Raw genomic sequence first — 288,358 nt, 5'->3', positions numbered from 1 at the left:
GGATTGTTTTATTTATTATATATTTTATGTTGCGTAGGAGTCTCTAAACACAAAGAAATTCGATAACACAAAATAGTTATAAATCTTCCCGGATGCTGTGAGAAGTTACCCTGTTAAGGAGGACCCGATCGGTTCAGCGGTTAGCGAGATCCTTCGGTACAGACAAACAGACAGACATCCTGTTAATTTATTATAAGGATTTTATAGCATCACTGACAGACAAACGGACAGTGTGAATTACATACTGGGTGCTCATTGGTATAGGAGTGGTGTGCACGGGGTTGTGTGTCTCAGAGAAGAATTAGCGGAGAATTGAATAGTAGGGCATTACTCTTTTCTCTTAATACCACAATCAAAATTTTATGGAAATTCAAATCTCCTTTTGGAGTTAATAATGTATGAAAAGATTCTACATTGATAATTGTTATTTTATAGACTGATTACAACGGATATTGAAATAAAATACTTTGGGGTCTAGTGTAATAAATAGCCTGGCCAATATCCCCTCCCTTCCTGGATATTACCACTGTATTCCCTTGGCCCACACTATAAGTAGCTTAACGATACCTTAATTGTCACAGTAAAATATAAACCTATGCCAGCTTACTCCTGTACAGTTACAATACTATGTACTATTTCTTAGGAATAGCCTCAAGCTTTCATGTATTATATATTACTACTGTATGGTTGAAAAATGCATAGTAGAAATGTGCAAAAAACGAAAGGAAAAAATTACATAAAATTTTTGAAAATAATAGCACGGCCTTTAAATTTAAGCAACTTTTAGGATTAAAAAAAGTTTCTTCATTGATAGCTATTACAGTATGCTGAAGTACAACAAAATGCACAAAAAGTTCAATTATGAATTTTTATTATGGAGGTTATAAAATATATTTGAGAAATGGATCATCTAATAATTAAAAAAGGATAATTTCTGCAGAGGCTTGAGACCATCTCTGGACAGTAGAAGAGCTTCCTTAGAAAGCATAGCCATATTTCTAAGTATAAGTTGTATCTTTTAAAAAAGTAACAGGATGTTTTTGAGTCTGTCTACCTGTTTGTCCCTAAGGATCTGGCTAACCGCTGAACCAATTCTCCTTTACAATAAAGCTTTTCAATACTTTTTAATACTAAAATTGAAAATGTGGGGTTGGACTTCTACAACACCCCCCCCCCCCCAAAAAAAAAAATCAACAAGCACCCCTAGAGGCATCTAGGGATGTAGCAACTATTCAAAGACAACAAAGAAATAGTTGCTTTGTAGGAGCACTCTCTATGAGTGAGTATGTATTTGTGAGTGTGTGTGTGTGTTTCTGTGTGTGTATGTGTGTGTGTGTGTGTGTGTGTGTGTGTGTGTGTGTATGTATGTATGTGTGTGTGTGTGTGTGTGTGTGTGTGTGTGGTATAGGACCAAAAGTTTTGTATTTTAGTTGTGCAAATCTATTTCTGTGCTATGTGACTATACTTCACTCTGTTCATAGTTATACAACAATTATTAAGTATTTTTTATTTTTTTTTAATGTTCTTTTATGTTAAATGAGAGTTTTCCTCTAACTGAATTTTTGATGTGATAAAATATTTGTAAAAGTTTTTACCTTACCTTTTACCTTTAATTACCTCGTACTGGCGGGATTGCAGTCAAGGACCTTTTCTACTTGATGTACTGTCTAGGTCCTGGTCCAGCAATCCAGGAGAACTGAGGATGACTGTTACGCACCCTTCTATGTCCAAACACCCAAGGATATTAGGTTAAGTAACATCCAACAGACAACATACCCTATGATGCACGACCTTTGTCTGAGAAGTCCCAAATGTGCAGTGTAACGAGTTGCGCCTGTTTTGGGCCGAGGCATTTCCCCCCTACTTTAAATATTTATGTCGATCACCTGATATAGCAGGTGATCGACATAAAAAAGGCGGTGGTACATTACCCAAAATAGTAATAAACCTTTCCAGGACCTATTAGAAGCCACCCTTAAAAGGAGAACCACAGTCACACAGACATCCTGTTACCTTTATAAGAGCGAATAAAATAATTAAAAGCAAATAAAAACTTTTTTTTAGTTTATTTAATTTCCCAAGTGAACAAAGTTTTATTTGCATGTATTGTAACATTAAAACAGTTTTATTATTCTAAACCAGGGATCTAAAGGGATAAGACAAAAGTTGATAAATTAATGTACATCCCCAATGATGATACATAATTTTTTCCCCTTCTGTTTATTACAACATGTGGTTTAAACGTTTGGACACCCAACCTTATGAAACAACCAATCAAAATTCAATGCAAGTCCCCAAAGTTGTTAAGCTAATGAATAAGAAAACCAAGGACATAGCTTTTCTTGTCTTATGCATGCTAGAATTATCCTATTGATTCCTATACAAATAAGGTTTAGACAATGAGATATATAAGATGGAAAGAATTTTAATGTTAGAGGTAAATTTTATGCAGATTTCAAATCTACCTACACCTCTAAAATTAAAATTCTTTCCATCTTATATATCTTAAGACAAGAAAGTACAGTAACACTTTAGATTATAATAAGGTAACATTTTGATTTTGTTTGTGGTATATTATTTTGTTTGGAACAAACTTGCATGTTGAGCTTCGCTCTTATAGATGGTATTATCCTTGTTTTTTGAAAACACATTCCTGTGACTAGCTTTGAGCTCAGCGAGGGAGGGGACATCGGGCTGTTTATGACACTAGTCCCTAAAGTTTTATAATAGACGGACCTTGGGGACTTGCATTGAATTTTCAGTGGTTGGTTCAGTTGGTTGGTTGTCCAAAAGTTCCAACCACTAATTGTAATCTACAGAAGTGGTAATTTTGTGTATAACCATTAAGGATGAACATCAATCAATCGCACATTGTCTTATCCCTTTAGATCCCTGCTTTGAGCTGGGGTTTTATAATTTTATCATGTTTTTACATACTTATGTGCATGGAATATACATTACATCAAATTAACAATTTGTTTCACAGTGAAGCTGCTCAATTACAGGGTTCTTAAAGGGATAAGACCGATAAATTGATGTATATCCTCATTGATGGTAAACAAAGTTACCCCTCCTGTAGATTAAAATTAGTTGAACAGACAACTTAATGAACCAACCAATCAGAATTCATCAAATTTTCCCAAAGTTGTTAAGCGAACGAATAAGAAATCGTTATTATAAAACTTTGGGGACTAGTAATGAAAATCCCATTGTCCCCCTCCTTCATGACTCAATTACCGTTTTATAGCTAGCGACTACGCCCCTAGAGGCCTCAAGGGAGCATTTGAGGTGGGGGGTGAAAGTCGACTGCTTTCTTTTTTTAAATTTTAGTTTTAAAAAGGAAAATTTTAAAAAAATGTTTTGGGGGGGATTTCAGTGCAGATTCCTATGACACATGCGTATATAGTTTATGCTTTGTTGTGTCCTTGTGTCTGTCAGTCATCATTTGTTCTGCTTCGCTACTTATGGATGTTGTCATCCTTGTTATTAATCTATTTATCTTGATGGATCCTCGATAAAATAATTAGAAAATAAATATTTTATAATATCTTAATCCATTATATATAAATGTATGTGTGTGTGTGTGTGTGTGTGTGTGTGTGTGTGTGTGTGTGTGTATGTGCGCGTGTGTGTATGTTTGTGTATATGTGTGTGTATATTTGGAAATATGTAAATTCTGTGTGGAAAATAAATTCTATGTTGGTGTAGGGAATCTTTTTCTATAGTTAGGGTCAGACCATCCCTAAGTAACGAATAGCAGATTAGGCCTTGGATCAACATTTCACCCTCTTAGTCATTTTACAACATACAGAAAATTGTAGAGTAGCCTTGCAAGGGAGAAAAGTAGATCCTAATTTAACTTCTATATTATTTTTCAAAGAAACATCAAATAAATAGATAATCCAGATAAATCTAGTTATGTTTAAAATGATTAATAATTATGTGCCTATAACTTTTCCACCAATAGAATATGCTTATTAACTTGCCTTCTTATTTATGATGAAATTATTTTAGAACAAAATATAACTCTTTTTAAAATAAAGTACATATCTATAAAAACATCTGGTAAAGTACGAATTCAATAAGCTGAAAGGCACCATAAGAGTTTTCCACGAGTTAACACATGAAAAAATAAGCCTTCCCCCATGTCATAATTTTACCCACATATGTGCAAATTAACACTTCCCTTTAAAGATCTCTCCCTTATGCATTTACTCGTTGAATCAAAACTTAATCCTTTTTATGGTAATTCATACAAAACCACGAAAATAGTTAAATCAATAGTCAAATATTTTCTAGTATAACAATAACAATGGTGTGGATTTTCTGGTTTCAGAGAGTTTTTGCTTGTGATATTATATAAATTTAATAGTTCTTTAAGACCATGAGAACAGTTATTGGCTTAAATCTCTCAAGCATAGGACTCGTTGAAATCACTGATTCCATATTTTCATGTTTAACATGTGCAAAAATACAATGTGATCACTTTGCAATCTTTAATTTGTTATCTTATCACTTTGTATAAACACTCAATGATTTTTCAAATGTCTCAAAGAGAAGTTAAAAGAGAAGCATTTTGGTGATACTCTCTAGGCTCTGCCAAAGAGAAGTTAAAAGAGAAGCATTTTGGTGATACTCTCTAGGCTCTGCCCAGTTAGCTGGGAAGTAAGGCCTATAAAAGGTGGCCCATTCGGGCTATACAATCAGTAGTGGTGATACTACACACTATATCACCAGTCGAAAGTCTTAAGGGTTAAGACGGGTTATAATCTTTGACAAGAATTTAGCTTGAGTAAAACTTCTCTCTGAGATTTTTGGCAAAAACATACCTAAAATAAAATAGATTTTGTTAATTAAAATTATTCCGTTTCCTTAAAAATAAAAATCTGAGACATTAAAAAACTTTGTTTATGTATTAGGTATAGGGGGGAAATAATAGGGTTTAAGCCCTTATGGGCAAGTATTGATAAATAGTCATTGAAAGTTTTATAGGTTACCAATAACTTAATAGTTTGATTTCCAATAAACGTATGATCATTGATATACAATCCTGAAACCACCGATAGCACACTATTTTCGGAATAGGGTTTTTAGGTAAATTATATATCTACTGTTTAGTAATCTATTATCTAGTGATTTGGTTTGAATATAATTAGTCATTTCATTGGATAGTATTTTTCTAATCAGACAGATATTAGTGTTTCACTGAATCAAGCTTGGACCATGACAGGAGGTGAGAGCGCGGCGTCTTGGCCATAGTAGTGTGACTGAAGGACGCGACTGTTCCGGGAACCGGGTAGTGAAGCATAATAATTGGTTCCGTTACCTACGGATTAACCCAGGTAAAATTTAACTTTTTTTTCTTTTAGGTGGGATATTGGCTCAAAGCCACTAAATAAGTCTTACCAGTAAAGCATCCATAAAAGCACAGCTCTTTATTGACAAACAATCATTCCATATGTCACCATCATCATTGCCATTTATCTCTTCTTTCCAGATCATAGGCCACGTACAATGGTTCTCCATTTATCTTTGATTTAGGCCTCATTCCATGTGTAGTACAGCAATAACCTAAAATGGATGATATTATTATTGATCAATTAGAAGATGAAATATTAAATCCTCCACCTTATAATCCAGAATATGAACCTGGATTAAATAATGCAGTAAATCATTATCTAAGACTGGAGGAAATACCTAGTGTTCATGTTAGGCCTGAGATTCACTCAGCAACAGCAATGCTTGTCTTAGGAAATAGGCGACAAAATCGCATATTAAATAGGCCTCAAATACATTTACAAGACATTCCTCCCATACATGAACATGAGCCAAATATTCAAGTAATAAAACAAGAAAATAATGGCAATAAACCCCAAAATAAAAAAGTAGTTAAACCAACTTCAGATTTTTCGGGTTATGAGTCAGAATCTAGCTATTATAGTGAGGATTTTGACAGACAAAAAAGTAAAAAACATTCTAAAAAAAGGCCTGACAGAATGTATGATCCACTTAACCCACATGGCAATGAGGACCAAAGACGCCATGAACAACATCATGATAGACATGAAAATCGTTATAAACACGATAAAGACAAAACTAAGTCAAGTAAAGAAAGACAAAATAAAAGAGACAATAGTGACAAAGAAGACAGGCATAAAGACAGACAGAACTTCTCTATGCCAAGGAGAATGAATAAACGTAGTAACAGTAGTGGCCCTAGCTCTAGTTCTAGCTCTTCAGATACAGAGTTAGATAGAAGGACTCCATCTACCAATAGAGATAACAGAAATAGAGAGACAAGACAAGAAAATAACTTACTTGGAAATATCTTATCTGAATCTCAAATGTGGCAACTCAAACTTCTTCTTCATAAAAACACATCTACCACTGACCTAAATACAGCAAAAATAATTAATCTCATACCAAATAATTTAGTGTGGGGCAGTTGTCAACACGAACGTATTCACAGACAAGTCAAAATATTGGGTAAAATCCCACCCCAATATGGAGAAAAAACTAACCCTTACACTTTTTTTAGCACTTTTAAATATTTGGAGGAATATGAGATCCCCTTTACTCATAGTTCCTACAACAATATTCTCATTCACTATTTTAATGTAGAATCAAGAAATAAACTAGATATGCTAGAAATAGATCCTAATGCCCTTAGTGCTCAGGACTTCGTAAAATCAATCTTAACTACCATTGGTGCAGAATTACTCAACCCACAAGACTATGAGAAACAATTCTACAATTACAGATTCACTTCAGAAGACCAAGACAGACCAAATAGAATAATAATATATTTGGCAGCCATGTTGCAAAAAACAGGCAACAGTCAAGAAAATCAAATGGCCAAACTTAGGGAAAAAATATGTACCTATTTGGTACCACCATTATTACAGTCTGCATTTTTGACATCCACAAATGTTCCTAACTGCAATAAAGAGACAATCTTAAGCTGGTTTAGTAATAATAGAAGCTTTTATACCTCAGCAATTGAGAGAAAAAGAAAATTAGACAGACAAAAAAATGCAAATGTAAACCAGGTAGAAAAGGAAAAAAACCCTACCCAAGAGATTTCACATCAACCTAAACCCAATTGTGAACATTGCCAAAAGCCTCACTATTCTAGATACTGTTTAAAACATCCAGATGAAGCAGTTAAAAAAGCAAATATGGAATGGTGGTATAAAAAGAATAAAGAAAAAGCTAACAGTATAGTTTGTTTATTGTGTAATTCTGACACCCATGGAAGTGGGGAGTGTTTCACCTTCCCTAATGTCACTCTCTCCAAAGAACAATGCCCACGCTGCTTAAATTATGGTGTATCAAGACTATACCATCCATTGTCGGCGTGCAAACTCCCGCCAACAATGGGAAAAAACTAGTAGGGCAGCCGAGTATTTCTCAAGAAAGCAAAAACATACAATTACAGGTAAAAATACCACAAGTTACGGATTCTTGGGACATACCCGGCACCCCTATTCTAGGGAAAAAATCACCTCAGAATCAAACTGGTCCCAAAATCAACATTTCTTTGTCCATTCAGATAAACCTGAAAAATTCAGATATTGATTATCAAAATGAAAATATAAAAATTAAGAATGTTGAAGTACTAGAATGTTCGACTACCCAAAATAGTGTCAATAATAATACCCAAAATAGTGTAAATAGTAATAATACTAATAAGCTAATAGAAAATATATTAATGGAAAGTCAAACATCTAATACTTCAACATTAAACTGTTCGTCTATAAACAATGATTTAAAAATAATAGAAAACTCTATTGTTAATAATCCAATAGATAAAATTAATCCGCCAATAATTACCAATGTAAAAGAAAATGTGTCTAAATTGGATAATATTAGTAAATCCCCTAATTACGCGACGGATCAAAAAATAAGTCAAAAAATTGAAAAATTATCTAGCAATAAAATTTCTGTTAATTTGTCTCAACAATTGCTATGCCCAGAGGTACAAATAGGCAAAGTCGATTTAGAAAATAATTTGAGGCAAAAAGAGGAAATAGACGAACAGACAAACATCAGTAAAATAGAAAGCAAAGAAAATTACCTTGAGGATTTAGATGAGCAGAAAATTGACTACTGCAAAACTGTACAGTCCTCTTACAACACTGACATATCTGAAAACAATAGAATTAAAGAAAAATCAGATTTTAAAAGTGCATTGTGCATAAAAAATGGGACCAGAATCGCAAAGGCTTTATCATGGCTCCAATATTTCAATATTCCATAATTGGTTGAGCTCTCCCTTGTGGGGGTGGCAAATTAACTATGTCCTTATTCCAAGTATTGGGTTATTTTCAGTTTCAAGAGATCAATAGATAAATTTCAAAATAATTTTTAACAAATGAACAGTATTTAAACAATACAAAAACGAAATTAACTAGGCAAAATGCAGAAATCATTATAACTGAAAACATAGATGTCCAGGTAAAGGGGTAATGGTGTATTTATCCCTTAAACCCCTCAAGTTTTTAAATATCTTACATTACTAACATATAGAAATCCTCATGTTACCCCCATGCTAAGTAAAAAGTTTGGGCGTCCTTGTGTTAACATTAGTTTGCAATTTGCTCTTGGTTCTTTTGCCAGCACCCGGCTGTATTTACATTTTTGAATGATTCAGCTTATTTCAAAGACCCAACCAAAAGTCGTGTAAAAGGTCTTTGAGAAGGGGTGGTTGTTACATATACTATTTATTGCTCTATATACATTACTTTAATGTTTTATTTATGAAAGGCAAGAAAAAATAATAAAAAGTTTGAACAAGAATAAACATCATTATAATTATAAAGTAGGGCAATTATGTGTGCTTAATAAAATAAATAAATTCAATAGAATATTAAAAAGTTCAACAGACGACAATTCTAGTTCTAGAGCAGATACGCTATCTATTCTGTAACAAATACAGACATATCTAGTTTTGTAGCAAAAAAGAACATACAATCAAAATTATAAAATAACTCCCCACAAAACTGCATAAAACATACAATTTAGTTATAGAATAATTTTGCTTATAAACCTTCCTATACCTCCATTAGTATCCACAAGCCCTTCACTCTTCCGCAGACAAATCTGGTACATCTGCGTATTACAGGAGACCCCAAAGGGATACTAAAACTGGTAGGAATTCCGCAATTATCAGCTGTCACCAATGTCATCTTCTTTTCAGTTCTACAAGCATTCCTCAACAAATTTTGTTTCACCAAATACAATTACAGACACAATACCTAAAAATAAAATACAAGAATTAATAACAATTAAATAGATAAAGTTATTAAGATTTTTTTTTTGCAGTAATAAGAAAACACCACACAATAATAAATTAATAGTTGACAAAATTTATGAACAGACATGTGTTATCCAAAAATACAAGACCTTGAAAATAAACATGAACTTGATCCCAAAAGAAATAAAAACTTCTGTTAAACATCGGGTTTTAATAAATAGACAAAGTTAATTAAATCCAATTTTTATTAATTATATGCTTATGTGACGTAAATTTCCAACAGATTATCATCCATTGTCCTATCCCCTTAGATCCCTGTATGTATGTCTAACTAAATCAAATTTTTATGTGTCTAGGTGTCTTAAATTTGATTTTCCAACAGATTATCATCCATTGTCTTATCCCTTAAGATATCTGTATGTAAGTCTAATTTTATCTAATCTTTTTATGAAAACTATTTATTAATTGTGTTTTTATGTGGCGTAAACTCGATTTCCAATATATTATCATCCATTGTCTTATCCCTTTAGATCCCTGTAAGTAAGTCTAAATAGATCTGATTTTCATTAATTATGTGCCTATGTGTCGTAAATTTGATTTTCCAACATATTACCATCCTTTGTCTTATCCCTTAAGATCCCTGTATGTATGTGAAACGTTGTCTAATTTTTTTATGAAAATAAACTTATTAATTCTGTGTTTATGAGGAGAAAACTTGATTTTAAACATATGTTTTGATAATCGCTCAAAAATATGCATTAAATACATTACTCATCTTTTTAAATACACATAAATAAATTTGATTTTCTTGTACTTATACTTAAAATTACAGATTATACAACTTTATAAAGTTTAGGACTGAACTGATTAAGTTCTCTATTTTATAGAAGCTTGAATTAAGTTCCACATTGGTTTAAAGATTTTATTTTTAGATTAAGGCTACAAAGCAAATAATTTCAAGTATTCTCAAACTTCATATAGTAAAATATGTAGAAAATCGCATTATAGACAGTTTTCCATTAACACTAAAATGAAAAATTACTAAACTAAGTCTTATGAATTTTTAGTTGAAACCTATGTATAATTCAATGCTATACATGAGTTTTAATATAGCTGAGAACCGGTTCTAATCCATCGGATAATAATTGGTCTCAAAGCAATTATTACATATCCTGTTATCCCTGGACCTCCAGGAAGTTATTTTTTTTGTAGCATATAATTGAAAATGTTTAAATAAAGGCCTTTTTGTTATGTGTGGCAAAATAAAGGACTTTTATAGCCTTAAAACAAAGGATTTCTCATCGGATTATCAAACTTTAAAATCATCTCAACTATAATATCAAATATAGGGAAAAAAGATTTCTTGTTTCACTAAAAAACGAAATTTTCTGTTTTAATTTTAATAACCCCAAAATATGATAACTTTTTCTAGATGTAAAGAATTTGCAACAAAATGTCTTTTTATACAAATGTAAGTAATTTAGAAATTTATAAAATAAACAATATTATTATTCAATTTCCAGTACAATAACAAAATCAAACAGGGTTTCAACAAAATATCCAAGTAACTTCAATTGGCCCATTTTTCTCCCATATATAGTTAAAATTGTTAAATAATAAAGGCGAAATATTTCTTTTAAAACAGTCCAAAAAAGAGTCAAATTTAAATATGCAAAGAGGGTTTCTATTGTCAGACAAAAAGTAAACTGTTTAACATTTATTTTTTCCTACAATGTAAACCGATTTTTAACATCACCCTTGTTTTGATAAATAGGATCTTAGCATGCTAAACTATCTCTGATATTCATCCTTTGTATGATAGAGGGGTAGTTTTGTCAATAATACGAATTTAAAAATAGAACTTTTTCCTACTTAATTTCCACCTTAATTGAAATATAAATTCACAATTTAAAAGTCATAAAATGAATCCTTAAAAGTAAGTAAATTATTTCAAGTATATACAACAAGTTCAGTATCCTAAAATAAAAAGAAATGTTCAAATTTCCCCTCATTTATCAAACAGGAAAAAAGGCATAAAATTACCAATTTTTAGTTAATAAAACAATCTCGGTTGATTAGAATTAGGAAAGGTTATTTAAAAAGTTTTTGATGATCAGATGAGAAGTAATTATGTATCTATTCCCTTTTAAACAATCAAATATCATAATATTTAAATATCATATTTTATTCATTTTACCTATCCCTCCCTTTATGATTTTATAAGCTAAATCAACATGTGTGTTAAAACATCTTAAATATTAGACTATCAATATATCTATTTTTCTCCACTAAACACTATTATAATTTTTACATAAAATGAGAAGATACAAAAAAGTTCCTCTTTCAAAAATTAGATTTTTATAATTTTTACCTTTAAACAATCCCAGTTTTTCCTAAAATAAGTAATAATTGCCGCCGAATAATTTTTGTCAGTTTTTGGCAAAATAATTTTTGATAAGTAGACAAATATAGGATAAACTCGTTTTTCGTGCGCATAAAAACAATCAAAAAATTTTTGTGTAATAGAATATAAACCATAGAAGCACTTTGCTCTTTGTTAAAATATTTTTTCTTCATGTTTGGAATAATTCTACTCCATCCATGTTTATTTTCTCCAATAAATAAATTAATAAATACACTTCAAATCTACTTGTACATATTACCATCAATGACTTTTTTTATGTTTTGCTACTTATGGATGTTGTCATCCTTGTTTTATTACACTTAAAATAATTACTTCACTTAAAAATCTCTTTTTTCTCGTAAATTTATACATAAAAAAGTTAACTTTGTCAAAATTATTTTCTTTCAAACAAATTTATCGTTTTTTCAAAATAAACTAGCCACTGTGGCCCTAGCATCTAGGGGCTCTATAATCAAAAGAATCTGGCAAGGCCAAAAATAGCCTAAAACCATCCCAATACCTATAGGTAGCTTTACTGTAAAGAAAAACCATATCGGTGCAGTGGCTAGTGAGATTTTTCGCTACAGACAAAAAAGTTTATCACTTTATATTAGGATAAATAATAATTTCTAGGCCATAAAAATTAAACTTTTAAAATGAAAACAAAAAAGATATAACAATAATAAAGTAATTAAAAACAAAAATACTCACATATGTTTCAAAGCAGCAAGTTATCCAAATACTATTCAGCTGTATCCAAGCCACTTAGGCGGGAGGCACACTCAGGCCATATAGCCCTAAAATACATTATATAACAGCAGACAATATACATCATGGACTAAACAGCAACACGCACACACCTGCCAACTTAGCTTGAAGAAAAGTAAAAGAAAGCAGAATAACAGCCCTACACTCGCTCGCCTAGCCATATAGGCAGAGAGAAAGCTGAAATACACACCACTTCTAAAAAACATTAAAATAAAGAATATAAAACACCGGATCACACATGCGCAGTTCATAAAACATAAAAACAAAATCAACATTAATAAACTAAAACTTTAATCATATTTTTGTTTTCGCACACCTAAATTTTTCGCCTTACACGACACTCCTTAATAAAAACAAAACACCAAACCTATCAGTATAGAACAAAAAGCAATATTAATTCTTTCTCTCTTTCTCTCGACTTTTCTCTTTATCACTTTCTCTCACTCTTATCTTAAATCTATAAGTCAAATGATCAATGTCTCTTATCTCAATTACTCTATAGATAGACAGAAAATAGTGTTTTATCATGTTCTATACAAAATAATATTAACAAAATAAATTAAGTTTTTAACATATAACCCACCCCCCCCCCCAACTCCCTAACAAGATGAACTGAAAAGTAAAACAGCTACTAAAAATCGACATCTAAACATTAACCCTAAATTTTTTTTCACCCCTTCAAATGAGCAAATTTTTTTTTGCAGAGGGGGAGAAGTAATTTGCTATGAAGCAAATAACTATTTAACTATAAATATATCAGTCACATATTCTATTTACAAAAAACAAAGCCTAATCTTTTTGCTTCACCTAAAATAAGAATAAGCATGCATGTATCTTATTCCCCGAAAAAATAATACAAAAGGAGTATTAAGGGGTTTTCTTTAAAAATATTAGCTTTACAATCCTATAAAAAGGGATGGAAGCACCATAGGCCCAAAAAGGACCAAAATAGAAGCAAAAAGAACACTTACCAAGTAAACCAGAAGTGTACAGGCGACTCATCCTGCGGTCAAAAATAGGCGGGACGAGGCCATAAAAAATATGGCGGTCCTCCACCGCCGTCAAGATGGGCCCGGTTACATCGATCGGCAATGTTGGAACCACATTTGTCGAAATAAACTGGGAGCCGAAAAGTTATGACTGAAAAAACAGAAAAAAAATAAATATTAAATCAAGCTAAAAATGTTCTAGAAAAAATAAGCCTTAAATAGGTTTCTACGAAAAAGAAAAGCACACAGAAAAAAAAAGCCAAATGATAATTATACTTAAAAACTTAGGTCTAAAATTTTGGGACCTAATAAAATCTTGAGGATAACTTAAATTAACAGACTCGAGATTTTCTGCACTGTCCTAAACATAATCTTGTTCAAAATATTTTTTCTCATCATAAAATTCATTATAATTATAAACCATTTTTTTTATCACTCTATGAAAATTTATATACTATCATAACTTACAAGTAAATAAAATATCTTAATATTCTCAAACCATTTTACAATGTATAGTCATTTAAGCTACCTTTTAGAAGCTACCTCCGATGAAATAGAGGACTAAAAGGGAACTTAATCAATTATTAAATTAATATCTAAACTGAATCTAAATGATAATATCATTACCTAATAACTGCTATCTCAGATTTAGTTTCACCAACAACAAAGCCCACTAATTAAGAAAATAGCAGAATAAAACAGCTACATGATAATCTAAAACAAAGAAAAAATAGTTAGAAATTATTATGAGTAAAATAGTTATCAAAAACCAAAAAACTTTGTGATTATAAAATCATTATTTTGAAATTCACAACAAGATAAAATTTTTAGGAGTTTTGAAGAAATACCGTTTCATATTCAATATTAAAGATGAGTCTGATACTTAAAAAATTCATCAAAGAATAAAATAAATATTATAACTTACCACATAATAGAACAATAACCAGAGGAGGAATGACCTCCTACCTTGTCCTCCAGCGGACTAGCGGCAAACCCCATGCTTCCTAAAACCTCCAGGGGCAAAGCAGGACTAGGGGGACCTCGCTCCAGGTCAAGATCCTGGTCGGGGACACTCTGCTCCATGTGGGTTGTCTGGGCGGATAAATAGCAGCCCAAACAAATCTTGAACGTCTCATTTCATCTCTCAAAACAACTGAAAAATAAGAACAATTAAAAAATATTAAAATAGTCATACAACTTTTAGAATAATCAATCTTTTAAGTATCGGTCTAATACAGAAATATACCTATTATTCGTATCATTAAAAAAACAATTATTATTTTTTTGTAATACCAGAAACTAAAATTGGAGAAATAGGGATGGATAAAGTAACACAACATCACAAAGTCATCATTAGTTTGTTAATAAAGTCTGGAAAGAAAAACTTTTCTTTGCTCAATAATTTAAAATTGGAAGAAAAAACAACTTTTTAGACCACAACACTACCACACCACCCCCCTAAATTAAATCAAGATATCCAGGATTTCCGAAAATAAAAAACAAAAACTATACAGACAGACATCCTACTGCTCTTGCTAGGGCAATAATAATAAACAATAATTTTATTCTAGATTTCTGATAATTTTTAAGAATAAAAACTTTTTTTCTTATTAGGGTAACATTAGAAAAAGTATGATAAAGGTTGCTATGTATCTAAGCACTAAAATGGGAGAACCAAATCAGCTATCATATTCATCCTTTCTTTTTCCTAAAAAACTCATTTTCAACCAGAAGATTCCAAAACCGACTCAAGACTTTATAGATTAAAATTCCAATAACTAAAATACCAAAAAGATTTTGTATAATATAAAATGACAATTAAATGACCAATATCTTTAAAGTCAAGTGGCCAATATTAATTCAAGAAAAATCCTTTCTTTCTATTTATCGAATTTTTTCAAAAAGGCACAATTTTAGACATTCAAAATTTTCAACTAAAATTCTACATTAAAGCATATTTAATTTAAATATAACAGCACTCAACCCTATCTCTACTGTTTAGATAAAATACACCTGTACTAGGATCAAACCCAACAACTGTGATACTGTTTAGAGGTATATATACCTTTAAGAATATTGGTAATGATAGCCTTCTAATTCAAGATTTAAACCCAGTACAAACTTTAAACAAATAAAACCTACAAAAGTTTTTTGTTGCAAAGATATTTAAGACCAATTTGAATACAAGTTTTTTTTATAAAATTTTTCAAATGATTTCTTTTCACAAAACCAAAAGTCGTAGCCTTGTCATTACCTAAGCTGATAAATATGCCCAAGTGTAAGCTCCAGATTCATCATCTACTAGCTCCTGACAAAGTACCTGATCCTGATAAAAACAATCAGACAATTCCAGCTCTTCAGCCTGAAAATCAGCCGTCCAACAGTCAAATACATCAAGAAACCAGCTTTGCAACATCAGACGTTCATCAGATGTGTCTACACAATATCCTAGCAAGATTCCACCTGACTTGGACTGGAATATTCACCAACAGCCACAATACCAGAAATACTTTCTAAAAGGCTATGAATCTCAGATAACCTATTACAGCATTAACCTGAAGAGACTCACTGGTCTAATACAGTAAAAACTAACTATACAACACCAACACCAACAATACGCATCATGCTAATGTAAACCATTACATTTTTAAGCTGAGGATTTTGACAAAGGGGGTCACGCGCACCCGGTAGAAAATATATCACTTGCAAAAGTTTCAAACTCCTTGTTTACATTGTACTCAGATTTGTCAAAAATGTCTTTAATTTTATACTTTTCCTAACTTTTGATACATTGATATCAGTAATCTTATAGCAAATTTTGTTCAAAACTTTTTAACCCCATTCACAACAGTTGGTGTAATGTTAGGGATCCAAGTTACAGCTGTAATTGATGTTATGAGAAGAGATAGCATTGTAGTAGGCTCAAATGACTAACGTTTTAAGAAACTAAATATGAGTTTATTTTATTTCAATAGAGTTAAAAGATTTGGTTGAAAATAAGCAAACAAATACACTCCTATCTATGGCCTACCCATCACACCTGCAGATATGATCACTCTGTACCCCTGCCAATGTTTAACAGGGAAAATCATTTTTGCAATTTTTATGAAAAAATTAAGACACTATGACAATCTCTCAATATTTAATATTTATTTTGGGAACTTTTTGATGACTCATGACTTCCGAGAGGTTGAAACTAATATTTGAGAGTAAAACTAGGTCTATGGTGAGTCAAGAAGTCCTTATCATATCTCTACACTTAAAATTACAAATAGTAACTATTATTTTACTCTAAATGTAAATTACTTTATTTGCCAATAAAATCTTAAAAAACTATAATCAAATATTCATAAAAATTATGAGGAAAATTTTGAAAAATTTTAGGCAAGTTTAGCAGTAGGATAAACCAAAACGCAGTGTTCTGGAGCCGGAGCCGCATTAACAAATATGGCTCCGCAGAGCCGGAGCCGCATCAAAATATACGGCTCCGACACCCTGCAAAAACGATATCTCCTAAAAAACAATATTAAGATTTTTTTTTACAGTATCTTTATCCATGCCTGAATGTAATAAGGGTTAATATTCTCAAACAAATAAATTTCCATTTTTTCCACTCCTTAAAATAATAACCGTTAATAATCTCTACACCTAAATAAATTTGACTTAACCCTTAACCAATTCTAAATAGGATAAAAAACCAATAAAATATGTAGCTTTTACTAACGCGTAAAAAGAACTATAACAGTTTTAGAAAACTGCTCTATAACTAGATATGTAAACCAAAATAAAATAACAATAGTAATTGTTGGAAAGATATTTGGCCCATAACAAATAAACTGAAACTACCTAGTTGTTCTTTTATTAAATAAGTGCCCAGGAAAGTTGATATAGACCTTATATTTTTCCAACACACATAACGTTATATAATGTACAACTAGTGGAGAGGAGATGAATATGACAAGGTTATCATATTTATCCACTTGCCATTAGTTCAATAATGTAAAACTAGTGTTTTAAAGGTCATAAATAAAAAGATTATAAATTTGGTACCTACCAAATTTAAGCACCAGAGCTGCGACCATGAGGCAAACCAAGAACAAAATGGCAGCCAAAAGCGTTGCCTACTGCGGGGTCGGCCAAGGAGTCCCAAGACAAACCAGATGCTCCTAACTTCAGCAAAAGCGCCTGAAAAAATAAAAAGTCATATTAGGTTTTTTTCCAAATTCTAATTCTAATTTTAAAATAACTCATAAAATTCAATCATTGAAATAATTGTGTTCAAGTCATAATTCAGGAATGATTGCAATTCTATGAAAAAGTAAAACTTAAAAAAGATACTTTTATAAATACGTATAAAATTTAGTCTAATGGAACATTTATTTAATGATTTACAAAAGGAAGACTAAATATTATGCAAATTAACATCTGTATTAATTTAAAAACAAAAACAAAAAATATGAACTTTGGAAAAATAGTGACAAAATGACCAAATATTTATAAAGATAATTGTTTAATGTAATGTCTTTCTATTTTTTAACTCTTCCCGATAGAAATGGATTAATAAATAAGTGATAAAAAATACAAAGACAAATAATGTAATAATAGTTTAAATTGCTAAATAGTCATAATAAAGAAATTAAAATTTTAGCCTTAAGAAACAAAACAAAATTTAGTTTACCAGTAATGGTGTACTTATTTCTTCATTAATCAACGCCTTTTGTTTCAACATTTTTACCAACCAAAGCCGAGTACACCCAATTTTATCAGCTTGGTTCAACATGATAATCTAAAAAAAATATGTTACAATTGAATTTTAACTTATATAATGCATATTATAACATGTACATATATGAATATAATCACGAAGGCTTTTATAAAACTTTTACCGAAATTTTTAGGGAAAACTAATATTTATCACCAAAAAGAAATCAGCCGTTTAAAAAATTATATATTTTTATCATATTTTTCACTGAATAGAGCCTAAAAAGGCATTTTTTAGCTTAATTCTTCCCTTTTTTAAATGAAAAATTTCCAGCGTCTAGCTACCATAACAAAATTAGACGCCATTAAATGCGGTATATAAATAGAGTGTTCAAAATTAAACGCGGCATTCATTACATTCGTGCGCTTACCAATGTAGGTAAGACGACCTTAATGTTTTGGTATAAGTTCTATGGGCCCTTGTTAAAATAATGTATTCTATAAGAAAACAAAGTAAACTATAAGAAAAACCAATATATATATTTATCGTAAAATAATATTACGTTCGTCTGTGAAAAAATAACAAAAAAAAAAATTTTAAAAATCATATATAAGAAATATCTCAAATTTATATACCCTCAAAAAATTAAGTCAAATGCGACCATCTTTCATCTTAACCTCATGAAAATGGCAAAGCAGGACTTCTCTTTTTGGGGGGGGAGCATGGATCAACATTTCACCCTCTTAGTCATTTTACAACATACAGAAAATTGTAGAGTAGCCTTGCAAGGGAGAAAAGTAGATCCTAATTTAACTTCTATATTATTTTTCAAAGAAACATCAAATAAATAGATAATCCAGATAAATCTAGTTATGTTTAAAATGATTAATAATTATGTGCCTATAACTTTTCCACCAATAGAATATGCTTATTAACTTGCCTTCTTATTTATGATGAAATTATTTTAGAACAAAATATAACTCTTTTTAAAATAAAGTACATATCTATAAAAACATCTGGTAAAGTACGAATTCAATAAGCTGAAAGGCACCATAAGAGTTTTCCACGAGTTAACACATGAAAAAATAAGCCTTCCCCCATGTCATAATTTTACCCACATATGTGCAAATTAACACTTCCCTTTAAAGATCTCTCCCTTATGCATTTACTCGTTGAATCAAAACTTAATCCTTTTTATGGTAATTCATACAAAACCACGAAAATAGTTAAATCAATAGTCAAATATTTTCTAGTATAACAATAACAATGGTGTGGATTTTCTGGTTTCAGAGAGTTTTTGCTTGTGATATTATATAAATTTAATAGTTCTTTAAGACCATGAGAACAGTTATTGGCTTAAATCTCTCAAGCATAGGACTCGTTGAAATCACTGATTCCATATTTTCATGTTTAACATGTGCAAAAATACAATGTGATCACTTTGCAATCTTTAATTTGTTATCTTATCACTTTGTATAAACACTCAATGATTTTTCAAATGTCTCAAAGAGAAGTTAAAAGAGAAGCATTTTGGTGATACTCTCTAGGCTCTGCCAAAGAGAAGTTAAAAGAGAAGCATTTTGGTGATACTCTCTAGGCTCTGCCCAGTTAGCTGGGAAGTAAGGCCTATAAAAGGTGGCCCATTCGGGCTATACAATCAGTAGTGGTGATACTACACACTATATCACCAGTCGAAAGTCTTAAGGGTTAAGACGGGTTATAATCTTTGACAAGAATTTAGCTTGAGTAAAACTTCTCTCTGAGATTTTTGGCAAAAACATACCTAAAATAAAATAGATTTTGTTAATTAAAATTATTCCGTTTCCTTAAAAATAAAAATCTGAGACATTAAAAAACTTTGTTTATGTATTAGGTATAGGGGGGAAATAATAGGGTTTAAGCCCTTATGGGCAAGTATTGATAAATAGTCATTGAAAGTTTTATAGGTTACCAATAACTTAATAGTTTGATTTCCAATAAACGTATGATCATTGATATACAATCCTGAAACCACCGATAGCACACTATTTTCGGAATAGGGTTTTTAGGTAAATTATATATCTACTGTTTAGTAATCTATTATCTAGTGATTTGGTTTGAATATAATTAGTCATTTCATTGGATAGTATTTTTCTAATCAGACAGATATTAGTGTTTCACTGAATCAAGCTTGGACCGTGACAGGAGGTGAGAGCGCGGCGTCTTGGCCATAGTAGTGTGACTGAAGGACGCGACTGTTCCGGGAACCGGGTAGTGAAGCAGCCTGTTAGAATTGTCTTATCGATTTAAAACTTGACATGGTGATTCCTGCAACTACAACAGATGTCTAGATTAATGATGTCTAGGACGATAGGGCATTATGTTAAGAGCGAAGCATGTCTAAAACAAATTATTAAATGTTCGTTTGTATGTCTGATTGGTTGAGCTTCGCTTGTATGGATGTTGTCATGCATGTTTGTATGTATTTTTTTAGAAGCGAAGCTTTTCTATAATTAGGGTCGGTCCGTCCGTCCGTCCGTCCGTCCGTCCGTCCGTCCGTCCGTCCGTCCGTAACGGATAGCTTTTTTCTTTAATTTAGGCATGTTAGAATTGTCCTATTGATTTCAAACTTTGCATGGTGATTCTTGTAGTAGTTAGGTACGATTTAGAAAGCGTAGCAACTCTATAATTATTACCAGAATGTCCGTACGTAAATTTTAAACATGTTGATTTTTTTTACTTTTTTAATCTAATAATGATCTAATAATCCGATTGATCTGTTTTTTGGTATACTGATTCCTGGGACAACAAAGTACAATTTTATAAGAGAAGCAACTCTATAATCAAATCCTAAAGTTGTAAGTATGTCCATAAACATTATTCTGTATCAAGCAGTTTTCCAACAATTTTTCTTACAATTTTGCTTCGATTCTTATACATTTATATTCTGATTATTCAGTTCTGACATTATACAAGTGTTAATGTCCGTTTGTCCTACCGTTTCAGTGCTTCGCTTTTATGGATGTTGTCATCCTTGTTTGTTTATGTATGATAATCTATGGGTAATCTTATTGTAAATTAGATGGTGTTAATTACTAATTTCTGTAATGGATATATTATTACTTGGATCTTACACCAGATTTTCAAGTTCTCTAATAATGTGAAATACACAGCGGGCTCCCCTTATTCACTTCCTTCACCCAATCCCCCCCCCTCCCCCAAACTACTAGGTGAACAAACTGACCATTAAGCGAGTTTCATGTTAGCAACCTAAACTGACGACAATTTTCTGCTGTCATAATATCCACGTATATTCTAAATCCATTGAGTTTCTATGTGTGTGTGTGTGTGTGTGTGTGTAAAAGTTTATGGCGAAGCTACTCTATAATTTACTTTGACTGCACAGTCCGTGACGCTTTGGGAGAGCTTTGATTTTCTTGGCTGCTATGTAAGATAAGCAGTCACAGCATTGGTCTTTGTTCCCTGTACCAATGAGCATCCAGTATACAATTTACTTTGTCCGTCGGTCATGTTCATTAGAAGCGAAGCTACTCTATAATTCACTTTTTCCGTCAGTCCGTCCGTCAGTCCGTTTGATTTATTTTACATTTAAAATATTTTCACTAAGCTTTATTAAGATTTGTTTATGAATTGGGGGGGGGGGGGGGCTAGATCGATTCCTAGATTTTTAAGTTTTCGTGATTTGCGTGATTTTAAAGGCTTCGTGATTTCCCTATTTTATCAAGTTTAATGATTATTGTATGACACTGCTCTACATTGATATCCAATATCCATTCATAATTTGTGAGCTTCGCTACTGTTGTCATCCTTATCCTTATACTAAAGTATGTTTGTCTGTTTGTCTGTGTGTCTGTTTGTTTGTCTGTTTGTGTGTACCGAAGGATCTCACTAACCGCTGAACTGATCGGGCTCTCCTTAACAGGGTAGCTTTTTATAGGTCCCGGGAAGGTTTATAACTATTTTGGGGGAGGGTACCACCACCCTCCCAAAAGAAATCGCCCCTAGAAAAAAATACCCCCCCAAAAAAAATTTTTTTTGCTTTTTCTTTTAAAATCTGAAATAAGAAATTGTGTTTTCAAATTCGACTCCTCAAGTGCCCCTAGAGGCCTCTAGGGGGCGTAGCCGCTAGTTTTAAAATAAACCACTAGCTTTACTTACATTGTGAATAAACATCCATGTTTGTGTTTGTGTATGTTATGTACATGCAGGTACAAAGAGATAGGCCAATGCCTGCGAATATCTTTAACCAAATGAAAACATTGAAAGATATCTATCGTTTGGCTTCTTTTTAAACCCCTTCAACAATTTTTGATGCTTTTTGATGTCTTTCTCTTATGTTAATAGTTTTTTACCCTCTACTTCATATTTTATATTCAAGAACTAAAAAGAACAAGGATGACAACATTATAAAAGCGAAGCTTAAAAATAGTAGGACTAACGAACTGAAAAAATGAACAAAAGTAGAAACTAAATTGTTAGTAAATTTGGTCAAAAACTGCTGAAATACAGATAATCTTTAAGGACATACTAACAATTTTAGGACTTGATTATAGAGATGCTTCGTCTATAACATTGTATATTGTTGTCCCAGGAATCATTATTCCAAAAATCAGAAAAATTGGATGATTTTATCACATAAAAATTTGTTCTTAAAAAAGTTGAAAATCAACATTTTAAAATGGACCTGCGGACATTCTGGTTACGAATATAGAGTTGCTCCGCTTTCTAAATCGTACCTTACTACTACAGAAATCATCATTCAAAGTTTGAAATCGATAAGACAATTCTAACATGTCTAACTTAACGAAAATAGCTATCCTTAACGGACGGACGGACGTGCGGACCGACCTTAATTATAGAAAAGCTTCGCTTTTAAAAAGTAAAGAAATTTTTTTTTGACGTTCGGATTTTAAGGGGTGATTTTCTTTGATAGAGTGGATGTATTCTCTCCAAAATAGTTATTAACTTTCACTGGAGCTAAAAGAAGCTTTTCTTTGAAGGAGAACCATATTTGTAAGGGTTTGCCAGATTCCTTTAGTACAAATACATCCAACTATATACAAAACTTGCCAAAAAATAGTTTGTTGTGATTGCACTATATATTGAACTATGTAAATGTCATTACATAAATATATCTGAAGGAAAAGTGTGCTGTTTGCCAAACAGAGAAATAATAACAACATGTTTATTTTTATAACGGATATAATATTATTACTTTTTTCCAATAAAGGGAAACTTGCAGCGGGGTAAATCAACGGTCCCCCCATCTTACACCCCCTTTACTTCACTTATTTTCCTCCTACTGGATGAACAAACTGACCAATAAATGATGCATCCATAATTTTCATTTACCTCTCCCTGTCCTCCCTGTTTATAGATGTGTAAATTTGAATTGTGAATTTTGACTGTTTCTTGTGGCAATAAACACTCTACCATCACATTTAGTTGCAGGCCATTCAATGTTTTAATTTTACTGTGATTTACTGGTTTATATTTCTATAGGAATCCTCGTTCTGTGTTGTTTATTGTTTAAAGTTCTGTCTGCATTGAATTTATAATTATGGTTCGTGCCTATAGGCAGCACCCAGGGAGGGAGGGGACATTAGGCTGTTTGTTAATCTAGTCCCCATAGTTTTATAGTAACGATTTCTTATTTGTTGGCTTAATAACTTTGGGGACTTTCATTAAATTTAGATTGGTTGATTTATTAAGTTGCGTGTCGAAACGTTTCAACCACTAGTTGTAATCACCAAAATGTGTATCATCATAGGCATTGTACATTAATTTATCAGACATTGTCTTATCCCTTTAGGTCCCTGGGCAGGCAGCACCACCTATATGTTCATACAAGTCAGAATATCATTTCCAGTATGGCTACTAAACCGATTGATATCCACTGGATTAGAACCGGTTCTCAGCCTTGCTGAAATCCAGCTTCGGGGCTAAAAAACTGTTACTTGATGAATCGAATGAAGAGTCGAAGAAAAATTGTAAGTAAATTTGTTGAAACATTGCTTGATGCAGGATAATGTTGAAGGACATTTTTAGCACTTGATTATCGAGTTGCTTAGATAAAAAATTTGTTGTTAAAAAGTGAAAAAATCAACCTGTTGAAAATGGGCGTATGGACATTCTGGTAGCGAATACAGAGTTGCTACAGTTTCTAAATTGTACCTAACTACTACAGGGATCATTATGCAAAATTTGAAATCGATAGAACAATTCCAACGTGCCTAAATTAACGAAAAAAGCTCTCCGTCACGGACGGACGGAAAGGCCCTAATTATAAAAAAGCTTCGCTTTAAAAATATTATTGTTTTTGATGAAAGTATTAATAATATATCTTGTGTAATTGGGATATCTGGTAAGTATAACAATACAATGGTGAATGGATATTGGATATACGTGGAGATTACGGAAAAATTGCAGTGCATTTACAATTTATATTGCTAACATGGACATCATTTATTGCTCAGTTCGTTTATCCAGTAATCAAGCAAGTAAACCTTTTTAAGTAATGAAAACAATATTATTGGTTCTTAAACCAATTTTTTTTACTGGCCTTATTAAAAGCAAATATTTTTTTATAATACGTGTACGACGTATGTACGTCGTGGTGGTTAGCTCTTTTGATCATACTAGCGGCTGCGCCACTAATATAAGGGGCTCTGTAAACAAACTTATTTGAATGGAACTTATTTGAACCTTCTCTAAAGTGGAAACCCCAATCTAAGTTGTACCTAACTGCAATAGGAATCACCATGCAAAGTTTGAAATTGATCAGGATAATTCAAATACGCCTAAATAAACGGTAAGAGGTATCAGACCCTTCAATAGAAAAGCTTTGCCGGGAATAGTCCCTTTCGTAACATCGCCCCATAAGGGGCGATTCGTCGTATTTTTAAAATGGCTTTTTATAGGTTAATTTAGGTTAGGTTATATTGGGTTAGGTGATTGCCCCACAGGGTTAGAGCCCCCCGTAGGGGGCTAGAAATAGGAGAAAAGCTACTGTGAAAAATACGAAGAATCGCCCCATAAGGTGAGATGTTACGAAAGGGACTATACCCGCTTTGCCTTTTAAAAGTCACTCTGTATTTTTATATGATATTTTGCTTTTTCGTTATTTTGAAACTCTTTCGACATTGAGCGACAGTGATGGCACACTCCAAGCACAGACATCGATCCAAGTAATGATAATGCATATAATATTACATGGATGTTACACTTGATTTTCTTGTACTCAAATAAAGTGAAACTCGCAGCGAGCTAAAATATCGTTATATATACCCCATCCACCCTCTTTACCCCCTCACCTCCGCTCCTACCGGATGAACGAATTGACCAATAAATAAGTTCCATGTTAGCCTAAATTACAAAAAAATTCCCCTGTCATATTATCCACGTATATCATATATCCATTGAAATGATAGACTATAGACATTTTCAAAATATAGTTCTAGAATAATCAAAGTCCCACCACTCAAGAAAATAGCAATTAAAAGCACCGCAGGACCAGTAGCTATATTCCTGAAGATACGAGATCTTAAGCCTCAGACAGATGGACTGACAGACATCGTTCTACTTTGTATTATAGGTGCACATCACACAAGGCATAGTATTATATTATACATCTTGAGATTGTAACTCTATTACACAAATACCACAGCAAATTACCCTTTGTTGTAATATGCAGAGATAAATAGAAAAGTTTAAAGGCTAATTTTTTTTTTACAAATCTAGAATATCTAGTTTTTATTTAAATGTATTTTATTTATATATATTACATAAGAAACAAAGGATTCTCTAGGGAGGTTAAAGATACCCTCCCACTATATAGCTAAAAACCTTCCCATATTGATACAAAGCTTCACTGTAAAGGAGAACCATATTGGTCGAACGGTTAGCAAAATCTTGATACATACCCATAGACATCCTGTTATTTTTTATAAAGATTAAATTTTTTAGATAAATTATTATAAAATGAAAAATTCTTGGAAGGCATTCTTCCGGTAATTTTGACTATCCCTTCCCCCCTGATTGTCTGTGAAAATTGTGCCCTTGGGCAGGGAAATCTATATAACACTCTCATCCAGCGCAAATTCGGTAGTCTAAAATTTCCATTTACGAGAAATTTAAATATGTTTGACATCCTAATACACCTTCATTTTTAATTTACCAATTTTATTTTATTAAAACTAAATTTATAATTAAAAAAAAGAAATTTTAATTATCATCTATTAATATATTTGTAAAATATTAGTATAAGTAAGATATTTTAACACTGCCAAACAAAAATTATTTTATTGAAAATAACAAACATTGTCAAAAGTACTAAATTTTGATAAGAATTCAAGTATTTCAGGAAATAAAACCTTATCTATAACTGGTCCTTAATCTTATCCCACCCAAGTCTGCAACGACGACATTTATGCTGCGCTGAATGCCGCACTACAAAGGCTTATTGTAAATTAGCACTAAATAAATAATGTTTTATTTATTTTACTTTTAAAAACCGGTTATTTTACCAATTTTGCTAGGAGTCTGTAATGTATTTAATTTTATCATCAATGGAAGAGAAGAACAAACAAAAGTTGTTTGACAACTTATTTCAAGTGTTTGTCAAGCGTTTGTTATGTAAATAAAGTGGTATAATTGTGTGATGATAACGTCTGATTTAAACAAATATTATGCTCGTTATAAGGACCGTGTTTTTTCAAGTTGTCTACCAACTTTTGACATATGTTATATAACTTATGTTTTTTTGTAGAGCAATTAATTTTATAATTATTATATTAGTGATTTTAAGAACTCTTCTTATTTCATCTTTAAGTTAACTTTCCAAAGGGAAAAATGTCATTTATATTTAGTTTTGCATATTTATTTATCTTCAAAACCCGTTACAATTGTAGTATATAATACATTCAATTATAATTCATTTTTTCCTAATTTCTTTTTTGTTGTTTTGGAAAGTTTGTATATTAATATATGAATCATGATTGGGTAAATTGAAACGATAAGAAAGTTTAATTGCATTTCATAGGCAGCAAAACAATCATATATATATATTCGTTGCCAATGAGTTATTCAAATGACAAATAAAATTTCCTCGTATTTTTGAAGCGGCTTTAACGAGATGTAAGTAGTCATGGGTGATTGATTTTTAAGGCTAATTGATAGTTTAGCTTGGCCAATGAAACCTTTAATTTTATTCAAAACTACAGTAATTATTTCTGAATATTAGCCATGCAGCTTGTAATAATCAACGTTGTATATAGTGAAAAAATAGTAAATCAAATTTTTGATTACCTTGTCAAATATGTAGGTGTAAATATTTTTTAACGTAAAGAGTGAGATATCGCAGGTCCTTGATATATATGTATAAAGTGACAAGGAAGAAGTGGCCATTGGGCTATTTATTACCCTTGTCTCTAAATTCTTATAATAACGTTTTCCTCATTAATTGGCTTAACAATTTCGGGGACTTTTATCGAATTTTGATTGGTTGGTGGTTTATTTAGATCAACAAACACTTATTTGTAATCTAAAAGATTGGGTATGTCGGCTATTGTCTGATCCCTTCAGATTCCTGATAGAGTGAACTTTAAAAATCAACTATTTTCAGAAGTACAAAAGAGAAATGCTACGTACCTAAATGTAAAACTTACAAACAACAACAATACATCACATGAATATCAAACAAAAAAAAATAACCCACACAAACAAAAACAAAAAATGCAAAGCCTTGTGCTTACCCTACTCTGTTTGTACGGAGTAGGGGTTTCATTAGTCCGAGCAGATTTTCTGTCGGCCTGTCCTCCGTCCTGTACCTGCAAGTGGTCGTCGGGACAGCGGCAGGCTGATTGTTCAAATTCTGATTTTACAACAATTCCTAATTTTCACACTGCTGGCAGTGATCAGACTGTTCAGGTATGAGTATGACCTTTCCAGTACGGCTTGGAAATCGATTATTATCCGGTGGATTAGAACCGTTTCTCTGCCTCGCTGAAAAATCATGTATTGCATCGTATTACTGACAATTTTTACAAATATTAAAATAAAAATCATAATATTAATACCGGTTTGGTGGCCCGTGCTCGGTCCATCAAAGCTTAACAAAAATTGGTTTTAATTTTATATTTTCATTTTAATATTCGCGGAAAGCTATCTATAATATGATTCGATAAATAACTATTTTAAAATTGTCTATACATAAACATTAGTTATCTTGGATATGTATAAGTCCTAAAATCACTAGGTTATTTCAAATAGACCCCGGCCCCTGGAAGTATTCTATTAAACTATTTATAAATATTTGGCTTTCTTGAATGTTGCTTCCTTTAGGTACCTAATACCTTGAGTATAAGGTTTTTACAATAATCATCCCCGTTTACTTGGTTAGATTTTGTAGCGTATAAGTAACATTTATTTTTCTATTTTATTCTATTCTTATTACTAATACTTATTATCGTATTTATTATTAATGGCTTTTGTGTTATTGTAGGTGTTGATAATGGATGGTAACTATATAAAAGAACTGCCAAGAAATATTTTCTACTCTGCTGGCCTCAATGATGTACAGAAAATATCTCTCAGTAATTGTCAAATAGAAAAGATTCACAGTGAAGCCTTTTCAAAGCTGAATATTCTGACTGATTTGAATTTAGGAATGGTTATAAATCTTTTAACATATCTGACATAATAACAACTACCTGCTAATGATTCCTTTAGTAGTTCAAGTTAAGTAAGATTAGAAAGCGAAGCAAATCTATAATTGTTATCAGAATGTCAGTTCACCCATTTAAAAACATGATGGTTTTAAACTTTTTTGACTACAATTTTTTTATGTGATAGGTTTTCTATTATCCCCATCATCTAATTTTTTGAATAATGATTTCTGGGACAACAAAGTACAATGTTATGGCAAAGTATATATATATAAAAGTCTTTAAAATATACACTGTCCTTTATTTAAGCAGTTATGCAACAAAACAATTTTGTTAAGACTTATTTTCTACTTATTTTGTTCTTACACTCTACAAGTGTTAATGTTCGTTTGTTCTACCAATTCAGAACTTTGCCTTATGGATATTGTCACCCTTATTCTTTTAAATTGCAACAATTTTTGCGGTAAATTAATCTATAACCACGTTTAATACACAGAGGGAAATCAGATAACACACCTGGAACCTAAAACTTTTGATGGAAACAACAGGCTGGAAAAACTTGTGCTTTCAAAAAATAATATTCCTTTGTTGGAGGTAAGATTTGCTTATTTTAAGAATTATTTACAAAATGGATAATATTAAATAACCAAGTCTGCGATTCTTGAAAATATTTGTTCAATTTGTCAATCATTTGGTCATTTTTTTTTGGCTCTTCTAATCCATCCATCCGTTTATATATTATTTTAATTGTGTTTAATGTGGTGATATAACTATTAATTATTTGTTTTTTATTTTCGTTTTATTGTTATTTTACCTTTCTTGCTAATGAACTTTTATTTGTTTAAGGACTACCAATTTCCACAGTTGAAAAACTTGAAGAAATTGGATGTATCTGAGAACGGCCTCGAGGAGGTCAAAACTACGGCTTTCACCTATCTTCCAAATATTGAAGATATTGATCTCAGGTTTCTTTATATTATCGCTTGGGAGGGATCAATGAACTATAAATTAAACTGTTACCCAAAGTTTTAATGTTCTCTAATTGGTTTGCCTAAAAACTTTGAGCTCTCTTAATTAAAACTAGAAGTTACCAAATTTTTCAACCAATAATTTTAATCTACAGAATGGGTAATTTTGTTTACATCATAGGGGATGTACAATGTACATTATTTTAACATCTATTGTCCTATCTCGTGAGATCATCCAAAAATGAAACACCTATTGATTTTTTTCGCAATAAAATGAACACTTATGGATACATGGATTTTTCCTCTCCCTTTATTCAAAAGAATAATTAAGAAGTTTTAGGTTATTGAAGAATTTTTTTTTACTTTAGTGGAAATAGATTACGAATGTTGGATCATAAAGCATTTTTATCTCTAAAGAAACTAAAGGTATGTTATTTTTTATCAATAGATTTAAAAAAATGCATTTATTGATTTTTGTCGGGAATATACTATATGTTGATTTGTAAGACTTTTGAAGATCTTTATGATTTAATTTTTACCATTTAAGAGTTAATTCAAACCAAATTATTTATCTATCTTGACTTTGAATAATAATTCAAGATCTGATTAATTTCAGACTCTTACACTGAACGATAACTTATGGCTCTGTGATTGTCAACTGAAAAGTTTCAGAGAATTTACAGTTCAAAAGTAAGTAAAATAATACCTAATAAAAATAACTGTATCGTTCTTAAAACTTCCATAAGAAGCGAAGCACAAAAAATAATGGATTGTCAAACGGACAAAGTGAATAGCAAAGCAAATGTTCATTGGTCACAGAAAAGAGAGAAAGAACTTTAAGAGAAATGACAAAACTTTCTTTAGAAATTAAATCTTTTGTTGCATGACCGACGGACAGACAAAGTAAGATGTATATTGGATGATCTTTAGTAAGGGGTATAAAAATCAGTAATCTATCTTAAAAAGCATAGGTTTTTGGACAGATTGACAGAAATAGAGAAAAATAAAGTAGCATCGCTACTAAAAGAAGTTACTAATACCTATGTTTTTCCTTTAAGAAGCCTGAACACTGGAGTCCCAAAATGTTCCGAACCAGAAAGATTGGCTGGCAAGCCCTGGGATAAGACAAGCTCTCTAGAGTTTGCCTGCAAACCAGACATCAAGGTAAACTCAACATTGCTTGGTGTTACTCATTAAATATATTTATATATACCAGTATGGCTTTGAAACTGATTAATATCCACTGGCTTAGAACAGTTTCTCAGCCATACTGAAAAATTATGTATAGCATCGTTTCGTATTACATACACAATACTAAAACAAAAATCATAGAATTAATACTGGTTTTGTCCTTCGGTCCCTTGGGCTGACAAAACTGGGTTTGATCTTATAATTTTTCAATTTAATATCCGCGGAAAGCTGTCTATAATACGATGAGCAAAATAACTATTATTACAGGTTCAATCTGAGATGGTTTATGCAGAATCCGGATGGAATATTACACTGAGTTGTCATATCACTGGTAACCCTGTACCAAGCATGAGGTAACATTGCAAGTTTTGACAATAGTTCTTTTTTTAGCAGCTAATATAATAAGATTGAAACTTCAGAAAAAAAGAAATAGAACATAGAATTTAGTTTCTTAGAGTTTGGACCTAGGTAGACATGAAGTAGACTGAGAAACTTTGTATAGCCACCAGGGCCAGCTCAAGCTCCATGTCCAAGCACATTATAACTTACTTGACCCTATCTATTGAGAGCTACGCATTATTACCTTTCCCTTGCCGAATAAGACAGGTGTCTCAAATTTAGTACACACATCCCCCTCTCTCCTAACGACAAAAAAGTTCGAAAATTATTCACCAATGGTTTTGTTCTAAAGGAAATAACCAGATTAGTTTACATTTTCTGTGTAAATCCCTTTAGAATGCACTTTTTACCTAGGTACTAAATATCTAAATATTATACACCCTCTTTTGTTTAGATGGGTACTAAATGGCCGAGTGATACACGGCAACACGACAAGATTGAACCATCCTGGACACCAATATCACGTCACTGACATTGCTCTGGGGCCAGGTACAACATTTAACCACCTTTCTGTGTGTGTGTGTTTGTGTGTAGCCATACCACACCTTCTTTTCTGTTAAAAAATCCGGAGTATTATAATAAGGAACACCCACAAACACACAACTCGTTGATTGCACGACCTTTGCTTGGAAGTCCTAACTTTGCATGGAAATGAGTTGCGCCAGTTTTGGGCCTAGGCATTCCCCCTTATGTGTCAATAAATGTCGCGCATCTGACATAGCAGCCATTTTTAACGCGGCATTGAGCCGAGATTCGAATTCATCAAGCATTTTACATGCTGTTATTAAACAAATACAAAAAATTTATATATTTGAAATGCGGAAGATTTTATGATAAGGCTTCATAAATATTTTAAATTAAATAGGATTTTAATTAGTTTGTTTGCTTATTTAATTACAATTCAATTGCTTAACATTTTAAGATTATCAAATATTTGTTAATGTTATATTACTATTTGATGTAATAGCATCTATGGGCTAGAACAATGGCTTAAATAATCCCAAAACTTAAATCCTTATAGCCTGAAACCATTACAAAATCTACGTACCTAAAGCTTACCTAACATAAAGAACCCAATCAGTTCAGCAGTTCATGAGATCGTATGCTTCAGACAAAAAATTCGGATCAACTGCAGTTCACGGTAAAATATTCCTGGTAACTAATATTTCCAAAAATCTATGAATTTTATAGGCTGCTAGCTGCCAAACGGCTGAACGTACAGATCATGCCCGCATAATGTTTAAGCGGCATTAGAAGGCCTACAAATAATCTGGAATAGCCATAAAGCAATAATGCATAATTATCTCGCAGTGCAGAGAAATTCACGAAAAATACCTATTTTAAGCGTTTTTTCTTCAGTGAAGCTTTCCCTGTGCATCATTAGATCTTGGCTATTACAGATTATTTGTAGGCCTTCTTATGCCGCTTAAAATGATGGGCGGGTATGATCTGTACGTTCAGCCCTATGGCAGCTATCAGCCTTTAAAATTCATAGATTTTTGGAAATATTCGTTATCAGGAATATTTTACCGTGAACTGCAGTTGATCCAAAAATTCTTACTACTTTGAGGATGTCCCATATGATAAATTGGATTGGGTTAGCGTCATAGTATTATATATACAAACTCCCCTTAAAAAGAAACAAGTGTTCATATATTTTTGTTCACTAATATGTATAAGCATTTAAATTTCTGGAGTATGTTATGATATTTTAAATGACAGAAAGTATTTAATTATCAACTTATCATATTCATCCGTTTTGAAACTTGTGTACTCTCATTAAGATAAGATTTGGAGTAGCTTTGCTTCTGTAAAAATTGCTGAAAAAAAGTAATTTGTATGGCTTGACTTTGCGAATCAAATTACACTTGAGAAAATAAAATAAAATCATGATGACATCATATTCAAATCTGATGAAATCAGGGACCAGAGGATTCTGAGATTCCAAATAAAAATTTCTCCATTTCCATCTTTCTACTTCTTACCCACTTAAGTTACACCATACAACAATTTTTACACTACGTAAACATTCAAATTTTCAGCAATTTTAAATGAAAGTTAATTTGCTAAAATATGGCCCTTTGGATATAATGTATTATCCATTGAAATGAAATCAGAATTTTTTAAGACTAAAATGTAAAGAATAGGGAGCATACGACACTCCCCCTTCCCTTAAGTTCTTCTAGGGGATTTTTTTTTTAAATTCGCGATTGTGGCTCAACACGTAGCGCATCCGCTCGTCGCCAGGGAGGTGATAGGTTCGAATCTCGGGCCGACACGGCGTCATAACTTAAGACGTTTAAATGAATCCTACTGCTGCTATGTCAGGTGCGCGTCTTAAATAGAAAGAGTAGGGAGAATGCCTGGGCCCATAAACAGGCGCAACTCACTACCATGCACAGTTAGGAGATCTCAGACAAACGTCGTGCAATCAAAGGGTTGGTTGTCTGATGGATGTTACTTAATCTAATATTCTTGGGTGTATCGCATCCCATTACTCATGGATTATGCTCTGGATTCTCTAGATGTTCACTTAAATCGAAGGAGAATCCCGCCCTTACGAGGTAATGGAAATATTAGATTTTTAAAATTTGTTATAACTAATCCCTCTACATGTATTAATATATGAATTTATGCAATGATCCTATTTGCAAATCTAACTTGATATGGATATTTCCTTCTTTATGCATTTTTACTTTTATACCTGCTCCATTATTTGTTTCAAAGTTACTAAAGTTTTTATCCAATGAGAAGAAATTAATAGAATTGCAATTCTTGCTCTAGTACACAAAATATATTATAAAAGGTTTTTTTTTGACTAAAGAGCTTGGGAAATGCTCGTCCGAAACAGTCGGCTCTTTGTAGAGGACAGCTTAAAAAGTTTTTAAAGTGGTTTTATTCAAGTTTCGAACCTCCCCCCCCCCCTTTCTATAGGCTAGGGGCGGATCAACTAGAAAAGAAAAAAGAGAGATACCAACAAAGAAATAAAGTTATATTTTTATTAGGGTTGGCAATCAGTCTAATTTTTGTTTCGGATTCGGATTCTTACAAGAATCCATCCAAAAATAAAACGGATTCTCTATGTATATTCTATATCCATTCCCATGTCGTGAAACCCTGTTTTCATCCTTTATATTAGTTTATAAAAAATGTTTTTGAATCAACTCTACACAAAATCTTATTTTTATGTTTCTTTTCAGGTGGAATCGAGCGGAACTTTTCTCTGGGCATCGAGAACGTACAGTGGGATGACCAGGGGGATTATAATTGTGTCGCCATCAACCAGGGGGGCATGGCGGAGAAAAATATCACCCTCACCTTTTCACATCCTACCACGTGGGCAGGTTTGTTGCTATTATCAGTTATCGGTTCAAATATATGAAGCATATTACTTATCTTCTTCTTTCGTTTTGATTGTTTTAAGCTATTTTCATGGGGAAACTGATACCTACATTTTTCCAATTAACCAACAAGCAATTGTCAAATCTAATATCTACCTAGTATCTCTTTAAAGCATCTATGGCTTAAAAGCTGAATTCCAATGACCAATTTTAAAAGAAAAAGTTAAAAAAAATGTGCGATTTCTAGGTTGCGTTCAAGTCTGTACGAAATTTTTTTTTTTTTCTCGATTTTCTGTGATTTCTCTTGGGAGGGTGGTGGTACCCTCCCCCAAAATAATTATAAACCTTCCCGGGACCTATGAGAAGCTAACCTGTTAAGGAAAACCCGATCGCTTTAGCGGTTAGCGGGATTCTTTGGTACAAACAGACAAAAAACACACATCTTCTGTTACTTTATTATAAGGGTATCTGCGTACTAAATCCATATAATCCACATTTTTATTATCTGTGGTATTTTTGTTTAGATATAAGTGATCCCAGTAGTCTGCAGTTTATTCTTGCTCTGGCGGGTGGCTTTCTGCTCTTTATAATCATTATCATTATTTTCTGGTGTTTCTGCAGGTCAGTTGTAAAAGCGAAGCTTTTCTATAATTAGAGTCTGTCGAATCTTTCCATCCGTAACGGATAGCTCTTATAGTTAATTTTTGAATGTTAGAGTTATCCTATCGATTTAAAACTTGGTGTATTCCTATATTATTTAGGTATGATTTAGTAACCATAGCAAATATATAATCGTTATCAGAATGTAAAACAAAATAATGAAGTAATAAAATGTAACTAGGTATGTCCTTAAAGAGTATCTTGCGTTTAAGTAGTTTTGTAACAATTTTAGTTACAATTTTGTTTAGACCTTAATATTCTGCCTTTTTTTGTATTATAAAAACAAACACTCACAGTGCATTAATACTTACCTAAGTATTAAAAAGTTATTGAAATATGTTAGGAAATAACAACAATTTGTTCAGAAAAAATGAAAAAAAATAATGGTTTTCCTTCTTTCTAAACCTATAATTATATTAAAAAAATCAAATATTTAGATCCACTAATCAGCGATGTGGAGCCGTTTGATTTTGGTTCGGCTCCAGCTCCGGATTTGGCTCCGGCTCCAAAGTAAAATCAAGAAAATCTCAACATATTTTTTTTGCCAAGTCTATTTTTGACAAATGAATATCTTAAAAGTTCATTTTTTGATAAAAAAGGACTTGAAAAAACTTAATAGGGGTATTTGCACACGACACAACAGAGATACCAAATAATAATTAATAAAAATCTTCTTTTTTAGCTAACCCGGAGCCGGAGCCGTTTTTTAACGAAAATAACGGCTCCGGCAAAATATGGCGGCTTCCGGCAATGGCTCCACAACGCTGCCACAAACCCACTTTTTATCTAGGCGTGGAAGGAATGGGAAGAAGAAAGATATGACACAGAATGAGAATTTAATGTCGTCTTATTCCGACCCAGCCGGAGAAAAATTACTACCAAATCAAACTACAAGGTACGTTTATATACTTTTATCTTATTAATAGCAGCTGATCCCCGAGCATCTAGGGGCTCTATATTCGAAGTGACATGACATAGAAAGACAGAAAATAGCCTATAACCATGTCCAGACTTATTTATGAAAATAAAATAGCCTGAAACCATTTTAGGACTTCACTGTAAAGTGGTAAGCGAGATCCTTCGCTACAGACAAAAAAACTTACTTTATATAATAGGACACTTTAAACTGTTTGATCTCCTGAAAAAATTTAGCTCTATAAAAGTTATTAACTTGTTTTTTAATATAAATATCGGCTTCGCTTACAGAGGCAGTTGAGGGAAGAGATAATCGATTCTTCACTTTCTGTTTTTGTTTTGAAATAAAAAAGTAGGCAAAACAAATATTTAGGTTGGTCATTTTTCCAGGGGCATTTTATGATTTTATCTTTGGAGTTTTTGGGTATCTTCCCCCAAAATGGTTACTAATCTCTCCTGTAACTATAAGAAGCTTCACTGTAAAGAAGAACTAAATTGTTTCAGTGCTACACAAAGATGACAAAGATTATACATTCAAAAAAACGTTAGTGGGAATCTAGTGAGGGCACCTATGGTTGTGTAATGAATACAATCCAGGGATCCTAAGGGATAAGACAATTATGTTTCAGGTTTGAAGATGGAGAGGGAATGAGTTTGACAAATTCTGCGGATTCTTACAATATTTCTGGAGCTTACCCGGCCCCAGATCTAATTCAAACTAGGTTAGTTTCAATCTATCTATATCCTTATCTATCTACCTATCCTTATATTTTTATTTACTTGGATATGATAACAATTTCTTCACTTCATTGAAGTTCCATATGATTTGGTATATATTTATCTATATCTTCTATTAGATTACCTATATTTTAAAAAGAATTTTTGAATAACTATGTACCTAAGTAAGGATGTTTTATTTATTTATATTATGACTACGCCCTTAAAGGCCCCCTATGTGAACTTGAGAGAAGAAAGGGGGGGGGGGAGTCGATATCCACTTTCTCTTAAAAAGCTTCACCGTAAAATAGAACCATTCCAGTCCAGCGGTTAGCTAGATCTTTGCTACAAACAGAAAGATTTTGATATTATTTTCTTTAAGACTTAAAATTTTAAAATTATGATTTTTTCTTTTTTTTAGAATGACCGCCTTGAGCCCTGGAACAGAGAGTCTGTACTCCACAGGGGGTGGTCATCACTTACCCCTGCTACCTCCTGGGGGTGGTGTCCAACATCTCCCACCCCTCCCTGGCCATCATTCACATCATATGCACCACTCTCAAGAGTTTCTTAATCCTGTCCATTTGATGCCAGTTCAAAGGTTTTATTTTTATTCTATTTCTAGCGGCTTTGAACCTTTTCATCCAGGGGGCCTTTGTATTCGAAGTGGTAGATATGGAAGAGCAAAAAAATAGATTAAAACCATCCACATCGAAAAATAAAATAGACTAAAACCAACCCGGTACATATATGATGCTTCCCAATAACAAAGAATTCAATCGGGTGATCAGTACTACTTTATATATATTTAAAATGTAAAAAAGTAAGATTATTTAGCCTGTATCTTTAGATTTCAATAACTAGTACTGAACTGATTAGGTTATAATTTTCTGGGAAGATCATCAAAGGTCTCAGGATGGTTTTAGGCTTTTTTAGTTTAGATTTAAGCCTTGGAATGTTGGAAGGCTATATAATTTCTCACTCCTATTTTTTTTTGCAGAGCCCCTAGATGTTGGGACCGCAGACGCTAGATTTATTAAATATACGTACCTAATAAGATTAATACATTACATATTAAAGAATAGCTACTCTACGTGTACAAGAGTTGCTCTAAATCCATATTTTATTGTTTAGAATGCATCACATGCACCACGACCCTACTCCATCCCCATTCCATCGTACAGCCACCCTTCCACATAATTATACAATCAGTGCAGGTAATGATAGATAGATCCACATTTAGGATAGATAGATAGGTAGGATGGTAGGATAGAGATAGATAGATAGATAGGACAGAGATAGATAGATATATAGGTACACTCACTATTCCATCGTATACAGCCACACTTTCACATAATTATACAATCAGTGCAGGTAATGATAGATAGATCCACATTTAGGATAGATAGATAGGTAGGATGGTAGGATAGAGATAGATAGGACAGAGATAGATAGATATATAGGTACACTCACTATTCCATCGTATACAGCCACACTTTCACATAATTATACAATCGTACAATTAGTCCTCTGGGCTACCAAAACTGGAATTAATATTTGAATGTTTTATTTAATATCCGCGGAAAACTTCGGGAATTAATTTACTCAGGTACCCTACCCCACCCGCATCATCACGGACAGCACGGCGGGGCTAACCAGGCACGCTCTGTGTCCTATGATCACTCAAACGGCCCAGCAGCTGCACGTCCCGGCTATGTGACCCTACCCAGACGGCCGAGAGCTAGTGTTGCCGGCTATGGCGTTGTTAGCAGGAAAGTTGTTAATACTAAAATGTATAAAAGTCTTAACATTTATTTACTTAGGTAGTAATGAATATTTTAAGTAAAAAAAATAACCACGTTTTCTTATTCATTGGCCAAAAAACTTTGGTTAGCCGGTACTTGATTTGTTTGTTCAAAAATAGTAATATCCAAATTTAATCCTAATGAAAGGGCAATTTTGTTAAGTTTCATTTGGGATAAATATCAAATTACCGTCCATTGTCTTATCCCTTAAGATTCCTGATGCTATGTATGAGCAACATAAACTTATCAGGGATGGAGCCCCTAGTCCAGCTTTTAGTTACGGAGGTACCGCAGAGTTCAGAGATCCTATCTACGACGGGGTGGGTCCCAGGACCTCTGCGGATGGAAGCAGCAAACTCAGTCTTAATCAATCCGGAGGAGGTAGGCATGCAATAATAGATACAGGGGTGTATATTCTGCATAATTGACCCTGCTAAAGGGGGAGTGAAATAATATGTGGGGGAAAAATGTAATATTAAGAGAACTGAAAACATTTTTTCCAGTTTCCTCCCCGCCTTGATGAAAAAAAACTAAAAGAATATGTGGGAGGGGGGATAATATGAATAAAATAATGAGTTATGCAAATATTTTTCCATTTTTCCCTTTCTTTCTTGAAAAAACTAGGAAGAGAAAAGAAAAAAAAAAATGAATCTTGTGCATAATATACACCACTGAATAGATACCTATAGAAAGATCTAGATAGTCAATCTGGTATCATAATCCGTCAAATTTTCAAAAATGATTCCTAGCAGACAAACCCTGGAATGAAAAAAATAAATTACCCTTTCGTACCTACTACCTACTAACCTACTACCTACTTTCTAACCAATAACATTACCGGATTGTTCCTGCAATGTTTCTGTTGGCTCTTACAAAATCATCCACGTCTTTAATATCCATTGCTAATAGTATGGAATAAAAGCCTCATTCTATTTTAATTTGTGTAGACGGAACCCCGCGTGGGCACTCAACAATAAGCAGACCCCCGGGCTCCATCTCGTATGCACTGCCTCCCCCCATTGACGAGGCACCGGAAATTAGACCCAAACCAAATCAGGTAAAGTTAAGTTTATTTACCAAAGCCCTGTTTCATAATATTAATAACATTACTTTGTTGAATGTGGATTGTCGTTTTTGCGTTTTAAAAACAGAGTAAGGGAGGGTACATTGGGCTGCTATAGCGTTTATTGCACTAGTTCCGCTTAACAACTTTGAAGACTTTTATTGAATTGATTTGTTAGTTCAATAAGTTGAGTGCCTAAACGTTTCAATCTGCAGAAAGGGTAGATTTGTGTATCAACATTGGGGACGTACATTATTTATCGGCCACTGTCTTATCCATTTAGGTCCCTAAAAATAACACTATGTATATCATCATAATGTTTATTTATTTGCAATTTCCTCTTTTATTTGTTACAATTTCTTCACAACCCACTTATCCCCCCCCCCCCCCCCCCCACTTTTGACGGACATCCCTTTAGTTACAGCGAACAAAACAATTTTTACGCCACCATTACGCCACTCTAATGTCCAAAGAGGACTATCCACGAACCAGAGCAAGTGATTCTAAGCATCTTCCAGCATTGACCCATAGTATTTTTTTAGTGAATATACTAGGTTTATGTTTAATATTTGCTTTATCGACTAAAAAGTTAGGTTTCACCATGGTTTTGTATAAAAAAAATTTGAAATGTAAATCAATTTTTAAAGCAATATCATCAAATGCTTTGTTGAGTTCAAAGGACAAAATAAAATAACACTGCAGAAAAGCATCAAATGATATTAATTGCAAAAGTACATTAATTAAACTGTATACAAGTTACTAACCCTTTTCTAAATATACATTTTTAATCACAATAATATACTTTTGTGTCAAAGCTTTTAAACAACAGTTTGAACTCATCAAAACATTCGATGAGATTGCACCAAACATTGCTTAACATTTCAAAGTTTTTTTCATATAAAACCATGGTGAAACCTAACTTTTTAGTCGATAAAGCAAATATTAAACATAAACCTAGTATATTTACTAAAAAAATACTATGGGTCAATGCTGGAAGATGCTTAGAATCACTTGCTCTTGTTCGTGGATAGTCCTCTTTTCAGCAATTTAATATGGCATATTCATTAGTTATCTCTAATTTAGGATAGAAATATTCCCATGTCGACAGCGACTAGCCAACAGACCCTAATAGATGGACTAGAAGAGAATTTAGCGGCCTATGATGAGCCATGGGGCACAGCTGTGGCACCCAATCAATCAGAGGTAAGCCAAGCCATATTATTATTACTTGGATGTTGCACCAGATTTTCATGTGATGCTTGCAGCTGGCCAAAATAAGGACCTCAATCCACCCCTTTACACCATCCACTTCACTCCTATTGGATGAACGAACTGACCAATTAATAAGGTCTAATTTAGCAAGCTTAATTGATAATAAACTATAGCATTACAAAGCAAAATTGAAAAAAATTTCTAGGGTTCAATGGGAGGCTTGTGGTACCCTCCCACAAAATAGTTTTAAACCTTCCCAGGACTTACAAGAACATACACTGTAAAGGAGAACCATATCATCGGTTCAGCATTTATATTTTACATAGATCGATACCCAATGATAGGCACAGATCTTCTACTTTTTTATAAGGATAACCCCTTTTTTTTATCTCTCTTTATTTAATTTTCAAGCAAATAAAATATGAATATTTGATATCATTTTTAGGTTCTTGAATCAAGTCATAGTAGTAGTACACTAGAAGATACAGCTAAACTTCATCCAAATCATAAAGATCACGAGGTAAGTAGCAGCTGCTCTATAACTAGAGTCATAGTAGTAGTACACTAGAAGATACAGCTAAACTTCATCCAAATCATAAAGATCACGAGGTAAGTAGCAGCTGCTCTATAACTAGAGTCATAGTAGTAGTACACTAGAAGATACAGCTAAACTTCATCCAAATCATAAAGATCACGAGGTAAGTAGTAGCTACTCTATAACTAGAGTCATAGTAGTAGTATACTAGAAGATACAGCTAAACTTCATCCAAATCATAAAGATCACGAGGTAAGTAGCAGCTGCTCTATAACTAGAGTCATAGTAGTAGTATACTAGAAGATACAGCTAAACTTCATGCAAATCATAAAGATCACGAGGTAAGTAGCAGCTGCTCTATAACTAGAGTCATAGTAGTAGTATACTAGAAGATACAGCTAAACTTCATCCAAATCATAAAGATCACGAGGTAAGTAGCAGCTGCTCTATAACTAGAGTCATAGTAGTAGTATACTAGAAGATACAGCTAAACTTCATCCAAATCATAAAGATCACGAGGTAAGTAGCAGCTGCTCTATAACTAGAGTCATAGTAGTAGTATACTAGAAGATACAGCTAAACTTCATCCAAATCATAAAGATCACGAGGTAAGTAGTAGCTACTCTATAACTAGAGGCTGTGTTGTAAACTTCATGTTCCATTAGTAAGAATTACTTTCTTTGAAGTCTACTACTCACAAGAGGAAGGGGGGGAAGTATTGACACATTTGCGTAAACAGTGTATATAGGCTTTATCTTTGGACTGAGATGGTAGGTTATTAGGGATAAAATCATTCTTATATGATAAATTTTTCCAAAATTTAAAATTTTTTGAATAGGCCTCCAGGTTCGGAAGCTGCAGGCCGCCAGGTTGTCTTTGGACAAGTAGAATTAAAAATAAATTTTTTTTTGAAGAGTTAGAGTTCAACTAATAAAACAAAATATGCATCTTTTATCTTCATATGTGTAAATAACATTCGAAAAGATGCATATTTTGTTTCAAAGTTAACCTCTAACTCTTCAAAAAATATTTCTTAATTTTTTTTCCTGTTCTGATACCACCTGGAGGCCTTAAGCTCCTGAACCTGGAGGCCTGCAGCTCATAATCCTAAAGGCCTATCCAAAAAATCTTAAACTTGGTTAAATTTAATATTTAAGAATGATTTTTATACCTAATAACCTATCCTCTCAGTCCAAATTTAAAGCCTGTACACACTGTTTACGCAAATATGTCAAAGCTTCCCCCCCTCTTGACATTTCATGTCCCGGTGACGGATCTTGGAGTTATTATATATCTAGGAATTCTTAAAACCTGTTCTACCCCCTCTCTTTTTTTCCTTCCCCCATCAAGTTTCTTCTCACCTATAATTCTGGTGTTTATACAAATGCGCCAATTTTTTTTATAATTTTTTTTTTAATGACATCTGTTTGGTTTTCCTTTGCAATTTTTGGTACAGGGAAGGTTTTTATCTATTTTGGGAGGGCGTATCTCCACCCTCCCAGTTTAAAATCCCCCCCCACAATTAATTTTTAAATTTTTCTTATTAAAACTCAAATTAAAAAAGTAGAAAGGCGGTTAACTTGTCCCCCTCCCACCTTAAGAACACCTAGAGGCTTCTAGGGGGCATTGCCCCTAGTCTATCTTAAAATAAAAGCTATGTCTAGCATTTTTTTTCGATTGGGTGTTTGATCACGAATTGCATATGGTAAAAATATTTTTCTTATTTAATTGTTATCCTAATAAGATGAAAGTTATGCTTGAAAATTGTTTTAATAGCTATTATTATATGTTGCATCTTTAAAAAAAACGTTAAAATTGATATCAGAATTTGCGTAAATTTTATACTCATTTGCGTCATTGCGTATTTTCGGAATTTTCTTACCCGTCACCTCATGTTCCTCATGGTCGCAACCCCTTGCCTCCCCCTAAATAATACCTCTTAATCTGTCCGCCTGTCCGTTAAAGTTAAAATGGGATTTTAAATGATAAATTCGTAATACATATGTGAATAGAAGATATGTAAACTTCATATTGAATTTGTGATTTGGCCTCAAGTATTTTAAAGTTATTTATCTAGGCACTCATCCTGTCTTGATATATAATCTATCTATCAATCTAAAAATCCTAACAATCCTAACATAAATAGGATCCAGTGATGTGTTCAACTCCCAAGTCATTAGGGGGAGGAGGAGGGGAGGAAGATAGTATACGAGACCTGCCCCCACCCCCATCGTCAGTGATGCCGCCTAAAACCAAACCTAAAACCTGGAAGAAACCGCCCCCGGTGGCTGCCAAGCCAACCTTATCGCCAACAAGTAAGAATTTGTTTTGAAATTAGGTACCTATTCTTTATTATTAAATATTTGGTTTAAAATGAGTAATTAAACTGTGTTGATCACTCAAAATATTTTTTAAAAAGGACGACAACATCCATAAAATCGAAGCACAGAAACGGTAGGACAAACGAACTTTAACACTTGTATAGTGTCAGAACTGAATAATCAGAATATAAATGTATACCTAAGAGTTGAAGCAAAATTGTAAGTAAATTTGTTGAAAAACTGCTTGATACAGAATAATGTTTATGGACATACTTACATTTAGGACTTCATTATAGAGTTGCTTTGCTTATAAAACTGTACTTTGTTGTCCCAGGAATCAGAATACCAAAAATCAGATCAATCGGATAATTAGATCACATAAAAGTTTGTTGTTAAAAAAGTAAAAAAAAATGAATATGTTTAAAATGGACGTACGGACATTCTGGTATAGATTATAGAGTTGCTACGCTTTCTAAATCGTACCTAACTACTATAGGAATCACCATGCAAAGTTTGAAATCGATAGGACAATTCTAACATGCCTAAATCCGTTCCGCTTCGCTTTTAAAAATATGTCATGTTTCAGATGAACAACCAGTGGATTTTAGTCAGCAGCCTTTGTTAGATCCTAATCATCAGTTATCCGTCTGTACAACATACTCCCCTAATATGTCATCTGCAGGTAAGTACAAAGATGGACAGGCAGACGGATAGTGATGGATAGACACAGACAGAGACAGTATAATAATTTATTTTTGCTGAATGGTAGGCGTAGCACTGTATGCTTAGATTAAATATCTATAATATATATAACCCTAAACTCAAAGTTGATGAGGTAAAGGGGGGGGGGGGGGGAAATGTGGTGACTCGTGCCACGACATACCAGCAATTTTATTTTGGGTGCTACTCCCTTAGTTTTAGAGATAATTGGATGAAATCTTTTGGGCTGGGTCAGTAATTACCCCAACTATTGGTATCTTTCAAAAAAAAAAGGCGGCGGGACCGCCGCTCCCGCCGCCGTTTTCCGCCGCCACCAAAAAAAAATTTTTTTTTGCATTTCTCGCCGAATTAGGCAATTTGGAATCATTTGAGACCATGTTATTTTTTTCAAAAATTTTTCCCCTTACAAGCAACCCTGCAAATTCTAGTATATCTTTTTTCAAATTCTCGTATATCAAGGTATATCTTAAATACAGTACTTCTCCTGTGATTTTGAAGATATTGAAACAAAATCTTTTTAGGTTGGTAAGTAAAAAATATTTGAATTAAGAAAACGGCGGCGGGACCGCCGCTCCCGCCGTCCGCCGCCGTTTTCGCCGCCAACAAAAAATTTTTTTTTTTGCATTTCTTGCCGAATTAGGCAATTTGGAATCATTTGAGACCATGTTATTTTTTTCAAAAATTTTTCCCCTTACATGCAGCCCTGCGGGGGGACTTAGTCATTTTTTTCAAATTCTCGTATATCAAGGTATATCTTAAATACAGTAGGTACTTCTCCTGTGATTTTGAAGATATTGAAACAAAATCTTTTTTGATGGGTCAGTAATAAATATTTGAATAAAAAACGGCGGCGGTACCACCGCTCCCGCCGTTTTCCGCCGCCAATTTTTTTTTGCATTTCCCGCCGCCGTTTTCCGCAGCCGTACCTCTGCCATTAGTTACTGACCTACCTAAAAATATTTTGTTTCAATATCTTTTAAATCACAGGAGTACCTACCACTGAATTTAAGATATACCTTAATGTACAAAAATTGTACATTTTTTGTAAGGGGAAAAATTTTTGAAAAAAATAACATGGTCTCAAATGATTCCAAATTGCCTAATTCGGCGAGAAATGCAAAAAAAAAATTTTTGTTGGCGGCGGAAAACGGCGGCTGACGGCGGGAGCGGCGGTCCCGCCGGTCCCGCCGCCGTTTTCTTAATTCAAATATTTTTTACTTACCAACCTAAAAAGATTTTGTTTCAATATCTTCAAAATCACAGGAGAAGTACTGTATTTAAGATATACCTTGATATATGAGAATTTGAAAAAAGATATACTAGAATTTGCAGGGTTGCTTGTAAGGGGAAAAATTTTTGAAAAAAATAACATGGTCTCAAATGATTCCAAATTGCCTAATTCGGCAAGAAATGCAAAAAAAAAAATTTGTTGGTGGCGGCGGAAAACGGCGGCGGGAGCGGCGGTCCTGCCGCCGTTTTTTTGAAAGATACCAATAGTTGGGGTAATTACTGACCCAGCCCAAAAGATTTCATCCAATTATCTCTAAAACTAAGGGAGTAGCACCCAAAATAAAATTGCTGGTATGTCGTGGCACGAGTCACCACATTTCCCCCCCTTTTCTTTGTGGGCCTTTATCCTATTTTATCAAGTAGCAAGGGCTTTTTGTCTAAAGCTTAAGATCTCAATAGCCACTGAACTGATTAAGTTCTCTTTTTTTAGGTGAGCTTCACATAGATCATGTTTATTAAGCTATCTTAAGATGAATAAATATAAGAGAAACACTTCTTATTTATTTGTGTCTGTCGGAACTGTTAATTTATTTGTCACTTTTCTGTTGGTTGTTCCTGTTGGTTGAATTATTACTTGGATCTTACACCAGATTTTCATGTTCTTTAATAAAGTGAAACTTGCAGCGGGTTAAAAGATTGATTCCCCTCTTTTAATCCATAACCACCCCTTCTACTGGATTAACGAACTGACAAATAAATAAGTTCCACGTTAGCAACCTAAATTGACGACAATTTTCCCCTGTCAATATCCACGTAAATTATCTATACATTGTCTTTGTCTGTTTTAATTCTTTTCTAGGTAGGTATACCTATCTTTCTTTTCTTTACATTATTTATTGTGGCAGAAGTAAGTCCGCGGCATCAGCTGTTATCCCCTAACGACAGTGTGACGTCATCACTACTATCAGCTGATCAGAGTCCACGTGGTGCCAGTCTGTCCGACAATGTGCCCATCTGGACGGGGACTGTTCAGCACCAGCAGCGGAAAGTTGGGAAAGTGCGGCCGCAGCCACCACCTAAGCCAAAAATGAGCAGCAGTTCAGGTTCGTTTAGTAACATAATAAACTCAGAGAGCTAAAGAGATAAGACAATGGCCAAAAAAATTGATGTACATCTCAAATGATGATAGTCAAGATTACCCCTTCTGTAGCGTAAAATAATTGGTTGTAACGTATGAACATTCAACTTCATAAATCAACGAATCAAAATTCAACGAATAAGAAAATGTTATTATAAAACTTTGGGGACTAGCAGGGATGGCAAAATAAAAACCACGTGGTTTTAATCAAGTGGTTTAAACCAAAAAAAAAAAAGCTAAAAAAAACAAAAAAAACCAAGGTGGGATGGTTTAAATGGTTTTTTTAATACAAAGGCCTATCTTTCCAGTTATATCCTTATAATAAAGTAACAGGATGTTTGTATGTGTGTTTGTATGTTTGTACCAAAGGATCTCACTAACCGCTGAACCGATTGGGTTCTCCTTAACAGGGTAGCTTCTCATAGGTCCCGGGAAGGTTTATAACTATTTTCTTTGGGGGTGAGACACCCCCAACCCCCCCTCCGGAAAAATTTTTTTAAAAAACTTTTTAACTAAATTTTAAAATGAGGGGGGGGGCAACCCCCCCCAAAAAAAAAATGTTCGCCCCCCCCCCCCAAAAAAAATTATTTTTTTCTTTTTCTTACAAAATATAAAATAAAAAATTCAATTATTAAATTCGACTCTCTCCTTCTCAAGTGCCCCTAGAGGCCTCTAGGGGCCTAGTCGCTAGTCTTTTTATAATGTAAAAAATACAGTCAAAAACATAAATACCTAATTCAAAATTCTTTTAATAGTTTAAATCTTTATACTAAAGGGGTAGTTTCACGAAATGCAATTGAACTTAATTTAGTGAACCGCATATTTTTTCTTAGTTAATGGGGTAAACTACATTTAAATATAGCATATATTTGAAATAAATTCAATTTTCTACCACGTAGTTTTTAAAATATCAAGACCTGAAAATTGTCTTTTTGTGATATATGCAATTTAAAAAGACGATTTTCAAGTCTTGATATTTCAAAAACTATGTGGTAGAAAATTGAAATTCTTTCAAATATATGCCATATAAATGTAGTTTAACCATTTAACCAGGATAAAATATGCGGTTCACTAAATTAAGTTCAAATGCATTTCGTGAAACTACCCCTTTATAGTAAATTAGAATACTTTAATTTGGATATTATTAAAAAAAAACAAAAAAATTATTAAAAAAAAACAAAAAAACCTGGTTTTTATTAATAAAAACCAATAAAAACCGGTTTAAACCAAATAAACCACACTGGTTTGATCTTTTTTAAAAAAAACCTGGTTTTTTCCCATCTCTGGGGACTAGTCCATTGTTCCCTTTCTCTCTTCAATAAACTAGATCTATTATTAGCAATAATTTGTGACATTTTTAAAAACAAGGATGTTAATTTAATTTAATGATTTTTTCATGGTTTGTATAAAATTGTTCATAATACGATACGATTAAAGATGCTTCAGTTTGGATCATAATCAGCCTATATCTATCGGATATTGATCTGTTTTGTAGTAGCACTACAAGAATAGTTATTTATCGAATCGTATTGCAGACAGCTTTCCGCGGATATTAAAATGAGTTTTATTTCAGGTCCTAATGCACAACAGCCAAAAGATTCAGAATCCATGTCAAATAGCTTTCAAGTAAGTACCAGTGTTCGTGATTCAGTAAGTTAAAATTTGAATATTTTGGTGGCGTAAAAAGTGTCCTGGAAGGTTTATAACTATTTTGGGTAGGGTACCAACTCCATCCCAAGAGAAATCAAACCTAGAAAAGAAAGTGCCGCTACGTGGCGCCATTGTATGACTAACTGGACTTCTCTTACAAGGCTGCTTAACCTTTTCTTTTAAAAACTACAACTTAAAATAGGGGTGGAGATCGACTTCCCCCGTCCCTCCCCCCAACTTCTAGAAATTTTCAAAATGTCTTTACAGAATACAATTATTATATTAGATACCTATTTTATTGATTAATTTATTATTTTAGCGTAATGTACCACTAGACAGAAAGAGTTGAATCATACATGATGATGTGAGTCTTAGTTCTAAAAATATCCTTTATCTTCCAATTTCAATTAAAATAATTCAAAGTTTATTTGGAGAGAAAGGACATTTTTGTTGACTTTGCTTATCTCCCATTTTTTATCCCTTTGCTTAGACTTTTATCAGCTTGATTGTATTATGCTATGTACATAGACAATTGCTTTTCTAGTTTGATTTTTTAATCTTCTACATGTTTTTGAATATTAACAAAGTTACTCTATACCTAGCTTACAAAATATTAAAGGAATTAAATAAACTTAGTTGTAATTTCTAAATAGATAAGGGTAGGTACCTAGGTTATTATTTTATAATATTTACTAGCGGCTACGCCCCTAGAGGCCTCTAGGGGGGGGGGGATTTTTTTTGGGAAGGTGGTAACCCCCCCCCCCCCCATCATTTTTAATTTTAGTTAAAAATATTTTTTTTTTTGGGGGGGGTATTTTTCATTTTTTGTGGGGTTGGTGGTGTCCCACCTATGAGAAGCTACCCTATTAAGGAGAACCCGATCGGTTCAGCGGTTAGCGAGATCCTTCGGTACAGACACACACACAGACAAACAAACAGACAAACATCCTATTACTTTAGTATAAGGATTAACCGTGCTAATTTAAGAAGTTGTCATTCTTGTTTTTATTATCTAAAATCAAATGAATATTAAAAACGTAAATAAGTATAAATACAGTTTTTTTCAAATATATATTTTTGTCATCAAGTTTTATCAATGAAATGAAATAAACAAAATAAATGAATAATAGCAGAGCTAATAGTATGATCCACAATAAGCAGCATTACAAAAATCCACATTATGCAGTGAATACACATGATAATCACCACAGTTAGTCACTGTTATGGATGTGTTTTGATAATACTCCCCAAAGACTATCTGAGCTGGAGTTTCTACTCCAATCATGGTTGGATGTTTGGTGTTCAGCCATCCAGGAAGATAGGTTGAGCACTGTTTGCTGCCAGGATAAAATTCTGGAATCTGTACGCCGGCAGGAGGCACAATTCTGTAGTTGGATGTTCCTCTCCAGTCAGAATTAATTTTGTTTCTACAATCTTCAGTATCTCCATCATAGGTGTCAATGTAGAAGATACTGTCATGATCACTATCAGCATATATATTCCTTTTGGCTGAATCAAGAGTCATATAATCAGTGCACTGTTGCGGCATCTCCAGGCAGCCAATTACACCAGATTGGCATTCCTCACATGGCAATGTTTCATCACATGCATCAAACAGATAGCACTTGCTTGCTGAGGTGTCAGTTTGATGAAACCAGGTGGCAGCAACACAGTTGGCTGTTGAACTACATTCTGAAATACATTCAGGATATGTTAGTCCGGGAAAATTAGCTAGCGTGTTACCACCCATGCAAACACCATCCGCATCCTGAAAAACTGTACCAGATTTGTAAGTGCTGCAGGCCTGAAAATTGTTCAATTCTCTAAATAGATAGCAATACTTTTGGACACCCTGATTTTGATGTGTAAATGTTGTTGTCGTAATGGCTGCTCATAGTCCATTTTCATGTCCAGGGTCGTCATCAGTAGGTGGGGGAGGGGAGGCTTATGGGGGGGGCTCTGGAGGGGGGCGTTGAAGAGGAGGGAGGCTGGTGAAACTTGGGTGTGATGATAGGAAGGCAGCTACAAGGGCGGGATTATGCCAGAGGTCAATGGGATTAAGGTTAGTGGGGTTATTAGGGCAGGAAAAGAGGTGTTGGACAGTTTCAAGGGTAGGATTGTTGGGGCAGGATGGGCAGTTGGGTGAAAGAGAAGCGTTGATGGAATGCAGGTAACTTTGGAGCTTAGGACAATAATTGGATCTCAATTGGGAGAGGATGGTTCTGTAGTGCCTAGGAAGTTGGATCTCAGAGGGGTTGATGTTGGGAGGGGCGAGGTTAAGGACAGGATTAGGGGGATAGGAATTGATTGCTTGGGTAACTGCAGAGGTGTGGAGTCGGGAGATGGTGGATTTGTAATTTGCAGGGAGGAGAGTGTTCTCAGGGGTGAGAAAAGGTTGGAGGGTTGGGAGGAACATGGATTGGAGGGTGGATTTCTTGGATCTAGGACCAGGAGGGGTTGTGACATTGGGGAAGGATGGGTGGGAAGGGCGGAGGGAGGAGGCCAAGTACTGGGAGCATAAAAGGGAAAGGTGGTTCCGTACTGGTAGGATTTTAGTTTCTTGGTGGAGGTGGCTAATGGGGGATTTTTTGGTGGAACCAGTACAGATGCGGAGGGCTTGGTTTTGGAGGACTTGGAGTTTATCAATGTTGTTTTTGGAGGTGTTAGGAAACCAGACAGGACAGGCATAGGTGGTGATGGGGCGGAGGAGGGTGTTGTAGGTAGTGAGGAGGGTCTCCTTCTGGTGGCCCCATTTGGTGCCAGCCAGACATTTAAGGATTCTGAGGCGGGAGGAAATTTTAGAGGAAATGGTGGAGACATGGGAACTGAAATTGAAAAAGGTGTCAAAGGTAACTCCAAGGATTTTAGGGGTTTTCTCAAGGGGGAGTGTGGAGCCGTTAATTTGGACTTGAGGATGGAGGTTGGATTGGTGTTTACGGTCAGGAGTGAAAAGGGTGACAGTGGATTTGTTGGGGGCGATGGAGAGGCCATTGATGGAGGCCCAGTCAGCGATTAAGGAGAGGTGGGAGTTGATGGATTCAACTGACTGGGGGATGTCAGGAGATGAGTGGAAGGAGTTGAGGTCGTCGGCATAGGAGGAGGTGGTGGCGGGGGGGTTGTGGGGGGCATCTGCTATGTAGAAGTTGAAAAGGACGGGGGAAATAACAGAGCCTTGGGGGACACCAGTGTGGACAATTCTGGGGGAGGAGTTGGTGTTTTGGTAGGAGCAGAAGGCCATCCTGCCACGCAGGTAGCAGGATAGCCATCTGATGATGTTTGGATGGAGGTTTGAGGAGGAGATTTTTTGGAGAAGGAGGTGGATTGGGATGCAATCAAAGGCTTTGGAAAGGTCAATGGATGCTACGGTTGTGCGGCTGGGGGGGAGGTTTTGGTTGAGACCGTTAGCAATGGAGGTGGAAAGATTTAGGAGTGAGGATGTGGTGGAGTGGAGGGGTTTGAAGCCATGTTGAGAGGGGTGGGTGGAGAGGGATTGTTTAAGGTATGGGAGAAGGAGGCGTTCAAGGACTTTAGCTGCAGGACAGAGGAGGGAGATTGGCTGGTAGGAGGTGGAAAGGTCAGGGGGTTTACCAGGTTTGAGGAGGGCAATAATTTTGGAGAGCTTCCAAATGGCAGGGATATTAGCGGCGGAAATGGAGAGGTTGAAGAGTTTGGTAAGGTAGGAGATGCCATTTGGACCAAGGTGTTTGAGGTGGAGGATGTTGAGGTGATCAGGACCAAGTGCAGATGAGTTTGAGGAATTTTTAATGGCTACGAGGACGAGGGCAGGGGTGAAAGGTTGGAAATCTCTGTTGAGGCGGTGGCGGTGTCTAATTTTGCGGATAATTTTTCTGGAGAAAGGGTTGGAGGTGTGGCGGGAGACAGAGGTGAATTGTTTGGTAAAGGATTCAGCAATGTGGGCATGGGAGGTGTGAACTTTGTTGTTGAAGGAAATGGGTTGGTTGGAGGGAGGGGAATTATTTTTGCCAGAAAGGGATTTGAGGAGGGACCAGAATTTGGAAGGGTTGGTTCTATGGTCGGATTTGGAAAGGGTTTCTTGCCATTTTTTGTTGGAGTGTTGGTTAACTATTGAGGAAATTTGTTCATTGAGGATTTGGATTTGAGGATCATGGGGGTTAATTTCTCTTAAGGAGTCTCTTTGCTGGATAAGGGGCTTAGCAGACTGGGGGAGGGAGGGATTGGAGTTTTTGATGAAGCCAGCGGGGACTGTGTGTTTGGAGGCAGTTTGGAGGATTTGGCGGAAAGTGGCTTCACCTTGGGAGCAGGAGGAAGGATCAGGAAGATCTTCAAAGAGGGTTTCAGTTTCAAGGGTGAAGGTGTCCCAGTCTGCTTTACGGAAGTTGTGAAAGGTTTTGACAGGGCGGGGGTTTCTGTTGATTTCAGGGAGGGAGAGGAGGATGGGGAGGTGGTCAGAACAGAGGGTGGTGAGGGTGTGCCAGGAGAAGTCAAGTGCAAGGTGGGCAGAGCATAGGGAAAGGTCGGGGGAGGTAGGTTGGCCGTTGGGGGGGAGGCGAGTGGGGGAGTCCTCGTTGAGGTGGCAGAGGCTGCTCTCATTGAGAGCTTCCAGCAGAGCCTCCCCACGATTCATGGCAGATTGATGTGTAAATCCTTTGCAGTAATTGCTACCCAAACATTCTTGGAAGCATTCTTCAAAAGTGTAAACATCAGGAATCCTCCAGTCAGTGCCATCATGATAATCCCAGGTGGCTTGACCAACTGTCATCTGGCAGCTGGCATTTACAAGCGGCGCAGAAATTATAGCGATTATAAATTTTATGAGTATTTGCTTTAGCATTGTGAAAATGACTGCAGTGAATTTGAAAAATCCTTATCTTTTAGTTTGCTTTTTACTTGCCATTCATTAGAAATTTAGTACATATATTATTCATTATTTTAGAAAAATATTACCCTTAAATACTTTGCAACTAACCAATTCATCATTCCATGTTACTTAAAACAAATATGGAATATGCTTAATTAGATGTTGCAATTTTTTATAATTAAAAAGAAGTTTTAAACATACCTACTAGTTACAGGAATGTTATATTTAATGTAATATTTGCATGCTTGTTTTTACCCTTTCTAACAAATATTTAATACAAAACCAATCTTATTAATACTGAGCTGGATCTTTAAATGTGTAGCCGTTGCCATTATCGCTGCCAGAGGTACAGCCACTAACCTAATGGCGATATTTAAATTAAATTGGCGACGCGTGGCCATGACTAAATGCGATCTTTAAATCACAACCACTTTTTGAATATTCAGTAAAAATATGAAGAAAAAATAAAAATAATAATACGTAAAAACTTTAAACATTTAAAAATCCATGGTTTTTTAGCAGCATTGGCAGTGGTGACGGCTACGACTACGGCTACGGCTACACATTTAAAGATCTAGCTCTGTTTAAAAAAGTTGTTGCTCCCCAAGCATCTATTGGCTCTTTACAAAAACCGTAAAATAGCATAAAACCATTCTGGGATATAGTGAGCTCTTAAGCCCCCCTTAAAAGGTAATACCCTGAAACTTTTTGCTACCTATCAGTCTTAGACTATTCTAACTGCAAAATTTTGAATTTTTGAATTCGTCATTTTGGCAGAAAAACTAAATGTTTCAAAATGTGAAGTTGATTTTAAAATCTGGATCCTAAAAAACTTAAATTTAAAATATTTGTATTCTACTAACTACTTAAGGCTTAAAAATAGTTAGTGATATATTGCTTAGCGTTATAGATAGCTTTCCGTGGATATTAAAATGAAAAATAATATGATTAAACCAGTTATTATAGCCATTAAGGGGTCGAAGACCCGTGCTAACAAAGCTAGTATCAATTTTATGACTTTAATTTAAATATTGGTGGGAAATTGTCTGTAATTCGATGCAATAAATATGGCGGGGGGGGGGGGGGGGGGTAACTTCTGACACTTGCATAAACAGTGATTATAGGCTTTGTCTTTGGAGTGAGAGGATAAATTATTTAACCAAGAAGTTTATTTTTGGGATGTTTTTTTTTTGAAGAGTTTGAGTTCAACTTATAAAACATAATACCTATACAAGTTTTATCTTCAAATATGTAAATAACATGCAAAAGGATGCATATTTTGTTTTACAACTAATTTGACTTCTTACTCTACAAATTTTTTTTTTTCATTTTTACCTGTTCAGAGACAACCTGGAGGCCTGCAGCACCTGAACCTGGAGGCCAAATTCAAATTTAAAAAAAAAAACATAGGAAAACTACATCCAAAAATGAAACTTTTTTGTGAAATAATCTAAACTCTCACTCCAAAAACAAAGCCTATAATCACTGTTTACGCAAAAGTGTCAGAACTTACCCCCTCCCCCCCACACACACTTTTTCAGTGAGGCTGGAAACCGGTTCTATTCCAGTGGATATTAGTTAGATTCGAAGCAATATTACATATTAAAATATTATGAATTTTTTTTTTTTTTAGGATGAAACAAACGATGGCTCCGAGGTATGAAGCTGCTTCACTTCTTAGATTCTCTTTCAAATCTCTACTTTATAATCTGATGCCTAGATATGAGAAGGCGCATCTCTACTATGCATACATCAACTACTATAGTCTATACCTAGCTCCATCCATATTATCTATCTATTACTCATTTTATCGTTGTTATTATTATTAGTTTGGGTGTTAGTTTAATATGTTTTGAAATAATAATTATGTATAATAATATATTAATTTAATTTTATCATTTTAAACATTTTTTTCGCATATTTTCCGTAAAGTGGAATGTAACGGTTTAGCCAAATACTCTTATTAAATCAAACTGGTTCTTAATATTTTTTCCAAATGTATACTTAATGTTTGGTCATAATTAAGAAAAGTTTGACATAATAAGAGCATTTGACTAAACTGTTATACATAACTTTACTGAAAATACGCGAAAAAATTACCCTCTTTCATTAAAATTGTCCAAAAAATAGTTATTTCACGACATATTAAATTTCTACCCAGGCATCTCTGTTATTTATTTGTGACCTTGGAAGGAACTTTGATTCTTTCATGTACAAAATATAATTATGTCCTATTATTGTATAGTTCTTTTTTAAAGAGAATGTTTTTTTTTATATATCATGTATGAGTTTTATTAGTAGGCAAGTAATTAAATGTAGTGATTTTTCTAAAATATTATTATTGATTTTAGGTTTTTATTTTGTTATTTTAGAATTACTCAAAAACTGGTTATAAGGAGTGCCAACTGGAATAGATATATTTACAGCATCGTATTTTAGATAGCTTTCCGCAAATATTTAAATAAAAAAAATATTAGATTTGTTTTGTTAGCCAGGGCCATCAGCCTCTCTTGGTATTAATTGCAGGATTTTTATTTTATTATTCGTGGAAAATTGTCTGTAATACAATGTTATACATGATTTTTCAGTATGGCTGAGAACCGGTTCTAATTCAGCGGATATTAATCTGTTTTGAAGCTATGCTCTGGAAAAAATATGTATTCTTAATATGTTTTAAAAAGGCAGAAACTAACTACTTAACTTAATTTTGTTGCCTGTAATAGGTTCTTTTTTCACCAAAAATGGTATAAAACATAGAAAATTCTCATTTTTACTTAACAATTTATTTACATATTAACTAAATATGCAATTATCAAACCTGCTTTTGCCCCTCCTTTTTCTAATACTGTAAGAATACCTAAACTAAAACGTAAAACATATCTTTAAAACCTCAAAATTTAAATAGATTTTTATAGTACATAGCTTACATAAAAAGTTTTTCTCCATATTTATAATTACCGATGTAAAAATGAATAAGATTTTTGGTTTGGAGTAGGTAAGCAAAAAGGTGTTTTAAACTTTTTTTTGATAAAAAATGCATATGAATTCTATAATAGCTAGGTATAATTTGCATAGTATTATAACAGTTTCCCGCGGACAAAAAAATTTTAAGAATAAATTGTTGTTGATATCATGATGTTTAATTAATACTCGTGGAAAATTGTCTATAATTCGATACGATACATGGTTTTTTAGTATGACAAAGAACCAATTCTTATCCAGAATACATTGATCAGTTTCATACTGGAAATTAGGAATAAAATCTGATTATTTTTTATCACGTGGAAAACTTAACCATCAGAAAATACCTTTTTGCATGTCCACTTTTACTCGTTGCTTGTTAGATTACTAAAATATTTATTTAAAAGATGTCAATAGATATTTATCGCATCGTATTCAAGACAGCTTTCCGCCGATACAAAAATGAAAAATTATAAGATAAAAACCAGTTTTATATGAACCTGGCTAACAAAACTGGTACCAATTTTATGATTTTTATTTTAAGATTTGTGGAAAATTGTCTTATTCGATTTTATAGATGATTTTTCAGTAAGACTGAGAACCGGTTTAATCCAGCGGATATTAACCGGTTTCGAAGCCATACTGGAAATAAAATTAGGTTTTCTAAAGAATGAAGAAATAAAAAGGCTTTCCATTTTTGTCAGTAGTTGCTTAATGCTTGTAATAGTTCATACTTAATTGTAATAGTTGTTACTTAATTAGGATAGGTATCCAAAAATGTATATTTAAGTGCCAAAATTAATAATTGAATCTCCCTTTCAGTAAAAAGGCTCATTTTCAAATTTTCGAAACAAAGATAGGGTGAATTTTTACCAACATAATCATGAATTCTTTAACATAGGATTTGTTTTCGTTGAATAGTTTTTTTATTGCATCGTATTATTATAGACAGCTTTCCGCGGATTTTAAAGTAATTAAGATTAAAACTAGTTTTTTAGCCCGGGCCTTTGGCCCCTAGGGTCTGGTAAAAATTTTATGACTTTTATTTTAACATTCGTGAATAAATTGTCTGCAATACGATGCTATACATTAGTTTTTAGTATGGCCGAGAACCTGTTCTTGTCCAGCGGATATTAATCGGTTTGGAAGCCATACTTGCTGATTGTTGATCTCCGTACCATATTTGTGTTGAACTAAATGTACCGCACGTACACTTCACATCTATTTATATCTTAATTAGTAGCGCAGCTACACTATAACCAGATTAAAGTGGGTACGTCCTTATGTCCGCTGACTTCAACAATATAGTACATTAGTGTCTGTGTCATTGCTTTTATTTTTTATTTCTGCAAAACATTAGATTCCCAACATTTCTTGTTTATTCTTTTTATTGCTTTTTCTTGAAAACTTTTTGAGTTGATTATTGATGCGCTGCTTATGCTGCTGCCGTATTTCAGTATAAATGGTTGGAAAATGGTTTATTATTATCATTGCAAAGCTACTCTATATTTAGAGTTTCTTGTAGGTTTTTATTTGCCTGAAGCTTAAGATCTTTAAAATATTGCACTGATTCGGGTTTCTTTTTTCAGTAAGCTTTACATTTTGATGGCTTTAGGCTGTTATAGTTTTAAGCTATTTTTCTATCTCATCTTTTCCCTTTTGATTGAAAAGCCCATAGATGTAATTTTATTGGTTGGTTAATTAAGTTCAGTTGAGTTTCCAAGCGTTTCAACCACTAATTTTAATCTAAAGACGTTTTATTTTGTGTGTCATCCCATTATAGGGGATGTACATCAATTTATCGGCCATTGTCTTTTCCATTTAGATCCACGAAAAGCTTTGCAAATATTGGACGTTTTAATTATAGAGTCCATCCCTCTAGTCTCTTTCTAACCATTTATGCTAAAAAAATCAAATTATTTGCATATTTATTTCTACTTAATAATATCATACATATTAAACAGTGGGGTATTTGAGTGCATTAATATTTACTTGTGCTTTTAAATTCTTTATAAATCATATTTTAAAAAAAGTTTGTTGTAGATTTTAGTCCCTAAAGATTTATAATAACGTTTTCTTATTTGTTGGCTTAACAACTCTGGGGACTTTTCTTAAATATTGATAAGTTGACTGATAAAATTAAGTGTCCCGACGTTTCAACCATTAATTGTAAATTACTGAAGGGATAATTTTGTGTATCATCATTTCGGATGTACATCAATTCATCGGCCATTAAAATTAATTTACTCTAATGCCCCGCTGTTAAAAACACTTATGTTAAAAAGGCCTACTCAAAATATTTCTTAATTAAAGTATTTTTATTGCATTTCATGTAAATACTTTTCTTAAACTTTTCAAAAAAGAAATTCGTCCTTAATAATGTTAATTTTGTAAAAATTTCTACATTTATACATATAATGATAAGTTACAATTTTTGAATATTGATATTCAATATTTAATTTCGGGTATAGTCCCTTTCGTGGCGACGGCCCTTAAGGGGCGTTTCGTCGTATTTTCACAGTAGCGGTTCTCCTATATCTAGCCCCTGTGGGGGTCTCTAATCCTGCGGGGCTAATTTTTAACCCTGCGGGGCAGTCACCTAATTTAACTTAACCTAAAATAACCTATTAAAATCTGCTGTGAAAAATACGACAAAACGCCCCTTAAGAGGCGTTGCCACGAGAAATACTATATCCTTAATTTAGTTTAAAGTGCTTTGGTATGTTATTAGGCTATTAAGGCATAAAAGGATTTCATTTATTAAATATATTCAAAGTTAAAATCAATTTTGTAGAGTTTTAAAATACAGTAGGTAATAGTTATTTTATGAACAATAAAATGTACAATTATAAGATTAAATCAAGATTTGTTAGCCCCGAGATGCCAATGGTACGGGTTAACAAAACTGGTTTTATTATCACGATAGTACATTTTCATATTAGTTGAAAACTGGATATAATACGATGCATGATTTTTCAGTGGGGCTGTGAACCGGTTCTTATCCATTGGATATTAATCGGGTTCGAGGCCATACTGGAAAAAATGTATAGCAATTTTGTTATGCTTTATTTAAAAAGTCTATCGTCTAGTTGTTTAATATAGGAATCCTTTAATAGCCCCCTTTTAAAAAATAAGAAGCCTGATTTTTGAAATAATTAATTTGTATATTTTGTAAATTTTACGTAATTTATTATAATGATTAGAATTATTGCTATTATACATAAACCCTGGAGGCCTTTATAAATATATATACAATATATACCTAGCTCTCTTTATCATAATGAAAAACTGTTATTTTTAAAAGCGAAGCTTTTCTATAATTAGGGTCGGTCCGTACATCCGAAACGGATAGCTTTTTTCTTTAATTTAGGGAAGTTAAAATTGTCTTATCGATTTTAAACTTTGCATGGTGATTCTTGTAGTAGTTAGGTACGATTTAGAAAGCGTAGCAACTCTATAATCATTACCAGAATGTCCGTACGTACTTTTTTAACAAAAAATGTTTATGTGATCTAATTATCCGATTGATCTGATTTTTGTTAAATTAATTCTTGGGACAAAAAAATACAATATTATAATCTAAGCAACTCTAAAATCAAGTCCTAAAAATGTAAGCATGTCCACAAACATTATCCCAAATCAAGCAGTTTTTCAACAAATTTACTTACAATTTTTTTTGACTCTTTTACATTTATATTCTGATTATTCAGTTCTGACACTAGACACCCCCCAATTCCACAAAAAACTAAAAAAAACAACCCCCCAAAAAAATTTATTTACATTTTTTGTAAAATCTCAGTAACTGCTGAACAAATTGGGCTCTACCCTTCTGGGAATAAACCACCTAATGGTCCTCTGGTAATTTTAAGCTATTTTTTTGGGGAGTGGGACACCCCAACCCCCCCAAAAATAAAAAAAATCCCCACTTCCAAAATTTAAATTTTTTTTATTTTTGTAAACAAAAACCAGTAATTGGGGTGGGTGGACCCCACTGCACCATGAGGCGAAACCCCCATGAATCCCCCCCCCCCAAAAAAAATTTCATGAATGGAAATTTTTGTGTATACCGCAAACAACCTGGGTTTAATTTTTACAAAATGAAATTTTTGTGCATTCAGCGCACAACCTGGGTTTAATTTTACCACAGAGTAATTAAACAAAGAATAACTTTTTTGAATATTTCTATTTAGGAGGGATGACTTCCCATTACTTCATATTGCGAAGCCCCTAGAAGCTAGGGGCGACGCCGCTAGTTATTAATAATACAGTTGATTACATAGTTGAATGTTTATCATTGGAAAATAGTAAAACTATTCTACAACAACTATTTGTCAGTCTGTCATAGTCTTCATACCACATGATTTTATATTTTATTTCATTGTTTATAAACAATAGCAGACAAAATAAATTATATTTTGCTTTATATCTTGTATAAGACTTTCTTAATTGGGGAAGAAAGATGAAAATAATAATGCATTTGCTGAGGTAGCAATAGATTTTTTCTTAAAAACAATCAAAACCTGTTTTAATTTTAGCGCATTGTAAAGCGATTTAGGCCCTCACGCTTCGTTTTTTATTAAATGAATAAGTTGGGGTACAATGTTTGGCACTTTCGATATAAGTAAATGATAATAAAAAACCCATAGAATGCGATAATAACTTCAGAAAAATCGAAGAAAATAGTTTTCATACTTAATTAACGTTTTTAAGTTTTTCTTCAAAAAGTTTAGATAAGATGCCTTTAAAAGTCGTCTATGATTTTGTCAGGGATAAAAATGTAACTTTAAAATAAGAATTACACCATATTTTTTCAATTAGTACAACGTAAAATTTTGAACATTTTATTGATCAGTATATTTTTTAAAATGTGAAGTAGAAACCTGAATATTTTATCATGAAAATTGTGTTATGATTTGATTGTCTGCTAGATTACAAGAAAAAAGATACTGACAGTACTTGTTGGTTCTTTTAATAAAATTAGGTAGATTACTTTCAGAACCCCTCTTTTTGCAACGTTATTTCAATAGAACAGAGCCGTAGTCTTAGTGTTCTCAATATCTAGACAGCCAACCATTGTTTTAGAATTGTTCAATTTTTTTAACTTCTGATAAAAACAGAATTAATGGTATTTTTGTAGATATTATACCTCCAAGAAATGGCTATACTTCCCAATCATATGTTGTGTGATATTTAAGAGGAATTTTTTTGATATAATGTCATTAAAATATTCGTTGAAAAAAGTGCTATTCTAGCTTATACTTCACATTTTAATGTGTATGATAATTCAAATAAAAGATAATGAAGATTTATATTATATTTAATTGTTAAAATTATAAAGAAAAACCTGGAAACAGTAAAAAACTGACTTTATTTTATTGACTTAGGGAAAATTTTGTCAAATATTTGAATAAAAATACAATATAAAACAAAATAAATTATTTTTAATATAGTCACAAAAAGGCTTAATGAGTTTAGGAAATATTTCATTCACTAATCATGTCATTTAAACTCTATTTCACAGAATACAGTGTAAAAAGATGTTCTCGTTTTAATTTTAAGTAATTTCAAATGCATTTTAATACCTTTTAATGATTTATTTTTTGAAACATCTTTTTATAAAATGTTATTGATTTTTGAAGTTATATGTTAGAATGTTTTTAAATTTTGTTAACATTTTGTTTTAAATGTAGAAAATTGGTAATTCTAAACATTTAAAAAATGATTTTATTAAATTTTCATCACTTAAATTGCATGTTTGATGAAATTTTCAACTGTTAATTCAAGAAAAATCGTTTAAGTTTTATTATATTTTACTTTGAATTGTTAAAAAAATATATTATTGTCAAAAAAGGAGAAGTTATGTTTTCCTCAAAAAAAGACCTAAAACATTAAAATTAACACGTGTAATTAGAATTTTTTTCTTTTAGGTTTAATTTTAAGTAATTATTGATATTTTTTGTAAAAAGGATTTTATATAAAAAGTTTTAAAACTCGAGTTATGTAGTGGTTCTAAAAAAGGTTGCGAATTTATGCAATTTTCTTGCAAAAAAAATTTTCTAGGATTTTAAAAATAGCAAAGGGTGTTATTAGACGTACTTACAGATACAATTGCTAAGTCATTTTGGCCAAACACTAAAATAAAGTTTTGACATCTGAGGGTCCAACCGTGCCCTCTTTTGGGCCACTTTAATGAATAAGCATTTTAGGAGAAATTTAAACTATTATATAGTTCTCCTTTATAGGGAGTTATTGCTAAAAATTTCAGAAAATGCAACCGTATGACTTACTGGTTTTGCCTTCCTATAAGGGTCCAAAACTTTTTCTTTATAACGCTACAATTAAAAGAGAATATTTATGAAGCAAAACACTCTAAAACTGAGAATTTTCCCTAAATTAAAAAAAACTTTCTAAATCTATAGTAAAAACTAAACTTTAAAATCCCCCCCCCCCCCCAAAAAAAAAGTTATTTGGGGGCTTGTTCGTTTTTTTTGCTCTGCAGTATGATTCTACAGGTGTCAGATTATTTTTTTATGTACCTTTTAAAAATAAGTTAAAACAGTTTAAGACTAGTGACTACGCCCCCAGAAGCCAAAATGGACACTTTAGATAATAGTTGTAGAGTTTTAGTTTTGAAATGAAAAAAGGAGAATCTTTTTTTGAGGGGGTTGGGGGGTATTTTTTCTATTAGGATCTATTTCTCTAGGAAGGTTAGAGATAACCTGCCTTAAAATAGTTAAGACCTTCCCTGGACCTAAAAGGAGAAATATTTCCCTCCCCTACCCATCCAACAATCAATTGAATCCCTACTAATAGAAATTCATTTGCTTTTAAAAGAACAAAAATATCTATTTCTAAAGACTTTCTATAACTGACAAACAAACCTAAATTTATTTGATATGCATAATTAAAGTTTTTTACTTTTGTTTTTATTATTTTATTATAAAAACATTTACAACACTAATGTTAAGATAATATAAATTTATATATCATTAATATATAAAATTTCTTCTATGGTTTGAATTTCAATTATAATTAGAGTTATATCTTGACTCTGCAAAATTAAATATTTCTTCATCATTTATAAAAATATATCTATATTTTGAATGCAACATTGAGATTTTAAAATGATACAGTATACAACTTTACATAAGTAATAAGATTACAAGAAGTCACTAAAGTTTTTATAAAAAAGAAAGTCAAAAGAAAATCTAACCTAACCGCTGAAAACCCAGGGAGGAAGGGGACATTAGCTGTTTATTGCATTAGTCCCCAAAGTTTTATAACAATGTTTTCTTACTCGTTGGCTGAACATCATTGGTTAATTTTATTGGATTTCGATTTGTTGGTTCATAAAAATTAACCAACAAACATTTCAACAACTAATATTAATCCACAGAAAGGGTAATTTTGGGGCATCATGATTGGGGATGTAGATCAATTCATATGCAATTGTCTTATCCCTTTAGATTTCTGCAAAAACCTCAACTAACCAATTTACTAACTTATCTATCCACTAGATCAAAGTATGGGTGCAAAATGTGTGTTGATATTTAAAATTGTTGCAGACATTTAAAATTACAATAATACAATAATAAAAATAAAAATGCCATTTTTTGATAATCAATTTTACAAAAGATAAATCTAAATACAGTATTTAAGAATAAATAAAAATATGACAAATGTCTACTTAGAATGTCTACTTGCACCAAAATAGGATTTCAAACAAAGTAACACTATAGCCAAATACCTCTGATATTAACACAAAATCCTTTAGGGTTGGGCCAAACACTTTTTTAGCCGGACACCAGATATCCGGCTGATTTCTAATGCCGGATATCCGGTATCCAGCTGGATATTGAAAACAACCTGATATACGGCAAGTTACTGGATAACCAGATATCCGGCATTAGATATCAGAATATCCGGATCTGGATGGTTTCAAAATCCGGTATCAGGCCCAACCCTACTATCCTTATTATGTTTAATTGATGGAATCCTGTTTTAGTGCAATATATACATTACATACAGATTCACAGATATAGTTACCATATACAGTGTGTTTTTTTATGAGAACTTTTTTGAAAGCAATTTTACCCCACTTATAGTTATCAGAATTTATTGATTAATGGCTTATTTTCTTCGTTTTTTAACATTAACATTAACATTAACATTAAAAAAATATTTCAGTTTTTTAATTAAAAAGTACAGTAAAATCTAAAATTCAAACTTAGGTGACAACATCTAAAAATGGTTTTAGCGCATTTTTCTTATGTTTAAATCTTATACCCTTTGCAAGAAATTTTTTTTTGATTTTCAGTAGTTGACTTTAGAGGGCCAGTACTCCCTCCCTCTTTTTAGCTCTATATCTCAACTTTGAAGCGTTTTGCAGCCATTCTTGCAAAAGGTAGAACATAAGAAAAATGCACCAAAACCATTTTTAGATGTTGACACCTAAGTTTTTAATTTTACATTTTACTGTACTTTTTAGACTAAAACTATAATATTTGTTTGTTGTTTTATAAATTGCCTTAAAAAACTAAGAAAATAAGCCATTAATCATTAAATTCTGATAACTATAAGTGGGGTAAATTGCTTTCAAAAAAGTTCTCATAAAAAAAACACACTGTATAAATAAAGGAAAATATTTTAAAGACAATAATTTAATTGTATTGTGTTATGACAATTTTAGCTTCTACTTCTGATAATATTCTTTTTAATTTTTATTAATTACAAACATTTTTATAAATTATTTTAACAATAGATACCTATCAATAATCAAACTTTTCATTTATTTTTAATAACATATAATCATTTTATTTAAAAAAACACTTTCATGTACAGAAAATATGTTTTAAATCATGAATTAAGTTTTTTCATATTTTCTGAAATGCAAAAAATAGATTTTTAAGAAATCAAATATCCAGATGAAAAAATGAAAATTTAAACATTATCTCTAATCATATATAAGAGTTTTAAATTGTAAGGTTTTAATAATAGTAAAAGTTGATAACCATTTGATAGATATACAAAACACTTTTCAGAAATTTTGTGCATGATCAAACATTTATCTATAATACAAAGTAGCTTGATGTCTATCCGTCTGTCCGTCTGTCTGTCCGTCCGTCCCTTAAGATCTCGGTAACCACTGAACCGATCAGATTCTACTCTTCAGGGAATATACCTACTGGTCCTGTGGTGGTTTTAGGCTATTTTCTTGGGGGGTGGGACACCCCCAACCCCCCCAAAAATAAAAAAAAACACCCCCCAAAGATTTTTTTTTACATTTTTTGTAAAATCTCAGTAACTGTTGATCAAATTGGCTCAACCCTTCTGGGAATATACCTACTGGTCCTCTGGTGGTTTTAAGCTATTTTCTTGGGGGGTGGGACACCCCAACCCCCCCAAAAATAAAAATCCCCACTTCCAAAATTTTTTATTTTATAAAATTTTTGTAAACAAAAACCAATAATTGGGGTGGGGGAACCCAACTGCAACATGGGGCGAAGCCCCTACGAATCCCCCCCCCCAATTTTTTTATTTTAATTTTTGTGTATGCGAACAACCTAGGTTTAATTTTTACGAATTGAAATTTTTGTGTATATGGCAAACAACCTGGGTTTAATTTGTACAAATTAAAATTTTTGTGCATAAAACGCAAAAGCTGGGTTTAATTTTACCACAGAGTAATTAAACAAAGAATAATTTTTTTTGAATATTTCTATTTAGGAGGGTTAACTTCCCATTACTTCATAGGGCGAAGCCCCTAGAGGCTAGGGGCGAAGCCGCTAGTTTAAAAAAAAAAGTGAATGTCCATTTCTGCATTAATGAAAATACCCAACTGCAGATCTGATATTCTTGGTGATGGAGTTTTTGTTGATGAATTGAACTGCCCAGACCACCACATCATGCAGCCCAAGAACAGATAGTCCCAACCAGAGTCCTAAGCTGCTTCCAACATCAATGATATACTTGAACATATCATAGTTTGGCACCTTCTCTGTAACAATAGCTTTCTGATTGAATGTTATGTATGCTTCACTGCCAAAAGGTTTAACTTTAGAACCCTTTTCATTTACAATATAAGTTGTTTCTTTGCAAGATTGTTTGCATTCCTTTTCAGATTTTATATTACTTAATATGACCACCATGTCTATGTAATCTTTGAGGAATGTATCCGTAAAGTTGCCATAAAAGGATTCAGGATAAGTTTGATTACATTGCTTGTTGTTTGACAGCCATGGTGGGACACATTCAACATTGTTTTCTTCAAATTCCTGTTGTATTTTATCATCAACACATTTCTTGAACTCATCCTGTGTCATTGGTTTCTCATCTTTTCTGCAAAATAATTTCACCTGGATCTGAACATCAAAATAGTGAGAATGCTTTGGCTCCATAAAGATTTTGTTTCCCCTTTGAGATGTAATGTCAGGCATAAAATAGCTTCTGTAATTTCCTTCTGTTATCAACACTCTTTCCTTATGTTCATGAGGTACTGATAATACCAATTCTCCTGTAACATTGATGTGTGAAGTTTCTTTGCACTCAAGATGCTTTGGAATGAAAACTGAACTGTTTTTAAAATCTCCTCCTGATATATTATAAACTGGGGCCATGATATTGTATCTCTTCAATATGTCTGCATAAGTTTTATTTTCATTTGCTCCCCAAGATGTACAACTAGTTCTATTACATTGTGACTTTCCTAGAAGCAGGGTCTGATATATATGGTAACTAAGCCCATAGGAACTTGTCTGAAGTGTTGGACAGACTGTGATAAGAGGCATATCAGTAACAGTGATATCTCTTTCATAAGTTGAATCAACTGTTGGAGGGTCCATCAGCTGATTGGTTGCTGTGTTCAATTGGTAACAACACATGACAAATGAAACAATAAAGACAATAAATCTTATAACAGTTAAAATTTCCATTTTATCTGAAAGTTAAGTTCTAATTGAAATGATTGTTTGAAATAAGTTTCTGGTTCATTTATATTTAACAATAAGTAAATATAATAACACCCATAACTAAACAGTAAACAGACATAAAATACAAGATGGATAGACAATGTGGTTTAACAATTCACAGTTGATGGATAAGGAGAGGGAGTTGAACGACACCCATTCCGGTTTTTTCCATCTCATTTTCTAATTTGTGTGTAAGATAAGAAGGCTAACTAGTTAACTTTTTAAATATAGTGCTTTCATTCTGGTTAGCACTGAATGCAAGCAAACAGCAAAAATATTTTTGTTTACCTAAATAAAGCATTTTATAATACCAAAATACTAAGATATCATATTGCCAGGAATAAGGTATAACCAACAAGCAAATTAATTCAGAAATTGATTTTGGGGGCAAAATAACGCAACTTTATTAAATTGCCTTTTTCAGCTGTCGTTGGGGGGCAAAATTTGTATTTCACAATCGATAAAATCGCTGCATTGTGTGCATTATCAATAACCAAAATAATCTTTTAATAGCAGACAATAAATTATAAGAATCAGATGGACTGTCCACAGGAATTTTTAAAAAAAATTTAAGCATACTATATATACATATTACAGTGGCCCAAATGAAGGTCTAAATCACTGAAAGTAAAAAAAGGTTATGCATTGTTTGTAGATTTTAACCCTATAATTGATTTAAAGAAAAAATCTATCGCTACCTCGTCAACAGCATTTTTATTTTCACCTTTTCTTCCCCAATTAAGAAAGCCTTACACAAGATATAAAGCAAAACATCAAATTTTCTGTCTGCATTTGTTTACAAACATTGAAATAAAATATTAAATCACCAGGAATAAACATATGAAGAAAGAAAGTATTAAAACATATTTTTGTACAATTACAATAATTTGGGAAAGCTAATTCATACTGCAATATCATCGAAGAAAAATAATTAAAGATATGCCTTACTCTTTATTCCTGGTTTAATAATCAACAATCAAATTATTTTTTGCAATATTAATTTTTTATTAGTATCCATTTTTTGTAAAAGTTAAATATGAGAAGAAGTGTAATAATAGTTATTTCTCGTATCGTATTATAAACGGCTTTCCGCAGATATAGAATGTACAATTATAAGATTAAATCTAGTTTTTTTAGCCCCGAGGTGCCAGAGGCACCGGCTAAAAAACTGGTTTTAATCTTATGATTGTACATTTCTATATTCGTAGAAAACTGGATATAATACGATGCTAGACATAGTTTTTTCGTATGGATGAGAACCGGTTCCTATCCACCGGATTCGAATGAATATGAGAAATATTTTTTACCTTCATTTAATTTTTTATTTAAATAAATTGTCTCTTTATTGGCGACAATGTCTGTTGAGACATAAAATTTATAAAAACACTTTTTCCTATTTTATGTCTTTAAAATGTAGATTTTTTAGAGTTTTTCTTCATTTCTCTTCTAATAAGACTAATAGCTACTGTTTTAGTTCAATTTCTAACACAAATTATCAGTTTAAATAAAACAATGTTTTTAGACGTTTTTCGGAATTATTCGGCAGGAATGGCCGTTCTGTCTACTTTTTATAATTGCTTCATATTTGAACTCTTGTTACATTATTTTAGGTTGGCAGTTCTTTAATTATTTCTTTGCTAAAATCATGAAAATATGAAGTTTTTGATAAAAAGCTTAAAGGGAGTGTGAACGTAAATATTTCTCATCTGATTATCAAATCTTAACATTTTCTAAGCACATTTCACTACATTGATCAACCAAAAACGTCCTATTAACAAAAATATCCAGGAATAATGCCTTGATTTTATGGTATTTTGGGAGGGAAAAAGGAAAAAACAGGGAAAATCTGAACGTTTTTGTTTCTTATAAAGTTTGTAGGGATATTTAACTTGTCATATATAGCTGAAACAATTTACTTACTGTTAAGGATTTATTTTATGATATAAAATTGCCAATTAGATTTTTTATAACGTAGTAATTAGGTAATAAAGACCTATTTTAAATTCGTATTATTGACAAAAAAATACCTCACTGTCTACAAAGGGTTGAATCTCATAGGTTATTTAAAATAATAATATCCTTTTTTATTGTGTTGGACAATAAATAACCCACTTTCGAGAATTAGTTTACACTTTTATCAGACTGTTTGTAAAGAAATATTGCGTCTTTATTATTTACAAATTTGTAATTAAAAGTGGGCGAGAGATGGGCCATCTAAAGTTAATTGGATACTAATAAAATAACCTGTTTCTAGCTTTGTTATTGTAATTGGTTTTCAATAAAAAATATTGCTTATTTTATCAATTTCTAAGTAACTATACATTGGTTTAAAGCAAGGATTATGTTAAAAGTCAGCTTAACCGTTAGGAAAAATCAAGAACTATGTGAAAAAGTTTAATTTTAGCTATAATGGGAGAAAAAAGCAATTTAATGCACATTTTATATAATACGGAAAATTTCTTCCTTTCACTTTACCTTATAAAAATCGTCGGAAACAGCCGTTTTTTAAGCAAACAAAACCGCGTTTTGCTCTATCTGTGAGATATTATGAATGAGATAATGTTAAGATTTGATATTAAGATGAGAAAAATTTACGTTCACAGTCCCTTTAAAATCGAAATATCGAGGTCAATGTTCATTGAAGAGAGGTCTAGTTTTCACTAAAAGGTCAACTTTTGAGTAAGTAACAACTTCAAGGTATCAGCATATTGATATGGTAAAGATTTAAAAATTCATGTTTTTTTGGGCCACTCTAATATATATTAACAGAATCAAGATCTTATCCCTTTGAAAAGTCTGACCTCCAACTTTTAGGTTATCCCACCTGTTTTAGTGAGGGCTGTGTAGTTGTCTCTTCTTTTTTTGCCTCTCATGGTGCTCTATGCCACCACCAGGATAGTGTAATAGAGGTTAAATTTTTAATGGGCTTCAATTGCTATCCTGTCAATATGCAATCCTAACAGAAAGCAATTGTTATTTGAATAAAGTTTTACTTTTTTTCTATTGTACAGTCCTTATTGCGAGTACAAATACTAGTTTCAGATTTAAAATGAATAGATATATTAGATCTAGATGGTCAATTTGGCCTCTTATTTTGTCAAACTTAACAATGAATTTCTAAGCAGATGAAACCTTTTTGTTTATTTATACATTTATAGGATTTGTTCCATTAATACATACAATATTTCATTTGCTATTTAATTAGATGAAAGTTATTCTATCATTAGAAATTAAACTATGCATATCTGACTTATTATATTTGTTTTCTCATATGTTTTACTTTTAACAAAGCTAAAGAAAATCAGGGAGTAAGGGAGGGGACAATGGATCGAATATTCAATTTTTAGGAGTCTCAGACTTTGGGTACTGGCTTAAAGGGAATGTGCAAGAATTTAGCAGTTTCTGACTAAGTTTGGGTACTTGCGCATGAAATGCCGCTACTCGTTATGTATGTTTTGAATATTGCAGATGGGGAGAAGGGATAAGGGAAGTGGGGGCAAGGGAAATAAACACTCGTTGTGTTAGTTTGGAATGTAGCAGATGGGGAGAAGGGAGGTGGGGGCAAGGGGCAAGGGAAATAAACAGAATAAAAAGGGACAGTCATATTCTTGCTAGCAGCTGGCCGGGTCCAATAATCTTATAATATAAAAATCACACAAAAAAACCTCAATATATTTCATCAAAAACAAGTTGTGATTTCACTTTACATGACGCTATGGAAATCTATTATTCAATTACCAATCCCTTTATAATTTCCTACAAAGAAGGTGTATCAACTTTTTTTTTATAGCTAGCCGGTTCTTTTAGTAAGTAGTAGATGTAAAATTTTTTATAGAATTCAGATATGCAATCGGTTTTTTTGTAGACCTCTTATTTTTTAAGTAATTTAAGTTTTTTAAAAAATAATTAAGTCGGTTTTAAGGTACTAAAACGCAACAAAATAAAAGAAGAAAATGGTCAGTAAGAACAAAAATAGTAAGATCTTTAATTTGACACCTTACTTTTAAAATTCTGTTGAGTAATTATTGAAAAAATCTATTTTTTTAACCTCGGTTTAATAAAAACTTTAGACCTAAATATTTTCTCAAACAGACATAAAAAACATGGGTTCATATATACCTTTAGAATCAGAAAAATATTACGAATCCATTGTAAGCAAAATTGAACAAAAGTAAAAAAATAAAAAAATAAAAAAATAGCCAATTGTATTTTTTGTTCTGGCAACACTATCGTCTTCCCTTTTTTACCCCCTCTTTACCCCCTCTATACCCCCTTCCCATTTTCATACTCAATTGAAGAGTTAAGACGTTGCCTGTACAATATAATATGATATTTTCATATAATTCCTTTTATTGTAGTTTATATACTATATTGTAAACTTTTTTTTTCAATTTTGCTTACAATGGATTCGTAATATTTTTCTGATTCTAAAGGTATATATGAACCCATATTTTTTTACTTGTGAAATGATAAAATTGAGTTCAAAGTTTTTATTCTCGTGGGTTTTAAAAAATCGATTTTTTCAATAATTACCTGACAGAATTGAAAAAGTAAGGTGTCAAATCAAAGATCTTACTATTTTTGTTCATAATGGCCATTTTCTTTCTTTTTTTTTGTTGCATTTTAGTACCTTAAAATCGACTTAATTTTTTTTTTAAAAACTTAAATTACTTAAAAAATAAGAGGTCTACAAAAAAACCGATTGCATATCTGAATTCTATGAAAAATTTTACATCTACTACTTACTAAAAGGACCGGCTAGCTATAAAAAAAAAAGTTGATACAACTTCTTTATTGAATTAAACTGGATTAAACTCTTATATTGAATTAATTGCCCATTGTCCCCTACCTTACTCCCTGAAAGAAAATGCTTTATCCTAAACTTTATCTGTACATTTTCTAACCATTAATATTGCCTGAATATTCCTGTTGGTTAATTTATAGATTATCTATCTACATTTTTATTTAACAATAAAGGTCTATTTCTATTTATTTAACATTGAACCAATAATGAACAGTAATTGACCATATTGCAATAGATATAGCAAACGTGGATATATTGACAGGGGAAAATGTGTCGTCAATTTAGGTTTCTAATATGCAGGGATTTGAATGGATATAAGACAATGACAAATAAATAAATAAATTGATGTATATCCCCAATCATGCTACTAAAAAAACCTCTGTTTTTTACAATTAGTGGTTAAAACGTTTAAACATTCAACTTTATGAACCAATCAATCAAAATCACCAAAGTTGGTTTGCCTACGAATAAGAAAACGTTATTATAAGATAAGACTAGTATAATAAACAGTCAAATGGCCCCTTCCTCCCTTCTAATATGGTACTCATTTATTAGTCTGTTTGTTCACCCAGTAAGAGGGGAAGGGTTAAGGTCAAGGATGTGGATGGTGGGTTTCGTTATTTTATCCAGCAAGCAGAAAATTTTTCTTAAAGTACAGAAAATTCTGGTTCAACATCCATGTAATTTACCATAGTGGGACTGTTTTAATGTTAATAAAAAATGCATCTTCCACAAAAAACAGGTTGTAAGCAAGTATGGTGAAATAGGGTTAAATAATTAATTTACTTGTTGGTTATAGCTAGCTGTCATATTGCAGTATATCTTAATATAAACTATAGGTGTTTTACTAAGCCAATTGAAGATTCCAGGTATGATCCTGCAGGTCTCCATCAATCTTTGAATGAATTTTGTGACCGCAATTTTTGACTTTCAAATTTCAAATTCTAAACTGAAGGCATACTAAAATATCATGAAAATCCGCTGTTGTTTTTCCGTCTATTACCTACTGTGGGGGCTGGCTGCTGCCAAGTACAACTGCCGCCACCAAAATTGTTATTTTGATAATTCTTATAATAAAATATACATAGAAATAAACATTTTTGGAAGAAATTGTCCTGCTAGTATTTAAAAATCCACCCCTCACCAACTTCCCTGGTTGTTTTGCTTTAATTTCATTTTCTTTGCAAATTACAGACCCCAAATTCAATGACTTATACAATGACAGCAGGCAATTTAAGACCAGTGAGCTTTCCGTGGATATAATAATTAACAATTATAATATCAAAACCAGTTTTTCAGCCTCGAGATGCCGATGTCATAGGACGGTTTTTATCTTATAATTGTACATTTTTATTCTCATAGAAAACTGGATAAAATATGATGCTATACATAATTTTCCAGTATGGCTGAAAACCGGTTCTAATCTACCAGATTAATTAGTTTTGAAGCGATACAACTGCAGAATTTACAAGTTTAGCTAGAACTTTTTTTCCAAAAATGTTTATTTTGTAAATTTTTTTAACATTTTAAAAACCTCAATTGTAGATTTCCACAAAATGTTTATATTGCATGTTAACATGTAATATAATTTTAAAATTTGAAGTCTCAAAGTTAAAAATTATGGTCAATTAAGCCATTCTATATAAGTTTGCTAGAAACCTGGAGAATCAGTGAATATTCAACTACTATTGTAAAATTGTAGATATCACAGTTTCTTGCTCAATGCATTTAATTATACTAAAATAAAACTTTCCTTTTTTCAGCCTATTTATAGGAATATAATTCTAAGTGGCGCATGTCTATTTATATTGTGTATAAAGAGAGTGTTTTCTTCATGTCAAGTTTGAACTTCATAGAACATGCCTGATTTTATAATAAGAGTGATCCCTTACAGACAGACGGACTGATTTACCCTTAGTATAGAAAAGCTTCCCTTTAAATAATGGATGAAAAGCTAAAATATTTCTGTAAGAAAACACATAAGAACACTAACATTTTCTTTTCTCCTCAGAGATGACAAGGGGACAGGGGGAGATAATTTGATACACATCCCAAACATAAAAATTTAAATAGTGCAACATTGAAATAATATTGAAGTTATTGAATCGATAGTATCATCAAAAGATACAACAGTTGCTGTGGTGATATTGTTTTTCAAATCCAAGACTCCAAGCCCCAATTTGTTTTGATCTTCCTTTGAAGCCACGGCTTTGAGATATCTTGAGCTACACTGGACACAAAGTCATGTGGACAGCCCGCAAGCTCCAAATTTTGCCTAATAAGTGGAGTTTGCATTATTTACAAAAAAGCCATTGTCAAAGCTATTTTTAATTACCTCATTTGATCACTAGCGGCTACGCCCCTAGAGGCCTCTAGGGGACACTTGAGGAGGAGATAGTCAAATTTCATAACCCAATTTCTTATTGTAAATTGTAAAAAAAATTTTGGGGGGGCGAAAATTTTTTTTAGGGGGGGAGGGGAGTGCCTCCCCCCTCATTTCTATTTTAATTAAAAAAAATTTAAAATTATTTTTTTTTTGGGGGGGGGGGATTTTTCATTTTTTGGGGGGGTTTGGGGTGTCCCACCCCCCAAAAAAATAGTTATAAACCTTCCCGGGACCTATGAGAAGCTACCCTGTTAAGGAGAACCCGATCGGTTCAGCGGTTAGCGAGATCCTTCGGTACAGACACACAGATACACACACAGACAAACAAACATCCTGTTACTTTAGTATAAGGATATACATACATATTTAATTTAATAATAAATATAAAAATCTGATTATAAAATTGATTACATAGAAGTGAATAAATTTAAGATTAATGTAAGAGTTCTTTACTTTGTTAAGCAAAAGTGAAACTAATCTATAATAAAACCCCGTCTGTCCACAGTTGCAAAATGATAAAATGAATAACATTTTATTATTAAATTATTTTCTTCATAAATTTTTTATGCTGTATTGATGGAGTGATAATATTTTATAGTAATCAAAATTAAAAGAATTGTTAAACAAGCCCTTCAAGATAATAGATAAGGGTGTCCCATAGTGTAGTGGTTAGCGCACTACGCTGTGATTGAGAGAAACCGTGTTCAAGTCCCCACATAGACTTTGCACTTGGTTGACAAATGCTGTCGCAATTTGTCAGATTATGATCACACAACCTTCCTTGAGATGCTCTAATGTTTAAACGAGGGAGATTAGTAGGAAGTTAGGATTCTACCAATCAAGCAGCTTTAATCATACTTTCCCTCCTCCATGCTATTCGTATGAGAGTGCCATTAATTAGGGGGGCTTAATATGGAACACCTGCCAAAACTCTAGGCCAGGGTGATGTAATAATTGAGTATCTTCCATGAGAATTGCGGCTCAGCTTGGAATGTAATATAGAATACAATCAGCTATGCGCGAAGCTTAACAATCTAAGACTTGCCAAAGGTTTCTCACTTTCAGTCTCCGCGTGCATCTGAGTCCTAACTTCAGAGAATTAGGGCTACAACAACAACCACATGAAAAATTTGACATTTACAAGTTTAATTTTAGCTTAACCATACCTAAATGTTTTTATTAGAACCGACCAAAATTCTTTGACGCAGTTTCAGATTCTTTTTTAACTATACATTTAAACTTTCATAAACTTCTTTTTAAGTAATCATTAAAATTAAGTGAATACAACATATTCAAATTAGGAACATAATTTCTATAAATTATTCTTATTTAAATATTTTACATTGTTAATTGTAAAAGTAAAAAGTTTTTAAATTTGTAATTCATTTGCATAGTACACAGATCAGGTTTGAAATAGACAATTTACTTTGACTACTAGAAAGGCATATGCTATCAAATATTGTTATAGTAAGCATAACAATTCCTAGAAATGATAGCCAAGACTTGATAATAAACTATGGGCTTACATTGCACGTACATAAATGCATATGAAACTTTATGGTAAATCTTTTTCTCGTATTCATTTGAATCCGGTGGATAGGAACCGGTTCTCATGAATACGAAAAAAACTATGTCTAGCATCGTATTATATCCAGCTTTCTACGAATATAGAAATGTACAATCATAAGATTAAAACTAGTTTTAATCTTATAATTGTACATTCTATATCCGCGGAAAGCCGTTTATAATACGATACGAGAAATAACTATTCTAACTTTTCCTGGGAATTTTGTAGTTTAGATGAATTCTTACTTTTTCAGGATCTCTTAGGTAAGCCATATCTTTAATAGTTATTCTCCCCCCTGCCTATAAGGTGTGTATAAAACCCTTTCATTTGTATTTCCAACTTAATCCATGATTTAACATATTTCCAATTAGTGACAATATACAATCAAATTTTTCTTTACAAACCTAACAATTTTAGTTTAAAAAATATAAAATTGTTCCATGCACTCTCAGAATAAGAAAACTATTGTTTTGCTCTCAAATATCTTAAATCTTACAAAGAATAAATTTAAATTCTCAAAAAAAACCTGGTGGTAACTAGACTTCACAAAACCGGCTTACCCATTAGAATGTATATTTAGCTTTATTCAGACCTTCTTATTCTCAAATCTAATTATTTTGAAAGTTTCTGTACAATAATAGTTATTTCTCGCATCGTATTATAAACGGCTTTCCGCGGATATAGAAAGTACAATTATAAGATTAAAACTAGTTTTTTTAGCTCCGTATTATATTCGTAGAAAGCTGGATATAATACGATGCTAGACATAGTTTTTTCGTATGGATGAGAACCGGTTCCTATCCACCGGATTCGAATGAATACGAGAATAGTTATTTCTTTCATCGTATTATAAACGGCTTTCCGCGGATATAGAATGTACACTTATAAGATTAAAACTAGTTTTTTTAGCCCCGGGTTGCAGAAGGCACGGGCTAAAAAACTGGTTTTAATCTTAAGATTGTACATTTCTATATTTGTAGAAAGCTAGATATAATACGATGCTAGACATAGTTGAAATGTAGTTTTGAACTAACCTATCAAGATTGAGTAAAAGAACGTGTCCTAACTTTTGTGATTTTTAAAATAAAATTGATAGTCGGAGTTTTTAGTAAGTAGTAGATGTAAAATGATTGATAGAATTTAGATATGCAATCGGTTTTTTTGGCAGTCCTCTTATTTTTGATGTAATTTAAGTTTAAAAAAAAATAAGTTGGTTTTAAGGTACTAAAATGCAACAAAAAGAAGAGAAAATTAACAATATGAACAAAAATAGTAAGATCTTTAATTTTACACCTAACTTTCTGAATTCTGTTGAGTAATTATTGAAAAAATCTATTTTGTTGAAGCCTAGTGAATCAAAACTTTGAACTTTGTTTGCTCGTCATGAATGGGTTAAAAAAAATCACAAAAGTTAGGAGACGTTCTTTTGCAAATTTTTTGGGCCAACAAATAATTGTTAAGTTAAAGTAACCAACTTTTATTGACGTAAATTTGTTATATTTTTTGAAAGAAAAATTATTTAATTAAAAAAGTATTTATAATGATTAAGCATTGATAAAAACTCAAAGGAATATTAATAAAAGAATATGTAAGTTTGTTATATATTTTTGCAAAGAAAACTTATTTGATTAAAAAGTATTTTTAATAATTAAGCATTGATAAAAACTCAAAGGACTATTAACTAAAGAAAAGAATACTTTTTTTTACTTTAATCAACACAGAGGCAACAATGCCTATGTAATTTAGTCAAACTTTATTAAATTTTCAAAACATGAATTACATCGTTGGCGGTGGTTGTTATATGGTTGTGCCGGATATATATTTGGCCAGATACCAGTTAACTGGATATTAAAGTAGCAAAAAAAAAAATTCTTCGTAAACTGGTGTTTTAAAAAAAGACTGAAACTTAAAGATTAAGTAACTATTAAGTTGATCTTACTTCTAAACAATTAATGTAATGAACTTTTACTACCAAAATATTATCCCCTAACTGGCAGGGGGTGGGGGTTGTTGTTGGAAGCCCTCCCCCCTTCCGGATTTTTCTAACCATTTAACGTGTATGAATGGTAGAGGTCTATAACTGAGTCACTTTTTAACTGAGAGGTTTTTTTAACTCCTTCCTAGCGGGCACAGGATGCCAGCAACCCTGATCATCCAGGTAAAAAGCTAAGCTCTTTTTTTTTGACTTAAACAAAGCTTTTAAACAAAAAAAATTAAAAGGCTCCTGTGACTGAATGGTGACCCCAGCAAAGGCATCGAGGAGTAGAATCAGGAAGTTTTGACCGTTTTAAAATATCTCATTCTTAGCATTAGAAGTAGCTAAAAAAGCACCTTGTTTAGGGTTTATTGAGAATTGTCCAATTTGTAGAGGTTTTTGAGATTTTCTCAGGCTAGAAACAAGATATTTAGAAATGGACAAAAGTTCCTGATTCCACTCCCCAAGGCTTTTTCAGGGAGCACCAAGAAGCCACAGTTCTGATTTAATCAATTTTTGACTTCCATTCACTTTTTTCATATTTCCACAAAGTTTCATTAAAATCTACTTAATGGTTGGTGCTGGATTAATTCCTATATTTGATTTGTATGCTCTATAATGATGGTTATGGATTTGCAAACCAAACATTTAATGATTTTAATAACTTTACAGGCACTATTTAATGCATATCCTGGTCTAATGTTTCTGATTCAAGATGACCATTGAACTTTGTAGTTTTAGATTGTAAATATAATTCATCAAATGAATTGTCTTTTTCTATCAGCAAAGTAATACAATGTGTGACAAAAAATAACATTGAAGGTATTGGAGTAAGCCTAAATCTACGCATTGATGAATCTAAAATAGGAACTTATGGTGGAATTAGTATTATGGCAAAATTTTTCTCTTAATGCCACTTTTTGCTGAAATACTTTCAAGAATATTGTAGAATTGTAAAGGCTAAAAGCAGGCAAATTCTTATTAAGTGGTAAGTTTATAACTAGTAAACACATATTCATTTCTAGATAGATAAAAAAATAAGGGGAGGGGGTAGTAGCTATTATTTGTTACTTTAGGGTTTAATAAAGTGAAACCCTTCCCCCTTATTTCCTATCTTTAAATTTGAAATCAAAAATTTCTTTAAACAAGTGATTATTCAGAAGATGTTATACTGATAAAACATAACATTTAACCCTTACAGATTGGGGGGGGGGGGGGCTCCAAGAGCCCCCCCCCCCCTCTAGTTTTTTCAATCTCATTTTTTTTGTAGGTAAGATGGAGAGCTGTAACTCCATGACTTTTTAAGTTTAGTAATTATACGTCGGCAAGAGTTGATTTTATTAGGATATCTGGTCTGTGTCGGTCGTGGTGTCCGGTCAAAGTCGGTTGGGTAGAAAAAATTCTAAATAAATCTTAATTTCTACATTATGACTTTTGTGTATAAGGTAGAAACCTAAAATTTTTTTGGTGAATACTTAGATATCAATGACCTTCTGAGAAAAGTGGTGTTATGACCGTTTGACCGCTCCCTGACCGACATTATGACCGATTTTTGTCCGGCTTTTAAAGGGTGTGCAAAAAAAAATGTGGACATTTTTAAAATTGAAATTGCGCGGCTTGTGTTAATAGTAGAAAAATGTTACGCATATCGTTAGGACCGCTAGGAAGTCTATTTTTTGGAAATATAAGAATGATTCCTCTGCTACGTATAGTTACGGAGCTACGTGTTAAAATGTCCCAACTGAACTTGCGAGTAAATCATTAAAGATTAAATTAAAGGGTATGCAAATAAAAATACGTACATTTTTAAAATTCTGATTGCTCGGCTTGTGTTAATTGTAGAAAAATGTTTTGCATACCTATGGAATCGCTATAAACTCTATTTTTTTTAAATATAAGAACCATTCATGTGCTACGTATAATTTATGAGCTATGTGGTAGAATCTCCCAACTAACTTAAAATTAAAAAAAAAATTCCACTTTTCTCACATTTATCAATACAGCTCCTAAACTAAAGATAGCACAAAAATCATACTTATTTTTCCAAAAAATAGAGCTTATGGCGGTTCTAACGATATACATAGCATTTTTCTACTATTCACACAAGCCGAGCAGTTTGAATTTTAAAAATGTCCGCATTTTTGCAAACCCTTTTTTTATCTTTAATGATTTACTCGCAAGTCAAGTTTTCAGTCAGTTGGGACATTTTACCGCATCGCTCCTAAACTATACGTAGCACAGGAATCGTTTTTATATTTCCAAAAAATAGACTTCCTAACGGTTCTAACGATATGCGTAACATTTTTCTACTATTAACACAAGCCGCGCAATTTCAATTTTAAAAATGTCCGCATTTTTTTTGCACAACCTTTACTACAGACATATATCATGAATATCGTAGCTTCTATTACAGCTAGAGACCTATAATTTTTTTTGGTAAATCCTTGAGCAATAATAAACAGATAAAAATATAAATTTGCGCCGCCAACCGCCGTTTTACCGCCGAAAATGGCGGTTTCCGTTATTTGCCGTTTTTCGGCGATGATCAGAAAAGTAATTTTTTTGTTATGAAAAATAAAAGTTCGTCCTAAAATTTGGTCATCCTAGCTGCAAAATTGGCCGCTCTACAGCTGTTTTAAAATTTAGCAGCTGGCCGCTAAAAAGCGGCTAAGGAGCGGTCTGGCCGCTATGACTAGAAAAAGTAATTTTCTCTAAAAATACACATGAACCACCAGAAAAATTTTACGTCTTTATCTGTACCAGGAGCCGAGATAGAGGCCCCCCCCCCCCCCCCCCCCGATCTATTAAGGTGGGTATTGGGGCCCGATCTGTAAGGGTTAAACCAAATATGTGTAATTGTATTATTGGCAAATATTAGAACTTTAACTTCAGAGTAGGGAGGGGGGGGGGGGGGGAATAATGATTAGCCCAATTAACTATCTCAGATCCTATCATGGCTCGGGGTCTAACAAAGTGTGATTTATATTTTTTTCTAGAAAGACCTCCTAATGAGCAAGCAAATATGATTCATGTTAGGATTCAAATTCAGATTCAAAGAAAGCTAGATTTTTGGAAACAAATTAATCAGTTATAGAACTAGTTAGAATAACGTGCCAAAACTAGAATGGATACCATAATTTACTCAAGTATAGACTATTCCATTTATGAAAAAAAAATTTTATATTAGGCAAGGGTTTTTCCACAATCGACTTCCAGGTAAAGATGACTTGTGAAGAGCTGTACACCTAGACATTAATAAATGTGTTGATTTAAAGGTTTTCGATTGTTAAGCAAGTTTAAAGGAAGAGATTAAGGTATTAATCATGTTTTAACTCTGAAAATTGTGCGTTTTAGAACAAAATTAGTATCTCCACTTCAATATGTTAAAGTTGATGGCGTTGCTTAAGTCAAAACGAAAAAAATTTATTTATTAATGACTAAATGAATTTTTTTGACAGACTATCAATTGTTTATGTATGTTTAACAATTTAGGATGGTTTTTAGGCATTACAAAATATTTCGTGAGTTCAATAATATTCCAGTTAATTTTGTCTTATAGTATGTTTGTAAACATTTTATTCCCGCGGCTCAACTAATAATAGAAGAATATAGATGGATATTAGGACACAAGAAAAATTGTTGTAAATTTAGATTGCAATATCCCCTCACATTTATTGGTCCAATATGATGAGAGGGGATGGGGTAAAGTAAGGGTATGGGGTAGATCATTATTTTAGCCAGCTACAGAGTTTACTTTATCATAGAACATGAAAATCTGGTGTAAGATCCAAGTAATAATAAATCCAATCTACTAATACTTTTCTATCAATACGAAGACAAACGATAACAAATTTCTCTTGTCTACTGCCACAACTCAAAAAAATTGGTATATTCAAAGAATGTATTCTTTGAATATGTTAGAATTGTCCGATGAAGTTCAAACTTGGCAGGGTGATTTATTTAACAATTAGTTACAATTTAGATAGCAAAGTTCCTCTATTATCAATACCAGAAAGTCCGTAGGTCAACGTACATATATAAAGATTTTTTTACTTTTTGGCAAGAATATTTAAACAAGGATGATAACATCCATAAAAGCGAAGCTCTAAAACATATGAAAATTAGCAATTGTAGAGTGTCATAATTAGTGATGGGAATCCGGATCCGGAATCCGAATCCGGAATCCGCCCAATTTTCGGCCAATTTTGGAATCCGAATCCGGATCCGGAATCCGTTTTTTATAGCGGATTCCGGATTCTAAATTGGTAGGCTAAATTTAATTTAAATAGGTTAGAAAATAACAAGCACATTTTTAGGACATACGTAGCACTTAAATTTTTAAATTTACTAATGTGATGTAAATGTTTTAGTTATGCTGGAATTCAACACTTTAAACAAATCAAGGCTTCAACCAAGTAACATAGTGATAAATTAACGAAAAAAGCTATCCCTCTGTGACGGAAGGCCTTTTAAAATACTGCTAGAATCCGGAATCCGAATCCGGAATCCGCCAAAAATAAGAATCCGGAATCCGCAAGAATCCGTCACTTTTTTTGACGGATTCCTTCAGAATCCGGAATCCGAATCCGGCCCAAAAATTCGACGGATTCCCATCCCTAGTCATAATTGAATTTACAGCCTAGACAAAATTATAAGTAAATTTATTGCAAAACTGCTTAAATATATGATACACAGTGGGATCAAATGACAAATACTTGGACATTAAGATTAGACAAAAGTAAACTTAAATAAATAAGCTTGTATTTGTAGAAATGCATTTTAAATGTTGATCAAAATCCTAAATTTAAAATAAAAAAAATTTCAAATATATCTAAAATATCATATATCCAAAATAATTTTTCTGTACAAGGAATAACAGTCCAAATACTTTTAACGATTTAAAAAAAAATTTGTTTTTAATGCAGGTAGTAATTTTTACCACTAATGTTCAACTTTCTTAAAGAAACATTAAGATATCATTTAATGATATTTTGTTGTAAAAGAACGTGTCCTAACTTTTTTATCTGTATAAAAAAGCTAGTCGGTGTTTTTAGTAGGTAGTAAATGTAAAATGATCCATAGAATTTAGATATGCAATAGGTTTTTTTGTATACCTCTTATTTTTAAAGTAATTAAAGTTTTTGAAAAAATTATGTTGGTTTAAAGGTACTAAAAGGCAACAAAAACAAAGAAAATTGCCATTATGAACAAAGATCTTTGACACCTTACTTTTTAAATTTTGTTGAGAAATTATTGAAAATATCTATTTTGTTGAACCCCGTTGAATTAAAACTTTGAACTATATAACACATTCTTTAAAATAATTGTAAGTTAATTTGTTGCAAAATTGCTTAAATTAGAATACTTTTTGAGGACATACTTTTACTTTCATTTCTTGATTATTGGGATGCTTCGCTTATAACATAATATCTTGGTGTAAAGAAATGTATTCCAACAAGGATGACAACATCCATAAAAGCGAAGCTCTGAAACGGTAGGACAAACGGACATTAACACTTGTATAATGTCAGAAATGAATAATCAGAATGCGAATGTATAAGAGTCAAAGCAAAATTATAAGTAAATTTGTTGAAAAACTGCTTGATACAGGATAATGATTATGGACATACTTACATTTTTAGGACTTGATTATAGAGTTGCTACGCTTATAATATTGTACTTTGTTGTCCCAGGAATCAGTATACCAAAAATCAGACCAATCGGATAATTAGGTCAAATACAAATTTGTTGTTAAAAATGTGAAAAAAATCAACATGTTTAAAATGGACGTACGGATATTCTGGTAATAATTATAGAGTTGCTACGCTTTCTAACTCGTACTTAACTATTACAGGAATCACCATGCAAAATTTGAAATCGATAGGACAATTCTAACATGCCTAAATTAACGAAAAGAGCTATTTAAAACAGTAAAAAAATCAACATGTTTAAAATGGACGTACGGACATTTTCGTAATTATTATAGAGTTGCTACGCTTTCTAAATCGTACCTAACTACTAAAGGAATCACCATGCAAAATTTGAAATCGATAAGACAATTCTAACATGTCTAAATTAACGAAAAAAGCTATCCGTGACGGACGGACGGACGGACAGACGGACCGACCCTAATTATAGAAAAGCTTCGCTTTTAAAAATCAGATAAATAGGATAATTACCTAGGTATATTTCTTAAAAATACCTAGTTGTCTAAAAGATTAAAAATTAACAAACTTTGAATGGACGTATTCTGGTAACGATTTAAGAGTTGCTTCGCCTTCTAAATCGTACCTAGCTACTACAGGAATCACCATATTAAAATCAAATTCAATAGGACAACTGTATTAGCCTAAGTTGATGATAAGAGCTATCCGTTACGTACAAACCGACCCTATTTTTAGAAAAGCATCGTTGATAAAAATACTATTTGGTTACAATTAAAAATTTTATTAAAATACTTTCTTTTTATATATAAAATATTAAAATAATAATACAAAAATTTTGTTTATGTTTTTTTAAAAATTGTTTTTACATATTATTTTTAATACTGGTAGGTAATTTCAACTGTCTTGAAAAAAAATTAAGATAAGATTTTAAAGTAATTTTGTTGCAGTAAAATTTAATATACATTTATACAATTATTATCCTATTGTATAAAGTAGTAAGCGTTTTTGTCTGTCCCGAAAGATCTCGCTAACTGCTGAACCGATATTGTTCTCTTTTACAGTGAAGCTTTTTATAGGTCCTGGGAAGGTTTTAAACTATTTTTGGGGAGGGTTTCTTCACCCCCCTCCCCACAAAAAATATTTTTTTTATTCTTTTGAAACTCAAATTTAATAAAAGATGAGGTCAAATTTTCACCCTCCTAACTTAAGTGCCCCTAGAGGGGCGTACAAACAAATAAAGCAGACAAAATGTTAACTTACAATACAATAAAGTGGATATCATATTAATGATAGAACTAAACATTAATATTTTATTTAATCGAAGGTAGTTATGTTTTACGGTTATAAATGGTGTTTATTTTTAATAAGACAAAAATATTACTTAATTTAACCCACTTGCCATTGACAGAAGTTAATAAGGCATAATTTGTTGAAAATCGCTAATCATTTTTTCTTATACAAAACTCCCCAACCAAATGAAGAAATTAAGATGTAGATTATTAACTTCTGTCAATGGCGAGTAGGTTAAATTAAGTAATATTTTTGTCTTTTTAAAAAAAACACCGTGTATTTTGATCACCTGAAAAGTTTTTTTAGTACTATAGCAAAGCAGCTTAAAGTGCCTAATAAAAATAACACCATACAATACAAATGACCAATGATAGGCCAGTATACATTTTACCATTTGTCAATTAAATTCTATACTGGCCTATCGTTGGTTATTTGTATTGTATGTCGTCATTTTTATTAGGCATTTTAATGCTTTTACAGTAGCTTTTGTTTTGATTAAGTTACTTAAATTCATGGGTTTCAAAAGTTTTACATTATAACTAAGCCTTGAATCATAAATTGCATTTAATATCTAACATATCATTTTCTTCCTTTAACTCCAATTTGCAATCATTATCTTTGACATCTTCTAATTTGGCAGCCAAAGGATCTTTGCTGTCAAGATATTCATCAATAGCAGGTTCAACTTTTATTTCATTATCTATTGTAATATGTTCATGTTTAATTACATTCAAATTGTTTATCATCTTAACATGGTTGACAGATTTATTGTGCCGTGCTAGTTCAGTACTTGTGTAATATGATTTGTCACATGTATTGCAAGAAAATGGCTTGTTACTTGAATGTGTTCTTTTGTGTGCAGTCAAGTGGCTGGTTTGCACAAACTTCTTTTCACACAAATCACAAGAATACGGCAAATCACCGGAATGTACTCTTTTGTGTAGCAGTAAGTGACCACTTTCTGTAAAACTTTTACTGCATAAATCACATGTAAAAGGCCTTGCTCCAGTGTGAGATCTTTCGTGAACAGTCAGAGAACTAAGTTGAGAAAAAACTTTTTCACAATAAGAACATGAATATGGAGTTTCGCCTGTGTGGCTTCTTCTGTGCCTGTTCAAATTACTCTTGAGAGTAAATGTCTTACTGCAAAACTCACAAGAAAATGGTTTTTCACCAGAATGTATTCGTTCATGATTTCTGAGCTCACCCTTAGAAGACAGTGTTTTCAAACATATTGTACATTCAAAGGAGTTTTTACTCTTAGTTTTACAAACATCTGCATCCATTTATACGGTTAAAATATCTGAAAAATAATAGAAATTATTTAAAAACATCTAGAAACTAATAACTTTATAATATTTTAAATTTTACTTAAAAAGTACCTACTATGTATATAGATCTTACTATGTAAAAATGGACAAATTTATAAGATTGATACTAATTGATAGAGAATCGAACGATTACACACAATTACATATTTTAGCTTACTATCTATAATACAAAGTAGCTTGATGTCTCTCCTTCTGTCTGTCCTGCCCTAAAGATATCGGTAACCACTGAACCGATTGGATTCTACTCTTCTGGGAATATACCTAATGGTCCTATGGTTGTTTTAGGCTATTTTATGGGGGGTGAGACACCCACAACCCCATCCAAAAAACAAAAAATACCCAACCATTTTTTAGACCGTTAATTTAAAATTAATAGTTGCAGCACCAAAGGTACTTAATTTTTTTTAATACCTCTTGGGGAAAAGTACCTAGAGGCTAGGGGCGAAACCGCTAGTCTATAATACAAAGTAGAATGATGTCTGTCTTTCCGTCCGTATCTCCTTTATGATCTTAGTAACCACTGAACAGATTAATTTCTACTCTTCAGGGAATATACCTACTGGTCCTGTGGTGGGTTTAAGCTATTTCCTTTGGGGTGGGACACCCCCAACCCCCCCAAAAAACAAAAAAATCCCCCCAATTTTTTTTAGGGGCGAGGCCGCTAGTAAAATCCTATGATATAAAGTAATAAGAATTTTGTTTATCTTAAGTTAAATATCTCAATAACTTCTGATCTGATTGGGTGATCGCCTATAGATAAACTTCACATAGGTCTTGTTATGGTTTTAGGCTATCTTATTTTCAGATTTACGTCTTGAAATGGTTTACATATAAATCCCATCTGTCCCCCTTCGAATACACAGCCCCTAGATGCTAGTGGAAAGTTTAAAAGATGGACGGACAGCCGAAAAAAGGAATAGTAGAGTAGCTTCGATTCTAAAATAAAACATGTAACATTATGATGTAACAAAAAGAAAAACATAAATAAATTTAATTTAAATATCTGCAAAATAAAATATAAATTATATAAAATCATAAAATATAGGTAAAATGTAATAAATGGAAAATAAACTAAACACAATTTTAAAACAGATAAAAATTAATATAAATAATAAAAGGACTAAGATTCTTCTTTATTTCACCAAGTTTATCAAATTTTCATTGTGTTTCAATGATCTTGAAACAGGCAAAGTTATTTAGCGAGAATGCCGCAATATCTTATTTTACATAAATGTCGTCTTACTTATAACACTATTTCTTAAATTTTTCATCCTATATAAAGACAATTGTAAATTTGTAATTTTTAATCATTTATCAGATTTATAAGGGAGGCTTTTCTATAGGGACGGTTCGTCTGTCCGTCCGTTCGTAACGAAGAGGAAACTCTCTTTGTTAATTTAAACAGGTTTTAATCGTCCTATTGTTCCAAATTTTCCAAGGTGAATCCTGTTGTAGTTTAGAAAGCGTAGAAACTCTATAATCGTTACTAGAAAGTCCGTACGTCCAGTATATAAACATGTTAACTTTTAACTTTTTTAACAATAAATTCTTATCTGATATAAATATCCGAATGTTCTGATTTTTGGAATACTGATTCATAGGACAACAAAGTACAATGTCAAAAGCGAAGTATCTTTATAATCAAGTCCTAAAATGTATGTATGTGCATAAAAAATATCCTGTATTTAAACAGTTTTTAAACAAATTTACTTACAATTTGTTTCGACTTTTATACATTTATATTCTGATTACTCATTACTAACACTCTGCAAGTGATAATGTTTTTGTCCGTTATGATATCTCTAGCTTCATGGAGGTCTTGGCATTTTTTATTACTGGATGAAAACTCTTTATAGACTTTAGGCTATTTTATACCCTCACACTCCCCTTTGAAAACTTAGCCCTATGTGACAATTTACGTCAATTTAGCTCGCTAACATGGTCGTCATTTATTAGTTAGTTCGGTAGGAGGGGAGAGGATGAGGTAAATGTGGTAGAAAGGGGGAAATGGTTATATTAGCCTGATACGTGCTTCACTTTATTAGAGAACGTGAAAATCTTGTGTAATTTCCAAGTAGTATGATATTTTGGATATTTGTGCATGTCTGTCTGTCTCTTCTTCTGCCTATAATGGTAGAATGTGCCGATTTTTTGTAGCTCTAAAACATTCCTCTATTCTTTCTCATTATTTTACTTTCCTCTCCTTCGTGTGCACTTTCCTTCCCCTTCAATTTTGCTTCTTTAAGACGTATTAGTCATGGTTTATTGCGTTCTTATAACCGTTTAATTCATTTTTAATTTTTGGGCAAAGTGTCTTTCGTGACAACGCCTCTTAAGGGGAGTTACGTCGTATTTTCACGTTAGCTTTTGATAGGTTAGATTAGGTTAGGTTAGGCAATTGGCACCGCAAGGTTACAGCCCCCCCCCCCCCCCCCGTATTGGCTGGAAATAGGGGAAAATTTACAGTGAAAATATGAAGAAAAGCCCCTTATGAGGCGTTGTCACGAAAGGGACTATACCCTTATTTTCTAATATCTATGATGGTTTGGGATACCTAATAATGGGGGTAATTCAAGTTGGCAACATGCAAAATAATTGCTGTAAAAAATTTTTTAAGGTGGGAGGGATTTCTTTTTTCCAACAAAAAGACACATATTTTAATTTCTAGTATGTTGATTAAGAAGATGCAGGTGGACACCTAGGGCCGGGGGGAATATCAAACCTCCGAATAGCCCCCTCGCAAAACACTGTGCACACCACTGAGTTTCTCAAATCTAACAATGAAGAACAAAATTTGTATCACAAAGTTTATTATTGTTATAATTATGTATTTGTTAAATGGATGACTTTTTTCATCTATACAATGCGAGTTATGTTAAGGGATCTAAAGGGATAAGACAATGGCCAATAAATTAAAATACAATACATCCCCAAACGATAATAAACAAAATTACCCCACTGTAGATTAAATTAGTGGTTGAAACCTTTGAAGTTGGACACTCATCTTGATAAACAACCGATCATAATTCAATAAAAGTTCCCAACCTTTATCAAACTTTGGGGACTTGTGTAATAAACAGCCCAATGTCTTCTCCCTCCCTGAGTTATGATACATGGTTATGAAGTAGGGTAGGCTGAGGTTGATTCGGAGATTTATTTGCCTCGAATACTGAGCTGGATCTTTAAATAATTTTAGTGGTGAGCCAGATCGGTGTGAGCCAACTTTCCACCAATGAGAGCACAGCATTTTATAAAATGCCGCGCTGTGATTGGCTGAAATTCGGCTCACTCCGATCTGGCTCACCACTAAAATGATTTAAAGATCCAGCGTTGGTATTCAAGTGAAACTATGTTGATTTTATAAGTTTGTATTTAAAGAAGGAATCTTCAGAATAAATTATACAACCCCAATCTACCCTATTGTAGTATCTATTATAAAAAAATATAGACAAGAAGGGGAAAAAATAATTTAAAATCAAGATTAAATTTTTTCTCTTTTCCTAATTCAAATTCTTTAATAACAGATACTCTGATGTAGATGTATTCGCGCTCATGAGCAATAATTTTTACAGAAAAAAATTTATAAATTCATTTTTATTGCATTAGTTATCGTCTTATTAAAACAATACAATTTTGTTTTGAAATAATCTAAAATAATTATAATTTATAAAGTATTGTTCATGTTTTAATAATTATCATAAGCAAAGCAATTTCATCACATAAAAAGTTATAATTATCAAACTATATAATTTTGAAGAGTTTTAAAAAGTTGAATTTCAAATACAGGAATTTAACATTTAAAAAGCTTTCAATAATATCTTTTTTTAAATTATAGTTTTTACATTAAATCACTCTTTGAGCATAATAATAATAAAGAAATAAAAATATAAGAGAACTAATTATTTTTACATGGAAGAAAATTATAAAACTGAAATTGTTTTATTATCACGTTATTTTCACCAATTTTTAAAAGAACAAAAAAAAATTTAAATCAACAATTTAGATTAATCTTTAAAATTAGGTTTTTTTTACCACAAAAATTTTAAAATACTTTAAAAGATAATTCATAAAGTATAAAAAAAATTTTTTTTTGCAGTTCATAAAGTATTAAATTTACAATATTTAGGATTTTATATGCTTATTCCTAACCCTAATGTACACTTTTAATCAAATATTCACATATTGGATAACATTTCTTAAATACAGTACTTGAAATCATTACTTTTAGGTTTAAAAGGTTTAAATACTTTCAATTGATAAATTTACAAATTACTTAAAATTGAAACTACAATTAAGATAAATCAAATATTAACAACATAATATAAAAATTAACGGAAGACAAAAAAGGTAATGTTAATGGAAAATGAAGAATAGTAATGAATAATCCCATAACCAGGCATTCAAAATTTTCATCCCCCATCCCCAACTGAAAAAAAACTTAGGAACCTTACAAAAAAAAATAGCGGCTACGCCCCTAGAGTCCTCTAATGCCGCTTTAAATGTTTGGTTTAAAAAAAAATAATACGTTCAAGTCTCTACGTTATATTATATCTACGTTGCGTTCAAGAATAAATACGTAAAAAAATCGATTTTCGGTGACTTCTCTTGGGAGGGTGGTGGTACCCTCCCCCAAAATAGTTGTAAACCTTCCCGGGACCTATAAGAAGCTACCCTGTTAGGGAGATCCCGATCGGTTCAGCGGTTAGCGAGATCCTTTGTGTAACCAAACAGACAGACAAAAACAAATCCTGTTACTTTATTAAAATCCTTGCAGATTTTGATGTTTAAAAAATGCATAAGATGTAATTTTTTACCATGATTAAGTATTATCTCAGTTGTTAAGATACTAAAAATTTAAGTTTTGGAGAAAAAATATTAAGACCTTCAGCTAGCAACACCTATGCCTAGCACAGAGTAGACACTCTACCCTTTTTTTTAACTTCCCCAAGATACCCCCATCCCTCAGTCATCACACCCCTCAGCTACACACACTCGGAAGGCGTACACTCGTACCCCCTTCCCTTTGATCACCATACCCCTCAGCCACACACACTCGGAAAGGCGTACTTTTGTACGGGCCCCTCATTGGAGGAGCCACCGGCAAACTAGCCCGCTCATTGGCTGAAACAATTTCTACCGACAAGAAAGAAATCTCATTGGTCCAACGCACCAATTATCTTTAGGCTATTGGTTGATCAACAGAGATTAACTCACCCGCGCATTTCTTTAGTCCAGTTTTTACTTGACCACGCTCTAATACACATCTAATATTATATATTGTCGCTTGCTATATAAAATAAAATGCCGCCTCCAAAGGGTCTGCTTTCACAGGACGCCCTTCATCAGGTGCGGTCTTTTTTGCAAGAAGACATCAAGTCGGCAGTAAGCCAAGCTGTTAGTCAGTCAGTGCAAGCATTTGAGAAGCTACAACAGGTAAGCAGCGACAAATTTAATAAAACATTTTTGAGCGAAATGCGCGGCCTCAAAGAGAGCATAGAAGCTCTGAACATAAAACACCGTGATGAAATGAATGATATTCGATCGATTATTGAAGGTGAAACATTGTCAACTGAACAAGAAATTGCCATTCGAATAGTGTCTTTAACGAAGGATTTTCACAATTACATTGATAACGCATCGGCCCGCGAAAAATGTCAAACAATGTTAAACGATTATGTCCTGTCCCAGCTAGCTCATAGAGAGCAACGTGACCGTCTCTGGTCTATTCGGGTAAACAATGTTCAATGTCCCTGGCTGGAAAAAACCCCGACAAGTCATGAAGTGTTTAATATAATTATCAAACCTGTTTTACAGGCCCAGAATCCGGAGAAGGACATACACTATGAAAATACGATCGAATATAGTCATCCACTGAGCCAAAGGGTGAAGGGACCTAGAAATTACATTTTTCGCTTTTACTCAAGACATCTACTTTTCAGTTTCATGATAAACAAGCGGAAACATCTCCAATCCATCGATCAACGTGCCAGGGACAAGACACAGTGGTGTAGTAGCGCAGCAGTCTCATTTGACGGTAAGAAATACATCAAGTGTTCGCACGATTTAGCAGACACAAACCGTAGCCTAATGACTTACTTGCACAGTTGCGGACTTGCGTCCAAAACTAAGCTGTCAGGCACTAGCGTGGCCTTTATGCCCGCAGACGGGCCACAGAAATGGGTAAAAGTACTCAACAGCATGGCCAGATCACATATAGGCCTGATTACCCCGCTGCCGCCACTGAAGGACATTATTGAGACAGACAACCTAATCGTTAAATTCATGCGAGAAAACGGCCAGTCTAACAAAGATGTCTTTTTTAAAGGTTTCGAGTCAGAGATTAAATCTCTACTCCAGGACCTGAAAGCCAACAAGCTGCCCAGTATCCAGATAGAGAGGGACAATGAGGATCAACCTACCATGGATCCTATCGGCGTTACTAACGCTGACACCGCCGAATTTCCTGCCCTCCCAGACAGCGGTGCCGAGGTTCCAGCACCATCCAAGTCCAGGACAGCACCGGCCTCAGGTACAGCAACAGCTGCTACTGCTCCCACAGGTACGACAACATCAACAACGACCACAGTTTCGACAAGGTCTACAGCCACCAAAATCTAAACAGTCTACCAAAGACTCCAGGATTCCTAATATTAGCATTGAAAATATTGTCGTAATGCTACTGGTATACATATTATACAAATTTCACATGTAATTTTACATGTAACACAACTAACACAATTATACGCTTAGCCGTTTTTATACAATTATTCTTATTGTGTTAATTTTGTGTTAATTCTCCATATATTATTGTTAAATAATCTGTCAATGCCGTAAACTAATAAAAAAAGACTGATTAAGTAAGATTAAGTAAGTAAATTATTACGTGAGCATTCTTTTTCTCTTCTAATCTTTAGCCATTAATCATATTTAATTTTTCTTTAACTTTTTTCTCTAAATTTTCTCTCTAATTAATCTCTAAATCTTCTCTAACTAATGGGGTGGGGGGGGGGGGGGGAAAAAAGACTCGTAGAGACATATCACGATTATTATTTATGTTTTTTTTAGTGGAACACATGCCAAGAGATGCTGCCTGCATAGTTGGAACCAAAGCTGAAGCTGCTCCCCCGTGTCCTTGGCCTCCAGACGCATCCACAAGCAACGGGTTCTAGTCAGGTAGATGATATTGAGGGGCTTAATGGGAACATCAATTATGATCTCTGTAGTATTCTCTATGATGATACATTTAGAGAGTACTCTAGTGACTTTAACATAAAGTGTGACTATATTGATATAGATTCTCTTTTTAATAAATTCAAGTCTTCAAGTAATCAATTATTTAAAATATTTTCTATAAATATCCAGAGTTTAAACAGTAAAGTCCAACAGCTAAGGAACTTAATTGACAAGGCTTCGTTAGAGGGGATGGGCCCGTCGATTATATCCCTGCAGGAGGTATGGTTGTCAGAGGGGTCAAACACAGATAGTATAAAATTAAATAATTATAACTTTATCTCTGCCCCACGACCGGAAGGGAGGGGGGGGGGGGTTGGGTTATATGTAGATAGCAAATATCAAACAAAAATTTTATTCAAGAATTTTTTTATACCACACATATTTGAGACTATGTGTGTTAAGATTTCATTTGGCAACTTTAAAGCCCTAATTGTAAATGTTTATAGGCCCCCACATAGAAACCCAGAGGATCTTGAAACTTTTTTTAATGTTCTTGCTGACTTTCTGGACGTTATTGATGATTGTAATCTTCCAACATTCTTTATGGGCGACTTCAATCTTAATATGTTCACATCCTATGACGTTTTAGGTCCTGCCTCTCGTTTTCTCAATATCATGATAAGTAGCGGCTATTTATCTCTAACATTAAGAGCAACCAGAATCCAAAATTTTTCATTTTCTCTTATTGATTCGATTTTTTGTAAGGATTTTCTAGACAACTTTGTAGATTCTAATGTAGTTGTAACAGATCTGTCTGACCATCTTGTACTTAGTAGTTCATTTTCCCACATCATTCCCAAACCTGCAAAAAGACCACAATATTTTGAAAAAAGATTCCTTGAGGAAGCAAACATTGATAATTTAAATCATGAACTATCATTACAAGATTGGGAAGAAGTTCTTGGCACGGAAGATGTTGATTTAGCCTATGCGAAATTCTTTTCTGTGTTTATTTCATTGTACAACAGCTGTTGTCCAAAGGAAAAAATACGCAATAATCGTCGCACTATGCCACAGTCGCCGTGGATGAATCAACATCTTCTGCTGTGCAATCGTTTCCGCGATAAGTTGTATAGAAAAGCCTTAAATAGACCAACAGAAGAAAATTGGGATAACTATAGCCGCTACCGCAATAACTACCAGAGAGCATGTAGGGAAAAAAAACGTTTACACTATCAGTCTGAACTTGAAAAAGCGGGTAAAAATGGACGACAAATATGGCAAGTTTTGAGGGAAGTGATGGGTAAATCTAGATTTCAAAATGAGATAGAATATTTGGAAATTGATGGGAAAAAAATCCATAACAAAAAAGACATTGCAAATTCCTTTAATCAGCATTTTGCAAAATTAGGTGAGAATCTCACCCCTGAAATACCCAACACTTCCAAGGATTTTCGTGATTATTTACCCCCCCCAATAAACGATAGTGTATTCGTTCCTCCCCTGGATGAACTCCAGGTATTTAATGCAATAACGAGTTGCATACCTAAGACTGCAAAGGATGTGAATGATATATCATGCAAACTTTTGGTTCAATGCGCCGCCAACATCTGTAGGCCGCTTACCCATATATATAATCTTAGTTTTTCAAAGGGAATTTTTCCCTCAGAAATGAAAATAAGCAAAAATGTCGTTGTCTACAAATCAGGGCCAGTAAGTAGCTTAGAGGCATGGAGGGGGGTTTCAATTATTAATACGTTCAGCAAACCCTTAGAAAAGATTATGTATAGGACACTATATACCTTCCTGGATGAAAGATCTTTTTTTTCCCCACGGCAGTTTGGTTTCAGACCTAATATCTCCACGGCACATAATGTTCTTGATCTTGTCAATCGTATCACGGCCGCACTTTCTGAAAAGAAAGTGTGCGCCGGGATATTAATAGATATAAAAAAATGTTTTGACTTAGTTGATCGTACAATACTGTTGAAAAAACTTGAGCATTATGGCTGCCGTGGAGTGGTCTTGCGATGGTTTGAGAGTTACTTTGAGGGTAGGGCTCAACAGGTGGCTTTTGGGGGAGAATTTTCTGATATTCTTTATATTGTTATAGGTGTTCTCCAGGGCTCGACACTTGGCGTATTACTCTTCCTCCTTATGGTAAATGATCTAGACTCTGCCACTAGGGATGCACTTCTGAGCTTATTTGCAGATGACACCTTTGTGTTGATAACTGCAAATAATATACAGGAACTGTTTAATAAGATTGAAACTACTCTTCCCCAGATCACAGATTGGTATAATAGCAATCGTTTAATTATTAACAGCAAAAAAACCAAAGTAGTTTTATTTCAATCACCAAAGCAAAACTTTACAGAAGAGGAAAGAAATCTTATCGCTCAGTTCCCAGTATATATTAACACAAATCATGAAGGAGAAAACCTTCCAGAAAAAATCAGCAAGCTAGATCATATATCATTAAGTAGGGAGGAGCCTAGTGAACGTGCAGCAAGACACCTGGGTGTCCAAGTGGATGAAAAGTTGTCCTTTAAGATTCATTTTAATATGATGCATAAACGGTTGCTAAGGATAGTATTCTCGCTAAAACAAATGAAAAATCTATTAGATTCAAGACATCTTAAACTGCTTTATTCGTCCTATGTAAAATCAATAATAGGTTACTGCTTAATAGTATTTACGGCTGTTCCAAACATTTTACTTGAGCCTATATTAAAGCTTCAAAAAGAGTGTTGTCGCATAATATTAAAAAAACCACGTCGGACTCCGTCAAGGATTCTATTCAAACAGTTGGAAATATTACCAATTAAAAAACAAATGGACTATGATGTCCTTTTATTTATGTATAAATATAAAAACAATCTCCAACCAAAAGTATTTGACAACACATGGAACACCCGTAACTCGATACATGGTTACGAAACTAGATTTAGGTATGATTTCACAATAGATCAAACTAATAGGAATTTTATATTTAACTCCCCACTTCATTATTTTCCAAGAATATGGAATTCTTTACCAGAAAATTTAAAAACCATTCCTACATACCTAGAGTTTAAAAGGAAAGCATTCCTTCATATTTTAAATACCATCTAGTTCGACCAATAGTATGTTTATTATTAATATTAACACCTTGTATATTATTGATATTATTGATTTTACAGAAAGACACACATGACATCATACTCATATTCATAATCACCACCTAAAAGCAGTTTAACAAGTCAATTCTTTTCGTTTATTCTTATCCTTATCCTTTCTTTCATTTGTGAGGCGGGAAATGGTATTCTTAGTAATTTCAACTCTCAAATCTTAAAAAATGACAGCTTTTCATCAACCCTTGACACATAACTGACAAGGCATCAGTTTTTACCAGTTTTTATCAGTTTCTTCATCCTTGAAAGTTTTTGCCTTTTTTGTCTTAGCCCTCAAGTCTTGTCCGGAACATAAGTCTTTTTTACAGGGAGTCAGGGACATACAATGAAATTTTTTTTTTTTTTTTTTTCCTTGAAATTTTTTTCCTTGAAATTTTCCTTGAAATTTTTCTTTAAATTTTCTTGATACCTTTAACTGTAAACCTCAAATGACGAAATTTTTGATTGTATTTTTGTTATCAGTTTGGACTAAGTGCGAGATCCCCTGCGGCCATAGCCTCCTGTCGGGATTACATTGTGTCCTTAGAGTCCAATCCACGTACCTACATCCCTGGAATTAGATGTTACGTCAAAATAAGTTCCTTACAAGGGGCTGACCTCTGCCGTCAAAACCAAAAATCAAAGCAAATTTTCCATTAATTTTCAATTCCCTTTCCGACATTTATTTATTTAATCAAATTTTAAATTAATCCTAAATTAAACTCATATCTTCTTTCGATTTCTTTGTACAATTTTTCTTTCTCTTAGATATCTTAGATATTTTAATTCCATAATTCTTTTCAAATTAACTTATCAAATCTAATTTATTTAATCCGGCAGAGGAAAGCTCCTCGAAAAACTGTTGGATTTACCCCTAATGTAGAAACTAATGTTAAAATATTCACTTGAATCTTAAAACTTAAATTAAAAAAATCTTAACTTTAACCTAAAACCGATCCTTTCATTTTTTCATTTTTTCCATTTTTTCTTTTGTTCTTTTTCTTTACTTTACTCTTTTTTTTATTCTTATCTTGTAGTCACACAGTATGTCCATTGATCACAATTATAGTTGAGACGCCCACTAAAGCCCTGATTATCCTCTGCCCGACTAACCGCTAGCCGATCAACTCGTTGATCGGCCACGTATTAACATTGTTGTAAAGGTTGTTATGGAGAGTCGGGGATGCGGAGGCGTAGCAGAAGCAGCGGAGAAGGCGAGCTTGCAGCAGATTTAAAGCAGTGGAACCACGCAGCGGATAACTTATTTAATCCGCCAATTGGCGGTACCGGCAGGCTAAAGTGGTACCAACACCAATCACAGTCCAGCCAGCAGCGGCTCTGCCTCACCTGGGCCGCCAAAGAGAAATCACCTAGTTTATCCAAATTAATCAAGCAATGTTCACCCGTAATAATTAAAACTGTATAATTATTAGATAAATATGAATATACTGATTTATTAAATCACCATGTCATAATGTAATAATTAAAATGTCTATGTGATTATCTCATAACAGGGTTGAAAGAGTTATTGAATAAAAGTTCTTATTATTATTATTATTATTATTATATGGGACAATTACGTAGCAGCATATAGTGCCTATAATACAAATGACGTCATACAATACAAATGCCAAATGATAGGCTAGTATACATTTTAAGTGATCAATGTTGAAATGTATATTGGCCTTTCTTTGGTCATTTGTATTGTATAACGTCATTTTTTTATAGGCACTATAAACTGCTTCACAATTTACATGAATGAGTATGATTGACTCATCTACTGTTTGAAAACTACTTTACTATCAACCCTCTACATTAATTTTATAAATTGTCACTTAAAGCTGATTTTTAAAGCAACATTGTCAAAAAAGGCAATTCATAGCATTAAAATAGAAGGTTTACGACTATAATTATTAACTGTATATAATTTTCAGTATTCATTATAGAATCGCAAAATTTTGTGAGAGAAAAAATATATTAATCAAATAATGTAAAATTATAAAAATAAACAAAACAGTCATTTTGAACACAATGAATATTGGAAAATTAAAATAGTTTTAAAAGTAAAACATCATTCATAAAAATACATAAGTTCAAAATTAAGTGATTCTATAATTTGTGGTCATAATCTTACTATCATGTTAGATTTTCACCATTTAGATCTTTTTTATTTTTGTTTTGTGTTATATGTTTAAATATATTTGAGACTAGAGTTCAAATTTCTGCTTGTAAATTAGAATATGGTTGTACATTAAGGACTAGAATATAAATTGTAGAGATAAAAAATCTAAAGTAAATGTCATACTTTTAAGAAGAGATTCTTTTAATAATGAAATAAAATAAAATGTCTTTATCATAGACAAAAATAAGTATAGTTTCTGATCACTCTCAGAGATAAGAAAAGAGCTAGATTACAAAATGTACAACCTTATTCTGTATAATAAATGCTTTCTTCCAAAAATACCAAATATACATGACTCAAAAACTACTGATATGCCGCTCTACTGGCATTGCTGCACTAATAAATCATGTTGATACATGTCAGTAAATTGTTGAAAAAACAGTATTACTTTAAAAGGCCTAAACTTTTCTGTAGTTCTACTAAAAGCATTTTAAGATAGAAATATATATATATTTAATGCTTTAAATTTTTGTGGATATTTCTAAAAATCAATTTACTCAATTGTATCAACACTTATGATTCTAATCTAACCTATACTACATATAGAATGTTTTATATTTTCAAAAAAAATTGTTATTTATAAATTGAATACACATATAGATTATTAATCAGAATTAATTTTAAAAGTATTTTTCCAAAAGTTGTTTTTTCGTTGTTTGACTTATTTATATAAAATTCAAGTATTGAATTGATGCTCTAAATGAATATTGTATGTGTACTCATAAAATTCTATTGCAAAACGCAGATTTCAAAAAGATGTTTATATTTTATATTACTAATATTATAAATCTGTGTTTACTATTCGTATTTCGCAATTTCTAAGCAAAAAATGCCAACATTCAAGGAAATTCGCCATTCAGACTTTCTACATTCAAATCTTGCTCTACCATACAAATGCAAGGAATCAAAAACAAATGGCGGGAAAACATCTTTTCCTAAAAAATGGCGGGAAAATTTTATTTTATAAAATCAACTTCAATAAAATGGCGAGAAAAGTTTAGTTCCGTAATTGTAAGGACAATAAAATGGCGGGAAAATTTCAGCTGATGTCACTGAACAGGGGCTCCTCTGTGGTGCCGCGGAACTTTCTGATTAGGTTGTTGTGGTAGCTGTTGTGGTTGTGGTTGCCGCTGTGGTTGTGGCTGTTGTGGTGACCATGCTTGTTCTTCTTACGCTTGCTCTTAGAGACCTTAGACACAAAAATTAATTTACTTAAATTTAGCAGCAACTACAAGCTAACAACATAATACTAAAGTAGTAAGGTTTTTTTGTCCGGAGCTTAAAATTTCGATTACTACAGGACAAATTGAGTTATCCATTTTAGGTAGGGAAGCTTTGTATATGTTCCTGAATGGGTTTGTACTATCTTTTGAAACATAATTCATGGGGTGGGTTTAGGCAATTTTTTGAGGAGTTCTTATTTGCCAGGGGTAAAACCGCTAGAAAATAGTATAGTTAAACTAAGAATCGTAGGAAAAAGAAAAAGATATGTTAGCAGATGAATGAAAGGTTTTAACTTACCTTTTTAATTCGTTTTGTGATAGGGCCATTTATGTGAATTGGAGTACTTGAAACCTTCCTATTTCCTCTCTCCTTAAATAGATAAAGGGTTAGGTAGCTTATTTTGCACTTTGAAGCTTAAACAGATATTTATAACATCAACTGGTATTTGTTGTTGATTAATAAAAAATGAGACAATATTATCTGTTTTAAAGGAAGCCTGCAAGAAATACCACGCTTTAACTGCTGAACGACTGCCACAAGTAGAGCAAATGCCCCAAATTTGAAGCCTTCAGCTTCTATAACCAAAAAGTTCTAGGCATTTTAAAATGACATTTTATGTACAATGAAAATTTTGAAAGAATTGCAAATGTTGAAAACTTTGAAATTAAACTACGTGGCCTAGAAACAAAATTATAAGCCTATTTTTGTCATAAATTTAGGTTTCCAGTAACTAATTATATTTTTACAATAAAAATACCCATTTTTATAGTCAAAATCATTAAAAAAAATTAAGTTTTACTTGCGTTGTACCGAATGTACTGTAGCCAATCAGAAGGCTGAATCAGCTTAACAACCAATCACAGCTAAGCTTGTATTAGTTTACCCCTTTGTTTCCGCTATAATTTTCGTTTAAAAATGCAATTTAAATCGAATTTTTTTTATAGATTTTGACTATGAAATGTGGTGTTCTTATTGTAAAAATGTAATCGGTTACAGGCAATCTAAGTTTCTGACAAAGATAAGGTTATAATTTTGTGTCTAGGCGACGTAATTTAATATTGTTTTTTCTTTTATGAGCATTGGAAATCTTTCAAAAATTCCATTGTACATAAAATGCTATTTTGAAATGCCTAGAACTTTTTTGTTATTGAAGCTTAAGGCTTTAAATTTGGGGTATTGGGTCTTCTTGTGGCAGTCTTTCAGCAGTTAAAGCGTGTTATTTCTTGCAGGCTTCCTTTAATTATAAATCTGATGCACATTTTTAAACTTTTGTATAAAGTAGTAAGGTCATTTTTGTCTGAAGCTTAAGATTTCGATAACTTTTAAACTGATTGAGTTCTCCAGTTTACATAGGTCCCGCGATGAGTTTAGGCTGTTTTGTTTTGAGATTCTATTCTTTGGATAGTTTTAGGCTATTTTTCTGTACATTTTATATATTCTAGATGGGCGTAATTTAAAATTATTTTACTAAAATCTAATGTTATACTTCATTACGATTTTCAATAGATCTGGCTGTCCGTCAGTCTTAGACACTTGCACTATTTTACCTGGAAAATATCCAGCCACATGTTAAACCTTCTTATTTCCTCCTTGTCAAACTCTCTCATAGACTCATCTAGATCTATGTTGAGGTATCTGCTTCCTCCAGATTCCATGTTCTCCCAACTAATATGGATAGATATAATCAAACACCTTTGTGAAGTCAGAAAAAGTAGATATATAGACAGTAAGATACAAACTAGACAGACAATCTATGTTCTTCCAACTAATATAAACACTAAGAATCAAACGCCTTTGTAAAATCAGAAAAAATATAGATAGACAGAAAGACACAAATTAGACGGACAATCCATTTTCTTCCAACTAACAAAGATAGATAGAATCAAACGCCTTCATGATGTCAGAAAAAGTAGATAAGAAGATGGAAAGAAACAAACTAAACATAAAATTCATGATTTTCAAACAAAAATAGATGGAATCAAATGACTTTATGAAGTCAGAAAAGTAGATAGATAGATAGAAAGAAACCAGTTAGACAGACAATCCATGTTACCCCAACTGATAAAGATACATAGAATCGAATGCCTTTGTAAAATCAGAAAAAAATATAGATAGGTAGAAAGATACAAGTTAGACAGACAATCTATGTTCTTCCAACTAATATAATAATAAGAATCAAATCGTTAATGAAGTCATAAAAAGAAGATAGATAGATAGAAAATTTAGATCTACTGCAGTTCACGGTAAAATATTGCTGGTAAGCAATATTTCCAAAAATCTATGAATTTTAGAGACTGCTAGCTGCCAAACGACTGAACGTACAGTTAATGCTCGCACACTATTTTAAGCGGCATAAAAAGGCCTACAAATAATTTGGAATAGCCATAAATCAATAATGCATTATTATCTCGCAGTGCAGAGAAATACGCGAAAAAGACCTATTTTACGCGTTTTTTTCTTCAGTGAAGCTTTCCCTGTGCATAATTGGATCTTGGCTATTCCAGATTATTTGTAGGCCTTCTTATGCCGCTTAAAATGGTGTGCGGGTATGATCTGCACTTTCAGCCGTTTGGCAGCTAGAAGCCTTTAAAATTCATAGATTTTTGGAAATATTGTATACCAGCAATATTTTACCGTGAACTGCAGTAGATCCGAAAATTCTATTATAAAATACAGATTTTTAAAAAATGTTTTTATGTTTGAATTGCATAAAATTTATATAACTATCATTAAAAGTGTGTGCTATTTGTATTTTGCAAATTATTTGCAATTTCTAAGCCAAAAATGCCAACATCCAGGCAAGATCACCATTCTGACTTCCTCGATACCTTAGTTATAGAGAGGCTGCGCTACCAACATAATCTTATAATAGTTACCAAATTTGTCCGCTAGGGTTCTCATGTGTAGCAAATCTGACCCAATGGTGGGCCATTTTCACGCTCATATGCTTGTCCCTAAAATATAACATCATATCAGTTCAAAATTTGACCACTAGAGTTCTCTCCTGTAAGAAATGTAACATATAAAATTTATATCAAATAGTGTATAGTGTCAGAACTGAATAATCAAATATAAATGTATGAGAGTCGAAGCAAAATTGTAAGTGAATTTGTTAAAAAAAACTACATGATACAGGATAATGTTAATGGACATACTTACATTTCTATGACTTGATTACAGAGTTCCTTTGCTTATGATATTGTACTTTGTTGTCCCAGGAATCTGTATACCAAAAATCAGATAAATCGGATAATTAGATCACATAAAAATTTTAAGTAATGAGGAAAAAAACAACATTTTTAAAATGCACGTACGGACATTCCGATAATGATTAAAGAGTTGTTTTAAATCGTACCTAAGTACTGCAGGAATTACCATGCAAAGTTTGAAATCGATAGGACAATTATAATATGCCTACATCAATGAAAAAAGCTATCCGTTTCGAACGGACGGACGGACCGACCCTAATTATAGAAAAGCTTTGCTTTTAAAAAATAATTTAAACATGATTTTTGGATGAAAAAGGCGGGGAAGAGAGTGAGAATTAATGGGGGGGGGGGTCAAATCATCCGAACCCAAGAATTACAGAATGATGGACAGACAGATTATAAAACACACAGAGTATCTTCGCTTTAAATGAAGTAGAAAGCCGTATAGATTTATATTCTGATGTAAATTTATTAGAAAATAAACTCTTCATTTACGTCATTTGCAAAAATAGAACTTAAACTATTGGAGGCTTATTTCTAACATTTCTAAAATTAAACATATTTGATATTTATCTTTTTCAGCTTACAAAACAAACTTTTTCATTGGTGCAGCGACCCTATAACTAGGGTTTGCCTATCTTTATCTTTTCTCAAGTTTTCCTGTTAAATTAATATCAATCCTTTTGTTGTTCTTACTGTATGATGATGTACTTTTTTGTCTCAAATGGCTTCGCTCTTAGAGGCCTCTAGGGGTACTTATGGGGGGGAGGGGAGGGTTGAATTCGACCCAACCGAATTTTAAATTCAATTCAAAAAAGAAATAGTAAATAGTAAAAAAATATTCCCCCCCCCCCCTCGCTTAAAATAAGTTAGAAACCTTCCCAGGACCAATGAGAAGCTACATTGTTTTAAGGATTGAACTTTTTTAATTAAATGTTACTATACTGTTCTTCATTACATACTGTAGTTAATTTACATTATTCGTATTTATTTTTTTGCGCAGCCCAATAACAATAGTTTTAGTGAAGCTTTGCTCCAAATTTAAAGATAAAAAAGTTGTAGATGAACGTCATAAATTGTCATAAATATTGTCATATCTGCGCTTAGCTGTCTTAAATGTCAAATAAATTTGGAAAGCCAATAGAATTCAGAACCAAGTTCTTGTTAACATAAGATATATTTTGTTGACATCATTCATTGGTTTACGTTTATATCAGGTAGGGAGGGGACATTGGCCTGTTTATTACACTAGTCCCCAAAAACTTATAACAACATTTTCATATTTTTTTGGCCTTGGTTACTTTTATTAAATTTTGATTGGTTGTTCATTTAGTTGATAGGTGTCCAAACGTGTCAACCACTAATTGTAACCTGCAGAAGGGGTAGTTTAGGACCATCATAGGGGATGTACATCATTTTATCGGCCATTGTCTTATCCATTTAGATCCCTGGGTTTGTGTCGACTATGGGTCATTTAGGAAAAGGTTTCACCACTGACATATTATAGTTATTAAGTTGTTGTTATATGATAACTAGTCGACTGTAAACAATAGAATAATAGTGATAACCATTGACATATTATCTTTGCAACCATATGCTTATAAAAATAGACAATATTATATCTAGATTACGCTCCTAACCCGATATTTCGTCAAATCTTAAAAGAAACATTATTAGCAGACGATTATAGTATTGTTTACTTTCGACTCAAGCTGAGGTGGATTCTTTAAAAAAAAAAACTCGCTACTCGATGGTAAGGCAAAATTATTTTTGTGAAAAATCATCTAAAAGCTTATTAAAAATCTACTAAAATTAAACAAAATCATGTGTTAATAATCATTCTATAATTTTATTTAATTTGTGTAGATTTTTTATGCGATTTTTTGAGGATTTTTCACAAAAATAATTTTGCCTCACCAGCGAGTAGCGAGCCTAATCTTTTTTAAAGAATCCACCTCTGTTTGAAGCTTTCTCATTTATGACGAAATTTTTGAGCAAGTAAGTTTGATTCAGTAAGCTTTTTACTAAGAAATGATATTGTTTACATCTGACTTTTATCTATGTATGAAATGAAAAAAAAAACATGTGTTTGTAATGAAATGTGTACACAATTTTAACCAATGAGATTCAATGTAGGTTCCGATTGGATTCTCCTATTGGCTCAATCAGACATTACCTCTCTTGTTTTACTACCTTTATTCGTATAATATAATGACTACAGATCGATGTCGATATAATAACAATACAAAATTTGATAGGGTTCTTAAATTTCTTTTCATACCAAAGATAAAATATTTACGAGGGCATTGTCCTAAATATTTTCATTTCACAGTATTTGTATGTTTGTCTTTTTCTGTTTTAGTTTTTAATGCTTTATGTTGCTAACATGGAACTCATATATTGGTCAGATTGTTCATCTATTAGGAGGGGAGGGGATGGAGTTAAGTGGGTTAGAGGGGGGAATCTTTATTTTACCCAGCTACAAGTTTCACTTTATTAGACATGAAAATCTTTAGTTCTTTAATACTTACTTACCCAACTATTTTAATTTTAGTTTTAGAAAGAAATTTTTTTTTTTTTTGGGGGGGGGGAGGTATTTTTTTATTTTTTTGGGATGGTTGGAATTGTCCCACCCCCCAAGAAAATAGTTATAAATCTTCCCGGGACCTATGAGAAGCTACCCCGTAACGGAAAACCCGATCGGTTCAGCGGTTAGCGAGATCCTTTGGTACAAATAAATAAACAAACAGACAGATAGACAGACAGACATCGTTCTACTTTGTATTATAGATAAAAAGGACTTATTAAAATTTCAGGTAACGATTATAGAATACCTATCGTATCTAACTAATATAAATCATATTGCGAAGTTTGAAACCTATAGGACAATTATAACATGTCCAAATTAACAAAAAGAGATAAGCGTTCTAACTGAAGTCCTAACTTACTTTTCTTTGGTGATGGTATTCTTGGTTCCCCACAGGGTTGGGCTGAACAGGTAGTGGAGTTCGTCCGCATGCGATACAGTATCCCAGTGGGGGCCGTGCAGGTTAATTTTACCTAAAAACAAGGAAGACAAGATCCATGAAAGCGAAGCACTGAAACGGTAGGACAAACGGACATTAACACTTGTATAGTGTCAGAACTGAATAATCAGAATATAAATGTATAAGAGTCAAAGCAAAATTGTAAGTAAATTTGTTGAAAAACTTCTTTATACAGGGTAATGTTTATAGACATACTTACATTTTTAGGACTTGATTATAAAGTTGCTATGCTTATAATGTTGTTCTTTGTTGTCCTAGGAATCAACATACACAAAATCAGATCAATCGGATGATTAGATCACATAAAAGTTGTTGATGAAAAAGTAAAAAAATCAACATGTTGAAAATGGACGTACGGACATTCTTGTATATAGAGTTTCTACGCATTCTAAATTGTACTTACAATAGGGATAACCATGCAAAATTTGAAATCGATAGGACAATTCTAACGTGCCTAAATTAATGATAAAAGCTATCCGTCAAGGACGAACGGACCGACCCTAATTACAGAAAAGCTTCGCTTTTAATAAAAACAAAGATTAATGTCACACAACAATGAATATAAAATATATGTGAATATTTTGACAGGGTAAAACTTGTCGTCAATTTAGCTTGCTAACATGGAACTCGTTTATTGAACAGTTCGTTCATCCAGTAGGATGGGAGGGGATGTTATAAAGGGGGCTGCAAGTGTGGGAATTATTATATGTAGCTCGGTACTTACTTTATTAGAGAACATGAAAATCTGGTGAAAGATCCAAGTAATAATAATATATAAATTATCAAATCGCGGCCCATTTTAAACGTTTTACTTATAATGGCCCACCCAAGTAAAGAGAGAAAGAGAGGTTACAGTTGGCTGCTTATTATGCTGGTCCCCAAAGTCGTATAATAACGTTTTTTTTATTCGTTGGCTTAACAACTTTGGAGACTTTCATAAATTTTAAGTTGTTGGTACATAAAGTTGGATTTCTGAACGTTTTAACCACTCATTTCAATCTACAGAAGAGGTAATATTGTGTATCATCATTGGAGATGTACATCAATTTATCGGCCTTCTAAATTTGTAAGTATACTTTTTTAGTATGGTAGCTTCTCTATAATTCTAAATGACCGTCAATATGTCTGTGTGAAAGTTTTTTTTTTTTTTTTTTTTTTTTTTTTTTTTTTTTTGGGGGGGGGGGGCTATGTTAAACACAATGTTATTTATCTTTTAAAACTGTGTTTTTATTGGTCTAATTAACGGATTCTACACTAGGCTTTTTATATTTATTGAGGGATCTAAAGGGATAGGACAATGGCCGATAAATCGGTGTACATTCTCAATGATGATTACACAAAATTACCCCTTCTGTAAAAATTGAAACGTTTGAGCACTCAAATAAATAAACACACCAATAAAAATTCAATAAAAGTCCCCAACGAATAAGAAAGCGTTATTGTAAGACTTTGGGGGACTAGTGTAATGAACAGCCCAATGACCCCTCCCTCCCACCCTGATATTTATTACCTTTGGAACCATAGTCAAGAACAAATTTGAGTAATAATTCTGGTGCGTTCATGTTCATCAGATCACCAAACCTCCATTTACCGCGGTACACAAATCTGAAGAAATAAGACAATGTTCTACTATAAATAGTTCACAAAAAAAATCCGCTAGATGTAATACTAATTAATCCTCCATTTTCCTTAATTTTATGCGGTTCACAAATCTGGAGAAATAAGACAATTTTCTAAGGGGGGGGGGGGGCCGGGGTTGTATAAAAAAAATTCTCCGACATTCGGGACTCCTGTGTTTGTCCACTCCGAACTTTGTCCCAAAAATCCTGTGTTTGTCTACTCCGAAGTTTGTCCCATTCCTGCGTTTGTCCCACTCCGACGTTTAGGACTCCTGCGTTTGTCAACTCCGACATTTTCCACTCCTATGTTTGGGACTCCTACGTTTGTCGTGGAACCCAATATTCTACTTTTAATAGTTCACAAAATTTCGGCTAGATGTCAAATTAGTTCTTACGGTTGTAAAACCTCAATTTTCTGCGGTAAACAAATCTTAAGAAATAATACAGTATTCCACTTTAAAAGTCTTTAAATTTCTGTAAGATGTAATGATAATGAATTTTCATATGGTTGTAAAATCTACATTTTCAACAGTACAAAAATCTAAAAAAAATGTAATATTAATTCATTAATCCTCCATTTTCCATTTTCTGCGGTACATAAATCTGAAGAAATAGGACAATATTCTACTTTTAATAGTTCACAAAATTTCAGATAGATGTCATATTATTATATGTTTATGAGATTGTAAAATCTTAATAAATAAGAAAAAGTTCTACTATAAATAGTTCAACTGGATGTAATAATAGTTAATTTTCATAAGGTTGTCAAATCTCCATTTTCTGTGGTACACAAATCTGAAGAAATAAGACAATATTCTATAATTCTTCCATAGGAGATTGTGGTGTTTTTTACGCCAGTCCCCTAAGTTTTATTCGTTAGCTCAACAAGTTTGGGGACTTTCAATGAATTTTGATTGATTAAGTTGAGTGTCCCAACATGTCAACAACTAATTGTAATCTACAAAAGAGGTATCAATATGTGCATCAATTTCTCAGCCTTTGTCCTGTCTCTTTAGATCCCTGCACCAAATCTTCTTTTTACATACATTTAATATTGAATTTATTAGGTACTTTTAAAATGATTTTACAATCGTCCCTAATTTATAATTGAATTGTACCTGTAATGAAAAACTGGAACATTTTGTGAGGCTAAAATTTGCGCCAGGTCTAGGGTGCCAGTTTTGAAGTACGCGTCTGTGAAAAGTTGCGTCAGCTTCACTGCTTTCTCATTCTTTTCGCTCTAAATATTAATACAAGTTGCGCTTGTTTTTATATATTTTTATATTAAAATTATTTCATAATTTACAAAAATAATTTATGATAATATATGATTTTATACAAACGAGGACAAGAAACAGCGCTTAAAATTTACTAAACGGCCTCGCTCATAATGTACACAATCGGCCTTGTTAAAAATAAGATATTCATCTAGCCTTTACATATAAAAAGGCCATTAAGACGTGAATGGGACATTAAAAACAGCCATTCTCTGATTTTAATACTCAGTTTTTCAGATTCATATGGCAGATAAAAGGATGGGTCAATCGAAGATGAATTTATCAAAATAAGATAAGTTTATGAAACTAGTTAAATATAAAACCAAACTAAAAACTGTTCAGAATACAATTAATTTTTTTCTCTCATAATTTAGAAATCCGTCCTTTTTATTTCTTGTAAGTATTAGGTCTTTGGTCTTTTAGGTTTCTTGTTCCATTATATCTTTTGTATTTAATATTTTGTAGGCAGATGGACACAGACAGACGGAAAAAGAGACGGACAGACAGACGGACAGACAGATGGACAGATAGACGGACAGACAGACGGACAGATAGACAGACAGACAGACAAACAGACATACGGAAAAACATACAGACAGACATTAATTATTTGCACACCCACCTGACAAGTGATATCATTCAATAATCTAGGCAGATGGACAGACAGTCAGACGGAGAGACAGACAAACGGACAGACAGTCAGACGGACAGACAGACGGACAGAAAGACGGACAGAAAGACGGATGGACAGACAGACGGACAGACAGACAAACGGACAGACAGACAAACGGACAGACAGACAAACAGACAGACGGACAGACAGACAGACAGGCAAGACAGATGGACAGACAGACAGACAGACGGCAAGACAGATGGACAGATAGACAGACAGTATTTGTATTATAAGTACACCCACCTGACAAGTGATATCATTCAATAATCTATTCTCACCAGCCCCGTCAAGCAGGTCATACTCCTAAATATAAAGAATATGCAGTGGCGTACACAGGAATTAACCAAGGGTGGGGGAACCATTAGGCAGTGAAAAAGGGGAAGGAAGGCCTACCTCTACCTCTCCCTACTATTTAGGAATATGTATATCAGGTATAAGACAATAATGAATTAATTACTCCCCTAGTATAATAAACATAATTACCCTTTCTGTAAATAAAAAGTATTGGTTAAAAAGTTTGGACACTACTAGTTTGAACAAACCTATCAAATTCTAAAGATTAACAAAATCTAAGAAAAAATATTTCACAACCTTTCAACGATTTTATTTTTTTGTCAAATGATTTAGTCGTTTCTTATTTGTGCATGTTCCGCAGTTAAATCAGGGATCTCAAGGGATAAGACAATGGCCGATAAATTGATGTAAAACCCCAATGATCAATCAAAATCAACCCTTTTGTTATTAGAATTAGTGGTTGAAACGTTTGAACACTCAACATAATGATTCCACCAATCAAAAGTCCCCAAAGTTGTTATGCCAACGAATAAGAAAACGTTATTCTAAAAGTTTGGGGACTAGTGTAAAAAAACGCCCATTGTCCCCTCTCTCTCTGCATTCAAATAGTTTTTAAAAAAACTTTTCTACTTTTTGAATGCATTTTAAGGCAGCTATATCCAGTATAAAGTACTATACTAATTTAAATCAATCCACTTATTTCAAAGTACAACATAGTACGAAAATATTCATTATTACAAAACAAAATTCTGGAGGATTTTTTACTGGATTTAGCAACTTCGAGGACAATATTTACACAATTGTTATAAATTGCTTTAATGTTTAACAAGTACAGTTTTATTCATCAAAAGCTCAGGGTTAAAAATTAAAAGTATAATTTAATTATCTCTCTCTCTCTCTCTCTTTTATATTTTAGATTTATAAATTAAAGTGTACCTGGGCTATTTTGAGCATCATATCTCTGTCTTCTTCATCTAAGTCCTAAAATAAAAATAATTTTCATTGACTTTATAAGCTTTTTTGCTAAAATTAAATAATTTCTTTTTATAGTTAATAAAAATTGGCAATAAATTTATCTACAGGTCATAGGGAAGATGATTAAAGTCCCTCAACAGATTATGACGTCATACGATAGAATAGCCAATGAGAGGCCAGTATACACTGTAAATGACCAATGGTAAAATTTATGCTGGCCTCCCATTGCTTATTTTATCGTATGACGTCATAATCTGTTGAGGAACTTTAATCATCTCCGTCATAGGTCATTTCGGTATAATTTCAATTTAAAGGGATAGTTGCATGAAGTGCATTTAAGAAGTTTGATTGCAAGCGTAAGTTAAAAGAATACCATCTAAAATATATAATTTTGTATTACAATAAATAGCTATCAATTTTGCACCACTAAAATAGTCATCATGCTGTTTTTTTTAAAAGAGGACAGCCATATCAGTTGCATACATCCAAAAACTATGATTTTTAAGTCTTGATATTTTTAAAACTACCTGGTAGAAAACTGAAATTCTTTCAAATATATTTCCTAAAAATGTAGTTCAAACTATTGAACTGAAAAAAAGTATGCAGTTCACTAAATTCAAGTTTAAATGTACTTCGTGCAACTATCCCTTTGGTTATTAGGAATTTACGAAAGGGTCACAAAATGTTAATTTCTTTTAAATTGTTTTAATGAAATGCTAGCGGTTTCGCCTCTAGCATCTAGAAGGAAAGGGTAGAAAACCAACCAATTCAAGACCTTAATCTGAACTACAAATTAGACTAAAACCATCCCAGAACATATGAATAGCTTCCCTAAAATGGAAAACCCAAACGGTTCATTTGTTATAGAAATCTTACGCTACATACAAAAACCTCACTACTTTATATTATAGGATTCTACATTTGAATATTTGGTAATATAAAGTGTTTTAGGTCTGAAGCTTTGGTGGTTTTATCCCATTTTCATGAAGTCTAGTGGCGGAGAAAATATTTTTTTAATTCACTGAATTTTATTTTACCAGCATAATTTAGTTTTAACTAAATCTTAATTGTTGTCAATAATGAAATTCCAACTTTGACGTCTTTTTGTCGCAGGGATCTAAAGGGATAAGACAATGGCCGATAAATCAATGTATATACTCAATTAAGATCCACAAAATTATCCCTTTTGTACATTACGATTAATAGTTGAAACATTTGGATACCCAACTTATTAACTTAACCAATCAAAATCAATAGGTAAAGGTTCCCAAAGAATAAAAAAAACGTTATTATAAAACTTTGGGGACAAGTGTGATATAGATCCCAAGGTTCCATTCACTCCCTATGTTTTTGTCCAAAGAGAAAGAGGGGACAATGGGCTAATTATTACACTAGTCCTCAAATAATTTTTTAATAACGTTTTCTTATTCATTGGCTAAACAACTTTGGGGACTTGAGTGAATTTTGATTGGTTGGTTGATTACGTTAAGTGTTCAAACGTTTCAACCACTAATTTAGATCTACAGAAGGGGTAATTTTGTGTATCATAATTTGATTTGCTATGTACATAAATTTATTAGCCATTGACTTATCCCTTTAGATCCCTGGGTTTTGTCAGGACAAAGGAATTTTAAACACTTTGTTAATGTCAAAGTACGTCAATAAATGGTAAATTAAACAATCAAAAATATATAAATTAATAATTCATGAAAAATCATTTATAATTGTCTATATACAAACAAAAACAAATAAATTCTATTTTTACATCAGAATACTTTAAAATTATTTTCATTTAATGAATAGTTCATTTTTGAAACATTTTCCCCCCCACTTTTTGTTACAATTTAGAATGATCCTATCGGTTTTTAAACCAAGGATTAAAAGGGATAATACGATGGCCAATTACAAAATTACCCCTTCTGTAGATTATACAAAGTGGTTGAAACTTTTGAACATTAAACTTACTGAACTAACTAATCCGAATAAAATAAAAGTCCCTAAAGCCATAGAATGAAACAAGAATGACTCACCTCCATATGAGAATGAAACAAGGATGACTCACCTCCATATGAGAATGAAACAAGGATTACTCACCTTTATAAGAGAATGAAACAAGGATGACTCACCTCCATATGAGAATGAAACAAGGATGACTCACCTCCATATGAGAATGAAACAAAACCATTGATAAAACCTTCCACCAATCGTCATCACAAAAAAGATTCCATCTGTAAAAATTGTAAGATTGTAGTTTTAATTTCATTTCTTCAAATTTATATCCTAGTGTATAAAGTAGTAAGTTTTTTTTTGTCTGTAGCGAAGGATCTCACTAACCGCTGAGATGATATGATTCTCTTTTACAGTAAAGCTTTTAATATGTCTGTCCATGGAAGGTTTCTAATTGTTTTGGGGGAATGTATCTCCCCCTCATAACAAATATTTCATTCTGAATAATTAACACATTTTTTCTTTTATTGGTTTGAATTTAAGGTATTGTTCTCTTTTTGTTGCTGCGCTAGCTATGGACACAATTGTGCGTCCTTGTTTTTAAATAATTTAATAATGTTACCTTTTAGGTTCTTTGAGTATATGAGATGTGAGAAGTATTCCCTCCTCTTTACATGTTCCTAACATCACAGGCTTTAGGCAAGCTTCCCCGTCCAGCAGGGATAATCTAGACATAGATAGATAGAAATTTAAAATTTGAAGTAAAAAATTGTAGTCACAGGAGGCTTTTAAAGATTTCAGGCCCTGCAGGATCATACCTGGAACCTGAAATTGACATGAACACCTATATCTTATATAAGGGTTTACTACTAGAGGATATTATAGTATTTTGGTAAGAAAATACTTTGTTTAAGTCAAAAAAATGTTTTTGCTCTTTACCTGGACAACCCTGCCAGGTTTGCTGGCATCCTGTGCCCGCCAAGATGGAGATATTAAAAAAATCCAACTCTGATTTATGTCTCATACCCATATTTAAAAAGTCACTCAGGTATTGCCTTCTATATTACAAACACAGAAAATGAAATAGAAAAAAGTTATGAGTTAAGTAACCTGTTCTTTTTGAAATTAGCAAAAATATTTTTAGCTTATTAAATCTATGTTGCTAGTGTACATACTTGTCTTTGCTGGCTAATATTTGAAATTCTTTGTCTGTTGAAAATAAAGAAGATTATGTAATGGTATTTCCTATATTGCAAAAAGAGATTAGACTTAGTGACGAGATATATTGTAATCTTATAATTTTTAAAAGCGAAGCTTTTCTATAATTAGAGGAGGTCCGTCCGTACGTCCACCGTCCGTCCGCCCGTCAGTTCGGCATGGTTAGCTCTTTTCGTTAATTTAGGCATGTTAGAATTATCCTATTAATTTCGAACTTTGCATGGCGATATTTGTAATAGTTAGGTACTATCTACAAATCGTAGCAACTCTATAGTCATTACCAAAATGTCCGTATGTCCATTTTAAACATATTCATTTTTACTTTTTTGACATCAAATTATTGTATGTTAGAATTATCCGATTCATCTGTTTTTTGGAATACTGATTCCTATTACAACAAGGTACAATGTTATAAGCGTAGCATCTCTATAATCAAGTTCTAAAAATGTAATTATGCAATTAAACAGTATTCTTTAATGAAGCAGTTTTGCAACAAATCTACTTACAATTTTGTTTAGACTTATACATTTATATTCTGCTCATTGAGTTCTGACACTCTAAAATTATAAATGTTTGTTTGTCCTACCGTTTAAGAGCTTCGCTTTTATGGATATTGTCATCCTTGTTGAAACATAAATAGGAAAGAAAATCCTATTGGAAAAAGATAGAAATATTCTTTATCTCTTAGCGATGCCAAAACAATATTGATATAGAAATCTTTCCGCTAGATTCATTGGAAATGGTTACACTTTTTATATACACTAGATTTCTTTATGATATACTAAAAAGTGTATTTTTTATGCAGGTATCTAAGACAATGGCTGATAAGTTGATGTGAATCCTCAAAGTTGATACACAAAATTACCCCTCCTGTAAATTACAATTAGAATAAGAAAACATTTTTCTGAGACTTTGGGGACTTTTAACAAATAAATCGTAGAACGTAAAATCGTAAAAAAAGGCTAAATTAGGAAAAATTCATTAAAGTAAATAAGAAAAATAAGATTTATTTTCGTTCAAAATATACATTTACAAAAAAATACATATCTTGAGACAGTACAAAAAATGTAAATAATTCTTGTTGATCATATTTTCTAGGTTTAGATTTGGCATACAGAAAGGTGTAAACTGCACAGATATATTGGGAAAATAGATTTATCTATGGATAGATAATAGAAATAGAAGAATAGAAGCATATTCTGAACCCTTTTTTTTGTCAAATCTAGGAAGGAACATTTCTAGCAGACAAAAGTATTGTTTACTTTCGACTCAAGCTGATGTGGATTCTTAAAAAAATTATAGTCTCGCTACTCGATAGTGAGGCAAAATTATTTTTGTGAAAAATCATCCAAAAGCACATTAAAAATCTACAAAAATTAAACAAAATCATATGATAATAACCCTTTTAAGATTTTATTTAATTTTTTAAAATTTTTTTATTCGATTTTGGAGGATTTTTCACAAAAATAGTTTTACCTCACCAGCGAGTAGCCAGCCTAACTTTTTTTTTTAAGAATCCACCTCGTTTCGAAGCTTTCAAATTTAAACGAAATTTTTGGGCAATTAATTCTGAATCCGCAAAGCTTTCTACTAAGAAAATACACTGTTTACAGCTGACTTTTATCTATGAATAAAATAAAAAAAAACATGCATTCGTAACAAGATGTGTACAAAATTTCAACCAATGAAATTAAATGTATGTACCGATGCGATTCTCCTATTGGCTGAATCAGACATTTCCTCTCTTTCTCAGTACCTTTATTGGATAGATAGATTGGAGACAAAAATAAGATTTTAGATTGAGTACCCTAAAAGGATAAATTGATTATAATCCACAATAATGATACACAAACTACGCCTTCTGTAGATTAAAGTTAGTGGTTGAAATGTTTGACAACTCAAATTAATGTACAGACCAATCAAAATTCACCAAAGTCCCCAAAGTTGTTAAGCCAACAAATAAGAAAAGGTTTTTTTCTTATAAAACTTTGGGGAAAAATAAATAAACAGCTCATTAACCTCTCTCTCTTTCATGCTTATGTATATTTTTTAGAGGATTTTGATATTCCCTTTTGATTTATTGAACCAATACATGAAGAAAAGTTTTATTTATACAGTTTGTAGTGATGTTATTTATACAATACAACAGAAATAAAGAGGAGAAATAGGTTTAGATTTTACTAGAAAGATAGGTGACACTGCGCTAATTAGTACACTAGTCCCTAAAGTTTTATAATAATGTTTTATTATTTGTTGGCTTTATAACTTTGGGGACTTTTAATGAATTTTGATTGGTTGGTTCATTTAGTTGAGTGTCCTAACGTTTCAACCACTAATTGTAATTTACAGAAGGAGTAATTTTTTTGTATAATCATTGGGGATTTACATCAATTTATCTGTAATTGTCTTATCCCTTTAAATCCCTTACATTATACTCTGGTTAGCCATTAAGACAGGGGTCGGGATTTTAAAAGAATTGTTTATTTCAATACACTTGAGGGGGGGGGGGGGCGGTGGGTGTTTGGAAGGGCTAATACTCCCAAAAAATATTGAATTTCCTCCCCACCTAACACAGTTCATATCTACAAGGGAGTCATAGACTAGACACACATATTTATTGAAATTTAATACCTTTCCACCCAAAATAAAAGCTTAGACGTCCTTGTCATGTTGGAATTTGTAGTTGTTTTGTATTGATACCAATTGAGAGATGCCAACATATCAGGGATCTAAAGGGATAAGACAATGACCGATAAATTGATGTAGATCTCCAATATTAAAACACAAAATACTCTTCTGTAGATTATAATTAGTGGTTGAAACGTTAGGACACTTAACCTAATGAAGCAACCAATAAAAATCTATTAAAGTTCCCAAAGTTATTAAGCAAACGAGTAAGAAAACGTCTTTATAAAACTTTAGGAACTAGTGTAAGCAACAACCCAAAAGTCACCTCATTCCCTGCCAACATATACATGGGTAGGTAGGTATAAAACTGGATATTTCCAGATTTCCTTAACCTTATATCTTTTTATCGCAATCAAAGTCAAAGATCATTTAAAGGAGTTCCAAATAAGAAAATGATACTTTTTTTATAAGTTTAGGACGGGCGCCAATAAAAAAAGAGCGTAATTTTTTTTTCTTGTATTCATTCGAATCCGGTGGATAGGAACCGGTTCTTAACCATACGAAAAAACTATGTCTAGCATCGTATTATATCCAGCTTTCTACTAATATAGAAATGTACAATCATGAGTTTAAAACTAGTTTTAATCTCATAATTGTACTTTCTATAAACGGCTTTCCGCGGATATAGAATGTACAATTATAAAATTAAAACTAGTTTTTTTTAGCCCCGAGGTGCCGGAGGCTATTTTTTTCGTATATATGAGAACCGGTTCCTATCCACCGGATTCGAATGAATACGAGAAATAATTATTATGGTTTTTGTTATAATTAAGATCAGTTTGACCTACTAAGCGCATTTGACTGAAAGATTTACGGAATTGCGCAAAAAATGACCTTCTTTGAAAAATAATTTGCATTTTTGATTTGACAATCTTGTTTAGCCGAATTTCAAATTATAAAATAAAATAAAAAATAGCATTGTTCAGCAAATTAATTCCATTGATATTGATTGGTTGGTTCAAACTGGCAATTTGTAAGCTTTATGTAATAATTGAATATAAAGAAGGGTATCTTTGCATATTTTCATTCGGGTTGAACATCAAATTGTAGTCTATTGATTTATCATTGCCTTCGAGTTCAATCACATATTGATACCTATGAAGGATTGCTTCATATTAGTTTTTAAAATACTTGTCAAACTACTATGACAGTATCAAGCACATTAAAGCAGGGAGGAGGGGGGTTAGGGGGGGGGGGGATAATGAGCTGTTTATTACAGTAGTCCCCAAAGTTTTATAATAATGTTTACTTAATTGTTGGATCATGGACTTTTACTGAATTTATAAAGTTAACTGATGTTCAAATGTTTCAACCACTAATCAAAGCCTAGAGAAGGGATTATTTTCTGCATTATTATAGGGGATGTAGATCAATTTATCTACCATTGTCTTATCCCTTTAGATCCCTGCATAAAAAGATTTATGTGAAGAAGAAGAAATGTCCTTGTAGATGGAAGCGAGTTGGTTACATGAATGGATATATTATTACTTGGATGTTGCACAAGATGTTTATGTACTCTGATAAATTATTACACGCAGCTGGCTCAAGGCACCCACCCCCTTTACCCCATCCCCTCCTTACATACTGGATGAACAAACTGACTAATAAATACGGTTTCTGTTTACGACAAATTTTCCCCTGTCATTTTATCCACGTATAACCTATATCCATTATCCATTGCTAAATGCTTAAAGAAAAAATTAGAATGCTACAGGAATCTTAGTTATTGATGCCGATTGAAATAGTAAGATCTTAGATAAGACAATGGACAATAAATTAATACATCCCCAATGATGATAAACAAAATAAAAATTTAACTAGTTTATCTAAACTAGTAGCTTGGAATTGAAATTCTAAAAAATATTCTTAAAGCTAACCAGCATAAAATTAGATACATGGCTGTTTATCTATATAAAACTCTATGTGGATTAAGAAAGAAAACACCATTCATAAAAAGGAATCTCAATGATTTATGAAGCAAAAATCTTTGTCAACATTCTTTTAATAAGATTATGCTCAACAGTAAAAAGTTAGTTTATGGAAAATCTTATTTGTAAATGGCCTAACATTATAGATGGACTTTTTGGGCTTGAATGATCATTTCAAATCAGATGCGTAAAGAAGAAGGGTGAGGGGGTTCGTTACACCCCCCCCCCCACCTCCCCCTGATGTTCACTTCTCTATATCCCACTTGAAAAGGGTCTACCGCCTCCTTTTACACCACCCTCGATTTGGGTTTAAGGGGGTGTAAAAAATCGTGAAGTGGTAATAAAATATTTTGGATGTGATAAATACTAACCATATGTGGTCTAATTAATAAAAAAATGTACAAAATAAGAATAAAAGCAAATCTTGTGATGCCCTATCCACCTGCTTTATGTAAATGTAAAGTGCTATTAACCTTGTAAAAAATGTAGAAAAGAAACATTAGAGGATATTATCCTAATGTTAGCCAAAAACGTACAGAGGTTTAAAGATAAAAAAGTAAAAAACAAGAATGACAACATCCATAAAAGCAAAGCTCTGAAATGGAAGGACAAACGAACATTAACTGAATAGTTATTGTTGATATAACGTTCCTTTAGATAGTACAATAAACTTATTAAATAAATATGTAAAAATTGCAAACGGATAACTGGTTTAGACATTTTTAGGATTCTTATTATTTTTTACGTGTTTTCTAAAATATGTGTCTTTAAAATCAAGCAAAAAAAAGAACATAAAACCACCTCACTCCCCTAGAAAATGTTGGCTTATATAACCTAATCTAAAAAAATTATAATAAAGTAAAAGGATCTCTGTCTGTGTGTGTGTGTGTGTGTGTACCGAAGGATCTCGCTCACCATTAAACTGATATGGTTCTCTTTTACAGGGTAGCTTCTCAAAGGACCTGGGAAGGTTTATAACCATTTGGGGGAAGGTATCACCACCCTCCCAAGATACATCTAGAGGTGTAGTCGCTAGTAATAGTCTTATCCGCCCCGCTTATTTAAATTTATTTTAAAATCAGGGGGGGGGGGATATTAGTGCTCACCAAGGTACTTTTAGCCTCTTAAAATACTCAGGGAGGGAGGAGACATGGGGCTGTTTATTACACGAGTCCCCAAGGTTTTATGGTGACGTTTGCTTATTCGGTGGCCTAATTACTTTGGAAACTTTTAATGAATTTGATAGGTTGGTTCATTAAGTTATACGTACAAACGTTTCGACCACCATTTTATTTTTCAGCAGGTGAAATTTTGTGTATTATCATTGAAGATATACATAAATTCTTCGGCCATTGTCTTATCCCTTTAAATCCTTGCTCAATACTAATATTTTGTTAGGAAAGCTTACCTGGGGTCTTTCGGTAGTATTGGGTTGTCTGACCAAATATCTAGGACAGGTTTCCACGGGGAGGGACACATGGGCGCCCAGTCACCAGCAAACTTAAACTCTTGCTGAAATTTTTAGTTACACTTCAATAATTTTCAATGATTAATCTGTATCGTGTCGCATTAAAAGCCTTTTATAGTGCATGAAAATGACGTCATACTGGCCTACCAATGGTAAATTAATAAATATACTGGCCTGCCATTAGCAATTTAGTCTGTGTATTGGCCGATCATTGGTCGTTTGTATTGTACGGCGTCATTTTTTTTATAGACAAATTTTTACGGATAATAAATAATATAAAACTGGAATAAATATTATATTTTTAATATCCACATAAAGGTGTCTTAAATACGTTGCGATAAATATCTTTTCGTGTATGGCTTCAAAATTGTTTAATATCCACTGCATTAGAACCGGTTCAAAGCCATATTGAAAAATCATGTTTCGTATCGCATTACAGACAAATTTTCACAAATAATAAATTAAAAATCATTAAATTGGTACAAAACTAAAATTAATTTACTTTTTTACTATCCGCGAAAAGCTGTCTTTAATTTGTTGCGATTTATTCGAAACAGATTAATATCTGCTGGATTAGAAACATTACTATATAGTATCAACTTACAGACAATTTTCAACGAATATTAAAATAAAAATAATAAAATCTAAACCAGTTTTGTTAGACCGGACCTTCTTTAACCTATTTTTATTGTTTTACTTGTGTTTTACAAAGATATGTAATAGTTATTTCTCGTATCGTATTATAAACGGCTTTCCGCGGATATAGAATGTACAATTATAAGATTAAAACTAGTTTTTTTAGCCCCGAGGTGCCGGAGGCACCGGCTAAAAAAACTGGTTTTAATCTTATGATTGTACATTTCTATATTCGTAGAAAACTGGATATAATACGATGCTAGACATAGTTTTTTCGTATGGATGAGAACCGGTTCCTATCTACCGGATTCAAATGAATACGAGAATATTTTTTTAAAATGATGTAAAATTTTGCATAAAATAACTCACCGTTAATTTAGAGGCCGGAATATTTCTTAGTTTTTGTAAAATTTCTTCACTGGTATCAAATTTTCCACAGCCAAATCTTTCTGCGTAGCTTCTACAAAAAAATATATTTATTTAGATTTCTGGACTGATCATATTCTTTATATAACAGGTGGTTGGGCCCCTAGCAATTGAGGTAGTCCTCAAAGTTTTATTTTCTTTTTTGTTGGCTTACCAACTTTGGGGACTTTTATGAACCTTGTAAAAGTGTCGAACTATGACGTCAGAAAAAAATTAACAATTAACCAAAGAGAATCCAGTATTCATTGTAATTGACCAATGGTAAAATATATAGTGGTCTCTCATTGGTTAATTGTTAATTTTTTCTGACGTCATAGTTCGACACTTTTACGAGGTTCGACTTTTATTGAGTTTTGATTGGTTGGTTTATTAAGTTGAGTGTTTTAAATTGTAATCTACAAAAGGAGTTATTTTGTGTATCATCATTGGGGATATTGTACAATGTACACCAATTAATTGGCCAAAAATCCCCCCCCACAAAAAATAATTTTACTTTTAATAATGATTACACTGTATAAAAGCACATTGTGTTTAAATCAAAGTTTTTAAAACCTGCAAACTACAATGATTTTTTTTGCATGTCCACGCCAAAATAAAATTTGCAGTAGCGGAGCTACTCTATACATATATTTCATTATGGGCTGTCTGTAAAAAGTATACTTGAAATTAATTTATCTTTCTTATTTTATAGTCTTTAGGACTTTTAAATGTAAAACAAGAATAAACCATGAAACATTACTATGGATTTAATCAAAATAACATTATATTATATGTATTTCTTTATAAAATAAACTAGCGGCTACGCCCCTAGAGGCCTCTTTGTTTTTTATTTCAAATATCCAATTTGAAAGTTTATGTTGCGTTCAAGTCTCTACGCAAAGGTGAGAATATTTGTGAAAATTCTGATTTTTTTGTGATTTCTCTAGGGAGGGTGGTGGCACCCTCCCCCAAAATAGTTAGAAACCTTCCCGGGACCTATAAGAAGCTACTCTGTTGAGGAGAACCCGATCGATTCAACAGTAAGCGAGATCCCTCTTTACAAACAGACAGATGGACATCCTGTTACTCTATTATAAGGATTACATCAGTTTCAAAATGCCTTGACAAATGATCTATTTTATTCTGTCTTGATTTTGAACGTTATTATCCTTGTTTGTTTTTTTACATCATCCACTGCACTATACTAAAATTAGTTTCAATTTTGCACTCAGTTTATTTAGATAGGCTTATTATCAGGGAGGGACCGTAGGGGACATTAGGCTGTTTATTACACTAGTCCCCAAAGTTTTTTATTCACGTTTTCTTATTTGTTGGCTCATCAACTTTGGGGCCTTATCATTGAATTTGTATCGTTTGGTTCATTAACATGAGTGTCCAAACGTTTCAACTTCTAATTGTAATCCATAGAAGGGGCAATTTTGTGTATCATCATTGGGGATGTACATCAATTTATCGGCCATTGTCTTATCCCTTATAGATTCCCGATATATAAGAATAGATGTAGAAAGTATAGATTCCCAATCACTTATTGGGACCAATAGCAACACAGTGTAGAAAAAAAATCGACCATTTTATTGGTACACGTTTTGGTACATAAGAGCAGTTATATTATGCAGTTTTATCTAAATAATGAAAATTTTCCAAAATATGACCCCTGTATTATAAGATTTATTTCTTATCGTGTCTAATCGACATAAGAATTACCATTCTAGATATCAAATCTGGAAACTTGCTGCAAGGTTTGAAACTGATAGGACAATAACAGCATGCCTAAAATTTGCGTATGTACAGAAAAGATCCTCTACGTAGAAAACCTTTGCATATTTAATCTTTATGCAGAAAAAAAGTTTATTAAAGTGCATTATACAGAAATTTGATCATCCTTTCATTGCTTTATACATAATCGTATAAGAGCTATTCCAGGATTTAAAAAAAAACTTAATGGAGTTCTTAAATACCTATTTCCAGTTGTACTTTCACATATTTTCCAGTATGGCTTCGAAACCGATTAATATCCGTTGTATTGAAAGGGGCTTTGGACTGTTTATGAAGCCTCTAGGGGCACTTAAGGTAGGAGGGGGAAAAGTCGACCTCATCCCATTTTAAATTTGAGTTTCAAAAGAGTAAAAAAATTTAGTTGGGGGGAGGGGAGTGAAGTAACCCTCCCCAAAAATAGTTTAAAACCTTCCCAGGACTTATGTAAAGGAGAACAAAATCGGTTCAGTGGTTAGCGAGATCCTTCGGGACAGACAAAAAGCGCTTACTACTTTATATATTAAGATTGGTCCCCAAAGTTTTATAAAACGTTCTCGTTCTTATTCGTTACTTTTAGATATTTGGTGACTTTTAGTAAATCTTGATTTTGATGACTAAACTTCTCCACCAATAATTTCAATCTACAGAAGGTGTATCATAATTGGAGGTGTACATCATTTTATTGTCCATTGGTCTATACCTTATGATTCCTGATAAAAGGTTAATGCAGATCTTAAATGACTTCTTACAAATCTTAAGAAAGATGTTTATAAAAAACCTGTTCAAAAATTATTTCAAAATAGGAAATTTAGACAAGCGCGCGTTTCCTCTGGTAGCGAGTTTATATTCAGTTCATGTTTGGACCTTGGATGTTTATAAGTAGCGAAACTACTCTATAAATCACCTTGAGCGTCAGCCCGTCTATACTGCCAAGGGAAAACGTGTTTTTATCAGCTCTTATTTGTTACATAAAGCTAAAAATTGTTGGTGAATGTTACTGTGACAGCTACGCTTCTAATATATATATATTGGTTTGCAGGTCGGTCTGATGGCAATGGTATAAAATTCTTTTTTAGAATAAACAAGCTGAATGCTTTGTTAGTTGTTGCTAATATTGTTCGGCTAGCCTTTTTTATAAGGGCCATCTCTAAAATTACTATAAACAACAACTTTTTTATTTATACTTTTATGTTAGCATACTAAAAAGGCTAAAAAAAGAACAAAGCATTATTCATTTTATACTATTTGGCGGTATTTCGGAAACACTTTTTTTATGGAATGACTTTTTTGCACATCAAACATTGGGATGTAATTTCGCAATCTTGCAGAAATAATTTTGTACAAGGACAATTTTATTCATAAGCATTCTATAAGTAGCGCAGCAAATGCAGTAATATAAATCAATTAAATGTGTGTGTGTGAGTTAACCAAGGATCTAAAAGGATAATACAATGGCCAATAAGTTAATGTACTTCCCCACTGAAAATACAGCAAACTACCCCCTTTCTGTATATTAAAATTAGTGGTTGAAACGTTTGGACCAATCCATCAAAATTCAATGAAAGTCCCCAAAGTTGGTTAGCCAACGAATAAAACAGTATTATAAAACTTTGGGGGCTAGTGTAATTAACAGCTCATTGTCCCTTCTCTCACTGGAGTTAACACAAACAATATTGAGTGACGATCGAACACACAGACCGTTCAACACACAAATAAACTCTTCTTAAAAATATGTTGATTATGTTTTTTTTTATTATTTGGCAATGAAAAAAATAGATTGAATTTTTCTGTTACTTTTTTGGAAAAGAAATAAAGAATTGGTTTAATTTTATTTTTAAAAAAGAAACAAATTTTTTATTATTTAAAAAAAATGACCCCTAGACAGCTATAAAGCTTCCCTAAAAAGGACACTCTCTCAACATATTACGTGGCTACAATCATCATCACAATTAATTTCCGTGATCTTTAGATTCATACAAAAAAGCCTTACTTCAATATATTATAGGATTATAGGATAGCTATTATTTTTTAAAAAATACTTTATGCCATTGTACCTTTTGGTAAAAAACTGGAATATAGAACAGGGAGGTAGGAGACAATGGGCTGTTTATTACGCCAGTCCTCAAAATTTAACAATAAAGTTTTCTTATTTGATAGGATAACAACTTTGGTAACTTTCATGAATTTTATTTCATTTGTTCATCAAGTTGAGTGTCCAAACATTTCAACAACTAATCAAAATCTACAGAAGTGATAATTTGGTGTACAATTATTGGAGATGTACAATAATATATCATCCATTGTCTTATCCCTTTAGATCCCTGCATATAAGAGGATGATATTGCACATGAATTTGCCAACTAAGAATTGCTAAGGTAAGGTCATTCAACTAATTCACACATTTTTTTAAAGAAAAAAAAAATTAGATGATTTTAAAAATATTTTACTGGGTAATTTATTTGTGTTTTTACACGTAACACATAAATAAGATTTCTTTATGATGATTTATAATATTATATTTAAGCAAAAACATAACAAAAAAGACAAAATATCCATAAAGAGCGCTAAAATATAGATATATACATAGAATATAGTAAACTTTCTAATGAAATTATATTTTGATATTATTAATTTTTGTAAGATACTTGAATAGAGTTTCAAATCCGCGGATAAACTATAAATTTACTGTCGAATTGGTCCCTTTTGTTATACATACTGACAGAAGGACATGAGCGTTTTAATGAGCAGCCTCGCTACTCAATGCATGTTTTGCTTAACTAATGATAAAATATGTTGATCCCCCTTCTGTACTGCATTCTATCTTTTAGTTTTAGCTCACGTGTAAAAAAAAATCTGCAAAAACAATTAATTATTCAAATGGGTCTGCACTTGTGTAGCAGACAGACCTATATGAGAATGGCTGCGCTCGGGTATATGGCAGATTTACCACTAGCAAAAATACAGTGATTTGATGTCATAAACACAGTTTTACTGTCAAATTCACACCTGCATTTTTAGGTGGAATGACAAAAATACAGTTATTGCACTGTCATATTCACAGTTTTGCTGTCAATTATACATCTACATATTGACAAAAATACATCCATTTAGTTTATGATTTGTCAATTATACACCTACTTATTGACAAATATACATATATAGGTATCGGAAAGGTTTATGAATATTTGGGGAAGGGTACCAAAATATATCGCCCCTAGAAAAAATTATCCCCCCCCAAAAAAAACGAAACAATATTTTTTTAAAACTAAAATAAAAAATGGGTTTTATGATTCCACTACCCCCTCCTTAAGTGCCCGTAGAGGCCTCTAGGGTTGGAATTAACTGTTTTGGGGGTTAGTATAATAGGAAAGGAACAACAATATTGAATTTTGTCACACTGCTAAGAAACGTAAAGTGGTAAACTGCTTTTTAAATAGCAGCTGCGACTTTCTCTATGTTGAAGGCAGCTTGGTCCTAACTGTTAGATTATAATTCTTTAAAGCTGCGCGGCTTATTAGTCTAACAAGCAGCCAAAGGCCAATAAACTTTTTAACAGCTTATATCTAGCTATATTCAACTAATTTAATGTAAAATCATTCGCTTTCGAAATTTAATATTTTCATTTTATATCAAAATCTAGAATTTTATAAATTTGTTTTAATTTTGTAAAAAGCATTATATTTACTCAAGAAACTCAATAGATATCCTCTATAAATAAACCTTTTATAAAAATTAAATTCTGTGAAAATACCTATTTTGATATTTTTTTATTCATCTAATTTAATTTAAGTTAATATTTAATTAATGTATTAATGAAACTAGAGTTTAAAAGCATTACAATTACTTGTTTACTTTTTATTTCTCCTAATTTTATAAGCTAAGCCAGTTAAGCCCCTCGCGGCCTCTAAAGGCCTAGCGAAAAAGCCCAGAGGTTAAATAGATCTTTCAATACAAACACACACACGTATATCCTAAATTCTTTTTAAAAGCGAAGCTTTTCTATAATTAGGGTGGTCCGTCCGTCCGTACGTCCGTCCGTACTTTACTTTTTTAGCAAATTTTTATGTGATCTAATCATCCGATTGATCTAATTTTTGGTATATTGATTCCTGTGACAACAAAGTATAATGCAATAAGCGAAGCAACTCTATAATCAAGTCCTAAAAATGTAAGTATGTCCATAAACATAATCCTGAATAAAGCAGTTTTTCAACAAATTTACTTACAATTTTGCTTCGACTCTTATACATTTATATTCTGATTATTCAGTTCTGACATTAATAAGTGTTCATGTTTGTTTGTCCTACCGTTTCAGTGCTTCGCTTTTATGGATGTTGTCATTCTTGTTTTTAAAAAGATTATCTATATATCTATCTATGTACCTTGCATAAAGCTGAGGACGTTTCCCCATCACTTGAAGGGCTGAACAGTTTGAGATCAAGGGACCGGATTGAACAATTGCCCGATGGAATAGTCCTCTGAAATTAAATAATTTTTGGAAGAAGAGAACTATTAATGAAATATTATTTGGAAATAAATCAAGCGAAACTCTAAAACGGTACGACAAACGAACATTATAGAGTGTCGGAACTGGATAAGCAGAATATATTGTAAAAGTTTTAATTAACAAAATTGTAACTCATTTTTGGGCAAAACCGTTAAATACAGGATACTGTTTATATGACATTCTTACAATTTTAGGACTTGATTATAAAGATGCTTCGCTTATTATATTGTAATTATATCCCTTTTAAAAAATTGGTTGAAAAGTTAAAAATCAACATGTTTTAAATTAACGTAATTATATTCTGGTAACGATTATACAGTTGCTACGCCTTATACAGTGTATCTTACTATTAAAGGAATCATCATACAAAGTTTGAAACCGATTGGACAATTACAACATGTCGAAATTAACGAAAAGAGCTAAAATACGTAGGGACGGACAAGCCCTAATTATAAATAAGCTTCGCTTTAAAAAAAATCTTACCTACAAATAGGTGAAACATACAAGCATGTGAGGCAGAAGCTTCCTGAAATATTATAATACTTATTTTAGACAGCTTTCCGCGGATATTAAAATAAAAAAAAATTAAGATTAAAACCAGATTTATTAGACTATTGGAGCCGAGAGCCCTTGCTAACAAAACTGGTTTAAATTTTATGAATTTATTTTAATATTCGTGGAAAATTGCCTGTAATACCAAGCAATATAAGATTTTTCAGTATGAATGAGAACCAGTTATAATCCAGCGGATATTAATCGGTTTTTAAGCCAATCTGGAAATATTATTTTTGGAATATTTTTTTTTGTTTTACTTCAAATATCTTCTTGTTGACCTAAATAAAATTTCACATTATTTGACATTATGAAAATACCAAATATTTTGCTAAATATATTAAAAACATTGTAAAATTCTAAGAATTTTCATATTTGTATTTATGTATATTGGTTTTAGATATAGAGAGAGCTTTTGACTATGTGTATCTTTTAATTTGTGAAGGGAAATCTCTTAAATTTTAGTCTGTTAGACTGCAGGATAGCAATGAACATAAGCATCTGTCCGTCTGTCTGTTTGTTTTTTAGATTGTTTTTATATCTGTCTGTCTGTCTGTCTTTCTGTCTGTCTTTCTGTCTGTCTTTTTGTCTGTCTTTCTGTCTGTCTTTCTGTCTGTCTTTCTGTCTGTCTTTCTGTCTGTCTTTCTGTCTGTCTTTCTGTCTGTCTTTCTGTCTTTCTGTCTGTCTGTCTGTCTGTCTGTCTTTCTGTCTGTCTTTCTGTCTGTCTTTCTGTCTGTCTTTCTGTCTGTCTTTCTGTCTGTGTTTCTCTCTGTCTTTCTGTCTTCCTTTCTGTATGCCTGTATTTCTGACTGTCTTTCTGTCTGTCTGTCTTTCTGTCTGTCTGTCTGTCTTTCTGTCTGTCTGTCTTTCTGTCTTTCTTTCTGTTTGTCTTTCTGTCTGTCTTTCTGTCTGTCTTTCTGTCTTTCTTTCTGTCTATATGTCTTTCCATCTGTCTGTCTGTTTTATTTTGTCTGTTTTTCATATATGCTTGTCTGCTGTTTTTCTGTAGGTATTTCTTTGTATCTTTCTGTCTGTCTTTCTGTCAGTCATTTTGTCAGTCTTTCTGTCTGTCTTTCTGTCGTTCTTGCTGTCTGTCTTTCTGTCTGTCTTTCTGTTAGTCCTTCTGTCTGTCTGTGTGCCTCTCTGCCTGTCTTTCTGTCTATCAATATCTTTCTGTCTGTCTGTTTTTCTGTCTGTCTTTTTGTGTGTCTTTCTGTCTCTTTTTATATCTGTCAGTCTATATACAATATATATCTTTCTATTTTTCTTTCTATCTGTTTTTCTGTCTGTCTGTCTATCTATCTATCTAAGATTCCAACCTGCGCTCTCTCCAAAGATGGTAACATTATTCGGATTCCCGCCAAATTCTGCAATGTTGTTCTGAACCCATTGAAGCGCTGCTCTTTGATCCCAGAGGGCGAAATTTCCTAAAAACATGATTACTATAATATGTCAGCCTACACAGGGATCTAACGGGATAAGACAATGTCCGATAAATTGATGTACATTCCCAATGACAATACACAAAATTGTATGACAATTATTGAAACGTCGGGTATTGTCGGTTTCGTGACATCGCCTCTTAGGTGGCGTTTCGTCGTATTTTCACAGTAGCAGTATTTCTCCTATTTCTAGTCCCTGCGGCGGGACAGTTTATCCCTGTCATAATATCCACGTATTGTATACAATGATACAGAGATATAACAAGGATGACAACATCTATAAAAGCGAAGCCCCGAAACGGTTGGACAAACGAACATTAACACTTGTAGAGTATCAGAACTAAATAATCAGAACATAAATGTATCAAAATTGTAAGTAAATTTGTTGAAAAACAACTTAAATTCAGGATAATGTTTAAGGACATTACGTTTTTAGGACTTGATTATAGAGTTGCTTCGCTTATAACACTGTACTTTGTTGTCCTAGAAATCGGTATTCCAAAAATAAGACCAATAGGACAATTAGATCACATAAGTATTTGTTGTTAAAAAAGTTAACAATTAACATGTTTAAAATGGACGTTCGAACATTCTGGTAACGATTATAGAGTTGCTACGCTTTCTAAGTTGTTCCTAATTACAACAGGAATCACCAGGCAAATTTCGAAATCGATAGGAGAATTCTAACATGCCTAAATTAACGAAAAAAAGCCATCCGTTACGTACGTACGGACCGACCTTAATTATAGAAAAGCTTCACTTTTAAAAAATGTATAGAACTGTTGTATTTGTGGAAGTATTGTAGTATGAATAATGAATATTTAATAATACTCTAGCATGCTTCTTTTCTTTTCCTTCTTTGCCATGCTTTTCATTAAATTTGAGGTTTAGCAGAATGAAACGAAAACAACGCGTCACAACTTAAGAAGTTAAAATGGTTCCTACTGCTGTTATATCAGGTGCGCAACATAAAAGGTTAGAGTAGGGGGGGGGGATGTCATGGCCCATAAACAGGGGCAACTAATTACTATGCACAGTAAGGACTTCACAGACAAAGGCCATGCAATCAAAGAGTTGGTTGTCTGTTGGATGCTACTTAACCTAGGTAATATCCTACAGAATTGCATCCCATTACAAGCAGATGATGCTCTTGATTCTCTAGATGATCACTTAAAAATCAAAGGAGAATAGAATCCTACCCGTACGAGCTAAGGTAAACTTTCTGCACTTGTTATTTTGCATTTTTAGTAAATTTGAACAATACTTGTATTACAGAAACGCCCAATGTAATTCAAAAAGATTAGACAATAGCCGGTAAATTGATTGACATCTCCAATGATATTTCACAAAATTACCCCTTCTATAGATTACAAAAAGTGGTTGAAACGTTTGGACACTCAACTTATTGAACCAACCTATCAAAATTTAATAAAAGTCCCCAAAGTTGTTAACCCAACGAATAAGAAAACATTATTATAAAAGTTTAGGGGATTAGTGTAATTAATATCCCAATGTCCCGGCCCTCCCTCCTAACCTGCAGTGCAGTGTATAGGCTTGAAGCCATCATAATACAGGAAAGTTGTAACACACAACTTCTTAAAAGGTAAATACTAAATAGCTAAACAAAAGTTGGCAGAAAGAAATCCCTTGTATCGCAATTGGACCATCAATCACCAACCCCTTTGGGAATTTTTAGATTATAAGTTGGGTTTAAGAAAGTCCATTGAAAAAAAAGAACTCAACGAAAGTTCTTAATGGTTAAGATAATGGCCACTAAATTGATATATATCCCCAGTAGTGTTAAACAAAATTTCCCCTTATTTAAATTCCCATAGGGGTTGAAACGTTTGGACACTCAACTAAATGAACCAACCAATCAAAATGTTATTATAAAACTTTGGAGACTTGTGTAATAAACAGCACATTGTCACCCTCAAACTCCCAAATGAAAGATCTTCAAAGTTGTTAAAAAATATATCGTGGGGGGGGGGGGGTTATAGGTCACCCACTGGAAGATTGTAGTTCTTACCTATGTTAACTTAATTTTCCATGTTTTCAGAAAACAGCAAAAACTTGTATCTGTCAGTCTCTTGTTTATCTGTCAGGGTTTTAGTACCCATTCTTATTAACCAATGGACTGATATGGCTTGCTTTTAAAATGACGCTTAGTATGGGGTACCAGAAATATTATAATTACTTTTTGGGGGGGTTGATTCCACCCTTTCAAAAGAAATCATCCCAAAAAATCAAACAATAATATGACCATTATAAAAAATAAAGCTAAATGATATCATACAATATTTTTACTACCTATGAACACAGTATGACAAATAGGTTACAAGGAGATTAATTATTTTTCGCATTGTATCATATATACAGCTTTCCGCTACTATAAAAATATAAAATTATGAGATCAAAACCAGTTTTGTTAGCCCCGAGATTCCAAATGTACAGGATAACAAAACTGGTTTTAATAATATGATTGTACATTTCTATATTTGTAGAAAACTGAGAATAATACGATGCTAGACATCATTTTTTCGAATGGATAAGAACCGGTTCTAGTCCAACGGATATAAATTGGTTTAGAAACCTTACTGGAAAAATTGTTTTATTTTACCTTGAATAATATTATCCTCCATGCAGAGGAATTCCAAGGGACCAGCTCTGTAGTTTACCTGGAATAATATTATCCTCCATGCAAAGGAACCTCAAGCGCCAGCTTTGTAGTTTACCTGGAATAATATTATCCTCCATGCAAAGGAACCTCAAGGGACCAACTCTGTAGTTTACCTGGAATAATATTATCCTCCATGCAAAGGAACCCCAAGGGACCAACTCTGTAGTTTACCTGGAATGATATTATCCTCCATGCAAAGGAACCTCAAGCGCCAGCTTTGTAGTTTACCTGGAATAACATTATCCTCCATGCAAAGGAACCCAAAGGGACCAACTCTGTAGTTTACCTGGAATAATATTATCCTCCATACAGTGGAACCTTAGGTGACCAGCTCTGTAGTTTACCTGGAATAATATTATCCTCCATGCAGAGGAACCCCAAGGGACCAGCTTTGTAGTTTACCTGGAATAATATTATCCTCCATGCAGAGGAACCCCAAGGGACCAGCTTTGTAGTTTACCTGGAATAATATTATCCTCCATGCAGAAGAACCCCAAGGGACCAACTCTGTAGTTTACCTGGAATAACATTATCCTCCATGCAGAGGAACCCCAAGGGACCAACTCTGTAGTTTACCTGGAATAATATTATCCGTCATGCAAAAGAACCCCAAGAGACCAGCTCTGTAGTTTACCTGGAATAATATTATCCTCCATGCAAAGGAACCCCAAGGTACTAGCTCTGTAGTTTACATGGAATAATATTATCCTCCATGCAGAGGAACCCCAAGGGACCAGCTTTGTAGTTTACCTGGAATAATATTATCCTCCATGCAGAAGAACCCCAAGGGACCAACTCTGTAGTTTACCTGGAATAACATTATCCTCCATGCAGAGGAACCCCAAGGGACCAACTCTGTAGTTTACCTGGAATAATATTATCCGTCATGCAAAAGAACCCCAAGAGACCAGCTCTGTAGTTTACCTGGAATAATATTATCCTCCATGCAAAGGAACCCCAAGGTACTAGCTCTGTAGTTTACATGGAATAATATTATCCTCCATGCAAAGGAACCTCAAGCGCCAGCTTTGTAGTTTACCTGGAATAACATTATCCTCCATGCAAAGGAACCCAAAGGGACCAACTCTGTAGTTTACCTGGAATAATATTATCCTCCATACAGTGGAACCTTAGGTGACCAGCTCTGTAGTTTACCTGGAATAATATTATCCTCCATGCAGAGGAACCCCAAGGGACCAGCTTTGTAGTTTACCTGGAATAATATTATCCTCCATGCAGAGGAACCCCAAGGGACCAGCTTTGTAGTTTACCTGGAATAATATTATCCTCCATGCAGAAGAACCCCAAGGGACCAACTCTGTAGTTTACCTGGAATAACATTATCCTCCATGCAGAGGAACCCCAAGGGACCAACTCTGTAGTTTACCTGGAATAATATTATTCGTCATGCAAAAGAACCCCAAGAGACCAGCTCTGTAGTTTACCTGGAATAATATTATCCTCCATGCAAAGGAACCCCAAGGTACTAGCTCTGTAGTTTACATGGAATAACATTATCCTCCATGCAAAGGAACCCCAAGGCACCAGCTCTGTAGTTTACCTGGAATAATATTATCCTCCATGCAGAGGAACCCCAAAGGACCAAATCTGTAGTTTACCTGGAATAATATTATCCTCCATGCAAAGGAACCCAAAGGGAGCAGCTTTGTAGTTTACCTGGAATAATATTATCCTCCATGCAAAGGAACCCAAAGGGAGCAGCTTTGTAGTTTACCTGGAATAATATTATCCTCCATGCAAAGGAACCCCAAGGGACCAACTCTGTAGTTAGCCGTTACTATGATAACCTAAAAAAACATAAATTTTCAATATCTAAGCTACTCTATAATTGAATTTGTCTGTCTATAAGTCTATAACGCTACGTGGGGGGAACATGATTTTCTTGGCTAGTATTCAAAATATATAGTTGACATTTTTGTTTCCTTACCAAGTATCTAGTAATTAGATTAAACGGTACGTCCGTCGGTCTGTCAGTTATGCTTCAAAAATATAAATATAGGTTTCGTGTTTTTTCTATAAATTTATTTTTAATTTATTAAAACACTGTGTCGTGTCCGTATCAGAATCCTTGCAATTCTTGTGTTTCGCTGCTCATTTTCTTGATTATGATAATTTTCAGATAATTTGCCTGTGTAGGACTTCTCGATACATAGCAATTTTATTAGTTTTTATATATAATTTATATCAGCTTTCCGCAGATATATAGATGAACGATTTAAAGTTAGTTTGTTAGCCCCGACCGGCCGAAGGCCCATGCAAACAAAACTGGAATTAATCGTATGATCTTCATTTTGGGATTTTGTTTGTAATACGATGCATACATATTTTTCAGTATGTCTCAGAGCCGAAACTAATCTAGCAGATATTAATCGGTTTCGAAGCCACACTGTAAAAGTTTTTACCTGTTTAGTATCCAGTAACGGGCCTGGCAGATAGTTCTCCTCTGAAGCATCCCCCATTATGAATCCACCGCCGTACAACCAAAACATCACCGGTAACGGGTTCAGACCGTCAGGTATGTCTGAAAAAAAGCACGGGGTTAGGTCAGTCCTTATAATGAAGTAACAGGATGTCTATTTGTCTATCTGTCTGTACCAAAGGATCTCACTAACCGCTGAACCGCTACAGTTCTCCTTTACAATGTAGCCTCTAATAGATCCTCGAGGTTTTATAACAATTTGAGGGAGGGTACCACCACCATCCCAAGAGAAATCGCCAAAAGTTAAAAAAAAATCAAGGTAATAAACTGATTTTAACATAAAATTAAAAGAAAACATATTAGGTTTCGCTAGAGGCCTCTAGGGGCGTGGCCGCAAATTGTTTATAAAGAAAACCTCCAATCCCTGTCTTAGGAGCTATTAATTTTGTGGTAAAAATACATTAGATTATAATTGTTCCCTTCTTTACTTGACATTTTGGCGACTTTCCCTCAAATTGCTGGATTGAGAACAAAACCCCATTTATTTTTTTAAAATACTGAAAGTAAATCAAGGGGTGTTTTTTTCTTTCATTGTGTTTCTTAAGATCAGGTTAAGCTAAGATATACTGGGTACAGGTTAAGGTTCCCCGCAGGGAATATGCATAAAAAAGAATGTGATTTAAATGAATAAAATTATATCAAGATAATTACCTCTGCCCATGACCTTCGGAATGTAAATATTGAGGTACAAACAGTCCTCCTGTCCTTCAAGCATGCCTACAATAATAATATGATTTGTAGAGTCCTCCTGTCCTTCAAGCATGCCTACAATAATAATATGATTTGTACAGTCCTCCTGTCCTTCAAGCATGCCTACAATAATAATATGATTTGTACAGTCCTCCTGTCCTTCAAGCATGCCTACAATAATAATATGATTTGTACAGTCCTCCTGTCCTTCAAGCATGCCTACAATAATAATATGATTTGTACAGTCCTCCTGTCCTTCAAGCATGCCTACAATAATAATATGATTTGTACAGTCCTCCTGTCCTTCAAGCATGCCTACAATAATAATATGATTTGTACAGTCCTCCTGTCCTTCAAGCATGCCTACAATAATAATATGATTTGTACAGTCCTCCTGTCCTTCAAGCATGCCTACAATAATAATATGATTTGTACAGTCCTCCTGTCCTTCAAGCATGCCTACAATAATAATATGATTTGTACAGTCCTCCTGTCCTTCAAGCATGCCTACAATAATAATATGATTTGTACAGTCCTCCTGTCCTTCAAGCATGCCTACAAAAATAACGTATTAAAATTTCATAAAGATCCGCCGCCGTTTTCCCGCCGACCGCCGTCTGCGACGGCTGGCAGCTGCCAAGTACAGCTGCGGCCGCTGAAATTTATATTTTGATATTTCTAATATAAAATTTACATACAGATAAACATTTTCTGCAAAAAAAATTTCTTCTAGCTTCAAAAGCAAGAAAATTGCAGCCGTTTGAAATTTTTAAGTAAAAAAGGACCTAAAAACAAAGGTTGTTAAATAAAAGGGTGAAGAAAGCGAAAATTGACTTTGACTTACTTAAGGTCGGCAATTTGCTATCAAACAGGGGACTTGCACAAAATTTTTTAGCCCTCTAGCTCTAATAGGAACTGAGATAATAGGGGGAGTGCGTTGAACGCCCCCCCCCCCCCCCCCCGACCAATTAAGGTGCGACAAGTGGCCCGACTGTTAAGGGTTAAAGTTAATGATTGTAATGATTGACCCCGCAGGGTTAGGGGCTGGAAATAGGAGAAAAGCTACTGTGAATATACGATGAAACAAGCTACTACGTTTTCTTTCCATGATCCAAATGTTATATGTACTTTTCGCTGAATTGAAATCTGACAATCACAGGTCCTTTCTTCTCCTACTGAATTGAATCTTCTATTCTAATAATTTCTATAGAATAGAATATCATATATTAAATATCAGGGAGGTAGGGGACAATGGTCAATTTATCACCCTTGTCCCCAAAGTTTGGCTTAACAACTTTGGGGACTTTTGATAGGTAAGTTCAAACGTTCCAATAACTAATTTTAAACTACTGAAAGGTTAATTTTGTGTATCATCATTGGGAGTTTACATCAATTTTTCGGCCATTAACTTATCCCTTTAGATCCCTGGTAACTTTGTTAAAATTGGTTTTAATATTATGATTGTACATTTTCATATTCGTAGAAAACTGAATATAATATGATACGATACATGATCTTTCAGTATGGCTTAGAACCGGTTTCGAAACCATACGGGAAAATAAAATAAAAGTCAGCACTGACCTGTCACGTAATTGCATTGTAGAGGCTTAGGACAGGGCTGGCTGGCGTCCAGCACCCCCTGCCAGGCTGGGGGGGAGCTGGGCCGGGCGAATCTGAGGTCCCCCACGGGCGGACTAGCAAAGGGCACCCGGGTAAATGAACAGAATTGAGTGCCTGAAAATTAATTTGAATTAGGTAACAATTATTACAATAAAATAAAATAGCGGATACGCCCCTAGAGACTTCAAGGGGGGGGGGAGTTTAAGGTAGGAGGGTGGTAGTCGAACCCTGCGCATTTTCAAATTTAGTTTTCTAAAGAAAACGTAAAAATATTCTTTTAATGGGTTGGGGTTATTTCTCTTAAAGGGTGGTTGAACCCCCTCCAAAAAATAGATATAATTTGTTAACCTTTCCTGGAACTATGAGAAGCTACATTATAAAGGAGAACCATATCGGTTCAGAGATTAGCGAGATTTCTAGAGACAAAAAAAGACATTACTACTTTTTGCTATAGGATTAAAAACGACACCATTTTGAATAAATTGTTTAAAAAACCATGTTCATCAAAATTGTCTTGTATGGGATCTTCTTCTCTTTCTTTGTAAAATAAAGACAACAAAGGCCATGTAATGACGAGAAAGCATTGATACAAGTTTAAAATGATGGAAGAAGTGAAAACTATAAGACTTTTTATCAAAGGCTAGATGCCTTTAAAAAAAGCTGTGAAGACGATTAAAGTCCCTTGACAGATTATGACGTCATACGATAAAATAACCAATGAGAGGCCAGCTTAAATTGTACCATATTGGCCAATTACAGTGTGTACTGGCCTCTCATTGGCTATTCTATCGGATGACGTCGTAATCTGTTGAGGGACTTTAATCATCTTCAAAGCTGTGCTACAAAAAAACTCTTACCATTTTTAGTTTTTCTCTTTTTCCCACAGAGTCTACCCTGGGAAATATTGACTATTGGACGTCCTGAAATAAATGAAGAATTATCAATTTTTAAAAGTGAAGCTTTTCTATAATTAGGTTCGGTCCGTACGTCCGTGCGTTCCAGTTAGCTTTTTTCGTTAATTTAAACAGGTTAGAATTGTCCTAGCGATTTCAAATTTTGCTTGATGATTCCTTTAACAGTTAGGTACGACTTTGAAAGCGCAGCAACTCTATAATCGTTACCAGAAAGTCGGTACGTTCATTTAAAACAGCTGATTTTTTACTTTTTTGACAACAAATTTTTGTATGTTAAAATTTTCCGATTCATCTGATTTTTGGTATACTGATTCCTCTTACAACAAGGTATGGTGTTATAAGCGAAGCATCTCTATAATCAAGTCCTAAAAACGTCAATATGTCCTTAAACAGTAACATGTATTTCATCAGTTTTTCAACAAATTTACTTATAATTTTGTATAGACATGTGCATTAATATTCAGTTTATTCAGTTCTGACACTCAACACTTGTGTTAATGTTTGTTTGTCCTTCCATTTTAGAGCTTCACTTTTATGGAAGTACAACATTCAAGTAATAAAATGATTTTTGATACTTCACTTGGTAGGTTAGGTTAAGATTACTTCAAAGAAGATTACTTCTTTGAATTACTTTTACAAAAATGAAAAAATGGGTGGTGATGAGTTTTGTGATTAATAGATATTTGAGTGACAGCACTAATTAATTAAAAAACACTTTTTCATTATTTTTTTTTATCTCCAAACGATTTACAATGTCTCTACGTTTCGTACTGTATTCTGCAATAACAAGAACTATTTATGCATGATTGCAGTAAAGCTTTTTAAAAATTAAACAATAATTAAGATTTATTGTATTCCAAAATAGAAGAAAAAATAAGAGACAGAAAAAAAAGACTATAAATAACTTTATAAATCGTTCTGTAATTGGTGGGGAGAAAAATTGAGTTAAAAGTTCAAAAGAATAATTCCTATTACTAATGAAAAAGATATGACGTTTAGAAACTATAGAGAATGGGAAAAAAACAGACATACAGCCGTGATTAAATTGTGAGTAGCTTCGCTCCTACAAAGATGAAAGATTGTGATATGAAAGTTTTTGATTAAAGTTGAGGTATGTGGTAGCCGTTGGGTTTACAGGGATACAACCCATGGAGGGAGGGGACATTGTTGGGTTTACAGGGATACAACCCGTGGAGGGAGGGGACATTGTTGGATTTACATGGATACAACCCATGGAGGGAGGGGACATTGTTGGGTTTACAGGGATACAACCCATGGAGGGAGGGGATATTGTTGGGTTCACAGGGATACAACCCATTGAGGGAGGGGACATTGTTGGGTTTACAGGGATACAACCCATGGAGGGAGGGGATATTGTTGGGTTTACATGGATACAACCCATGGAGGGAGGGGACATTGTTTGGGTTACAGGGATACAACCCATGGAGGGAGGGGACATTGTTGGGTTTACAAGGATACAACCAATGGAGGGAGGGGACATTGTTGGGTTTACAGGGATACAACCCATGGAGGGAGGGGTCATTGTTAGGGTTACAGGGATACAACCCATGGAGGGAGGGGACATTGTTGGGGTTACAGGGATACAACCCATGGAGGGAGGGGACATTGGGGTTACAGGGATACAACCCATGGAGGGAGGGGACATTGGGGTTACAGGGATACAACCCATGGAGGGAGGGGACATTGTTGGGTCTACAGGGATACAACCCATGGAGGGAGGGGCTCTTCATTACTCTATTCCCCACAGTTTTACTTTCTTGTTCGTTTACAAGGATACAACCCATGGAGGGAGGGGACATTGTTAGGGTTACAGGGATACAACCATTGGAGGGAGGAGATATTGGGGTTACAGGGATACAACCCATGGAGGGAGGGGACATTGTTGGGGTTACAGGGATACAACCCATGGAGGGATGGGTCATTGTTTGGGTTACAGGGATACAACTCATGGAGGGAGGGGACATTGTTGGGGTTACAGGGATACAACCCATGGAGGGAGGGGTCATTGTTAGGGTTACAGGGATACAACCCATGGAGGGAGGAGATATTGGGGTTACAGGGATACAACCCATGGAGGGAGGGGACATTGTTGGGGTTACAGGGATACAACCCATGGAGGGAGGGGACATTGGGTTTACAGGGATACAACCCATGGAGGGAGGGGACATTGAGTTTACAGAGAAGCAACCCATGGAGGAAGGGGACATTGTTGGGTTTACAGGAATACAACCCATGGAGGGAGGGGACATTGTTGGGGTTACAGGGATACAACACATTGAGGGAGGGGACATTGTTAGGGTTACAGGGATACAACTCATGGAGGGAGGGGACATTGGGTTTACAGGGATACAACCCATGGAGGGAGGGGACATTGTTGGGTTTACAGGAATACAACCCATGGAGGGAGGGGACATTGTTGGGGTTACAGGGATACAACCCATGGAGGGAGGGGACATTGGGGTTACAGGGATACAACCCATGGAGGGAGGGGACATTGTTGGGTCTACAGGGATACAACCCATGGAGGGAGGGGACATTGTTGGGTCTACAGGGATACAACCCATGGAGGGAGGGGACATTGTTGGGTTTACAGGAATACAACCCATGGAGGGAGGGGACATTGTTGGGGTTACAGGGATACAACACATTGAGGGAGGGGACATTGTTAGGGTTACAGGGATACAACTCATGGAGGGAGGGGACATTGGGTTTACAGGGATACAACCCATGGAGGGAGGGGACATTGTTGGGTTTACAGGAATACAACCCATGGAGGGAGGGGACATTGTTGGGGTTACAGGGATACAACCCATGGAGGGAGGGGACATTGGGGTTACAGGGATACAACCCATGGAGGGAGGGGACATTGTTGGGTCTACAGGGATACAACCCATGGAGGGAGGGGCTCTTCATTACTCTATTCCCCACAGTTTTACTTTCTTGTTCGTTGGCTAAACAACTTTGGGGACTTCAGTGAATTTTGATTGGATGATTTATTAAGTGGTGTGTTAAAAAAATTTTAATCTACACAAGAGGTATTTTTAGTATCACCAATGGGGAATGTGCATTAATTTATCGGCGATTGTCTTATCCCTTTAGATCTCTGACAAAGACCACAAAACTCTGTGCAAAGAATGTTTGTTTAAAACCAAAACCTTTTTTAATTAAAAGAACCTCAGAGCAGCTATAAGCAGAATCCTAACAACATTAGAGAGGGAGGGGGTGTACCCCCCTTCATAAAAATAACAGGGATGTATACACCTTAATAAAGGATGATAAATCATTTTTATACCCAATGATAATATACAAAATTACCCCTTGTAAAGATTAATGTTATTATATGAAAAGTTTAAATTGATAGGAGTTCCCAAAGATTTTATTCTAACGAATGAAAGAACGTGTTTAGTCTATAATTTACTGACCAATGTCCCCTCCCTCCCTAAACTACCACCATAAACTAAGCTTCTCTAAAAGGTCAAAAAAAATGCATACTCGCAAGAGAATTCTAAATAAGAAATTTATTTCTTTTAAACAGGAATATAGGGAGAGGACATTTGGTGTAAAAATGGCTTTTCTCCACAGGGAGACATTGTGCACTGTAAATCACATTGGTACCCAAGTGTACTTTTCTATAATTTCAACTTTAAATTAGTGTTCAAACTTTTGAAACAATAATTTAATCTATAGAAGGTATAAATTGTTTATCATCAGCAGGAATGTATGTAATGAGAGTCAGACGAATAAAGGCAGATCTCACCCTTGCATTTAAGATCATTAGAGGATTTTCCGACGTTGATAAAAATACATGGTTTCATCTAGTTGATCAAAGTAACAGAGTTACCCGTTTATCTTCCTGTCAATACAATCTTAAAACACAAAAATCAAAAACAGAACTGAGAAAAAACTTTTTCTCTAACAGAATAATCAACTTTTGGAACTCTCTACCAACAGAAGTGAAAATGTGTGAAAATGTTAAACAATTTAAAGAAAAACTAAAAACACTTACAATTGATGCTTGAATCCAGTGAAAATGACGCTTTTAAAACTTAAAAATTTTGTTAATAGACACATGATTCCTGAGACAATATGATATTCCTTTAATGGACCTCTTGGTCCGCATGGAATTATAACAATCAAATCAAATCAAATTTATAGTCCATCATTAAATCCCATAAGATTTTTAAAAAATATCTCTTGTCCAGAAAGAGAGGTAACAATGTGTTATTTCATTAGTTCCCAAAGTTTTTTATTAATGCTTTATTATTTCTATTTTTTAAAAATTGAGTGTTCACTCATACACTACAGAAGGGTTAATTTTATGTATCATCATTAGTGTTGTACATTAGGGCGGGTTCATATCAGAATTAGACAAAGAGGGGATGTGCAACAGATAAAACTAACTTAAATAAAATTTCTGACTGAAAAAGGATTTTAAAAAATTGAGTTTTAGAACGTGAACACTTAAAAATGTATTTCATTAATAAAAAATATGCAAAGACGACATTTAAGTCCTGTTTCGGAACGCATGCCTTGCCGTTCACGAAATCTTAATCTCAAGCCCTCCGAATGACCAACATGTGAATGTTTACGAATGTGTATTTATTACCATGAAAACAGTGAATCTAAAACAAAAATATAAAAATTAATTACATAATATTAATGGTTTATTATTTTTGTAGATCGAGGTTGCGTGATTTCAATTTAATTAAAAATATAAAATTTCTAAAAAACTTTAAATTGGCACGAAACATATTAAATAGCATCAGAAATTGATAATTTTAGATTCAAATGATCAATAAAATTAAGGAAAATATTCGTATGTCAAAAGTTAGCAGTTAAATGGTCTATTTGTTGAAAAATTAATGTTTCAAATTTCTTCGTAAAAATATACCATACTACACTTATTATTAAGAATTAAAGATAAATTCTTACCACATTATGATGTCAAACTAAGCAGGAAGGCTTATTTGAGATCTTCCACGGATTAGAGCGCATGTATATTCAACCAATACATTATTTTTATTCACGTAGCTCTTCACATGGGAATCATCAAGGAAAAAATGTGCGCCTCTTTGTTTGTTTACAAGCGAAGCGCGGGGATAGTTAGGAATGCCGCGTAACACACTCATTCTCTGGTGTAAGGAAAAGGGAATTAATGGGTTCGAACTTGCCAGGGAATACAAGAAAAATCATTCCAACACACACCCGTCTAGTCACTGGGAATCGAACACAATAACTCATCTTAGCATCATGCGTGCAGACAGTGTCCACAAAATCACAATCTCATAACGCATAAATTACAAGAGTTTAAAATGGCATGGCCATCAGGCCTAAAATTAATTATGGTAACTTACGAACACCACAATAACTCAAACCGACTCCACTACCACATAAGGATAGGAATAAGGAATGGGAAAAGCATTCAACATTCATGAAATGCACATTTACCACTCACACATCTCATTATATCATGGCCTCATAATCTCAATTAAAGTTAAAATTACAGACCATGTAATTGCGAATACATGAATTAATAATCAATAGTACCTAAACTTTGATTAGGTACCTACATAATAATAGGCAAATGATTTTTATATTAAAAATCGCATCAATAATTAAATAATCAACTCAAACTTTTAAATCAAAAGAAAGGAAGATTAAATAATGACATTTTTTCTACTAAATCTTTTTGCTAGAAAAGAAAAGTAAAATTTCATAAAAAACTTCTCAAAAATTAGCATTTTCTCCAGCGGAAAAATACTCGGGCTTACATCTAGACATTCTTAGATAAAATAGGTAGGATCCTTAAATCTAACATGTTTTAATAAAATAGATACTTAAATCTAAATAAAATATGACTGTAAAAAAAATCATCAAACATCGGAAAATTAAAATTTCATAATTTTAAATCTTCGTGAATCAAAATTGCGTAAATAAAATTGCAATTGAAATATGCAAATTAAATTACCAAAATAAAACAAAAGCTCAATTATAAGAAAAGAACTTCTAAAAATGCTGAGTTTGCAATTTCTCTCTGTTTTAAGAAGAAAGCAACTTGTACATATTCATACAGTCAAAATTAAGGCAATTTGGGGCCTCAGTTAGAATGAACCCCTCAAGATACAAACTAACCAATCTTTCAAATAATAATAATGCCATGTTCCAGCTATCCTGACGGACGTTATGTCTTTCCATCACAATTTTTTGATACTGCATAATTTCCGACAGGATTTCTGGCGCAGGGCTCCATCAACTGAAAATAAACATAATTAGTGATGTTTAAATCAAATCAAAAATTAAAAGAATCATGAATAATTCAAGAAACTTTAAATCATCAATCAAAGCAATCGAAATAAAATTATCTTATGCTTTAGTTTTGCCGTTCTGTAGTATGTCTGGCCGAGGTAACAGAGCTAAGATACACTATAGAGCGGTCTTATTAAGCTTAAATCTTCGAACTCAAAGAATTTACTTAATTCAAAGCGAAAAAATCTGCATTTTTCTTTAGGTACATCGGTTAAAAGGTAAATAGAAATAATTTTAATATATATGTAAAATTAAATTATCTATGTGATTATAATAAATCTTAAGAAATATTTGTATGATGTAAAAAAATCTCATTGTGTTACTTTTTTATCATATCGAATTTCAATCAAACAAGTATAAAAATGTTCGTATTTGCGTAGGTACCTAGGAAAATTTCCGCGAAAAAAATCCCTGGTCCCGGAAAGACTTAAATCATTGAAAAAACTTGCGTAAACGTATAAATAACTTAAGTTTGCATTTCAAATGAAAAAAATCTTGCGTCGATTTGAAAGTTTAAACGAAATTGCGTCAAAATTTGCGTTTTTTGTCTTTCGAAAAAAAAATATCTGATAAATCTACCGTAAAAATAAAATTCAAAGTTAAACAAGAACGATACTTATACTAAACTTTGGGTAGATTGATCTTGAGCAGACGTCTTGCGGAAGTCTCGTTACTCGTGGCGGCTGCGTCATCTGATAATTTGAACTTGCAAACCACGGTCCTCCCACCTGGGTGCACTTCTTCCACACGCCCCAATCTGAACTTCTTCATCAAATTTGTGCTATCGTCGATCAGCACCACGTCTCCCGGCTCGAGCAGCACCTTGTTGCTGCGCCACTTGACGGACTTGAGTAGCTCAGGCATGAGCTGCTCCTTGTACACCTGATGGAACTGACGGGTCAACTCCTCCAAGTTCTCCAGCCTCCTGGTGATGGGCTCTTTACAACCTGTCTCAAAGGTGCAGATTGCATCGTTGGTCCTGCCGCCTAACAGATCAGCAGGTGAAATTATTCTCCAGCAATTGACGTCATCTCCTTGAGTGGCATAGGTCAATGGTTTAGAATTCAAGACTCTTGCAGTCTCAGCACACAACACCAATAAATCATTGAAGGTTACAGTAGCACCAGCCAACTTCTTGTTCAACACACGCTTGACCAGCCCAACCTGCCTCTCCACAGTACCCACGAACGAGTGTGCTGCAGTGGGCACCAGATGCCATTCAAAATGCATCCGGGTATCCTTCAAAAGTTCATCCATAATTCGTTTGGCACCAGCCATATTGGTGCCTCTGTCTGTAGTAACCCTTCTAGGCATATTGTAAAACGCCTGAAGTTTTCTCAAGCCGACCAGCACGGCTTCAGTTGAATAATCAGTCAACACATCAACAAACACAGCCTGTGTAAATCTACAGGCCACAATCAACAACCAAACTTTGTACTTGGTCTTGGAACTCCTGGTACCAACGCCAGGCTTCGTAACTTCGATCGGCCCCGCAAGGTCCATATGCACCTCCTTGAAGGGCACAGAGGGCTCGACACGATCTGGCAGAATATTAGCAATTGCGGGACTCGAACGCTTGGCATATTCAATGGAACACGCAGCACAACTCTTGACCACTTTCATAGCCTCCATGCGACCATGTGTGATCCATGCATACCTGCGGCTTTGCGCCAACGTCTTACGATGGCCTCCATGCCCCAATTCATCGTGGGACTGTTGAAGGATGAGCCGCGCCAGCCTGTTGTGGCGGCTGAGCAAGACAACACCTGGGCTGTCCTTCATAATCTTCCTGGGGCCTCCAGCAGCGGCCTCAAGAGCCTCATCTCCTCTCCCGGACATTTTTAATATTGTAAATGTCCTAAGAGGATAACATCCATCATGACCCACTATGGGCCAACAAACCTGGACCTTGTGATGATAAGGTTGAAGGGAGTCGAACTTCCCCTCGGCGTCCATGGTCATCTCCTTCTCTTGGTTGAAGGAAGTCAAAAACAGGTCACAAACAGAATCCATGTATGTGTTTGTGAAAGTATAGTTCTCATAATACTTAGAACTATCATTGTTGCTAACACCATCCTCAATTGTTGCAACGCCACGTTTCTTGACAAGCAGCGTTTTAAAGCAGTTGGCAGCCTTAAGAACTGCGGCCACAGTCCTCCTTGCCTGCCTGTAGGTCCTTCTTGCCAGGGACCTCCAGAAATCATTGTCCACTACCTGTGTGAACATTACCTTGAGCTTCGCCATCTTGGGATTTAGCTCGCTCTCGGGAATGGATGCATTTACCTCACCCGCCATCTTAACGGGCCACTGGTCCTGTTCCAGGCGCAACCAGCTTGGACCTTCCTGGTATGTAGATCCAGGTTGTACATCCTCAATCGTACACAAACCACGCGTCGCCAGGTCGGCGATGTTGTGCTGGGTTGGAACCCATCTCCAATCTTCAGGGCTTGTCAACTGTTGTATCTCGGAAACACGATGACTGTTGAAAACATTTAGCATGACACTGTCACTGGATAACTGAGCCAGGGCACAGCTGCTATCACTAAAAAATACTTTGCCAGAAATGTTGAAAGGTAGGGCTCTGGCAACAGTATCCACAAGCCTGGCCAAAATTAGACAACTAAGCATTTCTAACCTTGGTATAGACTCTATCTTCACTGGTGCGACACGTGACTTGGCGCAACACAAAACTACATCATATCCTCCAGGAACTGGCCATCTCAGGTAGGTGATGGCTGCATAGGCCTGGTTAGATGCATCGCAGAAACCAACAAGCATTGGAAGCCCCAACGGCTTATCAGGAACCATCGAACGTCTGAACGACACATTTCCAAGTGCCGAACGGTCCTGGAGGCCGGACACGAGCTCCGACCTCAACTCTCCAGGTATAACATCATCCCAGTTGCATCCATGTATGCAAACTGAGTGCAGACAAAGCTTGGATTTAAGCAGCAATGGCGCTGCTAGACCCATTGGGTCATAAAGTTGTTGCACAATTCTCCAAACTTCACGTTTAGTTATCAACTCAGGTAGACTTCTCCAGAGGTCCTCCAGGTCCAGATCCTCTAGTAACTTTCTACCCTTAATCTTCTCGCCGTGGTTGGCTCTGACAGGTAGGAACAACTTATCCTGTTTAGGGTCCCAAACAAGGCCCAGAACTTTTACACTGTCAACATCATCTCCAGAATAAACAACAGATTTAAACTTGAAATTGCCAGGTGCAATCATATCTTCCAGCTCTTGGACCAGCTGGACAGCTTCAGGTTTACTGTTATGACCGCTCAAACAGTCATCCACGTAAGTACAAGTCTCCAATTTGACCGATGGAGGATCTTGATACAAAATAAATTCAGAACTGAGTGGTTGCTGAACATCTCTCCACACATCCTGCTGGGCTACAACGTCACAACCTCTAATCTTCTCAGATCCATAAACATCTTGAACATCCTGCTGGGAACGTCCACCAAAAATACGACCAGTGAGTCTGAGGGCGGTCACGGCCATATCTCCAGCCAAGGCCTCACCAAAGTTGATGGTTTTGGTGAGGTAGACCTCTGGCTCTCCATCAACTGTATCAGCGAAAAAAACACGTTTCAGCTGAGAATCTTCATAGGTAGCTAATAATGAATTGTAGAACTTCTGAATATCAGCCACGAATGCACACTTATAACTTCTGAACCGGATAAGATTGTGCATCAGAGTATATAATGGAACTGGGCCGTCCATCATAATACTATTGAGGCTTAGCCCCTTGCAGCAGAGGCTAGAATTGGCGCATATCCTCAACGGCGTGGAAATAGACTCTTTATATGCGCAGACTAGGCTCGAATAATACACGGGCTTAGTATAAGCTAGGTCTTCTGGCGAAGCTTTCTGATACACTCCACGAGACACAGCTTCTTGGAACACTTGGCAGAAGGTGCTGTATTCACCTTTTTTAATCATTCTCTGCCGGTCACGTAAGCAGATCTTATAGGCCTGCTCTGAATTATCAAATAACACACTTGGCGGCTGCTTGTAGGGATATGAGGCCGTCCAAATATGGTTTTCAAGATCTAATGTCAGACCTTCTTCAATCAGCTGCCGCTTACGCACATCCAAGGCGGACTGCCCAGCGGCTATGGCGGCGCAATGACGGCAGTTCTTACAACCGCTGCACATTGATGGCGGCTGTATTCCCAAACTCTCAGTACTCAGGAACTCCATCTTGCTGACCTCCAACTTCACAGCTTTACAGGCGACAGGATTAGCAACAGTCCTGCCATCTGCAGACACAACTAAATAGCCTGTACCAAATAAGCTTCTGTACAGTCTAGAGTCACCAACCATTTTATCTGCACACGGGAACATAGCTGGTGTTAAATGGCCGATTAAAACATCAATCTTGCCGTCGACCATAGAAAAATTATCAGGCTTCATGTTGAAAATGTCGGCGGCGGCTGTAGGATCAATAGAACGCAACCCTTCTTCAGTACCAATGCTGGGCACTACCGCCGCCTCCAGAATATGTGAATTCCGGTTGCGGTCAACCAAACAAATCTTGACTGTAGGACACGCTTGGCTCTTTCCATCTGCCAGAGAAATAGTAGCTGTGCGACCAGTTGATGGCAACTCTAACTTCTTGGCAATACTTCTAGAAATCAACGTCAAATTTGCTCCACTGTCCCACATGGCATTGACGGTGACTTGACGTTTGTCAGCCGCCAATGCCGGGACCTGCTGCAACATCAGCATAAAATTGTTCTTGCTAAACAATTGTGATTCATACACTGCCGCAACTTGTCCACCAGCAACAGATTCATGTAATAATGAATTATGAGGCTGGTTGCAACTGTCAATGGTACAGCTGCCAAGCTTATCGGCTCTGGGACAATCGGCCACCCGATGCCCTTTTTGTAAGCAGAGCAAACAGGCGCCTATCTTCTTGATGAAGACTTTGCGTTCCGGAACAGACATATCCCTAAACTTGGAGCACTTAAACAACAGGTGATCAGAGTTACAACCTTCCGACGGGCAAGGCTGTTTCTTCTTGGTCTTAGCTGGAGACCCAGGTTTACCAACGGCTGTAGCTGCGGCCGCAGGATTACCTTTCTTCTTGGAGGGGGTGTCTACATCGATTGAACACCTCATCAAAATGGCGCCACGCTGTTCCTCTATAATCTTCAACAGCTTAGGAATATTTGGGGTATCCATCGAGCCCAACGCCAGGTTGAGCTTGTCCTGGAAATCACGTGGCAACTTCTTGGATAACATTTCCAAAAGAATAATGGTCAACCACTGGCTTGTGGTGACTTCCTCATCATCATCATCTTTAGTCAGCTGCTCGAGCTGGCTAACTGCACCACCAAACTCTGCTAAGACTGTGACAATCTGGTTGGAGTCCGACGGTTTAGGCTTCTTCTCCCATTGGTTGAAAAGGCAGAGCATCTGACGTGTTTTGGACTTAAAACGTGCGTCGAGGTAAGCCCATTGAGATTCATGCGATTGAATCTGAATTAACTGAAGTCTCAACTCTTTATTTTTGCAGACCTTTTCACTGCTCAACAATAACTGTAAATATGACGGGTCCTGTCCTACGGTAAGCTTTTTAAAATTGTCCTTGAAACTTATGTAGGCTGACTCTGAGCCGTCAAAGCTTGGAAGAAGGCGTTCGTCGACACGATTCATATATCCTGGCGTGAATATAGAACCGGTGCCGAACTGTGGTGTGCCAAACGGCGACACAAATGGCGATGCTGTCGAAGCACCCGCCGTCGTTGTAGGCGGCTTCACAGGTTCAAGCTTAACCTCGGCCAGCCGTTTCATCAAAGCAGACAAAGTGTTTATAATTGGTTCTGGTAAGGGAAAGTATGACCCTTTAATAACTTTCACAATCTTTAAGCAACGATCATATAGTTCAGCCTTATGGTCAGGCAAATTATCACCAACTAAATCAACAACACTTTGAATGTCACTAAGCTCCTCCATAGCATCTAGAGCATCTTTCAGAGCGTTATAATCCTTTTGCACAGTAATTATATTAGAATAAATGTCACTAAACTCCTCAAGCTCTTGGATTCTCACACCAAGCTTGCTAAAACCGACCATAATGCTATCGAATGTCTCGAACTTGTCATGGACAAGGATTGACTCCTTAGTGAAATGTCTAACATCAAGCTCTGAAGATTCACTGACCAACTTCATCACTTTATTTAGTTCACTGGTTAGGGCCTCGACGGCTGGGCGCAGCCGCAATCCCAGTTGAGCGCCTTTATTCTTTTTAGGACCCATGATTGTCACAATAATTAACTGTACTGATTACGATTATAATAATGCGTGGTAAGGTATCACAACCAACACATTCACAAAACTTCACAGATATTTTCTTAGCCGCATCTGTTCTGTCTTGTTTTCATTGTTTCGGAACGCATGCCTTGCCGTTCACGAAATCTTAATCTCAAGCCCTCCGAATGACCAACATGTGAATGTTTACGAATGTGTATTTATTACCATGAAAACAGTGAATCTAAAACAAAAATATAAAAATTAATTACATAATATTAATGGTTTATTATTTTTGTAGATCGAGGTTGCGTGATTTCAATTTAATTAAAAATATAAAATTTCTAAAAAACTTTAAATTGGCACGAAACATATTAAATAGCATCAGAAATTGATAATTTTAGATTCAAATGATCAATAAAATTAAGGAAAATATTCGTATGTCAAAAGTTAGCAGTTAAATGGTCTATTTGTTGAAAAATTAATGTTTCAAATTTCTTCGTAAAAATATACCATACTACACTTATTATTAAGAATTAAAGATAAATTCTTACCACATTATGATGTCAAACTAAGCAGGAAGGCTTATTTGAGATCTTCCACGGATTAGAGCGCATGTATATTCAACCAATACATTATTTTTATTCACGTAGCTCTTCACATGGGAATCATCAAGGAAAAAATGTGCGCCTCTTTGTTTGTTTACAAGCGAAGCGCGGGGATAGTTAGGAATGCCGCGTAACACACTCATTCTCTGGTGTAAGGAAAAGGGAATTAATGGGTTCGAACTTGCCAGGGAATACAAGAAAAATCATTCCAACACAAGTCCTCTCCACTTATTTCAGTTCCTTTAGTGCTATAGGGCTAAATATTTATGTGATTTTCCCCAGTTTAATAATGAATTTCCGACTATAGGTCATTCAAAGTCATATTTTGCTTCCTTACCCTTTATTTACCAACCTTTTACCAACGACCAGAAATACAATTGTATAGCTACTCGTAAATGAGAGTAAAAAATTTATTGAATCACAACTACGGCTTCATGGTGCTCCCAGGAAAGGCCTTGAGGAATAGAATCAGGAACTTTTGACCGTTTCAAAATAACTTAGAAATGATTAAAAAACACAATTTTAAAAGATTTTTTAGATTTTCTCAGGCTAGGAGCAAGATTTTTTGAAACGGTCAAAAGTTCCTGATTCTACTCCCCAATGCCTTTCCTGGGAGCACCATGAAGCCATATAGTTCTAATTCAATAAATTTTTGACACCCATTTACAAATAGCTATACAATTGAATGTCTGGTCGTTAGTGGTTTTAAGGTATATTATATTCATAAAAATCATTTGCAGATCCCCGCTTTGGTCTCAGAAAAAAAATGTCCAAAATCGACCCACCCTATTGTATATTTATTCATTGGTCAATGTCATGTGCTTGTAGATCCCTGCCATTGTCTTAGTTTTCCCTGCTTTTAACTCTTCTTCTGCATTGAGCTTAAATTCTATTTGAACTAAGATAAAGGGAAAAATAAAGGAAAAGAGAAGTTCATTCTTTTATAGTACTTCACATAAATTATCGATCTACCAATTAAAACATTCAACTATCTTTCTATCTTTGGTACATTTTATTGAGGCTTGATCTAGCTATCATGCTTTTTGTCTATCCAGCTATCTATCTGTCTTGGGATATCTTATGATTCATTTAATTATATTTTACCTAGATAGTTTCCTCTTTCAACCAATAACATTGTATATCTAGTTATCAAACATTTATCTGGATAGTTATTGAACTTTTTAGTACAGTCTATATATATCTATCTTGTATCCTGCTATCTACCTAATTATCCTACTTTTTATCTAGCTACCTTGCTATCCTACTATCTATTTAGCTACCTTGTTATCCTACTATCTATCTAGCTACCTTTCTATCCTGCTATCTATTTAGCAACCTTGTTATCCTACATTCTATCTAGCTACCTTGCTATCTATTTAGCAACCTTTTTTATCCTACTTTCTATCTAGCTACCTTGCTATCCTACTATCTATCTAGCTACCGTGCTATCCTACTATCTATCCAGCTACCTTGCTATCCTACTATCTATTTAGCAACCTTGTTATCCTACTATCTATCTAGCTACCTTGCTATCCTGCTATCTATTTAGCAACCTTTTTATCCTACTTTCTATCTAGCTATCTTGCTATCCTACTATATATCTAGCTACCGTGCTCACCTAATATCTATCCAGCTACCTTGCTATACTACTATCTATCCAGCTACCGTGCTCACCTACTATCTATCCAGCTACCTTGCTATACTACTATCTATCTAGCTTCCTTCCTATCCTACTACTATCTATCTAGCCACCTTTCTATCCTTTCTATCTATCTCATTATCTACCTTGATCTTTGGTACATTTCATTGTGTCTGTATGGCCTCCATGAACTCTGAAGCCTGACTGTGTCAACAACGACAACGCCACGGTTGTCTCATCTGAAATAAAATAACATTGTAGAGTAGGTGCGCTTCTTCAACAATTTCAGGAAGAAAGGAGGTATTCGTCTGTTTATTACACTGGTCCCCACAGTTTTATAATAACGTTTTCTTATTCGTTTGCTTCTTGACTTTGGGGACTTTAGTTGAATTTAATTGGTTGGTTCATTCAAATTGCGTGTCCAAACGTTTTAACCACTAATTGTAATCTACAGAAGGGGTACGTTTGAATATCATCATTCGGGATGTACATCATTTTATTTTATCGGCCATTGTCTTATCCCTTTAATTAAAATGTTTTTTTTTTATGATTAATGCACATTTATTGCATTTTAGACATAAGTCTCGACTTTAAAATATTAAAATCAGAAAATAATATGATCGGATCCACCAGATTAATTTTAAATTCTCAATCATTTATGTTATTAAAGATATCATAGTGGACAAACAAAAAAAATACTGCTTTATATAATACTAGCGGCTGCGCCCCTAGCACCTTGGGGCTCAGCATTTTTGAAGGGATATGGAAGGGCATTAAAATAGCCTAAAACGATACAAAGACTTATATATAATAAGAATAAAATAACATAAAACCATCTCAGAAACTTTACTGTAAATATATCGGTTAAACGGTTAGTGAGATTCTTTACCATATACTTTAGGATGATTTCATAAAGTCAATATAAACCATTAATTCAAGTAGAACTATGTTGAGAAGTTTGTATACTATTACTAAGTCACGTTATTTTATTATTTAAGGAAATGTGGATTAAATGCATTTACAGATTGATTTAAATTTTAGAGTCCTACAATATCCCCACAATTGTCTATCAGATCAACTATTACACCTATTTTTTTCGAAATCAAATTGGGAAGCTCTTCAGAGTGCTTATAAAAATGACGTTATACAATACTAATGACCAATGATAGACCTTTACACAGACTAAACTACCAATGGTAGGCCAGTATTACGTCATTTTTTATTTTTTTTATAAGAACTGTAGAAATCTTCCAAATATTAAAATTTTCTTGAGTCAAAATAGAATAAGGGGGGGGGGGGGGGGGAATGTCTCTTGTAGATAAAAAAAGATATTTCAAAATTCTTTTTTAAAAATTGAGGACAATTTTAAATTAAATAAGTATCCTCTTGAAATTGATATATTAAATTAGAAAATTGACAATTTAAATTTGATATTTTTTGCAAAATTTTAACCAAAAATGCGGATTTTTTTCTGTAATTTGAAATTTGAAATTATAAATCAGCTAAACAGCTAAATTTTAATTGTTCTGCAACTTAAAATATATTATAGAGTCGCTTCTCTATTAAGATTATGCATAGTTGTTACATGAATCTATCAATGCAGAATATAAATTATGAGAATATATAATTTTGTCCTAATCTCACGAGAATGACAAAAGTTTTGTTTTCCTTGTCTTGATTGCAATAATAATATACAAGATATATTTGCAGGGATATAAAAGGATAAGACAATGGCCGATAAATTGATGTACATTCACAATGATAATACACAAAATTGCATCGACATTCCTAATAAATATTTCCAATTCCCTCCAAATAGAAATCCATTTTATCCGTACAACACTGTAATAAGTCAGGTAGGGAGGGGACATTGGACTGTTTATTAAAATAGTCCCCAAAGTTTCATAATTATTCTTATTCGTTGGCTTAAAAACTTTTGGGAACTTTTATTGATTTTGATTGATTGGTTAAAACGTTAGTGTCCGAACGTTTCAACCACCAATTTCAATATACAGAAGAGATAATTTTGTGTATCATTATTTGAGAACAATTTATCGTTCATTGTCTTATCTCTTTAGATTCCTGGCAAAAAGTGTTGATCTGTTATTGAGTGTTTATTGTCTACACTTCACGCATACAAATTAAATCAGAATAAAAGAAAAAATAATTATATTATAAGAATGTAGGAGAATATTTGTGGATATAATGACAGGATAAAAATTGTCATTTATTGGTCTTTTTGTTTGTCCAGTAGAAGGGGAGGTAATGGGTGGGATCATTATTTTAGCCCGCTACAAGGTTTACTTCATTAGAGTAGATGATAATCTGATGTACGATCAAAGTAATTATTGGAATTTACTCGGTTGGTCTGTATTGCACAATGTCTTAAGGGATAAATTGATGTACACCACCAATTACGATAAACAATATATCCCCTTTCGACAGATTTAATATTGGTGGAAATATAAGGACAATGGGGGTTGGTACAATTCAAGTAACCAACATTTTAAAACAAAGATTGTTTATATGAAACTTTGAGTACCAGTTTTATTTATAATTCAATTTCCACTCCCTTCCAGATTCTACTGGTCACACACACAAACATCCTGCTATTTATGATATTTATCTACAAATTTAATCCAATTTGTCTCAAATAATGCATTTTAACTGATGAAAAAGTTGAAGAAAAACAGTATAAAAAGCAAATAAATTAACCTACAACCCTTAAATCTCCCCCAATATTAACCGGCCACTATAAGGCACTATTTTACGAAAAACAATTATTAATAAGTTAATTAGTAAGATTAATTTATTCAGGGGCCATGATTCAGCAAATTAATTCCATTTAAAATTGCTGAAAATTTGGATATTTGCAGGGATAGATATTTGTGTAACGTAAAACTTGCCTTGTTCTGTAACTAAAGGGAAGTGGGTAAGAAGGTGGAGGGGCGGGGTGTCAGAATCAATGTCCCTTGTTCCTCATATTTATTAAATGTATTGTCGTAATACTAGAATACAAGTGTTATTTGACAGGGATCTAAAGGGATAAGACAATGGCCGATAAATTGATGCACATTCCTATTGATGATACTCAAAATTTATTCTTCTGTAGATTACAATTAGTGGTTGAAATCAACTAACTAATCAAAATTCAACAAAAGTCCCCAAGGTAGGTAAGCCAACAAATAAGAAAACGTTATTATAAAACTTTGGGGACTAGTGCAATAAACAGCCCAATATCCCCTCCCTTCCTGGTTATCTGATTATTGTTATATGTTTACTATAATTGACATATGATACTAAACAAATCATAATAACTGACATTAAAGATAATTATATTATATGTACAGTGTACATTATACATTATACATTATCAATATACAATATGTTTTATGTAGGAAAGGTTATGTATACCTTTCTTTGTCTGTCTATCTGTATTCAAAGAGAGATTTAAATTACTCATCTGCTATTAAAGATAGTCGACAAAATGAAAACATTTCATGAAGATTCTAATAACCAATGACTCCATTGGTCAATTGGTCTGCTTGAATGGATCTTTTATATGGCATTTTTGAAATAATTATTTTGTATTATATTTTTTAAAAACTGATGCATAGTTTATCAGATTTTAGTTGACTAGAGGCCTCTAGTGGCACTTTAAATCTTTTTTAAAAATTTTAATTATCTAATATATTTAATAATTTGTGTATGTTAAGGTCAGCTTATTGTTGGAAATGAAGATTTCTTTATTTTGCTAGTTTACTGAACCATTTGTGCCCTGGCAGGGAAGCTGACCACTCTACCCTTGTCATTTGCATTTACTTATTTTTCTCTGCAACTCTCAGGAATCTTAAGGGATAAGACAATTGACAATAAAATCATAGATAACAAATTTAGTCAATTAAAACAGAATTTTGGGCACTTATAGTTTGGACCAACCAATTAAATTTCAACAAAAATACCAACATTTTTAAGCCATTGAAAAGCATAACGTTGTTCTAAAACTTTGGGTACCAGCTTAATTTACTGTGCAATGTCCCCTCCTCCCCTGGCAAGTCCTCTCTCTATCTTACTCAGGATGCACAAATAAAATTAAAGGACGTTTTTACATTGAGAAAAAATTCAAATTAGCAAAATACATTTGATCATATTGTAAGAAAAAGAAAATAAAAAAGAGGGGGGATGAAAACAATCAAATAATAATACATCTTTCGGATCATGGAAAGAAAAAAAGGTAGTGGGTTTCTTAGTATTTTCCCATTAGCTTTTAATAGGTTATTTTAGGTAAAGTAAATGTTAATGAATACCCCACAGGGTTAGAAAATTGGCCTCGCAGTGTAAGAGCCCCCAGCAGAGTCTAGAAATAGGAGAAAATCTACAGTGAAAATACGACAAAACCTGCTACTTCGTTTTCTTTCTATTATCCCAACTTTAATCTTAATATTCTGATATCTTAATATCAGAGGAGATATTCAGGTTACCTCTAGTTTTGAGATAAGTTTTTCTTCTAATATTGTTTGTAATTTTTTTTAAATTTATGGCTTGAATAAAATTACTTTTTTGAGTGGATCCTGTTAATGTTGTTAGCTAAAAAGTTGTTGCCTCCTCAAGTAATGTTATTAAAGATGACAATTGCACTGCTGAGGTCAAACTCACTTTTTTAAAGCGAAGCTTTTCTATAATTAGGGTCGTTCCGTCCGAGACAGATAGCTTTTTTCATTAATTTAGGCATGTTAGAATCGTCCTATCGATTTTGCATGGTGATTTCGATAAAAGTTTGGTACGTTTTAGAAAGCGTAGCAACTCTATAATACATTATCCATAAACATAATCCTGTATCAAACAGTTTTACAACAAATTTACTTGTTCTATCGTTTCAGAGCTTCGCTTTTATGGATGTTGTCATCCTTGTTTTTATTTAAATATTCTATTATATATTTAGGGAGGAAGTGAATTTTGGCAAGAAGGAAGGGGACTTTGGTCTGTTTATTACACTAGTCCCCAAAGTTTATAATAACGGTTTCTTATTCGTTGCCTTAATATCTTTGGGGACTTTTCTGAATTTTGATTGATTTGTTCATTAAGTTGATTGTCTGAACGTTTTAACTACTAATTGTAATCAACAGAAGGGATAATTTTGTGTGTAATCATTGGAGATGTACATTAATTTATCGGCCAATGTCTTATCCCTTCAGTTCCCTGGGACTTCGGACTGTATATTATTCTGGTACTCAAGGTTTTATAATCTTTGAAATTTCAGGACTTTTAACAAATCTTGATTTGTCTGTACAAAATAGCAATATCCAAACCATTTTAAACATAGAAGGGATAATTTTGATTGTCATACTTGGGAGTGTACATCAATTTATCTCCATTGTCTTATCCATCAATACAAAAATATAAGAGGCTAATCTCTATAAAATGCATTGACGTGTCACAAAAATGGCTGTACAGCATTAAGCCAATTTTATACTTATCTAGAAAAAAGGCTTAGTGTGAAAATTAAGCTCATTATTCTATTTAATGGGGCGAAAAGTGGAGAATGAAAAATTTTGGCAATCTAAAAATTCAAAGATAAGGAAAAGGAAATGATTTATAAAATCCAAATCTATAAAAATTGTTTTAATTGTAAAAAGATTACCTTTTTGCTAGCTAAACTACTTAAGGTTTCCTTTCCTGTCATTTTTCGTGAGGTGTTACTAAAATTATCCCCCCCCCCCTCCTCCCACCTCCCCTATCTCCTCCATAGTAAACTATAAATCATTTAGTTTTCTAAATGAATGTTTCTTTCCAGAGGCACGTGTATTTATATTATTTCTACACTTCATATATCTTTACACTTATATAACTTAAGGCATACATAGGAATTGTAAAAAAATAAATACCCCACCCCTACCCATAGTTTCTCATAAAGATAATTGTTGAACAATATTTATTTTAATTGTCATACATCTGTTTAATTAATTGTTCAATTTAAAAGGAATTTATAGCTAGTTTTATTTTGAAAAAACACTTGTTTTAAACTTTGCTTTTGTATTTTTGATATATAAGTTGTCAGCTTGTTTATTTTACTATTAATTTATTATATTTTGGGCATGATTGTCCTTGTTTAAAATGCAAATTGCGCCCTTGAGTTTTTTTGTGACACTTTGAGAACAAATTTGTTTTAAGCCGAGATTTATTACATATGGGCCTTGCTTTTTAAACAATGATGGATGTACAGTATTTTTGTCTTGAATCATTGGGTATGTACATAAATTATCTTATTCCTCAAGATCCCTGACACAAAGGACAGTTTTAAGAGAGAAAGAGAGAGAGAGAGAGAGAGAGAGAGAGAGAGAGAGAGAGAGAGAGAGAGAGAGAGAGAGAGAGAGAGAGAGAGAGAGAGAGAGAGAGAGAGAGAGAGAGAGAGAGAGAGAGAGAGAGAGAGAGAGAGAGAGAGAGAGAGAGAGAGAGAGAGAGAGAGAGAGAGAGAGAGAGAGAGAGAGAGAGAGAGAGAGAGAGAGAGAGAGAGAGAGAGAGAGAGAGAGAGAAAGAGAGAGAGAGAGAGAGAGAGAGAGAGTAAAAGAGAGAGAGAGAGAGAGAGAGAGATAGATGGATAGAAGAACGAGGAAGGGAGCAAGAATGAAGGAGAGAAAATAAATGAGAGAGAGAATAAGAAATTAAGAATATACTTACTGACAGAATAATATTACCACAGACAGAAGGACAGTAGCACAGATAGACAGACAGAATGATAGTAGCATATATATAGACAGACAGAAGGACAGTAGCACAGATAGACAGACAGAAGGACAGTAGCACAGATAGACAGACAGAAGGACAGTAGCACAGATAGACAGACAGAAGGACAGTAGCACAGATAGACAGAAAGAAGGACAGTAGAACAGATAGACAGACAGAAGGACAGTAGCACAGATAGACAGATGGAAGGACAGTAGCACAGATAGACAGACAGAAGGACAGTAGCACAGTTAGACAGACAGTAGGACAGTAGCACAGATAGAGAGACAGTAGAACAGTAGCACAGATAGACAGACAGAAGGACAGTAGCACAGATAGACAGACAGGAGGACAGTAGCACAGATAGAGAGACAGTAGAACAGTAGCACAGATAGACAGACAGAAAGACAGTAGCACAGATAGACAGACAGAAGGACAGTAGCACAGATAGACAGACAGAAGAACAGTAGCACATATAGACAGACAGAAGGACAGTAGCACAGATAGACAGACAGAAGAACAGTAGCACAGATAGACAGACAGAAGGACAGTAGCATAGATAGACAGACAGAATGTCAGTAGCAAAGATAGACAGACAGAAAGACAGTAGCACAGATAGACAGACAGAAGGACAGAAGCACAGATAGACAGACAGAAAGACAGTAGCACAGATAGACAGAAAGAAGGACAGTTGCACAGATAGACAGACAGAAGGACAGTAGCACAGATAGACAGACAGAAGGACAGTAGCACAGATAGACAGACAGAAGGACAGTAGCACAGATAGACAGACAGAAGGACAGTAACACAGATAGACAGAAAGAAGGACAGTAGAACAGATAGACAGACAGAAGGACAGTAGAACAGATACACAGACAGAAGAACAGTAGCACAGATAGACAGACAGAAGGACAGTAGCACAGATAGACAGACAGAAAGACAGTAGCACATATAGACAGACAGAAGGACAGTAGCACAGATAGACAGACAGAAGGACAGTAGCACAGATAGACAGACAGAAGGACAGTAGCACAGATAGACAGACAGAAGAACAGTAGCACATATAGACAGACAAAAGAACAGTTGCACAGATAGACAGACAGAAGAACAGTAGCACAGATAAACAGACAGAATAACTTTAAAAGTAGCTTTTCTACTAAAAAAGGACGCACACAAAGAGACAAATGAAAGACTTCAGGTCTATTTCTTTATTCTTTTCACTCTCTGTACAATCTGGTAGAAAGGAATAGGACAATGGGCAATAAGTTAATATTTTCTCAAACTGTTAATTTAAATCGGGCTTTTGCAGCTGATTGATATATTTGAGGAAATATTCAGTTGTGGATTGATTTAGGCGTTATTCGCCTAAACACTTTTATTTTTTCTACAGGGATAAGACAATGGACGATAAATTGATGTAGCCCCTATAATTATACACCAAATTACCCTTTCAGTAGATTACAATTGAAACGTTTGGACACTCAACCCAATTAACCCACCAATCCTAATTTATTTAAAGTCCCCAAAATTGTTGAGCCAACTAATAAAATAACATTAATAAAAAACTTTGGGGATTAGTAACAAAAAGCCCATTGTCCCCTTCTTTCGTGACAGTGACCATTCTTTTGTAAAAGTGTATTTGAAACTCAGCAAAAATAATATACCTACAGAATATAATTTAAAGTCACCTTTTACATTAATAAAATAACAGGTTTACAAGATCTTAAGGACAGACAACAATTGAGTTATCTAAAAGAGAAAAGAAAAGTTGCTTCGATACAGAAAATGTTCTTACTGTTGCGCGTGTGCACAGTAAATCTTATTAATTGTATTGTGTATATGGTAGGGAGGGGACATTGAGCTGTTTATTACACTAGTCCCCAAAGTCCTAAAATAATTTTTTCTTGTTCGTTGACTTACTAAACTATGGGGACTTTTATTTATTTTTATTTGGTTTCTTCATTTAGTTAGGTGTCCAAACGTTCCAACCATTAATTGTAATCTACAGAAGGGGTAAGTTTATGTATCATTACTGGGGATGTCCATTAATTTATCGGTCATTGTCTTATCCCTTTAGATCCTTCAAGTGATGTACTTACTGACGTAAATCAGACAAAAATAAATGCCAACAATTTATCAACAAATAACTTTACATTTTTACTTTATTAATAGCGAGACAATCATATAATTATAAAATCCGTCTGTCTGTCCGACCGTATGTCAGGATATTTATTGGAGAAATATGAATATCTCAGTTGCTATTGAAGATAGATCTGATATAGATAGATATTTCATTAGGGGATTTTGTTAGTTGCTATTGCAGATAGATTTATAAAAGTGTTTTGTTTCCTTATGGCTGTTTTGTAAGTTTTTTTTATAGATAGTTTGGCACTTTCACTCAAAGTGCTTAGTCGAGTACAGACACCCACTCTACTTGAAAAAAAAAATTACTGAGGGAAGAACTTAGTTAGATATAGTTAAAGGCTCCCAAATAATATATTAAATCTGGCTTGGCATGAAATGAATATATTTTTGATCAATGCTTAAATAGATGCATGCATACGGATTGCATAGTGTTCATTCGTTTTTACCAAAACATTTTAAGATTGTTTATTTACACTAAGTTATCTTGAAATGGCCTTTAAAGGCACCAAAAATCAGAGCTTTGGATATAGGGAATGAGCTCCAAGTTAGGGAAGCTTAAACCTTACATAAGGGATAATTTAATCTAAACCTAAAATAAATAATAGAAAGGGTAAAATCAACTTCTCTTTAAAAATCTTTTGTTATCGCAATTGTATTAAACCACAACAAACTATTCTATCTAAACTAATTGATATTACTTTGAGACATGTAAAATTTATTTGTTGCATCGTATAAAAGACAGCATTCCACGGATATCAAAATGAAAAATCATAAGATTAAAACAACTGGTTCTAATCAAGCGGATATCAATTGTTTTCAATGTCATACAGGAAAATTATTATAGGCTAATTCTTAAATTTAGTTGTTTTGTGTGGCTTTATGAGATTGCAATCCTGAGCAGTGCTTTGCACATTTGCAAAAACCTCCAGTGTTCATGCAAAATTTTGAATAAAATGTTTAAAAACTTGTTTCCGAATTAAATTTCATCAAAATCCTTTTAATAAAGTGTAAGGATCTTTGGCTGTTTAAGTGTGTGTACTGAAGAATCTTACTGAAGAATCTTGCTAAACACTGAACTGATATGGTAGACTGAAGAAAAAAATTTAATGTGCCCCTAGAGGCTTCTATATGTGTAATTTTGTAATAAACTAGACCCTAGCACATTCCTGGCACCAAAAAGACAAAAACCACAAAAAGTAATAAAATTTCCTGCCTATTACATACTTTTTCTGAGATTTTTTAATATGAAAATTAAAACTTTTGGTGCCAAAAATTTTATTTTATGCTAATTCCAAAATAGTAAAAATAGCATGTTTGTAGGAAAGCCATGAAAGCCTATTTCAATATTATAAACAACCATTAATATAATCCTGAAAGCTGGAAACTATGGACTAGGAACAAATATTTGAATATTATAATCAACCATTGATATAATCCTGAAAGCTGGAAACCATGAACTAGGAACAAATATTTGAATATTATAAACAACCATTAATATAATCCTGAAAGCTGGAAACCATGGACTAGGTACAAATATTTGAATATTATAAACAACCATTGATATAATCCTAAAAGCTGTAAACCATGGACTAGGAACAAATATTTTACTTCTAAGTTTTATACCAGGAATTCATCCTAATATCTTATAAAATGTTCCTTTTAAAATGTTACGCTCAGCTGCCTGTAAGCCTCGATCAGATAAATCAACCTTTAAAACTGGAAGTCTAAACCTGACCCAAGTAGGGTAACCCTTATTAAACATTTGCGCGGAAAGGAAGTTTTATTTTATCGACAGTAAAAAATGACTTTTAGATTTATTATGAATAATTTTCTGTAATGATGTTTATGTCTAACTTTGACTCAAACCAATAAATTTACAAATACTACATCTCCATAGTAAAATTGATATATAGTACAAACATTTATAAATGGAGCTAAAAAGATATAATACTCCATTTACATTAAACTTACAGCAATGTCTGTGAATTTTACATTTAAATAAAAATAAAATCTATCCAAATAATGATCATTTAAAGTAGAAGCAATGGTCCAATTAAGTCCTCTGGGTACATATTATACCTCTCATTAATTTTATTTACCGGGGCATGGGACAACCATCCTCTATGAAAAAATACTCCCCTCCCCCCCCCCCCCCCCCCTACATTTTTAAAAGTATTTTATCATACCCAACCCACCTATGAGGACCAGACTGCTAGTATGGTAACAAGAACTGAAAATCCTAATGATAATCTTAATTGTTTAGCTGAGGTAAGGTGAAAAATTTTGCTGACTTGAGAAAAAAATTTCAGTCTACACATCACTAAAACATCAAAGTTTATATGGAAAGGTAATTTTTCATTACAGCTGAGTTTTAAAACATAAATTGCTGACTATTTTTATTAAGGCAATAGTTGAGACTTTAAGCCCATTGATTCATTTTATTTGTAAACATTTATAGCGGATGTGTCCCTATGCAGCAAGAGGCTTTGTATTTATAAGATAAGAGAGAGGATAGAAAAATAGCCTAAATCCATATGATGCTTCTTTGAAATAAAAAAAACTCATTCGGTGCAGTGGGTTTGCAAGATCTTATCAAACAAACAAAGAAACCTTAGAATTTCGTATGATACATCTAGAACAATTCATAAAAAATTAATTTTTCTCGTTCTTTGAAAATAATAAAACTTTTTTTATACTTTAAATGTTTTGTAAAAACAACTTAGAAAGCAGTTTTAAGATTTGAAAACTTATTGAATTAGGTAACAAAACTGTCCGTCCGTCTGTCACTTCTCAAAATAATGGCTGTCCGTCTGTCTGTCAGTTTGTCAGACAGTCTAGCTGTCAATCCTGAACGCTTCCTTAATTCTTTTCATATTTGTTTGAATTAACAAACTTATTTTTTTGTTTTACGATTATAAATTTTTTTTAGATTTGAATAACTAAATGAAGTTTTTATAGTGACTATAAAAAAGGACGCCATACTGGCCTTCCATTGGTCAGTTAAAATGCATTCTGGCCTGGCATTTGTAATTTAGTCTGTGTATTGGCCTATCATTGGTCATTTGTATTCTATGACATAATTCTATATAGACATTATAAGGAGCTTCTAACTATATTTCTAATTGAACTTCCATATTAATGATTAAAGAATGTTTATTTGTATTTGATGAACTTTTTAAAAAGATATTGACTCTTATGTCTTACATGATAAAAAGTTCAAATATTTCATGGTATTTTATATTTATACAACTTTATATGAAGTAGTCACTTTGTCTGTAGCTTAAGATATCAATAACTAATGAACCAGTTGAGTTCTTCATTTCATGGAAGCTTCTCATAGGTTCCTGGATGTATTTAGTCTATTTGATTTTTATATCTAAGTTTGGTTTAAGGCTATTTTCCTACTCCTAGATGCAAGGAGCGCAGTAGTTAAGAATAAAATAATGAGATAGAAGCCAAGGCTATTTTTCATAGAAAGAAAAAGCAAAATTTTAAGTAATTATTTAGGTAATTTATGTGTAAACAATATTTTTCTAAATATTTTTAGGTTTTAATTACAAAATCTTTTAATAAAGAAGGAGGATGGGTTTATGTAAATAACCAAAGGTCAAGGACAAACCGACGGACAATCTAAAACCCCAATTTTTAGATTAGTGGTGCTACTAAACAAAAAAATTGCTAACAATGTATTAAAAAGCACTTAACAACACAGTTTTGATTTTTAGGCCAATGTAATGCAGGGCCTTAACAAGGATGACAACATCCATTAGAAGCAGACAATCATAATGATAAAATTAGAAAAGGCAAACTGATTAACGGTAATAGTAAAGTTAGTTCATTTTGAAGGCAATCTTAGAAAAAAAAATATACAATATTGATATTAAAAATTGAATAATACATCTCTTTAAAAAGGTCTAAAAACTGCTGATAAATCACATTCCCCTCAAAGACTTTAAGACTGACAGACAGACAGAAAACTAGATTACAGAGTAGCTTTGCTAAAAAAAGTAAAACAAGACAAACATTCACCTGATATTTTAAATGTATTTTTTAAAAGGAGCGCAGCTACTCAATACCTAGTTGTTTTCTGTACGCCTCAGAGACATTTACTCTAGTTGTCAATTCATAGACAAGATATGATAAAATAAACATCTTAATCTAATTATCAGAGGTTATATTTTTTCACTTTTGATGTTAAAACTGCTACATCAATATTACATTTACTAAATATGTCCCCAGAAATTTATATTATTTTTATATAGTACATTGATGTTCTTTATCTATTTGAAAACTTTTTTAATATTAATTTTCCTGATTTATGAATCTAGCGCTGAAATGAACCAAACACGTCTCTTCTTGCTAAAATGCTTTCTTTTTCTGCCCGTCTTTTCACAATTAAGACACATAATTGGTTTATTTTATTTTAGCGGATAAATTGTAAATAAAGAAATTGAAAGTTGTGTTTGCTGCTGTGCTACATAATAGTCCTTGTTGAACTTAAAAGTTCTCTGTTCTAAATGTTTCTAAATGCAAAGTATCTCTAAAAGTTCATAATTCCCTTAATCACATAAATATTCAGCGGATATCTTGAGGGACAAGGGGGGGGGGTAAAGGGGTGATTACCTCCCCCCCCAAAAAAGAAAAAATTGAATTTTCAATTTTTACCCCCCCCCCCAAATAAAAAAAGACTATGAAATAAAGATTACCCCCCCCCCCCCCAATAAAAAAGCTTGGACGCCCCTGAAGACAATCCTAGCATATAAAGTAGTAAGGGTTTGTCTGAAGCTTCAGATCTCATTAAGTACTTAGCAGATTAGGTTCTTTATTTAAGGAAAGCTTCACATAGATCCTGTGATGGTTTTAGGCTATTTTGTGATAAGATTTAAGTCAAAAGATAGTTTTAAACCTATTTTTCCGGTTTTTATTTACTTTCAGAACGATTTTGTCCTTGTTCATTTCATAACAGGCCATGGCCAGTCTGAAATAGGTAAAAATCTTCGATTCAAAATAAAGTTTTTTGGTAACATTAGTTTTACTAATATGTTACTTAACGCTGAGGTCTTAACATTTATAAGGTGATTTGGATTCAACATAGGCAACATTTGGTTTAATTTAGTTTTAGGCTATTTTCGTTAAACCTCTCTCAATAAAACAAAACCCACGGATCTAAAGGGATAAGACTATGGCGGATAAATTAATGAATATACCCAATGATGATGCACAAAATTACCTCTTATATAGATTACAATTATTTGTTGAAACGTTTGGTCGCTCAATCAAATGTTTGAACCAACCAATCAAAATTCAATAATAGTCCCCAAAGTAGTTAAGCCAACTAACAATAAAACGTTATTATAGGATTTTTAAGACAAGTATATCAATAGACAGCCTAATGTACTCTCCCTCACTGCGAAAACCCCTTGCGGCTGGTTTGAATATTAATAATAATATATTAATAGCTGCGGATAAAGACGTCAGACCAACTGGTAATCCCTATTTAATCTCTTGTATGTGTCCATACAATTTAATTAAAAACTGGATTTAAAATTTAGCAAATTATTTGCCCTACTGGTAAAGTAAGCAAAGCTACTCTATAATCATGGCCTGCTTTTGACTGTTCGATTATAGTGCCTTCGAGAAATTTATTGAAGTATTTTTCTATAATTTAAGCTATCCACTGAACCGATTGTTCTCATAGTAAGTTTTTTTTTACAAATGAATCGGTTTAATTCTAGGAAAGCTTTAAAGCTGCTAAATATTTAAAATGTAAGCTAACTAATGATATTGTCATAACTAGTGATTTATTTGCATTATTCAACGTAGCAATTTTATACATCAATTGGCTCAAAAAAATTTTACTCTTACCTTTATAATTTTTATTTTTTATTATATCTTAAAGTTACTACAATGTACCTATAAATTGAAAAAAAATTAGTTTTTTCTTCTAAAAATATTTCTGGAACATTTTTGTAATCCTCTTAGTTTTCCATATAAATATGTATATTATTACAGGGAGGGAGGGGACATTGTGCTGGTTATTACACTAGTCCCCAAAGTTTTATAACAAAGTTTTCTTTTTTCGTTAGCTTAACAACTTTTGAGTCTTTCATTAAATTATGATTAGTTGGTTTATTAAATTCAGATCTACAAATAGATAAATGTTATTAAGTTTGTTTTCAGATTTTTTACTAATATTTCTGTGCAATTAATTTTCTACCTTTAATTATTTCACATGCATCGGGGTGGGTCATTTTGTATTAACTGAGTTTTTAATAAATAAGCTTTTTTTTATCTTTTGCAATGTTTAATCTTTTTTTATTATTGTCAGTCTGTCTCAATATGTTAGTAGTTGCATTTTTAGTACTTTTATTATCTTGTTGCTAAATGTAGTTCCTTTTTGTACTTTTTGGTCAGGTTTCTTATGGGATAAGACAATGGACGATAAACTGCTGTATATCCCAAATGGTGATTAATAAAATTACCTCTGTAGATTAAAATTATTGGTTAAAAATAAAAAAAATAAAATTTTTGGGGTAGGGATTTTTTTTAGGGGGGGAGGGGATCCCCCCTCCATATTTTAATTTTAGTTAAAAAAATTTAAAAATAAAAAAAAAAAAATTGGGGGAGCGGGTATTTTTTCTAGGGGGCAATTTGTTTTGGGAGGGTTGTGGTACTCAAACATTTCCGGGACCTATGAGAAGCTCCCCTGTTAAGGAGAACCCGATCAGTTCAAGCGGTTAGCGAGAACCGTCGGTGCAGACAGACACACAGACAAACACACATCCTGTTACTTTATTATAAGGATAATATCTTAATATTAAAATTAGTGGTTGAAACTTGTGAACACTCATCTTAATGAACCAACCAATCAAAATTCATAAAAGTCCCCAAAGTTGTTAAGCCAACGGATATGAAAACGCTTTATTAAAACTTTGGGGACTGGTGTAATAATGGTCCCCTCTATCTCAGGTTAGAATAAGAATACCAAAAAGTTAATTGTAACCTACAGAACAAACTTTTTTATTATAAGTTTACAGCATTTTCTTTTTAATAGTTATTTGATAAGCTAAACCCCCAAAACAGCCGAAATCAAAGCAAATTTTGGTCGACTTGTAATTGTTGTAAAATTATTTTTTATTAAAAGTATAGAATCAATCCAATTTTCAAGCAAAGTTGACTTTTTAATGGACTTTTTCACTATGGTTCAATAAATGATGATACAACTTTAAATTTTCCAAATTATTATTTGCAGCTTAATGAACAAATCACGGCAAATGAAGATGTTGGTAAATTTTAAGTTGTGTAATCTTAGTAACTTTATTTCAGTATGGTTTCGAAACCGATTAATATCCGCTGGATTATAACCAGCCATACTGAAAAATCATGCAATGCATTGTATTACAGACAATTTTACATTAACATTAAAATAAAATCATAAAATTAAAACTCGTTTTGTTAGCTTGGGCCTCTGTCTATAATACGATGTGATAAATAACTTTTCTAACCTACTTGTATGGTAATCATATTAACCAGCATGAAAATAAAATGTACTAATATCAGCAGGAATCATGAGGGATAGGACAATGGCTGGTAAAACAATATACATCCCTAATGATGATACAAAATTACCCCTTCTCATGATTAAAATTAGTAAAACATTGGAACACTCAACTTAATGAACCAACTAATCTAAACTTAATAAAAGGCCCGAAAGTTTTAAAGCCGAAAACGTTATTATAAAACTTTGGGGACAAGTATAATAAACAGCCCACCATGTACCCTCCCTCCCTGACTGGCAGGAGGATAAAAAAGTAATATCAATAACAACATATTATTGTTCCAAGTTTGTATTCATAAACAGTTTCTTATTGAGTTATAGTTAAGGTTTTTGTTTTGGGTATGTTGTGACAATATTCATTTCCTAATTATCAGGAATCTGAAGGGATAAGACAATAGCCGATAAGTTGAGGTACATCCCCAATGATGATACACAAATTACCCCTTCTGTATAGGTTACAATTAGTGGTTGAAACGTTTGTACAATCAATGATCCAACCAATCAGAATTCAATCTCCAGTCTCCAAAGTTGCCAAGCCAACGAATAAGAAAACGTTATTGTAAAACTTTGGAGACCACTGTCCCCTCCATCCCTGTTAATTAGGTCCGACAATCCAATTTTTGAACTACTTTCTTTAAAAGTATGCCTACATCAATATGCCAGAGGATTTTTTCCTGGCTTTTTTTTGAAAATTGAGTAGTGCAGTTGCAATTATTATGCCTTTTGGTGAAAAAACACTGTGATATTTTAAAATATCTCGTTTCTAGCCTGAGAAAATCTCAAAAACCTCTAAAAATTGGCCATTTTTCAAAAATAACATTTCTTTGGGGTTTTTGAGATTTTAACAGGCTACGAACGAGATATTTTGAAACTGGACATAATACTTAAAATGGTTAAAATTTTTACACAAGTGTTTTTCACCAAAAGGTATAATAATTGAAACTGCACTACTTGATTTTTTTTTTAAAATCCTCTACTATGCAAGTCCAATCGAATAATTCTGTTATTATATAAGGCTGCTGGGTCTTTGCCTGCGATGCCCAATAAAACCTAACCTGATCTGACCTAAAGTAATAAACAAATAATAAACTGATGTGGTTAAACTGCAATGAAACTCAGTGAGTAAGGGGACTTTGGGCTCTATTACACAGGACCCAAAGTTTTATAATAAAGGTTTCTGATTTGGTAACTCATTAACTTTGGGGACTTTTATTGAATTTTGATTGGTTGGTTCATTAAGTAAGTATCCAAACGTTGTAACCACTTATTTTGGGATATTTTGTGTATCATAGTTGGGGCTGTACAATGTACATCAATTCATCGGCCATAGTCTTATCCCTTTAGATCCGTGGGTAAAGCTGCAGTGAAACTATAACTATTCTGATGAATAGTGCTCATTTGCTTTCAGATTAGTACGCACTACATACACACAGTTATCCTTGTTCACAATGCAGGGATCTAAAGGGATAAGACAATAGCCGATGAATTAATGTACATCTACAATGCTGGTACACAATGTGATCTACGCCTTTTGTAGATCACAACTTTTGGACACTTAAATTACTAAACAAACCCCAAAGTTGTTAAGCCAACGAATAAGAAACCTTATTTAAAACCTTTGGAGACTAGTGTAATAAACAGTCCAATGTCCCGTCCCTCCATGTTAGTTCATACACACATCCTTGTCATAACTCAGGAATAAAGGGATTAGACAATGGCTGATAAATTTATGTACATCTCCAATGTTGATGTACAAAATTACGCCTTCTGTAGATTATTGGTTGAAACATATATAATAAACAAACCAATCAAAAGGCCAAAAAGTCCCCAAAGTTGTTAAGCAAACGATTAAGAAAACGTTACAATAAAACTTTAGGGACTAGCCTAATAAACAACACAATGCCTCCTCCCTTCTTTGTCAGATCTATCAGAAATTTGTAGTTTTAGCAGGAAGGGAGGGGACATTGAACGTGCCCAAACATGTATTCTTATTCGTTGGCTTATAACTTTGGGTGGTACTTTATTTGATTTTAATTGGTTGGTCAAAACTAGCAGTGTACATACTTTTCCACCACTAAAGTCAACCTACAGAAGAATTGATTTTGTTTATCATAGTTGGGAATGTACATTTGAATGTTCCATACGGATGTGCGGAAGGGAATGTACAACTGAACAGGAAAATCTACAATAAAATAATTGAATTGAGCGACTACTGTAAGTATGTGTCAATCAAAACAAGGATGACAACATCTATAAAAGCGAAGCACTAAAACAATAAGAAAAACGGACATAAACACTTGTATAGTGTCAGAACTAAATAATCAGAATATGAATGTATAAGAGTCGAAGCAAAATCGTAAGTAAATTTGTTGAAAAACTGCTTTATACAGGATAATGTTCATGGACATACTTACATTTTTAGGACTTGATTATAGAGTTGCTTCTTTTAAACAATTGTACTTTGAGGTCCCAGGAATCAATATAAAAAAAATCAGATTAATCGAATAATTAGATCACATAAAAATTTGTGTTAAAAAAGTAGAATAATCAACATGTTTAAAAGGGCCGTATAAACATTCTGGTAATGATTACAGAGTTGCTACGCTTTCTAAATCGTACCTAACTACTAAAGGAATCACCATGCAAAGTTTTAAATCGATAGGACAATTCTAACTTGCCTAAATTAACGACAAAAGCTATCTGTCTCGAACGAACGTACAGACGGACCGACCCTAATTATAGAAAAGCTTCGCTTTTAATAAAAGTCGTGATGTAATAGGAACATAAAATTTAATCTTTCATTAAACTTTTCTTTTATATCATTTGCGTAAGATTTCAGGGATGTAAAGGGATAAGACAATGGTCTATATATTCATATACATACCCAATAATGATGCACAAAATTGCAAAATTGTTAATTTATCAGAACCAATCTTTAAAAGTGGGGAAAAGTGCAAAAAATCTTATTTTCATTGATTTGTTTTTGATTTGCATATCTTTTTGGTTCACCTGTATTTCCCCCAAATGCTGTTTTTGAGATCTTGTGCTTCATTGGTGCTGATTAATAAGAAATTAACAGTAAAAACTTGAAAGATGCATTTACATTTGATATTTACATTAAAATCATCCTAAATGAATAACAAAGCTGCTATTCTAAAATTTTAGATTTACCTATTTGTTTGGTTCGCAGTGTAAAAGCCAGAGAGGGATAGTACATTTGGCTTTTTATTACACTAGTCCCCGAAGTTTTATAATAACGTTTTCTTATTCGTTGGCATAACAACCTTGGGGACTTATATTTAATTTTGATTGGTTGGTTCATTACTTTGTAATTGTAATCTACAAAAGGGGTAATTTTGTGTATCATCATTGGGGATGTACTTCAATTTATAAGGCGGTTGTCTTATCCTTTAAGATCCCTAGTAAACGCACAGAAACCATTTTGAAATGGCGGCCTATACGCGGTTGAAGGGCGGCTGCCTATCCCCCCTAAAAAATGATATAATAGAAGTGCTTACACCACATTTAAATAAAAATTATTGGTATCATTTTTTCTAGTGTCTAGACAAAAAGCAATATTCAATAAATATATATAAAGACTGTTCTTTCAATGTTGATAAAAAAAAATATTATTCAACTGGGCTAAAACTGGTTTTGAGGTGGTTGTTTTCTTTATGGACGGGTTTACCAAATTACACAAAAGTTGTTTAAGATTATATTAGCTATTTTCCCAGAAGTTGAATTTTTAAAGGGGCTCTTGATAAAGAAATCCTCCCTAAAAATAAATAACATAAGAATATTTTCTAAAATGAAAAATAACCTAATACATCTTGTAGTTAGCGAGATCTTTTGGTGAAAATGGTTAATTATTTCTTATTTAAACGACCAACCGAATATTGCTTGATTCACTTCTACAAGAGACAAAGTGGATTGAAAATGATTGATAAAATCTAAATATATCTTCATGTCTTAGAATAGTGTATATCTTTTTAAAAATAAGTTGAAAAACATACTAATTTTAAAACAATTTAGCCTTTTCCATTGCTGCGGCTTTGGACAAATTAAAAAATGCTGAATTGCATAAATATAAAGATAAAGATAGATATACCGACTAGCTATCTTAAATAAAAAGCAAAAAAGTTGATACAACTTCTTTAAAACATTAAATTGCAGATATTGTCCCTAAAGCAGTAACCATTATTTAAGTATTAATAGATGAACCTATATCTCAAATAGGTTGCACAAATATTTTTTTTCATCGCATCTTATTATAGACAGCTTTAAGTAGATTTCAAAATTAAAAATTAAAAGATTTTAACCAGTTTTTTTTAACTCCAATGGGAAAACAAAACTGGTTTTAATATTAGGATTTTTATTTTAATATTCATGGAAAATTGTCTGTAATATTTCCTATACATAATTCTTCAGTTGATTGGTTAAGAACCTAGTCTAATCCAGCGAATCAATCTGTTTCGAAGCCATACTGAAAAGAACTTTTTCAAACTCCTATATGATAAAACTAGCGGATTCGCCCCTAGCCTCTAGGGGCTGTGCCCCAAGAGTTTTGATCAAACCAATTTTTCGTATTTTAGATATAAAAGAAAATTTAAAAAAAAAAATTCTTTTTTTTTTGGGGGGGGGGGTAATTATTTTATTTATTTTTTTTTTTGGGGGGGGGGTAGTCGATCCCACTATTTTAATTTTAGTTTTAAAAAGAAATTTTTTTTGGGGGGGGGTATTTTTCATTTTGGGGGGGGTTGGGGGTGTCCCACCCCCAAGAAAATAGTTATAAACCTTCCCGGGAACTATGAGAAGCTACCCTGTTAAGGAGAACCCGATCGGTTCAGCGGTTAGAGAGATCCTTCGCTACAAACAAACAGACAAACAGACAAACAAACAGACAGACAGACATCGTTCTACTTTGTATTATAGATTGCGCACAGCAATAGAAAATGCACGAAATCATTGCCTTTTTTGTGTATTTACATGCACTGCAAGATTCCTTTACTTTACTGGCTATTAAAGATTATTTACAGAGTCGGTTATGCTATCCGTTATGACTCTCAGAGTATTATTTATCAATTGCATCGTATTATAAACAACCGCGAATAGTGAAAAGATTAATGCCAATTTTGTTGGCATCAAGGGCAAAAATCACTTTTTATTAGCATATATATCATGTTTTTTTAATGGAAAAATGTTTTTTTTTACATAATGATTAATCTGGATCTAATATCGATGGATGAATTATTTCCCAAATATTGGTGTCATATATTTATGTTAAAAAGCTTACTTCGTGTTAAACAGAAGCAAAAGAAAATAAACTATTCCTTTTCCTTATGAAGTAAATTGTTTATGAAATTGTTATATGAAACTCTAAATAAAATTTATTTTTAAGAAACTTTCTTGATTGTCAGTAGATACTTAAAAATACCTATATTAGACAGAGATATAAAGGGATAAGACATTGGCCGATAAATAAATGTACATCCCCAATGATGATACACAAATTTACCTTTTCTGTAAAATAAAAGAAGTGGTTGATACACATGGACAATCAACTTGAAACAACTAATCAAATTCACTTGCAGTCCCCCCCAAGTTGTTAGGTCAACGAATATAAGAAAAGGTTATTTAAAACTTTGGGGACTAGGGTAATAAACAGCCCATTGTCCCCCCTCTCTCTCTCTGCTTATATCATATTTATTAATGATACCTGCCATGACTACTCTATTATTGTATTGCTTAATATGGATATCATCATTCATATTTTTTCTAGAGTGTACTTATTTACAAAATCTGTTTATTATTCTCCGGCTTAGCAAGGATTCTGCTTTAGGCTTTTCAGGTGTTTCCATACATTTTTAAGTTTTAAGATAGGCAGAGATCTAAAGATATAAGACAATGGCCGAAAAATTGACATACATCCCCTATGATACACAAAACTACCCCTTCTGTAGATTACAATTAGTGATTGAAATGTTTGAACAATCAAGTTAAAGAACCAACCAATAAGATTTCACTAAAGTCCACAAATTTGTTAAGCCATCGAATAAGAAAATGTTATTGTAAAACTTTGGGACATCTAATAAAAAAGCCATTGTCCCTTCTCTTTCTTTGAAAATTATAGCATTTATTTCATTTAAGAAATTGCTTGTGTGTTGTTCTGCTGTATTGGATAAAGATTATTTAGGCTAGACTAATACATCAACACCGTGTCTGTTTCAGATATATATTATTACTAGCGGCTTCGCCCCTAGCCTCTAGGGGCTTTGCCCCAAGAGGTTTTATCAAACTAATTTTTCGTGTTTTAGATTTTAAAGAAATTTTTTTTTTAAATGGGGGGGTATTTTTCATTTTTTTTTGGGGGGGGGGGGGTTAAAAAAATAGTTATAAACCTTCCCGGGACCTATGAGAAGCTACCCTGTAAAGAAGAACCCGATCAGTTGAGCGGTTAGCGAGATCCTTCGCTACAAACAAACAGACAGCCAAACAAACATCGTTCTACTTTGTATTATAGATATAGGTCAGGGAGGAGGTAGGGCACTTTTGGATGTTTTTGCACTAGTTCCCAAAGTTTTTTTAATTTAGCTTCCTTATTCGTTGGCTTAACAACTTTGGTCCTTTTTATCAAATTTTGATTGGTTGGTTCATTAAGTTGTCCAAACGTTTCAACCACTAATTGCAATTCAAAAAAGGGGTAATTTTGTGTGTCATCTATTAATTGGCCATCGTCTGCCATCCTAAAGAAAAAACAATAAAACAATTTTTTGATTGTTAAATTTCTATTTTACATGGTGCAAATGTTAAAGTTTTTAACAATTAGGGGTTAGTACTAGTGCAACTTTTAATATTTTTGGTAAATCTATTATATTCTGGGGGTCCTTTAGGATGATGCATAGGATATTGTATAGCACTAAGATTGTATTAATACTTGTAAACCTATTTCGCCTGGCTGATTTACTTTTATATTGAGATTATATACTCATTAAGAAACATGAGTAAATAGATGATACATTTATCTTGTTAAAAGCAAAGTATTTCTTATAATTTTCTACATCCGTCCGGAAGGGTTTGCTCTTTTTCATTAACTTAGACATGTTAAAATTGTCCAATTGATTTCAAACTTTGCATAATAATTCCTATAATAACAAGGTACGAATCATAGCAACTCTATAAACGTTGCCAGAAAGTCTGTACGTCCATTTAAAACATGTTGCTTTTTAATATTTTAAACAACAATATAACTATCCTATTTATCTGAAGTTTGAAATACTAATTCTTATTACAATAAGTTACAATGTTAAAAGCGAACAATCAATATAATCAAGTCCTAAAAGTGTATGTATGTCCTTAAACACTATTCTGTATTCAAACAGTTTTGCATCAAATTTACTTACAATTTTGTTTAGACTTACATATTTATAATTATATTCTGCTTTTTTCAGTTCTGACAATTTATGTTAATGTTCATTTGTCCTATTATTGCATTGCCAGTTTAAAAAAGATATATATCTTAAATATGAAAGAATCTAATGTCTTTGAAATTGAAATCCAAATTTTGATAGGTAACATAAATAAATAAATAACAAAAACACAAATTGACAAGAAATCTCCGGTTATTAAAACAAAAAAGTTCTGACATTTAATTTTAAAATAATGATTTTATTCTGTAATTTATAAAATTTGATATTCTATCATTAGAAAATACCAAAATTGTTGTTAGTCTATAATTTAAATGTAATTTAGAGAATGAAATAAGTTTGGGTATAAATAAATAATGAAAATAATGCATTTGATTTCATTTTGATATCATACCTAATTGTTTTTAAATTACAATTTAAACAAGGCTAACAACATCCATAAAAGCGAAGCTCAGAAACGCAAGACAAACATTTAAACTTAGTAGAGTGTCAGAACTTAATAGAATATATAGGTATGTAAAATATATATAAAAGACTAAACTAAATTTAAATAATTTGATCCAAATCGTACCTAAATGTTATAGAAATCATCATCCAAAGTTGGAAAATGATAGGGTAGTTCTTACATGTAAAAATTAATGAAAAGAGCTAAACGTTTCGGACGGACCTACACTAATTATAGAAAAGCTTTGCTTTTAAAAAATCAGTCAGTCCGAATTTCAATTGCTTTACTTTGTTTTGTATTTTAACACAAGAATATTGTCATGTCAATTCAAATATTCAAATATTAATTAGCAACTAGCGACTGTGCCCATGTTTTCTAGGGGATCTGTAATTAAAGGGCTATAGACATAGCAGAAAAATAATTTAAAACCATCCCAAGAATAAAATCTGAACTTAAACAGCCTAAACCCATCCCGAAGTAAAGCTTACCTTAAAAGGAGAATTCAATCCGTTCAGTAATTATTGATACATGAAGCTTTAGACAAAAAAAAACCTGCTTCTTTATAAAATTGGATTTCTAAAGCACTTTGACAATATGTCAGCAATGTCAACCATTATAAAATGCAAAGTAGTCAGCATAAAAATAAAAACTATGTAATATTGAAAAAGGTATTTAATAATAATGATTTAATATACTAATACCAAGAAGGAAGAAGACTGTTTATTACACTAGTCCCCAAAGTTTCATAATAACGTTTCCGCATTTGTTGGCTTAACAAATTTGGAGACTTTTATTGGATATTATAATTGGTTGGTTAATTAAGTTGAGTGTTCAACCTTTTCAACCACTATTTGTAATTTACAAAAGGGATAATTTTAAGTATTATCATTAAAAAATACAAATAAATTTATTGTCTTATCCCTTTAAACCCCTGCTTACATACATTAATATATAAATGTTTGCTTTTGACAAAGTATAAATCTAATTCTATTTAACTACAGAAGTATGTTTGTGATAGATTTCTATTTAACAAATTTAGAATCACTTTAGAGATTTACACTCACCGCATTATAATTTCGGGATAGAGAAAATATTTTGGAAAATAAAAAAACTATTTTTTTTAGAAGCACATCTAAACAAAATATTGATCCTAAGAGATAGGATAATTGATGTTAAGTTGATTATCAATTCCAATTACAATAAGCCAAATTACCCTTTTTGTAGACTTATTAATGATAACGTTTTGACATTGAAAGTTTGTACAACCCAATCTAAATTTATTAGAGTCTCCATGTTTTTAAAGTAACCCAGTATTAGAACGTGTTTAATAAAACTTTGGGTACCAGTATAATTTACGTTCCAATGTCCCGTCCCTCCTTGGATTTAGTTCTTTTATATATTAAAAATATTGTTTTATACTTTGGTAAAGTCATAATTACTGAAATAAACAATTATAGCTTAACCATAGAAAATAAAACTCCGAGAATTTCGCAGCGATAACAGGAGAAAATTTATAAACAAAACAATATAAATAATTTTTTATTTTTTTATTTTTAGTATCCACATTTTTACATTGATCTTATGATAAAATATTTTTGTCTGAATTCAAAGATCTCGGAAAATGCTGTTCAGAATTAGTTGTTCTTTTTGAGGAAACTTGAAAATCTCTTTGGTTGGTTTTAGACTATATTTGCCGACTTCCCCCTAGAGGCTTGCGGCAGAGCAACTAGAACCCAAGTTATAAAATATTTTTTTGTAAAGTAAATGATGTTATAAATCATAACTAATCATTAAAGTCTGTCACTTTGAAAGCTTATGCCGAAAAAAACTGTTATTATTTCCATTAATTTTTTTCTTCTCGTATTCATTCGTAACTAGGGGCTAAAAAAAACTGGTTTTAATCGTATAATTGTACCTTTTTATATCTGCGGAAAGCTGTTTATAATACGATGTGAGAAATAACTATTATTGTCTTGAGGTAAAAATTTTTTTAATACATAAAATAAGAACATAAAAGTATCATTAGGTAAGCTTTTCATGATTTATAATAACACCGAAGTTAACAATTGGCGTTGTAAACCAAGAATCAAAGGGATAAGACAATGGCCTTTAAATTAATGTACATCCTCAATGAAGACTGCAATTAGTGGTTGAATTGTTTGGACACTGAACTAAATGAACCAAAAAACAAAATTCTTAAAAGTCTCCAAAGTTGTAAAGCAAACGAATAAGAAACCGTTATTATAAAACTTTGGGGGCTAGTGTAATAAACAGCCCAATATCCCCTCTATCTCTTTGTAATAAACCATAAGATTTTCACAATTGATTATGCACAAAAAAATAAATTGAACAAATTTTCCGAAAGGATAAAATACATATAAAATGTACTTAAACAAGGATAAAAACATCCATAAGTAGCGAAGCTCAAAATTTATGGATGTATATACGGAAAAAGTAAACTATAGAGCAGTTTCATAAAAAAAACATTAAACTAAAAAATCATGAAACCTTGTGAGATTTATAAGGTAAAAATATAAGAATCTATCTAGCACCTCAACCAATAAGCAAATCTTAATAAAACTTTGTGGGGATATGTAAATTGTAAACTTATTTAATCCCTTAAAATATTTGCCGTCCATCTCGAATAGAAGTAAAGAAAATCATGAAAACTCAAAATCTAGGAATCAAACTAGCACCCCAACAAATAAGCAAATCTCGATAAAACTTGATATAAAAGTATGCAGAATATGAAAGTATTCAATTGGCGAATCTTAATGAAACTTGGTGAAAATATAGAGAATGTTAGCATAATAAGTCCCTGAAAATTTCAGCTCTCTATTTTTTATTGGAGCCGAGAAAATTACGTTTTTACTTTTCTGTCTCAGACAGACAGATGGACGGACAGACAGACTGACATTATGAATTATAGAGAAGGTTCGCTAGTAATAATAACTAAACTAGATTAGAATCAGGGCTTCATTAAGTATAAATACAAAGAAATAAAACAATATTAATAAAAACATTTATCTTTGTAAAGTATAAGAATGTATAGGGAGCGACGTACTGTTTAAACAAACAATAATTTTCACAGTTTTAGACAAAAAAAACGAAGCTAAAAAAGCTACGCTTTATAATACACTAGACATTTCGGGGTTCTTAAGGGAAAAGACAATGGACGATTAAATTTATGTACACCCCAAATTATCAGGTAACAGGATGTGTGTGTGTCTGTTTGTTTGTACCGAAGGATCTCGCTAACCGCTGAACTGATCCTTAACAGGTATCACCACCCTCACAAGAGAAATCACAAAAAAAAATCTTAAAAAAAAATTAAATATTCGTAGATTCTTAAACGCAACAAAGAAATCGAAATTTTTTTAACTTTCTTTTAAAATTGGCCGTTGGAATTCAACTTCCCTCTTCTCAAGTTCCCGTAGAGGCCTCTAGAGGCGTAGCCGCTAGTAAAATATAAACTATTAGAGGAAATGCTTGGACACTGTTATTTTATACCCATCAATCAATATTAAATAAAAGTTTCTTAGGTTGTAATCCAGCGAATATGAGAATGCGTTTAAAAACTTTGGGTACCAGTATAATTTACAGGCCAATATCCCCTCCCTCCCGGGTATAAATTCAATTTTAAAAACACTTTGTCTTTTTATCTCTTTGAACTGCAAAGTCAAGAAACACGAAAAAATTCAATGTGGTACAAAGCAAAAACTTAAAATGTCATAACTAACATGCCAACGACTTGCAGCGGCATAAAGAAAACTGCAATATTTTATAAAATCCCTTTTCAGTGTTATCATTTCCGATAGATATTAAATATTTGTACTCATTCATTTTTTTCTATCTTTTAACCGCAGACAAATTTAATATATATTAAATTAACGGAATGTTTGTATGTATGTATGTATGGGAGTTCGCTATGATTTCGTAAAAGGCAGAATCGATCGTCCACAATTTTAGGGAAGTTTTCCATTGGTCTATTGGATGGTTTTATGCTTTTTGAGAAAAATACCTTACAAAAAAGTTTGATTTAAGAGTTGGTCCTAGAGGCTAGGGGCGCTGTCAATATAAGAAACATAGAAACATTTCAATTATTTTTTTAAAAATCGACCAATAATTTATGAAACATTATGATCTTAAGGTGAAAAAATCTATTTTTGTAAACTTTTTCTAAACTATATTTGTAAACGAAATAATTGGGTTTTATTCCTAAGAAGTATATTGATAAATTTAAATGGAAACTTATTAGGTATAAAAAAAAACAATTTTAAGACTAGTTTTAATAACAAATCAATGATATTTCTTTCTAAACGAATAATTTTAGTTTCTAAATTGATTTATTTAAAGGAACCCTGCAAGAAATAAACCGCTTTAACTGCTGAAAGCCTGCCATAAGTAGACACAAAACCAAAAATTTGAAGCCTCCAGTTTCAATAACAAAAAAATTACAGACATTTTAAAATGTTTTTTTTTATTACAATGAAAATTTTGAAAGATTGTTATTGCTTCTGATAGAAATTTCAGTATTAAATTACGTCGTCTAGAAGCAAAATTAAAAGCTTATTTTTGTCAGAAACTTAGGCTGCCAGTAACTGATAACATTTTACAATAAAAACACCCCTTTTCATAGTCAAAATCTCTTTTAAAAATTCGGTTTAAATTACATTTGTAAGCGTAAAATCATAGCGGGAAAAAGTTAAACTAATGTAAGTAATTTAGATGCTCAACTGTGATTGCTGCCAAAAATAAGCTTATAATTTTCTTTCTGGGCGACGTATTTTAATAATGAAAATTTTATTATTAGCAATGAAAAACTTTTAAAATTTTCATTGTTCTAAAAATATAATTTTGAAGTGTCTATAACTTTTTTTTGTTATTGAAGCTGGAGGCTTCAAATTTTGGGTATAGGGTCTACTCGTGGCAGTCTTTCAGTAGTTAAAGCGGTATTTTCTTCCTTTATCAATTTAATCAAATTAGGTTGAAAATGTTTGCTTATGGTTATTATTTCTTACCTGATGTAAACAGAACCTACGGCGTCTGACAGAGCAGCAGACTCATTGTCTAGCCTCTGAAATAAAAGATTCAAAATGCAAAAAAAAATATTTTTTATCTTATTTTTTTTACATCTTAATTGGAACTGATGATGTATTAATTTAGTGAAACAATTGTATTTCATGAATAAAATGAGAGAAAAAATATGTTGTGTAGTATTTCTGCAATGTCCGACACATGACACTAGTTGTCAGAGTAGAGAAATGCCATGGCCAGTCAACAGTCGCAACTCTTTACCATACAAATTGCGAGCTTCCAGAGAAAAGTCGGGTTGGTTGTCAGCCGGGTAATACTTAACCTGATACCTCGTGTATTCAGACAGAAAAGGAAAACCTGTACCCAAAAGTTATATAAGGCTGTTAGACCTGACGGTATTATGTCATGACAACCCACTCCCCCCCCCCCCTCCCCATCTTATAAGATATAACTTTTAACTTAGTAAAAAAGTAAACAATGTCACTAAAAGTACACCCTTTATTTAGTTAGGCATGATTTTTTTTTGTTTAAAAAATGTCAAAAAACATGTTATGTTAAAGTGATATAAACTAAACATTGGAACGTTGAACTGGAAAAAAAAATAGAAAAACAACTCTAGATTAAATAAGTCCCCAAAGTATTGTAATAACGTTTTCTTATTCGTTGGCTAAACAACTTAAGGGACTTTAGTTAATTTTGATAAGTCGGTTAATTTAGTTAAGTGTTCAAACGTTTCAGTCACTAATTCTAATCTACATAAGGGGTAATTTTGTGTATCATCTTTGAGGATGTAAATCAATTTATCGGCCGTTGTCTTATTGCCTTCAGATCCCTGATATTATATAGCTTTTGTATCGGTTGACGCCCCCCCCCCCTCACTACGTTTCTGATATACATCCCCAATTAAGACAAACAAAATTACCCCTTCTATAGATTAAAACTATTGTTTCAAATTTGGAGATTTTCTTTACATAAAATCTATATAAAACTTTAAAAATTACAATTGTGATAATATTCTGACACTATGTTTTCTTTGAGCTACGCTTTAACAAATATTGTCATCCTTGTTCTATACTATTTCTATTTTCTAGGACATAGAATTAAGCCATAGTTACAAGTTATAACTCTATACTGAACATGTGTTTAAGAAATACATTTAAAAATCATTAATAGCAAATATATCCTATTATATAAAGTAGTAAGATTTTTTGTCTGTAGCGAAGGGTCTCGCTAATCGCAGAACCGATATGGTTCTCCTTTACAGTGGAGCTTCATAAAGGTCCTGAGATGGTTTTAGGCTATTTTATCTTGAAATAATTAAGTCTGGTAATGGTTTTATGCTATATTTCTGCCCTTCTATATTCCTTTAAAATACAGAGCCCCTAGATGCTAGGGGCGCTACCGCTAGTAATCTAAGATCTCACAACAACGACAAGACATATAGATCAACAATGTACAGGGAAGATTTTCTTGGATCTAGTTAGGTTTTAGGCTATTTTTGGGGTGGAAATCATACCCAAAGAGAAAAATAGTATATAAAAATAATTATTTCAAATACATTATATGCTACTAGCAACGCCCCCTCCAGAAGCCTGTAGTGGCATTTCAAGTGAATCCCTCCCCTCCCCCCCCCACCCTTTTGCAATTGAGTTTTGGAAAGAAAGAAAAAATATTTAAAAAATATATCATTTTTCTTGGTGTAGGGATCATTTTTATAGAGATGGTGGAGATATTCTCCTCAAAAATAGTTAAGAACCTTCCCTTGACCTAAAAGAAGCTTCACTATAATGAAAAACCATATTGTTTCGTCGGTTACCAAGATGCTTCGCTACAGACATAATACTAACTACTTGTAAAAACTGTTTCTATAAATATTTATCATATTTCTGTGTATCACTATCTAGTATGTAAGCCACAAAACACTGATGATTAGAACACTTTGTATAAATGAAATTTACATGCTAGTTATGCACTTCTGTATTTATACTAGGGTTGGGCCGGATATCCGGCCATTTTAAATATCCGGCCGGATACCGGATATTGAAACTATCCGGTTACAGGATATCCGGCTGATTTTTTGACGCCGGATATCCGGTATTTTGCCGGATATCGAACGTTGGCCAGATATCCGGCAGGAACCGGATATCCGGCATAAGAAATCAGCCGGATATCCGGTATCCGGCCAAAAAAGTATCCGGCCCAACCCTAATTTATACATATTGTGTTTGAGGAAAACAGCAAACAGAAAGATCGATAGGATAGTTAATTTTTAGGATATCGTCTTTAAAAAAGACTTCTCTTAATACAGGATGATTATATTCTTGTTATATACGTTACCAGCGGTTACGCCCCTAGAACACTTGAGGTAGGGGAAGAATGGGGGGAGGGGGAGTAAACCCCTCTCCATTTTAGATTTTAGTTTAAAAAGAAAATGGACCTATGAGAAGCTATAAATACTAAAGAAGTTCCATATCAGTTCAGTGCAGTGGTTAGAAAGATCCTTCGGTTCAGACACACACACAGATAGACATCCTGTTACTTTTTTATATGAAGGATAAGTTTTTCTTTTTTTGTATAAACCCTTTTTTATAAGCATGTTACTACACTGAAAAACTCATGTGCTTGTGTATTTTTATAAATTATGTCAGTACAAAATTTAGATTGACAACATCCAAAGGGCAAAGCACAGATATAAATAAACAAATAACCGACTGACAAACTGAGTTTTAGAGTTGATTCTTATTTATATGGAGAATCTTCACGAAAATTTCATAAGCTTGTTTTATGTACAAGTAAATAACATTTCCTAAAGAGGCAATACATAACTTTTATATAAGATATTTTTTATGCTCATTAGCTAAATGGAACGAATATTTTATTTCGTAAATTTTGTCACGTTAGAATTGTCCTATCGATTTCAAACTTTGTACGGTGATTGCTGCAGTAGTTAGGTATGATTTGATAAGCATATCAAATCTATAATCGTTACAAAAATGTCCGTTCGTCCATTTTAAACATGTTGATTTTTTTACTTTTTAAGAACAAATTTTTATGTGATCTAATCATCCGATTGATCTGATTTTTGGTATGTTGATTCCTGGGACAACAAAGTGTAATGTTATAAGCGAAGCAAATCTATAAACAAGTCCTAAAAATGTAAGTAAGTCCATCCATAAACATTAGCCTGTATTAAAGCAGTTTTTCAACAAATTTTTCTTACAATTTTGCTTCGACTCTTATACATTTATATTCTGCTTATTCCGTTCTGACACTCTACTCGAAAGTTAAAGTTCAGAGCTTCGCTTTTATGAATGTTTAACTAAATTTACTCAAAATTTCAAAATTGAAAAAAAAATTCTTAAGAGGATAATACCAAGTTTTTAAGCCAACGAATAAGAGAGGGTACCTATTGACTTTGTGTACCAATATAATTTCAAAGTTTTCTCCCTCCCTCCATGAGTTACACAGTAAAATAAATGACTAAATAGTGCAGAATTTAAATAAATTATTATGGATCATGTCAAAAAAGTTTTCTAAATAAAACGGGAATAAAAATTGATATTTCAGGTATTTCTATCTTATACAAGGATAGGCATTTAGGTTATCTATAGCTTTTTTTAGTACAATAATGTATTTTATTGGCGGTTTTCCTCCAATTGCAAATGGACCATAAACTAAATACGTATTTTTAGCATAGTTATAATTAGGTTAAGATAAATAACAGTTGAAAGAGTCCAAGAGTGATAGTACTCGGCCCTGTAAAGGTTATTTTTACAACAACAACAAAAATAATTTTTAGGAGTATCAGAGGCTTAAAAATACTATTGAGTGAAAGCACCATTTAAGTGATTTAGATGAGGTTTGATTTAGTATTCAATCATTATATAAAATTTTCTCTATAAGTACCTATTTAAGCACATAACCACAACTTTTTATTATTTTTTTAAATAAGGTAAGTGGGCAGTTTTTTGTGTGTTTTATTGTTTTACTATAGGCTAGGTTATATTGGTTACAGGAGGCAAAAAGAAAAAATACTTCTTATTTTCTTATTTTTTAAAAAGGTAAGGGGAGTGTTTTGTATTTGTTAGACACTTTAGGGAGAGCACCATCAAAAATACAAAGTAGAACGATGTCTGTCTGACTTTCTGTTTGTACCGCTAAACCGATCAGGTTCTCCTTAACAGGGTAGCTTCTCTTAGGTCCCGGGAAGGTTTATAACTATTTTGGGGGAGGGTATCACCACCCTCCCAAGAGAAATCTTTAAAAATCGTTTAAAAAAATAAAACATTTAAAGTGACACAAGAGGCCTCTAGGGGCGTACCCGCTAGTACATTATATTTTAACATGTTATGTTTCTGATCCGCTATGACTAATACAATAATCTATATATATATCAAATACATATGTACTTACCATTCACATAATTTAAAATTTAAATATTCAATTTATTTATACAACTAGCTGCTGCGTCTCTACTTTATCCTTTCTAAATAATCGCAAAGCTTTCGGTAGCCTACCCCCTGCGGGGGGGCTAACATAAGTTTTTTTTATTAAACTTTGACTAACCCAAACATAACCTACCTATGTTGTTTTATGTGTGTAATGGTTACAATTTTTTCTTATTCTCATTAACTGTAATTCTATAAGATATTAAAATATAAAAATAGCGACTTCGCCCCTAGCCTTTGCCTCAAGAGGTTTAATCAACCTAGTGTTTCATATTTTAGATTTTAAAGAAAGGTTTTTTTTTTGGGGGGGGGGGGGTTGGGGGTGTCCCACCCCCCAAGAAAATAGTTACAAAACTTTCCGGGACCTTTGAGAAGGCGCCCTGTAAAGAAGAACCCGATCGGTTCAGAGGTTAGCAAGATCCTTCGGTACAAACAAACAAATAGTCAGACAGACATCGTTCTACTTTGTATTATAGATAAGGTAATGTTTCCACAACTAAAAAATAAAATTTAAGCACAAGGGTAAAAAAGTTTTTACATGCGCTAGAAAATGGAAAATTGGCAAATTAAACCCCGAAAAAGAGATGGATTGATTGACGTCACACGGCTCATTTTTCAGACACTTTTTAGAGAGTCAAGGTGATTTGGCAAGGTACATACTAATAAATAGACGTTAATTAAATAGGGAAGAAATATGCTGTAACAATCAGAGAGGGAGGGGACATTGGACTGTTTTTTATACTACTAGCGGCTACGCCCCTAGATCTCTAGGGGCACTTAAGGTAGGAGGGGGAAAAGTGGACCTCATCACATTTTAAATTTGAGTTTCAAAGGAGTAAAAAAAAATATTTTTTTTTGGGGGGGGGGGGAAGGGGTGAAGACACCCTGGTCAAAAATAGTTTAAAACCTTCCCAGGACTCATAAGAAGCTTCACTGTAAATGAGAACAATATCGGTTCAGCGGTTAGCGAGATCCTTCGGGACAGACAAATAACGCTTACTACTTGTCTTAACCTCTTTTCGAGGAAGCTTTGTGTTTATCAAGTGCAAAGTTAATTCCTTATCATTAATCCTAAAACGAAGTGCAAATGTCGTCTTTTAATGACTCTCCTTCAGTAATAGACGCGGCATGGAATGTTTATATGCGCCCACGTTTTTTCACTTTTGAATGAGACATGTGTGTGTGAAGATTTCGGAGAACAAAATTGGGCCTATCATTGGTCTCATTGAGTGTGAACTACCCTAGTATATCAGGGATTTGAAACCATAAGAGCTTCAGGTAGAATTTGTTAATTCGATTAAGAAGTATGGTGTATAGGACGATTATATGTAGTTTTAAAAAAGGGCTTTAGCCAGCTAAGCATGAAACTTAATTATGATTAATATATGTTTTAGTAATTTTTATGTGCCTTATTGTTGCATTTAACAATGATTTATTAAACCAAATAATTTTCCTTTAAAAGCCAAAGTTTCCAAAGATTCTTTAACCATAAGAAAAGAAAAAGATTTTTTTTAGTGCTCAAAGTTTTAAGATAACGAATAATATTTTATTCTGTTTATTAATTGATCTTGTAATTTCAGGTCTTTTGAAATAATTTCATCAATAAATCTATATTCAAACCTGCTGTTGAAACTTGATGGTTCCTGGTATTGGGGGTTTTGTATGTTCGCCAACTGATCTCGTGAACTTCCCGCTAATTCGGAAGTCCAAGCTCAACCAAAGTGTCATGGTTGAGACAATTTCAAAATATCTGATGAATAGGCGTTAGCATTCATCAAGAGATCAATAGCATCTAGATTATTGATGCAAAAAAGAAAGAGCTGCACAAGCAATTTCGAATGAATGGAGTTTGAAGGAGCTGCACAAGTGAATTTCAAATAACCTGATGGTTGAAGGCGCTGCACAAGCAATTTCAAATGAATCTGAAGAATAGGCGTTAGCATTCTTCAATAAATCAATAGCATGTAGTGTATTGATGCAAAAAAAACATTGACAATTTTTCTGTGAAATAATTACCTAGTGAATCAATATGGTGCTCACTAAAAAGCAGAAAATTGAGCGAGCTATCGCTATTGGCAATGAAAGGCTAGAGGTGTTTGACGAACAGATAAAAGTGTTTTATGAAAATCTAAAAGCCTGCCAAAGTTTTAGTTCATGTGAAAATGTGAATTTAAAATCAATTCGTGACATTTTTAGTGAGGTCAAGGACCAATCTGACCTAATAAAAAGTCTAAAACCTGCCGTGGATACTAGTGAGCTGCGCGAGTTCAAGCGTGATTTGGATGAAGCTAGTGAGCAGAAAACTGTTGCTGATAAAGTTTATGCGTCGTTGGAGCAGTGTACAAAAATTCTGTACTGGCTTGACAATGATTCAGACGACGCGAGGTCAAGCACTGTCGCCAGGAACCTCGACGTCATTGAGAAGGTGAAGATGGACATGGGAGTGCTTAAAATTTCCGTGGAGTTGCGCCAAGAAGTACGTGATATGTACCGAAGGCTTAGAGAGATGGAACGTCGTTCATCTAACCTGGATGAGAGTGGGACACCTGCCATGCTCTCCAGAAGTATGTCTGCCGTGGATATTCGGAGTTCCAACCCGCAGTATGGGCGCTGGGATAACAGTTTGTTGCCGTCGTTCGACGGTACTGACACGGATTACCCAAACTTTAAACAGGTCTTTAAGGATCTATGCTCTGGTTATGGATTTGCTGACCAGAGGTTAAGTCTGATGTTGTGTATGGAGAAGGTGATAACCAACCCGGAACTACGCAAGCAAGTGTCAGCGATTAGAGATCATAATGAACAATGGGCGTTTCTTGATCAGATGTTTTTATCAAACACTCGCCGGTTCATGAGGATTTTAACTAAGTTGAACAAGATGAAACCTGTGGATAAACCTGTGGACGTGGTTAGCGCAATTGCTACCTTCAAGAGCATGATGCAGGAGGTAGAAGCCATCGTTGGTTCTGCAGCTAAGGATTACAATCACCTAACTCTTATTCATATTTTTAAAGACAAGTGCCCTGAAAATTTGAGAGACAAAATTATGATGGAGCTAGGTAGCATGAACCAACCAAACATCCAGAAGATTGTAGAACTGCTGGAGAGGACCAGGGGTGCCATGTTGGCCGGTGATATGTCCTATGACAATGGCGCCGGCAAGAGAAATCATGATAGAGCTGCCGCCGCGCAAGTGTCTGGCCGCAGTGACAATGAGAATGGAAAGGCTGGAAAGGACAAGGCTTCCAAGTGGAACAGTGCATGTCCTGTTGAAAATTGCGAGGATAAACATCCTATTTTCCGTTGTCCCACATTTAAGAAGATGGATGTTGTTGACCGAAAAAAAGTTGTCCAGCAGAATAAGTTGTGTGAACTCTGCTTGTGTGATGGTCATGCTGCTGACAATTGTAATAAATCGGATAAGCTTGGTGTCTGTGGCACCAATAATTGCGACGGTTATCATAGTCGTATGTTGCATGAGGCTAGTGCTAGTGTGAATACAGTCTACAAATCAAGTTCTGCGCCTAGCACCTGTACCTTCCTGCTGCAAATAGTTCCAGTTGTAGCACCTGGCGGCGGCGCCTGCCATGCCGCCGTCATGTTTGATACTGGTGCGAGTCTACCACTTATATCTGAGAAGATGTCCCACAAGTTGAAGCTGAAATCTACCGGCAGATATACAAACATTTCTGTTGCTGACGGTAGTGAATCATCCTGCCGCAATGTGGTGTTCTATCTGAAGGACAGGGATGGTAACTTGAGAGAATTTGAGGCAGCTGTTATGCCTAACCTCGGAGGTGGCAACGAGATGCGCTCGGTCCATCCGGAAACCGCCGCCGAAATATTTAAGATGCCGCCAGAAAGATTTACATATATTAGTGGAGGCTTAGATATCATCATTGGAAATACACATCCTGACGTGTTTCCATCAACCTACCAGAAAGTGGGCCAGTCTATGTTGTGGCGAACCATTTTTGGTAGTGGTTTTATCTGTACAAGTGCTGACTATGGAGCTGGTCAGCAGAAATCTGCATATAAAGCTGCCGTAGCGGTGGATAATGAACCGGTTGGTACTGCCGTAGCTGTTGATAATGAGCCGGTTGGTACTGCCGTAGCGGTGGATAATGAACCGGTTGGTACTGCCGTAGCTGTTGATAATGAGCCGGTTGGTACTGCCGTAGCTGTTGATAATGAGCCGGTTGGGTCTGCCGTAGCTGCTATTGATAATGATGTTAGTTGTGCTGCAGTTATTCCTGATGATATTGGTAACGATACTGTAGCCGTTGAGAATATTGTTACGGCGGGTATTGAGCCGCTGAATGATTCGGTTCCAGCCGGACAAGAGCCGACGGGAGTTTCGGTTCCGGCTGGACAAGAGCCGATCAGAGTTTTGGTTCCAGCTGGACAAGAGCCGACGGGAGTTTCGGTTCCAGCTGGGCAAGAGCCAATAAGAAATTCGGTTCTGGCCGGACAAGAGCCGACGGGAGTTTCGGTTCCGGCCGGACAAAAGCCGGTAGATGATTCTAAGTTTTATGACAGTCACACTTTTATTACTTGCCCTGGTGCTGTCATGAATCAAGAATCGACTTGGCTGCTGCCAACCTTGCCGCCTGATACAGGGTAAGAGGCCTGCAAATGGCGAGTGGAAATATGGCGGGTGTTGCCGCCAGAAAGTCATTGAAAAGTTTCAAACCACACATATCTAATCTACAACACAAACTATTTATGTGAAAATGATCATTAAAGAAAAAATATTACAAGTTATATATTAAGCTTGTGAAGGGAACCTAAAAAGGTTCTGCAAAGAATAAGTATTCATTATTCAACTAATTTTATTGTTCATATTTAAGCACAAAAATTCTACAAAATTGTTTAGACTTTTAAAGCAGATTTTAAAAGATTTTGTTTCTTTAAGTATGATTTTGAAAAGCAAAAGTTTGTGTGTATTAACTACCAAATGATTTTGCAGATTTTTTTTAGATTGAGAAAAATAGATTTTTAAGAATTATTTTTCGAGGTATTTTTTTTTCATGGTTCACGTTTGCTTAAAAAAATGTTATTTCTCAGATTCTCATATGAGATAATGCATTAAAGTAAAGAACACAACATGTAAAATTATTATGATAATGTTTAAAATATTTCTTATTATTATTTTAAAAAGATTATCGCAAAAAATCAAGATATTTGTTTTAATTTGTAAGCAAATAAAGTTTTTTCTTTCACTCCGGAGGCAAGGATTCCTAATAATCCACGCGTAAAGATTTTTCTTCATTCCGAGAGCAGAGATTCGTAGTAATATATGTACCTAGCGATTTCGGACAAGGCAATTTTAAACCTTGAGAAGTATTTTATAGCAATTATTTCCTAGGTACATATATTTTCGTTCATGTTTAAATATAAACTCTATTTTCTATGAGATAAGCATTTATAATAATGAACACGATGTATGATATTATTAAATTATTGATTATTATTTATATGAATATCACAGAATTAATTTAAGATAAACTATGCATATTTTAAATTAACCTTTCCTTCATTTTTATCGCAGATATTGAAATAAAAGCGGTTTAAAAAAAAATTATGATTAATAATTGATTCTTATTTTATGGAAATTGAGTTTTTCTTTTAGTAAAAAGCTACATTTTCATATGCCTATTTTTATGCCTAAAAATAAGAATCAAATGAAATGCGATTAAATATTCTTCTATTTCATATGCTCAAATTTAATTTTATTGAGTTTAATTTCTTTTCAAAAGTACAATTCATTTTAAAACTTACCTGAAAAGTTTAACAAAAAGGAATAAATGTGTCGAGGTTGCGTGATTCGATATTTATTCCAAGAAAAAATCAAGTATTTTTTTAGCAGATTTTTTTAAAAATTATATATGAATTTCAATCAAATAAAACATTTTTATTCAGATCAAGGAATGATTGAAAATTCATATTTAAAGTCTCATATTTTTACAAAGAAAAATTGGTATTTTTTATAATTCCGATGAAAATTCTAACAAAGATATTATTATTTTGCTATTCTTAAGTATTAAAAAGTTTTATTGTTGATTAAGATATTACAGTTCTTATTCATTAGGTTTGAAAAACTTTCTGCCCAAGGATTTTGAAAAATTTTTTCTTACTACTCTTTTGATGCTTAACAAATTTAGTTTTAAGTACCTATAAATCTTAATTTTCTTGTCTAAGATTTATTTCGTTTTATTTTACCATTATTGTTTACATTTCGACCTGATTTCGTAGGTACTTATTGATTTATTTATAATGATTTATTACCTATTGATTATGAAATGATTATTATTTAGTATAAGTTGTTATATTTACAACATCATGATTAATAGGATTATCCATTTTAGGATTTGTGTATGTGATCTTGTGATTGTCATGTGCATGGAATGTTGTATGGTACAAACCAATCCCCATCCTTCTATCCTAAAATGTGAGGTATTATGAGTCCTAGTGAGGAGTATAATATTGTGTATGCATTTCTCGGGGTTTCATTTAGTTAGGAGCAAAATTGTCACGTTTTCGGGATGTGGCCATTCTCATGTGATTATGGTGAGTTGAGTTTAGTGAGAAATGTTGCTAGTGCTCAGCGCAAAAAAACCTTGAATCTCGTTAAGGAAGTTAATTTGACTTTCAAACGGGGGGTGTGTCTTAACCTCTTTTCGAGGAAGCTTTGTGTTTATCAAGTGCAAAGTTAATTCCTTATCATTAATCCTAAAACGAAGTGCAAATGTCGTCTTTTAATGACTCTCCTTCAGTAATAGACGCGGCATGGAATGTTTATATGCGCCCACGTTTTTTCACTTTTGAATGAGACATGTGTGTGTGAAGATTTCGGAGAACAAAATTGGGCCTATCATTGGTCTCATTGAGTGTGAACTACCCTAGTATATCAGGGATTTGAAACCATAAGAGCTTCAGGTAGAATTTGTTAATTCGATTAAGAAGTATGGTGTATAGGACGATTATATGTAGTTTTAAAAAAGGGCTTTAGCCAGCTAAGCATGAAACTTAATTATGATTAATATATGTTTTAGTAATTTTTATGTGCCTTATTGTTGCATTTAACAATGATTTATTAAACCAAATAATTTTCCTTTAAAAGCCAAAGTTTCCAAAGATTCTTTAACCATAAGAAAAGAAAAAGATTTTTTTTAGTGCTCAAAGTTTTAAGATAACGAATAATATTTTATTCTGTTTATTAATTGATCTTGTAATTTCAGGTCTTTTGAAATAATTTCATCAATAAATCTATATTCAAACCTGCTGTTGAAACTTGATGGTTCCTGGTATTGGGGGTTTTGTATGTTCGCCAACTGATCTCGTGAACTTCCCGCTAATTCGGAAGTCCAAGCTCAACCAAAGTGTCATGGTTGAGACACTACTTTATATAATAGGATAATAGGATAGTCCCCAAAGTTTTTGATAACATTTCTTAGTCTTTGGCTTAACAACTTTGAACACATTTCTTGAATTTTGATTAGTCAGTTGAGTGTTCCAATGTTTCAACCCCTAATTGTAATCTATATAAGGGTTAGTTTGTTTATCATCACTGGGTATGTACATCATTTTATCGGCCATTGTCTTATCTCTTATGATCCATGGCACCAAGAGATAATTAATTAATTTAAGAGCAAATTTGTCCATATGCAGCGCAGCTAAAAACCAACAAATAACAAGGATAGCCTAAAACCACCACAAGACCAGTAGGTATATTCCCTGAAGAGTAGAATCCGATCGGTTCAGTGGTTACCGAGATCTTAAGGGACAGACGGGCAGACAGACGGACAGACATCATTCTACTTTGTATTATAGATAAAAATCCATTGAATCAAATTGCAGTTTTTAACACTAGGAGATCAATTTAATTAAATATTTTTTTTTCATTTTAATACATGTAAAAAAGTTGAATAAATCTTGTTTAGAAAATAAGTAAAATCTAAACTTGATTCATCCCTAAAAATTTCAGACATCTATCTTGAAAAGGAATTGAGAAAATTATGAAAACTTAAAAATCTAGGAATCGATCTAGCACCCCAAATAACAGACAGATGGACAAAACAATGTATAGATTAGATGGGCATATGTCATAGGAATCTTCACTAAAAATTTCAGCTGTCTATCTTGTAAAGGAGAAAATCACGTTTCCCCCATAGCGTTACTGACTGACGGACAAAGTGAATCATAGAGTAGCTTCGCTACAATAAAACCCAACCATTTTAGACACTATGACTAAAACAAAGTGTTTGATATTTTAAAAATACACTTAATAACTTTTTAGAAAAATATGAAATAACAAATAATTAATCTACAACCCTTCGTCCCCACTATCAATATTTACCAGAATTTTAAATGCATTAAATTTGGGTAGAATTATGTTATCTTCTTATAGATCCTGAATCAAAGCAATAAAATGTAAATATATTACAGGTGAATAATAATATTATCAAATAATATAGAAAAGGCAACATTTAGGAGGGAGAGGCCCTTGGGTAGATATACCACACTTTTCTGGGATCTTGCTGAGTCAAGTATCAACTGTTGGGAATATCAAAGGATGACTCCATGCAAAATTTGAGACGGATCCGGCCAAAACCGGCCGTGAATTTTATGAAAAACCGTTTTTTTCCGGTTTTTAGGGGGTATCTGTAAATCGATTCAGCTGGAGCAAAACCGGTTAGAGGTACAAAAAATTTTACTTCACATGAAATTTAGCCAATGCAATTGCCTACAAAATTGTACTTCATTATCAACTTGATTGGACAACTCTTTCCCCTCCTAAATGTCCATTAAAACCTCGGAAACAGCAAAAATCGCCAAAAATCACGCCTTCGGCGGCAAATAACGGCTAAACGGTCAGCCGGAGGCGAATGAAACATAAATAAAGAAATGTCTGCCTCAAAAAGTTGTTCAACATGAAAGAGATGCTTGAAGTCTCTAAAACGACTCCTTCCCCTCCTTTAAGGGGAAAAACTGAAAAAACGTGATTTTCAAAAGTATGCCCACTTCGTGGGTGTGGGGGGCACTGAACCCGTCACCCCAGGGTCACCAAATATAAAGTCTAGGCGGCCCACAATGCTGAATTTTCACCAAGTGAAAGTCTTGTGTCATTATCTCTTATGAGAAAAAAGTTATTTATTAATTAAAATTTCAAATTGTGATTTTTTGATGGATTTCTTTGATGAAATGACAGGCCGGTCAATTTTTAGGCCATTTTTTGCGGTTTTTGGGCCGTCACGCCCATACGGTTTGAGATAATCTCACGGGACCTTTTGCCCAACCTAAGTCTGGTTATTTGTGAGGTCTAAGAAAAAAAATAGACTTACGCAAAAGATTAAAATTATAATCTTTACACAGAAAAATGGCACTAGGTGAGGGTTTGAGGGGGCAAAATGAGCCGACCAGCGATTTTTGACGGCACGCAGCGACGTCGTGCTTCATCCAATCCGGGATTTTTTTCTTCTTAGACCTTACAAATAACCAGGCTTAGGTCGGGCAAAAGGTCCCGTGAGATTATCTCAAACCGTATGGGCGTGACGGCCCAAAAACCGCAAAAAATGGCCTAAAAATTGACCGGCCTGTCATTTCATCAAAGAAATCCATCAAAAAATCACAATTTGAAATTTTAATTAATTAATAACTTTTTTCTCATAAAAGATAATGACACAAGACTTTCACTTGGTGAAAATTCAGCATTGTGGGCCGCCTAGACTTTATATTTGGTGACCCTGGGGTGACGGGTTCAGTGCCCCCCACACCCACGAAGTGGGCATACTTTTGAAAATCACGTTTTTTCAGTTTTTCCCCTTAAAGGAGGGGAAGGAGTCGTTTTAGAGACTTCAAGCATCTCTTTCATGTTGAACAACTTTTTGAGGCAGACATTTCTTTATTTATGTTTCATTCGCCTCCGGCTGACCGTTTAGCCGTTATTTGCCGCCGAAGGCGTGATTTTTGGCGATTTTTGCCGTTTCCGAGGTTTTAATGGACATTTAGGAGGGGAAGGAGTTGTCCAATCAAGTTGATGATGAAGTTCATTTTTGTAGGCAATTGCATTGGCTAAATTTCATGTGAAGTAAAATTTGTTGTACCTCTAACCGGTTTTGCTCCAGCTGAATCGATTTACAGATACCCCCTAAAAACCGGAAAAAACCGGTTTTTCATAAAATTCACGGCCGGTTTTGGCCGGATCCGGCTCAAATTTTGCATGGAGTCATCCTTTGATATTCCCAACAGTTGATACTTGACTCAGCAAGATCCCAGAAAAGTGTGGTATATCTACCCTTGGGCTGTAAATTATTCCGGTACCCAATAATTTTATCTCGCATTCTTTGGTAAGGTCCTTTTATTGAATCTTTGATTGGTTTAAATTTTCACCAATGACTATTTTGGTTTATAAAAATTTCCACCAATAACTATTTTGGTTTATAAAAATTTCCACCAATAACTATTTTGGTTTATAAAAATTTCCACCAATAACTATTTTGGTTTATAAAAATTTCCACCAATAACTAATTTGGTTTATAAAAATTTCCACCAATAACTATTTTGGTGTATAAAAATTGGTTATATCATTCATTGTCTTATCCCTCCAAATTCCAGTACATAATCCCTAAAAATTTCCCAAAAAAAACAATCTTCTACAAAATGTTCACAAGCAAATGGTTGAAACCAGTTCGTTCTGGTTCTACCCACACAAACACACACACACACACACATTCTCATTTTCATAGTACTGCATCTCAAAGTACACACAGACAAACTCTTACATCCACAAAAACACACACACACACAATATTCAGTGTATAAGGGATGGAGAAGGGTAGGTATCCAAATTCGAACACAACACTCATATTTCTCTCTTCATGCATTATACACACACACACTCACACACAAACACACATACACACCCACCCACACACACACACACACTAAAAAAAAACATGTAAAGAATATTTTTGTTGTGATAATTCTTAAATACATTCTAATTAACCTTAAAATGTAATTATATTTAAAAATAAAATATTTGCATTTTTCAATTAGTTTTTAGGGATTTGCTGTGTTTTATTAAGAAACGTGAAGTGTGCGGGAATTTTTAAGCTTTTTTTCTATGAGTAATAATTAATAAACTTTTTTTTAATCATAATTTTATTTACAAGGAACACTTATACCAATTAGTAGCGAAGCAATAGCAATCTACAATAACACTATGAATTTCAGATTTAGACAGATATGGCCAAAACAGTGATATCCCTATCCTTATAATAAAGTAACAGGATGTCTGTTTGTTTGTATGTCTGTACCGAAGAATCTTAATAATCGCTGAACTGATCGGGTTCACCTTAACAGGGTAGCTTCTCATAGGTTCCGGAAAGGTTTAAAACTTTTTCGGGGGAGGGTACAACCACCCTCCCAAGAGAAATCGCCCTAGAAAAAAATTACCTCCCCCCCCCAAAAAAAATTTCACCCCCCCCCCATTTTTTTTCTTTTAAAATCTAATATAATAAATTAGGTAAACAAATACGACCCTCCCCTCCTCAAGTGCCCATAGAGGCCTCTAGGGGGCATAGGCGCTAGTTTTATATATAAAGTAGTAAGAATTTTTTTTTGTCTGTAGCTTAAGATTTGTAGCTTACTTTTTAAGATAACTTATGAACCAATTGAGTTTTATAAAAGCTTCAAATGAGCCCGAAGAGGGTTTAGGCTATTTCATTTTTAGATTTAAGTCTTGGGATGGTTTTAATCTATTTTTCTACTCTCTAGTCTTATACAATTCAGCTACGAACAAACCCTAGCTGTAGATTACATGCGCTTAAAATAATATTTGATCCATTTCAAAATATTAGCATTTAGTTTGTCTGACTTTTGTACTTATTATGCCTTTTTTTTTTACATAACTTTAAATGTTTTAAGCACAAAATATCGCCAAATAGGTCATATAAAAGAATTTTAAAACAATCGGTCACTAACAAAATGTTTTGCAAATTTGTAGAGATACAAAAATGAAATACAAAATATAAACACAAAGTTATTGTTTATGAAGTCACTTAAAAACACGTTATAAATAAAATTTAGGGTAATATTGTATTGCCTATAAAATACATATCAATAGGAAAAAAATATGATTAATTTAAACTAATGTCACAATTAAAATCACTAAATTATAAAAAAATTGCCGGCTGTAGAAAAATAAAAAGCAGCATTTTCTCAAGGGTTTACTTTAACATTACTAAATGCTAAAAAGCAAGAAGATTTTTATTTCTCATTTCCCCCCCCCTCTCTCTCTTTCTCTATCTCTCTCTCTCTCTCCTGTTCTCTGTCACCCTCCGATAACCCCCCTCTCTTTCTCCCCTTTCTCTCTCTGAAGAGGAAAGACAAGGGGGGGGGGGGGTGTTGGTAAATGTGGAAGGGGGAATTGAGGACGAGGCCATGAATTTTCTCCAAGTAGGAGGATAGTTTAGGGGGGGGAGGGGGGGTAAGGGGTGGAATTTCACAAAACAAGAAATTTTATAGTTTAGCAGAGATTAAAATAATGGAAATAGGATATACATGGATATAATGACAGTCTCTGTTAGGGATCTCATTTATTGGTCAGTTCATTCATCCACTAGGTAAGGAGGTGGATCGTTATTTTAGCCAGCTGCGAGCTTCACTTTATCAGAGTAAATGAAAATCTGGTGCAACATCCAAGTAATAGTATATTGATACAAAAATTTAATTGTAAAATTTTTCTAAAGTTCCAAAGATTGGTATAAAATATTTGAGAGTTAATGATATTGTAGAAACACATGTAGTGCCGCGGGGAAAGTTGACGGAGGTAAAGTGACATGGGGGGGGGGAGTGCATTTTCGCTACCGGAGGACATTATGAGGGAGGTTAAAGGGACGGGGGGACAGATATAAGGAAAAGTACAAATGGGGAAATGGGGGAAGAAATATATTTAAAAAGGAAAGGTAGAAGATGAATGGATAAGGAGGGGGGAAACAAACAGGGAAAAAGGGGGAAAAATTAAATTTGGGGAAGTTTTTTTATAGTTAACACTAAGCAAAGGGGGGGGGGGGGGGAGGTGATAAAAAAGACTTTCTTTTATATTTTTTTTATATCAGATTTTATGCTTATGTAACTTTCTGCTTTACATAAGATTAACAATTTATTCGATTGATAAAAAAAACATTTTATATTAAATATTTTCGGTACAAAATGTCATAACAATCATTTTTAGGAAATAAAATTAGATATTTCAAAATTTAAAAAGACTGTCCTTAGATAAAATGACTTAAATACTGGCATAAAGAGACAAAAATTTGTGGGGGGGGGGGGAGAGATGGAAAAAAAGAGAGAGAGAGAAAGTGGGAGAAAGACAAATTAGAAAAGAAAAGCGAGTGATTAATAGGGAAGGTTTGAAAAGTGGGGGGGGGGGGGGGGCTACTCTATATTGATTCTGTTTCCCTGCACTGAAGTGTTTCCACAAAAGTAGTAGATACAATTTTGGGTATTATCCTCTTAGAAATTTTTTTTTCAATATCGAAAATTTGAGTTCCAATCTGTTCAGTAGTTACTGAGATCTTAAGGGACAGACAAACGGATGGACAGACAGACAGCCATCAAGCTACTTTGTATTATAGATATTACAAATATCTTTTCTATTACATCTAAAAACAAGTATTTCTGTGCAAAAAATATGATTTGTTGTATGCTACAGATTTTTCTGCTGTTTCACGACCTCACCGCACGATTGGTGTGTATTTTTTAACAGATATGGGCGCTGTTTGCAAACTTTTCTCAGTGCAATGCCAATTCAACTTTTTAAAAACAATGATTTGCTATAATTATGGTCGGTCCGTACGTACGTCACAGACAGTTAGCTCTTTTCGTTAATTTAAACAGGTTAGAATTGCCTTATTGATACCAAATTTTGTAAGATGACTCCTGTAGAAGTTGGGTACGATTTAGAAAGCGCAGCAACTCTAAACTCGTTAACAGAATGTACATGCGTCTATTTTAAACAAGTTGACTTTTATATTTTTTTTGAACTAAAATTTTATGTGATATAATCATCCGATTGATCTTATTTTTGGAGTACTGATTTCTATTACAATAAGGTAGAATATTATAAGCGAATCATCTCTATAATAACGTCCAAAAAATGTCAGTACGTCCTGAAACAATATTCTGTATTTTGCATATTCAGTTTCAGAGCTTCGCTTTTATGGATGTTGTCATCCTTGTTAAAGGAAAGGCTTTGCTATATTTAAGGTCGGTCCGTGCGTCCGTAACGAATAGCACTTATCGTTAAATTAGGCATGTTAGAATTGTCCTTGCAATTTTAAATTTTAGTTTATTTTAAAAATGTTTAATGTTTATTATTTAGATATTATGACTTCCATTTTTTAAGTGATGCAGCTGTCTTATTACAAATCGTTTTAGAAATGGTGATCACTAAAATGATTAGGTATTATGTAATCCTTATAATAATGTAACAGGATGTCTATCTGTTTGTGTGTACCGAAGGATCTCACTAACCGCTGAACCGATCGGGTTCTCCTTAACAGGGTAGCTTCTCATAGGTCCCGGGAAAGTTTATAAGTATTTTCTTGGGGGGTGGGACACCCCCAACCACCCCAAAAAAAAATTCCCCCCCAAAATAAAAAAAAAATTTTGTTTTACTTTTTAAAAAAAAAATCTAAAACAAGAAATTGGGGTATCAAATTCGACTTCCCCCTCCTCATGTGCCCCTAGAGGCCTCTAGGGGCTAGTCCTTATAATAAAGTAAAAGGATTTTTGTCTGTGAGTCTGTTTGTTTGTTTGTACCGAAGGATCTCGCAAACCGATCGGGTTCTCCTGAACAGGGTAGCTCCTCATAGGTCCCAGGAAGGTTTATAACTATTTTTTTGGTGGGTGGGACACCCCCTCCCCACAAAAAAATGAAAAATACCCCCCCGCCTTAAAATGTTAAATTTTTGAACTAAAAAATTCCACCCCTCAAAAAAATATTTTTCACTTTTTCTTTTAAAATATAAAATATAAAATTGGGTTATCAAATTCGACTCCCCCCTCCTTAAATGCCCCTAGATGCCTCTAGGGGCGTAGCCGCTAGTATGTTATACAGTGAGTCCGTCAGTAACGGTTAGCCCTGATCTTACATGTAAGTAAATAGGTTTGAAAGAATCGAGTCATCGATGTCAAATAAACTATAAAATGGAATTTTAAAAACAACTCTACAGACAAGAATGACAACATACATAAAAGCGAAGAGTTTAAAAGGTAAGACAAACGAACATTAACAATTGTAGAGTAACAGTGTGTTACAAAACTGCTTAAATACAGGCTAATGTTTATGGACATACTTACATTTTTAAGGACTTGATTATAGAGATGCTTCGCTATATATAACATTGTACATTGTTGTAGTAATCAGTATTCCAAATATCAGATGAATAAGATAATAATAGATAATAGAAAATTTTGGCTAAAAAGGTTAAAAAGCAACATATTTTAAATGGATGTACGAATTTTCTGGTGTATATTATGGAGTTGCTACGCTTCCTTAATTGTATCTGCCTAATAGAAATTATAATTTAAAGTTTGAAATCGATTGTACAATTCTAACATGTCTAAATTAACAAAAAGAGTTAACCGTTTAAAAAAAAAACGATTCATCAAGGGGGGTGGGGGGTAAAAAGAGATCAAGATGGATAAGACAATGGCTGATAAAACGAAATACATCCCCCTTCTTTACATTGAAATTATTGGTTGAAACTGTTGGACACTCAACTTCATGAACCAACCAAATAAAATTTAATAGAAGTCTTTGAAGTTGTTAAACCAATGAATATGTTATCATTAACTTTGGGGACTAGTGTAATAAAAAGCCCAATGTCCCCTCCCTCCCTGGGTGAAACCATTAGTGGGGGGAAAAGGTCAAGGAATGTCTTCCCAATTTTAATTTTAAAGGGGCGTTATTAAAAACCCCCTACTACACGCAACGGCTTTTGATTATCCTATGATATAATGTATTTTTTCTGTCTGCTGCTGAAGATCTCGAAAATTGCTGGTTCGAATAGGTTGTACTCTTTAGAGAATTTTTGTCAATAACTTTATGTGGTTTAAGGCTATTTTACTAACCTCACCTAGAAACTATGGGCGATGTTCTATTAACCCTTTACAGTCGGGCCCCTTGCCGCACCTTAATCGGTCGGGGGGGGGGGGGGCGTTCAACGCCCCCCCTAATTATTTCAGTTCCTATTAGAGCTAGAGGGCTAAATTTTTTTTGTGCAAGTCCCCTGTTTGATAATGAATTTCCGACCTTTTACAAGTCTAAGTCAATTTTCGCTTCCTTCACCCTTTTATTTAAGAACCTTTGTTTTTAGGTCTTTTTTTATTTAAAAATTTCAAACGGCTGTAATTTTCTTATTTTTGAAGCTAGAAGAAAATTTTTTTCCCAGAAAATGTTTATCTTTATGTAAATTTTACATTAGAAATATCAAAATATAAATTTCAGCGGCCGCAGCTGTACTTGGCAGCTGCCAGCCGCCGCAGTCGGCGGTCGGCGGGAAAACGGAGGCGGATCTTCATGAAATTTTAATACGTTATGTAGACATGTAAGAAAAGCTTAAGTTTAAAATTTGAAGTCTCTAAGTCAAAAATTGCGGCCACAGAAGCCTTTTAAAGATTTCTGGAGACCTGGAGGATCAGGACCTGCAGGATCATACCTGGAACCTGAAATTGACTTGAACACCTGTATTTTATATAAGGATGTACTACTAGAGGATTTTTCAGTATTTTGGTATGATAAAATGCTTTGTTTTAGTCAAAAAAATATTTTTGCTCTTTACCTGGATGACCCTGCCAGGTTTGCTGGCATCCTGTGCCCGCCAGGATGGAGATATTCAAAAAATTCCAACTCTCAGTTATGTGTCATACCCATACTTAAAAAGTCAAGCAGTTTGGGCTCTTTATCTTTCACACACAGAAAATGAGATAGAAAACGCCCCCCCCCCCCACCGACCGTTAAGGGTTAAATAAAACACAACATGTTCTAAAATGAATTATATTATTTTTGCCACCAGGAGTTATCGGCACAATTTTTAACTCCATGTATATTGTATATTTTTTCGTTTTATCTTAATTGGACAATAAGCATTTTTTGTTGTAAATAATTATGAAATTTAGCAAAAAAAAACCTTCTGAAAATTAGAAAAAAAATTTCAGAGACAAGGGGAAGTGATTCTGACAAAAAATTTAACGTGAAAATTTTTCCTCAATCCACTTTTTCCCTCATCCCCCCCTCTCTCTTTTCCCCTCACCTCTCCCTTTCTCTCCTTTAACCCACTTCCCCTGCCACAAATTTTAAGCAATTTCAAATGGAATTATTTATTTGAATCACGGCCCCTGTTTAATTGATTGGTAGTCTGATAATTTTCTCTGTAGTGACTGGATATACTTTGATATATGTAAGTTTAGATTTACAGTTAAATGTATTGTGTAAAGCTATTCTATAAGTCACTATTTTTTTTGTTATTTACGGTGGGTAATTATTCGTGATTTATTTTAATTCTATAATGTCATTTTTTTTTCTCCGCTGCTATTAAAGATTTAAATTAACAAATTCCTAGATAACTTAACAAATTTTAAAATTATAGAATTAAACAGTTTTGTTAAATACAAGGGGTCGAAGGCCAGAGCTAACAATTTTTTTTTTGCGGGAAATTTTCTATAAAACGACGCTATTAAAGAATTTTCTGTATGGTTTGAGAACTGGTTCTAAAACAGCTGATATTAATCGGTTTTGAAGCCATCCCCGAAAGATAAATATATATTTTTTAGTATAATAAATAGCTTAGATTCAACTCTTGCTCGATTGTGTGTTTTTAAAAGGGAGGCTTTTCTATAAAACGGGGGTTTTTAATGCAACCATCTCGTAATCATTGAGTAAATGGCACTTAGAATTCGAATTTTAAACTGAAATTTTGCATGAGTAATCCTTGGTAGGTCTATTTTCCCTAAATCGAACAAAAAGTTGGAAAAGTAACGGCTGGCGGCTCAGCTGTTAAGCCGTTTTTTTTGACTATTTTCAGGGCAAATTTATGATTAATTACGTAGGAATCAACTTTTAAAACATATTTTTGGTTAAATTCATGTTAAATGATATTGATAATATCCATTTTTTAAATTTCTAGTACAAACAGCTACTGGCTAGAACTGTTTGATAACGTTTTGGACCGGCAAAGAGTATTATATGGAGAAGTTTCGTGACTAATTTGCCTGAAGATAGCCCAAAAAAATGGCAAAACGACTGAGCCGGCAGAGGTCAGCCGTTCCTTTCCAAACTTTTTGTTCGATTTAGGAGAAATAGACCTACCAAGAATTACTCGTGCAAAATTTCAAATCGAAATTCGAATTCTAAGTGCCATTTAATCATTGATTACGAGATGGTTGCATTAACCCCCCTTAATTTTCAATACTGCAATACTTGAAGACCAAAAATTTTAGTACCACCGTTATTTTGCATGTTGGCCTGTATGACAGTTAATCCGTGTTTAAGAATGCAAAAATATTTTTTTTATTTTTTAGTGGAAGCGTCCTTAGCCTCTAGGGTCTCTGTAATTTTTGGTTGAAAATAGCAGAAAAAAGGCCTATATATAACCATCCCAAGACTTAAATCGAAAAAATTGGAGAAACAAATCGGTTCGGTGGTTAGTGAGATCTTAAGCTACAAATTACCATATCCTATTATTTAAAGTAAGCTTTTTATGTCTGTACCGAAGGATATCGCTAACTTTTGAATTTTTTTTTTTTTAGTGAAGCTTCCTATATGTTTAAGATGGTTTAAGGCTATTATTTATATTTATTAAGTCTGGGTACGGTTTAGTGTAGTTGGGTATAGTACCCTTCGTGACATTGCCTCTTAAAGGGCGTTTCGTCATATTTTCAAAGTAGCTATTGTCATATTTCTAGCCCCTGTGGAGGCTATAACCCTGCGGGGCATCCACCTAACCTAATCTTAAATAGCTATCTAATGCTAATGTGACAATACGACGAAACTAAACCCGGGTATTTTTCTGCCCTTCCATATTCCTTTAAATATACAGCCTACAGGTGTTAAAAGGACTCTCCACAGAAAAATCAACTTTGGATTTTTGAAAATCTAACCTGAAACTATTATTCTCTGTTCAATTTTAGGCATTTTTTGTTTTTGTGGCATCGTGATCGAAGCCCTTTGAAAATTTTGTCCGCCGCCTATTTGTACTGCCGCTATAACAATATATACTACACTTTCCTCCACTCAATATATGTTGCCGCTAAAGAACATTTGCTCCATTGCAACCGGCCGCTCTACGATTTATCCTCTTCCTTGACTGGACAATCCTGCCGCCTCTATTTTGTGTTCGCCTCCGCCAAATATAACCATCTTTTGCCGCAGTTGCCGCATTCATCGCCCTTCTCCGCCGCTACTCCGCTATACATTGCGTACGTAGCTATACACAACACCCCCAGCCTCCATTTAATTTCTGAACAAGGGAGAGGGGAGCATGTATTAAAAAGCGACGTACAGCGGAGTAGCGGCGGAGAAGGGCGATGAATGCGGCAACGGCGGCAAAAATAGAAGCTAAAAATCACTAAAGCAGCACAAATTAAATGGCGGGAGGATTCACTTAAAGGAGGTAAAAAATTTCAAAGGGCTTCGATCGCGATGCCACAAAAACAAAAAATGCCTAAAATTGAACAGAGAATAATAATTTCAGGTTAGATTTTCAAAAATCTATAGTTGATTTTTCTGTGGAGAGTCCTTTTAAGGGTGCAACCACTAGTTAATTTTTGAATAATAATTAGATTTATGTAGTTTTTCATTTTCTTTTTACAAACTTCCTTCTTTTAGAAAGCAGGTCATAACATGATTTTCTTTTTTAGTTTATAATGAAGACTTTGTCAGCAATTTTGTTTATTATTTCCTGTTTTCAAGTTGAGCATATCAAAGGTAAGAGTTTAACATTTTAAAAGCTTGTCTATAATATATGTGGGGTAGCGAAAGAATCTTCCACTTTTAAACCTATCTTGTGGATTTAAATTAAAAGGTTTCAATTTGCCTTTGTATTATTCTCTCCTTCGCATAACTATGTGATGCTTTAAGAGTGAATGTCTTGGCCCTGATTAGGTAATGACTTCTTACCATGCACTGTTGGGACTACCAGACAAAGGTCGTGTAATCAAAGAGTTAGTTGTCTGTTGGGTTTTACTTAACCTAATACCCTGGGTGTTTGGATAGGAAAGGAGAGATCTGGCTTCCCTTTAGTAATCTTGGGATGTTACACCTGACGTTAAAGTGTCATGGCCCATATATGAAATTAATGTGTAAACTTTTTATTAAGTACTTTTATGCATAGAAGAATTTAAGTATTTTGATTATTGATTTCAAACTTTGCATGATTATACCTGTTGTAGTTGAGTACGATTTAGAAAGAGTAGCAACTCTATAATCTTTACCAGAATGTCCATACGTCCATTTTAAATATGTTTATTCTTAACTTTTTAAACAAATTTTTATGTGATTATATTCAGATTGTCCGTTTGTCCTTAAACATTCTTCAGTTTTTCAACAAATTTACTTACAATTTTGTTTCAACTGTTAAATTTATATTCTGAATAATGAGTTGTGACACTCTACTAGTGCTAATGTTCGTTTGACCTACAAATTTAGAGCTTTGCTTTTATGGATGTTGTCATCCTTGTTCTTTTATAATTAATTAAACTATATTTATGTATTAGGTATGAGCTCTGGTCCTCCAACCTGTACGCTGTTACCAAGTCATGCGGGGGCTAGTGCAGACAAACAGGTAGGCTTAAGAGAGGGGACAATAGGCCCCAAAGTTTTAGAATAACGTTTTCTTATTCGTTGGTTTAACAACTTTGGAGGCTTTTACTTGAATTGTTGGTTTATTAGGTTGATTGTAAATGTTTCAGAAGGGGTTATTTTTGTTTGTCATTATTGGGGATTTACATAAATTTATAGGCCATTGTCAAATCCCTTTAGATCCCTGGTTATAACTATACAGTAACATTACCAATTTTCTAGTATGTCTTCAAAACCGATTAATATCCTGTGGATTAGAACCTGTTCTAGGCTATTTTTTAAAAATCCTTTATAACTTAGTATTACATACAAATATTAAAATTAACCCTTAACGTTCGGGACGGGGGGGGGGGGCGGTTTTTCTATCTCATTTACTGTGTGTGAAAATAAAGAGCCCAAATTGCGTATTTTTAAGTATGGGTATGACACATAACTGAGAGTTGGAATTTTTTGAATATCTCCATCCTGGCGGGCACAGGATGCCAGCAAACCTGGCAGGGTCATCCAGGTAAAGAGCAAAAATATTTTTTTGACTTAAACAAAGCATTTTATCATACCAAAATACTAAAATATCCTCTAGTAGTACATCCTTATATGAAATACAGGTGTTCAAGACACTTTCAGGTTCCGGGTATGATCATGCAGTTCCTGATCCTCCAGGTCACCAGAAATTTTTAAAAGACTCCTGTGGCCGCAATTTTTGACTTAGAGACTTCAGATTTTAAACTTAAGCTTTTCTTGCATGTCTACATAACATATTAAAATCACCAAGTACAGCTGCGGCCGCTGAAATTTATTTTGATATTTCTAATGTAAAGTTTACATAAAGATAATCATTTTGTGGAAAAAAAAATTTTCTTATAGCTTCAAAAATAAGAAAATTACAGCCTTTTGAAATTTTGAAAGTAAAAAAAGACCTAAAAACAAAAGTTGTTAAATAACCCCCCCCCCAACCGATTAAGGTGCGGCAAGGGGCCGACTGTAAAGGTTAAAAAGGATGACGCCATCCATAAGTAGCGAAGCTAAAAAAATGTGGATGGACATCCGGAAAAAAGTTACGAAAAAATATAAACATTAAAATTAATCACGAAACCTTTTATATTTATAATGTGAATATTTATCAAGCACCACAAAGAATACGACTTTGTGGGTATATGTAAAATTTAAATCTTGAAAAGGAGTTGAGAATATGAACTATCTTAAATAGGAGCCGAGAAAATCACGTTTCCCCCGAAACGTTTCAGACGGTTATTTCAATTTATAGAGTAGCTTCGCTACTAAAAATAATTACCGGTTTATGGTTTTATCCCTATAATTTATCATTCTAATATCAGAGGAAAGCTTTATATGTATAATCCGAAGCGATAATTGGATATTAAAATCCTGTTACTATTTGTCTGTACCAAAGGATCTTGCCAACCTCTTATTCTCCTTTACAGTGGAGCTTCTCGTGGTCTAGGGAATTTTTTTTTTTTTTTTTTGGGGGGGAGGGGTGGGGGGCTAGGGGGCTACCAACAATCTTTAAAGAAAAATTTCCCCTAGAAAAAATGAATCTCCACAAATTTTTATTCTACTTAAGCACAATTAGTGGTTTTCATTAATTGATTTAGAAATGCAAACGAAATTTTAAAATTTTCGTTTAAAATCTACACATGCCTCTACTTTATACTATGTTTAAGTATTGCTTATGAATGTTCTGCTCGTTTTAAAACCTGTATAAGTAAGACATATTGGCCATCAGACTCTTTATATACAGTTTATTATGGTCATTAAAAGAAAAAAAGTGGCGGGTTTTGACAATTTTTTAAAGCTAAGCTTTTCTATAATTAGTAGGGTCGGTCCGTCCGCACGTCCGTGACTGATAGCTTTTTTTATTTATGCACGTTAGAATTGTCCTATTTCTATTTCAAAATTTGCATGGTGATCCCTGTACTAGTTTGCTACAATTTATAAAGCGTAGCAACTCAGTTACTAAAATGTCCGTACGTCCATTTTCAACATGACTATTTTTTTAACAACAAATTTTTATATGATCTAATTTTTGGTATACTGATTCCTGGGACAACAAAGTACAATATTATAAGCGAAGCAACTCTATAATAAAGTCCTAAAAATGTAATTATGTCTTTAAATATTATCCTGCATCAAGCACTTTTCAACAAATTTACTTACAATTTTGCTTTGACTCTTATACATTTATTTTCTGATTATTCGGTTCTGACACTCTACAAGTGTTAATGCCCTTTTGTCCTACCGTTTCAGAGCTTCGCTTTTATGGATGTTGTAGTCCGTTACACTAGTTTTTGATGTTATTTAAGGTTAGGTAAATGTTAAGGATTGCCCAACATGGTTAGGAAATTGACCCTGCAAGGTTTAAGCCTCTCTCAGGGGCTAGAAATAGAAGAGTAGCTACTGTGAAAATACTACTAAACCCACTACTTAGTTTTCTTTCCAATATCTGTTATATATTGTTTAGGATTGGAGGGATTTATTTGATATTTCTTTCACCCGCTGCAACCAGGGACAAATCTTAGATCCAAGGTAAGTTTTTCCTTAATCAGCGAAGCTTTTCTATAGTAACTGTAATTAATTTGAATTGCTGGATTCTCTTTCGATTTTTAAGTGATCATCTAGAGAATCCAGATTATAATTTGCAATTAGCATATAATAAATGTGATACTCTAACACAAGGATATTATGTTAAGAAACTTCCAATAAACAACCAACCATTTGATTGCAAGATTTTAGTCTGAGATGTTCTAACTGTGCATGATAATGAATTGCGTCAGTTGCAGTAAACGGTGGACGGACATTTTGGCTAATTTGTAGGGAAGTTTCGCTACTAACCCCACAATATGTACACTTTTATTAAACCAAAATGGTCACCATACTAAATCAAAAATATTTACAAACTATTTAGGCTAGGTTACATTGGCTAAAAAAAGATCTCTCCCCCCCCCCCCCCCTATTTTTTAGGGGGATATTAAAGGATCCTTTTAAATCTTTAATTTTCGGTGTTAGGATGGGCTAAGCGGAATACATGGTAGATTCCTCTCCTAATGTATTTTGGGAGAAGAATCTTTGATTAAGTTTTATGAACATTAAAATCAATATAATTTTAACATCATGACTTTTACAATGGAATTATTAATCAGAGCTAAGCTAGCCTGCATTTTAATTCGCTTAACAATTAAATTTTTACAGGAATAAAACCAAGACTGTAGATCCCAACCCAGACGGATGGTTTGTTGTGATTGAGCCCAAGGAGAATTCAAATAAGCCAGAGCAAATATCTATCAAGGTAGGACTCTTGGTTGTTGTAAGAAAGTAACAGGATCTCTGTCTGTGTATCGAAGGATCTTGCTAGTCGTTATGGTTCCTATTTAGTTTTAAGAGAAATTGGTTTGTGTACTTCAGGACCTCTATAACCACTGCAACAATATGGTTCTAGTTTACAGGGTAGCTTCTCATAGGTCCTGGGAGGGTTTATTACTATTTTGGGGGATCTTAACAACCTCCCAAGAGAAATTGCCCTTAGAAATAAATGCACACCTAAATTTTTTTTGAATTTATGTTTAAAACTAAAATTGAAAATGGGGGTGGGGGTCAACTCCTCCTCCACAAGTGCCTATAGGCCTATAGGTTGTTTCTGCTAGTTTAATTTAAAGTAGATTGTTTTCTCTCTTCCCCCTTTGAGTCTTTACGCAAGTGCCTCCAGGGGCATTGTTGCTAGTATTCAATAAATTACTGGACTAAAGTTTTAAAATATTTTCAGGGCTTTGCATTGAGAGCAATGAACGAGGAGGAATCAATTGAGTTTCCTCTTATTCACAGGTAAACCTTTTTGGATATTTAAAACTTTTATTGCACAATATTTGCATGGATGTTCTTACTTTTCATGTTTGAGGAGAAAGGAAAGTTTGTAATTTCTAAAGGCTTTTTAATAAGAACGAGGTTATTTTAAGTGTTTGAAATCATTTCTCTAATGGTTATATCCGCTGAGTAAAACAGTAATTTTGAAAAAAATATATTACTAATAAAATTACTAATGTTTTTATAGACTAAAATGATAAAATTCCACTTCAATGGTACTATTTTTTCTTGATAGGGCTTGGTCTTGTCTTTATATATGCCTTGACTTTGATAGACACATTCAAATTGTTCTTAGTCTTGTGAACAAATTATCTTGGAATGGTTAAAACCTGAAAATAATCAAATTACATATTTTGCAGGTTTTTAACAAATGGCGTCAAGGTGCACAAAAAATTAAAGAAATCCTTTTGAGAAAATAAGATTTAAAGAAACAAATACTACAATTCTTTACTAATTAACATCACGGATGTAATTATATAGATTAGGTTAAGGTTGCTCCCTCCCTCCCCAAATGTTGGTTAGTAACTTGTCAGGCTTCTCAATGTTGAGATGTATAAGTAGGCAGACTAGGCAGAGACTTGCTAGATTCAGATGTAGATAGATTTGACAGCGCCTTGGCACAAAGCTATTAAGGGATATCTCTCTTGTATAGATCCACACCGCAATTCAGCTTCTCGTAATTAAATTTGCGCAGCTGACTACAATGCGCCTCATTCAGGATTGTGACTAGAGATTTGCCCTAGATCTAGTGATTACAAGATGGTTGCATTAAACCCCCCCCCCCCCCCTCTTTTAATTTTTTTACTTTAGGAACCACAGACTGAAGAAGTTGGATTGCTATGGAGGGGAGCTTATGCTTTCTCACAGGTATAGTACCAGTTTCCTATTGGTTTAATTGTACAATAGTAGTTTCCTATTGGTTAAATTGTAAAGTCATGGTTTCCTATTGGCCGAATTGTCAATAAAAGTTTCCTATTGGTTTAAATGTACAATAAAAGTTTCCTTTTGGTTTAAATGTACAATAAAAGTTTCCTATTGGTTTAAATGTACAAAAAAAAAGTTTCCTATTGGTTTAAATGTACAAAAAATGTTTACTATTGGTTTAAATGTACAATATTATTCTCCTATTGGTTGAAATGTTCTATAGTATTTTTGTATTGGTTGAAATGTACAATAATATCCTACTATTGGTTGAATTGTACAATAATATCCTACTATTGGTTGGATTAATATGGTGGAGAGATAATGCTTTCTCACAGGTATGATAATAGAAAAAAAATAATCCACTTGAGCTTTAATACTCTGTAGAGGTGAGAAAATTCAAAATTAAACATTTTCTCTTACCAATGCTTGAACATGAAATGGGTTATTTTTTATTAGTTTTTACTATAACTGAAGGGTTTGTATTGAAAAAAGTGAAGTCTTGTTTTTTAAACTCATTTTATCTAGAACAAAGTAAAAATATTAGTCTGTCTGTCTCTATTTGTCTGAAGCTTAAGAGATCTCTGTAACCATTGAACAGATTTTGCACTACTCTTCAGGAAATATACCTACTGTTCCTGTAATGGTTTTAAGATATTTTCTTGGGGGTTGGACAACCCCCCCCCCCCTCAATATCCAAAAACCTTTACTTTTTCGATCTAAAATACCAAAAATTGGGTTTTCAAAATCAATCCCCTACCCCTTTCGAGACTTCTAGGGGGAGTATCCGCTAGTAAGAATATAAAGGCTTCCATTGCTATGCTATTTACAACTTAAATCCTCTTTATTACAGGAATGCTGAGGAAAAGTCAAGAATCAGTTTTTACTTCAAAGGACACCAAGATTATTTGGAACAAAACAAGAAACTATTTAGAGCCACCATTTTATCCAGGTATGTCGGGGATTTTAATCAGGCAGGGAGCGGATTTATAGTTTATTACACTAGTCCCCAAAGATTATAGAAATGTTTCTTATTGGATAAATTAACAACTTTGGAGAATTTTATTGAATTTTTAATGATCAGATCATTAGATGTTTAAACGTTCAACCACTAATTGTTAATTAGAGAAGGGGCAATTTGTGTTTCATTGTGGATGTGAAAAATTTTTTTGTCTATTGTCCTATTCCTTTAGATCCCTGTTTCAATTTCTAGCTTAAGAACGGTCATAGCTGCGCTAGCTACTTGTCTAAATTATTGTTTTTATTAAAACCGCGTTTATTAATTTAATTTATTAGTTTAGCTACTACATAATTTACTAGCGGCTTCGCCTCTAGGGGCTTTGCTCCAAGAGGTAATTAAAAATTTAGTACATGTGGTGCAGCACCAAATAGTTGGTTTCGTCTGCATCCTCAAAAAAATTTTTTTTAAAGTTTTTTAAAAAAAATCTATGGGAATTTGTTTTACTTTTGGAGGGGTTGTGGGTGTCCCATCCCCCCTCAAGAAAATAGCCTAAAACCACCACAGGACCAGTAGGTATATTCCCTAAAGAGTAGAATCAAATTAGTTCAGTGGTTACCGAGATCTTAATGGGCAGTAAGACTGACAGACATCAAGCTACTTTAATTATAGATATATTACTTCCCTAATTTACCAGCAATATAGTTAATAATATTTTTTTTAGTTACATGAAGTTTTGGACTGGCATTACATTTTAGTACCTGAACTTTATACAATATATAATAAAATTTTATGTTTATGTATTAATGACTTAATAAATTTGACTTATAAATATTTTTTCTTTTGTTTGTTATTTAACCTGTTATGTGAATAGTGTTTAATTGTTGTGGCATTTATTTTTTTCACTATTATTTATTCAATAAGTTTATTATTTAGATTTAAGTATTTTTATTATTCAGCAGGAAGTTGGTAAACAGATTAGTTTTTATGTGGTGAATCCTGGAAAGATTTACTATATTTTTCATTTGAATTAAAGGGATAGTTGCATGATGTGTATTTAAAGAGTCTTACCTGTATAAGTTACAAGAGTACCATCTAACAAATATAATTTTGTACTAAAATAACTAGCAATCAATTAGGCACCACCAAACGAGTCTCAATGCTGTTTTTGTGAAACAGGATAGTCATTTATGTTGCATTTATCCCAAAAATAAGTTTTTTAATCTTGATATTTTAAAAACTACTTGGTAGAAAATTGTAATTCTTTCAAATATATAAACTATAGATTTAGTTTAAACTATTGAACTGAAGAAAAAAAATGCAGTTCACTAAATTTAAGTTTAAATGCACTTTGTGCAACTACCCCTTTAGATTGGTGTCTTGATTTACTTACATAATTATTTTAATAAGGACGACATTTAAATTTCCGTCTATTCAAATGGAATTTTAATGGAACTAAGAGGTTTTATAGGTATTTAGTCGACCATAAGAACATTGCTATGGTTTGGGGGTCGTTGTTAGGGGGCTTTTTCTCTTAATATTAACATCCTGTTACTTTTATATAAGAATTGACCAAGTAGAGATTAAAAACAAGAATGACAACTTCCATAATAATTCTGAAACTGTAGGACAATTTAACATTAACACTTGTAGATTGTCCGCAATGAAAAAACAGAATATGAAGAAGTCCTGTAATGTGTTGCAAAAATGCTTAAATTCTATTTAAGAACATACTTACATTTTTAGGACTTAGGAATATAGATGCTTCGCTTATGACATTGTATCTTGTCCTAAGAATCTTTTTTTTTAACTATCATATGAATAAGAAAGTTTGGATCTACTGCAGTTTACAGTAAAATATTGCTGGTAAGCAATATTTCCAAAAATCTATGAATTTAAAAGGCTGCTAGCTGCCAAACTGCTACACATACAGATCATGCTCGCACACTGTTTTAAGCGGCAGTGGAAGGTCTACAAATAATCTGGAATAGCCATAAATCAATAATGCATAATTATCTCGCAGTGCAGAGAAATGCGCGAAAAAGACCTATTTTACTCGGTTTTTTCTTCAGTGAAGCTTTACCTGTGCATCATCAGATCTTGGCTATTACAGATTATTTGTAGGCCTTCTTATGCTGCTTAAAATGGTGTGCAGGTATGATCTGTACGTTCAGCCGTTTGGCAGCTAGCAGCCTTTAAAATTCATAAATTTTTGTAAATATTGTCTACCAGCAATATGTTACCGTGAACTGCACTAGAAACGAAAATTTTATCAAGCAAAAAAAGTTGTGAAACTGTAAAAAATCAGCATGTCATAAATAGATGATTTGATTTTCTGGTAACGGTTATAAAGTTACTACGCTTTCTAAGTTGTACCTAATTACTATAGTAATCATCATATCAAGTTTGAAATAGATAGTACAATTCTAACAATTCTGAACGGACAGACTGACCCTATTTATAAAAAATAATTCGATTTAAACAACTAATAAAACATTTAAGTGATAAAATAAGCAATAAATTAAAAAGATAAGTTATGAAATGCATCAAAATCTTATTCAATTCGTTGTAACAAGTTTATTGTTGAGGTCCTAATAATGAAGTTCTTAATAAAAAGGTAATAATAGTTATTTCTTTCATCGTATTATAAACCGCTTTCCGCGGATATAGAATGTACAATTATTAGATTAAAACCAGTTTTTTAGCTCCGAGGTGTCGAAGGCACGGGCTAAAAAAATGGTTTTAATCTTATGATTGTACATTTCTATATTCGTAGAAAGCGGTTTATAATACGATGCTAGACATAGTTTTTTTTGTATGGATGAGAACCGGTTCCTATCCACCGGATTCGAATAAATACGAGAAAATAATTTTAGATTACTTACCTCCTTAGTGGATAGCTATTATCGTTAATCTATGCTAGAATGGTCCTATTGTTTTAGTGATTCTTGGTTTGGTAGTATCCTAATATAAAAGTAAGAGAATAACTGTTTGTTTGTTCATAGCTATTTTTGGGGCGGAGAAATCGCCCAAAAAATATTTATGAAAGCCCGCTAATCAGTGCCACTGTAAGGCTTATTTAATTTCCCTTCGGGGTGCTGAAACTTTTTCTCATATATTGAAAGTTAAGGGCTCCTAGAGGTCTCTAGGTGCGTTAAACGCTTAACAAACTATTTAAGGGAAGCTTTACAAATCTCCATGTTGGTGGCTTTTTAATTTATTCATTAAGCAGATTGGCATGGGTCTAGGCTATTTTTTATCCAGCTACTTCCTCCTACGCATAAAGAGCCCCAAAAGGCTAAGTCACTTTTAAGTTAAACCTATAAATTGCTTGACAAAGGTGGAGGTAGGTTTTGCCAAAATTCCGTAAAGGTGTGAGTTTTAAGGCTTACTTTAATTTTAGCACAACCTACCTCCCTTTTTATAAATTATTTTCAGCATCGTGTTAGCTTTGATTGTGTGCATGACAAATGGAAAGAAACTTGTGGAAATAAATACACAGTAAGATTTTTTTATAATAGTAACAGGATGTTTGTCTGTATTGTTTACCAAATGATCTCGCTAACCGCAAAACCGATATGGTTCTTTACTAGGTTTCTCTCAGGCCAGTACTCAATAATGCACAGTTATCTTGCAGCACACATAAATGCGCGAAAAAGATTTATTTTTCGCATGTTTTTTTTCAGTCAAGCTTTCCTTGTGCATAATTAAATCTTGGCTTTTATTACAGATTATTTGTAGGCCTCCTAAAAGATCTATAGTATAGATGTATATACAGACAACTACCTCCCTTTGTTTTTCAAAGACCTCTTTCGTCTGCTTCTAAATTATTTTCTGCTACTTGGATGTGTTAATATAAGCGACACCATTGGTTGATTTCAATGACCCAATAGAAAGGTTGCACAAGCTGGTTGCGATGGGGAGATACAGTTATTTAACTCTTTCTCCCTCAAGTGTTTTACTTTAATTTTCTCCTCATGAAGCTCATAACGATGTAGAGGAATGATATGGAAGTTAGTAGCCTTGAAAGTTTATAGATTTTAGGAAATAATCGTTCCCAGGAATATTTTACCGCGAACTGCACTAGATCCAAATAATTAAATCAACCCTTTACTTACACAACGCTAATTGTCGATCCTTTAAGATTCTGCAAACTTTAATATTTAATTATGATTCGAAATTAATATCCGCTTGATTAGAACTAGTTATGAGCCATATTAAAACATCCTGTATCGTATCACATTAAAGACATTTTCACAAATAATAAAAAAAAGTAATAAAATTTCAGGACATCTTTTAAATCTGATTCTGGAATGGATGGAGATGGACATGTGAGTATGCAGTTTACCTCATCTTCAGGTAAATCCTGTTGTTTTAGCAGGTGCGTGATATTAATAGTTGGAGTAAGGGTAATGCCTTGGCCCATAAACAGACTCAGATCATTACCATGCACGGTTAAGACTTCAAGACAATGGTCGGGAAACCAAAGGGTTAGTTGCCTAAATGGTGTTTGCCATCATGCACCTTACCTTTTGGGCAAGATTTGGTTCAGAGGTACGCCAAAATGAGATCTTGTGCATGTTGTATTCCTTTCTCTATCCAAGGCTACCTCCACTTAATTTCATGTGTATTGAAGCGAAGCTTCATAACGCTTAATGATTAAAGATATGATGTATCTTTGGTGTATCTCTGAATCAAATATTGCAATTAAATAGATGCTTATATTGTAAAACGCCTTTCAGAAAACATCTCATTGATTGTTCGACCTTTGTTTGGATGTTCTGTGTATGGTAATAAGTTGTGCCTTTTTTGGGCCAAGGCATTCCTCTTACTATTTGTAAGAAATACATTTTTCTTAGGGGAACATTGTTTTGTTAATGAAATGGACCATGGATCCTTTGATGACTACAGGACTGGGGCCTTTGACAGATATCCAGGTAGATAATATCACTTTTTAGACATGTTACAATTATCAAATAGATTTAAAACTTAGCATGATGATTCATTTAACAGTAGGGTACAAGGTAGAAAGTAAAGCAACTCTATAATTTTTATCAGAAAGTCCGTAGGTCGTTTTAAATATAATTATTTTTAAAGTTAAACTTTTCTATAATTAGGGTAGGTCCGTCCGTCCGTAACGGTTAGCTCTTATCGTTAATTTAAACAGGTTAGAATTGTCCTATCGATTTCAAACTTTGCATGATGATTCCTTTAACTGTTAGATACGACTTAGAAAGCACAGCAACTCTATAATTGTTATCAGAAAGTCCGTACGTTAATTTAAAGCATGCTGTTATTTTACTTTTTTTTACAACAAATTTCTGTACGTTATAATTATTCTATTCATCTAGTTTTTGGAATACTCGTTCCTATTACCACAGGGTACAATATTATATGCGAAGCATCTCTATAATCAAGTCCTAAAAATGTAAGTATTTCCTAAAGCAGTATCCTGTATTTTAGCAGTTTTGCAACAAATTTAATTACAATTTTGTTTGCACTCATGCATTAATATTCTGCTTATACAGTTCTAAAACTCTACAAGTTTTAATGTTTTTTTTTGTCCTACCATTATGGATGTTGTAATTATTGTTAAAACTGTTATTAATCCTTTATTGCTGAAGCTGACGTTTCAGTATCATGGACAGCAGCATCGTCCTACTTGTCAAAAAGACCTAGATAATTAATAGTTATTTATTGCATCGTATTGCAGTCAGTTTTCTGCGGGTATTAAAATAAGAAATGGCCCGGGCTTAGAAAACTTATTTTTGATTTTATCACTTTTATTTTAATATTTGTGGAAAAATGTCTGTAATACGATGCTATACATAATTTGTCAGTATGGCTGAGAACCGGTTCTAATCCAGCGGATATTAATAGGTTTCGAAGCCTTACTGAAAATAAAATTATTTGCTTTAGGTGAATTGATCCAGGGATGTTATGAGCATGAATTTTCTTCTCCTCTTCAAGATATCTTGTAAGTTTTATTTGTAGATTAAAATTATTGGTTGAACAGTTTGGACACTCAAGTTTTTACAACCCAATCAAGAAAGCACAGTTCACTTGAAGTGAAAGTAAGAGAAAACAAAGTCCCAGGCATAAGACTAACTGCTCCTAAAACATCCCGATGAATGTAAAAAAAATTAGTGAAAAAACGAAAAGAAGTTGTATCAACTTTTTTTTTTATAGCTAGCCGGTTCTTTTAGTAAGTAGTAGATGTAAAATTTTTCATAGAATTCAAATATGCAATCGTTTTTTTTGTAGACCTCTTATTTTTTAAGTAATTTAAGTTTTTAAAAAAAATAATTAAGTCGGTTTTAAGGTACTAAAACGCAACAAAATAAAAGAAGAAAATGGTCAGTAAGAACAAAAATAGTAAGATCTTTAATTTGACACCTTACTTTTAAAATTCTGTTGAGTAATTATTGAAAAAATCTATTTTTTTAACCTCGGTATAATAAAAACTTTAGACCTAAATATTTTCTCAAACAGACATAAAAAACATGGGTTCATATATACCATTAGAATCAGAAAAATATTACGAATCCATTGTAAGCAAAATTGAAAAAAATTAAAAAATTAAAAAATTACAGAAATGGCCAATTATTTTTTTTGTTCAGACAACACTATTGTCTTCCCTTTTTTACCCCCTCTTTACCCCCTCTTTACCCCCTTCCCATTTTTATACTCAATTGAAGAATTAAGACGTTGCCTGTACAACATAATATGATATTTTCATATAATTCCTTTTATTGTAGTTTATATACTATATTGTAAACTTTTTTTTTCAATTTTGCTTACAATGGATTCGTAATATTTTTCTGATTCTAATGGTATATATGAACCCATATTTTTTTATTTGTGAAATAATAAAATTAAGTTCAAAGTTTTTATTCTCGTGGGTTTAAAAAAATCGATTTTTTCAATAATTACCTGACAGAATTGAAAAAGTAAGGTGTCAAATTAAAGATCTTACTATTTTTGTTCATAATGACCATTTTCTTTCTTTTTTTTGTTGCATTTTAGTACCTTAAAATCGACTTAATTTTTTTTTTTTTAAACTTAAATTACTTAAAAAATAAGAGGTCTACAAAAAAACCGATTGCATATCTGAATTCTATGAAAAATTTTACATCTACTACTTACTAAAAGAACCGGCTAGCTATAAAAAAAATAGTTGATACACCTTCTTTGGAAATATGTGAAAAAAACAGTCAATCATTCATACTAATTTTTTAGGAGAAGTTTATTTCAAATAGTTTTATTTCTTATAATTTGATACTAATTTTTTTTCATAAAAGTTACAGTTAATTTCACAGATCTATATTACAGATCATTTGTAGGCCTCCTCCAGTATAGATGTATACACAGACAACTACCTCCCTTCATTTTTCAAAAACCTCTTTCGTCTGCTTCTAAATTATTTTCTGCTACTTGGCTGTGTTAATATAAGCGACACCATTGGTTTTTTTGACCCAATAGGAAGTTGCACAAGACGGTTGAGATGGGGAGATTCAGTTATTTAACCCTTTCTTCCTCTATTGTTTTACTCTAATGTTAATTTTATTATACTCTATATAAGTTTTAAAATATTGATTCAATGGATATAGAATATACATAGATATTATGACAGGGGATAAATTGTCGTCAGTTTAGGTTGCTAGCATGGACATCAATTATTGGTCAGTTCGTTCATCAAGTAGTATGAAGGAATGAGGATATGATGGGGGTAGTTATTTAGCCAGCCACAAGTTTCACTTTATCACAGTACATGATAATTTGGTGTTAGATCCAAGTAATAATAAATCCAGTATTGATACTGACTTCATTTCCTGGGAGGGAGGGGACATTGGGCTGTTTATTACACTAGTCCCCAAAGTTTTATAATAACGTTGGGGACTTTTATTGAATTTTGGTTGGTTGGTTCATTTAGTTGAGTGTCCAAACGTCTCAAATACTTATTTACTAAGTATATTTGCGATAACTTTTATTTAATAGATTCTTCCAATTTTTAACATTTACAAAACAGCCTGCTTTATTGCTTCAAGATCCATGTCAGATCTATATAGGAAATAAATGTCTATAAATGAGCTCAAGTTTTCCAAGAAATAAATGTTTAAAACTCATAGTGCTCCAATAATCCTCATTAAATTCTCATTGACCAAAGTGATAAGACCTTTATTCTATTTGTTTTTGGAATGAATAAAGTTTTTCAATCCATGTTGATATTTGAATTACATTGAAGTATTTAATCTTGATTATATAAACAAAAAATATACGTTCATAATATAGAAAATCTAAGAAAACTCTGTTTTAAAAGAATTCGATTGTGGCGACACTTCCGTAGTGTTCAAATATTAAATCTAATATTTTAATCATTTTAACCCTTTGGTGATGGTAATGTAAATAAAAAATATAATTGAAGAAATCTTTTTAAAATCATTTGAAATATTAAATATTTACTTTTTTCTTTTAGATAGTAATGGCGAGGGAGGAAAATTTAAATAGATAAATAGATATGTACTTATAGAGAACTAGCCAATAGTGAGATAGTTATTAAGAGATATAAGTTTTCCGGTATTTTAATGTAGGGAGTAGATTTGAAATCTGCATCAAATTTTAAGGATTTTTTATAAAATTCGTTTTTTGTAAAATTCTTTATCTAAAAGCGGAAATACATTTTAAGTTAATTAATTTTGACCAATAGGATAGGTGGATTTTAAACTACCTGCGCTCTAATTGGTTGAATGATGTACGACATCCAATCAAAGCGCAGATTTTTTAAATCCACCAATCACGGATGCCAAAATTAATTAACTTAATTTGTATTTCCGCTTTTAGATAAAGAATTATACAAAAAACGAATTTTAAAAAAAATCCTTAAAAATTGATGCAGATTTCAAATCTACTCCCTACATTACAATTCCGGAAAACTTATATCTCTTAATAGTTATATCGAGCCAACTCTAGTTGTAATATACAGAAGGTATATTTTTTTGCATCATCATTGGGGATGTACATTGATTTATCAGCCATAGTCTTATCCCATTTTATCCCTGCCTCATTTCAGTGTGCAGCATCGTGGCTCTGACGCCTGGAGGTTTGACTTTATTCGGGCAATCTTTGATGACAACACTTTTGTTGATTGTGGCTCCGGGGATCATAATATTGATGACGGTGATGCTATTCTTGTTACTTGCCATCTGTAAACTATTATTCAGTATGGCTTCGAAACCGATTAATATTCGCTGGATTAGAACCGGTTCTCGGCCATACTGAAAAATTATGTATAACATTGAATTGATGACAATTTTCTACAATTAATAAAATAAAAATCATAGAATTAATACCATTTTTGTTATCCCGAGCCTTCGGCTTCTGAGGGCTAACAAAACTGGTTTTTATCTTATTGTTTTTTATTTTAATATCCACGGAAAGCTGTCTATAAATCTATGCGATAAAGAACTAATATAATAGATATAGAAGTTCTAGATATTCGATCTAGCATCATAATCTATCAAACGATAAAATTTACCCAGGAAAGGCTTTATCCTAAGAAATTTGACCAATTAAAGCAGATTTTTTTAAAAAGAAATTAATAATAAATGTCCTTTTGTACCAAAATCTGTACACTATCTAACCAATAAATAACAAGATGGTTTCTACACTATTTTCCAATTATATGTATCCAGATCTTCTATATTTATTTTATAATGCTACAATTTCTCGTGGATTTTAAAAAATTTAGTTTTAAAAATTTTTATATTTTACTTTTTCTAATTCTCAATAAATTTTGATAAATTTTAACAATTGTATGTATACGGGTATTCGCTTATAAACAATCTTTACAAAACAAGAATGACAATATTTAAATAAGCTTAACAAATAAGATGGTTAGATAAACAAACATTAAGAAACTAATTTAAAATCAATCATAATTTAAAAGTCAGAACATTTCTGTAAGTACTATCAAAAAATTTTCTTAGGTCTGGTTAGGTTTTTTTTATGTTAGGTACAAGGTATCCAAATAAGATTGAGGCCCCCTGAAAGGGCTAGGTATAGGAAAGAACTACCAGAAAATTCCTCACCCAACCAACCCCTTATTTTCAATTTATTAAAAGCGAAGCTTTTCTATAATTAGGGTCGGTCCGTACGTTCGTTCGTCACAGAAAGATAGCTCTTTTCGTTAATTTAGGCATGTTAGAATTGTCTTATCGATTTCAAACTTTGCAGTGATTCCTTTGTAGTTGGGTACGATTTAGAAAGCGTAGCAACTCTATAATCATTACTAAAATGTCTGTACGTCCATTTTAAACATGTTGATTTTTTTAACAACAAATTTTTATGTGATCTACTCATCCGATTGATCTGATTTTTGGTATATTGATTCCTGGGACAACAAAATATAATGTTATAAGCGAAGCAACTCTATAATCAAGTCCTAAAAATGTAAGTATGTCCATAAACATAATCCTGTATCAAGCAGTTTTTCAACAAATATTCTGATTATTCAGTTATGACACTATACAATTGTTAATATCAGTTTGTCCTACCATTTCAGTGCTTCGCTTTTGTGGATGTTGTCATCATTGTTTTAAAAATAACTTCATGACCCTTAAAATAAGCAAGAAATGAAAACAAATAAACATTTATTAAATAAAAATGTAAAAAAATAATTTAACATAAAATTGATCATGATTTTAGCTTATTTCATTATCAAATGTAACAAAAAAAACAATTTTAAATATTTATATGCAAAAATTATATGTTTCTACTTTCCCGTCAAATTTTTCCATGTTTTAGCAAATTCACCACCAAGTTTTTGTACGGATTTTCTAAAAACATTTTTTTTTTAGATTAGATTAGATCTATTATTCTTGGGTGTACATCCATAAAAAAAATAATAATAAATGAATTAAATGAATATTATATACATTTATATATACAGTCAAATTTTATTGATATGGTTTATTTATAAAAAAAAATAATTTTCCCAAATGGCAGTTTCCTAAAAACTAGGAAGTATGCAGTAATGTGTATTTACACATTGTTTCCATACAGGCCATATAAATAAGACAAAAAAATAGAAAAAAAGATAATAAGCAATAAATAAAATCATATTGGAGAGGAAAAAATGATAATAGGAAGGATTGATTAGGGCATACAATTTTTTTGTTGAAATTTTTTCCAGTATGGCTTCGAAACCGATGAATATCCGCTATATTGGAACCTGTCATCAGCCATACGGAAAAAATATATACAGAATCATATTACAGAAATTTTCCACGCATATTAAAATAAAAATCTTGTAATAAAAACCAGTTTTAATCTTATAAAATTTCATTTTGATATCCGCGGAAAGCTGACTTTAATACGATACAATAAATAACTATTATTCAATCAATCAATGTCCAGTTTGGCTTCGAAACCGATTAATATCCGCTGGATTGGAACCGTTAATAATCCATACGTTAAAATGGTTCCTACTGCTTATATTTCAGATCCGCTTTATTTATAGAGCAAAATCAATAAAGAGTTGGTTGTCTGTTGGCTACCCTTAGTTGTTAAAACTGGCGTTTAAATACATAGACGTCCAAGGGGGGGGGGGTAATGGGGCGATTACCCCCCCCCCCCATTTAAAATTTACCCCTACCCTTGGGGTGCCGTAGGCACCCCCAACTATTTAGGAGGGGGTATTTACCCCCCAAAACAATTTTGGGTGTGTAAATACCCCCCCCAAAATAAAAAATCTCTAATAAAAATAACTCTATAAAACTCTATAAAAATAACTCTAATACTATATATTTAATAAAATTTAAATTACCTCCCCCCCAAAATTTTACCCCGGGGGTAAATTTTGGGGGGGATTAACTAAATTTACCCCTGCCAACAGATTTCAAGGGGGGTAATTACCCCCCCCCCCCCCCCAAGCAAATTTTACCCCTGGGGTAAAAATTTGGGGGGGGGTAAAAAAAATTTGCGGCGCGCTTCGCGCCCCTTTTTACCCCCCCCAAAATGAAAAGCTTGGACGCCCCTGTTAAAATATCATGGATAGTAGACTCGTCCGTACGAGGTAATCGATAGTTAAATAAGATTGCCAATATTTATGATTAAAGCCCTTTGTAGTTCCAATAGAAAATGACGTATTACAATACAAATGACCAATGATAGCTCAATACACAGACTAAATTACCAATGGCAGGCAGGTATACATTTTTCAAATTGACCAATGGTAGGCCAGTTAACGTCATTTTTATAGGCACTTTAAAAACTTCATAATGATTACCTAAATGAAGTTGATCTTGGGGGAGGGCGGCGTTTACTATTTTCAGAGGCTTCTTGTCTATATAGAAAAAAATATATTTAAAATTCAGGGATTTTAATGGATAAGACATTAGATTATAGATAGAATAGAAATACATATATGATAAACAAAATTACCCCTTCTGGAGATATCTGGTATTATCTATCTAGACATATATTACTACTTGATATCCTATACCTGGTACTAACTATCTATCCTTATAATAATGTAACAGGATGTGTGTTTGTCTTTGTGTCTGTCTGTACCGAAGGATCTAGATTTTGGGATTAACCTCCCCACTCCCCAAGTTCTCCTAGAGGCCTCTAGGGGCGTAGTCACTAGTCTAGACATATAGTACTACTAAATATACTATACCTGGTACTATCTATCTATCTAGACATATATTACTACTAGATATCCTATACCTGGTACTATCTATCTATCTAGACATATATTACTACTAGATATCCTATACCTGGTACTATCTATCTAGACATATAGTTCTACTAGATATCCTATACCTAGTACTATCTATCTATCCAGACATATAGTACTACTAGATAACCTATACCTAGTAGTATCTATCTAGACATATAGTACTTCTAGATATCCTATACTTGGTACTATCTATCTAGAAATATAGTACTACTAGATATCCTATACCTGGTATTATCTATCTATCTAGACATATAGTACTACTAGATAACCTATACCTGATACTATCTATTTAGACATATATTACTTCTAGATATCCTATACCTGGTAATATCTATCTAGAAATATAGTACTACTAGATATCCTATACCTGGTATTATCTATCTATCTAGACATATATTACTACTAGATATCCTATACCTGGTACTATCTATCTAGAAATATAGTACTACTAGATATCCTATACCTGGTATTATCTATCTATCTAGACATATAGTACTACTAGATAACCTATACCTGATACTATCTATTTAGACATATATTACTTCTAGATATCCTATACCTGGTAATATCTATCTAGAAATATAGTACTACTAGATATCCTATACCTGGTATTATCTATCTATCTAGACATATAGTACTACTAGATATCCTATACCTGGTACTATCTATCTAATTAGACATATAGTACTACTAGATATCCTATACCTGGTACTATCTATCTATACATATAGTACTACTAGATATCCTTTACCTGGTACTATCTATCTAGACATATATTACTACTAGATATCCTATACCTGGTACTATCTATCTAGACATATAGTACTACTAGATAACCTTAACCTGGTACTATCTATCTATACATATAGTACTACTAGATATCCTATACCTGGTACTATCTATCTATACATATAGTACTACTAGATATCCTTTACCTGGTACTATCTATCTAGACATATATTACTACTAGATATCCTATACCTGGTACTATCTATCTATACATATAGTACTACTAGATAACCTTAACCTGGTACTATCTATCTATACATATAGTACTACTAGATATCCTATACCTGGTACTATCTATCTAGACATATAGTACTACTAGATATCCTATACCTGGTACTATCTATCTATCTAGACATATAGTACTTTTAAATAACCTATACCTGGTACTATCTATCTAGACATATATTACTACTAGATATCCTATACCTGGTACTATCTATCTATCTAGACATATATTACTACTAGATATCCTATACCTGGTACTATCTATCTAGACATATAGTTCTACTAGATATCCTATACCTAGTACTATCTATCTATCCAGACATATAGTACTACTAGATAACCTATACCTAGTAGTATCTATCTAGACATATAGTACTTCTAGATATCCTATACTTGGTACTATCTATCTAGAAATATAGTACTACTAGATATCCTATACCTGGTATTATCTATCTATCTAGACATATAGTACTACTAGATAACCTATACCTGATACTATCTATTTAGACATATATTACTTCTAGATATCCTATACCTGGTAATATCTATCTTAAATATAGTACTACTAGATATCCTATACCTGGTATTATCTATCTATCTAGACATATAGTACTACTAGATATCCTATACCTGGTACTATCTATCTAATTAGACATATAGTACTACTAGATATCCTATACCTCGTACTATCTATCTATACATATAGTACTACTAGATATCCTTTACCTGGTACTATCTATCTAGACATATATTACTACTAGATATCCTATACCTGGTACTATCTATCTATACATATAGTACTACTAGATAACCTTAACCTGGTACTATCTATCTATACATATAGTACTACTAGATATCCTATACCTGGTACTATCTATCTAGACATATAGTACTACTAGATATCCTATACCTGGTACTATCTATCTATCTAGACATATAGTACTTTTAAATAACCTATACCTGGTACTATCTATCTAGACATATATTACTACTAGATATCCTATACCTGGTACTATCTATCTAGACATATAGTACTACTAGATATCCTATACCTGGTACTGTCTATCTATACATATAGTACTACTAGATATCCTATACCTGGTACTATCTATCTAACTAGACATATATTACTACTAGATATCCTATACCTGGTACTATCTATCTATACATATAGTACTACTAGATAACCTTAACCTGGTACTATCTATTTATCTAGACATATATTACTACTAGATATCCTATACCTGGTACTATCTATCTATACATATAGTACTACTAGATAACCTTAACCTGGTACTATCTATCTATCTAGACATATAGTACTACTAGATATCCTTTACCTGGTACTATCTATCTATACATATAGTACTACTAGATATCCTATGGACCTATACCTAGTACTATCTATCTATCTAGACATATAGTACTACTAGATATCCTATACCTGGTACTATCTATCTGTGCTAGACAGACAGTGCTCCTGGCCACGCCCCCTCTGTAGAAAGAAGATGAAGGCTGGGGTTGAACAGTAAGGTATTGTCCTCCAGAAAGACCTGGAAAAACAGTTTTATTTTAATATTTTTAAAAACAAAGCTTTTCTAAAATTAGGGTATCTATGTCCTTTCGACCGTAACTGGATAGCTCTTTTTGTTGGTTTAGGCTTGTTAGAATTGTCCTATTGATTCAAAACTCTATAGTTGCTACAAGAAAGTCTGTACGTCAGGTTTAACATATGCTGAATTTTAGATTTTTAATCGTATATGATTTAATTATCCTATTCATTTGATTTTTGTACAAATGAACCCTTGGACAACAAGATACAAGCGAAACATTTTTTTAGATAATTAATAAAATTTAAGTATATTGTTAAACTGAGGCATTTATTTAAGATATATTGTATGGCAACTATTTTTATATAATGACCGACAGACAAAATTTTTGGCGATCATTGTTTTAGAGGTCCTAGGGGCCTTACTAATGATACAATTAGTAGAAAAGTATGCCTTCTTTTAAAAGAAAAGCTTTTCAATAATTAGGGTCGAACCGTCCGTCTGTCTGTCAGTACCGGTTAGCTCTTTTTCGTTAATTTAAGCATGTTAGAATTGTCCTATCAATTTCAAACTTTACATGATGATTCCAATTACAGTTAGGTACTATTTAGAAAGCGTTGCAACTCTATAATCGTTACCAGAAAGTATGTACGTCTGTTTAATACATGCCGCTTTTTTGACATTTATTGGATAATATATGATTACCCTATTCATCTGATTTTTGAAATAATGATTCTTAGAACAACAAGGTAAAGTATTTATTATAAGCGAGGCAACTCCTAAAAATAAAAGTATTGCCTTTTTACTATATCTACGCAATTTTGTAACAATATGTACATGTTAGAAATTAATGTTCTGCTTTTTAAGTTTATGTTCATGTGTCCTTCCTTCTGATTTTAGAGCTTTGCTTTTATGGGTTTTTTCATCCTTGTTTAAAATTTTTTACAAATCCATGATCCCTTAAGTTATATTTACAATTCCTAATGACTAAAAAACAGAATGAAACAGAAGCGGCTTACAGTGCCTATAAAAATATACAATACAAATTACCTATGATAGTCCAGTATACGTTTACCATTGGTCAATTACAAGCAGACATTTTTTTATGGACACTTTAAGCTGCTCATTATATCAAAAATTAGTTTTTTTATGAAAACTAATGTCTTTTTGGAAAGAAAAAAAATTTTAATTGTCTCTTCTTCTACAGATATACAAAATCGGCTTCAATCGGCTAAGATATGCCAAATTAAAAAATGTGTTACTGAGAGACAGATAAACTTTTTAGAAACAACTGTTTTAGAGTTTTTAGGAGCCATGCAAATGATACAATTGGTGGAAAAGTATGCCTTTTATTTTTTGTCCAATAAGAATATAAATTAGGGTGAAAGATTAATCTAAAAACCTAATTTAATCCACGACCTTGACTAAACAAGTAGCGCATCGCTTGTCATCGGGAAGGTGATAGGTTCGAATCTCGGCCCAACACCACGTCATAACTATAGACGATAAGATTGGTTCCTTCTGCTGCTATGTCAGGTGCACAACATAAGTAGTTAGAGTAGGAGAAATGTCTTGGCCCATAAACAGGCGCAACTTTTTACCATGCACTGTTAGGACTTTTCAGACAATGGTCGTGCAATCAAACGGTTGATTGTCTGTGGGATTTTGGTGTTCGTGTATTGCATCCCATTAAAAGCGGATGATGCACTTGGGTTCTCTAGATGATTATTTGAAATCGAAGGAGAATCCTGCTACAATTAGGTAATAATAAATTCAAAAACCTGGAATTTCGCTTGCCCTTCTTGGTGATGAAATATTTTTGATTCCATTGTTTGTATTCTGTGTTATAGATTTTTCCGATTCTTCTACCGTATATAATTCCTAAACAAGGATGACAACATCCATAAGTAGTAGCAAAACTTAAAAATATGGATAGACATTCGGAAAAAAAGAACCATAGAGCAGTAAAATAAAAAAACTTTAAAAAATCACAAAACCTTTTAAAAAATTATAATAATATGAGAATTTGGGCATCGATCAAGCACCCTAACTAATAAGAATATTTTAATTAAACTTGGTGTAAATATGTAACATGTAAGCTAGGGTGGGTCGATATTGGCCTTTTTTTCTGAGGCCAAAGCGGTGATCTGCAAATGATTTGTATGAGTGAGTATAATACACCTCTGGATGATTTAAAATTTATCCTAATTCTTAAAACCGCTGACGACCAGACATTGAATTATATAGCTCACGCTTTGTTTTTATTAAATGAATAAGTTGGGGTACAATGTTTGGCACTTTCGATATAAGTAAATGATAATAAAAAACCCATAGAATGCAATAATAACTTCAGAAAAATCGAAGAAAATAGTTTTCATACTTAATTAACGTTTTTAAGCTTTTCTTCAAAAGTTTAGATAAGATGCCTTTAAAAGTCGTCTATGATTTTGTCAGGGATAAAAATGTAACTTTAAAATAAGAATTACAACATATTTTTTCAATTAGTACAAAGTAAAATTTTGAACATTTTATTGATCAGTATATTTTTTAAAATGTGAAGTAGAAACCTGAATATTTTATCATGAAAATTGTGTTATGATTTGATTGTCTGCTAGATGACAAGAAAATAGACACAGACAGTACTTGTTGGTTCTTTAAAAAAAATTAAGTAGATTACTTTCAGAACCCCTCTTTTTGCAACATTATTTCAATAGAACAGAGCCGTAGTCTTAGTGTACTCAATATCTAGACAGCCAACCATTGTTTTAGAATTGTTCAATTTTTTAACTTCTGATTCAAAACAGAATTAATGGTATTTTTGTAAATATTATTCCTCCAAGAAATGGCTATACTTCCCAATCATATGTTGTGTGATATTTAAGAGGAATTATTTTGATATAATGTCATTAAAATTTTCGTTGAAAAAAGTGCTATTCTAGCTTATACTTCACATTTTAATGTGTATGATAATTCAAATAAAAGATAATGAAGATTTATATTATATTTAATTGTTAAAATTATAAAGAAAAACCTGGAAACAGTAAAAAACTGACTTTATTCTATTGACGCAGGGAAAATTTTGTCAAATAATTGAATAAAAAAAAACAATATAAAACAAAATGACTTATTTTTAATATAGTCACAAAAAGGCTTAATGAGTTTAGGAAATTTTTCATTTACTAATCATGTCAGTTAAACTCTATTACACAGAATACAGTGTAAAAAGATGTTCTCGTTTTAATTTTAAGTAATTTCAAATGCATTTTAATACCTTCAATGATTTATTTTTTGAAACATCATTTTATAAAATGTTATTGATTTTTGAAGTTATGTGTTAGAGTGTTTTTAAATTTTGTTAACATTTTGTTTTAAATGTAGATAATTGGTAATTCTAAACATTCAAAAAATGATTTTATTAAATTTTCATCACTTAAATTGCATGTTTGATGAAATTTTCAACTAATAATTCAAGAAAAATCGTTTAAGTTTTATAATATTTTACTTTGAAGTGTTAAAAACATATATTATTGTCAAAAAAGAAGAAGTTATGCTTTTCTCAAAAAAAGACCTAAAACATGAAAATTAACATGTGTTATGAGAATTTTTTTCTTTCAGGCTTAATTTTAAGTAATTATTGATATTTTTTGTAAAAATGATTTTATATGAAAAGTTTTAAAACTCGATTTAAGTAGTGGAGTTAAAAAAGGTTGCAAACTTTTGCAATTTTCTTGCAAAAAAAATTTTCTCTGATTTTAAAAATAGCAAAGGGTGTTATTAGACGTACTTACAGATACAATTGTTAAGTCATTTTGGCCTAACACTAAAATAAAGTTTTTACATCTGAGGGTAGAACAGTGAGCTATTTGTAAATGGAATTTATTGAATCAGAACTTAGGCTTCATGGTGCTCCCAGGAAAGGCATTGAGGAGTAGAATCAGGAACTTTTGACCGTTTAAAAAAATCTCGTTCCTAGCCTGAGAAAATCTAAGAAACCTCTACAAATTGGACAATTCTCAATAAACCTTTATAAAATGTGTTTTTTTAGTGATTTCTAAGGCTAGGAATGAGATATTTTGAAACGGACAAGAGTTCCTGATTCAGCTCCTCAGGGCTTTTCCAGGGAGCGCCATGAAGCCATAGTTCTGATTCAAGAAAATTTTTGAATGTCGTCTTTGCATATTAATAAGTAATCAAATATATTTTTTAGTGGTCGCGTTCTAAAACTCAATTTTTTAAAATTCTTTTTCGGTCAGAAATGTTTTAAAGGCTAATTTTAACTGTTGCATATCCCCTTTTTGTCTAATTCCGATATGAACCCACCCTAATGTAAGCTATCCAATCCCTGAAAATTTTAGACTTCTGTCTTAAATAGATGTCAAGATTACAAAAACTTGAAAATTTAGGAATCAATCTAGCACCTCAACCAATAGGCAAATCTCAAGAAACTTGATGAAAGCGGTGCTGAATTTGATCTTATTTAATTCCTTAAAATTTCAATCGTCTATCTTGAAAAGGAGCCGGGAAAATAACGTTTCACACAAAAAGATTTAGATGTACGGACATTTCAAAGCATAGAGTAGTTTAGTTACCAATAAATATCTTAAAACCGTAGGAAATTGCTATAAAAAAATTAATTGAGTGAAATTTCATATTGGTTTCTGTAACCTATAGCATTCAGAGCTGGATCTTTAAATCATTTGGTGGTGCGCCGGATCGGGGTACGCAAGAGGTGGTCCAGATTGGCGCACCTTATATCAATCTTTAAATCAAAATGACATAGGTTATCCGGCACCTCTGGCGCACCAGTTACACTCGTTTAAGCCCAGTTCACAAAAGCTAAACAGTCGACCGATAGAAATTTTCAGTCAACCTTTTTTGAGGTCAACCTTTTTTCAGTCGTACTTTTGAATATTTACTTTAAAAATAAATTATTTAATGTTCCTTTTTCCCTGAGAAAAACAGCTGGAGGTCAGACTTTACAAAATTTAGACTGACGTCCTCATGATCCAAAAAAAAATAATTTCAATAATATTTGATTTTTCTTGAAAATTAAAAAATGATACCTGCAATCTTAAAGTACTTTTAATATAACAAATTATTGAAATGAAAATTGAATATTTTTGGTGTTAAATTTATTTTAAAAATTTTCCAATGTTGAAGAAACGTCTATAAATTTTTTAGAATAAGTTCCAGCTGATAATTAGAATAGTCTAACCAACCTAATAAAAATGGCGGACACAATAACAAATATCTTTTTCGAATTTAAATAAAAATGTTAAAATGTTACAATACTTATACTATTTTAATGCATTATATTATAATTATTTTATTTGTGATTTTGTTCAGATATTACAATATCAACGTTTGCTAAAAGTTATCAAAAATCAAGCGAGATGGGGAGTAGGGGTTAGTTGGGGATGTAAAGTTTACGTTGCGTTTTTTTTTTGTGTGTGTATATTTTTGCGCAAGCATAGGCTCTTAAAATAAAGTGACACATATTGGGATAATAATTACTAATTATAAACGTTAAAGACAATATCATTTGCTTCCTTTATAAATAAATACATAAATTGTAGAAAGGGGGAATGTCCTAGCTGACTTAACCTTAATTTTTTTTCATTGCTTGGGTAAATTAATTGTTAAAACAAGGCCTGAAATGTGTCACACACAACTTTCCTCACAAATATGGTGTAATGGATGCGGCAAAGTATTCTATCTTTAGGTAATATATCCCCTGTTTCGTTTCAATATACTATAAAGTTAATTTGAATCTTTCAGATATTTAATAAGGATGAGCTGCAAATTTACTAAAGATGAGAAGAAAGTGACGGCAGATTGATTAAAACGATGTATCTACTAACAAAATGCAAATCAGGTTTTTATTTTTTTTTCTTGTAATGTGCAACAAAAATCACAAGTTAAAAATTACTTTTTAAAGCCAACGCTATTGAAAAAGAGAGGGGTAGGTTGCTGGTAGAATCCGTAATGGTGCATGTTTTAAGGCTTAAAAATAGTAGTAAAACGATAATATTCACTAAATATGTGTATTTCTTATTGAAAAGAACTATAAACAATTTTTTTTTTAAAGTTAACATAAATTTTTATCGTTCTACTACTGTTTTTAACTTATAACACATAAGCTTTACGGATTTTACACGAAACCTACCCCTCTCTTTATAAAATGGAACGGCGACAAAAGAACTTATAGGGGAAGTGATATGACCTTAGCTTTTATTTGTTGAATATATTAGATTTAGGTTAGTTCTGCCTCCCTCTCCCCCCTCTGGCTTTCCCTTTTAATAAGTTGCGCCTGTTTTGGGCCAAGGCATTTCCCTTACTCTAACTATTAATATCGTGCACCTGATATAGCTGCAGTAGGAACCATTTTTAACGTATTTAGTTATAAAGTGGCGTAAGCCAAGGTTCGTACCTTTCACCTCCCCAATGATGAGCGGATGCGTAATGTGTTAATCTACTGTTGCGGGTATAAAAAATGGATTTTAGTACAGTAATAATATTTATCAAAAGGGATTTATAATATTAGTAGTTCCTTTATCCCTAGCCTCTTGACGATAATAATAGTCTAAAACCTACCCAAGACCTTTCTAGACTTTCAAGACTAGTTACTTCACCACCTCTAACCTCTAACCCATGGCGAGGTCAGAAAATAGCTTAACTACTCCCAAGAAATTTATACAGCTTCCCTGAAAAAAAAACTAATTTGAAGCAGCCATTTCTGAGATCTTTAACTAAGACCTTTGCCTCTAATTTCCGAGAAATTAAGCTTTAGTAAAAAAAAACCTTACTAATTTATATTAAAGGATAACAGTGTGATTTATTGCGCATCTGCTTTTTATTTTATTTAAAGCGAGGCTTTTCTATAATTAGGGTCGCTCCGTCTGAACGTCCAGAACGAATAGCTCTTTTTGTTAATTTAGGCATGTGAGAATTGTCCCATCGATTTCAAACTTTGCAGGGTGAATCCTATAGTAGTTAGGTACAATTTAGAAAGCGTAGAAACTCTATAATCAATACCAGAATGTCCGTCGATTTTTAACTTTTTTAACAACAAATTTGTATGTGTTATTTTTATCCGATTGATGTGATTTTTGAAATACTGATTCCTAGGACAACAAAGTACAATATTATAAGCGAAGCATCTCTATAAACAAGTCCTAAAAATGTAAGTATGTCCTTAAACATTATCCTGTATTTCAGCAGTGCTTAACCCTACAATTTTTCCGATTTTTATACTTTAAATTTACTGATCAATGAGTTCTAACACTCTACAAGAGTTAATGTTCGTTTGTCCTTCCATTTCAGAGCTTCGCTTTTATGGATGTTGTCATCCTTGTTTTAAGATATTATTGTCGCTAATTCTTTCATACACATGGAGCTTACGTGCACTTAACAATATCTAACAGAAACCTGAAAAAAAATGTTAAACATCAATAGATTTTTCGAGATTCAATTACTTTATTTGGCGATTGAAAATTATATTCTTAAGCTTAATTTTTTGCGTAAAAATTGCCAAGATACTTTTAATTTTGAAAGAAGTAAAAACAAAATTTAAAGGATTTTTTGTAAGTGGGGTTGGGAGTTGGCTTTTTTTCTGGGAGCGATAATAGAGTGGTAGTGGTACTCTTTCTAAAAAAAAAAGATGAAACCTGACCTAGACCTATAAGAATATTCAGTACACAGAGACAGACATACATCCTGTTATTATAAGGACGGTTATTTATGATTTTTTATAAATTTTAAGGTAATGGTAAGGAGACCGACACAACAACAACACCTTTTACCAACGGAATAAAACTACGAAGAATTTCTCTGCACACTACATCCTATATATAAAGGTAAACAAGGATGACAACATCCATAAAAGCGAAGTTCTGAAATGGAAGGACAAACGGACATTAAGACTTGTATAATGTCAGAACTGAATAATCAGAATGCGAATGTATAAGAGTCAAAGCAAAATTGTAAATAAATTTGTTGAAAAACTGCTTGATATAGGAGTATGATTATGGACATACCTACATTTTTAGGACTTGATTATAGAGTTGCTTCGCTTATAATATTGTATTTTGTTGTCCTAGGAATCAGTATACCAAAAATCAGACCAATCGGATAATTAGGTCACATACAAATTTGTTGTTAAAAATGTAAAAAAATCAACATGTTTAAAATGGACGTACGGACATTCTGGTAATGATTATAGAGTTGCTACGCTTTCTAAATCGTACCTAACTATTACAGGAATCACCATGCAAAATTTTAAATCGATAAGACAATTCTAACATGCCTAAATTAACGAAAAAGGCTATTTAAAAAAGTAAAAAAATCAACATGTTTAAAATGGACGTACGGACATTTTGGTGTTGATTATAGAGTTGCTACGCTTTCTAAATCGTACCTAACTACTACAGGAATCACCATGCAAAATTTGAAATCGATAGGACAATTCTAACTTGTCTAAATTAACGAAAAAAGCTATCCGTTACGGACGTACGGACGTATGGACGGACGGACGTACGGACGGACCGACCCTAATTATAGAAAAGCTTCGCTTTTAATATATGCAGCTTTTTCTTCAATGATAAAACTCGAACTCTTGTTTTAGGTCGTAATATTACAGTCTCTACACTGTTTAAGTTATTTAAGACAGAAAGAGGTTATACAGTGTGTTTTTTTATGAGAACTTTTTTTAAAGCAATTTTACCCCACTTATAGTTATCAGAATTAAATGATTAATGGCTTATTTTCTTCGTTTTTTTAAGGCAATCAATGAAATGAAAAACTGAAATATTTTTTTAATTTTTATTAATTGCCTCAAAAAACGAAGAAAATAAGCTATTAATCATTAAATTCTTACAACTATAAGTGGAATATGCAAAAAAGTTCTCATAAAAAAAAACACACTGTAGTTAAGATGCAAAAATGTTGAAATGCATGTTTGATTTCTTAAAAACTAACAAAAAGGAACAATGCAAGAACGAGATGAATTTTTTTTAGGCTATTTCGAAAGGTCATAAAGTTTGTTTTTAATTGTTAGAGAAAAGTCCCCTTTTTAAAAGCGAAGCTTTTCTATAATTAGGGTCGGTCCGTCCGTCCGTAACTGATAGCTTTTTTCGTTAATTTAGGCATGTTAGAATTGTCCTATCGATTTTTAAATTTTGCATGGTGATTCCTTTAATAGTTAGGTACGATTTAGAATGCGTAGCAACTCTATAATCATCACCAAAATGTCCGTACGTCCATTTTAAACATGTTGATTTTTTTACTTTTTAACAACAAATTTTTATGTGATCTAATCATCCGATTGATCTGATTTTTGGTATATTGATTCCTGGGACAACAAAGTATAATGTAATCAGCGAAGCAACTCTATAATCAAGTCCTAAAAATGTTAGTATGTCCATAAACATTATCCTGAATCAATCAGTTTTTCAACAAATTTACTTACAATTTTGCTTTGATTCTTATACATTTATATTATGATTATTCAGTTCTGACACTGTACAAGTGTTAATGTCCGTTAGTCCTACCGTTTCAGTGCTTCGCTTTTATGGATGTTGTCATCCTTGTTTCTTTAAGGCTTACATAAGCAAAGCCGCTAGCACTTAATAACTTATTGGACATGTGTTTCTTTACTACTTAGTACCTACTTTTCAAATGAGAAATTATTTCCTACATAAACGACAAAAAAAAGTAAATTATGCAATGTCCTCTTTGATTAAGTATTGTTTTTTTTTTTCAGGAACAATGATGATGCAAAGGACACCCAGCTGACCTCCTCGTTGCTGGGTAAAGGGAGAGAATCTACCAATTGATATTTGAATCTCTGAATGGACAATCCTTCAACCTTATTTTACGATGCCCTTACTCGCTCCGCTTAAGTAAAAACTCGTAAACAAGAAAAAAACATTCCAAGATCAGTAGCATATATAATTATTTATTCCGAAATTATAAATGATTTGTGATAAAATAAAATAAGATATTTCATATATTTGTTTAGTTAAATGTATGAAGCTGCTCTCTAATTACATATGTACGTTTTAAACATTAATGAGGCTATTATATCAGGTTCAGATTTTTTTATTTCTTGATATTCTAATAGATTTATGTTAGGGATCTAAAGGGAAAAGACAATGGACGATAAATTGACGTACATCCCCAATGATAATATAAAAAATTACCCCTTATCAAGACTAAAATTAGTGGTTGTAACGTTTGAACACTCAACTTAATAAACCAACCAGTTAAAACTAAGTAAAAGTTCCCAAAGTTGTTAAGCCAACGAATAATAACACTTCATTATAAAAACTTTAGGGACTAGTGTAATAAACAGCCCATTGTTACCTCTCTCTGGAATTACATTTTATGCTTTGCTGCTTGTTGGTGGTATCAAACTTCTTAAATCTAGACCTCTGGAAAATTTGTTGTTACAAAAGTTAAGAAACAACATGTCTAAAATGGACATACGGATATTCTGGCAACGAATATAGAGTTGCTACGCTTTCCAAATCGTACCTAACTACTACAGGAATCATCATGCACAGTTTGAAATCGAGAGGACAATTCTAACATGCATAAATTAATGAAAACAGCGAACCGTAATGTACGTAATAATTATAGAAATGCGGGAGGTTTTTGAGTTAAAACATCTTTAATATCATAAACTGGTATTTATTGACCGAGTTTCCACGGAATTTTAAAAAAATTAAATAAGGTTTAACTTTTTGTTGAAATCATTTGTGGAACTACCCCTTAGCTGTAAAGTTAAAAAATGTCATACTTTAAACCGTATTGGAAAGAAACAGGATCTCTGTGTGTCTATCTGCTCCTATGGATATCTCTAACCACTGGACTGATACGATAATCCGTTACAGTGTAGCTTCTCTTTGGTCGTGTATGGTTTTTAGCTATTTTTGATAAGGGTACTACTTTCTCTTCCCTTTATATTTTTTTAGACTTTCCTTTTGAAATTAAAATAAAACAACTGGATAGAATTTAACCCCCACCAACCTCAAGTGTACACTAATAATGATTAATTATCCTCTTATTTTAGTTTGTTTTTGTGTGATCATTAAGATCTTTAACCATAACCACTGAACCAATTGATGTCTCCATTTTATAAAAGTTTTTGTTTTTTAAAGTGCTGAATATTTCTGCCTTTTTATTCTCAGCATGCATCCGCCACGCTAGTCACTCTGATATAAACCAATGGAATTGTCTGTTTGTACCAAATGATTTGCTAATTACTGGACCAATTAGAGCTAGAGGGATAATTTTTTTGTCTTTTTCTTATTTTTGAAGCTAGGAAAACAATTTTTTCAGAAAATCTTTATCTTTATGTAAATTTTATATTAAAAATCTGAAAACATAAATTTCGGCAGCCGCAGCTGTTAGCCGCCGTAGTCTGCAGGAAAACGGCGGCGGATTTTTATGAAATTTAAATACGTTGTGTAGACATGTAAGAAAAGCTTTAATTTAAAATTTGAAGTATCTAAGTCAAAAATTACGGACACAGGAGGCTTTTAAAGATTTCTGGAGACCTGGAGGATCAGAACCTGCAGGAACATACCTGGAACCTGAAATTGACTTGAACACCTATAGTTTATACAAGGATATTTTAGTATTTTGGTAAGATAAAATGCTTTGATTAAGTAAAAAAAAAATATTTTTGCTCTTTACCTGGATGAACCTGCCAGGTTTGCTGTCGTCCTGTGCCCACCAGGATGGAAATAATCAAAAAATTACAACTCTCAGTTGTGTCATATCCATATTTAAAAGGTCACATAGTCATGTCATATCCATATTTAAAAGGTCACTTAGTTATGGCCCTCTACCTTTCACACACAGAAAATGAGATAGAAAAAAAAGAAGGGGTTCAAAGTTCAAAGTGTTAGGAGCAAATAAAAGTTTGTCTTAAATTGTCTAATTTAGCGAGAAAAAGAAAAAAAGCAGCAGGATATAACAGTTATCGGCTGCAGCAGTGGTTTTTTCTGCCGTTACTCCAGTTACATATTGTACCTCATTAGAGCAACTACATACCAAATTTCACATCTACTATGGTTTTAAAAGTCATAGGACACATACGTACTCGGCAAACCCGCAAGAAAAATGTCCAAATTTGATAGTTCACGGAATGATAGACACACACCTGTTAATGGAATCATTTACGTAAATAACAGAACTCTAGTTAAAAAGTAGCCATGATCTTAATACACGAAAAGGATTGATTGAAGTGATTATTATATTTCATTATAGATTTGAATTGCATTATAAAATCATAATTTGAAGATGAAATTAAATAAAATACGTAATAGTTATCACAAAAACATTGAAAACAGCTTTTTTTCTTGAAATATTAATGCTTCAAAAAGGGGGGGGGGGGGCGGAAGTGACTCTTTTTTAAACGAAAACTAGAAGTAAAAGGAACTAAACTAGGTGAATAGTTGCAGCTTTAAACAAGTTTTGCAGTTTTTGGTTTTTTTTACGCCCCCCGGCCCCACCCCCCTCCCTTACATTTGATTTTGTTGCTTAAAACTTGAATTAGATAAATTAACATGCAGGGTAGTTCTATGACAGATACAAAGCTCTTGATTTAAGTTGTAAAATATAAAGCTTGCAAATGTGAAAGTTGATTTAAAATAAAATAGAATGTATTAATAATAAAACAAGGTTGATAACATCCATTAGTATTGAAGCACAAAAAAAATAAAAGAAAGACAGAGTAACAAATTAACATTTATAATGAATACTAATAAATCAGATGAGTCATCTGGAATAATTTCAAAAGCATATCTAAAAATGCAATTGAGCTATATGCATCTTTATCTACAATTAAACAGTCTTTAAGAGTAATCAAAACTTGAGTTCGTGCTAAAACATAGAAAGTGGATACTTGTCCTTTCATCTATAGACACAAAAGTCTCGTAGAACAAAAGCAAAGTGATAGTTGCACAAATTGCATTTAAACATGAATTTATTGAACTAAAATTTTTTTCCTGTTCCATGGTTATAGGGCATATGTTTGAAAGAATTTCATTTTTCTACCATGTAGTTTTAAAGATATAAGGGCTTGAAAATCGTATTTTTGTGATATGTGCAATTTATATAGATGGCTACCATTTTTCTGAAATGCACTTCATGCAACTATCCCTTTTTAAAAAAATGAAGGTTGAATCAAAACACTTAAGTTTGACAGACATTTGAATTTGGGGAAGCATCTCTACTAAAAAGCATTAAATAACTGTCTCTTATAAATATCACATAAATACAGTATTAATAATCTTCAGAAAAATATTATGTTGAATAAAATAATATTAAATAAAAGAGGGATGTGTGCTAGGCTAGTTTATTATTTTTAAAAATAAGTTAGTAGCAAAATTTGTTCATTGGTTAGGTATATACAGACTTGAGGGGGAAAAGTCCAAACCACGCAAGCATTCTTTTTATATTTATTACTACATGTCGATATTAGATGATTTTTCTTGTGTGCTGTATAAATTGATTTTCTTCTCGTTGGGTTGATTTCCAAATTCCTCCTAGCTAGGCCAATGGAACCTCTAAAATAGTAAACACTTTTTAGAAGCAAAGATATAATTATAAATGTCCGTACGTCTGTCCATTTTAACATTGTAACTAAAAGGTGTGCAAAAAAATGGGGACTTTTTTAAAATTGAAATTGCGCGGCTTGTGTTAATAGTAGAAAAATGTTTTGCATATCCTTAAAACCGTTAGGAAGTCTATTTTTAGGAAATATAAAAGCGATTCCTCTGCTACGCATAGTTTAGGAGCTACGTGTTAAAATGTCCCAACTGACTTAAACTTGACTTGCGAGTAAATTTTGGGACATTTTACCACCTAGCTCCTAGATTATTTGTAGCATAGTATTTAGTTTTAAGCACGTTCATTTGCTAGATAGTTGTGTAGCATGTTTGGTGGTTTATATAACATTTAGTTTCATCTTGTTGGTTAAACGGAACCTCTAAAATAGTAAATACTTTTTAGTTGCAAAGGTACTCTATAATTCAAAATTTCTGTCCGTAAATCTGTTCATTTTCACATTGTGACTTTTTACAACAGAAGCAAAGCTACACTGCAAAGGAGATCCATATCAGTTCAGCAAATAGTGAGATCTTTCACTACAGACAAAAAAAGCCCACTGCTTTATAAAATACTCATCTAGGGGCTTTGTATTCGAAAAGGCAGAAATGGTCTAGAAAGATAGCTTAAACCCATTCCAAGAGGAAAATCGGAAATTAACATAGCCTAAAACCTGAACAGGACCTATGTGAAGCACATATAAAATAGAGAACCCAATCGGTTCAGTAGTTACTTAAATCTTAAGCTTCAGACAAAAAAAATCGTATTACTTTATATAATAGGAACCTATATGGTTCTCCTTTACTGTTAAGGTTTTTAACTATTTTAAGGAAAGATTTCTCCACCCTCCCAACAAAAAAATTTTCTTTAAAAAAATAAAAATGAAGGGGGGGGGAGTAGTCGACTACCCCCTTCTTTCAGCACCCTGCACAACACTGTGTACGCCACTCTAATATATTTGTCTGTAAGTACTAATTAAGCATGGTAATGAGCAACTCAAATCCTTTCCCTCTAATCTAAACTATCTATGTCACACACCTGACACGGCAGCAATAGGAATAATGTTTAACATCTTTAAGTATGACGGGGTGTGGGGCCGAGATTCGAACCAATTACCTTGCCAAAAACGTGTGGATGCGCTGCATGTTATGCCACAGTTGAGGGTTATAAAAATATTACCTTCTATAAATAAAAGAGAGAATTACGTGAGCGGCTCAACGAAAATCATTTTTTAACTCTGAAATTTAAAATGGAATATTACCTACTCTTCTTTCCAATTGTTCAAACTTATTTGACTTAGATGCAACGGAAAAAATACCTAGTGGACTTCTTTCTTTAAAGGTTAAAAATTAAAACCACATGATAACAACATTAATAAAAGCGAAGATCTTGAACATTAGGACAAACGAACATTAATACTTTTACAGTGTTACAACTATTTAAGGACCTACTTACATTTTCGGGACTTGATTATATAGATTATTCTCTTACAACTTTGTACTTTGTTGTCCTAGGAATCAGTATTCCAAAAAGCAAAACAATAGGATAATAAAACTTTGATGATAAAGAAGTTAATCATCTACATGTTTGAAATGGACGAATATGTACGTACATGAATCACCATGCCAACTTTCAAATTTATTACACAAATCTAATATGAATAATTAACAACAAGAGCTATCCTAGTCCCACAGACCGACCCTAATTATAGAAAAGCTTCGCTTTTAAAAAGTTAAATAAAACAAAATTAATTGTTCTAATTAAATTGCTAACATAATTACTATCCCTTTCAGGATCAGAGAAAGAAAACGAAGTAGCGGTTTCGTCGTACTTTCACAGTAGCTTTTAACAGGTTATTAAGTTAGGAAAATTTTAATGATTGTCCCGCAGGTTTTGAGCCCCAAACTAGGGCTAGAAATATGAGAAATGCTGCTGTGAAAATACGACGAAACCTGCTACTTTGTTTCTTTCCATGATCCCCTTTTTCCAACTTGTAAAATAAAATTTAATAAATTACTTCCTATTTGTGGTGCTACCCTCCCTCAAAATAGTAATAAGATTCACCAGGACCTATTAAAATTTACTCTGTAAAGAAAAACCACATAGGTTCAGCGGTTAGCGATATACTTTGGTACAGACAGACAAACAAACATCCCATTACTTTATCACAAGGATAGGTTTATGTATAAAATTTTAACTTTTATTAAGTATTTATTTACGTACTTAAATAATATCAGCTGATCACTTTGTTTATAATTCTAGATCTTTTTTAAAAAATGCATAGCAGTGAGTAGCTAGCTAAATTTATATTATTTTTGTTTACATCTCAATAAAAATAAAATAACTTATTAAATTGTTTTTACTTTAAAATAAAATGAAAAAAAAATTTAAGTTTTTTAAAGACAGCTTTCTAATAATTTTTTAATAAACTTCAACTATTGATATGGTTTGGCCCGGATTATGATCAGGGATAGAAAGATAAGATAAAGATTTTAAAACTATTTGGAAAATGAGACTTAGTAAAGAGTAACTTTTTTTTGCCAAACAATGTAATTTTATTTGTAAATCTATAATATGGGGTTATTATTACAATCTCCTGCTATTTTTGTGTATGAAAACATTGTAATTGCAGCAAAAAATAAGAATATATTTAGGTTGGGTTATATTTCAGTTGTACTAAAATCGGTTGACCTACTGGAAAAAAAGGTCGACCTCTAAAAAGCTTTTGTGAACCGGGCTTTAGTGTAACCACCGCGCCGGATCAGGTTGAACCGTATTTTATGAATTAATATTTTTTCAATTAGTTTTAATTTTCTTGCAAAACTATTGTGAAAGCATTTTTATAATTATATTTAAGATAAATTATATATTGTTTTATTGGAAAAGTTGTTTATAAAATATCGTACTGACACGGCTAAAGTTATAAAGTTGTTCTGGCGCAGATCGATATTTATTAAGTCACAAGGACTCTGGCAGGAAATTGACAACTTATTCATACGTACTGTACTAAATCAATCTTTACGTGGACTAATTTAACCAAATTAGGGTTTTTTTAGGTTTTTTATAATTCATACAACCCCCTTAAGTTATTCATTACAATAGAATACAATTTTAAAATTTATTTACTGTGTAAATATGCATAAATATGACGTTTTTACTGACAATTAGGTTGATTTTTACTCAAAGCATTTTTCTTGTAGACAATAAAATGATTATAACTTTCGTTCTATTTAAGATAAATTGATGAAATAAAAAGTATTTTCAATTTTATTATGCTGAGAAGTCACTTATTGGTTTTAAGAAATAATAAACCCCTTTGAGTTGGGGAGGGGGGGGGGGGGCGTTGAGTATCGAAATAATGAAACTAATGTAAATTTCTTTTTATGGTGGGTTTTAATGATTCATATAGCAGCCAAACTGTTTTTAGGCAATACCCCTTTGTCTGTCTGTCCCTCTGTCTGTCTGTTTTTTTGTCTGTCTGTTTTTTTGTCTGTCTGTCACTCCACTTGTCAGTCTATCTGTCTAACTGCCTCTTTTTCGGATTTCAATGAATCATCTAGCATAGCCTAATTCTAATTTGTTAATGCCTCAAAAACTGTCTGTCTGTCCGTCTGTCTGTCTATCCCTCCATCTGTCTGATCATTCACAGGTTCTCTATTGGATTTTATTTAATGAATTGTCTATTTTGGTCAAACTGTAATTTGATCATTCTTCTTGCCTGTCTGTCTGTCTCGTCTATCTGCTGAGTTTCTACCATTGGTCTAACAGACTGATTCACTTAATTAACCCCTTACGGTCGGGCCTCTTACCGCACCTTAATCAGTCTGGCCGCAATTTTTGACTTAGAGACGTAAAAGGGGGACATAACTGAAGCTTTTTTGATGCTGGGGGGGGGGGTTTTCTCCGGAACCACTTGATGAACCGTTCAAATTTTTTGGACTTAAGCTTTTAGGGGTATGAACATATTATGGTTTCAAAGTCAACCCCCCTACCCACACCCCCAAGCCCCCCTGGGCTCAAAACCCACCTAAAAATGAACCTAACCTTAATTTTCTCAAAAACCATTTGACCAATAGGGATGATTTTTTAAACTTAAGCTTTTATGCTTATAAACTAACTTCTAGTTTAGAAGTCACCCCCTGCCGCCAACCCTTAATTTTCTCAGAAACCATTTGACTAATAGGGATGATTTCTTAAACTTAAGCTTTTATGATTATAAACTAACTCCTAGATTATAAGTCACCCCCTTGAAAATAAAGGTTAGGTTCATTTTTATGGTTTTTTTTGATCCCCGGAGGACTAGGGGTTAGCAGCAGGGGAGTGACTTCTATACCAAAAGCTAGTTTATAACCATAAAGGCTTAAGTTTAAGAATTCATCTCTATTGGTCAAATGGTTTCTGAGAAAATTAAGGTTAGGTTCATTTTTAGGGTTTTTTTGAGCCCCGGAGGGCTAGGAGTAGGCGGCAGGGGGGTGACTTCTAAACTAGAAGTTAGTTTATAACCAAAAAAGCTTAAGTTTAAGAAATCATCCCTATTGGTCAAATGGTTTCTGAGAAAATTAAGGTTATGTTCATTTTTAGGGGGGTTTTGAGCCCCAGGGGGCTAGGGGATGGAAGTAGGGGGTTGACTTTGAAACCATAAGATGTTCATACCCCTAAAAGCTTAAGTCCAAAAAATTTGCATGGTTCATCAAGTGGTTCCGGAGAACCCCCCCCCCCCCCAGCATCAAAGAAGCTTCAGTTACGTCCCCCTTTTAAACGTAAGCTTTTCTTATATGTCAACATAACATATCTAAATTTCATAGAGATCTGCAGCCGTTTTCCCTGCTGACCGCCTGCTGCGGCCGCTGAAATTTATATTTGATATTTCTAATATAAAATTTACTTAAAGATAAACATTTTCTGTAAAAAAATTGTTCTTCTAGCTTCAAAAATAAGAAAATTACAGCCATTTAAAATTTTTAAGTAAAAAAGGTTGTTAAATAAAAAGGTGAACTGAGCAAAAATTGACTTTGACTTATAAAAGGTCGGAAATTTATTATCAAACAGGGGACTTGCACAAAAAAGATTTAGCCCTCTAGGTCTAATAGGAACTGAGATAATAGGGGGGGGAGCGTTGAACGCCCACCCCATCACCAACCGATTAAGGTGCGGCAAGGGGCCCGACTGTAAAGGGTTAATAATGCATATTTAATAATTTATATTAAAATCGATAATACTGTAAAAATGGTTGAATGCTTGTTTCAATAGAAAATTAGATTTAACTAATAATAAGGTTGAATCTTGTACCAGGAGATAAACAAATAACCTTGTGTTGCAATAAAAAATAAAAAAAATATACAATTTACTTATGAAAAAAAGTGTAATCTTGTATCTATAATCTTTTTGTACATAAATGATAATAATATCAGGTTATATTCCATTAATTTATAACCACCTAAATTTTTTGACACTTACAACTTTTAACAGCTCCCTTTAACCAAAATCAAGGATAGTTTATTTAAGTATGTCACCAAAACTTCATTACATAAGTAATACATTTTTACAAACTTTAAAAAGGGGATTGGGAAATATCTCCCTCCCCAACATTAACTTTAATCACTATTGTAAACAATATTAAAAGTTATAAATATATATCAATCAAGATCTTTAGAGGTATTAACTGTGGTTTAATTACATATGTATGAGAGCTCCTTCTTGTGTCAATCACTTTTATTTACTGATTAAAATTTGTACAGTACAGTTGTACAGAATATTGCAAGATTTTTTTTAGTTAAGTCTGGAAATTAATGATTAATTTATCTAAAAATAGATAGCATAGAATTATCTTAATCAGTGGCTTAATTTTATACACCCGCCTTAAACACCTCCCCCCCCCCCCCCCCACTCTTTATTTTAAGGGGTGTAAATTTATTTCCTTTACACCCCCTTGGAATTTATAGAGGGGTGTATCTGAGGGTGTAGGCTCTTGTCAAGAGGGTGGACATGGGTGGACACCTAGGGAGGTGTATCCATCCCCCTTAATTTTACAAGGGTGGTGTAAACAACCCCTACACCAACCGTTTGCACGCCTTTGATCTTAACTATACTTTTAGTGTACATAAAGTTGTAAATTCAGTAACTATTCTACAAAAATTACCTTCCTAAATTGATATATGATTTTCAGGGTAATCTCCGGTGGACTAAACATTAAAATTTTATGGAAAAAAAGATATCTTTGTAACATGCATGACTTGAAATTATCCCCCCTTTGTACTCAATACGCATTTTTTATTCTAAGTGCGTCAATTTTGCGTTTAAAGATACCCTTAGTTTAAGCATTTATTTCTCCAAAAAATGATGAAAAAAGATAAATTTTTTTTGATAAAATGATAAAAGTATATGTAAAATGAAATAACCAGCAAAAAAAAATTACAAAATTAGGTTAAATAGAACGAAAATTAGAGCGTTTTGTATGCCTTATAAAATGCGTATTTCTCATGAAAATTGTAACGATTTAGTGTGTTGAGTAAAATATTTACAAAATTCCCGCTTTTATAAGAAGCTAGAGCCTTTGTGAAGTGTCGCCAGCGAACTGGCAACACTGCACCAAAAATCTTTTAAGGATCAATGTTTTTTATCAGTGGCTGTGGCGCACCTTCGGCCCACCTCTGACGCACCCCGATCCGGCGCACCACTAAAATGATTTAAAGATCCAGCTCAGGATAAGACAATGGATTATAAATTAATGTACATCCCCTATGATGATAAATAAAATTATCCCTCATGTAGATTAGAATCATCTACCTTGTGCGACCTTTCTATTGGGCTATTAAAAATCAACCAATGGTGTCGTTTATATTAACACAGCCAACTAACAGAAAATAATTTAGAAGCAGATGAAAAAGGTCTTTGAAAAAGGACGGGAGTTAGTTGTATGTATTTATACTTTAGACCTGTTATCAAAGTGTTCAAAGTTTATAAGCCAACGAATAATATATATAACATTGTTAAAACTTTGGGAACTAGTGTTATTTACAGTCCAATGTCCCCCCTCACTGAATTTACCTGTAACTTATCCTTTCCAAATTTGTTTCTCATTTCAGCCTCATAATTCTCAAAAACCTCAAATATAATTTGTAATCAAATGAGAAAATATAAAAGAAATATATTTCCAGTATGGCTTTGAAACTAATTAATATCCGTAGGATTAGAACCGCTTCTCAGCCAAACTGAAAAATCATACTACAGCCAATTTTCCATGTATAATAATATAAAAAAATAATACCAGTTTCGTTAGCACGGGATTTCGGCCTCTCGAGCCTAACAAAACTGGTTTTAATAAGAAAGTTTTTCATTTTAATCTCCTCTGCGGAAAGCTGTCTATAATATGAAGCAATAATTAAAATTTTGTATCCCAAAATGTTTAATAATAACTTATTAACAGAATAATAAGGTGTGTATGTGTGTGTGTGGGGGGAGGGGGTCTTCTCTTTTTTACCTTTCCCCCTGAATTTTATTTTTACTTTTTTCTCGCAATTTCAGGCATTTTTTAATCATTTAAGACAAACTTCTTTTACTCTAAAAATCCTATTTTCTCTTGTATATTTTTGGTTGAGTATAAGTAACTTGTCTATAACATAAGAAACTGGATTGAAATTTAAAATGTAAAAAGAGCTGGATCTTTGAATCATTTTAGTAGTTAGCCAGATCGGGGTGAGCCAACTTTCCACCAATGAGAGCACAGCATTTTATGAAATGCCGCGCTGTGATTGGCTGAAATTCGGCTCACCCCAATCTGGCTCACTACTTAAATGATTTAAAGATCTAGCTAAGGGGTTATAAGCGTCACTACCTTGCTTCCGCCCATCCTTGTCACGGCAGCTTTCTTTGCCAGTGCTGACCGGTGCCGTGGTGGTTTGGGGGGCTTGAAACTTGATTTTATGGGCTTCAACTTCATTTTTGGATCTATAGTAATTAGTTTTATATTATACAATACACAGTGTCAAAGTTTGCTGATTTACCTAGAGCTTTTATTTATTTTGAATAAGGATTACAGAATACTCTTTATATAAAAGTATGTCTGTCTGTACATAAAGATCTCCCTAACCGCTTGTTCATTCAACTTCATACCCTCAGGAGAAAGTACACCTGACAAAAAGTACACCATCTCTCCAAACAAATATTATGTTTACTTTTCTATTACAAACTAAAATTGATAGTGGAGGAGGTCCCCGCTTTTTAATTGTGCCACTGCAGACAATTTTTTAAAGGCAGGGTGGATATATCCTCCTACCCTAAAAAAGATTTACTACAGTAAGATCCATATCGGTTCAGCAAGATCATTCATTACACACAGACAGACATCCTGTTACTGTAATAAAAGCAGCGTTTCGGAGCCGTTTGATTTTGGTGCGGCTCCGGCTCCGCGAAGGCGTCTGTGATGATGGCGGCTCCGGCTCCGACCTAAAATCAAGAAAAACTCGACATATATTTTCCCCCATAAAAAAAATATGTTTTATTTTTGACTTTGAAGGTTTTAAAAGTACAATTTTTGATAAAAATGGACTTGAAAAACTTAAAAAGGGCATTTGCACATGACAAAACAGAGTTACCAAATTATAATTTATTAAAAATCTCTTTATTTATCTAGTCCGGAGCCGGAGCCGTTTTTTAATGAAAATTACAGCTCCGGCAAAATATTGCGGCTCGACGGCTCCCGGCTCCGGCTCCGAAATACTAAATATAAGGATTGCATATTTGTATAATTTCCTTGAATATTTTCTGGGAAAGGATCATCTTTGTCCATTTCTTCTTTTACTTCCAGCTTGCCAAGGACAAAATCTAAACAAAAGGGATAGTTGCATGAAGTGCATTTCAGAAAAATGGTTTTAAGCATTATTTACAATTATACCATCAAACATATATACTTTTGTATTACAATAAAATAACAAACAATTTGGTCGCCATGCTGTTTTTGAGAAAATAATTGGCATATATCACAAGAATATAATTTTCAAGTCTTGATATTTTTAAAATTACATGGTAGTAAATTCAAATTCTTTCAAATATATGCCCTATAAATGTAGTTTAAACCATTGAACATAAAAAAAAATATGCAGTTTACTAAATTCAAGTTTAAATGCATTTCGTGCAACTACCCCTTTATATTTGATTTTTATACAGAGTGTCCCAAACCAAAAATTCATTTTTGGCACTTGGAATAAATACCAGGGATTTGAAAGGATAAGTCAATTGATACATCCCCAATGATAATCAAAAATTACCCTTTTGTAGATTAAATTGGAAAAGTTTGGACAAAGCCAGTTTTAGAACTGAACAATCAAAATTCAACAAAAGTACCCAAAGTTTTTAGGCCAACTAGTAAGATTACGGGGTTATAAAACTTTGGGTACCAGTGTAATTATATTGAATGCTGCTGTTCTTTTGGTTAATTTTACATTAATTTTTACTGATTTTTGTCTGCTCTATCTATCCTGATGAAATCTTATGATTAATTGTATCGTTTTCATCATAATCTTCATTATGGACTTATAGATCTATACCCGTACAGAGAAAGAGGGGACAATGGGCTTTTTATTACACTAGTCCTCAAAGTTTTCTAATATTTTTTTCTTATTCGTTAGCTTAACAACTTTGGGGATTTTAGTAAATTTTTATTGCTTAATTCATTAAGTTGAGTGTCCAAACGTTTCAACCACCAATTCTAATCTACAGCAGGGGTAACTTTGTGTATCATCATTGGAAATGCATGTACATCAATTTATCGGCCATTGTCTCATCCCTTAAGATCCCTGTATCTATAATACAAAGTAGAATGATGTCTGTCTGTCCGTCCGTCTGTCTGTCTGTCTGTCCGTCTGTCTGTCCCTTAAGATCTCGGTAACCACTGAACCGATCGGATTCTACTCTTAAGGGTATATACCTATTGGTCCTGTGGTAATTTTAAGCTAATTTCTTGGGGGGTGGGACACCCCCAACCACCCGTGACCCTCCCCCCATAAAATGAAAATTCCCCCCCCCCTCAAAAAAAATAATTTTTTTGGGAACACATTAGACCAATCACCAGTAGTACTTTATTTTTTTATTTTTAATTATCTCTTGGGGAAAAAGCCCCTAGAGGCTAGGGGCGAAGCTGCTAGTATATAATATACCTGTATCAATTTCATGTTCCTCTGCACTTGTCATCCTGATGAAAGCTGAGGGTCCCTCAGATATTTTTCTTTTAAATGCTGTCTCACTGCTTTCCGATGGCCGTCTAAATAAAAACAAAGATGACAACATCCATAAAAGCGAAGCTCTGAAACGGTTTGACAAACGAACATTAACACTTGTAGAGTGCCAAAACTGAATAATCAGAATATAAATGTACAAGAGTCGAAGCAAAATTGTAAGTAATTTTTTTGAAAAAATGCTTGATGCAGCATAACAATTATTAAGAACATACTTACATTTTAGAACTTGATTATAGAGTTGTAGCGCTTATAATATTGTACTTTATTATAAGTGATACGTGGATATTCTCACATACCCTGATAAAACATTTCTCCTAGGTGGATAACATTATAACTTTAACCCTATACCCTCCCATGTCCATGGAGGAACATATCGACCAACATCATAGGATTATATTAGCAACCTAAATTGATAACAATATTACCCTCTCACAATATCCATGTATTTAAACAGTAAGACCCTCAAAAAAGTACTCTTTTTTGGTTTACATTCCTTTTTTCTTAATGTATTATTAAAAGTAGCGTATGTTCTGTTCTTTATACATTTCCACACAAGCATATATAGAATTTTACCTCCATAAAAACCGGAAATGTTTAAAGGAAAAGTTTCTTGTGTGGAAATGTATAGAGAACAGAACATATGCTACTTTTGATGATAAATTAAGAAATAAGGGCTGTATAAACCCTAAAAAATACTTTTTGAGGGTCTTACTGTAAAGACAAATCCATATATGTATATCTGTAAATTACCTGTCCCTATCATCACTGATTAGATGAATATAAGGACTCTCATTAAAAGAAGACCCAAGTGAAAGTCCCCCAAAAGAACTTGTAGAGGCTGTCGAATATTTTTTACTCAACCTAAAATTTATATAAAAATGTAGTTTTGCTTTGCTGACTACAGTTCCCTAGCAAAAGAGTGATAGATGTTACTGCTTTTGGCCTACCTATTCTGTTAACGTTAGGAAATACCCTATACCCTATCTCTTTTCCAGAGGGTTCTTTCCTCCTTCCCTTTCTATTTCCTCTAACGTCAATAAAACAGGTAGACCAAAAGCTGTGACATCTATCCCCATTTTCCTACGGCACTAAACACAGCTACAATTGCAATTTGAATAATAAATCAATCAAACTTAAAATCAGAGTTTTCATTTCAATGATGCTGTGAGTATTGGTGCAAAAAAATATGACGTAACAAAAAAAAATAGCCAATGAGAGGCCGTTATTGACCAATGGTAAAATTTATAGTGGCCTCTCATTGGCTAATTTTTTTTCTTACGTCATATTTTTTGCACCAATACTCACAGCATCCATTTCAATGAATTTAAATTAATTATAAAGAAACTTTACAAACTTACGAAGTGTCTCAAAAATCAGCCATGTGACGTCATAAAAATGATGGAGATGAGAGGAGAAGTGGGAAAGAAAACCCTTAAAAAAGAGATGGATAAACCTTCATTCTAATGACGTCACATGGCTGATTTTTTAGACACTTTGTAAAGTTACACTACAATATGATTGATTTATTTATATCATAAATATTTTTTATAACGTAATTTACCATACCTTAATTTTCATTTATTTAGCAGTAGATGTAGATAAAAGTAACTTTATGTTAAACTTAAATAATTTTTCTGCAATTTGGATATACACCCTAAATGAAGAAAAAACGTTATGTGATTTTAAAAATGAAAACTTACTTTCTCCTCTCTTGAAATGAATCTTTGCTTGACATCCTTGATATGTTCTAAATTAAAATCAAACATATTATTAAAATCAAAGGCATTTATCTATAATACATAGTAGCTTTATGTCTATCCGTCTGAAGCTTAAGATCTCGGTAACCACTGAACCGATCGGATTCTACTCTTCAGGGTATACACCTATTGGTCCTGTGGTGATTTTAAGCTATTTTCTTGGAGGGGTGGGACACCACAAACCCCTCAAAAAATAAAATCCCCCCCTCAAAAAAAAATTGGGAGGGAGTATGGTTCGGGGCACCCGAAATTTTATTTTTTTATATTTTTTTTAAATACCTCATGGGGCAAAGCCCCTAGAGGCTAGGGGCGAAGCCGCTAGTAAGATATATAATTTGGTTAATTTAGTATTTATTTAAATCTAAATGAATCTTAGATACAATAAGCCATACATTTTACATGTAGTAAAGTAAATAAATAGTTGATGAATTGTTTATTTTTAAGGATAATTCAAGCAAATGCACACAAAAACAAGAATGACAACATCAATAAGAAGCAATTGCTTTTTGTGCCATTACCATGCACAGTTAGGAATCTAGGACGGACCTCCAAACAAAGGCCGTGTAATCAAAAGTTTGGATGTTATATAACCTAATATTCTATAATTGGTATTGGATCCCATTACAAGTGGATGGTACTACGGAGGTAGGGGACAATGGGCTGTTTATTATAATAGTCCCTAAAGTTTTATAATAACCATTTCTTATTCGTTTGGCTTGAATATTGAATATTGATTCGTTGGTTAATTAAGTTGAGTGTCAAAACGTTTCAACCACTTATTGTTTTCTACAGAAGGAGCAATTTTATTTATCATCTTTGGGGATGTACATCAATATATCAGCCATTGCCCTTTTTAGACTCCTTGGATGATGCACCTTGTTTCTTTAGAATTACCTGATGTGAAAGAATTTCTAGTTTATCTGGTGACTCGGAATAGGATCCAGATATTTCTTTATCTAAATTTAAAAAAAAATATATTATTAAATACATTCGCGATGTCTAACCTTGTAAACCAATAATTTTTAACTCCAGATAAGGTAATAATTGTTTGTTATTATTGAGGATTAACATATTTTTTTGTTTCCAAAATAAGAAAAGGAATTATACAACTTTGGGTACTAGTGTAATGTACAATGGTACATTCCAATGTCCCTCCCCACCTGGTTTTGATTCCCTGCCAATGATGTGTCTACTAGATATTTAAAATATTAAGTATTCTAAACCCTAAACGTATCGTATTTCGAGAAAATTTGGAAGGGAATTTAGAGATATGAAAATATTGAAATTGGGGAATATTAATTAACGTGTGCAAGAATTCTATTTCAAAAATAGGATATTTATTCCCCTCTCCGTTCGTTCAAAAATACCTCCCTATTTCTATTTTTCTAAATATTCAAATTTCTTAATATTTATTTACGAAGTACTTCGTAAATAAATAGAAGATTTTGAAAAATAATAAATTTTTACGTCTTATATTTCTATTTCGAAATAAATCACGCAATCTTAAATGAAGTATGTTCGTTAAACAATTCCGAAATAAAATTTACTAGATATATTAGACTTTTAGGTTCTTTCTATGAAATTAATGTGATGACATAATTTCCTTACTCCAAAAAGTCTACCTGTTAAGAATACGACATTTTAGACGTCTTACTTTTTTCATTGCTTTTTTTACAGGGTAAAATAAAAATTCTTCCTAATATTAAAAAAGTATAATTTTGCATTACGTAAAAAAAGTATATAACGATAATGAAATATATTAAAGTTAACTTATAATAGTTTGTAATTGTATTTGTAACAATATATTTATAGATTCCCTGTTATTTGATATCATCCGTTTCCGGTGTATGCTGTTCAATTTATATCAGGGATAAATATATACACAAAAATTCCTCCAACAAATTTTTATTATTTACCGTGGTCAAAACATATTAAAAAATCTTATTTTAAAAAATGTAAATATAACGAAATAAATTATATTGAAGTTTCTAATTACCCATGTACATTTCTACCTCGTGTCTCCATGAGGTGCACACACACATTATACATAGTTCTTCAGTCCTTATTTGAATTTCAGAGTGTATTGACACGTCATACTACGCGTTAGTTAGATACAAAGAAAAGTGAAAAATAATAAAAAATTTAATATACAATGTGAAAACTTCAAATGGAATTATATTAATACAATAAAATAAAGTGATAAATATTATTTGCAATTGAAAATATAGTTATAAAAAAAAGAAGAAAGAAACAAAGTCAAGTGTCAACACAAGATCTAATTCTGTACTGTCGTCCGAAAAGGATTATTGTAGTCTATTGTTTTGCGTGAATGTCATAAGAGTACATGCACGTCAAAATAATAGGCTATGTTTTCTATTTCGGAAGGCGGTACACATAATCATTTAGTAGAGTATATTAAGGTAAGGATTTTGTAATAATTTGTAAATATAAAGTGAAAAGTCTGTTCGTTATAACTTAATTATTCTTATTTTGCCTTTTGGTAATTTCAATTTTAAACGCACAGATTTTATACTGTGAATAATTCGGCAAGCTCCATACTTTGTTTTTAATTATGTTTTTATTTTATTTTTTTATATCGTTCCAAAATTACAAAGTATCGGGTGTGTTTTATCGATAAGTCTTAGTCTTACCTAAAAATATTGAATCCCTGTGTTCGAAAAGAATTTCCGTGCATTTTTTTACGTCGTTCAGAACGGCTCGGCTCCACATTAGTTAAAAGTGAGTTTTTACAGTAATAATATGATTTAACGGTCTATTTCCTTAAATTAAACTTAAAAACCATATGTTACCAAATATACACACATCCGCAGCCGTATTTCTAGATTCGGCTCCGCGTTTTTTTGCGTTGAAACTCGTTTTTAAATGTACGCTCATATTAAACCTGATTATCAAGCTGTTTTTAAACAAATTTACTTACAATTTTGCTTTGACTCTTATATATTCACATTCTGATAATTCAGTTCTGACATTAATGTCCGTATTTTTTTTACATTTTAACAACAAATTTTTATGTGACCTAATTATCCGATTGGTCTGATTTTTGGTTTACTGATGTTTGAATGTACAATAATATAAGCGAAGCGGCAAGTACGCATTTTTATTTTTTTCCATCACCCTTTAATTGAAATTCAAATTTATTTTTGGATATTTAGTATTTACTTTCATTTGATGTCCAACTTATTTACTCTAGAACCTCGAGCAAGAGACCATCCACGCATAAAGACACAAGACAAGTATGATTTGAGTAATGTTTTTGGCTTCGCTACTTATTGATTATTCATCCTTGTTAAATTAAATAACAATACTGCAAAAAAAAAAAATATATCAATAAACAGTTTTTTGGGTTTTATTACAACATTTATTTTATAATGGTAATGATACAGATATTTAAAAAACACAAAATTATTTCATTAAATTATTTGTTTTACTTTTACTTCTACTTTATTTCTTTCCAACATAATTAATATGATAAACATATTTACAAAAATTATTTCATTCACTTTTCCAGTTCCTTGGTTGCTGTCTTCTTGGTAACTTTTACCTGTCTATCCCAAAATGCTTGGGACTTCTTGGGGACTAGCTTGTTCATCTTCAAGAACATGATGGCGTGGATGGTGTCTTTCTCTAGGTTATAGCGCCTCGATGAGTAAACTAATTTGAGGTGTGAGAAAATTCTCTCACACCTCGCATTAGAAACAGGTAAGTTGTTGAAGTTGGTCATCAAACTGACAAGTCCAGGGGGATAACATATCTGCTCTGCAACATGTTCATACCTGGCAGTAAGCATCCTGTGGCTTGCGGTCATTGCTCCTTGTTTGTACAGTTTCTGGCGTTCTTCAACATCGAAATCCTTGGACTTAGATTTTTTGACTTTCGCAATTTCCTCCTTTATCTTAGCGACTTCACGTTGGTAACCGTATGTCAAGGCATGCAACTTGGATTCTTCTATATTATTCCAATCCTTCAGCCCAGCTTTCAGGTGTTTCTTCATGACGTCCAGGGGATCCTTCTGTTTGTCACGTTGTTCTTTCTTTTTCTTCTTGGCTGCTGCTTGAGCCTGAATTTGTTTGAACTCTTGTTGTTTGTTCCAAAACATCTTTTGGATGGGTGTCATCATGCCTGTAATACATAAATATAATTAATAAAAATGATAATTGAATTATTTAACTAATGTTATTATTATTATCTATTTTAATTAATATTGTATATCTTTACCTGTGGGAGGTGCAGTTGCTGGAGAATCGTACTCGTCAGCTTCGGAATCCTCATTGTCGGCATCCGCATTAGCACTACGCAGGTCGGCCTCTTCATCTGCCTTTTCTTCAGGTCTTAGGTTGGCTCTCAGTGAGATTCGGTGTAGCCGTTCACCCAACAACCTACAATTTTTGGGTGCTTGTTGTAAGATTGTTTTTGCTTCATCCTGTGTCACCGTAAAGCTTTGTGTGCCACTCGCAATCATTTCCAAATGACTGCGTGACAGGGGGTGTAGGTAGAGACAGACTTGCCAGCCTGCATTATTACGGACAATCTTGTTAACTCTCTGGTGAAGGAACTTGAATACACGTCTAGCGAATAAGTTGCCAGGCATACTTGTCCGTAGGGTAAAGAACACCGTATCCAGCATGGTGAACATCTGGACGATTGTGGCCTCATGGGCTTGGGCGGGAATTGTCAGCATGGTATCCACACACTCCAACACTTGCAGGACTTCTCTGAGGGCAAGAACCTGGTCAGGTGTTGGCCACAGATTGTCAAACTTCTTGTTGACTAAAATAAAAATTAAAAATTAATTCTATTGATATATACAGTTCTAATTTTTAATTAAGGGAACGAGAGAAGAAATAATTTATTTAGTTTAAATTTTAATAAACTTCTATTTGTTACCTTTCTCTTTTGTTTAATTAAGGGACAGAGAGAAATTTAAGTTGGTAATTTTGTTAGTTTTAAATTGTTGTTTAAATTATAATTAACTTTTTTGGGTTTACCTTTCTGATCCTGCACGGATTTTTTCACCTTCTGAAGTAGTTGTTTGTTGTCAAACATCTCTAAGAACCGCTTTATCATGTTCATTCTGGAGCTCCATCTCGTCTCCACGTATCTGGTAAGCATACGTTGTCCACTCTCTACCAAAATGCGACGCACCTTCTTGTTATTCATAATTTTACTGACCAGCTTTGCCAGGTTAATTATGGTTCTGTTGTACCTCTTCCCTTTCTAAAAAATATAATATTTGTTAATTTTCACGTTTTTGTATAATTTATTATTTAACTTTTTAAGTTACTGTATAAGTTATTTAGTTGGTTCTATTAATCATTTAATTAATTTACTTACAACTTTGGCAGCTGCCTTCAACGCCAACTCCACTTGGTGGTTGAGGCAAACGCCTCCCACTATTAGTCCACATTTTTGCTCATCACATATCATTGTTTTCTGGATGTTCTCTTCCATTAGTTTCCCGAAATTTGTGATTGCTGAAAAGAAATAATTTAATAAATTAATATAATTTAGTTAAATGCATTTCGTGAAACTAACCCTGTAAATCATTAAATGTAATTCATTGAATTTTTTGGGAATGAATTTAATTTAACTTTACTTACCCTCTCTTTGTTGTGGATCTTTGATGGCGATGGACCTGTAGAAAATCGCACTTGATATGCCGCCATCGCCTTGTCTTGTTCCTGCCAGGGTTTCTTCACCTCCATCCTGACCCTCACCTTCGGCTTCTACAACACCATCCTCAACCTTATCTAAATCTTCTGCTTGTGCAACTCCTTTGTCAACCTCATCTATAACCATATCCAACGGGATTTCATCTTCACTATCAGCCTCAGGTGTGTCTTCCTTATCACTATCATCATCATCATCACTGACTTCCTCATCTTCATCCTCATGGTTCATGTAACTTGTATACTCTGTGGGGGTTTTCCCGTGCTCTTCATTGAGTATCTTGACGGACTAAAGAATGAAAAATAAATTAATGATTTACTTTCTAATGGTATTGTTTTAGAATATTAATTCTCGTATTCATTCAAATATTCATCTAAAAAAACTGGTTTTATCTTACAATTGTACATTTTACATCCGCGGAAAGCCATTTAAAATACGATGCGAGAAAAAACTATTAAATAGTTATGATTTTATAATTATAATTTATAATTTTTCATTACCTTTACACAGTTGGCAGCCGAGTCGGATGTGGAGCTGAGAAGTTGATAATGCTCAAGCCCAAACCTTTTCAACAGTTGTTCGAAATATTCGTAGATGCTGCGGCCGGAAGCATCGGGTTTAGGCATCTAAACATAAGTAATTAATCAAATTATCATTTAGGTATTTGTGGTCATTCTAAATTTCTAAGAATTAATTTTAAACTTATACCTGTTCACAGGCGAGCAACAATTCTTTGGGACCTTCTGCATCGGTATAGTTTGCAGTTACTGAAAAATTAGTAATTCTTTTATATTATTCATAATAGTTTACTTTACTTTATTTAATTCAGGTTATGTAGCTGCTGCAGTTGTAATTGCATTAATAAATAATAATAGTTTATTTATTTTATTTAGGTTACCTGCAATGAAGTCGGTGTGGTGAACATTGCCGAAGTCGAAGGAAAGGTGCAAACCTGCGGAAACAAAGATAATATTGATTATAATTATTTGTTATTTAAAATAATTAAATATTAACATTTTTTCCGCAGGTGTGCACCTTTCCTTCGATTTCGGCAATGTACACACCTGCGGAAGTAAAGATAATTTAAATTAAGTATTTGTTATTTCTTTCAGATTTTGAAATTATTTAGTAATGTTTTAGTTTATAAATTATAATACCTAATAGTTAATAGTTATTAATACCTTTATTTTCTAAAATCTTCTTGAAGGATTCCATGTAATACTTGTGCTGCCCCTGCAGCCAGTTATGAAGCTGTTTGCTGGTGGGTGCATCCTGCTTGTTGCCTTTCTCAAGTAAACCGACCTGCTTGGCGATGAGATGGTCAAAGGCATTGCCATCCTTATCCTTAAAGCGAATTTTTAAAGTTAGTATGTTTTTCAACCTATTTTTAAAAAATACACTATTCTAACTGACATGAAGATATATTTCGATTTTAGCAATCATTTTCAATTCATTTTGTTTAAAAAAATATAGGTATGAGACATTAGATAACAGCAAATATGATCAAAAATATTAAACATACATTTACCTTAAAGCGAAGGAAACTTTCATTATTAACCAGTTTTCCTGTGATGTGGCGCAGCGCTTCTAGGGCAGTGGTGTATATTTTGACTTCATGGATAACTTCAGCATCTGCCTGGGCCTGTTGAAACTTCCTCTGAAAGCTGGCCAGGTTCACTCCCTTCCTATACTCTCGGTAAACATCTCTGTGGTCATTGATCCAGTGATGGCGAAACCTCCTAAACAGGTAAGCAATTAATATTATTTTTTTTAGCAAAGCTACTCTATAATTCACCTTGTCCGTCAGTATATATTTTTAATCAATGTTTATGAATACTTAATACCAGTGTTCTGGAGCCGGAGCCGGGAGCCGGGAGCAGCAACATTTTTGGTGGAGCCGGAGCCGGATCCGGAGCCGTATTTTTTGTTAAAAACGGCTCCGGCTCCGGACTAGGTAAAAATGATTTTTTAAAGTAATATTATAATTTGGCAACGGTCTATTTCCATATAATAAACTGAAAAACTATTGTTACTTAACAAATAGACACACATCCTTCTACTTTTATATAGCTTTAATCAAATAAAAGCAAAATATTTTATATTATTTATCTTATTTTATCAAATTCAATAATGAAAAAAAATTGATATATTAATTTTAAGGTAGGAGCCGGAGCCGGAGCTGGAGCCGGAGCCGGGAGCCGTATTTCCAAATACGGCTCCCCGGAGCCGGAGCCGCATCAAAATTATACGGCTCCGGCACGTTGCGTTAATACATCATGTTATTTTATGTCAACTTAATATTATTACCTAAGAAGGTTAGTTTCTTGCAGTATAAATTTCTCTCTTGCTTTTGGATCTGTGGGGCATTCTTTCACGTGGTATGTGTCATCCCAGGTATTGAAGTGACAGTATTTGCACCCCCGCCCCCACGGGGTCTTATGCTTACCCTTTCCAGGGTAGTTGGGGATCATGTAAGCATGATCTTCAAGCACTTTAACCAAGTAGACATAAACCTGAAGTAATTTTAATTTTATTAAACATTTTATTTAATAATCTCACACCTGTAACTCTTTTTTTAGTTGTGTTCCTTTGTTGACTTTTAGTTTTGGTTTCAAAAAGTGTCACTTTTGCCCCCCCCCCCCCCTCTACATTTTATTATTATTTTTAGTATTTATGTTTGTACCTTATCACCATTACTATATGTTATCCTCTTCCCATCAAGGCGGTCATAGAGCGAGTGTGTGTCACCTTGTACTGTATCCACGCAGTCTAGGTAATCAATAGAACAGTTAATTTAATATATAGGTAAAGTAAAACAAACTAGTATTCTAGAAATTTATGTATTTACGGTTGAGATTGTATGGTTATTAATTATAAATATAATATAATTATTTTATTTAAGTACAGACAAATAGACATCCTGTCAATTAAATTTTTAATGTTACTACCTATGTTATTGATATTAATTATACTAATTTAAGCTTACCTTTGATGAACATATGTTCCGAACTGTCACTGTTCATCTTGGGTTTATTCTTGGATCCTGCTTTACGGCCACCTCTCCCTTTTGGCTTTTCTCCAGCTGGGGATGACTGTGCTGAAGAAGGTGTGTCTCCAGCTGGTGTTGTAGGTGTGGCTGCGGCTTTAGGTGTGGCTGTTGTACTTGTAGGTGATGGAGACGGCGGCGGCGTTACGTTGAGTGGGCGCATTGGTGATGTATCTGGTGTTGTTTGTGAAGCTGGTTCTGGGCTTGCTGGTTTTGACCTTAAAATAATTAATTAATTAATTAATATTATTTTTCCCTTACCCTCTGGACAAAATAAAAAAATTATTTGGCTACTTGTTTTTTTTACCTCGATTGGGGAGAAGGTTTGGGGGGTGAAGTTGTTTTTTCAGGTTCTGGGCTTGCAGGTTTTGACCTTAAAAAAATAGCCTATTATTTTAATTATTAATTAATATTATTTTTCCCTTACCCTCTGGACAAAATATAAAAATTATTTGGCTACTTGTTTTTTTTACCTCGATTGGGGAGAAGGTTTGGGGGGTGAAGTTGTTTTTTCAGGTTCTGGGCTTGCAGGTTTTGACCTTAAAATATTAGCCTATTATTTTAATTATTAATTAATATTATTTTTCCCTTACCCTCTGGACAAAATAAAAAAAAAAAATTATTTGGCTACTTGTTTTTTTTACCTCGATTGGGGAGAAGACTCTTTTCTTCTTTTCTTCACCCTTGGAGGTGAACACAACTTTGTTATTATGCGCTTCCGTTGTGGATCAGCTATTTTTGACGCCACTGGAGTGCAACTGAAAATTAAATAAATAAATAAATAAAGCATTTCAGTGTTTGTGTTTTGTTACAATTTTCTCTGGTTCTTTTTAGAACCCACCAAATTTACCAAATTTGGGATTATATTCTAAAAAAAAATGGCCTCTCTTGGTGTGTAGAGCACCGAGAGTTGCTGAACATGGAAGGAATTCGCCCCGGAGGATGGATTACTCAATGCGACCCAACCTAACCTGACCAAAAGTAAGTAAGGATATTTTTTTAACATTTACCTACCCTAAGATAAAAAGTTACTGTAAAAATACAAAGGAACCCACTACTTTTCATAATCCCCTTTATTATAATTTTATTAGGGGTATAAATATAAAATGAAAATATTATTATTACCTAATGGTATTAGGGTATAAATATAAAATGAAAATATTATTATTACCTAATGCTATCAATGGGGGTTATTTTTTTTGTGGGGGTCCCCAAACCCTCCTTTTCCTCCAACATTTCCGACACTGGAGTGCAACTGAAAATTAAATAAATAAATAACATTTACCTACCCTAAGATAAAAAGTTACTGTAAAAATACAAAGGAACCCACTACTTTTCATAATCCCATTTATTATAATTTTATTAGGGGTATGCATTTGAGCTTAATAGTAAATAAAAAGTAAAAATACGACGAAACCCACTAATTTTATAAGGGGTAGTTTCACGAAATGCATTTGAGCTTAATAAATAAAAAGTTACTGTAAAAATCCCATTTCTATAATTTTTTTAGCATGGGTAGATGCACTTCGTGAAACTACCCCTTTTAGTTTTTTTATAACATTATTAAATATAAAATGAAAATATTATTATTACCTAATGTTATCAATGGGGGTTATTTTTTTTGTGGGGGTCCCCAAACCCTCCTTTTCCTCCAACATATCTTCAACCTCATCCAAAACATCGGATATGCTTGCATCGTCGATCTTACGTTCACGGAAACTACGCGTAACTGAAGAGTCAGGCATAGCTTGGACAACCTCACTGTCAATATTAATAACATCCGAAACATCGGACATGTTGTCATCATCGTCAATCTGACGGTCACCTATAACTTTATTAGAGTCAGGCTCAGCCATTCTCTAACGATGTTGTAACTGAACTAAAACTAAAATAAAAAGATTAATATTAATTATGACTTTATGACTTTAAGCCTAAGGTGGTGAAAATGGCCAGGTTACCGCTTACATTGGATGATTGGGGGAAGAAAAGGGTTAACAACTTAACAGTAACTCCACCCATAATTTTATTTTTTGGAATAGTAAGGGATAAAATAAACACACATAAAAGAAAGTGTGGGGGGGGGGTATAATCCGTATCCAATTACTACGAGGGAAATCATGAGATGTGTTGGAAAATATTTATATGACATGTAAGACTAAGAATTCTCCTAATTTCCCCTTGAGGAGGGGGGAGGATTTGATGCTTAATCTGCAGAAGGGGTAATTTAACACTTAATTTACCCTCCGTAAAAGATTAAAGATTAAAAGATTAAAGATTATTTGAAACCTGCCCCACCCCCCTTTTTCAACACTTCTTATTTGAATATAATTATATGTAATCTTTTTTTCTCCACCCATCATAACGTAATGGTTAGGAGGAGGGGGGGGGGGGGGAAACAACAAGATTTAATTTGGATTTAATACGATGAAATTTTAGTAAATAAATTAGCCGTTAGAGGCTGAATATTTCAAATTGTTTTTCAATTTATACTTAAGTTTCATCATTCATTGGTAAGAAAAGTTAAAAATTATATTTCAAGTTTTAGAAACCTATTTTTAAGAAAAGTTACATTTGAGATGAATAGAATTAAAAAAGTATTCGGTAATGTAGACAAACAAAATTGCTTCAAAGTTACATATTGGAAGTTACATAACAAGGATTTTCAGCATTATTGTCAGCTTGCTGTCTGTCACTTTATGAAGGCTTTTTGGCCAATTATAGAATAGATTGATGATAATGATATGATGAATATCTGTATCATTTCATATCTTTTAAAAACAAAGTTTTATACCAACGTTTTCTTTTTGGTTTGCTCAACAATTTTGGGGACTTGGGGAATTTTGGGACTTGGTTGCTTCATTAAGTTGAGTGTAAAAACGTTTCAACTATTAATTGTTATTTACAAAAGGGGTAATTTTGTGCATCATCATTGGGAGTGTACATCAATTTATCGGCCATTATAATATAAGGTTATAATTTATAAAGGTGTCATATATATAAACCTTTCTTAAAAGTTAAAAAAACTCTCTCCCGTCACCCAGCATTAGTGGAAAATTTTTATAAAGGAAAATTTAAATAAATAAAGGGATTATTCTTTGTATTTTTTTTTTGGGGGGGGGGGTTATAATAAAGGTGTCATATATATATTATGGAAAATTTTTATAAAGGAAAATTTAAATAAATAAAGGGATTATTCTTTGTATTTTTTTTTTTTGGGGGGGGGGGTTATATTCAAAATCTTCAACCCTTTCTTTTCATATAGCAACCCTTCTTAAATAGGGGAGGGGGGGGAGACTAGTGTAAAATAAACAGCCCATTGCCCTTCCCTTTTTTTTTGGGGGGGGGGACTATAAAGGTGTTACTTACATGTAAAACCCTTCCCCCACCCATATATGTTTGATTATATTGACCTCTAGGCTCTAAATGCGGATGCCACTTATTTTAAAGGGTATGTAAAGATAAAATTTTTTCATGCTATTAGACTATTAGTATTAACAAATTAAAAATCTTAACATTTTCTAAATAATAAATATCGAAGATTGATTTTACGGCATTAGGTTGGTTTATAAAGATAATTTACATTTTACATTTTACAAATTTGTAATTTAAATTTAAATTGTAGGTTGGCGACGAACGAGAGATGGGCCAGCCAACTTCAAGTTACTTGGATACTAAGGGGAGAAGAAACGGCGGCGCAACCGCCGAAAACTGCCGAGAAAAGGCAAAATAAATTTCAGCGGCTTATCTGAAGGTAATGATGAAATTACATTTTTGCATACAACCCCTTTATTTTAATGGCTTTCTCTACCTTTTCCAACGCCTTTCTCTTTCTTTTAAATGCGTAATTATTTTTTATATACGCATAAAATAAACTTATAAAGTTAATTATTTTTTAATATTTGATTTTGCAGTGTTTTTATACTTATATTGTGAACGTTTTGAAATTGAATTATATCTGCATTTGCATTATGAAAAATACTAATTATTATTATTTATTACCTTAATAATTTATTTCAGTATAAATATCCGAATATGAAATCTAGACCCAGCACGAAACGAAGGAGCCTGCGAATACTTGAACGACGTCAACGACTTGACCCAGGTATAATATATATTGAATTCTATTTATTTTTAGTTATTCCAAGTGTAATATAATGAATAAATAATCCTTATACTAAAGGATCTCGCTAACCGATGAACCGATCGGGTTCTCCTTTTTACCTTTTAATTTACCTTTTTAAAAGCGAAGCTTTTCTATAATTATGGTCGGTCCGTCTGATTTAGAAAGCGTAGCAACTCTATAATCATTACCAGAATGTCCGTACGTCCATTTTAAACATGTTGATTTTTCGTCCGAGATAGTTAGCTTTTATTCGTTAATTTAGGCATGTTAGAATTGTCCTATCGATTTCAAACTTTGCATGATGTAGTTACGTACGATTTAGAAAGCGAAGCAACTCTATAATCATTACCAGAATGTCCGTAAATCCCTTTTAAACATGTTGATTTTTCTACTTTTATAACAACAAAATTTTATGTGATCTAATTATCCGTTTGATCTGGTTTTTGGTATATTGATTCCTTGGACAACAAAGAATAATATTATAAGCGAAGCAAGCAACTCTATAATTAAGTCCTAGAAATGTAAGTATAACCATAAACATTATCCTGTATGAAGCAGTTTTCCAACAAATTTACTTACAATTTTGCTTCGACTCTTATACTTTATATTTAAATTATTCACTTCAGACACTATACAAGTGTTAATGTCCGTTTGTCCTACCGTTTCAGTGCTTCGCTTTTATGGATGTTGTCATCGTTGTTTTAAGTATAGCTACTCTTTAGTTTAATTATATTACTGTAAAGTTTAAACTTTAAAGTTAAACTGTCCGTTTGTATAAACTATAGGACTAAGTTAATAAATTTATTTAGTGTATAAGATTTAATTCATTAAGGTGTGGCTGTTGTAATACTTTAACACTCCTGCGTTTGTCCACTCCGACGTTTGGGACTCCTGCCTTTGTCCACTCCGACGTTTGGGACTCCTGCGTTTGTCCACTCCGACGTTTGGGACTCCTGCGTTTGTCCACTCCGACGTTTGGGACTTTGAAATAATAAATAAGATTTAATTTATTAAGGTGTGGCTGTTCCTCCTGTTGCTGTTGATGATGGCCATGGACGAGATGATCGGGTTGTTCAACCAAGAGGACAAGGTATTATATATAATCATATTTTTATTATTACCTATTCCAAGTCTTATATATCTTGTACATATTAACCTAACCTAACCTGTACAGAAATACTTAAAATTAATATTTTAATTTAACACTCCTGCGTTTGTCCACTCCGACGTTTGGGACTCCTGCGTTTGTCCAGTCCCCTTACTTTGAAATAATAAATAAGATTTAATTCATTAAGGTGTGGCTGCCGCTGTTCCTGTTGAACCCCAGCCTGATGGGCATCGTCGAGGCCATGGACGCCGTAATGTTCCAAGAGGACAAGGTATTATATATAATTGGGACTCCTGCGTTTGTCCAGTAACCTTACTTTGAAATAATAAATTCACCTTTTGGAATGAATTTAATCTGATTGCGTTGAGATATTTTATGATTTTGAAAAATTAACCATTTAAATTAATAGTAAATATCATACAGAATTGCTTACATGATTATTATAAAACAAGGATGAAAACATGCATAAAACAGAAGCTCCAAAAAAATGCGTCAAAAAATCTAAGCTGGATCTTTAATTAAAATGTATTTTTTTTGGCTCTTTAATTAAAATGTATTTTTTTTGGCTTTTATGGAACTAATTGTAATCTACAGAAGGGAAAATCACTGGGGATGTACATCGATCTATCGACCACCCTCCTGAGAGATTTTAATTTTAATTTTGATTTAATTTATTAAGGTCATGCTCAACAGGTTGTCCAGCAGATGGGGAACAACAACAATGTTGGTGTTGCTCCGGCTCCCCATCAAGCACCACAGCCCCCGCCCCCCCTCAACAACAGCCCCCCCCTCAACAACAGCCCCCCCCTCAACAGCCGGACCCCCCTCAACAGCCCCCCCCCCCCAACAGCCAGACCCCATTCCAAACCCCCCCCAACAGCCCCCCCCACAGCAAGAACCTCGTCGTGACCGTGTCGTACCGGCTATTTTCAATTTGACAATAGGTGCGCACGCCACAGTCAATATTAACAATAATCAATTTGAATTCTATTTAAATTAATATTTATAATTTTGTAATATTATTTCATAATAGAATTCAAATTGATTATTGTTAATTTTGTAATATATATTATTATTGATTTTATTGTTAATTAATTTTCGTAAATTTGCAGATTTTTTAAAGGGGTAGTTTCACGAAATGCATTTAAACTTAATTTAGTGAACCGCATATTTTATCCTGGTTAAATGGTTAAACTACATTTATATGGCATATATTTGAAAAAATTTCAATTTTCTACCACATAGTTTTTAAAATGTCAAGACTTGAAAATCGTCTTTTTAAATTGCATATATCACAAAAAAGACAATTTTCAGGTCTTGATATTTTAAAAACTACGTGGTAGAAAATTGAATTCATTTCAAATATATGCCATATAAATGTAGTTTACCCATTTAACCAGGATAAAATATGCGGTTCACTAAATTAAGTTCAAATGCATTTCGTGAAACTACCCCTTTTCTTTAGTTTTAATTTTTTCATTTTCATTTAATTTTTTTTTCAATTTCATTGTTTCATTTTCATTTTGTATTTCATTCATTTCATATTCATATTCGTGATATTGTAAAAATAAATGTGATAAGAAACTCGAAATAATACACTTTTTTATTCATTCTTATGGTCGGTCCGTCCGATTTAGAAAGCGTAGCAACTCTATAATCATTACCAGAATGTCCGTACGTCCATTTTAAACATGTTGATTTTTCATCCGAGATAGTTAGCTTTTATTCGTTAACGATGCAAGAAATAGCTATTGATAATTTTAAATACCTGGAACGCTTACCTAACCTACCTAAGTATATCAAATAACTATATCAAACGTCTCTCTTCCTTGGATACAAACGGCTGCGCCCCTAGCATTTAGAGGCTCTATATTCGAAGGGATATGAAAGGGCAGAAAAATAGCCTAAAACCATCTAAGGACCTATACGAAGCTGTACTGTAAAGGAGAACCATATAGGTTCAGTGGTTAGCGAGATCCTTAGCTACAGACAAACAGAGCTTACTTCTTTATAAGTTTATATTATAGGATAGATTCATACAATTATTAACCAAGTCTTTAAGTTAATTTCATAAGATTAAAACCAGTTTTTTTAGCCCTGACGTGCCGTTTAACGATGCAAGAAATACTATAGCTATTGATAATTTTAAATTTATGTCTTCAAAGTTAAAATAAGTACACAAATAATCACGGTAGAAACATAAGTATTTCGTAAACATATATTAATTAACGACCTAACTAAACTTTAACTATATCAAATAACTATATCAAACGTCTCTCTAGCCTAAAACCATCTAAGGACCTATACGAAGCTGTACTGTAAAGGAGAACCATATAGGTTCAGTGGTTAGCGAGATCCTTAGCTACAGACAAACAGAGCTTACTTCTTTATATTATAGGATAGATTCATACAATTATTAACCAAGTCTCATCGCATTCGCAAGTCTTAGTAACAGACATTAAGAAATTCAAATTATAGAGCAGCATCGCAATTACAAATTAAATTAAATAAAAATAAGAAAATTATTTTTCATAGTTTTATTATTATAGCATATATATGTCAAGTTATTTATGTGGAATCTAAATATTCACAGGAATACGATCTCAACTCAACGCAAAATCAATCGATAATGATCACAGACTCATCAGAGTCATCACGGGTAGAGTTCGCGCTCGCGCCACCTTCGTGTTCCAGAACTTCCAGGATGGCGTCAATATCTTCATCATCGGAAGATGGATTGACATCGCCGGAGATATCGGGATATTCGTCTTCATCTGATGATAGATCTACTGTGCCATCTAAATTAATGGCACGGTCATAGACATCTAACGACTGGATAACGTCGTCACGGTAACCGTTGCATTTGGCTTCAAGTTGCTGCAGAACAAGTTCATTTTCTTCGCGTGTCCGCTGAGAAGATGGAAGGGCTTGGTGAAGGAATTGGTATATACCAATTCCTTCACTAAATAGCCTGAGCGCCTCCATATTACGAACACTCTGAAACCCTGACCTGAAAAGCAGGTTACATATATCTTTAAAATATCTGTGTAGGACCTGATAATGGGCGAACCATTCAGGCATCAGGTCGGGGTATAAAGCCGGTTCTGGATCTGTGCAGGTAAGAGTACGGGGGAAGTAAGGAACCAAGTCATCCATCATCACGTTGCGCCTGCGGTCAACTCTGACTCTCTGTCCTTGTTCCGCCATAACGATAGCAAAAGTAAAACAATGCAACAAAATAAATACTAGAGAATGTAGAATGTAGATGATATGAATTTGTAGTACTGTAGTATATGTTCAAATGTTGTCACTTCAAAGGTCCGTAAGCAAATGAAATTTCAAGGAAATCATTACCCCCTACAAATTTAGATTTTTACCACCATTTTTACTATTTTTCTTTGTTGTTGGTTTCCAAGAAATTATTAAGATTTATAATATTCTAGATATCTTCAAATATGAAGTGTTGGGAATGGGATGTGTGAAATATTTTTAACAAGGATGACAATATCCATTAAAGCAAAACATTAACATAAATGCATAAGTATAATCAAAATTATAAGTAAGTATTCTGTCTATAAATTATATAAATACTAACATACTGACGTCTATAACCAACACAAATTATAGAAAAGCTTCGCTAATTCCTAGTATTTTGAATTTTCCATATGTTTTGTTTTGTTATTTCTTGGGGGGGGGGGAACATTAACATAAATGCATAAGTATAATTATAAGTAAGTATTCTGTCTATAAATTATATAAAATAGTAATACTAACTGACGTCTATAACCAACACAAATTATAGAAAAGCTTCGCTAATTCCTATTTTCCATATGTTTTGAATTGTTATTTCTTGGGGGGGGGGGAGGGGAGGGGTCAATATTTGTATCGTAACGGTCAACCTTCAAACTAGGGGGGGCGAGGTAGGGGTAGACAACATTTCTTAAATAGGGGAGGGGTGAGACTACACTAGTATAATAAATTATAATCTTACCCACTCCCCAAGTTAAAAATTAATCGTGACCCCCCCCCCCCCCTCATATATATAAACATAGTGAAAATGAAATTATAAGAATCCTTGTTACTCTATAATTAAGGTATGTCCATACGTCCCTCCGTCCGAGTCTTTTTACGGAAATACACTATATTGTTATATATAGAAAAAGATTGTTATAAATGTTTTATCATGTATTTTACAATTTTTTTGTCCATTTTCACCGCTCATTATGAATATGGGCGGAGTGGTAATGCGCGCTCCCCCCCCCCCCAAAAAAAGGGGGAAAAACATAAATATTAGGAGGGGATAGGACAGTGGACAATAATAATAATCTATATTCTATCTTTATATATTTAGAGGTGTAATTTGTAAAAATCTCAAAATTTTTAACATTTTCTCCATGTAACCCCCTAAAATTGGGGTTGGTGTTGTATGTAATAAATATTAGGAGGTAATAGGATATCTGTTTAGCTCCCCCCCCCCCCAAAAAAAAAGGGGGAAAAACATAAATATTAGGAGGGGATAGGACAGTTGACAATAATAATAATCAAAATGACATTTTTCTCCATGTTCTAATCGACTGACAGAAAAAAAAACAACAAATCCAATTTGTTCCTAGAAAAAAGTATGAAATGAAATTTTTGTGAGATGAATTTTTAGGGTACTTATTGGGTCTTATTGTATTATTTGAAAAATATACAAAGGCAAAGTGATAATATACGCCAAATAATAAAGAAAATTTCCAAGTGAAAACAATATGGAAATATTATGATAATACATAGTATTTGTTTCCTCATCCGCTATTAAATATTAACTAACATAAAATAACTTATCAAATTATACTGTAAAAAAGTATTGGGTGCTAGGTTTACCGCTTGACCCTACATAATATAATCAATCTTTCTCTATGCTGAACTGATAAGAAATAAACAATTTTAAGTTTAGGCAAATTTAGGATTATGTAATTGTAAATTCAATTGTTTAAGTTTTAACGTTTTTCTATTAGCTTAATGCTTCAAAAGACAACCATACATTGTTCCAAATGGTCTATTTATTATTCATAATTTTAGAGCTTCGCTACTTATGTATGTTTTATTAGGTAGACATGTAAGAATTCTCCTAATTTCCCCTTTGAGGAGGGGGGGAGGATTTGATGCTTAATCTTTCATGTCCCACGGTCCACGGATAAAAAACAAATATATAATATCGTAACCAACCTGGTAATGGTATGGTAATAATTGGGATGGGGGGGGGGGGGGAGAAACAAGATTAAATTTGGATTTAATACGATGAAATTATAGTAAATAAATTAGCCGTTAGAGGGTAAATATTTCAAATTGTTCTTAAATTTATACTTTCATCATTCATTGGTAAGAAAAGTTAAAAATTATATTTCAAGTTTTAGAAACCTATTTTTAAGAAAAGTTACATTTGAGACGAATTGATTTCACAAAGTATTCGGTAATGTAGAAAACAAACAAAATTGCTTCAAAGTTACATATTGAAAGTTGGAATATAGGAATCTTCAGTGATACTATATTCTCTTTATAACACTTTATGAAGGCTTTTTGACCAATTATATTATAGATTGATGATAATATCTGATAATATCATTTCATATGTTTTAAGTTTTAAAAACATTCTTTCGCAAGGAAGGGAAATTGAAATTTTTTTAAAAAGGGTCAACTAAATAACATGACACGGATATGAAGCAAAATTGTAAGTGAATTAGTTGGAAGACTCTAATTGCAATAAAACCTACTCTTTTTGAATAAAACAAATATACAAAGTTTTTACTTTTTAATTCGTTCGTTCTTTAAGACAGATAGCTATTTCTTTCATAGTTAAACGGCTCCTCGGGGCTAAAAAAACTGGTTTTAATAATCAAACGATTGTACATTTCTGTTCTGTCTATATATCATAGTTATCATTGAAAACCAAAGAATAAAATAATAGGATGTCTGTTAATCTCCACGGATAAAAAACAAATGAAAAAAATTATATTTGATTTGCAATAAAAACTACTCTTTTTCTGTTCTGTCTACTCTATATATGTCATAGTTATCATTGAAAACCAAAAAATAAAATAATAGGATGTCTGTTAATCTCTCTCTACCAAGGATCTCAAATTGAAATCTGAATCTATTTATATTCATTTCTTTTTTTCATGGCTTGGGGGAGGGGGGAGGCGAGGGGTTATTAATTTATTTAAGTAAGAGAAACAACGAAATTTCATGTCCCACGGTCCACGGATAAAAAAATATATTTGATTTGCAATAAAAACTACTCTTTCTATGTAAAACAAATATACAAAGTTTTTACTTTTTAATTCGTTCGTTCTTTAAGACAGATAGCTATTTCTTTCATAGTTAAACGGCTCCTCGGGGCTAAAAAATCTGGTTTTAATAATTAAGTTAAAATTAAAACTATAGCAACTATTTTTTGAAGCGAAGCTATTTCTGATTTATTTACATAAAAACTGATTTATTTAAATAAAGCGGAAAGCTGTCTATAATACGATGCGATAAATCTCTATTTTTGAAGCGAAGCTATTTCATAATTAAGTTTAATAGGATGTCTGTTAATCTCTCTCTACCAAAGGATCTCAAATTGAAATCTGAATCTATTTATATTCATTTCTATCCACCAATAAGAAAATTCTATAATACGATGCGATAAATAGCTATTTTTTGAAGCGAAGCTATTTCATAATTAAGTTTTTTAAAAATCATTTCTCTTTTTTACCAGAATCGATATAAATGCGATATAATTAATATATCCGAAGTTCCTAATCCAAACACAAGTATTATTAACTGATTTTTTTGACATGCAACTCTATAATTAAATAAATCATTACCAGAATCGTTTTGAAAGTGTCTAATAAAATTGAATCTAAAGACTATCCACCAAAAATGAATATAAAAAGCTATTTTGAGTTTCTATCACATTTATTTTTTACAATATCACGCAAAAGTTATTTTTATAATATTTACAATTTAATTTCAATATAGTTATTTAAGTTTCTATTTACAATACAATTACAAATAGTTATATATATAGTTAATGTTAATTAAGTTATTAATAATTACAATATAGTTACTTAATATAGTTACAGTATATACATATTAATTAAATTGCTGTACAATATAAATGGTATTATTTTGCTGCTGAGGCATGGGGATATGCTGTCCATTTATTACAATAAAATAATTGTTGTTGTTGATCGTTATATTATTTTCAACAACATTCCCCACACCTCGCGGTCCTGGAGGTCCTGGAGGGCCTGGAGGGCCTGGAGGTCCGCCCGCTGGTCCTTGTGGTCCAGGTGCTCCGGGTTGCCCCCTTGCCCCACGAAGGCCTCTTTGACCCCTAGGTCCCATTGGACCAACTGGACCTCCAGGGGGTCCTTGCGGACCAACATCACCCCTCGGTCCCCGTGGTCCTGGAACTGCTGCCGCTGGCGGTGGAGGAACTGGTCCCGCTGGCGGTGGAGGAACTGGTCCCGCTGGCGGTGGAGGAACTGGTCCCGCTGGAGGATCTGGAACTGCTGCCGCTGGAGGAACTGGAACTGCTGGCTGACCACCATGATGTACTATGTGGTCGCCCAGGATATGCAGGTTCCCCGCTATATTTGCGGCAGCGTTTGCTCTTGCTTGACGATTAGCCGCCGCAAGAGCTTGCCTCCTGGTTACAGGCATGTTGATGAATATAAATATGTTGATGAATATAAATATGAATATAAATTTATAAAATGAAGAATGAATAAAATTACTGGCGTAGAGTAGACTGTTGAATGAATTTGATGCTGACTGGAATAAAGATTAGAATAAACTAAACTTTACTTGACCGGAACTGGGATATTTATATAAATCTCCGCCCCCTTTTCAGGTTAGTTGAGTTACGTTGTGTGAGTTGGTTTCTAAGTTACGAGAGTTACGATGGTTTTAACGTGGTTTTAAGATTTGAATTTTTATGATATGAAATATAAATTTATTAAGTATAACTATATATATAATCGTTTTACGTTAATACGTTAATACAGTTAATTTTGTAAGTATAACTATTACTATATACGGTTTTTCTTTACTTCAGTTGAAAGAAATCGTTTTTACTTTCCGGTCATACACTTAAAGCCGGGATTAAATAAGTGAAGTCTTTACTATATTTGATAACTCTTACTCTTAGTAGAAATTATAATTCAAATTGTACATACATCCTATATCCGTAAAATTGTGTTTAATACTATTTTAATATAATCTTGAAAAAATAATATTTGAAATAGAAATCATTTAAATTTATGAGAAAGAAAAATCTGTAAGAAATATAAATGCAGGTGTTAACTTAAAACCTTATAAAAAGAGGGGAGAATTTCATTAGATTGGTTTAGCCTGGTGGTAATGGTTAGTTAGAAGGAGGGGTGGGGGAGGGAGATAAACAACAAGATTTAATTTCTCACGGAAATACATTTTGATTTTTGTCTGTCTATCTTTTATGTTGCTTCAGAAAATAGATATTTATCGCATCGTATTATAGACATATTATAGACATTTTCGTTTTTATTTATGTAAATAAATCAGAAATAGCTTCGCTTCAAAAGTTAGTTTCTATAGTTTTACTTTTAACATATTATAGACATTTTCGTTTTTATTTATGTAAATAAATCAGAAATAGCTTCGCTTCAAAAAATAGGTTCTATAGTACTTTTACTTTTAACATATTATAGACATTTTCCGTGGATTTTAATTTTTAAAATATATCTTTAGTTTTTTTTTCACAAAGCCGTAATTTGTCGATATAAGTCGATTTAATTTTTTTATTAAAAAAAATAGATATCATTCTAGAAATCTACATACAAAGAAATAAAAACTTGACTTAAGTACTCGTTTTTATGGTAAATAAAAATATCGTCTGTACTTTCCTAGGAGTTTTATGAAGGCTTTTTGACCAATTATACAAAGATATGATGATAGTAACCAAATTTAGATAATCACTTTAATAATTTTAGTTCTTTCTTTTTGTCTGTCTATCTTTTATTAAATACAAATCGTAAAATTCGGAATAACTATATACGGTTTTTTTGGACTTCAGTTGAAAGAAATCGTTTTTAATTTCCGGTCATACGCTTATAATACGATGTGATAATTTGATAAATATCTATTTTTTGAATTAAATTTATCGCCTGGACAGACATACTTACAAAGCTATGTTCATATATATTTAAGATTTTAGATTAGTTTGTTTCCCTTCAGTATTTTATTTTTTTTGGAGCGAAGCTATTTCATAATTAAGTTTTTTTAAATTTTTATAGACATTTTTCCGTGCATTTTAAATTTGTTTCAATTTTCCCATAATTACTAAAATAAAAGAATAATGTCAGTTGTCTATAATATGATAGGATAAATATCTATTCCAATATGGCTTCTAAATTACATATACGGCACAATGCGATAAATATCTATTTCAAACCGTTGGGTCAGTAATTATATAGAAATCGTTTTTATGGTAAATAAAATTAACATATCTTCGCTTAATCGCTGTACAATATTTTTTTTTTTTGGGGGGGGGGGGGGCGGGGAGGAAAAATTTATGTCACCTGATTAAGGAAGGGAAACTGGAAGGGTCAACTTAACTGAACTCACATGAGAAATATGAGATCTTCATACAGAACAATAATTTTCTATAATTAGGGTCAGTTTGTCCGTCGACTATTTGTCGACTATTCTGAACTATTTAAGTGTTATTATCCGTTTGTTATACAGTTTCAGAAATCGTTTTAATCTTACAGAACAATAGCTTTTTTATAATTAGGGCTGGTCAATCCGTAAGAAAGCGGATAGCTTTTTTCATTTCTGGTAATGTAGGCATTTGCTTCCTGTATCCGTTTGTCATAAAGTTTCAGTACTAGTTTTTATGGATGTTTTAATCCTTGTTAATATTCCCCAATATACAAGGTATATTGATAAAAGGGTCAACTTAGTCACGTGAACAAGGACAATATACATTTTAACCCCCCCCCCCCTTTCATATTCATATTTGACTTGCAACTTTGGATGGAAATATAAATAGGATTTAACTTTCACTGAGGGAATTTAGCAATATTTGGCACCAATTTTAATATTTTGAAGCCGTAAATTAGTTTTTGAAACTAACGATATGACTGAAATTATTATCGATTCAGCGTTTTTTTTTGGGGGGGGGGGGAACATTTATGACCGCATAAAGCTAAGGGTCAACTCATGATACAGGAAATATGAGACCTTAGAGAACAAGGACAAAACGTTACAATTTACAAAACTAACTCCAATCCAAATAAAATAAAAATATTTATTTTCATTTTATTTAAGTCAACATAGTTTATTTATTTATTTAGATTATTTATTTCATTAAAGTAAAAAAAGTTATGATTATTGTTTTGTTAGTATGTTAGGTTAAATAATAAATTAGTACATATTACTTGAGTTAGAATGATTAATACATTATTTAATGGTTATTGGTGGTTTATTTTTTAACTTTTCTTTCACTTTATGATATTAGCAAGTTTGATATATGGTTGAGTTGAAATGTAGAAGACAGTAAGCAGGGTGGAGGGTTGGAGAATGTAGGGTGTTGGAACTTTGGAAGGTGGATTATTATAGAGTAGATACGCTGAAAGCCTGAAACAAAAAATCTTAAGTCTTAACAGCTATGTGAGGGAGAGGGGGGGGGGGTGGTAATTTATCTATCCTTTACAACCCTCTCACATACTCACACGACAATACAAATACACATAATAAATACTAGGATATGACAATGAAAGAAAAATCGAGATTTTTGGAATAAAGAAAGGGGAGAATAAATTATTTAAAAGTCTTATCTATTATACAAATTTTATATCTAAGTTTTCATATTTATTGAATTGTTTACAAGTAAAACTGATATGGTTCTGATATCGCAAAAACCAATCAACCAATATTATTTTTTTATAATTCATTCTAAAAAAAATAAAAAAAACTCATCAATATTTAATTTTTAAAGTTTTCATATTTATTGAATTGTTTAAAAGTAAAACTGATATGGTTCTGAGTTCTGATATCGCAAAAACCAATCAACCAATATTATTTTTTTTATAATTCATTCTATAAAAATAAAAAACTCATCAATATTTAATTTTTAAAAAAAAATTGTATAAAAAGTAAAAAAAAACACTGAGAAAATATTAGGTGTAGAGGTTTCGTGTTCTTTCTAGACAGCCATATTGGCTATTTTTCCAAATTTTGACGGAACGAAAAAATTTATTGGAAAATATCAGTAAATATTAACTTTCAGGATCGTAAAAATTTAGAAAAGATTTTAATATTTATGTTTCATGTCCAAATTCAACCCTTTCCCTAATTATTATAAACGACTTTGGACAGTTCGAAAATAGGGGGAATATTTGAGAAATATTGACCCGTGAGTTTCAAATTTCCATCGTCAAAGATATATTGGATTGATTTCAAGTAGACATATGTCTATGGGAATCCCTGCAAATATAATTGGTGTCTATCTATCTATCTATCTATCTATCTATCTATCTATCTACCTGCCAGTGTAAATATTGGAACGGGAGAAGATGTCTGTCGCAAACTAAAAATAATTATTTATCAATACAAGTTGCTTTGCCCATTTTGTCTCGGGGATGTCAGGAAAATAGCCTAAAACCACCCAAAGTCTTTTAGAAAGCTTCCCTGAAACTACCCATCGAGGATAAATAATCTAAATTGTCTAATATACAAACCAATATGTTTGTTTAGCTAATTTCTTAGCTTCCATTTGGGATAATCGCGCTGTTGATAAAAACAAGGATGACAACATCCATAAAAGTGAAGCTCTAATATATGAAGGCAAGACAAACGACCAATAGCACAAAAGTGTCAGTAAATAATAAGTCTAAACGAAATTAATGTACTCTTTTGTTGCAAAATTGCTTAAATACAGGATACAGTAAAAGGACACACTTTCATTTTAAGAACTTGATTATAGAGATGCCTCGCTTATAATATTGTAACTTGTTTTCCCAAGAATGATTATTCATATGAAAACGATAATTATATCACATAAAAAAATGTTTTAAATAGACTTACGGACTTTCCAGTAACGCTCATAGAGTTGCTACGCTTTCTGAATCGTAACTAAATGTTTAGGAATCATCATGCAAAGTTTGAAATCGATAAGACAATTCTAACATGCCTTAATTAACTAAAAGAGCTAAATGTTACGTGCGAACGGACAAACGGCCGTACCCTAATTATAGAAAAGCTTCCCTTAAAAAAAATTTGTAAAACCTTGCTTCTTTAGTTGTTACAGGGTGTCCAAGGTTAAAATCTACTTTCCTGCCATCTATATCTTCACAGGGTGTTACAAAAATTGTCTTATTCTTGTAAGATTCTAAATAATGGGGGTACTTTCCCTCAACGTGCATATCGATCACTGAAACCTTTCCCAAATTTTGTAAATGAATTAAAAATATGGTTTGGGGTAGTTTTTGTATACGTAACCCTTTTGGGGTGCCATAACCATGCGGGTCTGGGGTTTCTCAATATGACCTGGCCTAAATTAAGACAATGTATTTTTATCTATTTCAAAATAAGGGGGCGAGGGAGTTCTGTGATCGACCAGGAACTTTGAGGGAAAGCCAAGGAGAGAGTGGACAATTGGCTGTTTATTATAAGAGTTCCAAAGTTTTATAAAAGCGTTTTCTTATTTGTTGGCTTGACAACTTTGAGGATTTTATCGAATTTTGATTGGTTGATTTATTCAGTTGGGTGTCTAAACATTTCCACCATTAGTTTTAATCTACAGAATGGGTAATTTTGTGTATTTTTTGAAAATATACATCAATTTATCGGCCATTGTCTTATCCCTTTGGATCCCTGATAAGTGACCAAATGTATAAATTAAATGGTTTTAGATACAGATAAATATAATTTTACTTTTACATATAACTTTATTAAATGTGACAATTTGTTTAACAGACCCTGCATATGGTTATCATCAAGGGCAACTACTGCAATAATTTCATCAACATCGTCCAGAAGATCTTTGCGATCATCAACATCGTCTACAGGATCTTTTGGATTGTTCATTTTATAAATTCTGAAATAGTTTTTTTAACTAAGCTTTTTTTTATAATTTGGGTCTCTTCGTACGTCTGTCCGCAACGAATAGCTCTTTTTGTTAACTTTGGCATGTAAGAATTGTCCTATCGATTTCAAACTTTGCATGATGATTCCGATAACAGCCGCGTACGATTTAGGAAGCGTAGCAACTCTAGAATCTTTAACTTAAAGTCCGCATGTCAATTTAAAACACGTAGATTTAAAAAAAAATGTTTTCATGATATTATCCGATTCATCTGAGTAATTGAGAATAATGATTTACAGGCACAATATTTTAAGCGGGGCATCTCTATAATTAAATTCTAACTATGAAAGTTTGTCCTTCAGAGATTTAACTTTGTGTATTTTTATGCAGGGAGTAAGGGAGGGGATAATGGGCAAAATCTAAAAAATCTCCCTGAAACTCATTCACCCAATATTCCTAAATTTTAAAATGCCACTATATACAAGAATTAAATATAAGGGTTTTTAGATTGTTTATTAAACAAATATCACAATAAAGTTTTTATCTATGAAATGATATTTTCTGGAGAAAAAAATTGTTAAACCAGCCATCTCATAACAAATTTTTCTGTCTGCTATATTTAAAACTAACCCAGAGAGTTAGCGGCAATGATGCGCTAGTACCCAAAGAATTATAAGATATCATATTATACGCAACACTTTTAAATCACGTAAGAAACAATTATTCCTTATAACTAATTTTATAATATTTTTGTGATTTCTATATTTTTTAACTTTCTTCTAAAAAAAACAAGGATAATGATATCCATAAAAGCGAAGATTATCAAATCAGTAAATCAGAAAAAACTAACATTCATCCTTTTATATAAAGTAGTAAGCTTTATTTTTTGTTTGCAAGGAAAGATCTCGCTGACCGCTGAACCGATCGGGTTCTCCTTAACAGGTTTATAATTATTTTTGGGGAGGGTACCACCAACCTCCCAAGAGAAATCGCCTCTAGAAAAAAATCCCCCCCCAAATTTTTTTTTATTTAATTTTAAAAAAATTAAATTAAAAGTTGGGAGGAACCCCCCCCCCCCCCAAAAAAAAAAAAATTCTTTTAAAATTTAAAATAAGATATTGGTTTCTTAAAGCCCCCCCCCCCCCCCGATCTGTAGGGGTTAACAAATTTAAAATAAAAATAATAAAAAAATTCTTAAATACGGGTTGCCTAATAGTTCTAGAAATCCATATACCAAAAATCAAGTGAATAGTATGATTATATCATATAAATTATTATTTATAAAAAGCTAAAAAATACAATATGTAAAATGAACATGCGGACTTTCTGGTATTGCTAGTAGAGTTGCTAAACTTTCTAAATTGTACCTAACACTGGTCGCCGGAAGGGAAAAGCAGTTTTTTGAAACAGGCTCTCTGAGATTATTACAGATTCTGATATATACATATATAGACTAATGAAAAATGCAAAAAACGAAATCAAAAGCGTTCCTTCTTGGGAGAAAATCCGGGAAAAAGATTTTAGCTATTTTTAACCTAAAATTCACATTGGCAAGCCTGTATAAAAAATATACACACATTTTAAACATGTCATTGCTCAGCACCTAGAAGTGGTAGAAAAATGCTAGACATACCATTGGAAAGCTCTAGTTTTCATATTGGTATATAACGTTTTTGTACTATTATTAGTTTTTGAGCTATCCTCTGAAGTATACACAAGTTTTAAAAATGCAGTTTTTTCTTGAATTTTAAGTTTGATACTTGTTACACAAACCTTTTTCAAATTATATTACTTAGCACCTAGGAGTTATAATTATTATTAGTTATATAATTATTTTACATAGGTAAAATTGTATAATTTGGTTACTTTCAATTTTAGCTTAATTAAAAATTTTCTTTAATATGTGTATAGTTTGTAGTAAGAACCAAGGAGGGAGGGGGGGAGTTTAAACACTAGGAAATGAAATTCAGTGTAAAATTTTTTCCCTGGATGTTTTTGGGCTTGTTGTTATAGTTATTAACCTGATTCTTTTTGTAAAATCTCTTATATGATTAAATCTACCAGTAAAACCTTAAAAATTGAATTTTGGCACTTTTCTTCTAGGGGATAGTAAGTTAAAACAGTCCCCAAAACACTAAAATCTAAGGGCTGAGCTTATTTTTAGAGATAACAAGCCAATTCTTTTAATGTAAACTTTTTTTGCATAACTGAACTAAGTAGCTAATAAAGATTTCATTTTGGCACTTTCCTTCTTGGGGTTAGTGGGGTATAACACCCCCCAAAACATTAATATTTAAGGCTTGAGCTTATTTTTAGAGATAACAAGCTGATTTTTAATGTAAACTTTTTCACATAATTGAGCTAAGTAACAACTAAAGATTTAATTTAAACACTTTCTTTCTAGCGGATAGTGGGGTGAAACTCCCCCCCTATTGTAAACTTATAAGATCCAAGAAGAGAAGGAGAGTTTTTACACTTATAGGTAATGAAATTCAATAAAATATTTTGCTCTGGATGTTTGTTGTGTTAGTTATAAACCTGATCATTGTAATAGTTATATAGCCAATGCCTTCGGCACCTTGGGGCTAAAAAAACTTGTTTTAATCTTATGATTGTATATTTTTATATTCGTAGAAAGCTGGATATGATACAATGCTAAACATAGTTTTTTTGTATGGATGAGAACTGGTGCCTATCCACCAGATTTGAATGAATATGAGAAAATCTCTTATATGATTAAATCTACCAGTAAAACTTAAGTTTGGCACTTTCCTTCTATGGGCTAGTGGGGTAAAACTGCCCCCAAAACTACTAAAACTTTTAAGTTCAGAGCTTTAAAGGTAGATCCAATCACATAAGAAAATATTAAAAAAGAATCATTTGATAACTATAACAACAAGTCCAAACAGCCAGGGCAAAATATAATACTTAGATATAATTTTAATGTTTAAGGGGTTGCTTTACCCCACTAGCCCAAGAAGGAAAGTGTCAAAATGAAATCTTTAGTAGCTACTTTCCTCAATTATGAGAATAAATTTAAAATTTAAAAAATCATCTTGATATCTCTAAAAATAAGATCAAGCCTTAAATTTTAGTGTTTTGAGGGTGTTATATCCCACTAACCCCAAAAAAGAAAGTGACAAAATAAAATATTTAGTGACTACTTGGCTTAATTATGTAAAAAAAGGTTTATATTAAAAAAATTGGCTTGATATCTCAAAAATATGCTCAGACCATAGATTTTAGTGTTTTGGGGGCTGTAGCCCCAAGAAGAAAATTGCCAAATTTTTTTTTAAAGTTTTACTGGTAGATTTAATCATATAAGAGATTTTACAAAAAGGTTGATAACTATAACAACAAGCCCAAAAACCTCCAGGGCAAAAATTTATACTGAATTTCATTGTATAAACTCCCCCCCCCCCGTCCCTCCTTGGTTCTTACTACAAACTATACACATTTCAAAGACAATTTTCAATTAAGCTAAAATTGAAAGTACCCAAAATATACAATTTTACCTATATAAAATAATCATATAACTAATAATAATTATAACTCCCAGGTGCTAAGTAATATAATTTGAAAAAGGTTTGTGTAACAAATATCAAACTTAAAATTCAAGAAAAAACTGCAATTTTAAAACTTGTGTATACTTCAGAGGATAGCTCAAAAACTAATAATAGTACAAAAACGTTATATACCAATATGAAAACTAGAGGTTATGAGCTTTCCAATGTTATGTGTAGCATTTTTCTACCACTTCTAGGTGCTGAGCAATGACATGATTAAAATGTGTGTATATTTTTTTTACAGGCTTGCCAATGTAAATTTTAGGTTAAAAATAGCTAAAATCTTTTTCCCGCCTTTTCTCCCAAGAAGGAACGCTTTTGATTTCGTTTTTTGCATTTTTCATTAGTCTATATATGTATAAATCAGAATCTGTAATAATCTCAGAGAGCCTGTTTCAAAAAACTGCTTTTCTCTTCCGGCGACCAGTGCTAATAATGCAATCGGCATGCCAAGTTTGAAATCTATATGATAACTCTAACATGTCTAAATTCATTTTCGAAATAACACTAATGATATAAAAGCACTGCTATTAAAAATTATGTTATTTAATCATTTTTAATAAATTCAAATAAATGTCTTTCTATTATCTAACATTTAATTTTTTGAATAATTCTACGTCAAAATAAATACTGCTGAAGGAAGTTTCACATTGTACTTTGATGTTTGAAAAGTGGAGCTGCTCTAAAATTTTTGTTGTCCTGGTTTCTTATTAAAAAAAAGAATTAGGAATTATACGGAAATTTAGTTCTTTTCATTGAATTTCATTTTATCCCTAAAAGCTCTTCTTAACCTATACCTAACATAAAAAAAAACATCAAAATGCTTAATATAAAAAAATCTTTTGTGATTCAAATAAAATACGAGGAAAAAATCAATATACACTAAAACTTTTCTAATTTTTAAAACCCAATTTGTGTATTCCAATGAGGGAGAGGGTAACGAAAATGAAATTAATATCTATCTCTCCTTTTAGATAAGAAATAAATTATGCTTTCTAAATCAAATAATCTGTGACTGTTTTCGGCCAGGTTTAAACTATACAAATTGTGCACTAGGTAGAGTGTAAAGAAAATAAGAAATAAAAGCATGGATCTAAAGGAATATGACAAGGGCCGATAAATTGATGTGCATCCCCAATGATCATTCATAAAAATGCCCCTGATTACAATCAGTGGTTGAAACGTTTGGACACTCAGCTGAAAGAACCAACCAATCAGTCAAATAAAAGTCCCCAAAGTTGTTAAGCCAACGAATTAAAAAAATCGTTATTATGAAACTGCCCATTGTCCCCTCCCTTCCTAAATAAAACAAATTGAATCATAGATGTCCAAGGGTGGGGGTAGAGGGGTGTTTACCCACCTTTAAATATTGGTCATTTTAATCCCCTCAACATAAAAATCCTGGACGTCCCTGATTATCAATCTATCTTCGCTACATAAGAACATATTCATTTTTGTTGTCATTTGAAACCTCTCTGGAACAATTATAATTATTTTTTTCTTATCTACAATTCTGGATATAGAATTAATAAAATTATATTAAGTTCTCATATTTTAAGATAAGGAGGGAGGAGAAATTGGAATAAAAATTTATTTACTGGTATACTATTATTCGCTTGCTAAAGACATTGGTTTTACCTTTATCTAAGCTTGATTGGTTGGTTCAAGCTAGCAATCTTAACAAGAATGTTTTTTTATCTATCAGATGAGTTATTTGATTTTGTTTATCGTAATAGGGGGTTTACAATTTCCGGTTCATTGTCTTATCCCTTAAGATCCCTGAATACAACATATCTTTTTTTCAGGGCTGGCTAGTATTTTTCTTTAGTAGGGTATGAAAGAATAGTCTGATAAATATTGAACTTTCTTTTTTAAACAACAATTTTTAAAAAGGTATACTTTAAATGTAATTAAATTTTTTCAGAACTATACATTTTGGTATTATCACGAATCATATTTAAAAACAATCGCTTACAAATCATAAAAGGTTTATTAACATAAGATTGTGTTTAATTTTTGTAGATTTTTAATGTGATATTGGAGGATTTTTCAACAAAATAATTTTGCCTCACCAGCGAGTAACGAGCCTATTTTTTTTTAGAGAATCCACCTCAGGTTTTTTACTTCAATTCAAAAGAGAAAACTATCAAACATTGAGACATGAAATCTATAAAAAGGTATTAACATGTTCCACCAAAAACTATAAAAATTATGTGGCCAATCTCAAAGATTTTAATTACTTAAGAAGGTTAGTTCTTTCTTGAAAAAGACAAACCTGTCTTATTTTATTTAAAAACTAGCGGCTACGCCCCCTAAGGCCTCAAGGGGCACTTGAGGAGAGGAGAGTCGAATTTTATGACCCAATTTATTATTCTACATTTTAAAAGAAAAAGTAAATAAAAATTTGGGGGAGGTGGATTTTTTTCGGGGTGGGGGATTTTTTTTCTATGGGCGATTTCAGTTGGGAGGGTGGTGGTACCCTCCCCCAAAATAATTATAAACCTTCCCAAGATTTATGAGAAGCTACCCTGTTAAGGAGAACACAATCGGTTTAGCGGTTAGCGAGATCCTTCGGTACAAACAGACATCCTGTTACTTTAAGGATATGCACTCTCCTAGTAGAGGAAATTCTCCACAAGGGCTAGGTCACGAGCTGTCGTGCTCTGGAGAGGTGAGTAGATTCACAATTTAATCTTGTTTTCTCATTGACATTGTTTGAGCATGAGTTGGATAAACCTAAACTAAAATTTCAACCAAAATTGTAGGGTTTATAATAAAAATTGTGAGCGATTTAATTTTTTCTTTACACCCTTTAATATAAAAAAAGATTAAAGAAAGTTTTTGTTGCATTTCACAATAACTTTTAATACATTAAAATCCAGAAAAAAAGCATCTAGTTGGAAAGTACCAGCAGCTTTCGTGGCTGTATAACTTTTCTAAATTCACATTTTTTGTTCTTCAAATTATTATTACACATTAACTTCACCTCTGAACTAAATGATGCAATAATAAATTAATTTATCACTGCTGCAAAGATTAGAAACTGTTTATAATATGACACCTATATATTCTGTGTATATACATATATTGTATATCAACTCCAAAGATGTGCAAATAAGAGTTATAACTTTTGTGTTTGCGCAACTTTTTTTTGATGAGCATTAGTCACTGTATATAACAATTAACCAGACAACTACCTGGATCCCCCAGTTGGTGATCTGTCTTTTTGTCTGGTAGCAAATTGCTTTCTGCTCTTTTGTAGGGTCTTGGCTGTTATAATATACCCTGCGCTAATGGTTGATTTTCAAAGGCCCAATCATAGGTCGGCTTAATGTATGTTAAATTTTTAAAAATG

The 288,358-nt window shown here is 32.9% G+C and overlaps 9 protein-coding genes and 5 long non-coding RNA genes across 15 annotated transcripts; 8 read left to right on the top strand and 6 right to left on the bottom strand.

Annotated features, from left to right (window-relative positions):
- Positions 1-5,354: 5,354 nt before the first annotated feature.
- On the bottom strand, positions 5,355-12,473 carry LOC145319637 (uncharacterized). Its single transcript, XR_013879974.1, has 6 exons — positions 12,372-12,473; positions 9,060-9,257; positions 8,078-8,147; positions 7,506-7,558; positions 6,319-6,392; positions 5,355-5,571 (listed from the first exon to the last, which is right to left on the bottom strand). It is a non-coding gene; the product is annotated as an uncharacterized LOC145319637 (long non-coding RNA).
- Positions 12,474-27,744: 15,271 nt separating this feature from the next.
- On the top strand, positions 27,745-55,314 carry LOC145319635 (uncharacterized). Its single transcript, XM_080161909.1, has 25 exons — positions 27,745-28,046; positions 28,621-28,783; positions 29,280-29,377; positions 29,630-29,748; positions 30,120-30,177; positions 30,368-30,441; positions 30,810-30,915; positions 31,210-31,295; positions 31,736-31,830; positions 34,542-34,685; positions 35,207-35,303; positions 36,133-36,237; positions 36,887-36,979; positions 37,396-37,575; positions 38,109-38,191; positions 38,584-38,747; positions 39,031-39,160; positions 39,727-39,836; positions 40,926-41,045; positions 41,500-41,574; positions 43,736-43,904; positions 44,497-44,592; positions 46,766-46,963; positions 48,572-48,624; positions 55,122-55,314. The coding sequence occupies exons 1-25, from the start codon at positions 27,852-27,854 to the stop codon at positions 55,149-55,151; spliced, it is 2,841 nt and encodes a 946-aa protein (XP_080018035.1). The 5' UTR covers positions 27,745-27,851; the 3' UTR covers positions 55,152-55,314.
- On the bottom strand, positions 49,630-53,482 carry LOC145319634 (uncharacterized). Its single transcript, XM_080161907.1, has 2 exons — positions 53,274-53,482; positions 49,630-50,519 (listed from the first exon to the last, which is right to left on the bottom strand). The coding sequence occupies exons 1-2, from the start codon at positions 53,459-53,461 to the stop codon at positions 49,784-49,786; spliced, it is 924 nt and encodes a 307-aa protein (XP_080018033.1). The 5' UTR covers positions 53,462-53,482; the 3' UTR covers positions 49,630-49,783.
- Positions 55,315-58,734: 3,420 nt separating the features above from the next.
- LOC145319636 (uncharacterized) lies at positions 58,735-59,298 on the top strand. The gene is made up of 2 exons (XR_013879973.1): positions 58,735-58,914; positions 59,118-59,298. It is a non-coding gene; the product is annotated as an uncharacterized LOC145319636 (long non-coding RNA).
- A 32,812-nt stretch (positions 59,299-92,110) lies between these two features.
- On the top strand, positions 92,111-93,207 carry LOC145319651 (uncharacterized). The gene is made up of 2 exons (XM_080161920.1): positions 92,111-92,469; positions 92,761-93,207. Exons 1-2 carry the CDS (start codon positions 92,379-92,381, stop codon positions 93,051-93,053), a joined length of 384 nt encoding a protein of 127 aa, XP_080018046.1. The 5' UTR covers positions 92,111-92,378; the 3' UTR covers positions 93,054-93,207.
- A 5,124-nt stretch (positions 93,208-98,331) lies between these two features.
- On the bottom strand, positions 98,332-182,440 carry LOC145319644 (juvenile hormone esterase-like). Its single transcript, XM_080161914.1, has 23 exons — positions 182,383-182,440; positions 153,213-153,305; positions 138,175-138,237; positions 137,279-137,431; positions 135,659-135,724; positions 134,931-135,049; positions 134,243-134,315; positions 129,705-129,812; positions 128,317-128,359; positions 127,709-127,804; positions 121,515-121,605; positions 120,450-120,553; positions 113,830-113,934; positions 113,419-113,488; positions 111,222-111,266; positions 110,235-110,294; positions 109,160-109,281; positions 107,933-108,027; positions 106,324-106,435; positions 103,043-103,120; positions 101,714-101,831; positions 100,464-100,535; positions 98,332-100,131 (listed from the first exon to the last, which is right to left on the bottom strand). The coding sequence occupies exons 2-23, from the start codon at positions 153,232-153,234 to the stop codon at positions 99,982-99,984; spliced, it is 1,965 nt and encodes a 654-aa protein (XP_080018040.1). The 5' UTR covers positions 153,235-153,305; positions 182,383-182,440; the 3' UTR covers positions 98,332-99,981.
- LOC145319646 (uncharacterized) lies at positions 173,386-214,296 on the top strand. The gene is made up of 9 exons (XM_080161918.1): positions 173,386-173,412; positions 206,773-206,839; positions 207,628-207,695; positions 210,189-210,253; positions 210,917-211,013; positions 211,488-211,546; positions 212,396-212,452; positions 213,360-213,458; positions 214,189-214,296. Exons 2-9 carry the CDS (start codon positions 206,779-206,781, stop codon positions 214,220-214,222), a joined length of 540 nt encoding a protein of 179 aa, XP_080018044.1. The 5' UTR covers positions 173,386-173,412; positions 206,773-206,778; the 3' UTR covers positions 214,223-214,296.
- On the top strand, positions 187,962-192,369 carry LOC145319642 (uncharacterized). The gene is made up of 2 exons (XM_080161913.1): positions 187,962-188,124; positions 188,427-192,369. The coding sequence occupies exon 2, from the start codon at positions 188,876-188,878 to the stop codon at positions 191,468-191,470; it is 2,595 nt and encodes an 864-aa protein (XP_080018039.1). The 5' UTR covers positions 187,962-188,124; positions 188,427-188,875; the 3' UTR covers positions 191,471-192,369.
- LOC145319650 (uncharacterized) lies at positions 193,017-194,126 on the top strand. Its single transcript, XR_013879979.1, has 2 exons — positions 193,017-193,785; positions 194,088-194,126. It is a non-coding gene; the product is annotated as an uncharacterized LOC145319650 (long non-coding RNA).
- Positions 214,297-215,980: 1,684 nt separating the features above from the next.
- LOC145319647 (uncharacterized) lies at positions 215,981-223,271 on the top strand. Its single transcript, XM_080161919.1, has 6 exons — positions 215,981-216,081; positions 216,903-216,965; positions 217,753-217,823; positions 218,324-218,401; positions 219,384-219,441; positions 222,535-223,271. Exons 1-6 carry the CDS (start codon positions 216,062-216,064, stop codon positions 222,671-222,673), a joined length of 429 nt encoding a protein of 142 aa, XP_080018045.1. The 5' UTR covers positions 215,981-216,061; the 3' UTR covers positions 222,674-223,271.
- Positions 223,272-224,098: 827 nt separating this feature from the next.
- Positions 224,099-281,452, bottom strand: LOC145319645 (uncharacterized). Of its 2 annotated transcripts, none has more exons than XM_080161915.1 (14): positions 281,331-281,452; positions 280,639-280,699; positions 279,897-279,940; positions 255,271-255,332; positions 254,320-254,366; positions 253,370-253,480; positions 252,539-252,642; positions 251,138-251,207; positions 250,219-250,333; positions 249,432-249,488; positions 230,552-230,651; positions 228,665-228,773; positions 225,751-225,807; positions 224,099-224,299 (listed from the first exon to the last, which is right to left on the bottom strand). In XM_080161915.1, the coding sequence occupies exons 1-14, from the start codon at positions 281,437-281,439 to the stop codon at positions 224,236-224,238; spliced, it is 1,110 nt and encodes a 369-aa protein (XP_080018041.1). In that variant the 5' UTR covers positions 281,440-281,452; the 3' UTR covers positions 224,099-224,235. The 2 variants fall into 2 exon arrangements, with proteins under 2 accessions (XP_080018041.1, XP_080018042.1); XM_080161916.1 differs by having other exon boundaries at positions 280,639-280,693.
- LOC145319648 (uncharacterized) lies at positions 234,547-238,775 on the top strand. Its single transcript, XR_013879977.1, has 3 exons — positions 234,547-234,645; positions 236,533-236,626; positions 238,531-238,775. It is a non-coding gene; the product is annotated as an uncharacterized LOC145319648 (long non-coding RNA).
- On the bottom strand, positions 241,016-243,969 carry LOC145319649 (uncharacterized). Its single transcript, XR_013879978.1, has 2 exons — positions 243,564-243,969; positions 241,016-242,344 (listed from the first exon to the last, which is right to left on the bottom strand). It is a non-coding gene; the product is annotated as an uncharacterized LOC145319649 (long non-coding RNA).
- LOC145319867 (uncharacterized) lies at positions 257,492-259,554 on the bottom strand. The gene is made up of 3 exons (XM_080162272.1): positions 259,383-259,554; positions 258,613-259,164; positions 257,492-258,516 (listed from the first exon to the last, which is right to left on the bottom strand). The coding sequence occupies exons 1-3, from the start codon at positions 259,552-259,554 to the stop codon at positions 257,894-257,896; spliced, it is 1,347 nt and encodes a 448-aa protein (XP_080018398.1). The 3' UTR covers positions 257,492-257,893.
- Positions 281,453-288,358: the final 6,906 nt, after the last annotated feature.

The sequence above is a fragment of the Acartia tonsa genome, chromosome 5 (genome assembly GCF_053477335.1).
Source record: "Acartia tonsa isolate MP-2025a chromosome 5, ASM5347733v1, whole genome shotgun sequence".
Classification (NCBI taxonomy): domain Eukaryota; kingdom Metazoa; phylum Arthropoda; class Copepoda; order Calanoida; family Acartiidae; genus Acartia; species Acartia tonsa.
This window is presented reverse-complemented; position numbering and strand designations above follow the sequence as displayed.

Excerpts from the sequence above, each read along its gene's own strand:
- LOC145319635 (XM_080161909.1), top strand. The coding sequence starts at position 27,852 with ATGCAAAGCCTTGTGCTTACCCTACTCTGTTTGTACGGAGTAGGGGTT. Across the intron at positions 29,749-30,119 it reads ATTGAAGATATTGATCTCAG|TGGAAATAGATTACGAATGT; the intron begins GTTTCTTTATAT and ends TTTTTACTTTAG. Across the intron at positions 36,980-37,395 it reads CCAGATCTAATTCAAACTAG|AATGACCGCCTTGAGCCCTG; the intron begins GTTAGTTTCAAT and ends TCTTTTTTTTAG.
- LOC145319634 (XM_080161907.1), bottom strand. The coding sequence starts at position 53,461 with ATGCTAAAGCAAATACTCATAAAATTTATAATCGCTATAATTTCTGCG. Across the intron at positions 50,520-53,273 it reads GGTAGCAATTACTGCAAAGG|ATTTACACATCAAAATCAGG; the intron begins ATTTACACATCA and ends TACGACAACAAC.
- LOC145319651 (XM_080161920.1), top strand. The coding sequence starts at position 92,379 with ATGATAAACAAGCGGAAACATCTCCAATCCATCGATCAACGTGCCAGG. Across the intron at positions 92,470-92,760 it reads CGCAGCAGTCTCATTTGACG|GTTTCGAGTCAGAGATTAAA; the intron begins GTAAGAAATACA and ends TCTTTTTTAAAG.
- LOC145319644 (XM_080161914.1), bottom strand. The coding sequence starts at position 153,234 with ATGAAATGTACCAAAGATCAAG. Across the intron at positions 113,489-113,829 it reads ATACTCAAAGAACCTAAAAG|ATGGAATCTTTTTTGTGATG; the intron begins GTAACATTATTA and ends CAATTTTTACAG. Across the intron at positions 106,436-107,932 it reads TCTTGACTATGGTTCCAAAG|GTAAAATTAACCTGCACGGC; the intron begins GTAATAAATATC and ends CCTTGTTTTTAG.
- LOC145319642 (XM_080161913.1), top strand. The coding sequence starts at position 188,876 with ATGGTGCTCACTAAAAAGCAGAAAATTGAGCGAGCTATCGCTATTGGC.
- LOC145319646 (XM_080161918.1), top strand. The coding sequence starts at position 206,779 with ATGAAGACTTTGTCAGCAATTTTGTTTATTATTTCCTGTTTTCAAGTT. Across the intron at positions 207,696-210,188 it reads GGGCTAGTGCAGACAAACAG|GATTGGAGGGATTTATTTGA; the intron begins GTAGGCTTAAGA and ends TATATTGTTTAG. Across the intron at positions 212,453-213,359 it reads GAGCTTATGCTTTCTCACAG|GAATGCTGAGGAAAAGTCAA; the intron begins GTATAGTACCAG and ends TCTTTATTACAG.
- LOC145319647 (XM_080161919.1), top strand. The coding sequence starts at position 216,062 with ATGAAGTTCTTAATAAAAAG. Across the intron at positions 216,966-217,752 it reads CTTGTGGAAATAAATACACA|GACATCTTTTAAATCTGATT; the intron begins GTAAGATTTTTT and ends ATAAAATTTCAG. Across the intron at positions 217,824-218,323 it reads GCAGTTTACCTCATCTTCAG|GGGAACATTGTTTTGTTAAT; the intron begins GTAAATCCTGTT and ends CATTTTTCTTAG.
- LOC145319867 (XM_080162272.1), bottom strand. The coding sequence starts at position 259,554 with ATGAATAACAAGAAGGTGCGTCGCATTTTGGTAGAGAGTGGACAACGT. Across the intron at positions 259,165-259,382 it reads ATCCGTGCAGGATCAGAAAG|TCAACAAGAAGTTTGACAAT; the intron begins GTAAACCCAAAA and ends TTTTTATTTTAG. Across the intron at positions 258,517-258,612 it reads AGCAACTGCACCTCCCACAG|GCATGATGACACCCATCCAA; the intron begins GTAAAGATATAC and ends TATGTATTACAG.
- LOC145319645 (XM_080161915.1), bottom strand. The coding sequence starts at position 281,439 with ATGAACAATCCAAAAGATCCTGTAGACGATGTTGATGATCGCAAAGAT. Across the intron at positions 280,700-281,330 it reads TGATGATAACCATATGCAGG|ATATAGATGGCAGGAAAGTA; the intron begins GTCTGTTAAACA and ends CACCCTGTGAAG. Across the intron at positions 250,334-251,137 it reads CCTTTCCCAGAAAATATTCA|AGATCCAAAAATGAAGTTGA; the intron begins AGGAAATTATAC and ends ACTAATTACTAT.